This window comes from Schistocerca nitens, chromosome 1, assembly GCF_023898315.1.
Source record: "Schistocerca nitens isolate TAMUIC-IGC-003100 chromosome 1, iqSchNite1.1, whole genome shotgun sequence".
Classification (NCBI taxonomy): Eukaryota; Metazoa; Arthropoda; class Insecta; order Orthoptera; family Acrididae; genus Schistocerca; species Schistocerca nitens.
In genome coordinates this window covers 120,236,273-120,524,630 of record NC_064614.1, presented here as the reverse complement: position 1 = coordinate 120,524,630, position 288,358 = coordinate 120,236,273, and the positions used below count along the sequence as shown (strand labels likewise).

At 43.2% G+C, this 288,358-nt stretch overlaps 1 protein-coding gene and 1 non-coding gene across 3 annotated transcripts; both read left to right on the top strand.

The window, feature by feature from the left end:
• The first annotated feature begins 53,510 nt into the window (after nt 1-53,510).
• Trnas-cga (transfer RNA serine (anticodon CGA)) lies at nt 53,511-53,585 on the top strand. Its single transcript has one exon. It is a non-coding gene; the product is annotated as a tRNA-Ser (tRNA).
• A 71,058-nt stretch (nt 53,586-124,643) lies between these two features.
• Nucleotides 124,644-264,994, top strand: LOC126242436 (uncharacterized). Of its 2 annotated transcripts, XM_049948087.1 has the most exons (8): nt 124,644-124,767; nt 159,812-160,086; nt 164,612-164,962; nt 171,912-172,127; nt 176,888-177,154; nt 192,172-192,351; nt 213,939-214,116; nt 263,693-264,994. In XM_049948087.1, exons 2-8 carry the CDS (start codon nt 159,829-159,831, stop codon nt 263,833-263,835), a joined length of 1,593 nt encoding a protein of 530 aa, XP_049804044.1. In that variant the 5' UTR covers nt 124,644-124,767; nt 159,812-159,828; the 3' UTR covers nt 263,836-264,994. The 2 variants fall into 2 exon arrangements, with proteins under 2 accessions (XP_049804044.1, XP_049804045.1); XM_049948088.1 differs by lacking the exon at nt 171,912-172,127.
• Nucleotides 264,995-288,358: the final 23,364 nt, after the last annotated feature.

The following is a 288,358-nucleotide window of genomic DNA, read 5'->3' as shown; positions in this document are numbered from 1 at the left end:
GATTGGCATCCTTCCACTCACAATAGCCAGACTCATTTACATGTAAATTCCAGCTAGTTTTCCCAAGTCTGTTGCCAACCATCCTGATTTCGTGTTAATGAAATGTTACACAGCTGGAGTTTCTGTTTACACGTTTGTTCTCTATTGACATTGATACTATTTAATAAATCTGTATATGATACCGTAGCTCCTTGTTATTAAATTTTAACGACACCCATTCTCATTCCCTATGATGTCATCTATTTCGTTGTGGGTTTGAAGTAATTAAATTAATTTTATGTCTAGTTAGCCAGCTCAGGGGTGATCTACACAGGGACCACTGTTCAATGTCAGATTTCTTTGCGCTATTGATAAATGTGGCACCTCTTGGGTGTGGTGGTTACGACTTTTGAGTCGTTTGGCAGACGGAGTACTGCCGCACACTCACTAGGGATGTTGTAGATCCGAGGGGTCCTGACGCTAAGGCCATCCTTAACAGGGCCTAGTATCTGCTTTATCTTCTTAGGAGGTCGGAAATAGATCTGATACCTCATCTTCACAAAGCTCTATTTTGGTGGTTGTAGTGCCGCAGAAAGGCAGGAATGCAGTCGATGGCTCATCATGTGAATGTTCAACATTTTCATTTTCCTTTTCTTGGAGATTGTTGACTTCGTATCACATGCCCCTCAGCCGTTGTTTCGGAAAACATAATTCAGACGATTAACTTCGGAACGCAAGTGGTCCATTTCAAGAGCACTTTCTGTGTACCATTGTATTTAAAGCTGCTCTCTCCTGAACTGGGTGGTGAAAACTCTGGGGTTAAGATATAAATCAGAGTGCGTGGGCTTCCAGTACACTGGGTGGCCGAGACGTCCCTCCAACTTTCGTTGTATCAGGACATCTAAAAATGGCAGCCTTTCTCTGTCTCTGTGTCTCGAAGGTGACCTGGATGTTTGGCTGCATACTCTTCATACGTTCGTGGAGTTGTCCGAGGGCTTCTACACCATATGGCCAGACCATAAACGTGTTGTCAACAGAACGATAAAATGAAGCTGGACGAAGGGGAGTCAAATTTAATGCACATTCCTGAAAACGTTCCAAAAAGAGTGCATACCCATTCTGTCCACCATTTAATGAAATTTAGCGCCATACAAGAAGTACGCTATTGGCCACTAAAATTGCTACACCACGAAGATGACGTGCTGCAGACGCGAAAGTTAACTGACAGGAATAAGATGCTGTGATATGCAAATGATTAGCTTTTCAGAGCATTCACACAACGTTGGCGCCGGTGGCACCTACAACGTGCTAACATGAGGGTAGTTTCCATCCGATTTCTCATACACAAACAGCAGTTGACCGGCGATGCCTGGTGAAACGTTGTTGTGATGCCTCGTGTAAGGAGGAGAAATGCGTACCATCACGTTTACGACTTTGATAAAGGTCGGACTGTAGCCTATCGCGATTGCGGTTTATCGTATCGCGACATTGCTGTTCGCGTTGGTCGAGATCCAATGACTATGAGCAGAGTATGGAATCAGTGGGTTCAGGAGGGTAATACGGAACGCCGTGCTGTATCCCAACGGCCTCGTATCACTAGCAGTCGCGATGACAGGCATCTTATCCGTATGGCTGTAACGTATCGGGCAGCCACGTCTCGGTCCCTGAGTCAACAGATGGGGACGTTTGCAAGACAACAACCATCTGCACGAACAATTCGACAACGTTTGCAGCAGCACGGACTATCAGCTCGGAGACCATGGCTGCGGTTACCCTTGACGCTGCGTTACAGACAGGAGCGCCTGCGATGGTGTACTCAACGAAGAACCTAGGTGCACGAATGGCAAAACGTCATTTTTTCTGATGAATCCAGGTTCTGTTTACAGCATCATGATGGTCGCATCCGTGTTTGGCGACATCGCGGTGAACGCACGTTGGATGTGTGTATTCGTCATCGCCATACTGGCGTATCACCCGGCGTGATGGTATGAGGTGCCATTGGTTACACGCCTCGGTCACCTCTTGTTCGCATTGACGGCACTTTGAACAGTGGACGTTACATTTCAGATGTGTTACGACCCGTGGCTCTACCCTTCTTTAGATCCCTGCGAAACCCTGCATTTCAGCAGGATAATGCACGACCGCATGTTGCAGGTCCTGTACGGGCCTTTGTGGATACAGAAAATGTTCGACTGCTGCCCTGGCCAGCACATTCTCCAGATCTCTCTCCAATTGAAAACATCTGGTCAATGGTGACCGAGCAACTGGCTCGTCACAATACGCCGGTCACTACTCTTGATGAACTGCGGTATCGTGTTGAAGTTGCATGGGCAGCTGTACCTGTACACGCCATCCAAGCTCTGTTTGACTCAATGCCCAGCCGTATCAAGGCCGTTATTATGGCCAGAGGTGGTTGTTCTGGGTACTGATTTCTCAGGATCTATGCACCCAAATTGCGTGAAAATGTAATCACATGTCAGTTCTAGTATAATATATTTGTCCAATGAATACCCGTTTATCATCTGCATTTCTTCTTGGTGTAGCAATTTTAATGGCCAGTAGTGTAGATGGTCGACATAATATGTCGGAACAACTTTAGCGTTCCGGGTGGAAAATGCTGTGCCAACAGTTTCAGTGTGTTCACCACAGAAAATTTTGTAAACTGTAAGACCACGTCCAGGTTGACTAAAATATAGTTCGGGACAACTGTAGTCTGTTTAATTTTCTTAATGGACGTCTGAGAGTTTTTGATGTTCACAGCGGTCAGCATTGGAGTCATCAACTTGGTTAATTATTTGGCCAGACTGTAGGCAGGAGAACCAGTAGCACTAACAATTGGCCTGAATGTAATACCTTCCTTATGGACTTAAGGTAATCCTTAGTTCTAGTAGCTCCGTCTCGAAGATTTTTGATGACATTCTCCGGCAAACCAGAATTCTTTTGGAGCTCCACCGTTTTTATTCTGTATGACAGAGCTGGGTCCCGTTTTAGGCATTTGTACGTGCTGTCTTCCTACACAACGATGCCACTTCTGTCATATTCTGTGGTATTGACAACAACCATGGCTTTTCCTTTGTCAGCCAGAAGTATCACTAAATTTTTGTCTTTCCTCAGTGCACGGTGACCCCCTCTCTCTCTCTCTCTCCTCTGCTGATGTTAGTTTTGGGCGGCTCGGCGGAGGCTAAAATGCGACTGGTTGTGAGTCTTGCCACGTCGGTGTCGTCTTGTGAGAGATACCGCACCGCCTGTTCCACTTCAGTAATAAACTCCACGATAGGTACAGCCCGTGGCGTAGGAGCGAAATTCAATCCTTTATTAAGCTTCTAGTCCGGCAAGTTGATGAGAGTGTGTGCGGTTCCATGAAATGACACGGATATTTGCGTGGTTGTAAGTCGCTCAAATTTCTTTGTTTGTTTCGTCTTTGTATTGCTATGGTGAGCTCTTTGATGAACTGCCGTCGACATATTGACACACTCCCAGTCGAAGGATGAGATAATTGTGGATAAAAAGAGATGGCAGTCATATAAAAAATGAGATGACCGTGTACCGGGAAGCTTGGCCGCCGGCTTCCAAGTCTTATTTCAGGTGACACCACATTGGCCGCCTTGCGTGTCGATAATGATGAGGACAACACAACGCCCAGTGCACAATCGGAGAAAATCTCCAACCTGGCCGGGAATCGAACCCGGGCCCGCGGGATGGTAGGCAAAGACGTTACCACTTTTTTGTTTTTCTTTCTTTCTTTTTTTGTTTTTTCGACGACTAACGCTTTTTCTTTTTGTTTTACCTCTTTTTTTATTTTTCCCGCTTTTTTTTCTTTTTTTAGAACCGCTTTTTTTATTAGAGACGAGTTAATGATTACCTATATTGTCGTTTCTATTTTTATATCTCACTTTATTCGCATTGTTTTACTAACTTTTCCCATTAGTATAGAGAGTACATAATTTGATATTTGGCAGAAAGGCTTACTCATGTAATACTGTTTACTAATAGAAGTCTTCTCGGTGGTCCGCTATCTTCTCAGACAAATTGTCTTACGCCTGTTGTCGACGATGCGGAGCCAATGCGTCGACAGATCTGCAACGCCGTCGTCCACTTCTGGTCGCTTTCTCGTGGCAGTTTTGAAGTATTCTAAGCCAAATACCTTTCAATTGATAACCAGGTATCCTCAACATGGTCCATGGAATATAAAATCACAGGTGTCCACATATTTCCACTTTCACGAATATAGTTGTATTGTCTATTGAACCTCGGCGGAGAAACGATGGAGAGAATTTGTCCCGCCGTAGCCCTCAGTGGTTCACAACAGGCCACAACAGTTCACCCACCCCACCGCCTCCCCACAACGGACCCAGGGTTATTGTGTGGTTCGGCCCCCAGTGGACTCGCCCCCCCCCCCCCTCCCCCCCTCTGGTTTGTAAGCCTAGGGACCGATGGCCTCAGCAGTTTGGTCCCATGGGAACTTACCACAAGTTTCCAGATTTTCAACTGAGTGATTAATGTCGCTGAATCTCATGTTTTCTATTATTTGTGCGGTATCGTCCAAAGACCACGGCACCGCACAAAGGTCGGCAGCGCACATCGATACCACAGATATTAGCGACCGACGAATGCAAGAGGCTGAAGAAGGCACTACCTCTCTCTCAACACCGCAATGCCCTCGAACGGAGTTCAGTGTAGAAAGGTAAAGAAACGTCTTCCAATCGTCTCTCGACACTTTCTCGATTAAAAAGTTGCTTATGTGCTGCAATATTATGAACTCTTTTATGTGCCCAAATACCGTGTGTCTTCCGAAATTTTTGTATCTCAAAAACATATGTATCTGCATAGACACATATTGGATCGAAAAACTATTCCGTATTCGAATAGAAAGCTTACTCAGAGTTAATCCTAAACACTTTCAGGTGACTTTGGACGCCATGCAGCTTACCACGAACGTTTTTAAGGAGTTCTTTAAATTTAAAGTCTGTTGATGTCAGTCGTTAGCAATTTAGTGCTAACGTTGGCCACTCACTTTGTAGCACTACAAACAAGTGAACTGCATAATTATGTGAAAGGTGCGCACGTAATCAGTAGTGTTAGCAATGCCGGTGGATGGGGGAAGGTGCTGCAGACCGAGAGTCTCTCTTGGCCGACTCTCATCTTCAGCTACATACGTAGAGTACTTCTGCTTTTGGGTATGGGGAGGGGGAAGAGGAGTACTGACAAATGCAACGTCAGTTGAACTGGGCCGCATCGGTTGTGTCACTGTTAAGGCCGTCCGTCTAAGAAGAATTTTTGTCTTGACAGCAAGGCTACTGAGCTCTCCGATATTTTTATTGTGTTTCAGACACAAGAGTATTATTCCAAAGTTTGCAAAAATTGTGCATTTTCTAACCATCAGAACGGAAGAAGTATGTCATATCTGCAGAAGAACGAGCAGCCAGATCACAGCGAATGAAGAAGTTTTGGGAAACGGAGAAATTGCTGATTGCTAAGGCCTAAAATTGATCATTGTAGCCTCTGTTGTCTTATGTTTGATTTTAGTGCCCCAATGTGGGCATAAACTATCTAAATAAATAAATAGCGCTGCTGCAAATAAGATCAAACGTAAAGCAAGTATGGCAATAGTGAGAGAAAGGATTCGTTTTGGTCGGCGCGAACTGAATTTTGAAAAGGAACTAAAAAAATGTTGTAATTTAATCTCAAAGATACAAGAAGAAAATTTGTTCGACTGTCATAACAGAGGAATACTCTGAAAAACTGTTTTATCCTTGATAGACAAAGGACTAATTTCGAGATTCTTTTATTACTTCTAGTATTAACTACCTTTTTGTTCTGATGTGCTGGCGTAAAGACGTACTGTATAATTTCATGTCTATGTGTGTGTTAAATGAAGGTGTTAAATGATGAAAAATGCGTTTTATAATTTCTGTCAAGATCAAGTCTAAATCCCATACCAACGCAGTACAAATTATTCTGTTAATTCGAGAAGGCGAAATTTAGATGGAGGCGACGATCTTTACGACGGCGCTGCTCAGCAATAGAGGTACGTGATTGTGCTCACTACTTTCCTTTGGTGGCCGCTAAGATTAATTTCGATGTGTTTTTGCCGAGACATTCAGAACCTGCAATCTTCCTTTCCGTATAAAAATAGGAGTCCGATAGAAAAAGAAAGATTCTTAAATTTAAATAATTGCAATTCTTTTACCCAGGCCACGGGGAATGATAGAACCTACGTGCCTCTACCCTGATTGTACCTTCGCAATCTCCGAGTGTGTTACGACGTAATTATTTTACGAAAAAAAATTAAGATAAGATCTTTCTCATCAGATTGCAACCACTCGAATGCGAATGTACGTACCCCCTGAATGTGTCTAGTCAGTCGCGCGCATTGTTCTAAAGCTTTTCTGTTAATATTCCGTGGATCGCATCTACGCAATTAATTTTTGTTTATGCCGCAAATCGCACTTCACGCGAAGTATTTATTACGCAAGTGTCAGTCTCCATTTAACGTCAAAAAAATCCGAAGTACGGCTGACTAAGCAAACCGCTACAATAATTTCATATCTCTACAACTACAATAACACAAGACAACAATAACATAACAAAGAAGAGGGTACGTTACAATTCCGTATCGAAGGATATGTATTATCTTCATTTAGAATTGGCAGCAAGACTGTCTACGTTGTCTTGGGACTGGGTGTATAGTGTGACATGGGTCAAAGCAAACTGGAGCCATGACAAGCCTCCGACGAGGCAAATGGCCAAGTTCGACCGACTTTCTACACAGACACTGGAGGAAGTTTCTGCTCGACGATCCGTTATTAACTTGACGGAGAAACCTATAGATGACGCTACTATGTGTTAGCAAGAGGTCTCAATTTTGCTCCTACACCTGTTTCACCACCACTACTGGACTTCGTCAGTTCCATCGAAGAAGCTGTGCGCCGTCTTGCTACAGATGAAACTGAGGAAGTGAGCCGTGAGTCTTGTCGTGTGTTGACAGGAGCTACACCACCAATTAGGAACATTTCGCCTATGGAGAGGGCAGCCCTCCGGAACTTGCGAGCAGACCCCGATACAGTGGCACTTAAATCGTACAAAGGTAATGCTGCTGTTTCATTCCTGCGGGTGGACTATATTAATAAGATCAATGTTTTATTAACCGACTCAACATATCGATAAACCGATAAGCATCATACTACCCGAGTGGTGCCGAAAACAGCAGAACTTCTAACAGCTCCTTACCAATGGAGGTAATTAAGAAACTGAAAACAGATAGTTTAGTTCCACCTAGGCTATATGGATTGCCCAAGATCCACAAGGATAACGTGCCATTACGTCCAATTGCGAGTAATACTGGAGCAGCCACCTACGACTTAGCAAAGTATTTGGCGTCTTTGCTCAAACCAATGGTAGGAAAGTGTCCACATCACATAAAGAATTCTAGTGATTGCATCAGCAAGTTATTGCAGCTGTGAAGTTATGACTTGTTGGTGAGTTTCGATGTAGTTTCACTTTTTAAAAATGTATCTCTTGTGGACTCACTCATCTCATTTGCAATAGTTTGGAGCTGACATTACAGCGATGTTTGAGCACACCCTCTCCTCTACATATATTTTATTTAACAACGAGTTTTATGAGCAGCCAAACGGTGTCGCATTGGGGAGTCCTTTGTCTCCCCTGGTGGCCAGTCTTTTCATGGAAGATTTTAAGGAGTGAGCACTCGCCTCAGCCACTTTTGGCGATATGTTGACGATACTTTTATAGTTTGTCCTTATGGTTTGTATCGTGTGAGAGAGTTCCTACAACACCTGAACTCTATACACGAAAACATAAAATTTACTATGGAGTTGCCTGTCACTTAATGACTGACGCTGAGTGATATTGGAAGCGGCCGCCGCAAGGTATGACGGGCGTGCGAGATGCTCTGTCAACAGCTGATTTTAAGTGGCCAATGATTGAACTGCGACAGAGGACAAACAATTAATTTATTTTTTTTCCCTGAGTTTAAACTCATGTCCTAATCTAACAACAACCCCGTGTTGTGCAATGCAACCGAGAAATCGGCCGTCAACAATTTGCGGCAGAACTAAAATAAAGATTCTTTCCAGAATGAGGTTTTCGCTCTGCAGCGGAGTGTGCGCTGATATGAAACTTCCTGGAACATTAAAACTGTGTGCCGGGCCGAGATTCGAAGTCGAGATCTCGAGTCTCGGTCCGGCACACAGTTTTAATCTGCCAGGAAGTTTCGTATCAGTGCACATTCTGCTGCAGAGTGAAAATCTAATTCTGGAAACATCCTCCAGGGTGTGGCAAGCCATGTCTCTGCAATATCCTTTCTTTCAGGAGTGCTAGTTCTGCAAGGTTCGCAGGAGAGCTTCTGTAAAGTTTGGAAGGTAGGAGACGAGATACTGGCAGAAGTACAGCTGTGAGGGCGGGGCGTGAGTCGTGCTTGGGTAGCTCAGTTGGTGGAGCACTTGCCCGCCAAAGGCATATGTCCCGAGTTCGAGTCTCGGTCCGGCACACAGTTTTAATCTGCTAGGAAGTTTCATAAAATAAAGATTGCTTTATACACGGCGAATAAGGCTAAACTCTATGAGCAAGCTCGAGACAGAAAAGCAAACTGTAATTTCTCACATTCATTGGTTACCAGTAACTATCCTGACACTGGCTACACGAGCTGGCGTTTTTAACCGAGTAGCAGCCTCGCTTGACACTTGATTAAAGGCGACGTAGCCAGATTCCAATCACTGGAGGAAAAATAAGAGTAAATAAAAGTCAATACGAAGACGATAACAATGCAGCAAAATATTAGAAACAAAAAATACATTTAAACTACTTAACTGAATAAAAATAATAATCCAAGCCTATTGATTAGATATAGAAATTAAAAAAAACATTAGCGCATTTGACGAGATTCGAACCTACGACCTTGTATATCTAAATGTGGGAGCTTAACCACTCCACCATGCCACGAGATTGGGTAAAGTTGTTACTTGTATGACCCTGGTAACCTGCTTGCAACGCTGAATTGCTGCTTTCAAAAAGTTCGACTTCGCGCAACATCGTGCGAAGCTTTTCTAATGTAAGCTGTCTTTGTGATTATGGTAACTGTATATGTGACGCTTTTCCCTCCGAATACGACAATATTTTGTTGACGCCGACCTACATAAGGAGAAACGATCACCATAATAAAATAAGGGAATCAGAGAGTTCGTTTCTTCCGCGCGTCGTTTGAGGGACGAGAAATAGAGCATTATTGTGATGGTGGTTTGACGAACCCCCTGCCAGGCACTTAAGTGTGGTTTGCGGAGTATCCATGTAGATTTAGATTAGATAACTCGCATACTGTGCGGAAGGATCCAGTAGTGTCTGGTTAGTGCTGTGTGTGAAATATTCGTTGAATTTTCTCACATTGAGTAACGAGAAGGGGCGATCTGTTTCACTTGGTAAAAACTATCTAAAGGCAAGATCGCATAAGTGTTTTTTTATTAATAAAGGAATAAATAACGGATAAAGAAATATTCATGTGATCTTGGCTTGAAATGTGTGTATTTCGTTAGCATCGTTTGTGTGTGTGTGTGTGTGTGTGTGTGTGTGTGTGTGTGCCTGCAGTTTCTAGTGTGGTTATCATGTGCGATGAAATACGAAATAAAAGGGCCAGACCCAGAATTCAGGATCCAAACACATCAAGAAAGAGAGCCGGGCAAGGAATTAGAAGTGAACTCATCAATTGTTGTGGCAATTGGGCAATGGCGAACAGTTCCGAAATGACGATGAGAGTTCTGGATGGAGGGAATCAGTTCCAACCCGTCAAGTGTCATATCTCATGCAATTTTAATTGGGCTACAGGCATGGTGGTGTGACCATGAACAAGCTCTCACTTGGCTATGCCAACTGCCTGGGTGCCTATTCTGTATCTTTCCGCTATTGTGCCAATCGTTTCGATACTCAAGAGCACCGAACGGTCTAGTACTCGAATTAGAGCCCCTGCATTATTCAGTACGCATTTCGGAAGCGATACCGTTCGCGTTTAGAGAACCGAAGCGCTGTTGTCGGTTCGCGTTGCGCAAGCCAATCAAAAGCAAAATACAGCAGATCCGCGCATGCGCGCTGCAGCGCCACGAACACACAGCGGCTAGCAGACGACACATGCGCGCTGTTCTTCAAAGTACCGAAAAGACAGCGTATTTGACTATATTCTGCAGACTGTCGTAAATGCCGCATTATGTCATCTTATTCTCATTCGCACTGAAATCGTGTTTTGGATTTTACGTTTCGGAAAATGAGTTAGGAGTAGTGTGTAGTACCACATTGTTCTAACACATCTATAAAAACACCAGAAAAATTGATTCTGAGAGTTTCAACGAATAAGAAGATAAATAGAATGTGGTTATAACTCGTTCCAAGAGATACAAATGATTAAGTAGCACACTTCCCTATATGATACGTCAACGATTTGGGTATTAAAAACAAAACTGAAAAAACGCATTTTCGAGAGCTCCTCCGATTCGTCGAAGTTTATAACATGCATCTCATGAATAAAAATGATTCGTATATGGTGCTACAGTCTAGAAAGATTACGGTGGAGATCTTTCATCTCTGTTTACTTTTGTTGAGGATTCGATCGCAGATAAATACTTGTGACAGGCAGGATTATGAAGATGACTGCTGCTAGTTACATTCCCAGTATTTTAAGTTGTGCTCTTATATTCCTGTCTAACCGCATACTCGGAAATCCCTACGTATTCGGAAAAAATTCTGACAAGAAAAAATATAAAGGTCACTGTCGGTTGTTTCACTCACAGCAATTTCATACTTCGATTTTTAAACACACAGAAATCATGAAATCATTACTGAGGAAGTGCGCTCTTACATGTAAGTAATAACAAATATTTCAGAAAAATCTTCACTTACACGAATAATATTGTCTTAGATCGAGTTGCATATATGAAGAGGAAAAAAAAAAAAAAAATTGTACCCAATCCATGCTCCAACCCGCGTCCTTCAGTGTCGACTAATCACGAGCTAACCACTTAGCCACGACTAACATCCGTAATATAAAGCTCAACTCTGACTTTGTTGCCAAACGGTGCTGCATAAGTTATAAATGCATAATAGTTTGGAAGGTTTCCAATGTCCGGCTTCACATAATTTCTTTCCATTTTTACTTGAAAGTTGTAAACACATTTCGATAGTTACTAACTAAACCATTTGTGGGAAAAAGTACACAAAGTCACTAGTAACGTCAGTTCACACTCATGTCATATACGTAAGCAGAGCCGATGTCTTGATATTTAGTGATTTTTAAACTCTTATTTGCATAAAAAAATAACACGTATTTTGTGAGAATATTGACCGAAAACGTTTTTTTTTATGTAATCATTCACAGTAACAACCTAACCTAACCATATTTCTAACAAAGGAAAATAGTCTATTATGAACTCACTTTCCAACTGGATCCGTCCTCTGGCGATTCTTTAGTAACACAATCACTAAATCCAAAGCTAAACCTGCTAAATACGTTTAAAATAACAAATTATAGGTGTACATAAACCACAGCTTACCGATCGACAGGGTCACACCGAAATCCAAAACCTCTCGGAAAATCGGTAGGAGGACCTTTCGGTGACAGGTCTCAGAAGCTTGCTGAAATAGGATATTTCGATAAAGAACCGAAAATGACGTCACTACCGAAACGAACCAACTACACCGATCGATATGAACGATACAGAATAGGGCCCCTGGCCGTGTACTAGTGGTCACGCAGCAGCCATTAGGTGAAGCAGCATCTGTAAGCTTCGGCAGCTTCCGGCAAAACAAGCGAATTGAACTGGTGCTGTCTCTCTCTCTCTCGCACACCGCAGCCGCGTGAGCGCCACGCGGATCGAACGCGCGCTTGCAGTGTTCTAGCACATCCTTGACCACTTGGTTAGTTCCTCAGTCGTCCTCATTGCCGCCCGCCGACATTTGCTGCGACAGGTTTTCGACCACCCTCATCAGCTGGTCGAACACCGTCAGAAGCAATGTCACCAGACAGGCTGCCGAAGGTTCCAGTTCGCACAGCTGGAACATAGCTGGTGGTGGTGGGCGCCGTGATGTTGCGGTCGGTGGCTGCGGCGAGGCCGCTGATGCCGCCTTCCACGAAGATGAAGTCATGGCTGGCCTTCTTCTGCCTGGTGGAGGTGGAGAGCGTAGCCTCCTGTTCCGCCTCCACCGCCTTGCATCTCCGTCTGGTTGGTGTAATGAGAGGACAGTGTAGTGATCGGTCAACCGACTCGTTTTTAACAACCGACTGGTCGTTCATCTGCTTGTTCGTTCAGTTTTTTTTTTTTTTTCAGTTGAATCAGACAACCGAATGAAAGTATAGCCGAGTCGGTGTACGATGATCCCTGTCAGCTCATAGCGCTGTTGCCAGCTTACAGCTGAGATGCACTGACGGTTGCAAGCGGAAACAGAACCGGTCTACGGAAGTGTGACAACAGTGAGGCGTTTCACAGAGACGTTTTCAAAATCGCGTCACGTTATCGGCTGAGGAAGATCGGCGAGGCTGCTGCCAACAACTTTCGATGCCGACTCAACTATAATGTCTGCAGCCACGTCAGCTATACGAATATTGTCACTCCCTCTCCGGTCTGAGTGGCTTCAGTTAATGTGAGACATCTGACTGACACAAGTCTCTGGTGGTTAATTACCTTATATGAATGTCCTTACTCAGTCTCTGGGGTGTGATTTCACTTTCATACTTTTTCGACCTTTTCGGTTCTACATGAACCTTGCCATGCATTGCCAACTTTTGTACAGGCTGAGAACGTATTTTATTTTAAGAGCAGCTGAATAAAAAAGGTATATTTCTAAAAACCGAAATATTTTGAAACTTATTCTGTTTATTTACTTAAATAAGAATTTTTCGTGCTTCTGGTATTAAATATGGATTTTGGTTGCTTTCCAGAGGTTCATACTTGCCTTGTGTTCAAATAAATGAACGCCGACTATCTTGCTGCCGTGGTAACACCGGTTCCCGTCAGATCACAGGAGTTAGGCGCTGTCGGGATGGGTGACCGTACTGTTGGCAAGTGGGGTACTCGTAAGTTCTTGTGAGGCCTACTGAAGGGCTACCTGACAGAAGTAGCAGCTCTGGTCACGAAAACTGACAACGGCCGGGAGAGCGGTGTGCTGATTAAATGCCCCTCCGTACACGCATCCAGTGACGCTTATCGACTAAGGTTGACACAGCGGTCGGTCGGTAACGTAGGCTCCTCCAAGGCCTGTTCGGAAGGAGTAAAGAAATGAACAACTAATTGTGATGCAAAAAGAGACAGCCAGAGTTGCAACTAAAATAGATGCCTGTTTAGTCGGTGACCTTTTACAGGCTACGTCTCTTCTCAAATGGTTCAAACGGCTCTGAGCGCTATGGGACTTAACATCTGAGGTCATCAATCCCCTAGACTTAGAACTACTTGTTGTTGTTGTAGTCTTCAGTCCTGAGACTGGTTTGATGCTACTCTACCCTGTGCAAGCTTCTTCATCTCCCAGCACCTACTGCAACCTACATCCTTCTGAATCTGTTTAGTGTATTCATCTCTTGGTCACCCTCTACGATTTTTACCCTCCACGCTGCCCTCCAATACTAAATTGGTGATCCTTTGATGCCTCAGAACATGTCCTACCAACCGATCCCTTCTTCTAGTCAAGCTGTGCCACAAACTCATCTTCCCCCCAATTCTATTCAATACCTCCTCATTCTTTATGTGATCTACCCATCTAATCTTCAGAATTCTTCAGTAGCACCACATTTCACTTCTTATCCAAACTATTTATCGTCCATGTTCCACTTCCATACACTGGCTACACTCCATACAAATATTTTCAGAAATGACTTCCTGACACTGAAATATATACTCCATCTTAACAAAATTCTCTTCTTCAGAAACGCTTTCCTTGCCATTGCCAATTCGCATTTTATATCCTCTCTTCTTCGACCATCATCAGTTGTTTTGCTCCCCAAATAGCAAAACTTCTTTACCACTTTAAGTGTTTCATTTCCTAATCTAATTCCCTCAGCATCACCCGAATTAATTCCACTACATTCCAATATCCTCGTTTTGCTTTTGTTGATGTTCATTTTGTATCCTCCTTTCAAGACACTGTCCATTCCGTTCAACTGCTCTTCCAAGTCCTTTGGTGTCTCTGACAGAATTACAATGTCATCGGCGAACTTTAAAGTTTTTATTTCTTCTCCATGGATTTTAATACCTACTCCGAATTCTTCTTTTGTTTCCTTTACTGCTTGCTCAATATACAGATTGAATAACATTGGGGAGAGGCTACAACCATGTCTCACTCCCTTCCCAACCACTGCTTCCCTTTCATATCCCTCGACTCTTATAACTGCCATCTGGTTTCTGTACAAATTGTAAATAGCCTTTCGCTCCCTGTATTTTACCCCTGCCACCTTCAGAATTCGAAAGAGAGTATTCCAGTCAATATTGTCAAAAGCAAAACGAGGATAATGGAATGTAATGGAATTAAGTCGGGTGATGCTGAGGGAATTAGATTAGGAAGTGAGACACTTAAATTAGTAAATGATTTTTGCTCTTTGGGGAGCAAAATAAATAATGAAGGTCGAAGTAGAGAGGATATAACATGTAGACTGGCAATGGCAAGAAAAGCGTTTTTGATTGAGAGAAATTTTTTAACATCGAATATAGATTTAAGTGTCAGGAAGTCGTTTCTGGAAGTATATGTATGGAGTGTAGCCACGTATGGAAGTGAAACTTGGACGATAAATAGTTTGGACAAGAAGAGAATAGAAGCTTTAGAAATTGGTGCTACAGATGAATGCTGAAGATTAGATTCCTCACATAACTAATGAGGAGGAATATGATTGGGGAGAAGAGGAGTTTGTGGCACAACTTGACTAGAAGAAGGGATCGGTTGGTAGTACATGTTCTGAGGCATCAAGGGATCACCAATTTAGTATTGGAGGGCAGCGTGGAGGGTAAAAATCGTAGAGGGAGACCAAGAGATGAATACACTAAGCAGGTTCAGAAGGATGTAGGTTGCAGTAGGTACTGGGAGATGAAGAATCTTGCAGAGAATAGAGTAGCATGTAGAGATGTATCAAACCAGTCTCAGGACAGAAGACCACAACAACCACAACTGTGTACGAAATAGTGTGTTAAAATCAGTTTGTGCAAAATGCACCGATATCATATAACTACAAAGCAATTGGTGTGTACAGTTATGTCATGTATGTTACTTGATTAACTCTCAAAACAGGCCATTGATTAGTTTTTTGTTCACGTCTATATATCTGCAGCTAAATTACGATTTCTGAGATGACGTGCATGACTGTTCTGTTTCGGGGTTACTTGACCACTGATTATTCTTTCCCCAGCACTACAGATACACAGTTTATTGAAGTGTCGATGCCAATGGCAGTGTGGAACTAAGGAACGCATAATTAACCATCGGTATATAGACGAAGGCTCAGTTGTAATTGTTAATGTACCTACAACTACGAATAACAAACGTCAGTCGTGTATCGCTGAAACTGCAAGCTGTTGTTGTTCAGGTAGTGATTCAGGTACAACATTTAATGTCAAATATCTCTGGAGACAAGGAGCGACGTTTGTCTGGACACAAGTGCCAGATACTGTCCCAATAAATGAAGAACAGATAACCTTAGTTGTAACTGGAATGCATGTTTTGAAATGGGGGTTTAGGTCTAAGACGGATGAAATGGAAAGTGTTATGCTCAGCTAAATCTGGAGCTACGTGTATAGTACTCTGTCTTAGTACCTTTCATTATGTTCATAAATTTGATAATGGAACACACTGATTGATTAAAATGCCATACTAGGTTTTTTCTTTTATGAGGCTTATTAAACCACTTAAGAAAACTATAGGTCACCGCATTTATTTCTAGATGGTCAAAGTTGCCTTGTGGTTTTGAAATGTTGATCACAAATGGAATGGAAGCTCTCTCTTGAGGTTGAAGCATAGGCCCATCATTGTATCCCCAAATCCACACTAATTTAGACCATCTAGATTTTTTTCCATCATTTCCTCTGTGTTCTACAAAATGTATTGTATTAATTAGTATGTAATCCTTTCATACAAGCCGCTATCTTCAGTAACACACTGTAAATATCACAGAAGTTAAAAAATTCCCGATAATCGCATTTGAATCTGAAAATCGGCATATCCGGTTTTCAGTACTCAGTACAAGCAACAGAGACCACAGGCATAACAGAGAACAGTCAACAATAACGATTTAACAATGCCATAGCTACAGCGGGCTATGTCGACTGTCGTCACTTGGTTGCTCCCACGAATTGATTTCACCCTGAAGTAGTGAACGAATAACAATCCAAGCGATACGTGACGCTACAACCGACTGAATCAGTTGTTTCCACTCGGTTGCTCCCTAATTGTGTGCCCACACATTCATGAGATGGTCACATTGTATTAATGTTGGATCGTGGTAGAGTACAGCTTTGAGATAATGTGACTACCCTGTATTACCAATTCCAGAGTGTCTGTATGGACACCATCGTTTTCATAATTGAGTATGATTCTCGGCCATGTATGTTGCGAAAATCTCCTCAACACTGCTGGTCTCATGGCAGCAAATGCACGTCGGAAAGCATCCTTAAGTTCGACAGCTATCTTTTAGAGTGTGGCATCAACCTTTTGTTTATTGAACCCCCATAATCCATTGACGCAAGATGACCAATCAGGACTTTGGGGTTGCTGATCCAAAGGTGCAGGCAAATGGACAGAACCACGTCCAGTCAATGTGTAAGGAAATACCTCATCCTGCTAGAACCATACACGACAGAGCATGCGCCGATCTTGCGGATGTGGAGTAAACCAATCACGTGACATGGCATGAGATGTGCAGTGTGATTCATCACAGCATCTCCCATTCGAATAGCTGCGTGTGTTAATGTAACTGTTTCTGGGACAGGGAGGTGGATTAACGACGAGGGCTCGGTGTGCCGTTCGGGCTGGATGTGATTTTTAGGTGGTTCTCCACATCCTCCTACGTGAATACAGGGCTGATTCCCATGTTCTGCCACTGATACACGCTATGCAAACATCTAGAACACTTTCTCAGACTTGCACTCAGAATTTACTCTGTACCCAGACAAATTTGGGTACACTTTTCTGTCACTGGGGGAGGGGAGGGGGTGGAGTGAATAGGAGACTGATGACTTTAGCTGTTTGTTCTCCTTAAACATGCAGCTAGCATCAGTAGCATCGTCAAAGAAAAAGGAAGTACCTACCAAGAGGGTTTCAGGCATTGCAGCACAGATCATAACATACAGTGGTTTGTGTTAAAGTTCCTCATAAAAATGTTGGTTTTCATTAAATCTTAAATAAATGTTTCTAGCTTTTTCACTGCGACATGTTGCACACTGTTTTGCTTGAAATGGGTCGTAACAGTGGACACATACTCAAAAAAGCGAGGAAATGTCGAATTTTGCGTATAAAAGGTACAGGAAACTTAAGTAAGTGTTACAGATGCTGCTACTATGTGTGAAGAGCAATTTTCGACAAAGTCAATGAGTTGATTGAAGAAGATAGTTAGTGAAGGAATTGATGATGCTGTGTGCAGTGCCAAAGACAAGTTTTCCAGTGTATTATGTTGGCTGACTTTGGAATAATTACCCACAGGATTAATGTTTCATGTGCATGTGGTAACTGTGCGTCAAAGGATCTGTATGATGACAGCGTCCTCGAATGTGATGTCCAGTAGTGAAAATGTTGGTAGGATTAAGTGCCTGCAGAGACTAGGCTTCCATCCAGGTGCCTTCACACTGAAGATACTCAGAAGCATCAATGAAGCACGACTGGACAAAGCTCAAGCAGCGGAAAAAATTCACAAGTTGGCTAAGTAAAGGAGGCAGGCAAAGAGATTACTCCATGAAGACGAGCAAGAGAATAAAAATTACGGATATGGACAGCGTTAGACACTAGAGGTATAGTAATATTGCCAAACATTGAAATGAAAACGTTAAATGCGAGTGAGTGGGAACTGACTTTTTTGAGCTATGATGTACCTTTTCTCAGTAACTATAAAAGCTATAATCCTGAAATTTGGCATAATTCTTAAGATTTACTTACTGAATAATCCTATGCAGTACCCTTCCGTTATCTCTTCTCTGACAAAAGTTCTCCTTTAAAATTTCAGCAAGATAGAGCAGTCCCGTGTAACACAAAACTGAAAAATTAATTTCAAAGCAATAATGAAATTAAACAAAAATCTGTTCCACACGTTTTATTAGCCTCTTATGCAGATCTAAACTGTAAACTTCCAGTTTTATCGCTTGATTAATGTAAGGTAGGTACACATGGGAACAATGGTGATTAAAAATTCAAATCCTTATAAAATGTATGCCGATGCGCAGTGTCAGACAAAAATTGCACAGAATATCGAGCAGTATGTTATACATAATACTATTTTAGCTGTAATATTTTTGGAGATACGTATGTTTAAGTACAAGAATTCATTTTACCCTACGCCTCTTCTTAACGCCGTGTGCCACCTGCTGATCAGCGTTCTTACTTTATTCTAAGAACCTAGCGTCTCACGCTGTCGATGTAGTATATCTTCCATCTTCATGATTCTAGCCTGCATGTGGATGATGTGCAGGGCAGCCAGCAATCAGAGTGGGTGCTGCTTCTGGAAAATCACGAGGATTATTACACTTTTGTCCTATTACTGACTATTAACAACGCTATTCACTGTGTACAATTTCTAAAATTGTAATGAAAGCAGCTGATTGGGAGAGGTTCTCAGTTTCAGTAAACAGTCTCACTTAAGCTCATTCACAAACTCAGAAAGTAACCTTTCTTCAGACGAAGAGGGTCAACAGGAGCAGTGTCAAGTTGTCCGGTTCTGCTGTTAACGTTATTTTGAATTACCGCTATATCTAGTGACTGAAATTGTGGGTCAGACGCCTGTCAACACAACAAACCAATTATAATCCGTATTCTAAACAGGAATTCCTATTGTACTCTGTTGCGTTATATACATAATTTATCAAGTGAATTTTTCTTTTGTTAGAGCATGATTCTTTCTCTCAGGGATATTATCTTTTCTTATCACTTTTACTTGCTTGCATAAGTAAATATAAAACGGGTTCTTGAAGGGCCGCTGTTATTCATGTACCAACTTTAGATTTTGAACGTGATGACTAAAATATAGTTTCCGTTAACTGAATTGAATGTAATTTTGTTAATTTCTATTTATTTATTGCAAAGCAAGACTAGAGAGAATTTCGATTTTTGCCGTGGAGCGGCCAAGATAAAACTTACTGAACTCACGGAATCTGAATAATTTAAAAAATGAACTTTAACGTAAATTAATTATCTGTTGCAATTTAGAAAGGTTCTTACAATGAAATCTCTCGCATTAACAGTTACTGTTAACACTCTGAAAAATAAAGTAATAGCCCGGCGCGTAATGGCCGACCAGAGGCTGCATCGGGAGATGAGCTTCCCGCAGCGTAAATTACTGAAAAAATGCTTATTAAAAATAACTAGCCGCTGTGACACAACTATTACAAAGAAATTCATTTTGGGATAACACTAACTAGTTTATTTTAGCAGAATACCGAATAACTTAGATAAAATATGTGTAGCCGCTCAATGGCTGCCTTCCGTATAGCGAAACAAAACAGTGTGAGTACCATACAGTACGTCCTTCCTCTTCGGCCGTACACTCGCGTCTCTTTTCGATCCTTTTTTATTTTCATAGACATGTTTTAAATAAAGATGCTACTCTTAAATTATCACTGCATATCAGTTGTTTCAAGAACATTAACTGTATCTTTTATACTAATTATATTCGTAAAATGCGTTAACTACGGTTTACAACCGATAAAAATGTCAATATTTATGTGACGTACCGTCACAACTCCGTGGTAATTTATGTTACGATTCTCACAATCACACTACTAATATTTTCAAACTTAATATTTTCACAACAAAATTTAATGCCAAAGGAAGTACTAATGTAAACCATAGTTAACACAGACTGTTTTGTTGGGATGAAGCTCTCCCTATGCACAAGAGTGTACATTTCTCACCTAACTTTTGTTTATAACGTAACAAATGAGGAATAATAGATGAAAATATTAACAGTTGCATCTTACATAGGCTTTCATTAGTTGAAAGGATTGAAAGAAGATTAGACTTTAACGTGCCGCGCCGGCCGGGGAAGCCGAGCGGTTCTAGGCGCTACAGTCTGGAACCGCGCCACCGTTACGGTCGCAGGTTCGAATCCTGCCTCGGGCATGGATAAGTGTGATGTCCTTCGGTTGGTTAGGTTTAAGTAGTTCTAAGTTCTAGGGGACTGATGACCTCAGAAGTTAAGTCCCATAGTGGTCAGAGCCATTTTAACATGCCGTCGACAGCGCGGGCATTAGAGACAGAGCACAAGTTGGGATTAGGAAACAATGAGGAAGGAAAGTGGCTGTGCCATTTTTAAAGGAACCATCACAGTTTAACCGCATACAGCTTATCTCCGTCTGATAAAGAGATACAACGAAGTAACCAGGCAATAACTTTTTATTTCCTAAAGCTCGAACACCAATCACCCCAAAAACCTAAGTCAATAGAAAGAATACTAATCTTGCGCTCTTCGCTGCAGAATAATGCTGCGTTTCACTGTTCACTCAGTGTTCTCACGACATCCACAAAGCCCCTTCCCCCCCGGTCCCACAGGTAGAGCGTTGCTCCGGGAAAGTAGAGGTATTTAGACGAGGGTAATCCCAAAAGTAAGGTCTCCTATTTTTTTATAAGTACATAGACCTGTTTATTTCTACAATGGCTTACGTCAGTTTACAGCTTGAACATTTAGCTATTTTTTGACATAATCACCATTTCTGTCGATGCATGTTTGTAGACGCTGTGGCAGTTTTTGTATGCCCATGTCATACCAACTCGCCGCCATGCTGTTCAGAAAGTTATGAACCTCTTCTTTCACCTCGTCGTCGGAGCTGAATCGCTTTCCGACCAAATGTTCATTTAACCTAGGGAACAGGTGATTCCTTGGTAACAAAACTGGAGTGTTGTGGACATGTGCAAAAGAGGATGGGTGCTAGATTGAGGAAGCTACGAAGAGAAAAGAAATGGAAGTTCCTATCTGATGGAAAGTCTCTGTCTGGCCGAGACAGATTGACAGAAACTGAAACAGATCTTCCTCAGAGTTATTATGAAATGGCCCTTAGACGAACTGCACCTTTGAATGATGTTACAGCAATGGGAAAAGCTGTATGGGCCACCTACGTTCATAAGTTGTTCACAGGTGACCACCCTGTTCACCGACTTTGCCCTAAAGGAACAGATGCTTGGTGTGGTTACCAAAAAGCAAAAGAAAGTGGTCAAATATACCACCATAGGTATTCTCCTCCTGATCCTGTTATGAATGAAATAAAACATTTTTAGATACCTGACTAACCCTTTTTTGCTTATGGGGGCACTCAGAATACAAATGAAAGTTTCAGCCGTTGCATATGGGAAGATTACCCGAAGAATGTTGGTGTAGGACTAAATACATTATAAAAGTTGGTGTACTAGATGCAATGATATGTTTCAGTGATGGAGTGATAGGGATGTTGGAAGTCCTGAGAAATTTAGGCGTAAAATGTTGCTCTAATATGGAAGATCAATTGCTTGCGTGTGACAGACAACGGGTGCATGAAACTGAAAGATTCGCTCTTTAAGTTACCAAAGAAGCAAGAAATGCTTAAGAAATGCCAGGAGAAAGCTTGAAGCTGAAGAAATGCTGCAGGATGAAGACTATGCTTCAGGAATGTTCTGAGGCAAAGTTCAGTTGGACTCCTATCTTCATTCGCAATTTCTCACGAGTTGTATTTTTCAGAATTCAGGTACAAATATTTCCTAAAGTTTATGAAGCATTGCTCTAATGTTTCTTTCTGTAATTTGCAATAGTCCATACTTATGTAGTAGACATAAGCTTTATTGCAGAATCGACTAAATTATAGAAAAATAAAATTTTTATTAGGAAAAAAATTATAAAAATTAAAATGTAAGATGTGATTTTTTTATACTTTTAATATACGTAATAGGTGGAATTAAGTAGTTTTAGTACCTCAGCCATCATGTCATGCATATCTGGCAAAAATTTGGTCTCCTTCAAATGTATAACATTGGATTAAATCGTGCCACAATTTGAGGAAGCATTATGGGAAAAAAATTGCATCAATTTCTTTGTAATTTTTTTAGTAACCTAAGTAGGTACAAAAATACTCAAAATACTTGTCATTTGTATAGAAAGTTTGCTGCATTACCTGATATTAACAAAAAATCTGTAAAACATATACATTATAAACAGTGCCTGATATCAATAGTTCTTGATTTTTCATAATATTGAGCCAGAAAAGTACCCGGTATCCTTAAGGATAACACTTTTGGTGTAGCTTCTACTTGCCATCATATGTGTTTTAATTATTTGAGTATGACTATCTTTGGCTGTCGGCATATATAGCAAATGCACTCTTAGTACAGGGAGGGAAGTTTAATCAAGCACGTCGTATTTTTAAGGAACTTTTAGGTTGATTGATCTGAAAGGGACAGAGAGTGATCTCGTGATATGCGTAAAGTGAAGAGTTAGAAATATGGAGTTATGTAAATGCGTAAATGTCCCTTGAATATACCTGTATACTAGCGAAGACAATTTTAAAAGCCTGCAGATCGTTTTTAATTGGGACAGTCTTATTACCAAACGTTTATCTTCCACGCAAGTTGATGGCATTGCACGGAAAGCGTTTGATACAGTGTCCCACTGAGACTGTTAACGAAGGCCCGACCATACGAATTAGGTTCCCAGATATGCAAGCGGCTCGCAGACTTCTTATGTAACAGAACCCATTATTTCCTCAGCGGCGGGTAAATAAAAAATGTAATGTGACGAGGGCCTCCAGTCGGGTAGACCGTTCGCCGGGTGCAAGTCTTTCAATTTGACGCCACTTCGGCGACTTGCGCGTCGATGGGAATTAAATTATGATGGTTAGGACAACACAACACCCAGTCCATGAGTGGAGAAAATCTCCGATCCAGCCGGGAATCGAACCCGGGCCCTTAGGATTAACTTTCTGTCGCGCTGACCACTTAGCCACTGGGGACGGACTCAGCGATGGGTGTACATGATAGATAAGGAATTCGTCAGGAGCGCCCCCAGGGAATGTGACAGAACCGTTCGTATTCTCTATGTACATAAATGATCTGACAGACTGGATGAACAACAATCTGCAGTTGTTTATTGATGATGATGCAGTGTGCGGGAATGTGTTGTCGGTGAATGACTCTTGGAGGATACATGATGTCTTAGACAAAGTTTATAGTCGGTGTGATGAATAGCAGGTAGCTTTAAAAGTAGGAAAATGTAAGTTAATGCAGATGAATAGCAAAATCAGTCCCATAATGTTCGAATACAACATTGGTAGTGTCCTGCTTGACACAGTCACATCGATTGAATATCCCGACGTAACTTTGAGAAGCTATTTGAAATGGAACGAGCACGTGACGGTGGTAGTATGGAAGGTGAAAGCTTTACTTCGGTTTATTGGGAGAATTTTGGGAAGGTGTAGCTCGTCGCAGCGGCCCCTTATGGTTAGAGAGCCCACAGAACCGACACGCAAAATAGATTTCTGGCCCCTTTCAGGACCGCGGAGAGAAACATCGCCAGCGGACAGAAACAATAACAGACTTTCCAAATAAACACACAACTGCTTCGCCAGACAACATGTGACAGTGTTCCACCAACTCATATGACTGATGTAACTGGCTTTATAAGCACGCCTAGACCGTCAGACTGGCAGTGTTTACCAACGCTAGGAACAGCTCCGGCCAGTACTTTGCCGGCCCTAGCACTGTATTCACTCACTGTAGCGTTGTAGTAAGACGTTGTATTTTGTATTGTATAAGTAGATTTTGGTCAGTATTTTCCTCCGTTGTCTTGTTTCCTTATTTACACTACTGGCCATTAAAATTGCTACACCAAGAAGAAATGCAGATGATAAACAGGTATTCATTGGACAAATATATTATACTAGAACTGACATGTGATTACATTTTCATGTTATTTGGGTGCATAGATTCTGAGAAATCAGTACCCAGAACAACCACCTCTGGCCATAATAACGGCCTTGATACGCCTGGTCATTGTGTCGGCCGGCCGCGGTGGTCTCGCGGTTCTAGGTGCGCAGTCCGGAACCGTGCGACTGCTACAGTCGCAGGTTCGAATCTTGCCTGCCTCGGGCATGGATGTGTGTGATGTCCTTAGGTTAGTTAGGTTTAAGTAGTTCTAAGTTATAGGGGACTGATAACCACAGCAGTTGAGTCCCATAGTGCTCAGAGCCATTTGAACCATTTGATCATTTTGTCAAACAGAGCTTGGATGGCGTGTACAGGTACAGCTGCCTATGCAGCTTCAACACAATACCACAGTTCATCAAGAGTAGTGACTGGCGTATTGTGAAGAGCCAATTGCTCGGCCACCATTGACCGGACGTTTTCAATTGGTGAGAGATCTGGAGAATGTGCTGGCCAGAGCAGCAGTCGAACACTTTCTGTATCCATAAAGGCCCGTACTGGACCTGCAACATGCGGTCGTGCATTATCCTGCTGAAATGTAGGGTTTCGCAGGGAGCGAATGAAGGGCAGAGCCACGGGTCGTAACAAATCTGAAATGTAACGTCCACTGTTCAAAGTGCCATCAATGAGAACAAGAGGTGACCGAGACGTGTAACCAATGGCACCCCATACCATCACGCCGGGTGATACGCCAGTATGGCGATGACGAATACACGCTTCCAATGTGCGCTCACCACGATGTCGCCAAACACGGATCGACCATCATGATGCTGTAAACAGAACCTGGATTCATCCGAAAAATGACGTTTTGCCATTCGTGCACGCAGGTTCGTCGTTGAGTACACCATCGCAGGCGCTCCTGTCTGTGAAGCAGCGTCATGGGTAACCGCAGCCATTGTCTCCGACCTGATAGTCCATGCTGCTTCAAACGTCGTCGAACTGTTCGTGCAGATAGTTGTTGTCTTACAAACGTCTCCATCTGTTGACTCAGGGATCGAGACGTGGCTGCACGATCCATTACAGCCATGCGGATAAGATGCCTGTCATCTCGACTGCTAGTGATACGAGGCCATTGGGATCCAGCACGGCGTTCCGTATAACCCTCCTGAACCCACCGAGTCCATATTCTGCTAACAGTCATTGGATCTCGACCAACGCGAGCAGCAATGTCGCGATACGATAAACCGCAATCGCGATAGGCTACAATCCGACCTTTATCAAAGTCGGAAACGTGATGGTACGCATTTCTCCTCCTTACACGAGGCATCAAAACAACGTTTCACTAGGCAACGCCGGTCAACTGCTGTTTGTGTATGAGGAATCGGTTGGAAACTTTCCTCATGTCAGCACGTTGTAGGTGTCGCCACCGACGCCAACCTTGTGTGAATTCTCTGAAAAGCTAATAATTTGCATATCACAGCATCTTCTTCCTGTCGGTTAAATTTCTCGTCTGTAGCTCGTCATTTTGGTGGTGTAGCAATTTTAATGGCCAGTAGTGTACTTTGTCACCTCAAGAGTTGTGGTTTTTCTTGTTGTTTTTGCGTTTAAAACTTAGTATATGCCAAGAAGGCGTTTTTTCTTTAATTATAATAAAGTGTGTTCAAAGTGACTGTTAGTTATTTTTCCTGTCGACCGCAGGACACAACATAGCTCATCTACAAAGCAGATCGCTATAGAACAATAGGGCGACCCATCTTGAGTCATGCTCGAGTATCTGGGGTCCCCACTAGGTGAGATGTAAGGAAGACACAGAAACAGTTCAGAAGACGGACGCTGGATTTGATAGCGGTGGGTCCGATTAAGGCGCGAGTATTACGGAGATGCTGCGTGAACTCAAATGGGAACCCTTCTAAGAAAGATGACGTCTTTTTAGCGAAAGAGTATTGAGAAAATTTACAGAACCCGGCATTTGAAGCTGTCTGTAGTGCAGCTTTACTACCGCTGACTTACATTTCGAGTTAAGGACCTTGAAGATAAGGTAAGAGAAGTTATGGCACGTACGGAGACATTCTTTTCTGTTCCCTGCATTTATTTACTTTCCCACCTCTCCAGTAAGTTCATAACAGGCATGTATCCATTATTCGCGTACCAACCACAAATGTTTTTACAGTTTTCACAGTGAAAGCCCCTGTCTCACTCCCATAAGCAAAAATTTGCAAAAAACCTTCTATTTCGAACACGACGAAAACTAATAATAAACTTTATTTTGTTTACAGAAGCACTTAAAGCGGTTTTTAATTGTCTGTTACTATCTTTTAAAGTTCTAGTTGTTGTCTACAACTGATAAAAATACAAACTCTCATCAAACGATTCTAACTTGTTAATTTGCACCTCTCTTCGATGTGTTGATTATACGTTGTTTTAATTGTATTGTACTTGATTTCTCAGGGCTATTTTCAGACTTGCTCTGTTAGTCCGTTAGTAACTTTTTGAAGATTATGTTGTGTTGTTATCTACACACGGGGCTAACAAAAATGAAGTTTGAGCCCGTTCTTAACATACAATGTCACAAAATCCAAATTGTGGGCTTCACATCGTATTGTGATGAATTTGATGGCTGCAGTCGATTCTACTTTTCTGGTTCCGAAACTCCACTTTTTGAAAAGTACATGAAGAATGTTGTCTGTTTTTATGTATAAATTATTTCACAGTAATTTCCTTGCCCAGATATACGCTCTTTTATTAAAGATAAATTTCAAGTTATCTGTGAAAAATGTAATAAATACGTGCATGAACCGTAAATTCAGATCACCGACATCACACAAATCAGGAAGTGGCTGAAATGTATCGGAATTGTATTTTCATGCGTAAAAAAAGGAGAACAAACTGAATTTCACCTCTTCTCCTGTCTCGATCGAACTGAGCAGACGTATCTTATGTAAGTGTCTCTGTAGTAGATGTAGATTTAATTTATCATTAAATATGTGAAAAACAGTTTATACTCTTGTTATCATTTATAGTTAACAGTTCCCCTATCAGTTATTAAATAGTGCATGAATTACGGTTTTTGTAATATTTGTTTCAGAACTACTAGCTGGAACAGCGAACCCAGCAGGTCATGGCAAAGAGATACAATGTGCCGAATACAATTCACGTTGAGCCGATGATTTCGTTCTGCTACAATCAAGGCAAGTCCCTGAGATTATTTGCGTATCTTTTAACAGTGACTTGCGATCATTCCTAGCAAGCGCAAATTACGTATTATCCGGCCATTGTCTCCGAGGTGTGAATCTGCTGCCCTCGCTTCTGCCAGATACGGGTCCCACAAAAATGATGGTGCTGTTGAATTACGACAGCTCGTAAATGGTGAAAACTTCAGCAGTCCATTTTATTCTGAAATCATTGCATCCTCTTTAGATGCGTACGAAATGAAGTATAAAGAATGCGCTCCACTATCAACAATGACCACTGCTCCATTGCTAAATGAGAAAGACATGAAAATCATTTGACAGGCTGATTTTTTACAAATTTTGTTACTTCATTCAAATATCGGAGTAGAACTCGTCACTGTGCTGTCAGGTTTTGTAACTCTATATAATGCAGATATTGCCAAATAAAAAACGTCTCCATTACTGAGCATTTGTGTTACAAACAAATCACCAATGATGCTCGGGAGTGGCATCAGAAATGTTCATTCAGTGTTGCTAACTTACATTTTGTTGGAATTCACAAAAATTATGTGACCCACCACACTCTCAGTTGACGTTTGGCGGCCAACCAAAATATATTTAAAGACACCTCTCTCCTGAAAGTATAAAACTGTATTTAACAGTAGATTTAAGCTGCCCAAAGGCTAAATGGCTCTGAGCACTATGGAACTTAACTGCTGTGGTCATCAGTCCCCTAGAACTTAGAACTACTTAAACCTAACTAACCTAAGGACATCAGACACATCCAAGCCCGAGGCAGGATTCGAACCTGCGACCGTAGTGGTCACGCGGTTCCAGACTGCAGTGCCTAGAACCGCACGGCCACTCCGGCGGGCCCCAAAGGCTAACTGGAGTCTGATTTATATGGGTATAGGGTAACTAAACGCGTTTTTCGATTGCGTGCTGAACTTGTTTCAGTGTGTATTAAGGGGTAGCAAGCACATTTGAGTCCCCAATTATTCCCTCAAATGTGGCTGTTACCTTAGTGAAATTATTATGACATTTAAAATGACAGAGTCCCAAAAATTTGCGAAGTTATGGGCTATCTATTATCTGATTTTTATTTCAATAATATCAATTAAACTAATAAGATTGGATTACAGTTGCATGCGTAAAAATAAGCTTTTGGCCTCCAAAATCTATTGAATAAATATTACTTCTCAAAACAGTCTTTTAATTGAATTTGAATATTGCACAATATTTTCCTTTGTTCATATGTCATTCAGTTTAGCAATTAGCCAGAAGAGCTGGTTTTCACGAAACGTATGAGTCTGTTATTCTCTTTAGTTGTTATAGATCTCAAATTCATGGTAGCAAATTATACGGTAATTGATTTAAGTGTTTTCATCATTCGGAGTATGGATTTCTAACAGGAATTGTCATAAATATTCTTATGAGCAGCTCACTCCGGCTTCACACAGGCTAGACAACTCGTCTGGTGTAACGGTGGTTTTGTATACGGACCACTCTGCAGAGCTAAGATTAAAAATTAGAGAACAACATTAGGTAACTGAATATGACTACTTTCATGTAACTTGAACGATTCAAGCTGTACATACCATGATAGCTCTCAGAAGGCAAGAATGTTATCTGCTCCACATTTAATCTTCGTATACTACGGGGGGAGGGGAGAAAGTATTTTATGACTACCTTTTGAAAGTATAGTAATCTAGTCAGATACTTTATGATTTAAAATATTGAAAAAAAAATATTTTTGTCTTTAACGAAGTCGTCCACCAGATTGCATGAATGTTTTAGATTTTTGACTTAAACTTAACTCAAAAATTTAAATCTCAGTAGTAGACGTGACTTCTCACAATGCACGTCATATTCAATATTTTCACGTTTAGGATCGTACTAACGCATCACTATCTGTTTGTAAACTTCGCTGTGACTAAAAGTCAACAATAATTAACGAAATTTGTATTGTTAAAATTTTTTTGGTTGTCTTTCAAGTCCTAGTCTGCTTTACTGACAATGCGTTGCTTTCGCTAAGAGTGTGTTAAATGATATTTTCATGTTGTGGACCCTACTTAGGCATCAGTACCTCCTTACAAAGGAGGGTGAGCGTAACGTCATCCTGTCCCGCTCCCCTCCTCGTAATACACTTTGTGAAAAATGCGTTGGTACTGCTAGGCTTAATTGCCGTTTGGAATGACATTTCGTGGATAAGGTTGCAGTGCACGTATGGCGTGGGAGGCCGGCACAAGCTACCACCGATACGACCTGCGATCAGGTGTTTAGCTGTTAGGATCAGAGTTTTAGGTGCGGAGTTCACGTTTAATTGACGTGAAGGGAAAGGCAGAAGACCTCATACAGAACCGCTCTGAACTGGCGCAGAAGCCGGGCAGTAGCAAGTGCCCTGTACGGATAATTCCAAGGCATTCTGCCGATCACCGGTGGATGGCAATGCCATCATTTTCACAGCGGTCGGGGACTTTAAATCAGCGTAGCTCTGCCAATTTGCACGAAATATTTATAAATTATATACACAAAATTTCGTTGTGAATCACTATATCTATCAGTAAAAACCATAAAGATATCTCTACTGCAGTTCCCGAGATCAGCATGAGCATACAGAAACTCCAAAAGGAACATTATTTTTTATACGTATAGAAGAATATAGATAGATCCATCGACATGCAGAATACGTCACCCAGAAAGGACACAAGCTAATAAAGGCGTTGTACTCAATCTTCAACATCAGGGAACTGAACCTCGAAACCAAGAACCGGCTGCACCGGATGGTTGTCCACCCTTCCCTCACCCATGGCCCCACTGTGTAGGCTACGATTAGTGCCTCCCTCATGCAGACCCTCCAGCTCCTGCAGAATAAAGTGCTTCAGTGGAGCCTGCATGCCCCTCCCCTCACGAGCGTAGTTACCCTCCACGAGGAAACAGACATGGCCACTCTAAAGACGTCCATGCGAGAGAAGGCAAAGCGTGTCTATGCCAAAGTGGAAGCCCTACGCGACAGGGTCGCAGGCTTACAAAACATTGGCACCACGACTCCCTGGCGTTGCAACCGGCACGCTATTCCTCTCACCATCCTTGAGGACTCAGATTCCTACCATGGCTAACGATAGCCATGTTACGCCCACTAATGAGGCGTTAGTGTTGACTTGACCACTCGATGGGTGTCGACAATCGTAAACCACCAATGTTGGTGCCTAATGTAGTTAGTAGTTATGCTACCTCTTGCCTGCAACTTGAACTTCCACCGTCGGAGGTGGTATGGGACTTCAAGTTTCACCGCCATACCTTCAACGTGCGCTCCAGTGATGCCTTTGGACTGACACCACTGTAGAATGGACCGTGATCCATCGTAGCGCCTAGAACCGCTCGGCCACTCCGACCGGCCTACAGATAAGTTCCCTTGGTAATTTTTTACAAATGCTGTTGACGTTATTGGAGTTACAATACCAGCTCCATTCACTGCTACCGCCTCCCATCACGGTATGAAGGTCTGAGGATGGTGAAAAACTGACCGAAACCGGTTACCGCAATGTAGATGTTTTTGCGGTCGAGACTGCTTGTGTCCATTTTTAAGTTCCATTAATCTGTATGTCTTCAGTATACACACAATTTCGGAAAACGTTCCTATAGATCTACTGGTAATAGTTCTGGTGCTATAGAATTTCTTGGTTGACTCTTCTTCCACTTCCGAAATACCCATTATCCTGATGGAGTCTGATACAAGCTGCAGTACTGAGGTACACGGGCTGTTCGGAAATTCCCGTTACAAACTTCTAGGGCTTTTAGAGGGGAGTGAGTACATAATATTTTAAATAGGAACGCATGCACGTAAAAGTAACGTTTCCATTCTACGACGGTTTTATTTCAGATGTGTAACACGTCCACGTCTGCTGAGGCAAAGAGAAAAGTCCCAGAGTTGTGTGTTCTGGTTTGCGGCAGGGTAGCCAGAATGACGTGTATTACGTCAGACGGTCACTTGATGTCACTTAACGTCTGCCTTGCAAAGTTTAATTTACGAGACTCCTGTAGAGGCAGATGGAGATCTGCTGGCACGAGTTCTGACCGCTGCACTAGAGACTGACGAGACACGAGACTATGTGCAATGCAGAGTATGTACCAGAACATGCTTCGCAGGTACAATGTTTGTAACAACGTTGGCGGTCGCCACATAGAGCCACTGTTGTGATGCATCAGTACAGCTATGTACGTACGGCATGCTGGGTTCTTTTTTGTTTTGGAGTAATGTAAACACTTAATGTTTAAGTGTTAATACAAACAAACGTCCTTAGCTGATAAAAAGATCTTTCGTTGTGTTTGCTTTAGAATTCTTACCTAATAATCGTTCTGTGTCACGCTTAATTCAATTCCTCAAGCAGAAGTGGATCAGTTAAACACGTGAATTGACACCATAGTAGAACGGAAACGATGCGTTTCCAGACATGGGTTCCTACTGAAAATATTATGTACTCTATACATACGTTTTTGGATAGTGTCCGCCTTTAGCAAAACACAATTTTGTGTGTTAACCCATACATGTTTCACTGCACTGGTACCAGATGCACAGAACACAGAAGAGCATTAAAAAGTAACAGCTGCCATTCGACATTTGCTGAACACCTTATGGACTATAAATATAACCCAACAAACATCAATACTGATTTGAAAATTCTCAAATGCAGCAACAGCCCCCCACAAAAACTAATAATTGAAGAAAATTCAGACACAAAAAGCCATAGTGGAAGGAAAACAAGTGATAAATAAATACACAGCTCTTTGCAATGGAACTCTGTTCTCTGCCCTCATAGAATTATTAGACAAGACCAACCTATAGAGCACTCATCCCCCCCCTAACCCCCCCCCACACAAAAAAAACCTCACCTATTGCCACACTCACTCTGACTCTCTCTCTCTCTCTCTCTCTCTCTCTCTCTGTCACATACACACACACACACACACACACACACACACAAAATGCACAGACACCTCTGAAAGATTCAGAACAACCGCCCAGAACACCTTCAACTGTTCTACCATCATCCATCCTGTTTTTTCACATTCAACTGTTCCGCTGTCCGCCATGTTTGTTTATACATTGGTAAACAGTGAAACAGTGACAGTGACTGCTCGATATAGAGTGTCTGACAGTGTTGAAGGTGAGGAAAAAGAATACATAAATGAAACGTAATGTAAATAGTCACACACACATACACACACACACACACACACACACACACACACACACACACATACAATTAATTAATTTCAGGCACGGAGATAACAATTTTCAAATCGTAATTTTAGCTTAAACAAATTATCTACTTTAAGGTGTAAGTGGTTGCAAATGACAAACTGTGGAACAAAACTGTAGAAACACAATACATCAGAAAAACCACACCATGTGGTAAAAAGGTGTTGTTGTTGTTGTGGTCTTCAGTCCTGAGACTGGTTTGATACAGCTCTCCATGCTGCTCTACCTGTGCAAGCCTCTTCATCTCCCAGTACCTACTGCAGCCTACATCCTTCTAATCTGCTTAGTGTATTCATCTCTTGGTCGCCCTCTACGGTTTTACCCTCCATGCTGCCCTCCAGTACTAAATTGGTGATCCCTTGATGCCTCAGAACATGCCCTACCAACCGATCCCTTCTTCTAATCAAGTTGTGCCACAAACTCCTCTTCTCCCCAATTCTATTCAATACCTCCTCATTAGTTATGTGATCTACCCATCTAATCTTCAGCATTCTCCTGTAGCACCACATTTCGAAATCTTCTATTCTCCTCTTGTCTAAACTACTTATCTTCCATGTTTCACTTCTATACATGGCTACACGCCATACAAATGCTTTCAGAAACGACTTCTTGACATTTGAATCTATACTCGATGTACCAAATTTCTCTTCTTCAGAAACACTTTCCTGGCCATTCCCAGTCTACATTTTATATCCTCTCTACTTCGAACATCATCAGTTATTTTGCCCCCCAAATAGCAAAACTCCTTTACTACTTTAAGTGTCTCATTTCCTAATCTAATTCCCTCAGCATCACCCGACTTAATTCGACTACATTCCATTATCCTCGGTTTGATTTTGTTGATGTTCGTCTTATACTCTCCTTTCAAGACACTGTCCATTCCGTTCAAGTGCTCCTCCAAGTCCTTTGCTGTCTCTGACAGAATTACAATGTCATCGGCGAACCTCAAAGTTTTTATTTCTTCCCCATGGATTTTAATACCTACTCCGAACTTTTCTTTTGTTTCCTTTATTGCTTGCTCAATATACAGATTGAATAACATCGGGGAGAGGCTACAACCCTGTCTCACTCCCTTCCCAACCACTGCTTCCCTTTCATGTTCCTCGACTCTTATAACTGCCTTCTGGTTCCTGTACAAATTGTAAATAGCCTTTCGCTCCTTGTATTTTACTCCTGCCACCTTCAGAATTTGGAAGATAGTATTCCAATCAACATTGTCAAAAGCTTTCTCTAAGTCTACAAATGCTAGAAACGTAGGTTTGCCTTTCCTTAATCTTTCTTCTAAGATAAGTCGTAAGGTCAGTATTGCCTCACGTGTTCCAGTATTTCTACGGAATCCAAACTGATCTTCCCCGAGGTCGGCTTCTACCAGTTTTCCCTTCGTCTGTAAAGAATTCGCGTTAGTATTTTGCAGCTGTGACTTATTAAACTGATAGTTCGGTAATTTTCACATTTGTCAACACCTGCTTTCTTTGGGATTGGAATTATTATATTCTTCTTGAAGTCTGAGGGAATTTCACCTGTCTCATACATCTTGCTCACCAGATGGTAGAGTTTTGTCAGGACTGGCTCTCCCATGGCTGTCAGTAGTTCTAATGGAATGTTGTCTACTCCCGGGGCCTTGTTTCGACTTAGGTCTTTCAGTGCTCTGTCAAACTCTTCACGCAGTATCATATCTCCCATTTCATCTTCATCTACCTCCTCTTCCATTTCCATAATATTGTCCTCAAGAACATCGCCCCTGTATAGACCCTCTATATACTCCTTCCACCTTTCTGCTTTCCCTTCTTTGCTTAGAACTGGGTTTGCATCTGAGCTCTTGATATTCATGCAAGTGGTTCTCTTTTCTCCAAAAGTGTCTTTAATTGTCCTGTAGGCAGTATCTATCTTACCGCTAGTGAGATAAGCCTCTACATCCTTACATTTGTCCTCTAGCCATCCCTGCTTATCCATTTTGCACTTCCTGTCGATCTCATTTTTGAGATGTTTGTATTCTTTTTTGCCTGCTTCACTTGCTGCATTTTTGTATTTTCTCCTTTCATCAATTAAATTCAGTAATACTTCTGTTACCCACGGATTTATACTAGCCCTCGTCTTTTTAGCTACTTGATCCTCTGCTGCCTTCACTATTTCATTCCTCAAAGCTACCCATTCTTCATCTACTGTATTTCGTTCCCCCATTCCTGTCAATTGTTCCCTTATGCTCTCTCTGAAACTCTGTACAACCTTTGGTTCTTTCAGTTTATCCAGATCCCATCTCCTTAAATTCCCACCTTTTTGCAGTTTCTTCAGTTTTAATCTACAGTTCATAACCAATAGATTGTGGTCAGAGTCCACATCTGCTCCTGGAAATGTCTTACAATTTAAAATCTGGTTCCTAAATCTCTGTCTTACCATTATATAATCTATCTGAAACCTTCTAGTATCCCAGGGTTCTTCCATGTATACAACCTTCTTTCATGATTTTTGAACCAAGTGTTAGCTATGATTAAGTTATGCTCTGTGCAAAATTCTACCAGGCGGTTTCCTCTTTCATTTCTTAGACCCAATCCATATTCACCTACTACGTTTCCTTCTCTTCCTTTTCCTACTGTCTAATTCCAGTCGCCCATGAGTAATAAATTTTCATCTCCATTCACTACCTGAATAATTTCTTTTATCTCATCATACATTTCATCAATTTCTTCATCGTCTGCAGAGCTAGTTAGAATATAAACTTGTACTACTGTAGTAGGCGTGGGCTTCGTGTCTATCTTGACCACAATAATGCGTTCACTATGCTGTTTGTAGTAGCTTACCCACATTCCTATTTTTTTATTCATTATTAAACCTACTCCTGCATTACCCCTATTTGATTTTGTATTTATAACCCTGTATTCACCTGACCAAAAGTCTTGTTCCTCCTGCCACCGAACTTCACTAATTCCCACGATATCTAACTTTAACCTATCCATTTCCCTTTTTAAATTTTCTATCCTACCTGCCCGATTAAGGGATCTGACATTCCACGCTCCGATCCGTAGAACGCCAGTTTTCTTTCTCCTGATAACAACGTCCTCTTGAGTAGTCCCCGCCCGGAGATCCGAATGGGGGACTATTTTACTTCCGGAATATTTTACCAAGAGGACGCCATCATCATTTGACCATACAGTAAAGCTGCATGCCCTCGGGAAAAATTACGGCCGTAGTTTTCCCTTGCTTTCAGCCGTCCGCAGTACCAGCACAGCAAGGCCGTTTTGGTTATTGTTACAAGGCCAGATCAGTCAATCATCCAGACTGTTGCCCCTGCAACTACTGAAAGGGCTGCTGCCCCTCTTCAGGAACCACACGTTTGTCTGGCCTATCAACAGATACCCCTCCGTTGTGGTTGCACTTATGTTACGGCTATCTGTATCTTTGAGGCACGCAAGCCTCCCCACCAACGGCAAGGTCCATGGTTCATGAGGTGGAGGGAGTAAAAAGGTACGAATTCATAATTTTACGTGTTTTTTCAAATATCTGTAATTACGATTTAAAAACTAATAGTTACATGTATACAAACAGTAAACAACATTCTTTATCTTTAACAGCCATAAAATAAAATCCCACTAAAGATGCCACAATTGCAGTTAAACATGTTTGGGTTAAAAAACAAAATTGTGTTTTGGTTAAGACAGACCCTATCCGAAAACATATGTATTGTTAAAGCAAAAACAGAAAAAGAGCTTCAACCCCAAGATGATTATTGTGTATTCTTCCCCCCTACAAGTCCTAGAAGATTGTAATGGAAATTTCCGAACATCCAGTAGACTGTTCAATTTATTCACGAGGGTTGAGTAAGTGCCTTGTATCATACTGCTAACTACTAACAGTATTAAAGACTGTGTTGGTGCTGAGTTGAAAACTTTCTCAGTGTCTATGATTCCCAATAAAGGCGGCAACACATACAAATTACTAACGTCTTGAATTTGTAACTTCTTTTTGTTGTGTTCTGCCCACATGTCTAATATAGGGCGTCTAGGAAACCTGCATTCTCGGATCGCTAGACAACGACTCAACCAAATCGTATTGATGAATTTTTATTACAGTAAGACACATGACAATACTTAACTTTGAGAAATGTACAATGAGATGTGGCAAGCAAAGGGCGACACGAAGCGTAAGCAATCTCTTCATTATATACAATTCGTAGTACAGGCGAAATAATACAGTTCCTATGTCACTGCTGTAGCGTTCGTAGAACAGATCGTCTTCCAGTGGGCCGCAGCCTGGCGGCGCGGCGCTTATGTCCTCTTCGTATAGATGCCGCTGCTGTCTCGGTGTCGTCCTAGAGAGGGGTGGGTGAGCCTATTGTTGGCCGACGTCCTCTCGCAGCCCTCTCTGCTCTGATGTTCCTGACAGTCGCGACGTGCCGGCGCTGGACGCTACGCCGGAACACTTTTCAGCTACATTTTGCTGATTCTTCATTGAAACAAACCTGACTGTGTTGTCTAAAACGAAAATGTGTCTTGCTTTTATGCTAATATTAAAGTTCTTCAGTTTGAAGTGACAAAGTTTGCTTTTTAAGGATAACTTTCACATCATTTCCTTCGTTTACTGAGTTTGTGAGTAACACGAACCCTGCTCATATTAGCAGTTAAATTTAGTTGCACTTTGACACTAATTTTACCATTGCTGTACTGCTTTTCCAATTAAAATGCCGTACTTTTAGAAAAATAGCCATTAGGAGCGGTTTAACTATTTCTAAAAGAAAACCACATTTTTTTTCAAACACTAAAAATGCACCAAAATTTCTGAAAACAGGTATTGAGCAAGTTGAAAATGTTAAAAAACTTATATACCTTGGGGAGATAATCCAAGGAAATGGTTTGGAAAAAGCTGCTGTACAAGAAAGTGTACATGAAATGGCAAGAACATGTGGTACAACCAAACACTTTTACAACAAAAATGCCTGTCTAAAAATGAAAAAGAAATAAGGTATCACCATATGGCAATCAAGACAGAACGTCTGTATGCAAGCAAAAATCTAGCATTAAACTATAATTCAGATAAATTAGAAAGACTAGAAACCTGAAGCCATGGGAAAATATAAGGCCCACAAAAAACTATTTCCAAATTACCAAGTAATGATGAACTTTATTGACACAAGGAAAACGTATCAGAAGTAAAAAGAAAGTGAAGACTAATATTTTTGACATTTATATCGAAATCAAGAACGAAATTAAAATCTTCAAATATTGGAGGGAAAAAACATCAACAAGAAGCTGGGACAATGAAGTAAAAACGCTTTAGAAAAAAATAATATAAAGGCTGAAGAAACAACTGCAGAGAAGTGTTTAGGGAATAAGTATTGAATATGGAAGGATTCCGCATAGAAGAGTGAAAAAACTGATATGAACTGGTCAGAAGATAGAAAGAAAAAAAAAACATAGTGAACAGATGAAAGAGTACTGGAAGAAAAATAGAACAACGAATAAGGAATTGAAATTGGCATGCCGTCCTTAGCTGGCCCCCTTAGAAGAGAAAAATATAGCCCGCCAACGAATGCTACTGACAGAATGACGCTACGAATTTGTCCATTGATTCCGTGTGTAGTTACGCACACCCTCGGCGAATACACTTTTGCTCTACCAACGGACGAAAATCTTACAGCGTCATGTTTTATCACCATCTCCAACTGTTCATATATTTAAGATGCGATTCGACAGCATATGACTGTTCAACACGAAACCTAAACAACCAATGCCCTCACCTTTTTTTTTTTTTTAATCTCATTTTGTTCGTTTCAGTTCGTTGCATCTGCTCGGGGCAGACGTCGCAAGACATCCGTTTCAGTTCGTCGTTGATCCTTCCACTCAGTTTTTTCATTACAGAGGGCCGCTAACCCTCTGACCGAGCACGCTGAGCTACCGTGCCGACTACCTCGAATGAAGGCGCGTCAACAGTAGCGCTCGGGTATTGCACGAAATTCTGAGACTATGTCTCTAGCCGGAAAAAAACTCGCTCAGCTTCGAATGTTCCAGAGAACTAGAGATGCGTAAATGGCTTCGACTGACTATGTCATACCACCATCGACAGAAGTACTCGTTACAAATTTTGCTTACGACCTGCAAATGCTCCGTCATGCTACATCCAATTTGCTACTTTTCCATATGCTTGAAGACGATTTAGGTAATTATATTGTACATTATAGAAAGGATGGTGGTATAAGAATAGCTTTTTTTATTTCTTTCAACGAATCCATATTGGATTCAATTGGCATACAACGTCAGCAGGAGACATGAGGCTGTATCTCCTAACAGTCATCAGGCGCATTTTCTCTGGTGTTGCGGCAGGTATTCACAGTTTTGTTTTTGCACTGTGTGGCTGTAGTCTGCCCAGGTAATAACTGTTCGTCACGTCTTTCATGCGACGTCCTGCGTCGACGGAAAGCGTCGGTTTGTTCCCCGTTGCAAAGAAAATGATTTTTAAAGCGGAATTTTTCGCGCCTATTCGTAAGAGTGGTCACACGTTAGTCTAGTACGATATTTGTTTTATCGGTTTGTATTATCAGGGACAGTAAAACTCAATGACTAACCAGTAGGTCAGTTCATAAAATATCGATATAGCATTATTTCTTCCAAAAAATATCGTTTTACCGGGTGGTTATAATTAAACTTTCTCTATTTAACACATTATAACACGGAAAGTAATTACCGTACGAGTACCAGGCTTGGCCGCATTAATGTCCAGAGTACGGGGTGCGTGATTTCCATGCGTCACAGCTCCGTTGTCCAGTTCCAACTAGGGCCACCAAGTGCCGTCATCAGTCATCGTGATTCATAGTCTCACACACCTGACCAGTCGCAGTGCACTTGTTAACGTGTCAACATGAGCTTGCACAAAAGGAGCAGGGCATTATCGGTGAAGCTCTATTATCATAACAACAGTAATGCTGCGGCTGCACTTCGAGAATATCGCCGGCTGAAAGGACAACGGAAGCCTCTTTCTCCACCTGCTGTGCGGAGCATGAAGAAGAAGTTTGAATCGACTGGAGAACTGAGCGTCGCTCCGGGAAGAGGCCGACGACCGGTTGCACAACGGGTGGTTGATGAAATCGCTGTTACTATGATAGACAACGCTGCGCGCAACTCCCGATCGTCAGGCAGTGCACGTGTTGCTGAAACCACGTGGTCCACTGTACAGAACCATTCTGTAATGGTATCCATACAAGATCCATATCGTACAGTTGCACCATAGGGCGCACATCAACGTGTTGACTTCGCTCTCCACTTACTAGCAAGGACTGAAGTTGACGAGGGCTGGCCCCGGACCATCATTTTGCTCTGACGGGTGAGGTAAACACACAGAATTGCCGAGTGTGCGGATCTTCACTTCCGTCACTGTGCTTGAAATTCCTATTTATGGAGAACGTGTCACCGTATGGTGTGGCTTCACGTCTACGTTCGTCATTGGCCTATTCTTTTTTGAACAGATTGGCCCTCAAGGGCCAAAGACGTGCAGTGTGAGGGGCCGACGTCACTACAGTATACTACGCCAGCATGACATACCCTCCCTACAGCAGAGAGAGACGCATTGAACTGAACAGTTTTCGTGCAAGATGGGGCCCACACAGCACATCTCTCGTGAAGTTCACCTGCTTCTCCGAAACACATTTGGTTTCCAAATGCTTAGCCGGCACGATCAACTAATCTCACTCCCTGTAATTTCTGGTTGTGGGGTTACCTGAAGGGTTTACCAGGGGAATATTCACTCGTGTGCCGATCTGATGCGCAGCATATCATGAGAGGTAGCCAGCATTCCTACGGGAATGCTTCGTTCTGCTGTGTAGAATGCATTCCTGCGTTTTCAGACTCTTCTGGACACTGACTGGAGTCATATTGATGATGATGATGTTTGGTTTGTGAGGCGCTCAACTCCGCAGTTATCAACACCCGTACAAATTTCCAACCTTTCCTCAGTCCAGTCTCGCCACTTTCACGAATGATGATGAAATGATGAGGACAACACAAACACCCAGTCATCTCGAGGCACGTAAAAATCCTTGACCCCGCCGCGAATCGAACCCGGAACCCCGGGCTTGAGAAGCGAGAACGCGACCGCGAGACCACGAGCTGCGGACGAGTCACTTTGAGCCCCTTTTGTAGCAGTAATGGTACCGGTGTATAATAGTATGATGCACCGTAGCAGCATATCAAGTGTTTCAGTTGAAATGATTCTCCATTATTTCTCTTCTCCATGTCCCTGACATTAATGCTACCAAGTTAGGTTCTCTTACGGTAATTAGTTTGCGTTTTACAACGTGTTAAATAGGGAAAGTTTAATTATAACCACCCGATATATCGGCGCAATTTTTCCGACGATATATCGATATCAAAATGGCAGTATCGAGTGCCGATATTTTTATTGTATATTATATTTTATTCACAATTTCGGTAAAAATTTGATGTTATTTTGAAATTGTAGTAGAACATAGTTTTATTTTCACTGTCTGAAGAACTCTTACTACTTTCATAACGTCCAGTCCATCTCTTTGACTTGTGAGGCAAGAAGAGGTGGCGCTAAAGAAGAAGTTCGATTGCATTGGGGGAGGAGGGGGATGTGAAGAAATATCACACTAGTTGCGTTAAAAAACATTTTCCAACGCAACCAGTGTGCTGTTCCTTCACGTAGGGATCCTTCAAAAACAGTTGCTAAAAATTATAAACAAAAATCTAAATGACAACGAGATTGATTTGCGGTGGACGGAGACGCGTGAGGGGAAATGCTGACGTAACCGGCGCTCGGCGCTTCCAACAGAAACTGCAGCGGTTAGCTTCAACACGCAGTTTTGACACTAAAGGTGTTAGGTCGCTGGCATTTGCAGAAATGGAAAAAACAGGGAAGTCGACATGGAGTGTTCCGGACAAATCCGATATGTGACGAAACCTAACGACTAACCCATCGGACCTCTTTTATTGTGCCACTTACATCCAGTTACCATTGTTACGAAAGTGGTTATCGCCAAGCGTGAACGTGCGTCGTTTTCCTTTCAATTTTTGCTCGAAGGGGAATATGCAGACTGCTAGCTTGTCGATGCGCAGAATATCTAATAATAAATCAGTACTTAAACATACAGCTCTAAAACCGGTAGAATACTTACAATGGGCAGCCGATATTTTATAGGGGGGTACATCGAAATATTTCCCGTTTATATATCGATATATCTGCACATTTTCTCGATATATCGAGAGCCGATAATGATATCTTTTGAAATATCGATATTTTTTAAAATATCAACAGTCCCACTAACCAGTAATCCAACAGCGACAGCAAGGTCCTGGCTCGCGCTGACTGCTATCGCCAAACATGGCAACGCGACTCAATCACTGCTGGAATGCTATTTATTATTCGTGTTTTACTGTCCCTATGCCTAATATCGGACTAGACTAATTTGGGAGCGCTCTGTCGAATGGAGCATGTAAGCTGGCCGTGCGGTTCTAGGCGTTTCATTCTGGAACCGCGCGACCGCTAAGGTCGTAGGTTCGAATCCTGCCTCGGGCGTGGATGTGTGTGATGTCCTTCGGTTCGTTAGGTTTAAGTAGTTCTACGTTCTAGGGGACTGATGACCTCAGATGTTAAGTCCCATAATGCTCAGAGCCATTTGAACCATTTGATTTGATATGAGGAAAGTTTCCAAGCGATTTCTCATACACAAACAGCAGTTGACCGGCATTGCCTGGTGAAACGTTGTTGTGATGCCTCGTGTAAGGAGGAGAAATGCGTACCATCACGTTTCCGACTTTGATAAAGGTCGGATTGTAGCCTATTGCGATTGCGGTTCATCGTATCGCGACATTGCTGCTCGCGTTGGTCGAGATCCAATGACTGTTAGCAGAATATGGAATCGGTGGGTTCAGGAGGGTAATATGGAACGCCGTGCTGGATGCCAACGGCCTCGTATCACTAGCAGTCGAGATGACAGGCATCTTATCAGCATGGCTGTAACGGATCGTGCACCCACGTCTCGATCACTCAGTCAACAGATGGGAATGTTTGCAAGACAACAACCATCTGCACGAACATTACGACGACGTTTGCAGCAGCATGGACTATCAGCTCGGAGACCATGGCAGCGGCTACCGTTGATGCTGCATCACAGACAGGAGCGTCTGCGATGGTGTACTCAACGACGAACCTGGGTGCTCGAATGGCAAAACGTCATTTTGTCGGATGAATCCAGGTTCTGTTTACAGCGTCATCATGGTCGCATCCGTGTTTGGCGACATCGCGGTGAACGCACATTGGAACCGTGTATACGTCATCACCATATTCGCGTATCACCTTCCGTGATGGTATGGGGTACTATTGGTTACACGTCTCGGTCACCTCTTGTTCGCATTGACGGCACTTTGAACAGTGGACGTTACATTTCAGATGTGTTACGACCCGTGGCTCTACCCTTCATTCGATCCCTGCGAAACCCTACATTTCAGCAGGATAATGCACGACCGCATGTTGCAGCTCCTATACGGGCCTTTCTAGATACAGAAAATGTTTGGCTGCTACCCTGGCCAGCACATTCTCCAGATCTCTCACCAACTGAAAACGTCTTTTCAATGGCGGTCGAACAACTGGCTCGTCACAATACGCCAGTCACTACTCTTGATAAACTGTGGTATCGTGTTGGAGCTACATAGGTAGCTGTACCTGTATACGCCATCCAATCTCTGTTTGACTCAATGCCCAGGCGTATCAAGGCCGTTATTACGGCCAGAGGTGGTTTTTCTGGATACTGATTTCTCAGGATCTATGCACCCAAATTGCGTGAAAATGTAATCACATGTCAGTTCTAGTATAATATATTGGTCCAATGAATACCCGTTTATCATCTGTATTTCTTCTTAGTGTAGCAATTTTAATGGCCAGTAGTGTATAAAGTTCTTTACGTTTCATACGAGGTTCATAGAAGATGGATATATATACAACACTGTTGAGAGAGTTATGTCCATTGCATGTAATAGTATATGTAATATTAGTCGAACGTCTCATGATAATTGCTGTTTGTTTAAAGATGTGACGACGACTAATTTCTTAAACAGCAGATTAAATAGGAGAACATGAGCTACCTTATATTTAGGGTAAATGTGGTTTCTGCTTGTACTGCTGCTTACAACCTAGAAAACATTTACAAGTAACTGAAAATCGTAATTGAATGGGTCTGAGCACTATGGGAGTTAACATCTGAGGTCATCATTCCCCTAGAACTTAGAACTACTTAAACCTAACTAACCTAAGGACATCACACACATCCATGCCCGAGGCAGGATTCGAACCTGCGACCGTAGCAGCCGCGTGGTTCCGGCCTACAACCGCTCGACCACAACGGCCAAATCGTAATTGAAAAGGAATTACTTTGTTGAATTAACATACGCGGCTGGCTGCGTCCTGGTGTACCTGAAATAATTTAAAATCCTGTCCACATGTGCTTGCACATTTTAATTCTCTTGATTAATGAAGCCAGCTTTTAGCGAATATGCGGGCGCCGTGCCCGCTTTAGGTGAATTTAGAGAATGTTGCCGCAATGGCGGCCAACAGTTAACGTACATCTGCTACACTGAAATTGGCAATAGCTAGGAGGAAAGGTGCTTTACACACATATGAACGATAAATAAAATTCATTATTTGATGTTAACGAACAGTCATTATATTCTGAGATAACAAACAAAGTTTATCACGTCACAGACCTTTCCATTCACGTAACAAAATATGAGCGTACAAGTTTGCTTCTTAGTTTTCCAAGGACTCCTGTAAAAGTAATTTTAATAGTATCACAGACTTTACACAATTAGTTTTAACACTGAACGTTGTATTTTCTTTGATTTTGTTGCGTCGCAGACACGACTATTAACTTAGTTTATAGGATTTTGTACTTTTGTCACTTCGTGTCTTTTCACATGCAAGAAAATACTTATTTAGCATTTTTTTCTCCGTTTCCAAGCGACAATATAGCTTCTGTCGTGGAAAGGCTTTGGACGACACTTCTCCAGTTCTCTGGGAGAGGAGAGTTCATTTCCTGCTCCCCCAAAATCCCTAGACGTAATTCCATTCGATTTCTATCTTTGGAACGTTGTGAAAAACCTCAGTGCGGGATCTGCAGAAACTGAGAGCTCCAATCAGAGCATCAAATGCACGCCATGGTGAGGACATGCTGTGCGGGTCATACGAGGACCTGGAATCACAGGTATCCACCGTTGTTACAGATGGCGTACACGTCGAACTCTGTTAATTAGCATCTAAAACTTTAAGCGTGTGTCAACATTATGCCGCAAATCGCACCGTTCGACATATCCCCATTTGTGGACTATACGTAATCAAATTTCAGTACAACGAAAAACCAGACAAAGTTGCAAATTTCACTTTTGTTTTAATTCACGTGATGACTAGTTTCGGGCCGGGATCCATTTTCAAATCATCCTACAGTGAAGAAGACCAAATTTACACTCATTTACAATATAGGCATTACCAAATTTTTAAGCACCTGTCACAAATACAGAACATATCGTTTCAAGACCTACGTAACGTAGTCAACAACGGTATTTCCAGAAACGCAGAAACAATATCGAAAGTGTTCAAACGAGCAGTTACAGTGCATACAGATAACTGGCAGACTTCGGAAATACTATTATTGACTTTGTTACGTAAGTATTGAAACGACAATGAGTTGGGCTGAATGAGTGAGTGAGAAAGGGCAACTGGAAGTGTATGGATGTGAGCGGCTTTCAGCAATGGACTGCTGGGTGTGAGTGGGTTACAGTTAGGGGAGCTTTTGGGAGATTGAGGTGACTTGCATGTTACAAGCGTGGCAGTTTCTGAGAAGGATTTCTGTGCCCATTCACCGTTTAAATCCCAGACATAATACGCATCAGCGGTCAGGACGATGTTTAACCCGTTTGTTCCAAATGTAGTACAGTAGTTTACCACTGCTGACGTACGATTGGTCTGGTTAAGACGGAGTACAACTGCTCGCCCTCTGTAACTACGGAAAACCTGATTCTCTGTATTTCCCGATGTTCCCGCAGATTCGACGGTACCCCGACATTCTTGGCCGTTTACGCAGTAAGTGACGCCAGTACTTTTAGTCTGATCATTTTACGCGGAAGCTGCAAGGCTGAAACCGTGACGTCAGGGCCGGCGGCCAATGAATGAAACTAGTTCCGGAACACAACCGGTTCCTCGTGACGTCGTTGCACGACCCGCTATTGACGGCAGCGGCAGTCTGTGACGTCACACGCGGTTTGTAGAAAGCAGTACGTAGGTACCTGAGATACAGTCGGAGCTCACAGGTCCGCCGATGACGTGTGCTCCTCAAAATAAACCTACCACTTGACAGACTGTGTTCATTGAGAAATTTCTCTCTGCCCCGTTGCTCGTCGCTGCATTGGACTTGCGACAGCTCATCCTCGACACTGTTACAGGGATTCCCGGCCTTGGAGATGGGAGCACTTACAAGGGGAGACCGCCAATTGTGAAATTCAGATTCGATTCATACTGCACATAATAAAAGCTCATGGCCAGAGGTGTAATGTGGCAAAGCACCAAGATGCACTTCTCAGCCGTTGTCGAGAAAATCGAGAGTTAAAAGAAACCGCTGCGGTGAAATACTCTCTACGATTACTAATTTCCTACAGCGTCGTGGCGCAGCGGTAAGCGCTCGGGTTTGTAATCCGAAGGTCGCCGGATCGAGTCTCGCGCCATACAATTCTTTTTATTATTAGTTTTTTGTAATTCATATATATATATATATATATATATATATATATATATATATATATATATAAACTATTAATGAATTGCTTATGCATGTTGGTGAAGGCGGATCGCTCTCCAATTGTACCGCCTCCATTTTTCCGTTTTTTTAACAGGGTGTACCAAAGCTCTCCCGTCCGCACTGATTTTCGACGATTTTCAACTTATAAGTTGCGCTAGGGACCGCATCTACCTTCTTTCGAAGTTAGCAGGTAACTACGCTGTTATGCGGCGGCTCGTTTCGGCCCATTCAACATCTGTCCTTCAAGTGTAACGAACGAGTAACGGAGTTTATATTTCATACCTTGCCACAGCAAATTTGTGTTGGTGGGGTCTCTATTCTAATTCGAACGTTTGACTTACGCTATACGTATTCGTTTCGGAATATCGTCTCTACGTCTTCCGTTAGCTATACGTGGTTAACATTATGGAGACAATTAATAACATTTGTGAAATACAACTTTGTTTACGGAAAACATAATGATGTTCGAAGTCGCCAGTTTTTCCACGACAAACGACTTTCAACAACTTATTATATGCATAATTGTTGCAACTGATTGCTGGGAGTTATATATATATATATATATATATATATATATATATATATATATATATATATATATATATATATATTTGAATTACAAAAAACAAATACTAAAAAAAAAGTCTGCATGGCGCGAGATTCGATCCGGCGACCTTCGAATTACAAACCCGAGCGCTTACTGCTGCGCCACGACGCCGTAGAAAATTATTAATCGTAGAGAGTATTTCACCGCAACGGTTTCTTTTAACTCTCGATTTTCTCGAAAACGGCTGAGAAGTGCACCTTGGTGCTTTGCCACATTACACCTCTGGCCATGAGCTTTTATTATGCGCAGTATGAATCGAATCTGAATTTCACAATTGGCGGCCTCCCCTTGTTAGCCCAGAATACTGCGGGCGAGCTACAGGAGGCTACAGCGAGCAGCGCCCTGTTTCTCTTTTTCTTCATCTGTCTTCCAACTGGTATAATGCGGCGCGCCACTATAGCTTCCCCAGTGCCAATCCCTTCATCTCACTACAACACTGGCACCCAGTTTCCTCAATTATTTGTCGTACATACAGAGTATTCCATGTTTATAGACCACCCCAGATAACTTTTTGTCCAGAAGAAAAAAACGTTACTCATTTATTTATTTATCGTTTTGCGACAACCACAAATGTTAAGAAAGACATATAGTTTATTATTATATATTTAAAGATTTAGGCACAAAGATCTTATAAGAGCTTTGCAAGAACTGATCGAAAGTAACATGCTCCTAAAATAGCGCAAAACATCTCAGATTTATTTTATGAGCATAACGTGGAGTCACAGGATAAGAGCTTCGCAACAGCTGCTCGAAAGTAACGTGCTCCTGAAATAGGGTAAAACATCTCGGATTTATTTTACGAGCATAACATGAAGTCATAGGAGCAACGACATACAAGGCCTAATTTACTACTAAAAAATCACCAGTAAAATACTTGAAAATGGCCTAAGGCCTAAACTGTACAATCATACATGAAATAAAGAGAATGTCAGCTGAAGGCATCAAGAAATCTTGCAAAAAAGTCATCGCAACTGCAGACCCTATCGCATTGAAAATTATAAATTCACCAAATTAAAATGAGAACTTTTAAACTAGAAAATTAGGACTGCTAATTAAAACAGATGAAATTCAGATTTCAACATTTAGTGAATAAGGCCTATTGACAGCAGAGGGAGGACCGTTAATAAAGTCACTGAATAGTGCTGCATACTTTCTCAGAGGGCTATCTCTGGCAATATGCTGAACGGGCTTTCTTAGGCACTACAATCGCAGGCTGGACAGATTCGGAGGCCCCACTTGTGTATCACAGCATTGCAGATGCCGTGACCGGTTCGTGTCCTGTTCAGTCTTGTCCACTCTCTTCTCTTCAGATCAAATCGTGGTACTGTGGCAGATGGATCTTGAACAACCCGATGCTTTATCGTTGTAGCATTCCATTTCTTGCACCACTGTGTCAAACTTCTTGTTGTTTCTTCCGTTATGATACAGTTGAGTGAATGATATCAAGCGACCTGGACAAGGGTCATTTAAGACTGTATAAACTGGAAGGTCTTGGGGGTATTCGGAGTGACACAGGCACCTCTATTCTCGACTGGTTGTTTCTTCGAGTTGCAATTCAGGTGATGGAATGCTACTGATGGTGTAGAGCCAACAGGTCAATGTGGATTTAGTGTACCGATTGCTAAGGTAGGACGGTGAAAAGTCTTACATCGCCGGCAGCTATACTAGATCACAGATTTCTGATGGCTATTCAAGACAACAGCACAATAACACAAAAATGTTGTTAAGCTACCAGGAGAACATTAACCTGTATGATTGCCTTTGTTGTTACTTTGTACATTAGGAAGATATGATCAGAAGTAATTCTTTCTTTAAATAACAGTCAATTTTTATTCGATAATCCACTTCCTCTCGTCAAGACCTGTTCAAAAACGTACCACATTGTACCACTCATGTGAACATGACGATGTTAAAATCGTTGAACACAAAACTGACAACAATTCTCCTGTATTTTTACGTTCTCGTGGTTGGTGAGAATTGTATTCACACAGAAATTTAGCTCAAGACACTTGGCTGAATGAAGGGTGTGCATTTACTTTGTGTTTCCATTGGTTTACTGTCAACTCAATAAGTACCTGCAATGTATACTATTAGGCCTACAGGAAAGAAAGACAGTTTTGTATTACGTTTTTAATAACGTCACGTTTATGTAATTGGTACACTGTCATACGTTTCTGAACACGTCTTTCGTGTTTTGCCTAATGTCTCTATCAGGAATTAAAGCAGCTACGTTGAAGGAAAAAAGCGGAATAAGAGAAGAATTTAAAGGTTGCATTTTTACAATTTTTTACACAAAATTAGTTGTCAGTCCTAAGTACATTCCTGTCTTTTATTCTTTGAATAATGATTTGAAGAAATGTGGGCATATGTAACGGATCTGGTATAATGATAAAATGTTTAAAAAAATCTTCCTTAGATAACATTACACAACATCTTCGTGAACTGTATAGCGGCTTGCAGTGTATTTGCATTATATTATGGTGTAACATCCCCTTAGAAAAATTAAGAATGACTGTGCTGGTAAACTTCTTACGTTATTTGATTTTCAAACAGCTGAGCGAAACTAATCGTACTCAGATATTTCTCTCTTTACTTATTCTGATCAACAGTTAACGGACACACAATATTTTTTTTTTTAGCGCTACGCAATCTGACTTTCAATAATCCCTACAAAAGAATGGCCCTGACTAACAATAACCTATACCTTTCATGAATCACTGACCTCACAAAAATCTTCGGTAACTACTGCAATACAGCGAGCGCCAATACTGCCAGCTAAATAAAAAGATTCTACTGAAGGTACTAACTACTGATAGGCATAGTTAACAAATGAAAGATTTTGATGGAGAACAAACACTGTATTTACCTTAATAGTGTTCAAAAGTCATTACCAGTTCATGACATCCAGTCTTACAAATTTCCTTTTTCTGACGGACACGCGTCCAGGTCGTCAGCTCTCAAAACTCTACCATCTCTCTCCACACATCCACCACTGCTGGCGGCTCACCTCCAACTGCGCAACGCTACGCGCTATTCACATCCAACTGTCCAACACTACAATAGCGAATATTTCAACAATGCCAACCAGCCACAGATTGCACACAGCACAGTCAGTGATCTTCATACAGAGCGCTACGTGGTGTTACCAACATAAAAACCTAAACAGCCCACTTACAATGGACTTGGTTGAGTCTTTTGCGAAACACATATAAAAATAGTGGGGTGAGCTTCACTCATACCAAAATTTTTGTTGAAATGTGTCCACAATACTCACTTACACTGGCAAGTGAGTACGCTGTGTAGCTATAATTTTTTCTAACACTTGGTGTCTAATCTCTGCCCAACTGTGCTCTGTTTTTAATGGGTTGTACTTCACACCCGAGAATAGTACGGTGCCGGAACTATATAGTGGTGAACAACACGAAACAGTAAAATAGTGATTTAATTTTTACAGTGGAGGCAACTTGGCAAATTGGCGGAAACACTTTGAAACAAAGTAACCTACGAACCTGTCTTTATTGTGTTAAAAATTTACATTATTGGTAATTATAAACAGATCACAATATATTGATTTATACACTGCCGAAAAAAAAGACATATGCCATCTGGGGTTCGTAGGTTTACTGATAATGGTTTGAGCGTCGTCCGCCGGCAGATAGTGTAGCAGCATAGCTACCAGAGCGCCATCTATGTCTACCCTTTAATACGGAATATTGACAGCCAGATGGTCACTGTGGTGCAAACGAGTGAATCAGGAAGGCAACCGTGCCACGAAGACACGCTCATGCTTCTTACAGCCAACTGACAAGGGGAGGCCGCCAATTGTGAAATTCAGATTCGATTCATACTGCGCATAATAAAAGCTCATGGCCAGAGGTGTAATGTGGCAAAGAACCAAGATGCACTTCTCAGCCGTTGTCGAGAAAATCGACAATTAAAAGAAACCGTTGCGGTGAAATACTCTCTACGATTAATAATTTTCTACGGCGTCGTGGCGCAGCGGTAAGCGCTCGGGTTCGCTGTAGAAAATTATTAATCGTAGAGAGTATTTCACCGCAACGGTTTCTTTTAACTGTCGATTTTCTCGACAACGGCTGAGAAGTGCATCTTGGTTCTTTGCCACATTACACCTCTGGCCATATATTAGAGACCCCACGAACACAAATTTGCTGCGGCAGGTATGAAATATAAACTCCGTTACTCGCTCGTTACACTTGAAGGACAGATGTTGAATGGGCCGAAACGAGCCGCCGCATAACAGTGTAGTTGCCTGCTAACTTCGAAAGAAGGTAGATGCGGTCCCTAGCGCAACTTATAAGTTGAAAATCGTCGAAAATCAGTGCGGACGGGAGAGCTTTGGTACACCCTGTTAAAAAAACGGAAAAATGGAGGCGGTACAATTGGTGAGCGATCCGCCTTCACCAACATGCATAAGCAATTCATTAATAGTATATATATATATATATATATATATATATATATATATATATATATATATATATATATTTGAATTACAAAAAACTAATAATAAAAATAAATTGCATGGCGCGAGATTCGATCCCGCGACCTTCGGATTACGAACCCGAGCGCTTACCGCTGCGCCACGACGCTGTACAAAATGATTAATCGTAGAGAGTATTTCACCGCAACGGTTTCTTTTAACTGTCGATTTTCTCGACAACGGCTGAGAAGTGCATCTTGGTGCTTTGCCACATTACACCTCTGGTCATGAGCTTTTATTATGCGCAGTATGAATCGAATCTGAATTTCACAATTGGCGGCCTCCCCTTGTGAGTGAGTTAGAAACGGGCCAAATTGTGGCCCTCCGACTGGCGGGATGGTCCTCTGGGAGATTCACCACACAGGTTGGACGCGCTGTGTCACCTGAACATCGACGCTGGTAGCAGTGCTCTCGTGAGCATTCTTACACCTGTAGACGGGGTTCTGGACGTCCACGCAGCACAGACACCCGCCAGGATTGTCGTGTTTTAAGGGCGGCAATGGCAGATCGTACAGTTACCACAGGACAGATGAGAGGGCTCGTGAGCTCAGACGTGTCAACAGAGCATGTTGCGAAACGGTTAGTAGCAGTGGGAGTACGGGCACGCACACCTCTAGCCCGTTTTCCACACATGCCAGAGCGTCGACATGCACGGCTCGATTGGTGCCGTCAGAGGAAGACTTGAAAGACGGATTGGCACGCAATGGTTCAGCGATGAAAGCAGATTCTGCCTGCACGCAATTGATAGTCGTTCAAATGGTTCAAATGGCTCTGAGCACTATGGGACTCAACATCTTAGGTCATAAGTCCCCTAGAACTTAGAACTACTTAAACCTAACTAACCTAAGGACATCACACACACCCATGCCCGAGGCAGGATTCGAACCTGCGACCGTAGCAGTCCCGCGGTTCCGGACTGCAGCGCCGGAACCGCTAGACCACCGCGGCCGGCTGATAGTCGTAGGAGGAGGAAATTAGTGTTTAACGTCCCGTCGACAACGAGGTCATTAGAGACGGAGCGCAAGCTCGGGTGAGGGAAGGATGGGGAAGGAAATAGGCCGTGCCCTTTCAAAGGAACCATCCCGGCATTTGCCTGAAGCGATTTAGGGAAATCACGGAAAGCCTAAATCAGGATGGCCGGACGCGGGATTGAACCGTCGTTCTCCCGAATGCGAGTCCAGTGTGCTAACCACTGCGCCACCTCGCTCGGTGGCTGATAGTCGTTGGCGCGTACGTCGTTGACTTGATGAGTGCCGTTTCGCAGAGTGTATTAGTCCAAGACACACTGTCCCCACGTTAGATCTTATGGTCTGGGGATAATTGAGCTACAACTCTCGTTCACCTTTCGTGTTTCTGAAGGGGACGCTAGCCAGTGCTCGGTAAGTGCAGAATGTTGTTGGCGTTCTCGCAACAGGAGGGTCAATATACATAAATGACCTTGTGGATAACATTGGAAGTTCACTGAGGCTTTTTGCGGATGATGCTGTAGTATATCGAGAGGTGGTAACAATGGAAAATTGTACTGAAATGCAGGAGGAGTTGCAACGAATTGACGCATGGTGTAGGGAATGGCAACTGATTCTCAATGTAGGCAAGTGTAATGTGCTGCGAATACACAGAAAGAAAGATCCCTTATCATTTAGCTACAACATAGCAGGTCAGCAACTGGAAGCAGTTAATTCCATAAATTACCTGGGAGTAGGCATTAGGAGTGATTTAAAATGGAATGATCATATAAAGTTGATCGTCGGTAAAGCAGATGCCAGACTGAGATTCATTGGAAGAATCCTAAGGAAATACAATCCGAAAACAAAGGAAGTAGGTTACAGTACACTTGTTCGCTCACTGCTTGAATATTGCTCACAAGTGTGGAATCCGTACCAGATAGGGTTGATAGAAGAGATAGAGAAGATCCAACCGAGAGCAGCGCGCTTCGTAACAGGATCATTTAGTAATCGCGAAAGCGTTACGGAGATGATAGATAAACTCCAGTGGAAGACTTTGCAGGAGAGACGCTCAGTAGCTCGGTACGGGCTTTTGTTGAAGTTTAGAGAACATGCCCTCACCGAGGAGTCAAGCAGTATTTGGAAGGTAGGAGACGAGGTACTGGCAGAAGTAAAGCTGTGAGGACGGGGCGTGAATCGTGCTTGGGTAGCTCAGTTGGTAGAGCACTTGCCCGCGAAAGGCAAAGGTCCCGAGTTCGAGTCTCGGCCCGGCACACAGTTTTAATCTGCCAGGAAGTTTCAGTACATTGCACTCTCCTACGTATATCTCGCGAAGAGACCATGAGGATAAAATCAGAGAGATTAGAGCCCACACAGAGGCATACCGACAATCTTTCTTTCCACGAACAATACGAGACTGGAATAGAAGGGAGAAACGATAGAGGTACTCAAAGTACCCTCCGCCACACACCGTCAGGTGGCTTGCGGAGTATGGATGTAGATGTAGATGTGTTGTTCCAACAGGAAAATGCTCGCCCACACGCTGCCAGTGAAACTCAACCTGCTCTGCAAGACGCGCAGCAACGTCCCTGGCCTGTACGATCTCTGGTCTTGTCTACAATCGAGCACGTGTGGGGTATGGTGGGACGAGAAGTGACTCGCCATCAATCAACAATTCTTGTAGAACTATGTGAACAGATCGAGCAGGCGTGGCACAACGTATCTCAGAAAAGTATTCGTGATGTGTATGATCGACTAGATGCCAGAGTCAGTGACCTCATGACCGCCCTTGGGGGCTACACCACGAACTAATATCGATATTTCAGCACGTGTCGATGCCTGGTACCTCTGAACCGCTTGTGCTACCGATCTATAAGTTTAATAATTTATGCACTGCACATGCGCTGTTGCAAAAATAAAATCTTGAGGGAAATGGAAATCTCTAAAAGGGTGTACTTTTTTCTGCTGTGTATTACTAAAGAATATGAACCACCAAATGGATTAATTTGGGAAAAGGACAGTTCGCAATCCAGGAAATCCAGTTGGTTGGTTAAATCTTCAAATTACGTGCAGAGCCCAAGATGTGTAGCTTATAACTGCTTCTCAAGGCTACGAATCAACTGTTACGCTCTTTGCCACGCCACTTGTTCTTTTTCGCAATTGAAGGTCACAAAATTACAGAGAATTGTTTTCGAGACCTGACGGCCAGCGAATAAAGGACGATGCGAACGACGTAAACCAGGAAGTACCTGCTGAGACATCTCTGCGCTGGCGACTCCAAGGACATCTACGGGTAATGCAGAAGGCCAGCGTACTACTGGACAAATGGTTCATCACCACTCTGTCTACTCATGGCGGGCGGTGGGTTTGTGGTAGGAAGACCAGCCTGTGTCAGACACACCTCCTTTGCAACCATGGCGGTCTGCTCGCATATTTTTAACTATGCGACTGTAAGTAGGACATCAATCGGCGCAGTTTAATCAAAATGGTTCAAATGGCTCTGAGCACTATGGGACTCAACTGCTGAGGTCATTAGTCCCCTAGAACTTAGAACTAGTTAAACCTAACTAACCTAAGGACATCACAAACATCCATGCCCGAGGCAGGATTCGAACCTGCGACCGTAGCGGTCTTGCGGTTCCAGACTGCAGCGCCTTTAACCGCACGGCCACTTCGGCCGGCTTTAATCCACAGCTCCTCAGTTCACGCTCAGTGGAAGTTTCTGTTGCCGCTCCACCATACCATTCTCCCGTTCATTCGATATTAATCCAACATATTCGTCTCTTGAACCTTCCTGGCAGATTAAAACTGTGAGTCGTGCTTGGGTAGCTCAGATGGTAGAGCACTTGCCCGCGAAAGGCAAAGGTCCCGAGCTCGAGTCTCGGTCCGGCACACACTTTTAATCTACCAGGAAGTTTCATATCAGCGCACTCTCCGCTGCAGAGTGAAAATATCATTGTGTTTGTCTCTGAATCATCTGACGTAAATCGTGAGCAGCAGTTGTCCAGCAATTCTATTCACCGTTGCCATTCATCACACAGAGCTTGTCAGCAACTCCTCACCTTCTTTTCTGGAAAACTTAAATAATTCTGATTTTCTTTTTCCCCAATCCAGCTAATTTTCGTCAATACATTTTTTTTTTTTTTTTATGGAAAGAGAAGGCTGCTTCTGCTTACTCTGTTGTCCGCGGGCTAATACTTTTTGTGGCGCCATAGTAACTACATCGAAATAAAATAAAAATGTTGTTAGAGGCAACAATCGTATTGACGTTCAGCGTAAATTCATCCCCTTCCCATGCAGCCGCAGCATTCTGTGGAACACAATGACAACAGTTCAATCTGTTCAGAATTGTCATCACATTCTGTTGAAACGATTCAATATCTGCAAATTGCTCCAACGGGATGGCAGACTTAAGTTTGAGGAAGAGCACGTATATTGTTGAGGCCAAATGACGAAAACGGACAGAAGGTATGTTCGATGATTATTATCACCCTATTAAACAAAAACTGACGTACAATAACGCTACCGTGGGGCAGAAAACAATGACAAAGTGTAAACAGTCACCAACCGTAAAAGAAACTGCATTGACTGACCTTTACATCGGTTCTTGACAGACTATTTTATGCATTATGGATCAAATCACACACGACATTGGCGATTCTACAATATTTGTTATTTTGTTTTACTATTACTAAGATTAAAAAATAAATATTGTAGAATTTGACTATTATTAAAATAAAATAATAAATATTACGGAATATTACACTAGTATCGTGCGTGTTTTCGTTCATAATGTTGAACAAAATAATGTTTATACAGGAAACTTAAGTTTACAGAGTGCCGTATCTATTCTTGTAACAAAGGCTCTTTTTCCCGATTCAACAGTTGTTTTACAACTTACTGAACCGACTGAATAAAAAGTCTGTCTAATGACCACATGTTCCACCTATTTTCGTGTATATCTCCTAATTGTTTATAAATATAGTATCTTCTCTTCCAATATTTAAAGAAAGTGTTTCCTATAATGAATGACAATTCTTGTCGTTACAAGAAGATATTTCTGTACTTCTTCAATACAGTCAAATTTCTCGAGAGTTAAATGGAGCATCATAAATCAAATTTAAAACTGTTTAATTCCGTAACAGTCGGTTATTTTGTGACACTTTAAGCACTTCTTGTAACATAACTTGTACAATTATGAACTGGGGCCCTAATTTCCACGTACATTGAATTTTGTGACTTTGAGATACGAGGAATATGGAATTTGAAACTGTCACAGAGTTATCTCCCAGCACTGGGAAACATTGTGAGAAAGAAATCTAAGACAGGGAAAGCAGAACTAAATTCATCTGTCACAACGATGGTCCGACCTGGTGTTTCTTTTTGACATCCGGTTATAATTTTGTTACAAATCAGCTGTGCTTTATAAGTTTTGTTTTACTTGTACATACAAAAACATTTTGTTAGAAAGTTTGCCGATCTAGTGAGATTTATTTTTCTAACTTTTGCTTGAAATCCAACTAATTGTAGGCCTATTCTCACTGAAACTAAATAAGAGTAAAAAAGCAAACTACTCTAAGAGAAGAAACAAGACAAAACGTTTAAACGCTTATTTATCGCTGGCCGGTGCGGCCGAGCGTTTCTAGGCGCTTCAGTCTGGAACCGCGCGACCGCTACGGTCGCAGGTTCGAATCCTGCCTCGGGCACGGATGTGTGTGATGACCTTAGGTTAGTTAGGTTTAAGTAGTTCTAAGTTCTAGGGGACTGATGACCTCAGCTGTTAAGTCCCATAGTGCTCAGAGCCATTTTTGATCTTATTTATCATTTGTTCAGAGGAACCCTACGACAAAAAACCATGTCCTACAACATTTACATTTAAATGTTGCAGATTTTATTAAAACACTTATTTAGTCAAATCTCCGTACAAAGAACACTGATTACTAGTTCAACTGCTTAAACGGTCATCTTCAGATCAGAACACAAACATGCGGTATCTAAATCGACGGACTGCGTAAGACATTTTGTCGTTATAGAGTAAACATCCTTAAGGAAATGTAAATACGACTAAGTGACATTCCCTTAAGTATGTTAACACTGTAATGACATAGTGTCTCAATAATTCCCTCCATTTAGAAACCGCGTATTTGTATTCAACTCTGAAGATGACTGTTCAGTCCGTTGAAACTAGTAATCATTGTTCTCTCTATTGCGATCTTGGCCATTTGACGATTATACAGAAATATGACGTGGTCAAGTTTACACTCTGCCATCTCCACTCTGAACATGCCAGGTATTTATAACTTACATTTAATACAAAAACATCCAAGCGAGGTACTTAATGCAAACTGTTAACACTTACAAGTTCAGTGGTGTGAGCAAAACCTAAGTCATGACACATTCAATACAACATTCTGAGCAAATTGTGTTGTACTTTGAAACAAAGTTAAAATAAAACTTTGTCCTGTTTGCTGAACCATTCAGAAATGTCCCTAATTTCAGTAATTATACTTGTTTTCGGCAATGTCAAGTGCTACACCGGTTCTGTGCTTTCATAAAGTTACCCTGTAATTTATGTAAATAACTTTTTTCACTTTCCGATGGCTAAAGAAATTTTTTGTAGAATTTCAGTCTTATACAGAATAACCTGCACATGTAACTTATTTGTATCAACTTTCTCCCTTCAATTAGACAGTCTTCAAATTTCTCTGCAATAGCAAAAGTTTCCAAGAAATCTACAAACACATTTTCCCTTACAACAAAATAGCTTTTTGGTCACCTCAAGTGTAATGTAGGTGGTTGCAGCATCCATCGCTAATGGCATTGCTAAGCAACAACAGACTGCAGCAGAGCTATATATTGAATGTTGAACCGAATTGCAGTATTAGCGTATTTTTAAAAAAATCTGGAGCACGCTGTTGTGATAAAGAAATACCTCAGTCACACAGTTGCCGACTAAAAGTTAATACGACACTTTTAGGCTGGTGTGGTTTTGCTCTGTACTTTTGTTTGTATTAAATGTGCTATATTTCATTACTGATGCTATTAATACTGCAAAACTTTGTCAGCTCTGCTATACGAAATCAATCGCTCACGACTAATATACAGATATTTTCCCCTTCAGGTGTGATCGCTAACTTTCTCCTGCCTGTAACTACGCTGGGAGCAACCATGCCATCATGTGCTGCATATGGAAAATTCGGCGGCTATTGTTTGCGTCATCAAGTGAGATGGTGAAGCCATGAACACATTGGACATATATTTGGGAATGACGAAGTGTCTGATACCCGTCTGATCATCTCCTCTTGCGTTGTTTCACTTAAGTTCTGGAGTCAAGTGCTTGTTGACGAGTGTTATCATTCTGTTTCATATGACCTTGATGCCGACGGTACATAATTTTCTGGGCCCTGCGTTTCCTCCCTTCTTCTTTCTTCTCAGTATGGACCATAATCAAAGGACTGTTGCTCTCTAATCTCGCTATCCCTACGCCTTTTATTTTTTCTTTCATTCCCATTTGCTCCCAGCACGTGCTATTTAAATACAAGCCATTTTATTTTGTTAAACGTTCTTCCCGCCCATTCAAATGTAGACGTTTTCATTATTAACTGCACTACAACTACTTCCTTCATCTAACGTTACGTAATTGAACGATGTTGCATATTCATATTGTTGGGCTCTAATGGCCTTAACTCACTCATGACGTACACGTAAACCTTAACGAAAGACAATCAGGAGAAGGCACGTGGCTGAACAGTAAGAGGCGCTACAGAAGCTAATTATGTAAATGGGAGAATATGTAAACTTAATAAATGAGGAAGGTGACAATCAAGCCTTTGTTTTCCTATGAAAAAATAGTAAAGCTGTGTCGGGCATAATTCACCACTGCTTTCTTCTAACGTGTGAGTGTAAAGTTTCAGATCCTACACCTATATCTATACTCTGCAAACCACCAATAGGTGCATGGCAGAGAGTACGTTCCATTGTACCAGTTATTAGGGTTTCTCCCTTTTACATTCACATATGGAGAGCACTTGATTGAAGATTAAAGGACACCTCTGTGAAATGTTCTCTCATCGTGCTTGAGGTTAGCACGTGCTGCTTACAGACAACCAAAATTATACGATGTTTCCTTGAAGAGAATAGATAATTCTGGAGCCGTTTAATGAATATGGTCGTACTAGGGTGTAGATAATAAGTAGTGGCGCTCCGATTACAAAATCTAGATGCAACTCACGCCTTTTATGCTTAATGGCAGACTATCATCTAAGCTAAACATTAGTTTGTTATTATTCCCTGGCCGAACGGAAAGCACAGTTCTGTAGCTCTCCGAAGTTCTAGATATCAATATTTTCGGTGTACACTGCTATGGAGTTATGACTTCTCCTTTCGTCAAAAGCCGACTAAACAGATTCAACATGCTGCGAACTGCTAATTGAGTATCGCGCGACTTCGATAGCGCTAGACTGTCCCCAGACTTAGATAATTCATTCATTTGTTGTATCAAAGAGGCCGTGGTCTAGAGCTAGCGTCTTTGACCAACAATCAAAAAGTTCTGGATCTGGGGTTCGATCACAATTAGTGCTCATATTCTGAGTTAAAATCATAAACAAGGCTGCCCAAGGTACAAGGTGTCATCTTCATTCGGCCAATCGCCGAGTCAAAAAGGCTGGAGCGGAAGCCAGAAGTTTGGGACATCCTTCTGCCCTTGGGGTGGGAAACTGCCCCTGAAAGCTGGAAGAATTAACAACGACCATCGCCACTAGGTTGTAGAAGGTAATAAAACAACTCCATTAAAGACACGCAATGTGTATCTACAGCACATGTGGCCTGTAACTGAAAAAGTGTTATGATGTCCCCTTCACTGCAAACATTCCGGATTAGTACCCCATACTGATCACCGCGAGGGACTTCCAAGGGGGAGTTCACCATGAGCAAAAGATTCAAAAGCTAACAAAAGGGCAATATTCTGCTCGTCGGCGCTTGAAATGTCAGAAGTTTGAACGTGTTAGGAAAGTAGAAAATATATCAGGCGAAAAGCAAAGTCTCTGCCCACATGTTGTAGGGAGCAGTGAAGTGAAATGGATATCTGGTCAGACGAATATAAGGTGATATCGACAGCAGCAGCAAATAGTATTACGGGAATATTAATGAATGGGGACGTCAGTGGAGAGTGAGTTACTGTGAATAGCTCAGTGATGCGATTATTCTAGTCAGAATAGACAGTAAAATTACGCAAACAACAATGGGTCAGTTATATATCCTAAAGTCATAACCAGAAGATGAAGAGATAGAGAAAATATATGTAGATATTGAACGTGTAATTCAGTATATAAAGGGAGATGAAAATCTAATAATTATAGGTGAATGAGCCGCTGTAGTTTGACATGGAACAGAAGACAGATTTACTGGAGTATAGGGGTCGATACTACCAGTGAGAGACAAGAAAGGCTCATTGCGTTTTGCAGTAACTCGCACCTAGTAATGGCGAACACACTGTTGAAAATTTACAAGAGGAGGAAATTGAAAGCGCCTGGAGACGACAAAAGTTTCCACCTGGACAATATCACAGTGAGACAGAGATTCTGAAATCAGATATTGAATTGTAAGGCGTATGCAGGAGGAGATGTAGACGCAGATCACAATTTAATAATTATCAAGAGCAGAGTGAAGATTAACAGAATCGTCTGAAAGAATGTGTCAGAAGAAGTTGAATACTAAAGCAGTGAGGATTCATGACTGGTGTTTTCTAGGGCTGTAGATACTGTGGTAATGAATACAAAAAAGGCAGTCCAGCTGAAAAAGAATAGAAATCTTTAAAATGGACAGTCACTGAAGCGGGACGGATAAATATAGGTACAAGGAAAGTAACTGCGAAAAAACCTTGGGCAACACTGTAACACATCAGATTATCTACACTACTGGACATTAAAATTACTACACCAAGAAGAAATGCAGATGATAAACGGATATTCATTGGACAAATATATTATACTAGAACTGACATGTGATTACATTTTCACGCAATTTTCGAGCATAAATCCTGAGAAATCAGTACCCAGAACAACCAACTCTGGCAGTAATAACGGACTTGATACGTCTCGGCATTGAGTCAAACAGAGCTTGGATGGTGTGTACAGGTACAGCTCCCTATGCAGCTTCAACACGATACCACAGTTCATCAAGAGTAGTGCTGGCGTATTGTGACGAGCCAGTTGCTCGGCCACCATTGACCAGACATTTTCAATTGGTGAGAGATCTGGAGAATGCGCTGGCCATGGCAACAGTCGAACATTTTCTGTATCCAGAAAGGCCCATATAGGAGCTGCAACATGCGGTCGTGCATTATCCTGCTGAAATGTAGGGTTTCGCAGGGATCGAAGAAGGGTAGAGCCACGGGTCGTAACACATCTGAAATACAACGTCCACTGTTCAAAGTACCGTCAATGCGAACAAGAGGTGACCGAGACGCGTAACCAATGGCACCCCATACCATCACGCCGGGAGTTACGCAGGTATGGCGATGACGAATACACGCTTCCAATGTGCGTTCACCGCGATGTCGCCAAACACGAATGCGACCATCATAATGCTGTAAACAGAACCTGGATGCATCCGAAAAAATGACGTTTTGCCATTTGTGCACCCATGTTCGTCGTTGAGTACACCATCGCAGGCGCTCGTGTCTGTGATGCAGCGTCTAGGGTAACCGCAGCCATGGTCTCCGAGCTGATAGTCCATGCTGCTGCGAACGTCGTCGAACTGTTCGTGCAGATGGTTGTTGTCTTGGAAACGTCCCCATCTGTTGACTCAGGGATCGAGACGTGGCTGCACGATCCGTTACAGCGATGCGGATAAGATGCCTGTTATCTCGACTACTAGTGATACGAGGCCGTTGGGATCCAGCGCGACGTTCCGTATTACCCTCCTGAACCCACCGATTCCATATTCTGCTAACAGTCATTGGATCTCGACCAACGTGAGCAGCAATGTCGCGATACGATAAACCGCACTCGCAATAGGCTACAATCCGACCTTTATCAAAGTCGGAAACGTGATGGTACGCATTTCTCCTCCTTACACGAGGCATCACAATAACGTTTCACCAGGCAACGCCGGTCAACTGTTGTTTTTGTATGAGAAATCGGCTTTCCTCGTGTCAGCACGTTGTAGGTGTCACCACTGGCGCCAACCTTGTGTGAATGCTCTGGAAAGCTAATCATTTGCATATCACAGCATCTTCTTCCTGTCGGTTAAATTTCGCGTCTGTAGCACGTCATCTTCGTGGTGTAGCAATTTTAATGGCCAGGAGTGTAAAAAACCATTTAGAAAAAGACCAGATTACAAAAATACACTGTGGCGATAGAAGTTATAGGATACCTCCTAACATCGTGTCGGTCCTCCCTTTACCGAGTGTAGTGTAGCAGCTCTACGAAAAATGGACTAAACAAGTATTGAGAACTGTTGCGTCTACAGCCATGGCGAACAATTGTGGCTCGGTGACATGACATAGTCGTCTGGGAACATGACATCCATGAATGGCGGCAAATGGTCTCCAAGAAGCCGAAAATAACCATTTCCAGTCAATCATCGGTTCAGTTCGACCAGAGGACCCAGTCCAATGCATGCAAACATAGCCCACACCATTATGGAGCCACCATCTGCTTGCTCAGTGCCTTGTTGACAAGTTGATTCCATGGATTCGTGGGACCACCGTTACACTCGAACTCTACCATCAGCTATTACCAACTGAAATAGGGACTCATGTGACCAGGCCACTGTTTTCCAATCGTCTAGGCTCAAACCGACGTGCTCAGGAGCACAGGAGAGGTGCTGCAGGCGATATCGTGCTGTTAGCAAAGGCACTCGAGTCGGTAGCCTTCTGCCACAGCACATTAACGCCAAATTTCGCTGCACAGATACGTTCATCGTACGTCCCACACTTATTTCAACGGTTATCTCACGCAGTGTTGCTTGTCTGTAATCACTGACAACTCTACGCCAATGCCGCTGCTCTCGGTTGTTATGTGAAGGCCATCGACAACTGTTTTGTCGTGTTGAGAGGTAATGCCTGAAATTTGGTACTCTCGGTACTCTCTTGACATTGTGGATCTTGGAATACTGAATTCCCTAACGATTTTCGAAATGGAATGTCCGATGCTTCCAGCCCCAACTGCCATCCCGCGTTCAAAGTCTGTTGATTCCCGTCGTGCGGCCATAATCATGACGGAAACATTTTCACATGAATCACCAGATTACAAACGACAGCTTCCCCAACGCACTGCCCTTATTTTGTACGCGACGCTGCCGCCATCTGTGTATGTGCAATCGCTACCCGATGACTTTTGCCACCTCAGTGTAAAATTACTTAGAAATGAAATAAATAGCAAGTGAAGGGTAGCTAAGGCGAAATGGTTGCAAGAGGAATGTGAACAAATCGAAAAAGAATTATTGGTTAAGGGGGAGATTTAGCATTTAAAAAAGTCAAAGCCACAGTCCGTAAAAATAAAAGCAAAGGCGTCAAATTAAAAGAAGAGTTCCATTGTTATATGCAGAGAAGAGATGGATAGTTAAAAAAAAGTACATTAAACACACTACAAGGAGAAGGGACTCTCCTGTCAGAACTGAAAAGAGCTTTAGAAGACGTGTAATTAAATGTAGCGGAAGGAATAGGCAACAACGCTTCGGAATTTTTACAAATATTGGGAGAACTGGCCACTAAACAACTATTCAGGTTTGTGTGTACACTACTGGCCATTAAAATTGCTACACCAAGAAGAAATGCAAATGATAAACGGGTATTCGTTGTACAAATATTTTACTAGAACTGAGATGTGATTACATTTACACGCAATTTAGGTGCATAGATCCTGATAAATCAGTACCCAGAACAACCACCGCTTGGGTACTGAGTCAAAACAGAGCTTGGATGGCGTTTACAGGTACAGCTGCCTCTGCAGCTTCAACACGACACCACAGCTCATCAAGAGTAGTGACTGGCATATTGTGACGGGCCAGTTGCTCGGCCACCATTGACCAGACGTTTTCAATTGGTGAGAGATCTGGAGAATGTGCTGGCCAGGGCAGCAGTCGAACATTTTCTGAAGCCAGAAAGGCCCGTACAGGACCTGCAACATGCGGTCGTGCATTATCCTGCTGAAATGTAGGGTTTCGCAGGGATCGAATGAAGGGTAGATCCACGGGTCGCAACACATCTTTAATGTAACGTCCACTGTTCAAAGTACCGTCAATGCGAACAAGAGGTGACCGAGACGCGTAACCAATGGCACCCCATACCATCACGCCGGGAGATACGCAGGTATAGCGATGACGAATACAAATTTCCAATGTGCGTTCACCGCGATGTCGCCAAACACGAATGCGACCATCATAAAGCTGTAAACAGAACCTGGATTCATCCGAAAAAATTACGTCTGCCATTCGTGCACCCAGGTTCGTCGTTGAGTACACCATCGCAAGCGCTCGTGTCTGTGATGCAGCGTCAAGGGTAACCGCAGCCATGGTCTCCGAGCTGATAGTCCATGCTGCTGCGAACGTCGTCGAACTGTTCGTGCAGATGGTTGTTGTTTTGGAAACGTCCCCATCTGTTGACTCAGGGATCGAGACGTGGCTGCACGATCCGTTACAGCCATGCGGATAAGATGCCTGTCATCTCGACTACTAGTGATACGAGGCCGTTGGGATCCAGCACGGCGTTCCGTATTACCGTCCTGAAAGCACCGATTCCATATTCTGCTAACAGTCATTGGATCTCGACCAACGCGAGCAGCAATGTCGCGATACGATAAACCGCAATCGCGATAGGCTGCAATCCGACCTTTATCAAAGTCGGAAACATGATGTTACGCATTTCTCCTCCTTACACGAGGCATCACAACAACGTTTCACCAGGCAACGCCGGTCAACTGCTGTTTGTGTATGAGAAATCGGTTGGAAACTTTTCTCATGTCAGCACGTTGTAGGTGTCGCCACCGGCACCAACCTTGTGTGAATGCTCTGAAAAGCTAATCATTTGCATATCACAGCATCTTCTTCCTGTCGGTTAAATTTCGCGTCTGCAGCACGTCATCTTCGTGGTGTAGCAATTTTAATGGCCAGTAGTGTATAATCATTGATACTATTGATGTCTCATCAAAGTTTACAAAAAATGTCATTCACCCAATTCCGAAAATAGCAATGGTAGATATGTGCGAGAACTATCTTAAAATCAGTTAAACAGCTGATGCATCCTCACTGCTGACGAGAATAATGTACAGAAGAATGGAAAAGAAAATTGATGATCTCATAGGTCACTATCAGTTTGGCTTTGAAATGGGTATCATCATCATTATCTCATTCCCATCGAGGCGCAAGTCGCCGAAGTGGCGTCGACTAAAAAGATTTGCACCAGGCGCCCAGTCTACCCGACGGGAGGCCCCCACATGACATTTCATTTCATCGAAGCAAGTCTTAAGAAAAATCAAGACGTATTATTGGTGTTTGTTGACATAGAAGAAGTGTTCCACAATGTAAAATGGGGTAAAAGTTCGGAATTCTCAGAACAATAGATGTCAGCTATATATGAAGGCGGTTAATACACATGAGCACGAACCAAGAGCGAAAAATAAGAATGGAAGACCAAATACATAGTACTCGGATTAAAAAGGGTGTGACACAGGGACACAATCCACCTAACTGTTCAGTCAATATATCAAAGAATCTGTGTCGGTAAAAGTTCAAAAGTGGCATTCTGGATTAAATGATATCAATGATAAGATTCGCTAATGACATTGCTGTCCTCAGTAAAAGTAAGGAAGAACTACAATACTTATTGAATGGAATGGAGAATCTAATAAGCACACATTATGGTTTGAGAGTAGACCAAGAAAGACGAAAGTAATGAGAGTAGCGGAAATGAGATTAACGATAAAGATAACATCAAAATTACTGACACGAAGTAGATGAAGGTAAGAAAGTCCGTTGGCTTGAAGACAAAGTAACAAATGAAGGCTGGCCGGAGTGGAGGCGCTTCAGTCTGGAATCGCGCGACCGATACGCTCGCAGGTTCGAGTCCTGCCTTGGGGAATGGATGTGTGTGGTGTCCTTAGGATAGTTAGGTTTAAGTAGTTCTAAGTTCTAGGGGACTGATGACCTCAGATGTTAAGTCCCATAGTGCTCACAGCCATTTTAACCATTTTTGAACAAATGAAGGACGAAGCAAGGCTAACAAATTTTGCAATATATCGTTACTGTCATCTGTGACCTAAATTTCTGGATGCCTTTAGCGTGGACAGTCTTCAACAGAACCATGACCGGTTTGAATTGAGTCGCCCATGTCTTAATTGTTGAAAAGTACGGCGGTTGCTCCTTAGAAAAATTCATCAGCCTTCGATAAATTTCTGTTGCCAATAAATCATCCAAAACGGAGAACCTTCTGGTGTTGAGGTATTTTGGAATATAACAGTCGCCACACTCTGCCGCGTTTTTGTTAACCACCGATAGCAGCGCGCCAAGCGGCCAACAAGTGACGCTTCTGAGTACGATTTCGCATGGTTGCGAATACAATCGTTTGTATTGATTCTTAACGTAGGTTTTACAACAGGGAGCGTGTGTACTGCGATAAAAATCGACAGTAACTAAAGCATGACACCCAATTTGTCATTATTTATTTTCCTAACGACCATGGAAGGTTCAGCCGAGCGGTATAAGGCGCTGCAGCCATCGACTGTGCGGCTGGTCCCGGCGGAGGTTCGAGTCCTTCCTCGGGCATGTGTGTGTGTGTGTGTTTGTCCTTAGGATAATTTAGGTTAAGTAGTGTGTAAGCTTCGGGACTGATGACCTAAGCAGTTAAGTCCCATAAGACTTCACACACATTTGAACATTTTTTTGAACCATGGGAGGTTCAAAACGGTAGATTACATGATAGTTTATTTACTACGCTCTTGTAAAATACGGCTGCTTACTGAAGAATGACATTTTCCTTTGACAACAAAAAACTGCCAATAAATCCCAGAAGACCTGACCTTTTGCAGAAAGACGTCATATATCTACCCAACAACGCGACGTTTTGCTCGCTACACATCCAGCCGAATTCACTGAATGTGGAACGTTCGACGCCTATATACAGTGTAATGCGTATATCATTTAAAGTACCACATAAGTCACCACACATATAGCTGAAGGGAAAACCGCATAGACGTCATAATGAAAACGTTAAAACACAATAAAAATGTTTCGTAACAGGGAAGAAAACAATTCCATAGTTATTACTACATTTGAGCCACAAACGGCGAGACTCTTCAATACGTTCGCTTTTGAAAAAAAGTAATTACATTTACAAAAATATTCGTCTATCAGAAAGTCGAGTGAAATGTAAGAATAAGCGAATCATTTCGCTCCATAATTTTTTTTTTTACGTCTCAAGGAAATTGCCAGTACAAAAAGAGACAACAACAGATATGTATGCTGTTCATGCATGAAATATGACTCATTTTCTCTTGCTGTCAGCGAAGAAATCTGCAGTTGTGAACATACTCGAAAGCATTTCTTCGTGAATAAGTTGTATCTTATGTCACTGAATAAGTGCAGTTCGGATGTTTTTATATTTATTTCAATATAATTCATATCTCGTAGTAACCTACTAATGTATGGGAAGCAAAAATATAGCAAATATTTCGTTAATTAAGTAGAAAAACACATAAAATTTTCATTATCCTAATGACATATGTGACTATCTCCTTTCTCACCGCTTGGAGCGCTAGTATCGTTAAATGGCAACAACTTTTACACTAGAGAATGTCGCCACTGTTATGTTAAAATGTTATTTTAGTTCGTCCGTTTGAACGAAACATGCATAGAATAGGGTGAGTAGTTTGAAAAAAGGCATTTACATAAAGCTATTCTGCCGCTCAATTTGTCATTTAACTTGCATTGTTGCGCAGCGTACAACGACATAGCTGATACTTCCGTCATCTCTAAGACAGGCTGGGAATCTTTTACATTGCTCGTGGGTACATATAATCGCTCATTCTGTTAATAGGCAAGATTCAGATATTGTTGCTACTTGTGTCACTTTGGCGACTGGTTTCAGCAAATACACACTGTTTCGTGAAATTGAAAGCAGAGTGCTGTTGGTCGTTACCGCACATGATTAAATAACAGATTAGTCTACCAGGTTTATTCGATCATTGTTTTGGCGCTACAAAATTTTCTCGATGACGTAATATCATTCAACCTTTCGTAATACATTCTCTGTGTAACAAATGGTACATCTTTTAAAACTATACACTTGTATGATAAAGTTATGTGAACATCCAGATAATAACATAGCACATGCGGAGCGTAGAATTCCGCTCTATGATGCGGAGATTTGTTTTGTGAAACCTAATCTTGGAACATAGATAATACAGTCTGCGCAACCTAAGGAGGTAAAAAAAAAGTGAGTTGTCATTACGTCACCAACTTGAAGCCGATGTCCGACACCTTAACTAGCCCAAACCATTAGGTTCGCCGCAATCGTACATCCATAGTTCACCGTTTTGATACTTTCCCGTGACGTCACTCTGAGATGCCCGTCCCCAGTTTCGAGCGTGTTGGGTACTTTTGGCTGTGTGGAGACGTACGTAGTTATTTCATCAAAAATGCCATCTTGTACTGTTTACGGGTGTACCGATCGATCCGAGGGTAATCTAAAGTTCAAAGGAATCACATTTCGTTCGTATGTGGAGCAATTCGAACAATATTTTCTTTTATGTAGATGAATTATTGTTGCACTGTTTGCTTTTATTGTAATGAGTTTATTTCTGTCATTTGACGTTAGATTTGCCTTACTTTGCTCAGTGTCCGTTCTTCCTCTTCTTTCCTTTGTTTTTAATTGCCTTCCAAGCCCCAAACGACACACTTTATCAAATGCATCGTCCCCGCACGGCTACACAACAGCGCTAATTGTTGGGGTAGCATCTGATGCCCTAAATTCCTCTCGGCGATAATTAATATTCATTGCACACATTTCCTACCACTTTAAAAAAGATTCTAGCTATAACAGTCAGAACCAGCAAAGTTGTATGCGTGAATTTTGTGTGTATAACTGTATGAATTTGTATGTGTGCTGTGGTTCCTCTCTGAAGAAGGCTTTGACTGAACACGCTTTTCTCATGCCCGCCTTGTGCTCGGCATATGGGTGGCAATCTATCCGTTTCACAGTACACTTAATCCCTCATGACGTTTGTTGTAAATAATCCACTGCACTTCAACAAGAGCAATGATGTACATAATTACAATACCCGAAGAAAAAAATGGAATTCATTACGCCACATTAAGGTTGTCTGTAGCAAACACTAACAGGAGTTCACAATGCTGCAACCAAAAGTTTTGATCACTTTCCCATTGATATAAAACGCCTGACACACAGAAAAGTAAAATTTGAAAATAAACTGGAAACGTTTCTCTTAGACAACTCTCCTATTCCATAGAATATTATGTATTACTGAATTTGTAAATGTTGACAGGTAGGAATTACTGACCATCATATGTCGCCCTTTAATTAAAAAACCTAAAAACTAATAAATGATCAGCATGGAGGCATATTTACAAAAAAACAGATGTCAGTGTACAATGACTCATTCCGTATCATTACGATTTATCATGCAAATGGTACGTGGAACGTGAAACTAAGTAATTACCTATTGGTATATCACAAAGCATGGTATAGACTTACGTACTCTGAAAACCTCAAAATGAAATTCAAAAGTAAAATGAAGCAGATGGTCAAAGTAGATGTACATTCCAGTGGTGCTATGTTTGGTTATTCCCGAAAATCTGACAGAGTTACTGGCGAGAAATATTACGAGAAAAGGAGCTATGACGTTCCTGTTGGATAGGTAGGCCTACATATTTCACATGTTATGCTGCCATTACTAAAAAGTTGCTCACGTACTCGTTAAAGCAAAATATCAAAATTAAGGTATTTTAAGCGTTTGAGCCCATCCTCGTATACGCATTTATAGCATTCCACAATGCTGAAAGTTGTTTAAAAAATTATGTCAAGTAATGTCACATCATAGGTAAGATCTCAGAGTGAGAAGATAGGTAAACAATAGTGAGACTAAAGCATTGACGATCTAATAAAACTACTCTATTCGGCATGGAAGTATACCTCTACGCAGTTCTGTTTCTTTGAATTTTCAGTAATCATTCACTTTGTTGACATGCACAAGACACGGCAGTATGCCTTGCTTCTTTCCTCATTGCACACGTTTATGGGCTACCAAAAACATGTAGATAAATTTTTTTGCAAACGTGAACACTAAAAATGTTGTGCATACGAGTTTAAAGCCGAAAATGTAACGAAAAACAACCAGTACCGATACCATTAACCAAAGAAGCATTGCTTTCTGAGTTACAATTTCATTTGCTATCGATACAAATGCAATGTAAGTGGAATCAAATGATTACGAAAGCATGCTTTTTACACCACGTCCATTTGTTTCTGGTTATCCGAAATATAGCAGCAAAAAGTAAGTTACTTTAACGAGGCCAAACTTGTCGTACTACTAGAGCAAAAAAGCATTCACAAACAGAAAAACGTTGGGATTTGCCTTCTGGACACTATATTATTCGTGTAAGCTCTATAATTTTTAGTACTTAAAACAGTTGTTGCGCGCACACGACAGAAATATTGAACAAGAAGCAATCGTAAACAGTAGTCTGCCAATGTTTTGGTCTACTTAAAATGGCGGCAGGCTCCGTCCACTCCGGCTTCAAAACAACGTACAGCGTAAGTCTGTAGTGCTTCCTCCCATCTTCTTCTACCTACATGGCGCTTCCTAATCCTAAACCATAGATAATATAGTCTGCGCATGACGTCATTATTTTGAAAACAATATTTAAATCAGCTGACGAGAGAACTCCAGATGTAGACAGCTTCTGAAGTAAACGTTAATTTTTTATTGTGGTAATTTCAGTGAAAGTTTTTTTTCATTGCAGTGGTGAAGTCTTGTACAACCATTGGTTGCTCCGAAGAAAGTATCAGAGGAAGTATTACTTCGTTCCATTGGTAAGATTGTTTTAAAAATACTAAAATTTTGAAAACACATTTTTCGTAATCAACTCAATGAGTTATAGGCTGAAGCTAATAAGTGATACATTACCGGACAGATATTAATGGTCTACTATATGATAATATTCATTTGCGTATTATGAATTTCATTATAAGTGCCAGTACACATCTGTCTCGTAAAAATTCCTTCGGAAATTTATCAAATGCTAATTGCATGATTATTATTTGTTTTCTGCTCATGTTACGAACTTTATATTTCTTTTTATGTTATCTCAATACTGATAAGAGTTTTTCCATCGGTGAAGGACGACGAAATGCCTGAACTCTCACCATGAAATGAAAGAATTTTACTGAAAAAGCCCACATAAAGTTACATAGCAAAATTTCACCCACTGGTTTGAGATTGCAGCTTTTAGTGTTGGAAGAAACTTGAACCTGATGCTGTGCTGTCAATTTTTCATTTTTTCTCCCGCATTTAGCGCCTACATAAAAAAGGAGAAATTACATTTTTTATATAAATACACAGAAAACGCCTTCTCCATCATAAAATGAGTATAAAATGTGTTCTATTTGTACTTTTATCAACATGGTTATAAAGAAAATAGTTGTTTACGATTTACAATACCTTTAACTTATTGTTCCATTTAGTCTACAACAAGTAGCTGAAGTTTGATTTAATTTGTATAAAAATCTATACACTATGACTAGTGATTTAGATTTAGGTATACTATTATCAGAACGTTAATACTAAGATCAAAACTTCAATATTTGAAAGCGATTTACAAACGACTAGCAGAATTTGTTAATTTGTTTTCAGTATCACTGAAGGACATTTGATCAACACGACATAACTATTATTTCACTGTGCCACTCACGCTGATAAAGGAAGTGCTGGTATTATTAGCACCAAGCTTGTTCGTTCATCGTTGTTTTGTGTTCATTGCCGCTAATCAAGAGATCTGCTGAGCTCTTCGTTCCGGGCCTAGAAGTCACATTTTCCAGACATATGACATGCACTTCTCTGTGACTTTTCACTTTATGCTTTATGCCACAGCCCTTATTCTCTAACACAGATTACGTAACTTATTGGTAAGATAATTTGTCTTACTACAACTTCTCTTAACAATCAGTGTTTTGTAATACTCTGCTACGTAACGTGATATTATGACTTTCGTAAACGTCATAAAATTTAAACATTCTCGATCAGATTCGATGTCCTTCTTATAATGGCATAAAAAAACCTTCAAATGTATTTTTAAGGAATCGTTTGAAAGTACAGGGTGTACATAAAATATAGGAACAATTTCAATTGTTTATTACACAAGAACTAAACATTGTACAGATATCATACATATTGCATTTTGAAGTGAAACTCTGAAAGTTTTTTTTACAAACATTCTATGTGCGAACCAAGAGTGATCCGGCAGACGTCAATACGGTAATCGAATTCTTGCCATACCCGTTCCAGCAAGGCATCGTCGACTGTGGCTGTCGCTTCCCGTATTCTCTCCCGAAGCTCTGTTACATCACGTGGTAGGGGCGGTACATACACCAGATCTTTAACGTGTCCCCACAGAAAAAAGTCACATGGAGTGAGATCTGGTTGTCGGGGAGGCCATTTCATAAAACAGCTGTCCCCTTCTGTAGCACGGCCGATCTATCGATGCGGTAGCTCCGTGTTCAGGTATCCACGAACTTCACGATGAAAATGGGGTGGAGCTTCTGCCGCAGAACTTTCCACACTGTCATTGGAGTCATTTCGAGTTCACGGGATGCACGGCGCTCCGTTTTCTTTGGACTCCTCATGAATGTCTCTCGTACGCGCTCCACATTCACTTCACTCATACTGGGACGTCTGCATCTCTTTGCCGGGCACAAGCAACCCGTCGTAACGAATTTGTTGTGCCAGTGGTAAATGGTCTCCCTTGTTGGTGGCTTCTTATCATTGAACAGCTGTAGCACGTTTGTTTTTGTCGAACTCCAATACACAGAAAGCTCGCTTCGCACCTGAACTCGCCATGTTTGTGACTAGCGCTGACTATCGGCAAATTACCAAACTACGCTGTGGCAGTATACACGAAAAAAAAAAGAACTTTCAGGGTTTCTCTTCAAAATGACATACGTATGATATCTGTACAATGTTTGGTTCTTGTGCAATAAATAATTGAAAGTGTTCCCGGACTTTATGCACACGCTGTATATGTTTACTATCAAAACCGATACGTTATCTTCCAGTCCTGTGTACTAAAAGACGCACAGCGCAGCAAAAAGGGAATCAGTTGAAGAAAATTTAATTCTGGCGCTTATAAAAAGTATACAGGAAGAACAGTAACTATAATGTCACAAACTTTACTACGATTTCCCGTAGCCGATTAATAAAATGATGGTCATTGCGTACTCCGCAGGAAGTGCGATAATTGTAGTACGACATGTGTAGTACTAATAGAATAAATCATTCAGTTGTTACAATCAATGCTTGATTTCAATTATAAGAGAGAAAATCATAAGTAGCCTATCAGCTCCAGTTCGCATAATGCGTAATGACACAACAGATTTCCCACGTGTCGCGCGTCGAAAGATCGTTTCAAACCTCTACACGGCAAAGGTAGTGATGTTGGCGGTCTATATGTATCTTTGGTCTATTCTACAGCTCCGAGTCATCACTTGTTTTCACCTTGTACCGTTACGTCTGTGGAAGCTTTCTGATGTAGTAGTATATCTGTGACTGTTGTGAGTTTGAGCAAATTATATTGTGTACTTTTTGTTATTTGTTTATTTTTACTTGGTCTTTATCCGCTATGTAGTCAAAGCTACTTTATATAGTGCCATGAAATTATACAGATTTTACGAAAAAAGGTCGTCAGCCTAGCATAGGTGAAAGGTAAACTAGAGAAACAAATGGAGGCAGAAGCCATTAAGGAAGATTTTTATCTGTCACAAGAAGACAGTGAAAGTGAGTGCTGGGATTAATATGTGTCTACAGAGCGCAAGAGCACAGTATGAACAACGACAGTGCCATTGGAACTGTCTAAACCTAACATTCATGGTAGATCTGTTACAAAGTTTTTTGTAAGCTAGACAAATGCAAGGAATGAATTTCAGTGGTGGAAGAAGCACAAAAACTGGACTGACGTCAAGCATGTAACGAAACATTCCTTGTGTGTTCCGATAAGTCTATTGTTACGGTGTTTCTCACGACAGGAAATGTTTACATATAGATAACACAACGGAAAGTAGATCCAGACTGTTGATTGACTGTTGATTGTGAAGACCAATTGAGGTTCTATAATGGTTTCGATAGTTAAATCGTGGTTTTCAGTCACTCGTAAGGTGACACCGAAAGAACAGGTAAGTGGCTAGGTCTATTAAAGCAATTTTGTTGACAGCATGCATTAATTTCAATAACGGCGTTGTTGCCAGCATGGGATTACATCCTCCGATATATTACTGCAATAAACCCCCAAGGCTGAAAACATCAAACGCTTTTTTGACGAGCATGCAAATTAAATAAAATGTCTTACGTGGGTATCAAAATCGCGAAGTTTGGATATTGTCGAACTATTTAGTCGGAACAGTGGAGCGTCTGACCTACTATCTTCCCCCACCATCTATTATAGATTTAGATCCATTTTGTGAGAAATATTAATTCCAATTTACCACAATTTGTTTTATGTGAATCGATTTCCAGCATTTCTCATGCTTTTCGGAATCCATATTGTTCGTGTTATTTTCTCCAATTGTTTTATATCGGTATATACACATAAGATATGTACTCTGTAAATCACCTTACGGTCACTGGAGAAGCTAAAGGTGTGAGCGTGGGTCGTGTGTTGTGCCAGAGCAAACAGTCGGAGCACTGCTGGCGAAAAGTAAGGCTTTGAGTTCTAGTTCGGGAACGGAACCCAGTTTCAATCTGCCATGGGGTTTAAAAAAAAAACACACTCGTCGCTGTAGAATGAATAGATTCATTCTGATCACCGTAAGGTGCATATCGAGGGTACAAAAATACCACTATTTTTCACCCCCTTTATATTTCATTCGTAAATGATGCGTGGCCAGAAGAACTATTGTAACGCGTACTTGTAAATCCATATGCTTTAATTATATTGTGATGATTTGCATGCAAGATGTATACGTAAGTAAAATATAATTCTCGAAAACTGGAAACAGTTCTGGTAACCTATACCTTTGAAGTACATTATGAAAACTACCGCTTCATTACGGAAACAGTAACTTTCGTGTCGTTATCGATACATTATATTCTAGCTAGTGGTGCTTCAGGAAGTACTGATTTTCTAGCAGTTATTAAGCATGTACAAATGCTATTATTAGCCATTCTCAGAAGGCCCTGTTTATCAACGGAATAGCAATTTTTTGTGCAGCAGTGTAATTGCGTCACCCTTCTCATTTCTTGCTTACAGCCAAGTGAGTTGCATCATTTGAGCAGTGACCATTATCTGAGAATCTAATTTATTTTTCCTGTATGATATTTTTTTATCAGACATTCTGCGTGTGAGAATTAGCAATTTCCTGCCGATATTGCTTTTCAGTGATATCACTATCGATCACCTTGAAAGCAGTATGAATGTTTACAGTTGCATTTTACGTCAACAAATCACCCAAAAAGGCATAGTGTTTTTGTGCTGTTAGTCGTGCAGTCATATTTTCTTCTGCCATATTTTATACCGTGTGTCTTTTATAATTTCTTGTAGGCCTATAATTTGTATATTGCAGAGGTTGCCATTGTTTCTCCTGTCTAGCCATTATTACTCTAGTGTTTATTTTTTTTTTATACTTAACGTCGCGTTGAGCAATCCTCGACAATTTCCAAGAAACGGTACACATCGAAGTCGCGGCCAAACTGCGAGCGATGTACAACGAACGCTCGACTATCGAAGCGGGCAATAGGGATATCGTTTTTTGCTTTGACACCGAAACACCGCATTGGAGTAAATATTTCAGTTTTTATATTTTCACAACTTACGACTATCTAGTAAATCTATTTCCTGTGAGACTCTCCCGATTTTCCTACAAGATATGTCACAAGTGTACCCGGGGTACGGGGAAAAGGGAATGATGACCGTTGCATACTGTGCACGGCGACGAGATAGCTGAGGAGTAATTTAAGTGATATTATTCACTTCTTTCATACATTCCGGTGAGTGTAAAAAGTGCTGCTACTCTCTCTTTTTTAATGACTTTCTGTTTTCAATACATTCGTCTTTTGTCGTGTCTACATCTATATCTCTCTTGTCGACAACTCGATACTCTAGTGTTTGAGGTACATCGCTTGTAGTGGGGCCACGATTTCGACGTTCACCGTTTCTTGGAAAATACCGTAAGTTTTAGCAAAGTCTTTTTAGTCACCTACTAAAATTTTTACTTGCTTCATTGCAATTTCGGCATACTAAGTTAAATAGACCTCTCCCATATGATTTTTATCTGTTGTCTCACAGTTTACATCATTTTCACGGGTACTGCATATTACTCGCACATCTCCATAGTTCATGCCTTTTTCACTACACTAGTTTTAATATTTTATTTCACTGTGCATTGTCGAAGACTTTCCATCGACCTTTACTTCTTACGCACGCTTTTCGCTTTATGTCATCGGGTCTGCTAGTGGGGTGTATGCATGGAAATACGAGTGTATAGGTCACGTGATCGAAACTCGGTCGTACCACAGAATATTTCAGTTTGCCTTTAAACTAGCCTACACTTCTCAAGGACGTCAAGGTTCCCCAGGAACGAGACGTGGCTCGAATTCTGCTTTAAACTCTAGGTCCCGTTTCTCCGGTAGCATAATGGTGCTGGTTAGTGAAAAGTAAGTCAGCGAAATGGCGTCCAACTGGTGACTTATACATGGCCGTAGTTCCACAAAAAATTATTGTTTTTGTTACTTGGTTTATATCAGCTCTTCCTACATTATTTCGCTGTACCACTGATTTTTCTGAACTTAGAATTCTCAGTTATAACTTTTCCTTTACCTTTGTCTTTATCTTACTTTTTGTCTTTATCTTGTTGTAGTTAACGATTTCGAACAATGTGATTTCAGGGTTCCCATCTCAGGGCGTTCGCTAATATTGTAATCTCAAAAGTGTGACGACTACAGTTCTGGGGTAAACTGATGACAATTCATTCGTCATGCATGTTCGGGCAACAAAGTAACTTAGACTTCGCTTCTCAACAATGTGACTATTAAGATTCACCCGGAACGACACGTGGTTCGGATTCCGCGTTAAGCTCTTGGTCTCCTCTCTCCGATAGTATTTCCCTGGCACGGCTTTTGCTGGGTATTCTTGCCATCCGCCTGCTCTTTCCTTTGCACTTACTAGTGATTTCACATTCCACCTATGATGTTAAATAACTTCCGTCTTTCTCACTTCGAACTGTTCTTCTCGTTATATGCGCAGTGTTATTTCTACCTACTGCTAATAATTTTTTTTCTGTTTCTTACAGTTTTCTTCTCAAACGGTTTACCTTAGCTTTTCTAGACTTCCCTCTCAGTAAGTTTGAAGCTACTGAACCTAAAGCTCTTTCTAAAAGCTCTTTTTTTCTGCTGTTCTTAATACAACTACAAGGGTTCTTCATATTTTCATTCTCTCTGCGTAACAGTTGGTTTATAACAAAGTACATTCAAAGTTTCAGCTTGTCATAATATCTCAATTTAGCAACGGATTAGCTCCTAGAACGCTCTTTCTTTTTCTTGATTTTCATTTAATTTTATGTTTTTAGTCTCCATGTACTGCTGCTCATTATATAGTTACAGTCGACGTCGGTGCTTGAGTAAGCCTTGCACAAAAAGATTGCATTGAAATATTGGTTCTAAAGTAATTTTCGTCTCAAGATAACGTCGGATTTGCTGCATTTATACGTTCACTAATTGTTTTTTTATTGTGAATCAGTTTATGCTATAAATAGGTGAAACATACCGCACAGTTGCAGGAGCGGTCCCTACTTTTTCAGCTATTACTTCATTCCCCTGTTATCGTGCTCTAGGATAGTGGTTATCAGAGATTTGTGCTCCTTCCAGTCAGTTACTAAATCATAATTTTTCTTTTATTTTTTCTTCTGGTTCGTTGACACTGAGTTCGTGTGGCATCGACAAGTAATCTCGTATAATGGTCTCTAGCACCGAGATTGTGTACTTTCAGGATGATTAATTTTATCACTTGAGTTTTTAGAAGCGACATACTTCGTTACTTGCCAACTGTGCAAACACCCAGCACACAGTCTTTGTGCCTGATTAAATGTAGGCAATGCCGCTATGCGGAAGTTAATTTGTGGAGATATGCAAGTGGGCAATTTAGAAATGTCCGTATCAAGCAAGCAATGGCCACGTACTTATGGATTTTGGAAACCACATGCTGACTGACGTTTATTATGAAAAGTACGATCGTATGAGATATGAAGGGAAATTTGTGACTGAGTTGACAGTTTCGTCAGGTGTGTCCCAGGGAAGTGTGTTAGGACCCTTGTTCTTCATTTTGAATGTTAATGACCTTGTTGGCAATATTAATAGTAACCTCAGACTTTTTGCAGATTTTACGGTTATATGTAATGCAGTACTTCCCGACAAAAGCTGCATAAATGTTCAGTCGGATCTTGATAGTAAAAAAAATGGTTCAAATGGCTCTGACCACTATGGGACTTAACTTCTGAGGTCATCAGTTCCCTAGGACTTAGAACTACTTAAACCTAACTAACCTAAGGACATCACACACATCCATGCCCGAGGCAGGATTCGAACCTGCGACCGTAGCGGTCACTCGGTTCCAGACTGTAGCGCCTAGAACCGCACGGCCATTGCGGCCGGCCTCTTGATAGTATTTCAAAGTGGTGCAAATATTGGCAATTTGCTTTAAATGTTAAGAAATGGAAAATAGTGGACTCGACGAAACAGAAAAACGTGGTATCCTATGACTATAATATCAATGATGCACAAATGGAAACGGTCAACTCATTCAAATAGCAGGGTGTAACACTTTCTAGGGATACGAAATGGAACGATCACATAGGCTTAATCGTATGTAAAGCAGGTGGTAGACTTCGGTTTATTGGTAGAATACTAGAGACATGCAGTCAGTCTACAAAGGAGACTGCTTACAAAATACTCGTGCTACCTATCTTAGAATACTGCTCATGTGTGTGGGACACGTACTAAATAGGATTAACAGGATACTGAACGTGTACGGAGCAAGGCAGTGCGAATGGTCGCAGGTTTGTTCGACCCGTGGCAGGGTGTCACGAAGATCCTGAAAGAATTGAACTGCCAGATGCTTAAAGACAGACGAAAACTATCCCGAGAAAGTTTCAACAACCAACTTTAAGTGAAGAATGTCGGAATATACTAACAACCCCTTACATATCACTCCAACAGGGATAGCGAATAAAAGATTGAAGACTAATTACAGCGTACACAGAGTAGTTTAAGCACTCATTCTTTCGACGTTTCGTATGTGAATGGGACGGGAAAAGGCCTAATAACTTGTACAAGCAACTATCCTTTGCCATGCACTTCACAGTTGGTTTGAAGAGTATAGACTGCATGTGGGTTTCCGCAAGTGTATCGACGTGTTATTTGACACATAGGTTAGTCTGCTGGTGCTCGAAATATGCAATATGAACTCAGATTGTTCCCATAATCCATCAAGAGAACAAGCACAATGCATAAATACGCGGCGATTGCTTGCTTGATAATGACATGATTATCGAAATTGTTCACTAGCATTTCTTAATGAAGAATCTTCCATGTTTAAGAACATAAAAATATAGTTTTGTTTCTAGCTCAATGTATGAGTTGAATGAAATCTTTATCCTAATTTATGGCTCCTAATGAGGTGTAACATTTGCAAGCGTCAGTGTTCTGGCTTGCATGTGTGTGTGTGTGTGTGTGTGTGTGTGTGTTTTGTGTGTGTGTGTGTGTGTGTGTGTTGGAGGGGAATTGTTCAAAGATTTTTTCCTTGCAGAAAGAGAGGAAACTGCCTGGTGCGAGGATTAGCTTTCATGTTTTTAAAGAACAATAAAAGAATACAAATCGTTTTGTCGTTTCTGTAAATTTTGCCTTTAGAATCTGTGTACCCCTTTGTTTGTATTTCAACCTGTTCTGGAAGCATGTTTTCCATTTACGGCGTAAAAATGCACTCCTGGAAATTGAAATAAGAACACCGTGAATTCATTGTCCCAGGAAGGGGAAACTTTATTGACACATTCCTGGGGTCAGATACATCACATGATCACACTGACAGAACCACAGGCACATAGACACAGGCAACAGAGCATGCACAATGTCGGCACTAGTACAGTGTATATCCACCTTTCGCAGCAATGCAGGCTGCTATTCTCCCATGGAGACGATCGTAGAGATGCTGGATGTAGTCCTGTGGAACGGCTTGCCATGCCATTTCCACCTGGCGCCTCAGTTGGACCAGCGTTCGTGCTGGACGTGCAGACCGCGTGAGACGACGCTTCATCCAGTCCCAAACATGTTCAATGGGGGACAGATCCGGAGATCTTGCTGGCCAGGGTAGTTGACTTACACCTTCTAGAGCACGTTGGGTGGCACGGGATACATGCGGACGTGCATTGTCCTGTCGGAACAGCAAGTTCCCTTGCCGGTCTAGGAATGGTAGAACGATGGGTTCGATGACGGTTTGGATGTACCGTGCACTATTCAGTGTCCCCTCGACGATCACCAGTGGTGTACGGCCGGTGTAGGAGATCGCTCCCCACACCATGATGCCGGGTGTTGGCCCTGTGTGCCTCGGTCGTATGCAGTCCTGATTGTGGCGCTCACCTGAACGGCGCCAAACACGCATACGACCATCATTGGCACCAAGGCAGAAGCGACTCTCATCGCTGAAGACGACACGTCTCCATTCGTCCCTCCATTCACGCCTGTCGCGACACCACTGGAGGCGGGCTGCACGATGTTGGGGCGTGAGCGGAAGACGGCCTAACGGTGTGCGGGACCGTAGCCCAGCTTCATGGAGACGGTTGCGAATGGTCCTCGCCGATACCCCAGGAGCAACAGTGTCCCTAATTTGCTGGGAAGTGGCGGTGCGGTCCCCTACGGCACTGCGTAGGATCCTACGGTCTTGGCGTGCATCCGTGCGTCGCGGCGGTCCGGTCCCAGGTCGACGGGGACGTGCACCTTCCGCCGACCACTGGCGACAACATCGATGTACTGTGGAGACCTCACGCCCCACGTGTTGAGCAATTCGGCGGTACGTCCACCCGGCCTCCCGCATGCCCACTATACGCCCTCGCTCAAAGTCCGTCAACTGCACATACGGTTCACGTCCACGCTGTCGCGGCATGCTACCAGTGTTAAAGACTGCGATGGAGCTCTGTATGCCACGGCAAACTGGCTGACACTGACGGCGGCGGTGCACAAATGCTGCGCAGCTAGCGCCATTCGACGGCCAACACCGCGGTTCCTGGTGTGTCCGCTGTGCCGTGCGTGTGATCATTGCTTGTACAGCCCTCTCGCAGTGTCCGGAGCAAGTATGGTGGGTCTGACACACCGGTGTCAATGTGTTCTTTTTTCCATTTCCAGGAGTGTATATGTGCTTCGGAATACCATATATTAACCTCCTCTGTGTTACCATAGATGACGTATCACTGATCCAATTTTTTCTGCGAATGTAGAACACGCGAGGTTCCTAGTTGCTTTCACCGCCCTGAGTGAAACGCATGGAGTTCTGTTAAGTTTCACCTGGCTGAAGTCTTCTAAAGACGTCCCTTGCACAGAACACAGCACGCAGGTCTAAGTTCGTTGTCTTGAGGCTACAATGAACTGTTAGCGAGGAACTGATGTTACATAAATAACTGGTTTGTTCACTATTTATGGATGCTACTAGCATCAAGAGTACCATCTGCTACTCGTACCTCACATCACTTGTTACGACATAGACTATGTGATCAAAAATATTCGGACACCCCCAAAAACATACGTTTTTCATATTAGGTGCATTGTGGTGCCACCTACTGCTAGGTAATCCATATCAGCGGCCTCAGTAGTCATTCGACATCGTGAGAGAGCAGAATGGGGCGCTCCGCGGAACTCATGGACTTCGAACGTTGTCAGGTGACTGGGTGTCACTTGTGTCATACGTCTGTACGCGAGATTTCCACACTCCTAAACATCCCTTGGTCCACTGTTTCCGATGTGATAGTGAAGTGAAAACGTGAAGGGACACGTACAGCGCAAAAGCGTACAGGCCGACCTCGTCTGTTGACTGATAGAGACCGCCGACAGCTGAAGATGGTCGTAATGTGTAATAGGCTGACATCTGTCCAGACCATCACACAGTAATTCCAAACTTCATCAGGATCCACTGCAAGTACTATGACAGTTAGGTTGGAGGAGAGGAAACTTGGATTTCATGGTCGAGAGGATGCTCATAATCCACACCTCACGCCGGTAAATGCCAAACGACGCCTCGCTTTGTGTAAGGATCGTAAACATTGGACGATTGAACAGTGGAAAAACGTTGTGTGGAGTGACGAATCGCAATACACAATGTGGCGATCCGATGGCAAGGTGTGGGTATGGCGACTGCCCGGTGAACGTCTTCTGTCAGCGTGTGTAGTGTCAACAGTAAAATACGGAGGCGGTGGCGTTAAGGTGTGGTCGTGTTTTTCATGGAGGGGGCTTGCACCCCTTGTTGCTTTAAGTGGCACTATCACAGCACAGGCCTACATAGATGTTTTAAGTACCTTCTTGTTGAAGAGCAATTCGGGGATGGCAATTGAATCTTTCAACACAATCGAGCATCTGTCCATAATGCACGGCCTGTGGTGGAGTGGTTACACGAGAGAAACATCCCTGTAATGGACTGGCTGCACAGAGTCCTGACCTGAACCCTATAGAACACCTTTGGGATGTTTTGGAACGCCGACTTCGCGCCAGGCCTCATCGACCGACATCGATACCTCTCCTCAGTGCAACACTCCCAAAGAAACCTTCCAGCACCTGACTGAACGTATGCCTGCGAGAGTGGAAGCTGTCATCAAGGCTCCGGGTGGGCCGACACCGTATTGAATTCCAGCATTACCGATGGATGGCACCACGAACTTGTTAATTCATTTTCAGCCAGGTGACCGGATGCTTTTGATCACGTAGTGTATGTATAATCCTGCAGTTTCTACTGCTCTAAGGAAGGAATCTTGAAGCTAGATATGATGACTGAAAATCACACGTTTTGATGTTGGTACCTCGAAAACAAGGCTTTGGTTGACTTCAACACTTTCATGAGGTGACGAAAATCGACGTCCAAGCAATATTTTTTGTCTAATTGACGAAAAAGAAACCTTTAGGCGACAAACCAGTTAAATACATGCAATGGGTCATGAGTGGTATTTGCTATTGTTGCTATCCATTTGGATAAAAAGCAGGTGCAGTTGCTGAAACGTATTTATTCTCGCAACCGAAACAAATGGATGTTTTATTTATTCAAACTCTGTTACTGGTAACTTCCATAACATCATACAGAGAACTGGATCTTCTGACGTTGAGAGTACTGAAGGGCGATCTGTTTTAATTGTTAAAAACCATTCAACAGCGAAGACCGCATAAAATATTTCTTTATTAAAGACAACAGGTTTCGACAGACTTTGCACCCATCTTCAGTACTGGTAGTTTTTGTTGCAAAACGTTTTCTTTTTACGTTGAACCTCGGGCACCAGACCTCAAGTCGATAAAAAGCAGTTGTTCGATGTACACCACTAAAGTTGATTAGCACTATTTATAATATGTCCAGTATATGTAAACAGATGTGCTATTGTGTACGGTATTTGTATGATGTAACAGGCATCTGTGAGCATTATGTATATGGACATGGCCTTTGCACTAGGTGCTTTACGTTTTTGAACAGTTTAGAGATGACAAACCATTATAAAGTACTGTGTTTTATCCACCTCATGCCTTGTGCGTGAGATTCAATGTAAAGTTAATATGTTTTTTCAATGAAAAGTTCCAGGCCTGAAAATGACAGCAAAGTCTGTTGAAACCGGTTGTCTTTAATAAGAAATATTTTATGCGATCTTGGTTGTTGAATGATTCTACTGAGAATATTGAACTGGCATTGCTTGAATGAATGACACTGTTATTGCCTACGTGCTAGGCCGGCTGGCAGCGGCGGCTATCTGTAAAAACTGCTGGCAGTTGACAATCGGATCCGTAATTTATTTTCATAAGTGGTTGCAGGAAATAAGCGAACACCAGTATAGCAGGTTCAACAAACTAAATGGGTAAGGAGACAGCCATATGGAAACAACGCAGTTCTGTTGTTCAATAAACGGTTAGATGTATACAGTGACAAAATGCATTAGGAGATAATGTAGTACCCAGAGAATAATGCACACACAAACACATGATGTTATTTTGCCGGCTCTTCAGTGTAGTGACAGATTTTGAAAGCATATGAAGGAATGACAACTGGAGACCACCATAAGCAGTTCCGCCGTTTTCTATAGGTTTTGTTGTTGATAGACATGAAGTTGGGTTTTGTTTAGCATCTGTAAATATTTCGAGTTCTACATATGCAGTATATTGAACCAACCTGTAACGAATATAATGTATTATTTTCTAATATGTTGGTAATTGTTCAGTTACAGAATTGTATGGCAAGTAAAACCCTATGTTTTGAAAACAGTTACATAGCATGTGAACTGTGAAGCCGTATTTCGTCAGTCGAGCACCATCTTGTACCTTGGAACAAAAGAAGGTCTTTTAACCTTGCAACGTCTGATATTTGCTAATTAACTGAGTTTCGTTAATGTTTTATCAATTTTGCCTGTCTTGAAAATTGAAATTTTTGTTAGTTTGCAGTTCCTTCAATTTCAAAATGTGTTTAGTTTGTAACTGGTTTCTGATAATATTTCTGCTTGATTTCAGTTACTCATTATAGGTGAGTAGTAGAGTAATAATGTAACAGACAGACCACTAAATACAGTAATGAGAAGATTTTCTCGACTGCGGTGTTTTAAAATTTCAATAGAACATTTGTTCCTAGCTACAGAATTACATTGTAGCTTGAAACAAGTTTCAAGATTTAGAAAATCCATCATCTTTTGGAGTAATTTTTTTAATTCCGGAAGAAGATTGTATCACATGAAAAGTGCATAACTTCATTTAAATATGGAATACGAAAATATATCAGAATTCTAGTACAGTGCTGGCTGGCTAGAGGCGAAACTCTGAAAAGTGTACCAAATTACAACACTCTCCCCTACTGTCCTGTACAAAACACGTATTGCATAGTAATGGTTCATGGGACTCGTTAACAGAAAGTCTAACCGATAATTTAAAATAGGGCCTGTCCCAATCGCAAGTTAAGTAGTGACCGAAGAATCGCAGCTTCTGAGCCTAACCTTCTACGACATGTAGGAGACATTTTACCGCACTGTAAGACTATTAGTTGACGTGATAAATGGTTGGAAAGAGCAATGGAGGCTAGCAAGAATGAGACCTTTGGTGAAGAACTCAAGTCGTGACATATGCTGATCAGTCGGAACATTATGACCAACTACCTAATAGGCGCTATGTCCACCTTTGGCAGGGATATCAGAGGCGACGCGTCATGGCATGGAAGCAATTTATTTATTTATTTAGCGTATGTGGTTTTCAAGTACAAATGGTTTCATATTTAAATACATACAGACAGATAAAGATAAAATCACCATACATTATAACACTTAAATAATGTCTCGTCTTATGGACATTCAATTAAGGATAAAGTAGGCATACACAGGTTGTTACAATAAGGTATCTTGTCATAGATAAGATAAAATTATCATACAGAAATTGTTGCTATAAGGTCATCCAGCAATCACATATATGGAATCTATAGAGTCTCTTTAAAGTTCTATGTCTAGGTTTTCCATCCACTCGACGGCTGCAGGGGAGGCTGCATAAAGTTCTCAAATGGATCATTTAAACGCACGTTTAGGGCATTCCTGAATGATGTGCTGGATCGTTTGCTCTGGATGCCCACAATCGCACTGTGGTGAATCTCGTATGCCCCATCTACAGAGCATCTCTCCACTTCTGCCATGACCAGTTCTGAGTCTATTGGGTATAACCCAGGTTCTTCTTGGCAGGTCTGTACCAGGTAGGTTTCCACCAGGTGATATTTCATTGCAGTTCTTGGATAGTCCAGTCTGAGACCATTCATTTTTCCACGAATCCATAGCATCGTAGGACGTAGCCATAAGGTTTTGAGCTGTTCTCCATGGTGGTCTTCTAGATCTTAGTCGGGAAAGATTTGGGGCAATGTCCTGATGAATTGGAAGATTGGTATTGGAGGAGATTTTACGCCATTCATTAGTTAATGAATGGAAGCAATGAGGCCTTGGTAGATCTCTAAAGGGAGTTGGCACGTCTGCACACACAAGTCACCTAATTCCCGAAATTTCGGGGAGGGTGGCGATGAGCTCTGACGGCATGTTCAGTCACATCCCAGATGTGTTCGATCGGGTTCAGACATCAAGTGGAACTCGCCACTGTCTTCCTCGAACCTCTCCAGTGCACTCCTGGCCTTGTGTCATTGCGCATTACCTTGTCGAAAAAGTGTCACACGTGTCGGGGAACATGATCGTCATGAAGGGGTGTACGTGGTCTGCAATCAGTATGGGATACTCTTTGGCCGCCAAAATGCCTTGCATGACCTCCACTGGACCAATGGATGCCCACATGGAAGTTTCTCAGAGTATAATGGAGCCGCCGCCAGCTTGTCTTTGTCCACCAGTACAGGTGTCAAGGAGCTGTTCCCCTGGAAGATGACGGATTCGCGCCCATCCATCGGTATGATGAAGAAGAAATCGGGATTCATTAGACCATGCAACCCTCTGCCATTGCGCCAGCGTCCAATGCCAAGGTCGAGTGCCCATTTCAATCGTAGTTACCGATGCCGTGGTGTTAACATTGACTCCGGTGGCCCATCCTTAGAAGTGTTCGGTGCACTTGTGTTCAGACACACTTGCTCTTTGTCCATCTTTAAAGTCTGGCGTTAGTTTTACCACAGTTCGCCACCTGTTCTGTTTTACCAGTCTGCCCAGACTACGACGTCCCACATCTGAAAGGAGGGGTGGCCGCCCAAACCCGCGGCGTCTGGACGTGGTTGCACCTTGGTTTTTCCACGTGTTGAAGACAACCACCACAGCACTCCTCGAACACCAGGCAAGTCGTGCAGTTTCCGAAATGCTCGTGCCGAGCCTCCAGACCATCACAATCTGTCCTCAGTCAAACTCGCGCGCTCCTTCCCCATTTTACACATGGGCAACACGCTCACTTGGGGTTGGGTTGTTTTGGGGAAGGAGACCAGACAGCGAGGTCATCGGTCTCATCGGATTAGGGAAGGATGGGGAAGGAAGTCGGCCGTGCCCTTTCAAAGGAACCATCCCGGCATTTGCCTGGAGCGATTTAGGGAAATCACGGAAAACCTAAATCAGTATGGTCGGACGCGGGATTGGAACACGCTCACTGATACTACATGAACCGTACGTGTGTGATTAACAGTCGTACCTCGCGAGGTGACGCTGCTGTCGCCATGACGAGTTTATATCGATAGTAAGTCGGTGGTCATTATGTTCTGGCTGATCAGTGTATGTATTTTTTTTCAGCCGGGCCCGCAGCATAGAATACGTCATAATACGACATTTTATAATGAATTATTCCAGGCAAGCTGCAAATAGTTTAATTAGTAGTGTTTCTTTCTTAGTACAAGCTCGTTTCGGTTATAGCTCCATTTTCAATTAAACAACTACACTCATGCTCATAAATTAAGGATAATGCTGATACACGGTGAAACGACGCTCTGGTGGGTGGTTTGCCGGTTTAAATCACCTCGGAGTATGACCATGTGGTGCATCTGACCTGCGGTCGTCGCACAGTGGCGCTGGCATCAGTCCACACACGCAGAGGTTTGTTGGTGCATGTAAGAGGACGGTGCAGCAAGTAAGTGTGCAGACGTTTTCAGACGTGCTAATTGTGACTTTGTGTTGAAAATGGCTCAAAGAACTCATATTGATGACGCTATGAGGGGTAGAATACTACGGCGACTGGAGGCTGGTCAAACACAGCAGGTCGTAGCACGGGCCCTCCGTGTGCCACAAAGTGTGATCTCAAGATTATGGTAACGATTCCAGCAGACAGGAAACGTGTCCAGGCGCTATAGTACGGGACGTCCACAGTGTACAACAAGACCGATATCTCATCATCAGTGCCCGCAGACGGCCACGGAGTACTGCAGGTAGCTTTGCTTGGGATCTTATCGCCGCCACTGGAACAGTTGTCACCAGACACACAGTCTACAGATGACTGAACAGATATGGTTTATTCGCCCAGAGACTTGCTAGGTGCATTCCACTGACCCCTGGTCACAGGAGACCCCATAAAGCCCGGTATCTAGAACATAGTACATGGTCACTGGAACAGTGGTCCCAGGTTATGTTCATGGACGAGGCTAGCTATAGTCTGAACAGTGATTCTCGCCGGGTTTTCATCTGACATGAACCAGGAACGAGATACCAACTCCTTAATGTCCTTGAAAGGGACCTGTATGGAGGTCGTGGTTTGATGGTGTGGGGTGGGATTATGATTGGTACACGTACACCCCTGCATGTCTTTGACAGAGGAACTGTAACAGGTCAGTTGTATCAGGACGTCATTTTGCACCAGTATGTCCACCTTTTCAGGGGTGCAGTGGGTCCCACCTTCCTCCTGATGTATGATAACGCACCGCCCCACGGAGCTGCCATCATGGAGGAGTACCTTGAAACAGAAGTTATCAGGCGAATGGAGTAGCCTGCCTGTTCTCCAGACCAAAACCCCATCGAGCACGTCTGGGATGCTCTCGGTCGACGTGAAAGGGTACAGTACCGCCCGACATTGAAAATAGGCACAACATACTTCATTATTCTTGTCAGAACAACATATTTTTTGTAAAAATAACTCAATTTCAATTAATACAGCGAAGCCGGATGCCAGTGTGGAAAAGAATGACTATTTATTTAATTGATCACATGTGCACTCCCACAAAATAAATCCCTACATCCAGTTTGGTGAGATCTGTGAAATGAATGAATGTATGGTCGTCTACTAACCGCAGATAGTGAATGTGAATATATGATCGTCTTTGAGATGGTACTTGGGTCACCTTTGGTGGGACCAAAGAGATGAAATTTACCTGAGCTCTGAGCGCCTGAAATGTGGCTGACCAATACGGTAGCAAGGTGCTCCCCCACTTCGGCAGAGGTGCGAGAGAACCTGAAGAACGGCCATGTTTCAGCACTCTGCCGCTGGATCTAGTGTTGGTAAGACCTGTCTTAGGCGTGCTCCGTAAGGACAAAAGAGTGGAGACATGGTATGCATGTGAAATACTTAAGAGTAGTTTAGAATAATAATTTCTCTTATTTCAGGAACTTTTGTGGGGAGAATTAAATGTCAGGAGGTAATATTAAGGGGATCGTAGTAATCTTCGGAAGTGACCAATGGTTACAATGAAACCACGTGTAGCAATAAGTTGAAATACTTCTGAGTGCTTAAGTTAAGCTGAATTACTAGCGTGTGTACTATAAGTTGGAAATATTTAAGAAATGGCGTGTACAGGACTTGAAATTAGAGACGAGTACTTCCACGTGGTGAGTACTGTGTGAGTCTCAATCTGTGTATGAGACAAAGGATAAAGAGAAGTACTCGTCCATGGTATCAGTTGAGGACTCGCGTGTGTGATGAATATGTTCTTAATATTACTTTGTGTGTTATGTTTCCGAGTGACGCTTGATTCAAACCATAATACTCTGAGAGTGAAGCAAGGTGAGTCAGCCGTCCATCCAGCAACGCCACTTGGCTTGCATTCCACAGGAAGATGTGCATATATCCTCCAGAGTTCATAGTAGGAAAGAAAAATTACGAAGTGGGGCAGTGTCGAGTGAAACTAGGATAAATACTAATTGAAGTGGGAAAGCTGAAAGTGATAATGTTGTGACTATTCCTTGTGTTGTATTCCATGTTGCAGTGTGGTGTATGTCATGTGATTTAAGTATGTGTGGTTTGCATGGGAGAGTAGCAAGATATTTTCAGAGTTAGTGGGTTATGCATGTTGCTTTTGTACCGCTCGGTCTGGAGGAAAGTTTCGTGATGATGGTTGTGAGAGTCGAAGTGTGAGATATAGCAAAAGATCCACCATCCTATCCAGAAAGTGCACTGTAGCGTTAAATAATTACGAGACCATAAGATAATCACCAGTGTAAAGCCATGGGCACTGGGCGGAATTTCTCGTGTGCTATTGTTGTAGGTTATAGAATTTGTGTGTTTAGGGTGTAGAATTTATCGGAATAAATAAGATAGTGAAAAGAAAAAGATTGGTGGCCTTTTCCTTCGAATTGTATGTTGTCATGATATCCAGAATTTATAATGTGTGCGCCATTCATATTCAGTGCGATGGCCACGTGTTGATCAAAGCCGTTAAATAAGAAAGAAAATGTGGTATTGCCAGTGCGTAGTAAACAGTCAGAGTTCTGTAAATTACTAATAGTCAGATGTGCGTTTCCGTTGCGTAATATTCATACAGGAGGATAATTTGTAACTTAATTGTGAGTACTAGAGTTCATGTTATTCGACAAATAATAATGAATCCACTCGCTTGGCAGACCATTAATCTTGCAGGCCTGACTGCTTGATGCCACAGTATGAGCAAGGCATGTGGGTGCCTCTCAGACGTATCGCTGCACGTCTTCAAACCCCTAGGACACTTCAGGAGCTCCGACAGGCACTGGTGCAAGAATGGGAGGCTATACCCCAGCAGCTGCTCGACCACCTGATCCAGATTATGCCAACCCGTTGTGCGGCTTGTGTACGTGTGCATGGTGATCATATTCCATATTGATGTCGGGGCAGAGCGCAGGAAACAGTGGTGTTTTGTAGCACATGTGTTTGGGAACGGTTTTCTCAACTAATCGCCGATACCGTGGACTTACAGATCTGTGTCGTGTGTGTTCCCTATGTGCCTAGCTATTAGCGACAGTTTTGTGTAGTGCCACGTTGTGTGGCACCACATTCTGTAATTATCCTTAATTTATGATCATGAGTGTAGTTGGAATAAATGCCTATATTGCATCACTGGGTAAACTGTCGACTGTCTGTTTGATGCTAGGCTGTTATAAGTAATGTAATCTCTGTTTGTGTTGAATTTTTTGCGTGAAATACCCCTGACAGTTAGATTGACAGTTTATTCTCGTTGATGACTTACAACAGTCTAGCAATAAATAGTCGACAGCATACTGACTGATGCAATATGGGCGTCTTTTCCAACTAAACGTTTACTCGAGAAGGAAGGCCAAAAGAAGCTTGTAGTAAGGAAGGAGCACTACTAATTAAACTCTTTGCAGCTTGCTTGGAATAATTCATTATAAAATCGCGAAATAATTTCTGCACTTGGCTCGGTTTCGAGTTCTGAAGGGTAGGTAGCGGCATTTGACGCTGTAGCAGCTACGGCGGCGCCGAATTACTAACAACATCGCGATGCTGTTCGTGACGTTAATGTTTTGTAAAACATGGCTTAATGCGCACACGAATACTTGATTTGCTCGGCTCGCCAACACTTGCTAAACATGTGCATCAGTCTGCATCGAAAAACAGACCAAGATGGACGCCCTTGCTAACGGCTATTAGAGGGTGAGGCGAGACGCGGTCGCAGTTTATTAGCTAGCTTTCCGAAAAACAGGAGACTGCCGAAGTCTAACGTTACCAACCCTTTAGCGACGATGGCGCCAGCGCCTACTGCTGTCTTCTGGACCTAAGATTATCTGTCGGAGCTGGCTTAGGTTGGCACCCACTGACCGTGGTGAAGTAGCAACGTTCCAGCTCCGTAACGCTGCTTCACATTAGCCTCCATCTTGTAGATTTTTACCAAACAATTAACGAAAAATGTCATCAAACTGAAACTTGCGGCACGGTGATTCCTGTAACTGATATTTTATTGATATGTCTCCTTGCTCAGTCCAGCATAATTAAACTCAGAAAATTTGACCATAAAATTTTAATGCATCTAAAATAATTAGCGTGTTAAAATTCAAACAACAAGTTCCATTTTCATAAGCAGTGCGACCTATCTGTATTCGTTTTCAGTACGCCATCAATGCTAAGCGATGGTTAATTTTAATGTGAACCGTAGTAATATGGGGAACAATGTGTTTGGCAGAGTTTCGAACTATTATCTCTATCTTCGGCTATACAAAAATAGTTACCTGTCTCTGTTCTACCGTTCCAGATTCGACAAACTCTCCCTGTCGGAGTACGAAGAAATGGCACCGCGACGAGACGTGTGTGGCTCACAATGGCTCACTGATAGCATAAACTCTGGGCCACATTTAATCCATCAGGTGAGTTTGTTTTAATCGACATATCACAACGGAATATAAATTTGTTTTCCGTCATTTGGCCATAAACGCCATGTACTGATATGCTAACTGGTAGAACGAGAAGTTTTACGTCCAGTCGTGAGAAAGTTCATTAAAGGCAGAGAATGAAGTCGGTTTGCCACAAATGATAAGGAAATCAACAGCGATTGTGTGAAGAAACCATCCCACAATGCTTTCGAAGTAATCTAGCAAAACTACCACACTAAGATATAGAATATATGGGGATACTGAACTGGTAATTCAGTATGTAAAGGGAGACGAAAATCTGATAATTATGGAGGATTGGAAGGCGGTTGTAATGGATGGAACAGAAGAAAGGGTCACAGGATATTATGGGCTTGGCAGTAGGAATTGAGCCGTCCCCTTAGAAAAATTAATGAATGACTGTGCTGATAAACCTCTTACGTTATTTGATTTTCAAACAGCTGAGCAGAACTGAACGTACTGAGACATTTCTCTCTTTACTTATTCCGACCAACACTAAACAGACACACAAAATTTTTAGCGCAACGCAATCTGACTTTCAATAATCCCTACAAAAGAATGGCCCTGACTAACAATAACCTGTACCTTTCATGAATCACTTACCTCACAAAAATCTTCGTTACTCGAATTACTGCAATACAGCGAGCGTCAATACTGCCAGCTAAAGAAAAGATTCTAACTACTGAAGGCACTAACTACTGATAGGCATAGTTAGCAAATGGAAGATTTTGATAGAGAATAAACAATGCATTTACCTTAATAGTGTTCAAAGGTCATAATATATATATATCAGTTCATGACATCCAGTCATACAAATTTACTGTCTCTGATGGACACACGTCCAGATCACCCGCTCTCAAAACTCCGCCATCTCTCTCCCCACATCAACCACTGCTGGCGGCTCACCTCCAACTGCGCAACGCTACGCGCTGTTAACAGCCAACTGCCCAACACTACAATAGCTAATATTACAACAATGCAAGTACAATAGGGCTCAGGCAACTGGAGAATCTTATTCTCACCAGAATTCTCTTCCTTCTGCTGTTATTACAACAATTAAACCTATTTTCAGAGACTTGGCTCGTCCTGACCTTCTAAGGAAATGTCTGCATGGGCAGACACAGAACCCAAATGAATGTTTCAACAGCATAATTTGGAACCGCCTTCCTAAAACTGTATTTGTAGCCATGCATACAATGAAACTAGGTGTTCATGACGCTGTTATTACATTTAATTGTGGTGATATTGGAAAGTGTTGGGTACTGAAAAAGCTGGGAATTAATCCTGGTGAAAATATGATCACTAGGCTGCAACAATGCCATAAAATGAGGATAGACGATGCAGACAGGTCTGCATCTAATATGGCTAAGAAAGCAAGGCAAACATCCAGGAAGGTGAAAAAGAAGCTGTAGGACCTGCTAGAGGCCAATGAAGGGGCGTCATATGCAGCAGGACAGTTTTAATTAACTGTAAGTAACAAATTTCAAAAGTTTTTTCTTTAAAGTCAATTTCCCGCAAACTAAAATTTTCAGTACATATGCCCCATTATATCAGAAACTATCATAGATAAATGAAATTTTCAGAGACTCTGCATAACATGAAAAGCCACCTCTGGTACTACATTCATTACTATTCCCCCATTAGGAAGTTCACAAAAAAATATTTTCTGCAGAAAAAACTTAATACTTTTTGTTAATAAATTTAAAAAATTATTTCTTAAAAACTATAAAATGGATAAAGTAGATTTTTATTACACTTGCCTTTATTAGCATCGTGTAACATACAGTAAAAATATTAAGCTCCTGCATCAAATAGTTTTTTTCAGAAATGGGTCAAATACTTGCCTAAATTAACATGAGTTGGATAGACAGGGTGTGGTCCCCTTAATATCCCGATGCAGCTGACATCGGTAATCCCTTCTCTTTCCTTTCGTTTCCTTTCTCCCCCGTCCACCTTCGATTTACGCGTAACTACTTCCCTTACTTTTGTAATTCTTTATTTTCGATATAGACTTATGGAAAATTTTGAAATATACCTCTCGCTAGCGTATGGTAAGCTGGCAAATAGTAAGCATACAGGAATCTGTTACAACACTCAATCAACTATCGCAAAACCCTGAACAGCCGCTACTTTGCTAAATCAAAATTTCTGTTGTGCAATGAAGCAAATACCAGAAAACAGAAAATGTGATGTCAGGAACGACCAGTGGTGAAGAAATGAATAGTTATTAGAACTTAGGTCTAATACAAGTAAGTTTCTGCCAATAGGTGGCATTTTGCAATGTCACTACATGTGACACTAAGAACTTTTTATTGAAATGCTTTTGCCCGCATCTCGTGGTCGTGCGATAGCGTTCTCGCTTCCCACGCCCGGGTTCCCGGGTTCGATTCCCGGCGGGGTCAGGGATTTTCTCTGCCTCGTGATGGCTGGGTGTTGTGTGCTGTCCTTAGGTTAGTTAGGTTTAAGTATAGTTGGCCTTTGGCTGTGCTGCGGTGAGGACGCGCTGTTTGTGTTCCTGCCGCGGAGCGAGCGCTTGTGTTGTTTACATCGTACTCGGCCGTTTCGCGCGTGCCGTACTCAGCATATAGATCACCATGGCGCACCAATACAGAAAATCGACGCTCAAATTTACATTCCGCAACGAATTTGCACGGCCCAAAGCACTCGAAGTCGAACGATTTCTACGAGAAGAAGTTAAAATCCCGGCGACCGACATTCTCGGCATTCACTTGTCCATTGTGAGTAGTATCGTATATGTCAAGATCATCAACGACGCAACATGTGAACGGATCCTTCGGGACACGAAACAGGGCCTCCGTTTCTGCCATGCTGATGGCAATGTGGGGACTGTACACGTCGATTATTCTGGCATGGGACTTCGCACGCTCAGAATTTTCGAACTTCCTTTCGAATTACCGGCGGAGGACGTCGTGACAGCGCTGCGCCCCTACGGCACGGTCCATGATCATATTGCGGAAAAATGGACGCAATTCCAGATATATCCTGTGCTGAATGGAGTCCGCCAGGTCCGAATAGAACTTAAAAGACATGTACCTTCATATCTGACTATCGGTGGCTGCCGTGCCATCGTCATCTACGATGGGCAACCAAAGACCTGCTCTGGTTGTGGGAAGGAGGGACACCTTAGATCTGAATGTCTCCAACGTCGAATCACGCAACTGCCGCCGGCTGACGCAGACCCGCCATCGCAGCCGACGCTGCTTCCCGTGACTTATGCAGCAGCCCTCACGACAGCTACCACTTCACCACGACAGCCGACATCCACTGTTGGGTCGCGGCTCCATCCTCCAATACAGGACGATGACGACACACCCGTTCCACAAGCTACGGATTCAATTCCGATGCCGCCGCCCCCGTCGACGGATAACAACATACATGACGATAGCATGGCCGTAGACTCGCTTATTGTGCCTACAGCTGCCTTTGTGCCGGAACGTCGGGAATCTTTGCCGTCGTCTGACACAGAAGGACACTCCAGGAAGCAACGCTCCCCGAAGCGACGGAAGCGGAGGCGTAGAGCAACTTCCGAACGGGATGCGACGCAGCCTCCAGAGGACGAAGACTCCACCTTCAATGACGACGCTACCACAGAGGCAGCCGCCATTTGCTGCAGTGTGGCACCACCGAACGGAACTGAGGACAAACCACATATACCTACAGTGGCAACATCGGATGCCGATATGCAGGACAGATGCTGCACACCACCTTCTGGAGTGCAAGCACCCATGCCGAGTCCTGAGGACGCTAGGGAAGCAGATCTTGCATTGAGTTCCCCGACGTGGGCGGATGACCGCGACGACGACGGAACCATGCAAGTTACGCCAACAGGGCCCACGCCATTGGCGCCGGCTCTCTAGAAAGGACGGCAGGTGAGGTTTGTGGGGATGCGGAGGTGTCAATAGAGTCAGAAGCGCCATAGGCAATTCCAGTCTTAATGGATAACTTAACACCTGCGGTTCGGCAACAAGCATATCGTATCGCCACGCTTAACCTCAACACGATACGAACGGCAGTGAAGATCCAGTTGCTGCGTGAGATGCTGCGTTCTTCGGATGTTGACATTGCCCTGTTGCAAGAAGTGTATATAGCGGCCCTCCCCGTTTTCTACGGTTACGTGACACATATGTCACCGGAATGGCAGCGGTACGGCAATACTAGTGCGCGACGGAATTGCCATCGAAGAAGTGACTTACTTTCCGTCAGGAAGGGGGCTGGCGATCACAGCACTGGGCACACGCATCATTAACATCTACGCTCCATCAGGAACTGACCAACGCCGCGAACGATCGCTGTTCTACTCGGAGGATATCGCCCCCCTCTTCATCAGCCGCTACGATCAATATATCTTCGGCGGCGACTTTAACTGTGTGCTCCACCCCAAAGACCAAGTCCCACACTTCTCGACTTGTCAAGAACTTCGGCTCCTGGTTCGTGATCTGCTTCTCACTGACACGTGGGAGACAGTGCACGGTGACCGTCCCGGGCCGACATACCTTACTAGTCACTCGGGCAGTCGCCTAGACCGCATTTATGTCTCACGAGCTCTAGCGCCGGGAGTATTGGACGCCGAACGTTGGCCGCTTGCCTTCTCCGATCATAGCGCTTTTATATGCACACTCACTCTACAACAGCAGCGAATATGGCGCAGCCGAGGACCCTGGAAGCTGAATGTGGCACATCTTCAAGACCCGGAATGCCGTCGAATTATCGCCAACACATGGCTGGATTGCGAACGTCGTCTTCCCCGATATCCTTCGACTCTAGCATCGTGGGTGGACTGTGCAAAACCAGCGTTTCGGCGTGTGCTAACTCAATTCGGTAAAGATATCGCAGCTTGGCATCGTCACACATTGGACTTTTATTACACGATGCTTCGCGAACTCGACGGCCAACCACCATCTCCAAACCGACAAATGGAAAGCCGCCGAATTAAAGGTCAAATATTGTCTCTTACGAGGAAACGTTTGGAGGGGGTCGTCGTGCGATCGCGACGTCACGACCGAGCGGAAGGTGAAAACCCGTCTATGCATCACATCGTGCTCGAAAGCCGCCGACGCCGACAGCAGCTGATCACGGACCTCGTATTGCCAGGTGGTAGGGTCGTACTGACTCAGGCCGCGGTTACAGAAGCCTTTGCAGATCACTATCGCCAGTTTTACGACGAGGTGAATACAGCGGAAGAGGAAGCGGACGATCACGACATACTGCAGCACGTGTCGCACACCCTCGACAATGCAGCAGCGGCGACGCTGTTAGGTGGAATTACACGGGACGACATCGAGGACGCGCTTAACAAGGGAGCACTCAACAAATCTCCCGGGCCAGACGGACTGCCGCTCGAGTTTTATCGGACTTTCCGCGATCTAATGATGCCCCGATGGATCAGCATGTACCAAGAACTGATGACCCCCGGTTCCCACGTGCCACCTGCATTCGTGGAAGGTCTCCTTATACCGATACACAAGCCTTCCAGAGGTCGGACGGTCGAGGACTACAGGCCCATTACAATGCTCAACTCGGACTATAAAATCTTCGCCCGACTACTCGCCAGCCGCATAAAGCAGGTTCTGCCCTTACTCCTCTCAATGGAGCAAACGACACAGGGCGGAGTGACCAACATGCAAACGGCAACCAGCGAATGCAGGGATTTAATAGCCATCGCCACATGCTGTCGCCTTCGAGCTGCTCTGATCTCCATTGATTTCGACCACGCCTTCGACAGAGTTCATCACAAGTTCCTTCTGTCCGTTATGGCCCGCATGGGCTTCCCGCCTGACTTTCTCGACATCTTTCAGCGCCTTTTCCGTGGAGCAGCATCCCGTGTACTGGTGAATGGACGGATTGCGGGTCCCTTTCCGATCCGACGGTCAGTTCGCCAAGGATGCCCACTCTCCATGATCCTTTACGCGATCGCACTCGAACCACTTGTCGGAGGGTTGAAAAACAGGCTCTCGGGAATGTCATTGAGGGATCACACCTTTCACTGCAGGATATATGCCGATGACCTTCTATTACTTGTCCGATCTGGTGACGAGGTACGATCGGTGATTCAATGGATCAATCGCTATGGATTGGCAGCGGGCAGCCTCATGAATGTGGCCAAGTCGGCAGCGATGCCGATTGGGAGAGGTCTACAGGAGGACGCGTTAGCCCCACTCCCACTAGTTAACAAGATCCGGTTCTTGGGCATAACATTTACACAGGATGTGCGCCGCACGGCTGCAATGAACTATGCTCGATTACTACAGGCCATACGCACAGAAGTTCGCCGGAACTTACTTCGGCGGATGGACCTCCTACAGCGTGTGGAATACCTCAACCTTCACGTGGCGACTAAGATGATCCACATGGCCCAGGTCCTACCGATATCGACAGCGATGGCACACAGATTGCAAGCAGCGTTTGGATATTATCTTACCGCCGGACACCTATTCAAAGTCCGCTACGAAACACTCACCCTCCCTCCGCGTGATGGCGAACTGGGACTTATAAATGTACGAGCAAGATCTACAGCGTTATACTTGTGCACAATGATGAAATTGTGGACCCACAAAGATACTTCCCTTACGGGATGTCTGTTAGAGGAATTGCTGCCGGCGTCTCTTCTGCCACCTGTCACGGTTGCGCACATTACACCTTCACTCTCGCACCTCTCGGCATTTATTCTTGAATTTAGTTACGTGCACCCAGACTTTCCCAACAATCGCACTCCCAAGGCGAGAGACGTTTACAGACTGCTGCTAAGGTCCATACCTAGGAATGTGATTGAGAGGAAGAGCCCTACGACCCTATGGCCGGCAGTGTGGAGAGCGGTCCAGAAGCCGTTCCTCCCCACGCGGGTACGAGCCGCGTGGTACCAGGTGGTGAACGGGAAGGTTGTAACACGACAACGGCTGCACGCTATTGGGATGACGGATTCCCCCCTTTGCCCACGTTGCCACCTCGTGGATACTGACGAACACCGTTTAACATGTGGATCGGCGTTAGAGGTATGGCTGCTAGTGCAGAAGATCCTCGCCTGCTACCTACGTATCGCGCCTCGCACAATTGCGCCACGGCTCCTCCTTTGTCCAGAGGATACTTATTTCCCACCTGCGAAGACTCACGCTCTCACATGGTTTAAAGGCATGTCCATATACTACCTCTTTCGCGATGATGAGAAGATGGTGCTTGATTACTGGCAATTTCTCCAGGACAGTCATAGCACACTTGAGTGTACACCCCGATACCGACAGCTATTTGCGAACTATTTGCGCAGTGTCTTCGACAACCCCCCTCACAGTTGGGGAGTACCGGGCAGAGGATGACCGCCGACATGGGGCTCCACACGCCGCGAAATGTAACAATTTAGAACATGGAATCTGTACGCCGAGGGGCCATGCACATGGAATGGCGTGCGGGATTTGGTTACCTTTTTCTTTCGTTATTATCTATCATCACACTATTAGTTTCAATTTCTTTTCATAGTTTAGAAGGAACTCTTGTTCTGTTGTTGCTACGGCTGTAATTTTCTAATTTTGTTTGTTGTACCTGAAAGACGCCTTTTGTCCATATATATATATATATATATATATATATATATATATATATATATATATATATATATAAAGGTTGGCAGCGGAAAAAAAACAAGTTGGTAGAGCACTTACCAAAAAAAAATAAAAAATAAAAAAAGGTGTTTAGGGCTCGGATTCTTACACCAGAGGTCTCGTGTTCGATTCCTCCTCTAGCACTTTTTTTCTTCTGTTTCATTTTCTTTGGTTATTCCACCAATTATTCAGAAAGTTAAAAAAAAAACAAAAAAAAACAAAAAAATAAAAAAAATGGTCAGCGTGACAAAAAAAAGGTAGTTCTAAGTTCTAGGGGACTTATGACCACAGCAGTTGAGTCCCATAGTGCTCAGAGCCATTTAGCCATTGAAATGCTTTTGTTAATACCTACAGCTGCCCCTTCTTTTATTTGCGCATTATTCCTCAATTTCGTTCTTAAGCAATTTTCAAATGTCCTGACAAATGGAAGCAAATGAAATCAGTGAGTTAACAACCGATTAAAAGTTAAACACAGTAACGCATCAGACGATAAAATGTTGCAGGATTAGTACGAGTATAACGGGCAGTTACGAGGGTTGTCCATGAATTAAGGTCTCCAGTGCTTTTTCACATAGTAATCATCATTTTATTGCAGAACCAGTTACAGGTTCTGGACTTTTAGCTAATTTTCAACGTAGCCCCATCACGATCAATGCATTTTTGGAGACTCTCCAGAGGCTTTTTCGTACCATCGTTGTACCACTCTCCCGCCGACTCGTGCAGGAAGGAATGGACAGCTGCCTTCGGCTCTTCGTCGCTTGAGAATTTCATTCCCCCAAATATTGTTTCAAGTTGGGGAAGAGTAGTAGTCACCGGAAGCCACATCAGGGCTGTATAGAGGTTGCTCAATGATTTCCCACCCGAATTTGACGATGAGATGTGTCGTGGTGCTGGCGACGTGATGACGGGTGTTGTCATGGTGTAAACGAATTCCCTTTGTCACCCGACTCCTCCTTTTGTTCTGTATAGCCCGACGTAGCTTCGTTAGTGTCGCCAGTACCTTGCGGCGTTGATTGTTGTACCTCTTTCCAGGTAGTAAGCCAATAGAATGCGAAAGTATTTTGTTTACACCGACCTACCTAGCGAGAAACGATCATCATAATTAGATATGGGAAATCACAGATCGCAGGTGTTCGTTTTTCCACGCACTGTTTGAGATTGGAATAAAAGAGAATTATAGTGAAGGTGATTCGGTGAACCCTATGCCAGGCATTTAAGTGTGATTTGTAGAGTATCCGTGTAGATGTAGACGTACATACAGATGAAAGGGAAAAGTTATTTCTGTAAGAGTGTTTGGTGTGAGATTGGATGACAGTTGCATGGGCTGCAGTCGCAGGTTCGAATCCTGCCTCGGGAATGGATGTGTGTGATGTCCTTAGGTTAGTTAGGTTTAAGTAGTTCTAAGTCTAGGGGACTGATGGCCTCACATGTTAAGTCCCATGGTGCTTACAGCCATTTGAACCATTTGACAGTTGCGTGGTATCGATGGTGTAGTAACGGCTGTTGAGAAACACGAAGGGGGGAGTAGATGGGTGCATTGGTCACACTAAATTTTGAAGGGGAAGAGGGTGGTAGGGAAATAAGGGCAGGAAGGGGAAAAAGGAGGGTAGGGAAATATGGGGAGGGGAGGGAGAGGCGTTCTGATGATGTGGAATGGGTGGAATGGATTTAAAGTTGGTAGGCTGGGTAAATATCAGGATGTAGTTCATGATCTGAGAGGAGGTACGGCTGAAGTTTCCTTGGGAGAGTATGTGGAGGATGTGTAGGTGTAGGGTTGCATATTTGTGATAAGTTCCTATGGGACCAAACTGCTGAGGCCATCGGTCCCTAGGCTTACACACTACTTAATCTAACTTAAAGTAATTTATGATAAGGACAACATATACACCCATGTCCAAGGGAGGACTGAACCTCCGACGGGGAAGGGGGGGGGGGAGGCGCACGAACCGTGGCAAGGCACCTCAAACTGCGCAGCTACCAACGCGGATTGGAAAACAGAGGGGAAAATGTTGTATTATTGGAGTCGAGTTTGCAGATGGTGTAGATTGTTTGGAGTTGTTCAGTGTGAGTGAGAAGAGGCGGGAATTTGTTGAGTTGGTAACGCATCATTGTGGCGGTCGGGGGGAGGGGAGGTAAAGGGATGGAGAAAGTGATGTAGAGTGAATGGCGTTCTGGGATCTAGAACAACTTATAGAACTCAGGTGGGCCAAGTACACATGCAACATTTGCATAGCAAAGGACGGGCTGGATCAAAGTTCTGTAGGTGTGGAGGACAGTGGAGGGGTACAATCCCCAAGTTCGGCCAGCTAGTAGTTGTAGTCTGTTGTGGCTTTCTGTTGGATGATTGGTAGGTGAGGTTCCAAGTTAGTCAGCAGTCGACGGTTAAAAGATATTTTTGTATGTTAGTTATATAGATAGCACAGTCGTTAATGGGAACGAACAAGTCATGGAGACAGAAGGTGCTGGCGGTGTGCCCTATTATCATTGCCTGAATTTTTGAAAGGTTGATCTTGCCGAGTCGTTGGTTACACCAGGAGGTGAACTGACTGAGGTAGGTTCGGAGGGATCGTTAGGATTTCTGGTGTGTAGAATAGAGGGCGACGAAACTGGCGTCATCAGCATACTGAAGGGGGTGGACTGGTGGAGATGAGTTGGGTGTATCAGCAGTATAGAGGAGATAAAGAAGAGGAGAAAGAATAGAGTCTCGGGGCATGCCTGCGGTGCAATGTAAGTTCCGAAAATTGTTCTTAATGGTGACAAATGATAGATGATTAGAGAGATTAGAGAGGAAGGATGCAATAAGATGGACACAATTAATTGGAAGTGCACATGTCTGGAGTTTGACAAGGAATCGGAATGCCATACACCGTTGCAGACATCTTCTCGCTCTAGAGAGACAAAATAGCGGATGTACAGATGTTGACCTGGTGGAATAGGAGATAGGTGAGGTGTAGCAGCTGCTCATCAGAGGAGAAGGTAGGATGGAAGCCAAACTGGTTGACGGGAAGGAGGTGGTTTTAGTTCAGCTGTTGATGGGTGCATCAGGAGAGGACGGATTCGAAGACCGTGTTAACCACTGAAGTGACGCAAGTGGGATGGTAGGAGGAGGTATGAGCACGGGGTTTGTGCAGTTTGAGGAAAAGTAAGTTTTTGGATATTTTCCACAGATCAAGATAGTAACCCGTGGAGAGGATAGTGGTGTAAAGAGGGAAAGAATGACTAGAAAGTAGAGAGGGCACTCTTTGAGGCCTCGATAGGTAATATGGTCGTGACCAGGGGATGTATTGCGCTTCTGAAGCACTTGTTTTATGTCATGTGCTGTGATTGGAGTGTTCAATTCTGTTTGTGGTACATTGTCCAATTACTGCAAGCAGGGAGCCACGGGTATGGACTGTGGTTTTTGTGCATTCGAGGATGGTGGGAAAGAAGGAGCAATCCCAATGAAGGTTGCTGGGGACTGAGAAGATGTCAGAGAGATAGGACGCTTTTCTCAGGTTGGCAGGTGAGGGATGGTTGCTGTGGAAGAGCGCACAATGGGGGATGGAATGACTACCATTGAGTCGGTAGAATGCTTTCGAATATTTGGATGAGTTGATGGGGAACCGATAGTAGTCTCTGCACGTGTTATATTTAATTGGAAACCATTATCATTGTGCTTGTGACTGCAGAAGTCGTCATTGTCTTAAAACCAGTATGTGTATTACTGTTAATCGGGTGCACATGATGTATTTAAAATTAAATATATTTTTGCATAACACCCCACCTCACTTATAAGTTCCGACCACACAGTCGGTGATGTGGACATCACGTTACTGAAAATGCTTTTACAAAGAGCTTTTGCTGAACTACGCAGCAGACAAGGAGGTGACAGGATGATGTACGTGACATACAAAAATGAAGCACACAGGAGTCTTGAATAGCCTTCGTCAAGCAACTTCCTTTGTGTAGAGTTAGATTTGATGGGACAGGTTAAATAAAATGATTAAAATGTGTAATTTACCAAATGAAATGAAGTAAATGATTACTTATATAGCTGTATACTAAAACAGATCAACCGCAAACTATGATTGCATGGCTATATGTTATCCCCGTATAGCGGCTTCGCGTTCTCTGGCCCTTCAAGACCTCACCGTAAATTCAGAACTCTATCAGATGGATGCCTTAGATGGTTATAGATTTATATTTCCTCCATCCTCAATCACGTCTGTGTGTTCCTTACGTAAAACTGCAATGTGTGTGTGTGTGTGTGTGTGTGTGTGTGTGTGTGTGTGTGTGTGTGTGTGTCCGTGCGCGTGCATGTGTGTGTGCGTTTGGATCTTATGGACGCACAAGAGCGAGGTCATCAGCGCCCTTACACTTATCAAAACAAACGACGAATGTGGAGATAAATTAAAATTGCTGCTTGCTCATGCACTCGAAATCACCACACAGTCACTCTATCTCACATGCCCTAAAAACCAATTAGGAGAGAAAGTAGGTATACATGAAATTAAAACACAGAGAAAACAAAACATGCACTCCTGGCCATTAAAATTGCTACTCCAAGAAGAAATGCGGATGATAAACAGGTATTCATTGGACAAATATATTATACTAGAACTGACATGTGATTTCATTTTCACGCAATTTGGGTGCACAGATCCTGAGAAATCGGTACCCAGAACAACCAGCTCTAGCCGTAACAACGGCCTTGATACGCCTGGGCATTGAGTCAAACAGAGCTTGGATGCCGTGTACAGTTACAGCTGCCCATTCAGCTTCAACACGATACCACAGCTCATCAAGAGTAGTGACCGGCGTATTGTGACGAGCCAGTTGCTCGGCCACCATTGACCAGACGTTTTCAATTGGTGACAGCTATGGAGAATGTGCTGCCCACGGTAACAGTCGAACATTTTCTGTATCCACAAAGGCCCGTACAGGACCTGCAACAAGCGGTCGTGCATTATCTAACATCCGGTTTGTTCTAAGTCGTGTCTCCCTACCACTTTGCGCAACGACGCTGTGAGCGTGTTTTTTAGGGAATTGAATACTTTGAACCTGGGACCTGTTGCTGGTAAGGAGACGCCAGACCACACATGACATGTGGAGTTCAGAAGAGTTCAGTGAGACTAGCGATGATATAACCAAATACTTAATGATTTCAGCGTCAGCTCCACTGCACTCCCTGTAAAAGAATCTTAATACTAACTAAATTTAGTGGAAGGGGTTCAAGGCTTTCCTATTTTTAGTTAGCTGGAAAAATAACGTCGAAAAAGCAGTTAAGTTTACCATTGGAAATTTTATTCTACTCACAAAACATTGTTTATAAATTGCACTATTGATAAAAGGAAATGTTTTAATACAGAATGATAAAAACCAACTGCATTCAACAAAAATGTGAACGAATATTCCCTGAATGGGTTTCCAAGTTCTACAGTGGGTCGAAGGATGACCTATGCCATATCACATCTATAATCTAGGTTTAAATTAAGTTTCACAAAAGAGAAAACTATCAAAATGGTCTACAGTGACCCTCAATCATCTTGAATTACTTATCTAACTTGTCGTAAATTACAGTGGGTGATGTGGCTTCTCAATAACTATATAACAGAAAAATCATCGCGTTTCAGATTTTTACTTCAAGTGGCAAATGTGAACACCATGAGCTTTAATTGACGATCGACACTAGTTTTACGCAAAAAGGGGGTGTAACAGATGAGACTTCTGCAGTTCTGAGTGAAGCTTTATGCGCTGTTATGCGGCATCACGTGCGTTCATTACCTTGTCGGTGTTCGTCAGGGGGCGGTGGAGAGCACAGCTCCGCTCACCTCGCCGTCTCGGAAGCAACTCTCACCTAACTTCTCCTTACTACAATTTACCAAAGTTGTTTTAAAAAAAACTATCTGGCTGTGTTTTTATCTGACCAATCAGGGTCTCAATGTTAACCTTAAGCTCCGCCTACAAAAATTCTGTCTATCCAATAAGAAACATTATACTTTATGTGGTGGGGCAATGTCTTTAAAGTTTGCAACGTAACAGAGACGCGAAAAAGCCTCACTCTAAAACTTGCAGCTGGGGTGGTCCTTTTAGTGTTATCGTAAGATCTATACTGTTCTTCTGGAGGGCTCTATCTTTTAACATGGGCTGGGGGGTGGTCCTGACGTAACAGAGACGCGAAACAGTCTCACACTAAAACTTGCAGCTGGAGTGTGTCCCTTTTTGTGTCATCGTAAGATCTATACTGTTCTTCTGGAGGGCTCTAGCTTTTAACATGGGCTGGGGGCTGGTCCTAGCGGTTAGCTGGCGACGTGGGTGTCCGTCCCTTATCGTAGGGTCTTCCAGGTTAACACGGTTCTGCTCTCGGCTTCTGTTCTCGTTTCTCCCCTCGGAAATGCGTCTGTCTCACGGTGGGAAGGTATGACATGCATTTAGGCATTCTTGTGTTAGTCTGTGGTATTCCATTTGCTCACTCGTTACTTGTATTACTTTGGTTAATTTAATGTCACGATTTATTCGGAGCTATGTGACATATTACTGGATTTGCTTATCATGTCAGGGTTTTCATGGAAGGTGTTCGATTTGCCTGACACCTTACATATCACCACCCTTCGAACTTAATTTTTTATACTGAACTTAGGCAATGATTGAATCGTTGTCTAAGCCAGTCAAAAATTATTCCGTTATCTAAATTTTGTTGCCTACTGTTCAGCCACATTATTATGTTCTATGCTAGTTTGTATTATTAATTTACATTTTTATATTCTTCCACATTATTATCAAAAATATGTTTATATTGACAAGGAAAGAATATTTTTATTCTATTATAATTATTATTTTTTAATTATTTTCTTTCTTTATTTAATTGTGAAGTTTGTTATCGAAAGTGAGGAGTCTTTCACATCGATTTCCTTAGAAATATTGTTTTTATAAATGTAGTAGTTAATTAAAATCTATTCCTAACACATTTTCTAAATATCATGTACAAGGAAAATGTTTTTGCTTCTAGACACTCATTTCTACATTGTTACACTAACAAATAAGAATTATTTACAAGAATTGCTTTGACAAAGAAATATACATACACAAGTATTGAGATAGTATCCTAACAAATAGTACAAATGTTAAAAAAAAGGGAAAACATCCAACAAGATAATTTTTTATTCTTTGTTTTTATAAGGAGAAAATAAGTAAAATATAGTTATTCTTTTATTTTTATGAGGAGAAAAAAAGTGGCATATAGTTTTAGTGTTTATTATGCCTTACTTTTGTTCTTTATATACTGTCCATTTCAGAACTAATGACTTATTTTTATCGATAGTCTATTTTTTACCTAAGTCCATAGTCAATGACTGTTATTTTGTAGTTTATTAGCTGTCTGGTGTGCTTAACTTATTTAGTTTTTCACATGTTTCTTTTGCTCAATTCCTACATCACATAATTTAATTTCACACATACACACAATCCTATGAATGTTTAAGCATGAGGTTGTCGAATTTTTTTTTTTTTTTTTTTGCACGAAGGTGATGGACTTGAGCGAGATGGATCTGGGCAAGTATCTGATGTACAGCTTTGTTTGTCGTTCCTTGTTGGCTTTGCAAGTGTGTGTTGCTGTTGTGGAGGTCCCATAATGGAATGGAGCTGTGAGTGCAGAATCTCGTGGTTTACTGGCTTTGTATGCGTGAAAGTCATCGTTATGTGTCGCTGAAAGCGGTCGTTTCTCGTTGTAATATTTCGCAGACGACTAGTTTACAATAGTATAGGGATTTGGGAAGGTATGTCGTCTTTTCTTCACCCATCTTCTTTCTTAGTCTCAATCTTGCGAATCTTCAACTTCCGTTCTTCCTGCTTTTTCTCTGCTTCTTACTTGCTTCTTGGTTCTTCTCTGGGCAGGATATGGAAATATTTATTGATAACTAGTCGCTTTGAAGTTCTCCTCTTAGTAACAGTTTCATAAATTGTTTGGGCATGTCATTTTTACTTTGTGGAAGTTTTCTTCAGTTTCGTGCATCAGCGTGCTGTTTTGTAGCAGTAGTGTGACTTTTACACACATTTTTTTTGCCAGTGGTGGCTTGCCCAAACGGTCTTCTCGTCGGGCCGTTTTTTGCTCGCTCCGCTGAGTGGGGGCATTCCAAGACCCTTCTGGCGTTCGGTGTCCTGTCGTATCTCTGCAGGGTTCTGCCACTGTGTGGTTCCGTGTTCTGTCCCAGCAGGGTTCCAATTAGCGGGCAGATTTATTGCCAACTTCTGATACAAGAACCCTCTGTTGGTCTCGCTGTCCTTTCCCTTCTCTCGACACTTCTGCCTTGTAGGAATCGTGTCTTGCTAATTACGTCCTTTTCTTTCTTGATACTTCTCGCGTTGCAACTTGTGGGTCATTACATCTCGTCCTTGCTGGAGTTTTTACAATGGTTCTTACAAAAAGTTTTACTTATAATCATCTAACATATGTCTAGTATCTACATTGTTTTACGCCATTTTAAAAAGCTTTACAAATTTCGGCACCCTTTCCATGTTACAATTCTAAGATATTTTGAGTCTTGACTTATACAAGAAACCTCAAATTCGTTTTTTATTTTTATGTAGTGTCATGGTGTATAGCATTTTAGTATTTCATGCTGTTAGACTATCTACACTTTATCCCTTCACCTTAATCTATGGTACTATTGGTGTTATTTTTGCTTTTGTTTTTATTGAAACTACTTTCTTTTCCCCACCTTCCTCTCTCTTCATTCTTCTTTCTACTGACGATCTTTTCTGCAACATAAACTTGAAATATTTTGCTAATTATTTACTTGAACTTCTTGCAATTTTTCGTCTATTTCTTTATGGACTTCTAACATGAGCTGAGGCGATTCCCCCTTTTGTGCATACCATTCTAATTCTTCATTCTCTTTATCACGCATCATTCTTAATTGTTTGTTTATAACTGGTATTTCTTCTAATTTTAGCTTTTGCTCAAAGAGAAGTGTGACATTTCCGAATGTTACGCTACCTTTCCCCATATCTATTATCGCTCGTCTCTCATTTAAAAAATCTGCACCTATAATCAAATCTACAGTTAGTTTAGGTATAATCACGAAGTTGGCTTCGATATTTTGACCTTGACACGAAAGAGTTAACCATGTTTGTCTCGTAACTTCCGCAGTATTGTTTCTAATAGGACCTCTTACTTTAATCTTACGTGTTTTCAGAACTGGCAGTACCTGATTGGCATTACACTGCATGAATAAATTTTCTGAGATTGCAGTCAGTTCACTTCCGCTATCAATTACAATATTGACTGGGATATGCTTTACCATGGCCTTCACAATTGGTTGAATTTGAAAGGGTTGGTTCTGTTTCTTCTTCTTGCATCAACGAATCCTCCACTGAATCATACATGAGTCTTTTTAGGAATTTCCCTTGTGAATTCGAACTTTCTGTAGGATAAGCTTCGACTGCTACTTTTCTCTCTTTTATTTCCTCTTCTCTATTTCTTCCTTTATTTATGCTTTCTGCAACATCCTCTACTTTTTCCTCATCCTCGTCTATCTTCTCCTTCTTCGTCGCTACTTCCACATAATCAAATCTAAATGCTCTAATTATCGCTTCATAACTTCCTTCATTATATACGCTGGGTGGTGCGCCCACTCGTAACTTATTTTCAACTTCTGTCGACTGCGCATTATCCTCATTGAATTCGCTTTCCCTGGTTTCCATCTCAAATAGCTCTGCAATACTCATTACTTCGTCCTTTCCTCCTACATTCGTTGTGCATGCCTCTGGTAATTCATCTTCCTCGTCAGTATTCTCCCAAATAATTTCGTCCCAACACGATATCGTTATTTTCTTGTCTTCGTTTTCATCTGGTCCCTGCGGATTTGTTTCTTCCTTCTTCTCTTCTCGTGATAAGATTTTTACTTCTCTGTTCAAGGCGCTGCAATTGTCCTGGGTCGGTGCGTCATTCTCTTTGGCATGGGCGCTTAGCTGTCAATTCGAACGTTTATCGGGGTTTGGTGGTCTTACCTCCACCTCTTCTATCTGTATTCTCTTTTCTTGTTCAGCTTGTTGATAGTGGTTTCTTTGTTGATAATTTGTCGGTCTATTGGTTCTCCAGTACCCGTTCCGGTTGTCGTTGTTCCCTCTGTAATAGTTGTCGCCGTTCCTGGTTGAATTACAGTTATTGCCATATTCTCTTCTAAATCAATAACCGGTTCTTTGTTGAAATCTATTGTCGTTTCTTGGTGCGAAGTTATCACATGGTTCGTAATTATTGTTTCTTCGTACTGTGTCTTGTGGATTCCACTGCTTTTTGCATTCGTTTTCACGTGCACTTCGTCTTTTTCTTGCGTCATCTTCCGAAAATATGAACTCTAGTTCCCTTAGAATACCTTTAAATGCTTCGACGTCATTGCCTCCGCGACCTACTAATGATTGCTGGTATTTCAATGGTAGCTTCATCGCGTATAATTTAATCAACTTTCTGTCACTGTATGGTACATCTAAGCATTGATTTTTCTTTGCCATTAATTCGAAAAATTTCACGGGACTCTTCTCTTCCTGAATTTTCAAAATATGGGTTCTGTAATAATTCGTACTTCACTCTGTATGTGCTTCGCTGGACCAATATCGTGAGAGAAACTTCTCTCTGAAATCTTCGTACCATCGGAATGTCGCTGCAACATTCTGCGTGGTTTCTGCGACTGTTCCTGACATGTGTGCATATATAAAGTCTAATTTGTGTGTTAGCGTCCAGAGTTCTGGTAATCCTACTCGGAATTGATCAATAAAAGTTCGTGGCTGTAATGAGTTTCCTTCTCGAAAGTGTTGAAATTTTCTGACTGTGAGGAAATGATCGTTGTCGTACTTTGTCATAGTTCCATATGAAATTCGCGATTCTTCGCCACTTTTGTTTCTGATCATTTCTCCCGTCGTTCTTTCCGGTTGTGGTAGATCCATTGGATATTGTCCACTGTAACTTTCGCCTACCCTTGCGTAGTATCGTTGGAGTGATACGCAATAATTTTCTTCCATCGGTTGTGAACGTGTAACTGAATGCATTGCACTGTACTCTTCGCCACCTGGCTTTCCATTGTCAGGTATTGGTTCGGTATCTTGTCTGGCTAACCTTGCTGCCTCATTGCACGATCCAAACTGTCTTGAAACATACATTTGTGGTTCCGCATGTGTTTGTGATGACGTTTGTTCATCAAGAATTTCGAAACGTGTTTGTTGCTGTGCAGGCTGTCTGATTTCACGTATGTTACTTTCCGCCTGTGATTGGAATCGCAAATACGTAATATCTTCGTTAATTGCTTATTTTTCCGGTGCTGTTACAGATACGGATGTGGTTGCAGACTCTGTGCTTGTTCGATCCTGTTCACTACGCTCTTCAATGGTTTGCAACAACTCTGTTCGCAATTTCTGAAATTGTCGCTTCGTTTGCGCTTCTATTTTGACTATAAGGTTATCATATCTTTTCAGCGCTGCTTTTGTGATACGTTTGTGTAACACACTGTTTTCAACAACTTCACGCGCTGTACCTGCTGCTTGTCTAGTAATTTCGTTTATCTGTTTCTCTAGTTTCTTGACTTCTCCCTGGGTGTTGTTACGTAATGTTTTTATCTCGTCCTGAATGTCATTACGCAATGTTTGTACGTCCGCTTGTACTTTGTCAATGTCTGTTCTCAATTGATTGTGACCTGTTATTAAGTTTCCTATCACTTCTCGAGATTCTTTTGCCTCGTCTTCAATATGACTTAGGTGTAACTGAATTTTTTTTTGTTTTGTTCTTTAATCTCACGCATTTGTCTCGTGGTTTCTGCATTCTGAATTTTAATTTGGTTCGCAATTTCTTTATTTTGTCTTGTCATAGTTTCCATAATTTGTTGTAATAATTCTGCCACATTGGTGGGTCCTATTGCGGTTTCTTCTGACGTCCTACGCTCTGTGTTTTCGCCCAAGTGTTGGTTCGCAACCGATTGCATTGAACTGTGCGGTGACACGTTTCTGCTCGCATTCCTTGTACTCTGTGGTGAGGGAGCTCTGATTACTTGTACTATGGGTTCTACGTATTCAAGACACTAGTTAGAATTCTCATCGACTTCTCTCTACCTTCCTGCTCCTCTGTCGTATGCTGACTTACGTTTCCTATGCCTTGACGTACATTATCTTCGTTATGGTGCGTTATATGTCCAATTTCTCGCGATACTGCATCGTCTGTTGTACTGTCCTCTATTCTCTGTCCATTTTCATGCTGGGTCTCTACCTCAATTCTGTCAAGGTCTCGATCTGCCATTGCTAATCTTTCTGAATCCCTTATTTTCTGTTTTAAAAGCAATTCACGCGCCCTACTTCGAGTCAACATGCGCTCATACGATCTCACGCGTTTCATAAACTTTTTGTTCACACGACTTGACACTTATTATACCCAAGACTGACAATCCATTCACTTACTTGTTGGGTCAGAACCAACTAGTCAACGATGTATCCGCCACCTGTGCGCTTGCATTGAGGAGAAAACTTAATTCTAACAATTTTTAAAATTCATAACTTAATTATGCTATTGTCTCTGCTAGAATGTCTCACTATCTATCGCTGCAGCTACTGTTTTCAACTATTTATGCCATTCAAAAAAAAATTTTTTTTTTACGAAAATTTTTTAACAGGATATTATTCTGACCTAGTTAGGCATGTGGTCGACCTTCAATCATGGTATTTTAACATCCTGGCAGGGTCGCCATTCTCTAACATTCTGCGTGGTGTCTGTTTGTTCTAAGTCGTGTCTCCCTACCATTTTTGCGCAACGACGCTCTGAGCTTTTTATTTTTAGGGAATTGACTAGTTTGAACCTGGGACCTGTTGCTGGTAAGGAGACGCCAGACCACACATGACATGTAGAGTTCAGAAGAGTTCAGTGAGACTAGCGATGATATAACCAAATACTTAATGATTTCAGCGTCAGCTCCACTGCACTCCCTGTAAAAGAATCTTAATACTAACTAAATTTAGTGGAAGGGGTTCAAGGCTTTCCTATTTTTAGTTAGCTGGTAAATAACGTCGAAAAAGCAGTTAAGTTTACCATTGGAAATTTTATTCTACTCACAAAACATTGTTTATAAATTGCACTATTGATAAAAGGAAATGTTTTAATACAGGATGATAAAAACCAACTGCATTCAACAAAAATGTGAACGAATATTCCCTGAATGGGTTTCCAAGTTCTACAGTGGATCGAAGGATGACCTATGCCATATCACATCTATAATCTAGGTTTAAATTAAGTTTCACAAAAGAGAAAACTATCAAAATGGTCTACAGTGATCCTCAATCATCTTGAATTACTTATCTAACTTGTCGTAAATTACAGTGGGTGATGTGGCTTCTCAATAACTATATAACAGAAAAATCATCGCGTTTCAGATTTTTACTTCAAGTGGCAAATGTGAACACCATGAGCTTTAATTGACGATCGACACTAGTATTACGCAAAAAGGGGGTGTAACAGATGAGACTTCTGCAGTTCTGAGTGAAGCTTTATGCGCTGTTATGCGGCATCACGTGCGTTCATTACCTTGTCGGTGTTCGTCAGGGGGCGGTGGACAGCACAGCTCCGCTCACCTCGCCGTCTCGGAAGCAACTCTCACCTAACTTCTCCTTACTACAATTTACCAAAGTTGTTTTAAAAAAACTATCTGGCTGTGTTTTTATCTGACCAATCAGGTTCTCAATGTTAACCTTAAGCTCCGCCTACAAAAATTCTGTCTATCCAATAAGAAACATTATACTTTACGTGGTGGGGCAATGTCTTTAAAGTTTGCAACGTAACAGAGACGCGAAAAAGCCTCACTCTAAAACTTGCAGCTGGGGTGGTCCTTTTAGTGTTATCGTAAGATCTATACTGTTCTTCTGGAGGGCTCTATCTTTTAACATGGGCTGGGGGGTGGTCCTGACGTAACAGAGACGCGAAACAGTCTACGCTAAAACTTGCAGCTGGAGTGTGTCCCTTTTTGTGTCATCGTAAGATCTATACTGTTCTTCTGGAGGGCTCTAGCTTTTAACATGGGCTGGGGGCTGGTCCTAGCGGTTAGCTGGCGACGTGGGTGTCTGTCCCTTATCGTAGGGTCTTCCAGCTTAACACAGTTCTGCTCTCGGCTTCTGTTCTCGTTTCTCCCCTCGGAACTGCGTCTGTCTCACGGTGGGAAGGTATGACATGCATTTAGGCATTCTTGTGTTAGTCTGTGGTATTCCATTTGCTTACTCGTTACTCGTATTACTTTGGTTAATTTAATGTCCACGATTTATTCGGAGCTATGTGACATATTATTGGATTTGCTTATCATGTCAGGGTTTTCATGGAAGGTGTTGGATTTGCCTGACACCATACAATTCTCCTGCTGAAATGTAGGGTTTCGCAGGGATCGAATGAAGGGTAGAGCCACGGGTCGTAACACATCTGAATTGTAACGTCCACTGTTCAAAGGGCCGTCAATGCGGACAAGAGATGACTGAGACGTGTAACCAACGGCACCCCATACCATCTCGCCGGGTGATACGCCTGTATGGCGATGATGAACACACGCTTCCAATGTGCGTTAACTACGAAGTAGCCAAACACGCATGCGACCATCGTGATGCTGTAAACAGAACCCGGATTCATCCGAAAAAATGACGTTTTGCCATTCGTGCACCCAGGTTCGTCGTTGAGTACACCATCGCTGGCGCTCCTGTCTGTGATGCAGCGTCAAGGATAACCACAGCCATGGTCTCTGAGCTGATAGTCCATGGTACTGCAAGCGTGCTCGAACTGTTCGTGCAGATGGTTGTTGTCTTGCAAACGTCCCCATCTGTTGACTCAGGGATCGAGACGTGGCTGCACGATCCGTTACCGCCATGAGGGTAAGATGCCTGTCATCTCGACTGCTAGTGATACGAGGCAGTTGGGATTCAGCACGGCGTTCCGTATTACCGTCCTGAACCCACCGATTCCATATTCTGCTAAAAGTCATTGGATCTCGACCAACGCGAGCAGCAATGTCGCGATACGATAAACCGCAATCGCGATAGGCTACAATCCGACCTTTATCAAAGTCGGAAACGTGATGGTACGCATTTCTCCTCCTTACACGAGGCATCACAACAACGTTTCACCAGGCAACGCCGGTCAACTGCTGTTTGTGTATAAGAAATCGGTTGGAAACTTTCCTCGTGTCATCACGTTGTAGGTGTCGCCACCGGCGCCAGCCTTGTGTAAATGTTCTGAAAAACTAATCATTTGCATATCACAGCATCTTCTTCCTGTCGGTTATATTTCGCGCCTGTAGCACGTCATCTGCGTGGTGGAGCAATTTTAATGGCCAGTAGTGTACTTATGCTTGGAGTGTAGGAAAAGTGGAGGTGTCGCTCGCAGTATCATCGTGTGGTCTTTAAACCCGGTACTGATGTTTCTTCCCGTTTAACCCATATAAAATTTGAGCAGTTCTAGCAAATCATTGACACATTTTGCTGCAGCTGCAGATCCGAGCTCAATTAAGATCAAGAACTTCTTGATGTCTAGTCATCAACCCATAGAAGTTAACTGTGTTTCTGAAGAATTTATTGACGCACTGTTACGATCAGAGAGTGTGCGTCAGCTGTTTGGTTCGCACATTCCATAGAATAATTGTCATCGAAGTGGGAAAGAAAGGTATTTCCAGGGGCGCAGAGAAGACTGAAACGTTCGAGGAAATAAGTTCCATTTTCTGTGAACCGTGTAAATAATGTTCTGAGTATTTTCTTGCAGTGACTGTTAGAGTATCGCGTTTTAAGGCGGGAATGTTGAACCAACGCGGCATTCTCCTACTTGGATGTGAAAAAAGTCTAAAAACGGCACCAGTTGTTGTTAATCTTGCAACAAAAGTCGACAGTCTACCCGTTCCACATATCTGCGTTCTAAGTACTACACTTTACCCACAGTTCTGTTCATATAGAAAGTGATAGTTCTTTATCTTGTTGAAATGGAGGGTCAGTGGTGTGCTAAATTTAAAACATGATTTTACACTTTTGAATTTCATAGGTGTGACAATACTACTGGTAGTCCCGGCATGTAACAGTTGCCGAGATTTCCGATGACTCACAATATAATGTCTATCATAGAGCAATGACGTACCACAGTGGACCTACAAAAATAGCATTTTAAATTCTATATGACGATTCTTACATGCAAAAATACACACAATTTGCCCGACAATGCTACCTGTTTCCGATTTGTACATTATGAACCGCAGTCAGAAGAAAAAAATGGTTCAAATGGCTCTGAGCACTATGGGACTCAACATCTGTGGTCATCAGTCCCCTGGAACTTAGAACTACTTAAACCTAACTAACCTAAGGACATCACACACATCCATGCCCAAGGCAGGATTCGAACCTGCGACCGTAGCGGTCACACGGTTCCAGACTGAAGCGCCTACAACCGCACGGCCACAATGGCCGGCGCCGTAATCAGAAGAATTCAGTACAGGGTGCGTCGCTGGAACTTCCTTATTCAAAAAAATCGTAAGTCAGAACGTATTAGGGACATCAATTTTACAAAGAGTAGCATCTAAAAACATGGTTCAAATGGCTCTGAGCACTATGGGACTTAACATCTCAGGTCATCAGTCCCCTAGAACTACTTAAACCTAACTAATCTAAGGACATCACACACAACCATGCCCGAGGCAGGATTCGAACCTGCGACCGCAGCGGTCGGGCGGCTCCAGACTGTAGCGCCTAGAACCGCTCGGCCACACCAACCGGCTAACATCTAAAGTTTTGTTCCATTAAGTTTTGAAAATGATATCTTGAAGGTGGCCTCCGTTCTGCTCAATGCATTTGGATAGTAGAAATCTGAAGTTTCGGTCCACTTTTTCCAACATGTCTCTGTCGATGTTGGCAATTGCTACACGGATATTGCACCAACGATTTGAGATAGCCCCATAAGAAAAAGTCACAGGACGCAGGACGCTAAATCTGGCGAGCGTGCTGGCCATTGGAGATCGTCCCTCGAAGAGATGAGACGATCGGGGAAGTGTTCGCGCAACACGGTCATCGATGTTCGTGCCGTGTAAGCTGTGGCGCCATCTTGTTGGAACGGACATCAGTCACATCCATTTCTTCAATTTCTGGATGAAAAAAACTGTTCAATCATCTGAACATAACGCTCAAAAGTGACCGTCACTGCCTCGAAAAACCGTGGGCCAATAAGGCCAACTTTAGATAGTGCACACCAAACAGTCACACGTTCCGTATGCAGGGGCTGCTCATGAAATTCTCGGGGGTTCGTGCCACTCCAATACCGTATATTTTGTTTATTCACGCAGCCACACAACTTTAGGGGGAATCGTATAACTCAATAAAGGAATAAAAAAAAAAGGCCACACAAATGAAAATGTGCTTCATCGCTGCAGAACAGTAATGCGTGATGAGACAGCTCATCGATCAAGGCTTCACACGTATTTTTTTCGTGAATCAGAATTCCGTGGATGAAATGTGTGCACCACTGACAGTTTATACGGATGAAATTTCAACTCTTCATGAAGTATTCGTCTCACTCTACGTCAGAAATTGCAAGGGCAGCAGCATGTTTGCGTCAGATCGCTTGGGGGGATTCAAAATCGACATCCTTACCCTCTCGATGTTTTCAGGTGTTCTGATGGTTCTGGAAGGTCCTGGTTACTTTTTCTGCACACTTCCAGTGTCCATAAAGGTGTCTACCCACATAACAAATGATTTCCTATCAGGAACACGACCTCCAGGCGCGATGTTGAACTGTTTCCTGAATGCCCGCTGAGTTCTCATGACCGAACGTCCATTCGAAAAGTAAGCCGCAACGGCGAACGCGCGCTCCTCTCTTGCTCACTGCATGATGGCTACTAAACTAACCTTAAAAAAGTCATGTCTCGCAGTTTTGATTGCGCTGAAACCCACGCAACAATGAGTAAACAGCCTCTGTGTGACCCGCGTTTCAAATAAGGGAAGTTCCCGCGCCGCGCCCTGAATATACGGCACATTAAAACGGGGCAACGGCCAAGCAAAGTAATCAGTGTCCACGCACTCTTCAGTGTTCAACAAATAAAAATCCTTCCCAGACTTGACAGCTAGTAGGCAGTGAAATATCGATTGTCATTGAAGTCCACTGACCTATATGTGAAAACAGATGAAACTCCCCTTTGCATGCTGGAATATATACTGCAGAAATTTTTATTTCATCCACTGAATGTGGTTGTTTCATACGTGCTCAGAATCGCAACAAGTGCTCACTGTCCTAGCGTGGTGACATCTTACCATAATTTTCCTTTCTCACTGGCTCAGCGTTTTCTCTCTTTGCAAACAGAACTCAGAATCCACCCCACATTTTTCCTTTAAAAAGCAAATCGTAACAACTTTTTTTCGATATCCGTTTCCATCTCTTCAACAATTCCATCTGTGTTATCAAGTTCCGCGCTGGAGTGGTCGATGTTTCTTGAGACCCAGGTTTGCAATTTCTCTCTGACTTAGCTACTCTTTGATTCACAACGTATTGGTAATAACCCGTTTCTGTACGGAAATATCGACCTCTGAAAAATGGCACTTGGTCCTCAACCTCTCTATCAGACGATTCACAGACTGAAAAATGTGATAATTAATGAAGTCATCGTCATCATTGCCACTTTCTGCCTTAGATAACATGTCACCGTTGTCATACAGAATCTATAGAATTTCTTTGTCACTTACTTTTTGTTTCGATTTGCTTGCATTACATTCGGCATTTCTATATTATTTCTAAAGCAATATAAAGTACAAAAATGTAAAAGGTTGGTAGAGTATAATAAATATTTGAGATACAACGTACTTACGAAAACACGCCAGCAAGCACCTAATAACTTTATACTTACATCTAGCCTAGAAATTTCTTAACATCGAATAAAAATTTAAGCTTTAGGAAGTCTTTTTCTGAAGGCGTTTGCCTGGAGCGTAGCCTCATGCAAAAAGGGAAACTTGCATCTCATACAAAAAGGGAAACTTCTCTGTTTCAGTCAAACAGAGAACAGAGTCTTTTAAGATGTACAGCTTCAGGGATTCCTGAACAATTAGGTGGATGGATTGGATAACTAATTCGGGGGTGCTGAATAGAATCTGGGAGAAAGGAAATTTATGCCTCAAATTGACTAAAATAAGAACCAGTTCACATGACTGATTCCGGGTGATCAAGAAATCGTCAGTTTGATAATGGAGGAAAATGAGGTGGGTAGTAACAGTAGAGACCAATCAAAGGCTGATACCACCACGCAGGTTCAAGCGGAGGTTGCAGCTATGACGTGGAGATGAATAGACTTGACAGGATACACTTGTATGGAGAGATGCATCAGACCGGTCTTCATAGTGAAGAACACAGCAAAAACGATCAAAAATATGTGATTTCTCGAGCAGTGCTAAAATCTGTTCGGTTGGTAAGCGTGTAGGTACAAATGTAGGGAACTGTACAAACTGTCGCTATTTTGTTACTGATAGCGACGAACACGACAGGTCTGACTTTGGGAACCGACATGAGTTTTAACTTTTCCTAGTTTTCCGTTAGACTCAGTCATTTACTGTTCAATTAGACTACAGTTTAAATATGTAATTAATTGAACTGAAAATTAGATACTCTTTGTAAAATTGTGACGTGTAAATGAAACTATATAGCGCTGTGAAAATTCTAGGTAAGTTAAACTTGTATGTTAGACGGGGACTCGAACCCGGAACCTTAGCTTTCACGAAAGCTGCCTTAGTCGACTGAGCAATCCAGATAGGACTCGCAACGGTCCTCCCTCACAGCAGTGGTGTTCTGTAAGAAAATACTTTCCTGAATATAAGCTATGCACCTACTGAAGCAATAGTATTTAGTAATAGATTCTACCAACAATTTTAGTGCCTTAGAAGAAACAAGGATTTTTCAAGAGTTCTGTGTGAGGATCTCGTTGTTCCCGAGGTAACAAACTGCTTTCCGTTTAGCTGTTTACATATTTTGCTGATCTTCAAGGCACAGAATTTTAAATTGCTTGCGAACTTGTAATCATTTTGTTAGCTAATTTTCTGGGTGATAGTCTGGAACAACATCTCCATGAAATAAAATCAGTCCATCAAGCAAATCTTCAGGTTTTGCATGTACCCCAACGGCTCTTCTTGTGGTTAAATAAATGATCATTAAGAGTTAAGTAGACGAGTTATACTTCACTTGTTTTCGAAGCATTGTCAGTGGCCTGTAATTCATAACTGGTATTTGTCATCATTTTAAATACTTTTTTTACTTCTGTATTTGGACATTAGGTTCTGTTTTGGGTTGTAAATATTTTTGTCGCTTATGATATCCTGTTTTAAAATATTAATTATTTCACTCACGATATTTCTTATAATTGTCACAACTATTCTGCTCTGATCTGTCTCAGGATCGTTCGAAAACAAATGAACGAACGGGTATGGACACGATTTAAAAGTGTTCCATTTCGTAACTAAGACAGATTTCACATTGAAAGGCACTGTTATTCTTGACATAAAGCGAGTAAAGTTATGGAACTACTTTAAATCTGTACGAAATTAGTCCGACATTACGTTAATGTGGCTGGCCTTGTAAATGGGTTATATAAATAATACGAAGATACAATAATAAACTTTCCAAAGGCTTCTATAGGGCACTGCAAATGAAACAAACCTGATATCATTAATTTTCTTGTCATCGGTCCACAAACGCATTAAACTTCTTGAAGGTTAAAAAAATTTTGTCAGTTTCGCCTGATTAAAAGTTCGAGAAAGTAAGTTTCTTTGTTTCATCATTCACTTGTGCACTATCGACTGATTCCAGCACATGGCCATTATCAAGTGCACTCGAGTACCAGCAGATAGTGCGCAAGTGAATGATGAAATAAAGAATCATTCGATTATCAATTTTAAACAGCCGAAATTGGTAAAGCAGAGTTAACCTTCAAAAAAGTGTATTAAAGAAGCAGACAATTGCTAAAGGTAGTAGGCCTAACATAATAGTCCCATATACTGTTTGGAGAACACATGCATGTGTGATTACCTCTGGTCTTTCTTTGTGATATCTATCGTATTAAGACAATCACCACGAGGGGAAGCCAGGAGAGACCTAAAGAACAACGCAGCTAGTGGGGATGGAGGGGGCAGCATAAGTGTGAACGACGAAATAATTTTGAGATTTCATGGTACAAGGAGCGATGGCTACATTTGGTACTAGTCAGTATCCATTACATTTCCTGGCTTTCTTCAAAGTATATAGAGCTGATACGTCTTTATGTTTGGCGGGGAAGCATCCAAATGAGATATGTAACAGTTCTCATCAGCTTCACATCTATGGCCTACGTTTTTCTTTTGAGATCAAAGTTGTAGATTAATTCTTGCAAGGATCACTACTGCCCTGTATGTTTACATCTGAATTTTAAATTTTGAGACTTTAGAGAACTCACTGTAGTGCTCTTTTTTTGTATTACAGTTTCATTCTTTAGTCATTGAATTCTTGTGGCAGAATATTTCTTTTAACAGCAACGTGTTAAGTCTGTGCAAACTCAATGAAGTCGTCAGTTTATTTCTTCGTGTACCGTATTTTCTTATTTATTTTCCTGTGGTTACAGTTTTATTAACTAGATGTAACAAACTGGTCAATTTCGTTTTCTTCTACCTCTGGCAGCAGGACGGTGTCCGTGTTAAATCGGGCGGGAACCATTTCCACCACAGATAGACCACAGCGTTAACACACTTGAAGTAATGGAGACATAAGCAGTAAATCCTCCCCCCTCCCAAGGATTCTTTAAAGAATCGAACTCTCTTGTGTAAAACAGATACAAACGTCTGATTACAAATGAGTGAATATATTAGGTATTACGTGTTAAGCACGAAAGCGAGAAAAAGTTTCGAAAAGGTTTCAAATTATATTTAAATTTTGCTGGAAATCGCTGCGTGCTCTTACTATCAAACACTGGATGATTATAGTCTGGGTAAGCTGCACTCCCTTTTAAGCAAAAGCTAGCTTTTCACGCATCTCAATGTTTATAACGCCATATCTCCTGAACTGCGTGACCTACAATGACATAATTTTTCAAGTACATTCAATCATATATGTGGATACTGTCAGCAAAATTAGTTGGGAATGGATTTAGCAGTAATGAAACAAGAAACTAAAACATCACGCCTGATGCCTACGTTTTACTGCATGAATATCGAAAATATGGTGAATGATAAACTTTCCTTCATCATTTTGTGGAGGGTGTCAGCGAGAAAAGTTTCGTTTGGGCTTGAAACCGTGTGAAACGTTTGTTGTGTTCGCTAAGTATTCTCATTCTCAAATACAGGACAAATATAGTTTGGGCAGTATGTGCTCTATGAATTATGCTGCCTCAAAACATACGTACAGTTTTAACCTGTAATAATAGTCTTAATTGTGCAAAACCTTTAACCTAAGATTCTACCTCTTCATGAGTAGATTAGGACACCACTTTAAAGTTTTACTTTCGGTCAATAATTATAAGAAATACTGACACTAACCAGCAGTTACCCCAGACGGACATTCATGCTCGCCTCATAATTAAACTTTTTCAGGAAAAGAGCGACAATTTGTCGAAATTAGCATAGGTATTAAGTAATGGACAAGTTGGATGGATCCTAGAAGTCTGTACGTGCGTCTTGAAGTTCTTTGTTGACTTGCTGTCTGAGTTAAGAGATGATGGTGTGAAGTACGTTACGATGAACTGTTGCTGCATTAGAATCATTTAGCCTCATAGCTAAATGTGCCTGTTTCTCCTAGTGCGTTGGTAAGCAGGTAAGCACAACGACCGGTCTTTAATGTGCACTTTTATAAAACATTTTCTGGATGATGTCAATAATAGCTACTAAAGCATAACGCTTAATGCAGACATCTGCACCATAATCTCTTAAGCTACTACGAATACTAAAGACAAGTCATTGTGACTGTGGACATATGTCGCCTGCAGCATTTTCCACCTGTCCATCAATACACAATTAATAGCATGCACTGTACCTCTTGCTCACCCCCCCCCCCCCCATAGTCGAAGCAAATTCATAAAAAAAGGGTCCAAGGAACACACCAACTTTTGAGCCATGTTTACAAACACGAGACGTCAAATAGCTGTAGTGACGCCAGCGCTCCAAGCGGTTACATGTCACATTGCAGTGAACAGAAGACGAACGACTTTTAAGATCAAATCTACGGCGAGGCGATTTGATCACATTTATTTGACGACAGGCGAGTTTTGACAAAGTTCCCTATTACACCATCAAATTTCTTTGACATAAATATTTGACATATCAACTTTGACAAAGAAATATGCTAGTTTAATACCGACCTTAACGGCGGAAAAGGTCTTCCTATAATCTACATTTATACTCCGCAAGCCACCCAACGGTGTGTGGCGGAAGCCCCCTGTCACTTGCAGAATTTTAAATTATCACTGATCAATGACCTCGTGTAGGAGATACATGGGTCCAAATATTTTTAAACACACAACGAAAACAAATTACATACTCGAAAGCGTGTTTAGCTTATGCACGAATATCTCCTTTCGTAAAGGTTTGGAATAATCGAACATAAATAATTATTAATATGTAAAATCGGATCATGCATCACACAAAACTGAGTCAAATGGGAGTTGTTTTTAATGAATGATATTGTGGGTTCAAGCATATAATGTAATATAAAAAGTGCAAAGGTCAATTCCTTTGTTTAAATACAACCGAGCGATGAAAAACACTACGTTACACTTCAGGATCATTTTTCCGTAAAGCCATGGCCTTCGTGCTTGCGGATCGGCTTACACCGAGCTTCACAACGTGGTCGAGTAGAATACCGGTACAATGTTTTCGTCACAGCGCACAGTGTCCGTACATATCGTAACAACAGTAATAGCACCTAGCACGGGAAAAAAAGTTTTTGGCACACTTTTTCTCAAGAATAAAACTAAGTAGTCTTTTCTTAACTCTTTTTAAACATGTACAATGCACTGTTCTTTCGGAATATTGTGTGCATCGCTATGCACTGAACCTCACAGAAAGACTCCAGTTTCTTAAGCTCGCTGTGAGCAGGGTTCACTGAACGCACCGGAGGCTGGCTGACAAGGTACCTCTCCGGAAGCGCGATGTTAACGGTCACTCTGCCACTGATCAAATGCGAGCTTTTCTTGGCGCCTAGCTGTTACGCAACGACCGTGGTGCCACCTGGCGGCGGAACCGTCAGCCAATGAGCGACGACCGAGGGACTTCCTCCGCGTCAGTTTTCAGTTACTTATAAAAGTTCGCCGCGGCAAGGCGCCTCACTCGCGCTGCGCACGGCACCACACAATAGTGGCGCGCTAATTCGAGAAGAAACGTAGGGAAGACTGTCAGTGTCTTCGTTTCTGCAACAGCACATTTTCAAGTAAGTGTGCACTTCTTCACGCAAGTTGTCCGAATTGATCACATTATGCGGCGGCAAGGGTCAGCTCCTCTCTCAGGCGGCTCCTACTTCTCATACTTTGCGTTTTTTGTGTTGAACGGAAAAGCGGTACTTAAAAACGTGTGATGGGGGCGGAAACGGCAGGTGGGTTGTTCGAACTCATTTAATGAGGAGAATTTGCGTCGCCAGTTTCCGCTGGTAAGGGGAGGAAAAAGTACCGCATGGTGTGTTTTATTACCACAGTAAATTCCAAAGTGCCGGGTTAGATTCCAGATTAGCTACCAATGTCGCATACTGGGAGGAAAAATGTTTTTAGCGATTTATCTGCTTGTCTCTTATAATCGTCAATCTTAATTATGTTCGTGAAGAACGGTTTCTTGTGCACAGGATCGTACCGATCTGTGAGGGACTCCTGCATTGTCACCAACCTTCATAAACCGACACGGGCGATGTTTCGATCTCGTATGACAAAAAATGTGGTCATGCATAAACATGTTGAGAAAACAAGTTAATATATTGCATCAACGTTAGAAACTAGACAATTTTTAAATATTACACGATAAATTAAAATTATGGTAGGCCTACTTGATTTTTACGAACTTTTCTGTCCACAATTGCAAGTATTTTTCCTTAATAATATTGTATTACGTAGTTTTTCTTGCATATTAGTTTCTGTTAATATTGTCTAGACTCTTACAGCAGTGTTGTGCAAACTGTGTTCCGTGGAACATTGGTGTTCACTGAATGAAACTAGTTTATCTCATTTTTTATGATTTTGCTAAACTTCAAAATAAACACTGTGTTACCTCAAAGTAACAGTGTTTTCAGTGCCTTCTGTCAGAGGTAAAGTTTGGAAACCTCTGCTCTAGAGGGATGCAGACAGCGTCTGAAATATCACCATCGATTGTTGTATCAACGACAATGTGTCTGTCTGCATGGCTCTGCGTTTCACAAGTTACAGTATATCTGAGTACCCGTTGAAGCCATTTGAGGTAATTCGTACCAGAGATCGATTATCCAGAAGTGTTGGTAGGGAGGTTGTTACGCATTCCCCTTTCTGAGGGAAAACATTTTGACTACAGCTGACGTATGCAGCAATATTGAAGTCACTTCTGACGCAATACTAATGTGTAGGATATAATATAGGAGTAGGGGGGTGGCACGCGGGGGCGGGGGTCATGTTTCTTTTTTTTTCGTCTTGTCGCTGGTGAACAAATTACGACTAAATGTATTTGGCATTTCTTCAGTAGCGCGCTGATTAGCCATGGACACGACACTTTCGAAGTGTGTTGTCCAATAATCAGTATCGATAAATCTAGTGTCGAGTGTATCTAACTCGAGGAAACATCAGAACAACTTTCCCTTCTTTACTCAGTAATTATTTCTCCGTCACACTCACTGAACTATATTTTTGGCCCCTAATAGAGATAATTTTCCTTTTGAAGATTGTACCATCCCAGTGTCACAACGTTTTGGTACTTTAAGAGAAATTTTCTGTTTTTCTTGTTTGTTATTGAGATATTATTGTACTAGTGAAATACTGTCGCACCGAGCAGCTCACTTTCGCAGGAAAATGCTCTTCAGAGGCCAAGAGAACCACATTCTTCATATCATACAAACGTATTTGTCGCGAAGCATCTTCTGAATGTCGGACACGAGTGACATAGAACGCTGCCACGCAAAGTGGAGAGGCTTCACGTTGTGCTTAGAATATGAAGTTAGAGCATTTAGTAGAATCTGATCGTAGATAAGACAAAATGTACTTTTTCTCGCGCTTCAAAAGTTTAGTTTTTTCTTTATTATTGATTGAAAGTAAGAGTCAGAATTACCTGCGACTGTGCTCAGTGTTTGTACGCGTTGATCCAGATCGGTTTTACGTTTACTGCATGTGCTCATCCTTCAGATTTGAGAAAGAGATTACTTGCAAGCGATTACCATCATGTGCATTAGTATGCTATTTGCCTGTGAGAAACAGTTCAATATTATCTGCCTGGGCGCTAATATTTTTTGCAGCAGTTCAGATTGTATCTTACAGTGCAACACTGCTGCATAGCAGAAAGAAATGACTACCATGCACCACCATATGTGTGTCCCCTCCACGTATGTCCCCCCCTCCTGCCCCCTCCCAATTAAGGTTCTTGTCGAGCTCTGGTGTCCCCCTTCCATAAATCATTGACAGCTGTTTTTTTTTGCCAAACAACTAGCAGCGCTACGAAAATTGCTTCTTTGGTTGGAAAGTTATGCTCTTAAATCATTTTTTTGGTGCTACCTTCGCTCAAATATTGCTACAGATGGTCGCAGTGTTGTACTTAAGTATTTCAGCTCTACAAAATTTAGTGTATTAGAAACGAAATTTTCCTAGGATCTCATCGCAGTTTAACAACTGTTAATCAGATAAGATCGTTTCTCTTGCAATCATAACATTGTTCAGTTAATGCTATCATCCCTTGTAACATGAATCTTTTGATTCAACTCCACATCGACGCCTTCTAACGAAAATACATTCCCTTGGAAAAACAAAAGTGCATCGAAACTTGATGCTTTCGCGTGTAGTATTAGTTGCAATCTCACTATTTCGTAGATGATAACTGAGAGGAAAGTCTATCCGGTAAAACGTTAAGTTAAGTTAAGTTAATACCTATAGTTCAAAACCTTTTTAAAATTTTTTTGTGGTAAAATCTTCCAAAAAATTTCTGGAGTCTTTTTGTAGCTGTTAATGCTCGTTTATTGTGGAATCAAGGTACAACCGGTTTCGCGATAATCATCGTACCATTTGGCTGGATTACATTAAGCCATTACACCAGTGCGATCTACCCACGTTCTATCAGACACATATCCTTGCATCATCAAATGCAATATGCAATGGATGTTGAAAAGACCATAAGTAATTAAAACATAGGGAATTACGCATCGTCACTAAAGGACATTCTAATTTGGACCAAAGATGAACTCCTGATAGTACTTAGAAAAACAGCTATCACGGCTGCGACGAAGAAATGGTAACGTCGTGTGCCGAAGCAGCAGCTAGTAATAGTAAGTCATAACGGAAACTGACCACTACGGTGCCCATGATTTACTAGCGACTGCCTCTGCACACGTTACCATCATTTCTTCATCGCAGCCGTGATAGCTGTTTTTCTAAGTACTATCAGGAGTTCCAATATTATTTAGGTTAAAACAACAATCGAGATGGCGATAACATATGTTTATTACGACCTGTTTCGGTTTACGTTAAAGCCGTCATCAGACTTTTTGGGCCCCACTTTGATTGGTGCTGGCGGCTACTCGCTTTTTCACGTGATACCACGATCGTACACTCGATACGGTACGATCGTGGTATAAGGTGAAAAAGCGAGGAGCCACCAACACCAGCGATGGGGCACCCAAAAAAATCTGAGGATTTCTTTAATATAAACCGAAACCGGTTGTAATAAACAAATTTTATTGTGATCTCGACTGTTGGTTTAACCTAAGTATAGCACCAGATCACTGCGCCCCACTAACAGTGTTGTCTAAATTTATGAAGTTCCAACACTGGTCCAAATCAGAATGTCCCTCAGTGACGATCCGTAATTAATCTAAGATTATTGATGGATGTTGTAAGATCCATTATGCCAGGATGGGTGCCTTATAGAACGGTGGGAGATCGTATTGGTTTAATGGCTTAGTGTAATCCACCCAAATTTAACCTGAAGCTTAGATTCGTTATTGCGAAAATGGTTGTACCTTGATTCCACAATAACCGAGGATTAGCAGCTACAAGCGGACTTGCAAATTTTTAAAGAATATTTTACCACAAAATTTTTAGAAAAGATTTTTAACTATGCATAGATTAAGCTGCGGTTGTCCACATAGAAAACTTATAAGTAATATCCTGTATCTCGACTGAAAATCATCTTAACTAAATATCAGAAAGGCGCAAAGACTGGCAACTATTTTTCATAGCTCTCATTTCACAGAACTGCAAAGTTTTGCATTTCACGAAATGTTAACGCGTGGTATCCTTTTACTACAGGATTAATAAGTGACAATTAAACCAAGTGATACCATAGAAACGCTGGGAAGTAACAACATGTAGAGGTATGAAGCGAAGTGCCACAGCTGTTGGTAGAAGAATGGCAGGTTACGATTCATTGGTAAGATACTGAGGAAGTGCAGATATCTGCAGATGAAACTGCGTACAAAACAAATGAATGGTTCGTACCTGAATTCTTCTCAAGTGTATGGGATGCATATCAGGTCGGTCTAGCAGTAACCCAACGAATTACAGTCTCATATCACTGACGTCAGTTTGCGGTACAGTATTGGAACATATACTGTTTAGGGACATTATGAAATACCTCGAAGAAATGATCGATCGACACGTAGTCGGCACGCATTCATAAAATATCGTTCTTGTGAAAGATAACTAGTTCTTTATTCACACGAAGATTCCATATTTTTAGATTTCCGGAAGGCTTTCGACGCTTACATCACAAGCAGCTTATAATCAAATTGCATGCGTAAGGAATATCGTCTCAGTTGTGCGACTGCACTCGTGATTTCCTGTCAGGAATGTCACACTTCATAGTAAATGACGCAAAGTCATCGAGTAAGTCCGAAGTTATATCTGGTGTCCCGCACGGTAGTGTTATGGGTAACCTGCTGTTTCTAATCTCTAAAAGCGATTTAGGAGGGACTCCGAGCACTCTACTTAGGTTGTTTGCAGGTTACGCTTTCATGTACCGTCTAGTAAAGTCATCAGAAGATTAAAACCAGTTGCAAAACGATTTAAACAAAATGTCTGTATGGAGCGAAAAGGAGCAAGTGGCTCTAAACAGTTAAAAAAAAAGCCTGAGGTCCTTTTCATGAAAACTAAAAAAAAAAAAATCGTTAAATTTCGGTTACACGATGAATATCTCAAATTCAAAGGCTATTGGTTCAACTAAATACCTAGGGCTTACAATTACGAACAACTTAAATTGGTACCACCACACAGAAAAAGTGGTGGGGAATGCGAACCAAAGACTGCGTTTTATTGGCAGAACACTTAGAAGACACAACAGATCTACTAAGGAGATGCCAGCCGGTGTGGCCGTGCGGTTCTAGGTGCTTCAGTCTGGAACCGCATGACCGCTACGGTCGCAGGTTCGAATCCTGCCGCGGACATGGATGTGTGTGATGTCCTTAGGTTAGTTAGGTTTAAGTAGTTCTAAGTTCTAGGGGATTGATGACCACAGATGTTAAGTCCCATAGTGCTCAGAGCCATTTGAACCATTTACTAAGGAGATTGCCTACACTACGCTTGTCCGTCCTCTTCTGGTGTGTTCGTGCGCGTGTTGGGATCCGCATCTGACAGAACTGACGGAGGACATCGAAAAAGTTCAGAGAAGAGCAACTCGTTTTGTATTATCACGGTAAAAGGGGGGGGGGGTGTGTGTTACGGATGTGATACGTGAGTCGGGATGGCAATCATTAAAACAAAAGCATTTCTCGTTGCGGCAAGATCTTTTGACGAAATTTCAATCACCAACTTTCTCCTTAGAATGCGGGAATATTTGATGACTCCTGTCTACATACCCGAAAGGACCATCGTAAAGAAGTAAGAGAAATCAGAGTTCGCACGGGAAAATTTAAAAGTATTTGCTTTTCCCAAGTGCTGTACGAAAATGCAACGTTACAGAAATAGTCTCAAAGTTGTTCGATGAACCTTCTGCCAACCACTTACGTGTGAACTGCAGAGCAGTCATGTAGATGTAGAACGTCGAGTGTATGAAAAGAATAACGATCCGAATGATCAAAGGTTTATTCGACTAACGAAGGAGTGTAACTCAAAATGTCGAAAATCTCGATTAAAGACATCAAACAGCTCTCGAGAAAGTGTTTAGAAAACGTCAAGAACAACTGGTTCAAATGGTTCAAATGGCTCTGAGCACTATGGGACTCAACTGCTGAGGTCATTAGTCCCCTAGAACTTAGAACTAGTTAAACCTACCTAACCTATGGACATCACAAACATCCATGCCCGAGGCAGGATTCGAACCTGCGACCGTAGCGGTCTTGCGGTTCCAGACTGCAGCGCCTTTAACCGCACGGCCACTTCGGCCGGCTTCAAGAACAACTTTCGAGGACAGAAACCACAATATTCCTCAGCCCCCGACATATCTATCCCGGAGATATCGTGTGGATAATATTAGGTAAATACTCGTAGCAGCTCGCACAAAGAAATACAAGCGGTCTTTCTTTTCATTTTCCATCCATGAATGCAAAGGGAGAAAATGTGTGATACAAAATGTACCCGCTGCCACGTACTTCACAGTGATTCGCGTAGTGTGAATGTAAATGTACGAGGGTAATCCCAAAAGTAAGGTCTCCCACTTTGTTTAAGTACATAGACCTATTTATTTCTACAATGGTTTACATCCGATTGCAGCTTGAACATTTAGCTATTTTTCGACATAATCACCATTTTTGTTGATGCATTTTTGTAGATGCTGTGGCAGTTTTTGTATGCCCATGTCATACCAGCTCGCCGCCATGCTGTTCAGAAAGCTATGAACCTCTTCTTTCACCTCGTCGTCGGAGCTGAATCGCTTTCTGGCCAAATGTTCTTTTAACTTAGGGAATAGTTTTTTCAGAGTCTCTCAAACGGGCAATTCAGAACCGGAGTAGAGGAATGTTGAGCAAGGGCGTACACGCTCTCCATGACAACACTCGCCCACACATCGCTCGGCAAATCGTTGCTCTCCTGCAACAGTTTCAGTGGAACATACTCACCCACCCACCCTATAGTCCTGACTCGGCTCCCAGTGACTATCACCTGTTCCCTAGGTTAAAAGAACATTTGACTGGAAAGCGATTCAGCTCCGACGACGAGGTGAAAAAAATGGCTCTGAGCACTATGGGACTTAACTTCTGTAGTCATGAGTCCCCTAGAACTTAGAACTACTTAAACCTAACTAACCTAAGGACATCATACACATCCATGCCCGAGGCAGGATTCGAACCTGCGACCGTAGCGGTCGCACGGTTCCAGACTGTAGCGCCTAGAACCGCTCGGCCACCACGGCCGGCGACGACGAGGCGAAAGAAGAGGTTCATAACTTTCTTAACAGCATGGCGGCGAGGTGGTAGGACGTGGGCATACGAAAACTGCCACAGCGTCTACAAAAATGTATCGACAGAAATTGTGATTATGTCGAAAAATAGCTAAATGTTCAAGCTGTAAACTGATGTAAGCCATTGTAGAAATAAACAGGTGTATGCACTTTTCTTTTCGGATTGCCCTCGTAGATCGTAAATTACGTAGATGAAACGAAGCTCAAGTTGAAACGTGACGGAGATGCTCAGCCTACTGCACCGGCTGCAAGAGAGGCATTCTGCACCACGGTGTGGTTTACCGTTAAAATTTGGAGAGCATACGCTATTGAAAGAGTCACGTGTATATCTCGCTAAAAGATCGTGAAAGGTAAAATTAGAGAGATTCAAATTCAAACGGAGGACAGGAACAGGCCAGGAGGGAAGTAAGAGTCGTACGCAAAGAACCCTTCGCCACATACCATATGGTGGCTTGCGGACAATGGATGTAGATGACACGTGCAGCCTTACGTTTTTCATAGAATATCTATAGATACATTCTTTGAAGGTGAGAAGTACATCGGTTGCTTCTAATTGACTTACACGTGTTAATGCTTCCCGTTCACGGAAGGGAAGTATGGGAAAAACGATTGCTTGTAGGACTATGGAAAAATGTTGTTAATAACTTTTAGTCTCTAGGTAATGTATAGGATACTCTTCACCCGCACTGGAATAATAGTACAACTAAGTACGAGGTCGAAAACGGAAGACCCGCAAGCAGACGTCCCTTACAGATGACGTCGTTTCCAAAAAAACGCGGAAAATCTTTCTCTGGTCGACTTCTGATCACTGTGCGTCATGCATCACAAACACCATCACAGGCCATTAAGGCGAGCTAATGGCGACTGCAAATCGTTCTGGGAGCTGTGACAAGTTAGTTGTGTTTAGGGTCTGTCCGTGGCTACACCTGACCAGTACGGTACACAGGGTCCCGGCAATACTACAGCAGCTGTTCCCACTACAGGGCAGGACGACGTCTCGTCCCTCACGTAAGTGGTGCCTCTTGATATGGTCAGTAGAGCGACATTTATTAAGCCAGCAGGAATCTTAAAAGAGGCGAAGTGGAGCTGTTGTAGTGTGTGTTTGGTGCGAGAACGATGACGTACGAAAATCTTTTGGGAACCGTATTATATCAACGCAGCATCGTCAAAACTCCTTCTTTCGCTTGACAATTCATGTGGGTAGAATATGCAACCAATCGCTTTTTCTTTTTTAGTTTGGTATGGTTTATTCTACCATTAACTAGTTTCCGAGCCACTGCAGTCTTTTCATCAGATGCAGGTGTTATTAGAACAATATTTGGACCAAGTGCAGGCGTCGTGGTACTAGCGAAAATAACGGAAATTTATTTAATGAAAAGTTTATGAAACGAAAGCATCGTTACGTTTATGATATTAGTTACATTGCACTTCTTCTTGATATCCACGACAAAGTCACCCTGACAGTGTACTTTTCCAGCTTATTCACACGTACACGCTATTTAGCTACACCTGGTTTAGCACTCATTTACAGTAAATAACCACTGAATTTAAGCACAAACAATATGAATATGCTAGAATTCGCGCCTCACCACATCGCGATCTTTGATTTGAAATGCATTTCACTATATTCGATCAGAGTTCCTTGTGGAAGTCTGAACAGCTTTTATATTACCGCTGCACCCCGCACTGTGGTACCCGTATTTGTTGGTGGTTAGCGACTCCTGTGTTGTCTAGTTTCTTATCTAAATGGTTCAAATGGCTCTGAGCACTATGGGACTTAACATCTGAGGTCATTAGCCCCTAGAACTTAGGACTACTTAAACCTGACTAACCTAAGGACATCACACACATCCATGCCCGAGGCAGGATTCGAACCTGCGATCGTAGCGTCCGCGCGGTTCCAGACTGAAGCGCCTAGAAACACTCGGCCACAGTGGCCGGCAGTTTCTTATCTGTCGTAGCGTATTGGCAGACAGAAAAAGGAAACAGAACGACCCGTCGAGTATAATAAATGTTTAAAAAAAATCATAAAGTCACATTTAACATCTTATCAATAAACTCGTTTGTATCCAAGACTAACACACTCCTGAGCATTTAACTTTAAGCTACCTGTAGGAGAAACGCGGCGACCTAACTTTCCATGATATTCTTTCAACTTGAATGAATTTCTCTTAAATCTCATGGAAATTGTTGTCAAGCAGCCCATCAATCCACAGCGTTGTAGTTTGAGAGTGTTACTGCACCGACCACGATCTTCACATGTTTCTCCGTTCTCACCCCCCTCCCTTCCCCCGCCCAAACAGCATCCTTAGGAGTGGTAAAGTGTGTTTCAATATACCAGTGTCATAATTATTTGAATTAAGTTAGGTTACAAATGCTCCAAGTCTTACAGAACTATACTTGCTTTGAACCTTCAGTTCTTTCCCAACCTTTCTGCTATCCTACATGTCTTTCCTCACAGTGTGTAATATGTTAATGAACGTGGGTTGAAAATGATCTGCACTTTCCCGAGTTATGCTCATTTTCACATACAACCCCCTAACAACCGCGCCTCCACTCTACTTGACTACAGTTTCCAAGAGATTAAAGTTCAAATTGATAGAATGGAATATTAGGTCGCCGGGTTTCTACTCCAGATACTTTAACGTCAAATGGTCAAGTGTGTGTTATTCGTGGATACAAACGATGTTCATAGAATTTTTTTCCATATTGCAAGTAGTATGAACGAAGGTTGACTGAAGTTGCACAAGGTCCTCCACAGTTTCCCCTCCCCTCCTCCCCCTTCCCTCACCATGTAATTCATGCAGGAAGCCCTTATCCGCTATCGGGCGTCAGCTTGCTGGTGACATGTCAAGCTATGCTTTCAAGTATTTTTGCTCGGCTTGGTCCTCAGTAATAACGCACTGAACTCTGTTATCGTCTGCTATTCGACTGACATTTTCAGTGTATACATTACGTAAACGCGGTTCTTTCATTATATTTAAAAAGAATCAACATCCGTGATTTTTGCGGATGTCTTCTTTTATATTGCTGCTGATACACCTACTCGCTCCTTTCTTGGGAGCGCTGGACTTCTCTTTGCATATGCTACCAATGCATGTAGTGGGGATATTGGATTACAGTGATGTCTACGAAATATTTGATCATTCAGTCACGTATTTACATACGCCAACGACGAAAAATTTATTATTTTGGTTTTTATTGTTGTTTTATTGCGATTTAATACATCATTACAGTTGTTTCTTCAATCATAGCCTTCTGCCTTCCCAATCTTCCCTCTGCAAATTCCTCACTGACATAGTTCTTCTGACTCCCTCTTCCTTTGTTATTATCGGACGTCTTCTTCTTCTTCTATCAGTTAGAATCCATTCCTTCATCATCTTAGGCCATCTGTCCTCACTCAGTTGACGTACATGCCCATGCCATCTCAGTTATTTTGATTCGATTGCATTCACGACAGCGGTGCCCAGGTTCAGTCACCGAGCGAGGTGGCGCAGTGGTTAGCACACTGGACCCGCATTCGGGAGGACGACGGTTCAATCCCGCGTCCGGCCATCCTCATTTAGGTTTTCCGTGATTTCCCTAAATCGCTCCAGGCAAATGCCGGGATGGTTCCTTTGAAAGGGCACGGCTGACTTCCTTCCCTAATCCGATGAGACCGATGACCTCGCAGTTTGGTCTCTTCCCCCAAACAACCCAACCCAACCCCAACCCAGGTTCAGTCTCATACGTAAGTCTTCATTTTTAATTTTACCCCTCAATGTCAGCCTACAGCAACACCTACAAAATATCATCTCCAATGACGATATGTTTCTCTTAATTCTTTTAGTTATTCCTCACGTTTCTGCTCCATGCGTTGCTACACTTTCTACGATAGTTTTAAATATCCAAATCTTCGTTTCGTGATCTAATATGTATGATTCATAAAGCTTTTCTTAATTGTTTAGTTGACAAGTCTTAACGCGATAGAAAACCTTTCAACATCGATTCAAAATAAATTGGCCTCGAGAAAATCTATGCAGCGTAGAGAGAAGAGTGTTTTGTGCAGGAGCCTTATGGATCCACGGAAAAAAAATTGCTAGCGTCTCCATTCGTTAAGGTGGGCCTAATGAAACAGTTTGTGAAATCTTTACCCAAAGATGGAGGAAATTTCTAGTAATTCTGCGAGGAGTTTACTCATCTATAAGAAACGAAATTTAAAGGATGCATGTTTATTGGACTCTACATTCGAAAAATGATGTCGGAATTCACATGCGAATAAAATATGACTGTGAGTGAGACGGAAGCTTAGATATTATTCAAGGTTCTTGGGGCGACAAAATGGACCCACATTTTATATCTTTTGTAGACAACATGCTGGAAAATTCTAGAAGTTTTGTTGTTTGGTAAACCCCAAGATTAACTTTTTGATCGGTTAACTTGCATCTTTACCTTGCAAATTTGGGTGATATCTATGAAGAACGAGGTGCGCGCTTTTATCTAGTCATCAGGACTCAAAAGGGATGGAATGACTTGATCATGGCCGGTGGTGTGATGGGAGACTACTGTTGGTCACTTGAGCACAGGGAGCAATAACGTTATGATGATTTAAATAGAAGAGAGAAAGGCCAGTTGATACACCATCATTATGTAATAAAGAGGCAGTTTCATGTTTATGCTTCAATATAAGTTCGGTTTATAATGAAAAATTAGATCACTTTACGTTCCAATCACAAGACTTGGGGGGGGGGGGGGGGGAGGGGGCGCACGGGGGGGGGGGAGGAAGTGACATGATCACTTTGAAGGTAACCGCAATACATTGTTTGAGAGTAAGTGGAAACCAAAACATTCTTTGATCGAAAGTCAGTTTAATCAATACATGGGAAATGTAAATAAAATCGCCTTCATTCACAGTTTGATCGTGTTTTATTAAATCAGATCAGTGTAATTTAATGAAACGCCTTCATTCACAATTTTTTCGTGTTTTATTAAATTACACTGTTGTAATTTAATAAAACACGAAACAATTGTGAATGAAGACTCAAGACATTTTTCTTTATACTTACTTTCTTTTGAATACAGTCACGTTCAAGCTGCAAAATATTGATAAAATTAACGTTGTTTATTCAATTCAGTAACCTGTTTCCATCCTTATGATGATCATCAGAGTGATAAGTGTGCTAACGGCGGCCCTACATCATCGCCATGAGTGTTCATCACAGTTTTTATTGTGTTTTTTACATTTTGTGATGATGAAAATTATAGATAAATATTTTATTTGATTGTTTTACTAAGTTTAAGGAGAAAAATCAATCTGGTGATGATCATAACGATCAAAACCGGTTACTGAATTGAATAAACAAATTTGCGATCAAAGACTGTTTTGATTTCCATGTATTTCCAGTTACAAGTTTATTGTCAAATTTTTAGTTAATAACGAAGTCCAATAGAGACAAAACTGTACATAATAGAAGACATCTGAATTTAGGTATCTATTCAGTGGCAAAAAAAAAACCATATACGAAACAAAAAGCAATCTAAAAATATTTTTTCCATTGGCTTGCGTCATTTTCACATCTTCCAAGGGAATATTTTCTGCACATCACTATGCCAAAAGACACAGTTGCCGCTTACGAAGTCGATTTGCGAAATCCTATAAAAGTCTGCGCCTTCTGTTATACCGCTACGCTACGAATAACAATTCATTATCACCGTCAGGACATAGACTGCTAAGGGGGATCTGCTGACTGTCCTATTCTTAATGCCCTTTACCCTGTTCGGGATACGGATTTGCGCAAGCTCTCGCTGTTTTATAAACCCTGATCACGCGGATCGCAAGCCAACGTGCTTCTCCGCGTCGATGAGGAAAGTGATGAATGTTTCAGCCAGCCATCCAGCTAGCAGCGGGCGCGAGCACTACGATACGCAGGAGACAGCTTATCGCGAGGCATTTGGGCTTCTATCAGTTAATGATCAACAGCTGCGTGCGATGGCCTTGGAATAATGTTTTTATGATTAGTGTTCGTCAACGGAAATAAATTAGGTGGCCTACTAGGTACACATTCGTGATAGCGTGAGTATTCTCTAACACAGCACCGAGCGAGATGGCGCAGTGGTAGCACACTGGACTCGCATTCTGGAGGACCACGGTTCAATCCCGCGTCCGGCCATCCTGATTTAGGTTTTCCTTGAGTTCCCTAAATCGCTTCAGGCAAATGCTGGGATGGTTCCTCTGAAAGGCACGGCCGACTTCCTTCCCTAATCCGATGAGACCGATGACCTAGCTGCTTGGTCTCTTCCTCCAAACAACCCAACCCAACCCTCTAACACAGCGGGTATACGGCACCAGTTCTCGAAAATGGAATATCACTTTCTCTCTCTACTGGTTCGTCGTTAATGGCCATATTTACTGTGATAAAAGATTAGTTATATACAGTAAACCAGAACTCCAACGACAAATTTTCGGAGATGGTAATATGGACCAAAACAAGGAAAAAAGCACAGTAAATATAGGCTGTAAAATGTGTAGTAAATGTCAAGAGCTATGAGCACTTGTTCATGTTGGATAGTGTGAAACACATTTCTTTTAATCTAAGCTCTTCATTTCCCACATTTTGGGAGGAGGTACGGTGGACCTAAAAACCGAAAAAATGATTTTAAGGCTTTGTAGCATTTGTTACAAAATGGTTCAAATGGCTCTGAGCACTATGGGACTCAACTGCTAAGGTCATTAGTCCCCTAGAACTTAGAACTAGTTAAACCTAACTAACCTAAGGACATCACAAACATCCATGCCCGAGGCAGGATTCGAACCTGCGACCGTAGCGGTCTTGCGGTTCCAGACTGCAGCGCCTTTAACCGCACGGCCACTTCGGCCGGCCCATTTGTTACATTCAACTTACAGTTATTAATAACACAGCAAATGAAAGACCAACTCAAAGAGTTTTTTTACAAGTGTTCAGTGTGAGCGCTATTCGTCATACAGCACACACCGAATCGATAGGCGAATTCTTCCCAAACTTTGGTCAGTGTGTCTGGAGTAACTGTTGCAACATTTGGTTCAGTTCTGTTTTATAAGAGGGCCAGATCAGCTGGTTGTTGAGGCACGTACACCTAATCCTTTGTGAATCCCAAAGGTAAAAATTGCATGGCGTCAGATCGGTGAACGTGGAGGACATGCAAATGAAGCTCTTGTCATTCAGCCCCTTGCGGCCGATCCAGCGGTTGGGTATGACGTCGTTTAACCATTCGCGTACTGAGGTATGCCAGCGAGGCGGCACACATCTTGTTGGCAAAGTACTGTAGTTCAGCTTCTTGCAACTGAGGAAAGAGCGATAGCTGTAGTGTGTCAAGACAAGAAACACCAGTTGCAGTTGCTTCACCGAAAAAGAAAGGCCCATAAACTTTCCGCCGAGATATAGCACGAAAAGCATTGAATTTAGGGGAGTCTCGATGCAACTGTAGCATCTCTTGCGTATTTGCTAACTTCACGTGCTTACATTATGTGTGTTCACACTCCCACTTAAGTGAGATGTGGATTCATCACTGAAGACGACGCGCTCCAGAAAATTTCGTGTTAATGCAGCAACGTTTCGTTCGCACAAGTAAACTGTAGTCTCTAGGCTTTAGAGCTTGTAACAACTGCAAACGATAATGAGGTAGTTGTTAGCGTCTCCTTAAGTCTCCACACAGACGTCACTGGAACTGCTAATTCACTACTAGCCTTTCGAACTGATTTCTTGGGGCTACGCATGAAAGACTATCCCACTCGCTGAACACTCATCCCATACTCTTCTTTTTCCAAAGACAGCCGGTGTTTCCAGATGTTATTATCACTTGGAGGAGTGCAGTGGAACTTAATACGGAAAGGACGTTGCTCTATAAGAACAGACTCAGCCCTTGCAAACTATAAAACACAAATACGAGGGCGGTTCAGAAAGTAACCTCCGATTGGTCACAGTGCGGGTTGTGGGGGGAGTAGCGACGCCATCTGTGCGTTCACGCACTCAACAGGTCAGTCGGCATCAAGCCGTGGTCGAGTGAACGTCGTACCTGCGCTAGTTTAGTTTTTGTGGCAGTTTGAAATGTGTGCTGCAATAGAAAACCCCGCCAAATGTGAAGTGCGTGCTGTCATAAGGTTTTTTACAGCCAAAGGATATTCTGCAGCAGGTATTCATCGTGAGCTTTGTGCCATGTACGGACCAAGAGTTATGAGTGAAGGAGTTGTCCGTGAATGGGTACGTTTATTTAAAAGTGGACGAGAAAACGTTCATGATGAAGAGAGGAGTGGTAGACCATCATTGGTGACTGACGAACTCGTTCAGACAGTTGATGCAAAAGTTCGTGAAACTCGACGTTTCTCAATGTCGGAGTTGTCTACTGGTTTTCCACAGATTTCTAAGACTCTCTTGTACGAGATAGTGACAGCAAGATTGGGTTACCGTAAGTTCTGTGCACGATGGGTGCCCAAAATTCTTACCGACCACCACAAAACTCAAAGAATGGCCTCTGCATTAGACTTTCTGTCACGTTATGAGGACGAAGGAGAACCATTGTTAAACAGAATCGTGACCGGTGACGAAACCTGGATTAAGTACGTGAACCCTGAGACAAAAGAACAATCAAAGATGTGGGCACATTCAAATTCCCCTACCAAACCAAGAAAAGCCTCGCAAGATTTTTCTGCCAGAAAATTGATGGCAACGGTGTTTTGGGATGCCAAAGGGGTGTTGTTGGTTGAATTCATGGAACGTGGTACGACCATTAATCAAGACGTGTACTGTGAAACAATAAAAAAGTTACGACGGGCTATACAGAACAAACGCCGTGGTATGCTGACTTCCGGTATCGTTTTTTTTGCACGATAACGCCCGTCCTCACTCTGCTCGCAGAACAACAGCCCTTCTTGAGTCCTTCAAGTGGGACGTTATCAACCATCCACCTTACAGCCCAGACTTGGCGCCAAGTGATTATCACCTCTTCATGCATTTGAAGAAATGGCTCGGGTCACAGCGGTTTGATGACGACGAAGAGCTCAAAGATGCGGTCACAGGCTGGCTCCAGGCACAAGCGGGTGATTTTTATGCAGAAGGAATTTCAAAGCTTGTGAAGAGATACGATAAGTGCCTCAATCGCTATGGAGACTATGTAGAAAATAGTGCAAAGATGTAGTTGTAAGATGTATATATTAAAATATTTTTATTTAACTTGGTGTATTTTTTTAAATCAACCGGAGGTTACTTTCTGAACGGCCCTCGTAGCTTCTCGCTTCCCGAGCACGGGGTCCCGGGTTTGATTCCCGGCGGGGTCAGGGATTTTTCCTACCTCGAGATGATTGGGTGCTGTTGTGTCGTCTTCATTATCATCATTCATCCCCATTACGGTCGGAGGCAAACCACCTACGCTAGGACCTTGACTAGTACAGCGGTGTGGGTGTCCCGCATCGTCCCCTACGCTCCTCGCAGTATGGGATCCCATCATCACTAGTCGCCATCTTTGCTACTAGCGCTTCCTAAAGCCGTCAGCACACGGACCGTGCATCCGAACGTTGAGCGTTGAGCGTGCCGAGTTTCTGACGTTAAGCCGTCGGCACACGGACCGTGCTGCCGAACGTTAACGTTGAGCGTGCCAATTTCAACGTGCTGCTGAACGCTCAGGAACGATGCGACTTGTGCATACGGTACGTGGGCCCCAACGTGGTATACGCGATCGCAACGCACTCCAGCGGCAGTCGAGGGATACTTCTAGTTCGTAATCACACTGTTTACTCAACGGGCGCGCGTAAAATTCTATTAAAACGCACATTTCTCCATCGTCCACGAAAATGAAAGTACCATGTCCAATTAATAAGGACACAGGCTGATAAAAGTTCCAGTACAAACAGTGCATTACAAATTTGGAATACTTCTCCGCATAAGATAAACATTATTTCATCATTCCCACATTTTAGTAAAACCCCAAGGTCAGTCTTACTTGATCACTCCTGCCCAATAGCAGAATCTTTGCAACATGTGAATTGCGCGCCGTAAAAGAAAGAGGAGCAAACTATCTTTATACAAGTAGCGCAAGCTGACCTGCAAATTAAGCTAATCCAACAAAGTCACCCCTCAAAAAAAGGTGAACTTATATTTACATAACATCAAATATTATAGTATATGCTTATATTAAACTAATAATAAAGTATCAGAACCTAATAAAAACACGAATGTTAGGAAAAAAAATTTGGAAGTGTCAAGACGCGAACCACTGCTCCACCACAAAACTCTTCAGAAGTCAGTGACTATACTCATTACGCTAAATTTTCTGTTTACAACTTCTACCAAGAACAATACCTTTGGATGGATCTTCAGTGTGTCACTGCCTTCAAATAGCTTACTCTCATAATACGCAAGTTACAATAATTGTTTTACCACGAATATGATGTTTCTCATTATTTTATTGGAACGAGTCAAACAGTTAACAACGGGTTTTCCACTGATTCTGAATTTGCTGGTGCGCAGAAACGTCATATATACATATAGGCTTGAAATGAATGCCAATATGGCGCCTCACAACTCTGTACTGAAGGGAGACGGCGTGCTTGTGACGTAGGTGGCGTTGTGCCATCTCATTGGTCAACGCTCAGACGCACGCTCAGAATATCTGACATGCCAGATATTACTCTGCACGTTCGGAAAGGCTCCCGAGCGTGCTATTCCACGCTGTGACCTCAGAAATTCGGCACGCTGAACGCTCAACGTTCGGATGCACAGTCCGTGTGCCGACGGCTTTATAGCGTGGAATAGCACGTTCGGGAGTCTTTCCGAACGTGCAGAGCAATATCTGCCATATCAGATATTCTGAGCGTGCCTCTGAGCGTTGATCAATGAGATGGCACAACGCCACCTACGTCACACGCACGCCGTCTCCCTTCAGTACAGAGTCGTGAGGCGCCATATTGGCATACATTTCAAGCCTATATGTATATATGTCGTTTCTGAGCACAAGCAAATTGAGAATCACTGGCAAACCCGTTGTTAACTGTGTGATTCGTTCCAATAAAATAATGAGAAATATCATTTTCGTGGCAAAAGAATTATTGTAACTTTCGTATTATGAGAGTAAGCTATTTGCAGGCAGCGACACACTGAAGATCGACCCAAAACGCAGTGTTCTTGGTGCAATTTGTTATAATTAAGCTTCAATTAGTAACAAATCTACGATTAAGGTTTTCAGCAAGGGGGAAGATACTATTGTTATACATAAAACTTGGCAGTTGTTGGTGTAGTGTAATGACTAGCGTCGCGGTCGGCTGTTGCGATATGTGTTGGGGCGGTGGTTCGCGTTTTGCCACTACCGAATTTTTTTTCCTAACGTTCGCGTTTTTATTAGGTTCTGGTGCTTTATTGTTAGTTTAATATAAATATATACTATAATGTTTGATATTATGTAAATATAAGTTCACGTTTTTTTTAGGAGTGACTGTTCGATTGGCTTAATCTACAGGACAGCTACTTGTATAAAGCTTTTTCTTTTACCCTTCGTAATTCACATGTTGCCAAGATTCTGCTACTGGGTAGGAACAGTGATCAAGTAAGACTGACCTTGCGGTTTTACTAAAATGTGGGAATGATGAAATAATGTTTATCTTATGCGGAGACGTATTCCAAATTTGTACCGCACTGTTTGTAATGGAACTTTTATAAGCCTGTGTCCTTATTGATTGGACATGGTACTTCCCTTTTCGTGGACGATGGAGGAAATGTGTGTTTTAATAGAGCTAACGTAAGAATTTTACGCGCAACCCTTGAGTAAACAGTGTGATTTACGAACTAGAAACATCCCTCAACTGCCGGTGGAGCGCGTTGCGATCGCGTATGCCACGTTGGGGCCCAAGTACCGTATGCACAAGTCGCATCGTTCCTGAGCGTTCAGCAGCACGTTGAACTTCGCACGCTCAACGTTAATGTTCGACAACACGGTCCGTGTGCCGACGCCTTAACGGAAGACACAGGATACAATGCATGCGCATGCGTAAGTTGAATGTAATAAATGCTATAAAGCTTTAAAAGCCCGATATTCATTTTGATACGGCCGGTATTTTACAGCAGCGAAGATGACCAAGTGCACTCAGCTCGTAAGATACGCACTTTGAATCCAATGTTTACTAGACATTCTTTCCTTGTTTTCGTCCGTATCTCTGAAGTTTGTCAGTAGAATTCTTGCTCATCCTGTATACTTCGCAAGCCACAGTGCAGTGCGTGGCGGAGGGTATATCGTATCAATATTAGAGATTTTTACGTTCCATTGTATCGGCTTGCTGAGCGGCGGAAAATGGCTGACTATATGGCTCTGTCCGGGCCTTAATGTCTCTCATCTCATTCCCATGATCCTTACGCGAGGTATGCGACGTTGGCAGCAGAATCGTCACACTATGTGCCTCGAATGCGGGTTCTCTACACAAAAAGGCTCCGCGGGAATTTTGTCGTCTTTCTTCCAACGATTCCCATTTAAATTTCCCAAGCATCTCTCTTACACCACCATATGGGCCACACCGGCCTGTTACGATCCTAGCAGCGCGCCTATGAATTTGCACCATGTCTGATGTCACGCATACTTGATAGTATCGTGAACCTGGCATCAGTCCCAAGATTGGTTTGAACACTGCAGTGCTTTACTGGGCATGATCCTGTTGGACGTTGTATGCTGTTGCCTACATCCGACTTTTCAACTAACTTGTCCAGCCAGTTATAGGGGGAAGAAACAGTTTGATGGGGACTCCGAGCCACGGTGCAACTCTCGGAATTATTCACTCCCATAAACATTGCCAGAGGTGAAAGAAACGATAAGTGATAGATGCAAATCCTAAGAATATAGAAATACATTAACTTCGTATATTTTCAAGTTTTCCCCGCGTAAAGAGCATCCATGAAGTTTCGGGATTGCAGCCGGATTTCGTCGACCTCTTCCCACGGCATTTGGGGTCACAGGCATTCCGCCATCTTCAGATGAGTGATTAGCACTGGAGTATGCTATTTCGCATCGCTAACTCTATACTAAAAATTGGCGCGGAGACGCATGCGCAAAGACAGCCGCTACATTATCGACCTCTGTAGAGTTTCGCGCCCACACCCGATATTGCTTCATCTATGGCACGCAGGCGCATGCGTGATGGTCATACTGAATGCGCGCTCTCTGTCGGAATGCGGGCTCGCCGAGTTAAAATTCAGATGTCAAAATTGATTAAATCAACTGTCGCTAGATGGACGTTAGTGATAAATAGTGTTCTTTCTGAAGAAATTAAAGAAATCAACAGGTCCACGTGTTATACACTTGAAAGCCGCCACCATGATTAATAAGATCTTCCGCCAAAGTTATTTTCAGCGATTCATTAATAATTGATTCGCAGAAGGATCTCGTCGAGGCTAATATTTCCAAGACAGAATAAGCCATAGAATGTCTTTACAGCGCGCAAAACTCGACAGAAATCTCTCATGTAGCGGTTGCCTTTGCTCGTATGCCGCCGCGCCAACTTTTGGTATAAAGTTTGCGATGAGAACCAGTACAGAACACTCACCTGAAGACCTGAAGATGACTGATTGGTTGTCAGCCGAAATATCGTGGCAAGAAGTCTATGTAATACGGCTGCAGTCCCGAAACATCCTGAAACATTTCACAACTAATTCTTCTTGTCCTTTTTTTTTTCGATGCAGTTTTTGTCGTCGTCCTTGTTCATGTGCATTCATCTTCGATGGAAATGAAAATCTTTATTCTTCTTGAGGTTGGCACACGGAAATACAACGGAATAAATAAATAAATAAATAAATAGTTTTCACACGCTCTTATGCATGGTTTTCGCTTCTTATGTATCCCTAATTAAAGTATGTCCGTTAAAATGAGTAAAGGATTGGAAGAAAATTGAATTGGCAACATTTTACATACAGCACCTAACGTAAACGCCTCTTCGCCTTTAGCATTAATCTGCTTGAAAGGAGACTAAAACATGCTTTCTCATAACTGCAAATATAAGTCAAGAATGTAAAATCTCAAAATATTCGCGCGTAGGTACTAGTGTTAATCGCTGCCGTCGTCGGCGTTCCAGTGTTTCTTCTAAAGGTCTGTTTAAAATAAATATAAAAATAAATGAGTAAAATTCAACAGTGTTACATATTAACGGGCGTGCATGTCTTTCCTGGCGTTGATAACTGCTGCTGGATTAAGATTTATACATTTTACATACGGGTTTTACTCAAGAAATTGGCAGAAGTTCCCTTGTAGGAGCCCGTTCGATCACGTTTTGCTGCACTGTCACGTAAATAACATATACATCCTTTTTTTTGTCTTGTGTACTTAGGAGGATGTAGTACACAGTGTGCCCTATTAACCAATTAACAACATTTCCTCCTTTGTACGATTGAGCCACCGCCGTAATTAATAAGAACTCCAAACGGAAACGTCTGCTGGGGAGACAGAAATGATCATACCATCCACTGGCAAGACCCCCGTGTAATGCGGTACTTCCCTGCGTGGCTGCAATCTTCAGGGCGGACACCGGATACGTGCCAGTGGTCGCGGCTGGTTGGATTTTCCAGCCGTGGGGAAAGCGTCTTTTTCCGGCAGTTGTTTTTCTGTAACCTTCTCCAGGGGCGCTCGCTATGGGGAGACACCAGACCACAGGGCCACATCAGCCGCCCTGTCCGCAAAATGATCTTGCAGCCCACCGCGATGAAATACGGTGCTCGTCTTGCAACGCGAAATAGTGTAATGTGCCTTATCAATAAAAGACTCGACTCTTTTACGTGCTACATGTGACGTGTATGACGAAAACAGAATTTTGGAGCCAATTATTTGGTGTCGCATTTACATTAATTGATTTTGGTAGCGTAATCGAATATCTGGGTCACGTGCGTCAGTTATTCTACACGGAAGGAGTCCGCAAACCAGCAATTCCTATTACGTCAGCGCAATGAATTAATGTTATCAGTACCTTCGCAAAGTTTTTAATAAGGCAAGAGTATCACGGACGTCAAAGAACTCGTAAGGACGATAAGATTGTACAAGAAGAGGTGTCTGAATGTCATATCCACGCCGATTAATGCATTCGATACTTTTATTGACTCGCCGACATTAATGGTGTTGAGGAAATGCCAAGTTATCAGTCTTCAAGTATTATTCTGCTTCGGGGTACTAGAGATTTAGAATGGTTAGAAGACTTCATGACGAGGGAAGACGCAGTCAGATTCCTGCGCACAGATTTGGCAAATGTTCAGTCACTAGCCACCGGTTGCGTACGAGGGCCTTCTTCAGTAAAATATAGATTGAATATGGCAGCTTACAAAATTATACAATGGAAACTTCTGGTTGGTATAACAATAGAAAGAAAATTTTGGATATTTGTGGTGAGGTCTTATGGGACCAAACTGATGAGGTCATCGGTCCCTAAGCTTACGCACTACTTAATCTAACTTAAACTAACTTACGCTAAGGACAACACACACACACACACACACCGATGCCCGAGGGAGGACTCGAACCTCCGACGGGGGCAGCCCCACGGCACGTAACAAGGTGCCTGAAACCGCTCGGCTATAAAGAAAAGTTAACGTTGCTACTTACAGTAAAGATGACACGTTAAGTTGAAGACATGCACAACTGAAAGACACTTAGACATTAGCTTTCGACCATAGCCTTCGGCAGAAAAGGAAACACACACACATTCATTCACACAATCAAGCACACCTCACGCACACATGATGGGCCGAGCTGCCGGAGATGGTGACCATGTGTGCGTGAGGTGTGCATACATGATGGGCCGAGCTGCCGGAGATGGTGATCATGTGTGCGTGAGGTATGCTTGATTGTGTGAATGTGTGTGTGTGTGTGTGTGTGTGTGTGTGTGTTACATGACAGCCAGAAGCAGTATTGGAAAACCTATTTATGAAAACCGGATTTGGTAGGCCCGTATAAATGTAGTAACTGAGATGCGAAAGGCAAGGACACCCAGGTTGATCCCGTGTTCCTTGACTTGAGGTTTAGTGAACAAAACACGAGTTTAGCGAGCATCGGACCAGACTTGTTAGACGATTCAGGCTGACTTACTTGCAGAAAGAACTCAGCAAGTCGCTCTTAGCGGAACAAAATCGACAAACGTAAAGGTAATTTTAGGAGTACCCCAAAGAAGTGTCATAGGACCATTACTGCTTACTTCATGTAAGGTGAACCAGAACTCCACCGTCAAACTTTTAGAGGCGGTAGTATGGACCGAAGCAAGAAAAAAAAGTGGTAAAAGTGGGCTCAAAAATGCACACCTTAAGAGCTGTTAGTAGTAGAATAGATGCTCGTAATGGTAGCGAAGACTTGTAAGTACCCACACCTCTTAACGTGCGCGCTTTAGGGTCCGTGTTTACCACTCATTTGTTTTGTGTTTTTGGTTAATTGTACCACCTCTCAAAATATCGAAAGCTAAGAGCACTTAGTAGAAGAGCTGCATATCAGATTAGCGAAGATGAAGAACAGCTCGTATCTCTTAAGGTGTGCGTTTTGAAATCCACGTTTACTACACGTCTTTTCCTTGCTTTTGTCCATTCTGTCATCTATGACAGTTTGTCGGTGGAATTCTGGTTCATCCTGTATGAACATCATCTACTGGATATCGTCGGAAGTTCCAGGAGGTTGTCCATGACAAGGTAGCAACGTCAGGAGACCATAACGAATTGCAGTAACACCTCCTAAGGATGAATGATTAGTGCAGGGATTAGAAATTGATGTTGAACGAAAGTAAATGTAACGTGGTGCACATAAATAGACTAGGAATCCACTAGTGTACGATTGTACTATTAGTGTATCACAGCGCCTGTATTGTTAAAAAGAGTGAAGCATGTCCGAATGAATACTGCATCGCACATCTGAACAGCACACTGGAATACCGTATTTATCCGCCGACAACAGGCAAGCGACTTTCAATTAAAGTGCCTCCCCTGTACTGGAATATACAGTACATAATGAATGTACAAGTGCAAGTTGTAAACACGTGGCTGACGACATGTGGAAGTTTGGGTCCGGCTTTGAGTCGTCCCCGGATAGCCTAATGAGAAGCGGGGGGCCCGGTTTCGATTCCCCGCAGGGGACTGGCTATTTTGTGTCCATCATCATCTTTGCCGGCACGGTAGCTCAGCGTGTTTGGACAGACGGCTGCTCGCTCTCTGTAATAAAGAAAACTGAGCAAAAGAATCAACGATCAACTTGAACGGATGTCTTGTGACGTCCGCTGAGACCAAACGCAACGAACAATACCGAACAAAATGGAAAGAGAGAAGAGAGAGAGAGAGAGAGAGAAAAGAGAAGGCGACCTCTCGCGATAAGCAGGATATCCGAGTTCGAGACCCGGTCCGGCGCAAATTTTTATTCTTGTCATTCCACTATACAGCTGATGGTTGTCCATAGTCGCAACTGCGAATACATTTCATGGACCAAACTACTGGTGAAAAATCGCTGTAAACAGTCACTGCCGCCCTAAAGTACTTAGAAGTAGCCGTTCGGGGCGACCTAAAGTGGAATGAAAACATGAAACAAACTGTAGGAAAAGCAGATGCGAGGCTGAGATTGATGGGGTGAACCTTAAGGAAATGTAATTCATCCACAGTAGAAATGGCTAACATAACACTTGTTCGATCGATTCTCGAGTATTTTTCACAAGTCTGGGATCCTTCCCGGGTTGGGTTAATAGAAAAGATAGAGAGAATCCAACGAACAGCGATGCCTTTCGTCACGCTATCGCTGAGTTGGCGCGAGAGCGTTACGGAAATGCTCGACAAATTCCGGTGGCTGATGCTGCTAGAAAGGCGTTGTGCATCACGGAAAGGTGTGTTATTCAAATTCCGTTAGAGTACTTTCCGGGAAGAGACCTAGCAACACGTTATAGGAACAGCATTCAAACATTTATTCCTTCCAAACTACAAAAGATAGAAACACAAATGTCAACGTCCCTGGAAAGAGAAAAAGATGCGCATTCGATGTGAGCATCATGTTTTATACGACAGATATCAAAACGGTGGCTCATTTCGTGCCACCCACGAAGCAGCTGGTATCCAGAATCACGGCTTGAGCAATGCGATGTTGCAGACTTTCAAGAGTGTCAGGAATAGAGGGGGATAAAAACGCGGTCTTTTACGTCACCTCACAGATAAAAGTCACAACGTGTGAGGCCTGGAGACCTGGGAGGCCACCGGCGATGAAGTTCATCTTCCAACCCAACGTCCTGGAATGGCATCATCCAGGTAGCGTCGGACGTGCTTAGAGAATTTCTCTGGAAACTCTGCGACATCGCATTGTTGAAGCTGTGAATGCGATAACGAGAGGCCACCTGCTTCGTGTGTGGCAGGAAATAAGCCACCGTTTTGATATTTGTCCTGTAACACATGATTCTCACACTGAAGGCATTAAAATTTGAGCTTTTGTCTCTCCAGGAGCGTTGGAATTGTGTTTCTATCTTTTGTAGTCTGAAATTATGTTTGAAATCTGTTCCTTCTTTTTGCGTAGCCCTCTACTTTCTCCCGCATACATCTCGAGAAATGACCACAACGAGAAAATCCTAAAAATTAGAGCTAATACGTAGGTTTACCGAAAATCTTTCTTGTCACGCGCCATTCGCGAATTGAATGGGGTAAAAAAAGGATAAGATAGTGGTGCTGGAAGTACCCTCCGCCACATACGGTAAGGTGGCTTACGGAATATAGACGTAGATGCGAGTTTTAACAACCCTAATCGTTATTATAGTGCAATATCACGACCAGAAGCAGCAATTTTGACTATAGACCAGTGACAGACCTTCGATTTGATTTCTCACCATTTCTTGTTCCGAGTACTGAACCATCTCGAATTCGGAAGAACTTCAGTGAAATGATTAAAATTATGTGTAACAGCACGAGTTCCAGGGTTATCATCAATAGACAATTTACCCGACAGGTACCTATTGACAGGTCGGTTCGACATCGTTGCCCCACGTCAGTGCCGCTGTTTATTATAGCTATTGAGCCACTAGGCGGGATGATGAATTACAAATTTCAAACATCATCTGTACTCTCCAAATCACCATGAGGTACATGGCAGAGGGTACGTCCCACTGTACCAGTTATTAGGGTTTCTTCCTGTTCCATTCGAGCCTGGAGCGCGGGATAAATGATTTTTTGAATGAAATGCCTCTGTGCGTGCAGTAATTGTTCTAACTTATCCTCACGGTCCCTATGTGAGCGATACGTTAGGGGTTGTAGTATATTCCTACAGTAATCATTTGAATACGGTTTCTGAAATTTTGTTAATACACATTCTCGGTATAGTTTACGTCTATCTTCAAGAGTCTTTCGTTAAACCTGTACTGAAGCATAATAAAACGTACAGTATATGCAGACCACGTGGGTTTTATAGTACGATCGGAGCAGAACTACGAGTACTTGTAATCAATTGTAGCTTTTGTATTCTATTGTATTGTGTGGAACTGGGGACCTAGAAACGACGGAGAGGCTTCGTCCCCGCCGTAGTCCTCAGTGGTTCACAACCCCACAACCGGCTACAGCAGTCCACTTACCCCACCGCCGCCCCACACCGAACCCAGGCTTATTGTGCGGTTCGGCCCCCAATGGAAATGAAGAAAAACCAGAATTTTGAGACGCCAGCTATCCCGCGACAGACTAGTAACAATGTTTCAAGAACCAGTATTATTGAATGATCTAGAAATGTACCGGAACCCGCTGTGGGGAGCACGAGGACAAGTTTAGACTAATTACAGCTTGCACAAAGTCTTTTCCCCGCTCGATACTTGTTTCGAACGAGAAGAAGGCGCCATGTGGTACAATGCTAGGTATCCTCTGCTACGTACTTCATTGTGGTTTGCAGAGTGTGCGTTTGGATGTAGGCAAGTGACAAAAAATCTGAGACCTACTGAGGACTGAATCAAGTACCTGTTTTCTGATGCTTACCCTCTGAATTAGCGAGCAACAACAAGCGGCATCATTATTATCATCATTGTCGTCATCACAAGTCATTGTGCTCATTGCTGGACACCGTTATTCCACGAAGAAAGCATTTCCACCCCAGTCGGTTATCAGCTTCTCTTATAGCCTGCTGAAGAGGCAGACCGGAGATGTTGACTTGATCCATCTACCTGCTTGTTGCTCTTCCCCCAGGCTCTTGCCCTCGATCTTCCATGATTACTTTCTCTAGATTTTCTCCATCTCTTCGCACAAGAACTGGAGAATTTTTAGGTTGACTCGAGGAGAAAGGCGCCTGGAGATACTGATTAAAGCTATTGGAAGCCGTACATTCTTTCATCTATGTTGGGTTAACCATCTGCAACACGGGAAGTAAACACTCGTATCTTCCACCTTATTTTATGGTGGCATAACATTGACACATAAGGCCAGATACAAGCAGCATATTGACGCCTTTGAGATATATTGCTGGCGCAACAAGCTGCGCATTAAGTGGACCGAAGGAAGAAATGTGTCCATTGTTGAACAGCAACAGACGTGAAACTTCCTGGAAGATTAAAACTGTGTGCCGGACCGAGACTCGAACTCGGGACCTTTGCCTTTCGCAGGCAAGTGCTCTACCAACTGAGCTACCCAAGCACGACTCACGCCCCGTCCTCACAGCTTCACTTCTGTTTCATATCAGCGCACACTCCGCTGCAGAGTGAAAATCTCATTCTGGAAACAACAGACGTGTTTTCTGCGATGTGGTACGATCGAAGGATCTCACTTAAGCAAATTATCTTAGGCTGAAGCGAAGATGGAAGTCTGCTTTTTTGTATTTATGACGTTTTATTAGTTCGGCTGCCGAGCTACGCTACGAAATGATAGCTGAATAAGAATGTCTTTGGCCAGACGAGAATCTTGTTTTGCATAAGTCTTCCTGGAGCGACATACTGCCGTGGGGCAGGTGACTTTGTCGTTGCGGCGCGACTGCTCAGTTTTTTACTTTCCCTCGAGAGACATGCGGGCGTGAAACACGGCCATTCGCTGTCGAGCGCACTGCGCGGGGCGTTCTGCGCCGAGAGCAGAACAGACACGCCGTGTGTGCCGACTCCGAGACGTCGCAAGGCCGCTCTCCTTCCTTTCTCCTCGTCTGCGTCCCCCCCCCCCCCCCTACCGGCAATCCGGTCTCTCTCCCCCACCCCACTACCTCCTCTCCCACCCTTACTCACTACAAGGCACGTAAAAACGTCCTTGACTCTTCTGCGACACCAGCCTCTCGTTTTCGGAAGCGTGACAAATCATTCGTGTTTTCCGGTCGTGTGCGCGCGTCACCCCGTACGTATCCAGGAAGCATGGGCTACAAGGTGTTCCCATTCACGTCAGGCTTCCTTACACGCTTTCACGTGTGACTGCGGTTCATTGTTCACCAGCCTCTGCTGCTGTTCAGGTGCTAAAAGGATCGCTGCTGCCCTGCAAAACATCTGGTGCCAACTGCCGAGACGATTTCACATTCTCTCGTTTCTCGCTTGTATATTCTGTAAGTAAAACTATCCTTGACAGTGTTCATTTCTTTATCCACGTTAGGTGTGTCTGTCAGCCTACTATCCATGTTAGGCTTTCTCTTTCAGAAGGAAGTGTTCGGCTAGAAATCTATCTATTTTGAGCGTCTGAAAATTTCTATAAGAAAGTATACAGGACCGAAATCACTAGAAGCACTTCAGAGTAGAAAGGAGTAGGTAGCTACATTTCCTTCTTGGTGACAGCTTCCCAGAACTCGCATAGGATGTTTCAAATGTGATTGAGTTAAACCTTTTCTATTTTTCTTTTTGGCGTGCTTCACAGTCCGCCCTTGCTTCAAACACATGCGCTCACTTACGCAAGGCATAGCTGTTTTCAAATGATCCATAAATAATGTGTTATCGCTGAGATGGGAAGAGCGATTTTCATATTCCATCAATTTTCTAATGTCAGAGATAGCAACGAACCCTAAGCAGATTAACAGCTTCTTTTGAGTGACTACATATATTTAACGTGGAAGTCTCTCTGTCCAAGTTTTTTCATTAATTAGCATTAAAATATTCAAAATTATTGTTCACTTTGTTTTCAACAGTTTCTCTCATTTATTATTCACTGATTTATGAATAAACTTTTTCTCTGTTATTGTTTTCTTTTTCTGCATTTAATTGTGAACAGCTTTTAATTATGCTAAGTGAAATACTCTCTGAAATTTTGAAGGTGGTACGGATAAAATGATGGGAGTCTAAGGCCATTTACAACTTGTACAGAAACGAGACAGCAATTATAATAGTCGAAGGACATGAAAGAAAGCAGATGGAAAGAGAGTGAAACAAAATTTTTGCCTATACCCAATCTTTACGTTGAACAAGCAGTATAGGAAACCGAAGAAGGCCTTAGAGAAGGAGTCAAAGATAAGGGAGAAGAAATAAAAACTTTGAGATTTGCCAATGACATTGTAATTCTGTCAGACAGTAAAGAACCTTGAATAACAAAACTAACAGAACAAATAGTGTCTTGAAAAGAGATTATCAGATGATCATTAACAAAAGTTAACTGAACTGTAATTCTGTCAGACAGTAAAGAACCTTGAACAACAAACGAACGGAACAAATAGTGCTTTGAAAAGAGATTATCAGATGATCATTAACAAAAGTAAAAGAAAGGTAATGGAATGTAGTTAGGTGATGCTGAGGGAATTAGATTAGAATATGAGACACTAAAAGTAGTTGATGAAGTTTAGTAACAGTTTTCTAGTTAGTACACTGAGCTTTTTTTTAGCCATGGCTTGCCTCATTTTCTTGCTGAGCTCTACCTTCAAATCCTTGGACCTTTTCCTGTCCTCTCTCTGTCAGGTTTGGTAAGGAAGGGTCTGGTTAAAATACCTAAGTGATAAGTCATCCATGTTAGTTACTATGACTTGCCTGAGATTAAGTTCTGCAAGATCTTTTTGTGTTTGCCTGCTCCATATGGAAACAATGGCCTTACCGTTGTTGGGTATATAGAAGATCTAATGTGAAAACCTATGGGATGCCTTTTATATACGTGGCTAGGAAGCTTCTTCTGGTGACATCAGTGAGTTTTTCCTGCCGTTAGTAGAGTTCAATGTGGCGTTTATACTATCGTCTCGAATCTGGTAGAATCCATGGTCCCTCCGTTGTCGCAGGAATTTCCTTTCTTGTAATTCGAGGTGTCTTATTGGAGTCTTCTTGGCTAGGGATAGAGGACTGACGGTCTCACTACTGTGTTACAGTGCTAATATTCATCGATAAATGTTTCCAGCAGAACATTTTCCTGCAAGGGTATTATGACCTATCTAGTTTGATTTTCCTTTGTTCAGGAGCTACAGTTTCATTGAGATCATTTGCGATCCGTTGTCCTAGGTCTTGTTACTGTTTTGTCTCTTTTGATATGCTTGGTGGTGCTGTTGTTCAGAGGTGCACTGTTTTTCTCCGTTCTGTTTTCCTCCAAAATGCCGTCACGTACCTTCATTTCCCCCAGCACCCCTCTGTCTTTTTGTCCGACTGGCCGCGGCACACAGGAACCGACCGTTACCGACAATCCTTTGTCCCGCGTCGGGCACGCGGGCAGCTGGCTCCCCCCTCTTCGCAGAGAACCTACTGGGGCAATCGAAGTGACCAGTTTCGCACATCGCTCACAGCAGTGTTGTTGTCTCTGATGACGTATTTGCTTGGCTACTTATCCGTCGTTGAGATCCTTGTTTTCAATTAGGAATCTGGCTCATATTCTACATGCAATCTGAATTTGTGCACATTCATGGTTACACACTGTTATCTTCATCAACTGCCTTTTCACGTCCACTGTCAAGCCCGTTTTACACGAGCGACTTTCTGGTCAAAATCGGCTACTCAAAGTGCATGCTGTCCCCAATAAGTCATGTGTACACATGTGGTACCAGCTCCGACGTCATCTCCATCTCAAGGATATCAGGAACCAGTTACAGCAGTTGTGGACTTGCTTTCCATAGGAGACAATACAACGGCTTCATAACAGCCTTCCCAACGAAATTAGCGCATACATCCAGACTATAGAAGGTGCAACATCTTACTGATTAATAGGTTCATACTGCCAAGTTCTTTATAAATTTGACTCGACTTTGTAATCCTTTAAATAACATCATGTACCCTCTGAATCCATGAAGTTTTATTTCGCTTCTTCCTCTCCTGATGTCTGCTTCACTTTCTTTGTAAAGCAATGTACATACCTGACGAGTGTATACAGACTGGTGATCTTCAGGTGTACATCACCAATAGTTCTCTCCTTTTCGGCCAATTACTGTCAATGGATTTGTATTTCACCGCCAGGGTTCGAAGCAGCTACCTCCCGGTCGGACACGACTACAATAGCGTGATTCAGAGACCTGAGATGCCAAATCTTCTGGGGGAAATCGCTACCGCCCGTTCTCTGTATGCTGTTAAGCAACGGATTGATGAATATACTGTTTAATTTTTCTGTCGAAAATTTGTGGCTGCGGAAATTTTGATTGTTAGACTAGGCTGTAAATACTGAACTTTGGAAACGCGACTTTAGGGTGAGTACTCTGTTCCTAGGAGAGCCCAACGTGCATTACAGTGCCATCCTAACTCAATGGCGCCGTCCCACTTAGCGTGTCTTTTGCACTTGGTTATGGAGCTGTTCTTAATGGCGCTAATAGAAAAATAACTGCACCACGCTTACTCCACTTTCGCGGCCCGCACTACCGGATTAAGTGCGAAAGACTGCACGTAGGGTATGAGAGCTCTGGATAATGGAGGCATTCTTTTTGGTTCTGCAGCTGATGATAGCCTGAATTCAATTAATTTACGAACTTCGGTGACGTTTATTATTCTTCCACTCTAACACGTTTCCAGCTTTCGGGGAGACACAGATGATTTAATTAGACTGTTGCGACATGATTTCAGAAGAAGGGCGTGTGAGAACAGATACAGATGCTAAATCCACCAAGAAGAAAGACGCATCAGATACGAGTCCAAATCGATGCATGATGGTCCCACAGGCAAAGAACGGGAAATTAAGTTCGGTTTCTGTGCATTCTTGTAGGACACACATTACTTGTATTTTTCTCTACCACAAACAATCAGATATTTAATTTTATTGCCGATTAGTTAAGACTGTACACTCATACTCAGGAGAAGCAGGTGTGAAACCCTCGCCCGGTCATTCAAATTTATGCTTTCCGTGATTTTTTTGTATCAGCTGAGGTAAATGCTGAGATGGTCTCTTAGAAAAGATCACGGCTGAGTCCTTTGTCCATTCTGAGATAGTGCTTCTCTCTCTTAACGACCTCGGTGCCGACGGGCCGTAAAAACTGTTTACATTCCTTTTTTTATATCATCTTAGGCCAGCAGAACTAGAGATAGGTGTGTGTTTTGTGTGTGTTTGGGGGGGGGGGGGAGGCAGAGGGGCAGTTTTCTCAACAGAGTAGGAACACGCCTCTTCCAAAAGTAGCAGATGCAATTAATTGCAGGATAGCATAAAACGGGCGAGAGAGCAAGTTTAGATGATTGGTAAAGGAAACCATATAATTTTGTGAATATCATATAATCTTTCGAATGCATTTACACAAAAATACGTAATACCTGAGGGCATTAAATGTTAAAAAAAGAGAAATGAGTCAAGTAATGGAGTGTTTTGTCGTGGAGAGTAGCCTTTCCTCTAGTGGACGCCTTTTACTTGCCTAGACGGAACTCTACACAGGATTTCGCCATACTCTTTCTGCATGTGCTGTCTACGAAGGTATTCCCTCCACCCATAAGCAGTGCAAGACAATGTGCATGAACGCCTCATGCAATGATGTGGTCCCCGAACCAAATGTTAATAATACTGACACACTTCCTTAGACAGCCCCGTCGGTTGCAGCTGCAAGCGAAAATACCACTGCCAAGTTGGCGGGAATTCGCCGCGCTGAGTTATTGAGCAGTCACGCATTCTGCAGACAACCACCCATTTGTTTCCAAGTACAAGAGGTTATACTTTGGTCAACAGTCAGTAGTAAGCTAACTGGACAAAACGTTACACACCTCTTTACTGACGCACTAACACATACAGGTTGTTCACAACATCACTAACGTGTTTACCGTAGCTGTTACAAAGCGATTACAATCAGGAAACTCGTCCCGGACATCGGAACAAACTATATTCACAACAGTTGATAAAAAGTAGAGAATCGCTGTGGCAAAGACTCAACAAAGTTCTTCGTCTACGGGACTCAAGATCGAAATAATTCCTCCCACAACCCACATCTTTAGTGGGATTCAAATCAGGGGACTTTGGTAACCAGTCAACGAGTGTATTGGTCCTAGATACGCCATGCAGTCATCCAATGCGTGCGAAAATTTCAGTTTTGGAAGACAGAGCTGATAATACTATAATTTTCGTTAAGATCTTAGTCAAATAGCAAAATTTACTTCTTCAGTACTGGATGTACAGGCGGTCGTGAGGGCAGTGGAGTACTTGTGTGTACATATGCACTTTTTGTGATATAATTCTATTGCACTCGCTGTGTTTACCAGAAATCTGAGTTCGATTGGGACCATGTGATCTATTCCGAATAAAGTGCTCCAGTTAAAAAATTAAGGTATAACCTAAAATTTTGCATAATAAAAGGTGGTTCTAACATAACATAACACACTCAGCGACTACATAAAATTGCATGGAATTATCCGTCCCGAGCTTTTTAACTATATTTCGTTTGTTAGCTTTCTTGGCGTGATTCAAGTTTTCATACTTAGTTTCTCCTTTAGAAATTATATACTCAGCTTTACTAGCATATATTAGAAATTAAAACCACCTCTTATTGACAGTGATGTAATAGGGTTTGTGGGGAGTGGCTTCCATCAACAAGTCCCGAGAAGCATGATATGAGAACACTGCTCGTCTTATTTTAAAAGAAAAAAAACCTTTTTGATGCAACTGACGTATTTCAATCGAGGCATGAGGTCAAACTTCCTTCATTCTGATAACCAGTCTCACTTAAAAGACGATTATTTAATTAAAAAATGGTTCAAATGGCTCTGAGCACTATGGGACTGAACGTCTGAGGTCATCAGTCGCCTAGAACTTAGAACTACTTAAACCTAACTAACCTAAGGACATCACACACATCCACGCCCGAGGCAGGATTCGAACCTGCGACCGTAGCAGTCGTGCGGTTCCGGACTGAAGCGCCTAGAACCGCACGGTTACCGGGGCCGGCGATTATTCAATTAGTTTCTACTATTAATTAACTGAAACATCGTTAAATATATATCGATAACTGTCAGAACATTTTGTCAGGACAAAATTCCAGTTTCGTAATACTGTTATCAAACGCAGTCGTTAGATATATCTCACAATAACATTTTTGATTTTTATTTTGTCATTTTTCTAGCGACTCTTGTTTTTGTAGTTTTTCAGCTCTTGCACTCCCTTTCAACAAAGTTGTGTTAATATACTATAAACACTATTTGCATGAGTACAGAACCGGCAAATTGTGAGGGACTCACAACGTCATTTAAATCATTGAATTATTCGAGTAGCTGGCCATCAGCATAACAGAATTTTATGCAACTTGATTTGATTAATAAGACACGTCGTAATTGTGAGATAGGATTTGTTTGCTTCTAACAGGATGACGTCACAAGTCACCATTTAGGTGTATTGTTTTTGCTTAGTGTAAATTGATAACACTGATGCATCAAGGTATTTTAGTGCATTTTACATGTATTTTAGTGCATTTTACAGGTGTTAATGTTCTTGTACTGGGCAGTAATAAACAAACATTACTCTGGGAACGTGATCTTTCAGAATTTTGGGAGTTCGGCTCTTCTCACAGTATGACGCCTCTCTTGTAGGATCTCACACAAAATTTCGTTGAACACTTCTGCGACGCATCATCTGTTCCTCCACCGAAACACGTTTAATATTTACTAGAGTTTCTGTTGTCGCCAGCGAGAATGAAAGCGAATCTGCCTGTTCGGTTTACAGGAAGCGACCGCGCCGAGATGTCGCAGGACACGGGAATCGTGACAGCCAAGGTGGTGGCCATGGTGGTGCTGGGCGGCGCCTCCACGCTGCTGGGCCTCACGCCGCTCATATTCAGCCGGCTGCACAGGCGGCGCGCCGGGGGCGACGGCGGGGGCGGCGGGGGCGGCCGGTACCAGCTGGGCTCCAGCCCTTGCGCCGCGCTCTTGATCTCGCTGCTGCTGGCTTTCGGGGGCGGCGCGCTGCTCTGCACCACCTTCCTCCACCTGCTGCCCGAGGTGAGCCTCACAGCGAAGCCACCGCTGCCGTATCGGCAGGGGACGAGGTGGAACTTGCTGGCCTGGCATCAAACGCCTATTGTCTCGTAGCTAAAAATCTTGCTTGTTTCTAGATCTGGGGTCCCATTTAAATTAAATTGTCCAACGTGTTATCAGATAGTACAGCCTATTCCAGACGTTCAGATCTAGGACATCTTAGAGTTACTCATCTGCAGCAATCCTAAACTATTAACTGGCCACAGGACGTTTTCTATCCGCAAGACAAAAAAAAAAAAAAAAAAAAAAAAATGGTTCAAATGACTCTGAGCACTATGGGACTTAACATCTATGGTCATCAGTCCCCTAGAACTTAGAACTACTTAAACCTAACTAACCTAAGGACATCACACAACACCCAGTCATCACGAGGCAGAGAAAATCCCTGACCCCGCCGGGAATCGAACCCGGGAACTCGTACGCAAGACAGCAAGATGCTAGTTTCCTTAAGGGGGCTAGGACGTCAAACGGACCGACTTGGAGCAGGAGAGGCACCACAGGACATTTTATTTTCTACTGTCTATACTTTTACAAATAAATTCATAAAACTTTGTCAGCATGACCAGGAAGGATTCAGGATTCACACTCACACCAGTGGAAGTGCAAAAACGTAACAAAATAAATTTTTTTTTAGATATGAAATTCCATCATTTTCTTCACTTACTGTTGGCTGCATTTGTTGCTATAGGTACATTTTTCTTCACAAGTAAGAGAGATTCTTTGCACAGCATACAAACCATACTTACAGATGTATGAAATTCTAGAATTTTCCAAATCTATTAAAAACTGTGGTAAAAATTGAGTTAATTAATTACAAAATTTGTTTTTTTGTAAACATAAAGTTTAAAACGTAACAGCTCATTCATTTTTTCATAAATTAAATAGATTCTAGAGTGTCAGACACCTGTAAGTATGGTTTGTATGCTGTGCAAAATTCATCTAACAGTCTCTCTTACTTATGAAGGAAAGTGTACCTATAGCAACAAAAGCAGCCAAGAGTAAGTGAAAAAATCATGAAATTTCACATGTAAAAAAAATTATTTTGCTATGTTTTTGAACTTCCGCAGCTACGAGTGTGAATCCTGAATCTATCCTGGTCATGCTGACAAAGTTTTATGAATTTACTTGTAAAAGTATAGACAGTGGAAATTAAAATGTTCTGTGGTGCCTCTCCTGCTCCAAGTCGGCCCGTTTGACGTCCTACCCCCCTTAAAACATAACACAAACAGTCTCACACATTTGATATGTCTAGAGGTTGACATTGCTAAACGGGTGCAAACTGTAGGAAACGATCCCTCAACTTGTAGGTGCAGATAGAATATCTTTGGCAGTCACTCCGGTACCAGGAGCAGGCGAGTAGCTCACCAGTATAGGGTACGACCATGGGAGCTTTCTCCGCAACAACTGCCACTACGGTATGATTTAAAATGTATGTAGGCCTTACTACCTATGTACTTGCCTTTGTGCTGACGGTTGTGTCGCCTGTTCATCGCACAGGCCACCGAGGCGCTAGTATTCCTGTCACCTATGAGGCTGCCTTTATGAGGGACAGTATCGTTTTCACAACACCCATCTACGGGCTATGGAGAATCCCCACGGTATGGTGGCAAAGAACCATCAGGTGCGGTTCAGCCTCACTGCGAGGTGGCAGGGATTATAGGCGACTGCCTAGTGGGCCCAGTCATTCTTCCACAATGTATGAGGGACGAGGCATACCTGCAGTTCCTGTGGATGACACTGTCCCCCGAGTTGGAAGACCTACCTTTGATACGAAGGGTAATGTAAGTGCTACATGATGGTGCACCAGATCACAGCCCTCTTTTGGAACTAAAACACTAGTACAGACAGAACATACCCACTAGTCTTGCGCGTTATCATGTTTCGCTTTCGACCACTGAAGCCTGCACTGTCAAAGATTTTTTATCGCCAGCTTCGAGTGGGTGTACCTCCCCTGGAACGCATTTCCGGCCACATGACCATGTGACATTTTTTGCTCCCCATCCTCTCAGGCGTCGTTTCATGCTGCTTCTCCCCAGTCAGCAAAATTACCTTGTAGAGACAGCTCAATAATAGAAAGCACTGTACAAGTATATATCTAAATCTCTTCCGTCTGTCATATGTAACCAACTTTGACGCCCATTTTTCCTTTCTTTTTTAACGCGGCAAATGCTGAGTCAAATGACGTGCTTTGCATGTATATTCACAGTTACACTGATAATAGAGAAGTGGGGCGTGTCTTTGTTGTGACTCCAGCAATACCTCACATACTGGTGGGGATATTGGGATTAACAGTCGAGGGTGTCATGTGAGATCATCGTCAGGCAGAATTACACTTCATCTGAAGGTATGGAAGCTGAAAATCCAAATGATCTTAGACAGGCAAAACTGAACATGTGCAGATTGATCTTGACGTTTTAGTATATGCACAACAGAAAATGTTTCCGTAATCTACAGATACGACAATATTTTAATTCACAGTTGTATAGTAACTGGCAAGCGGTTTGGTAAACCTTTTTGCGGTCTCTCTCTCTCTCTCTCTCTCTCTCTCTCTCTGGCTCTCTCTCTAGAAATGCTTTAAAGTGTTGTGACTCATTTGAAATCTGTCGAACATATCAAACTGGAAAGTAAAAGTGAAGTTCTTCACAATTCGAAGTTTGGTCTGGACAGTGAAATGCTTTACTAAGCGTGGCCCTTGTCGACATATTATGCTCTTGCCCTTCTTCGGCCTTTGGATTGACTTATGCAGCCAGTTATTGGGGAGAGAGAGGGGGGGGGGGGGCTACCGTTTAACGTGGACCCCGAACCTTGATGAAACTTCCATTTTTCACAGAAAAATTGTTCAAATGGCTCTGAGCACTATGGGACTTAACATCTCAGGTCATCAGTCCCCTAGAACTTAGAACTACTTAAACCTAATTAACCTAAGGACATCACACACATCCATGCCCGAGGCAGGATTCGAACCTGCGACCGTAGCAGTCGCGCGGTTCCAGACTGAAGCGCCTAGAACCGCTGGCCCACACCGGCCGGCCTAGAAACTGAAACTTTTAGATTTGTAGCCAGACACTTATCTATGGAGTGACATCAGGTTCAAAACCAAACCGAATGGTGATTGAATTTCAGTGACAACAAATTAACAAAATTGCCCACTACTTGGTTAATAAACTACTGGCCTTATTAAGTCTTTGAGCCTGCAGGAGATTGATAAATAAGAAAGCACTCCGTCTTCAGTCCACGAGTGGCCTACCGGGACCATCCGACCGCCGTGTCATCCTCAGCGGAGGATGCGGATAGGAGGGGCGTGGGGTCAGCACACCGCTCTCCCGGTCGTTATGATGGTATTCTTGGCCGAAGGCGCTACTATTCGGTCGAGTAGCTCCTCAGTTGGCATCACGAGGCTGAGTGCACCCCGAAAAATAGCAACAGCGCATGACGGCCCGGATGTTCACCCATCCAAGTGCCGACCACGCCCGACAGCGCTTAACTGATCTCACGAGAACCGGTGTATCCAATGCGGCACGGCCGTTGCTGCAGGAGAGTGATAATGTTTTGAAAATTTTCTGACGACTAAAACTGTGTCTGTACTTCTACTCGAACCAGAATTCTTACCAGCAGTTTGCTAATCGACTTGAGGGCAATGCAGAAAGCAGGTGTAAAGCTTAACAGTTGCTGTAGCTCAGCCAGGTGGTGGGAAAAAAAACCGGATTCCACTGGAGGATTACGTGATCGTGAGACTGGGAAGGGATGAAATACTCAATGAGGCAGTCTATGCCTCAGGGTCACCTGCTGCCACCAGATGAGTACCTGTGCGATCGACATCCATTGTGTCTGAGGGCCCAGCGAGATCTAGGTCCTCAGCGGGCTCCAGAATCTCCACCTCATCCTCAGACATAGAGCTTGTAGGTAGTGGAGGAGTGGATGCCATCGCAATGCCTTGTTTCTTGGGGGTCTTTATCTTTTTAAGTTTCTCTCGCTGCTCCTTAGGTTTGTGTGGCTACTTTAAAGCCCTACCACCAGCTACCTGTGGTTGCTTCAGCCACTGGCGGGTGTCAGCTTTGCCACTGGTAGGAACCTGGGAAGGGAGTGATCCAAGGGAACCCTTCCTGACGAGAGGAGACGAAGAAGACTTACGCTTCTCCGGCTGAGAAGTGGGGACTGATGTCCACGATGGTTGGGGGGCGCGTGGCTCCTGACGTAGATTGTGCAGGAGCAATAGGGAGGGAAGTGCCCCCCCCCCCCCAGGGGGCAGGTGGAGTATGATGGCTCAGAGCCAACTGTACGCAACGGAACGGAAGATGGTAGAACCATTGTCCTAGTGGCGGCATAGGATGTAGCCTCTCATATTTTCTCTTAGCCTCAGTGTAGGTCAGTCGGCCTCAGTCCCGTAGGTAATGGTTGAAATGAACTTGTGAGTCGTGTAAGACGAGGTTCTGGGTCGGGCAAAGAGTTTTTAATCTCCCAGATTGCTGACTGGTGGCCCCTGCCACAGGTCCGCGAGGCGGTGGAGGAGCTGCAGGAGTCGGGCTCGCTGGTGGAGACCAAGTTTCACCTGCCGGAGATGCTGATGTGCTCGGGCTTCTTCGCGATGTACCTGGTGGAGGAGCTGGTGCACCTGTACCTGCACCACCGGCGTCGCCGCGCCTCGCCCCACCGGCTGCAGTGCGGGCCCGGCGCCCAGACGGCCGACTCTGCGCTCCACCGGTCGCTCAGCAAGCGGCGCTGCTCGCGCGCCGATGCCTCCTGCCCGCCGTCGCTCGCCGACCAGCCGGACGCCTGCGACGCCCCCGCACAGGGCAGCGGCGCCGCCGTCTCCAACGGCGCCGCGGCCGGACTGCCCGCCGTAAGTGACGCGCACAGGGACCGCCCTGACTGTGGTTTCTAGCATCTCGTTCTCGGTGACCTGGCTTTTTTGGACGCCGGAGACGGTTTCTTGTGTCTGGCAGATTGAAATTTTCAGAATGAGACATTCTGGAAACATCCCCCAGGCTGTGGCTAAGCCATGTCTCCGCAATATCCTTTCTTTCAGGAGTGCTAGTTCTGCAAGGTTCGCAGGAGAGCTTCTGTAAAGTTTGGAAGGTAGGAGACGATATACTGGCAGGAGTAAAGCTTTGAGGACGGGTATGAGTCGTGCTTGGGTGGCTCAGATGTTAGAGCACTTGCCCGCGAAAGGCAAAGGTCTCGAGTTCGAGTCTCAGTCCGGCACACAGTTTTAATCTGCCAGGAAGTTTCAGAGTGAAATTTTGTCAGCTCGAAAATGATTTAGCAGACCTTTGTTAATCTTTCAAAATCCGTTGTGGTTTGCGCCACTTTCCACTTAAGGCGGGAGTGAATGAATTAATGTCGTTTTATAGGTTTCTTCTACTCTGTGTGACAACAGTTTGAATCATTTTATAGGTATATGTTTCTTTTGATATGTATAACATCTGCATCAGTAATTCCATTAGAACTACTGACGGCCTTGCGAGAGCCAGTCCTGACAAAACTCTACCATCTGGTGAGCAAGATGTATGAGACAGGCGAAATACCCTCAGACTTCAAGAAGAATATAATAATTGCAATCCCAAAGAAAGCAGGTGTTGACAGATGTGAAATTTACCGAACTATCAGTTTAATAAAAAAAAATGGCTCTGAGCACTATGGGACTTAACATCTGAGGTCATCAGTCCCCTAGAAATTAGAACTACTTAAACCTAACTAACCTAAGGACATCACACACATCCATGCCCGAGGCAGGATTCGAGCCTGCGACAGTAGCGGTCACACGGTTCCAGACTGAAGTGCCTAGAACCGCTCGGCCACTCACTTTAATAAGTCACAGCTGCAAAATACTAAAGTGAATTCTTTACAGACGAATGGAAAAACTGGTAGAAGCCGACCTTGGGGAAGATCAGTTTGGATTCCGTAGAAATACTGGAACACGTGGGGCAACACTGACTCTACGACGTATCTTAGAAAATAGATTAAGGAAAGGCAAACCTACGTTTCTAGCATTTGTAGACTTAGATAAAGCTTTTGACAATGTTGACTGGAATATTCTCTGAAATTCTAATGGTGGCAGGGGTAAAATACAGGGAGCGAAAGGCTATTTACAATTTGTACAGAAACCAGAAGGCAGTTATAAGAGTCGAGGGACATGAAAGGGAAGCAGTGGTTGGGAAGGGAGTGAGACAGGGTTGTAGCCTCTCCCCGATGTTATTCAATCTGTATACTGAGAAAGTAGTAAAGGAAACAAAAGAAAAATTCGGAGTAGGTATTAAAATCCATGGAGAAAAATAAAAACTTTGAGGTTTTCCGATGATATTGTAATTCTGTCAGAGACAGCAAAGGACTTGGAAGAGCAGTTGAGCGGAATTGACAGTGTCCTGAAAGGAGGATGTAAGATGAACATCAACAAAAGCAAAACGAGGATAATGGAATATAGTCGAAATAAGTCGGGTGATGCTGAGGGAATTAGATTAGGAAATGAGACACTTAAAGTAGTAAAGGAGTTTTGCTATTTGGGGAGTAAAATAACTGATGATGGTCGAAGTAGAGAGGATATACACTGTAGACTGGCAATGGCAAGGAAAGCGTTTCTGAAGAAGAGAAATTTGTTAACATCGAGAATAGATTTCAGTGTCAGGATGTCATTTGTGAAAGTATTTGTATGGAGTGTAGCCATGGATGGAAGTGAAATATGGACGATAAACAGTTTGGACAAGAAGAGAATAGAAGCTTTCGAAATGTGGTGCTACAGAAGAATGTGGCCGTGCGGTTAAAGGCGCTGCAGTCTGGAACCGCAAGTCCGCTACGGTCGCAGGTTCGAATCCTGCCTCGGGCATGGATGTTTGTGATGTCCTTAGGTTAGTTAGGTTTAACTAGTTCTAAGTTCTAGGGGACTAATGACCTCAGCAGTTGAGTCCCATAGTGCTCAGAGCCATTTGAACCATTTGAACAGAAGAATGCTGAAGATTTGATGGGTAGATCACATAACTAATGAGGAGGTACTGAATAGAATTGGGGAGAAGAGGAGTCTGTGGAACAACTTGACAAGAAGAAGGGACCGGTTGGTATGACATGTTCTGAGGCATCAAGGGATCACAATTTCAGAAGCATGTAGGTTGCAGTAAGTACTGGGAGATGAAGAAGCTTGCACAGGATAGAGTAGCATGGAGAGCTGCATCAAACCAGTCTCAAGATTGAAGACCACAACAACAACAACAACATCTGCATCTACATATATACTACGCTAGCCACCAAGCGGTGTGTAGCGGAGGGCACTGTTCACGCCAAAGTCATATTTCCATCCCTCTGTTCCATTCGCGTTTTGCGCGTGGGAAAAACTGTCTGAACACCTCAGTAAGAGCTCTCTGATTTCCCTTACCTTTGAATGGTGATCATTGCGCGATTTGAAAGTTGGTGGTAATAATATGAGGGTAATCCCAAAAGTAAGGTCCCCTATTTTTTTTATAAGTACTTAGACCTGTTTATTTCTACAATGGTTTACATCGGATTACAGCTTGAACATTTAGCTATTTTTCGACATAATCAACACTTCTTTCGATCCATTTTTGTAGACGCTGTGGCAGTTTTTGTATGCCCATGTCATACTAGCTCGCCGCCATGCTGTTCAGAAAGTTATGAACCGCCTCTGGTGTCATTGTTGCCTGGTCACAGGTGTAAAGTGGTATACTGAGGTTTCGTCACTCGTGACAGTGAGTTCAGAAAGTTGTCCTGTTCGGCTGCAAGGCAGTGAAGAAACGCGCGGGAAGCATCAACTCGTTGCCGCATGTGGTCTGTCAGCATGCGTGGCACCCATCTTGTGCACACCTTCTGGTAGTTCAATGTTTCCGTTAAAATTCTGTGAGCGGTGCTTCGGGAAACCTCAGGAACCAACGTGCAGAGATCATCCAGGGTGATCCGCCGATCTTCACGCATGCTTTCCTCAAACTTCAACATTGTCTCCTCAGAAATTGACGGTCTCCCGCTCATTTCGGTCCGACCAGCTGCAAACTCTCTACACCACTTACGAACATTTTTGATATCCATGCACGACTCACCATAAAGTTCCGTCAATTGGCGGTGGATTTCAATCGGCGCAGTGCTCTTTGGTTTCAAAAACCGAATAACTGCGCGCAATTCGCACTAGGCGGTAGCATCCAACGGGGGTACTCCATTCACAACGGCTGCCAAGCCAAGACAAGACCCTCAGCGCGGCGTGCGCATGTTTACAAACAGCGCGTGAAGCACTCTTCACAACAGTGTGACCAATGCCACACAAACAGAGCTCTGTACTTATAAAAAAAAAAGGAGACCTTACTTTTGGGATTACCCTCCTATATGCCCTACATCCTCAGCGAAGATCGGATTTTGGAATTTAGTGAACAGCCCCTTCCATTTAGCGCGTCGTCTGTCTGCAAGTGTGTCCCACTTCAAACTTTCTATGAGATGTGAAAACCAGAGGGGGAGAGATCGGGCAATAGAGGTGGACAGAAATTGCACTGCCTCTGCTGATTGTCCTCTCCTCACGGAATACCTCACGAACTCGTGACAGAACACTGTCAAGGCAGTGCGTGTTGCTGTTCCGTCTCACTTAAAATATTCATACAGTCTTTCATCATCTCTGAGCTGACAGACATGTGGATTAAACGGTTCTGGACATACCCCTCAGCTTTAACAGTTTAGTGAAACAATCGTGTTACGATGCAGACATGGACATTGCACACTGAACGCCAATCTTGAGATTCTGCAACGGTTCGTCAGAGTATTCATAGGGATTTTCTGATGCATAATGTTGCACATTCTGTGTGTTCAAAACCCTCGCAAGTTGAACCAGGTCTCATCTGAAGAAACCAAAAAACAGAGGATCCAAAAGGTCCGATTCCATTTCCCTCAGAAACCACCTGCAGAATACACTTAAATGCCACAAGATGGGTTAAAATAAAGAATTAGATGCGTAAAAGAAGCGTAAATAAAGATTTAATACACTTCACACACGTGAATGTATGCTTCCTCAGAAGAATATACTGATGAATGCTTCTCGGAATATCAGCCGAGTAAACAGACTGATGTGTAGCGAAGTTTCGCCCAATTCCATTCCTAACATCTTTTTCACCAGAAAATGCTTAGAAGGAAACTTGCCTGGACTTTAGTCAGTTTCCACGGTCGATATTCCGAGAAGAAATTCCAGTCAGAAGTAACTAGATTGTAACTTGAGACATAATACCACTGTATATCTAAATCAGCCTTTACTTGATGATGATTTTACTTTACTCGAGGTAAAAATCGAATATTCCAACCGCTCGTAATTCAGTTAGAAACGACATCGGTGCAGCTGAAAACGTTTAAGTTTAGTCCCATTCAGTGTTATCAATATTGTGCTGCCATTTCGTCTCTGATTCTGAGAGCTTTGGAACACAGGCCACGTTTCCAGATTACAAGAGATTAAATAAACCCCTTTTTCGTACACAAGTACTTGGCACCGACGCTTTGCGCAGAATTCGATTACGGACTCGTCTGATAAGATAGTCCCATTCTCGTGCAGCTGATAGCTGAATCAGCAAACGCGATGCAACAGGAAACAGCGACCTCTTGTCCGCTAATACTGTGTCAAGGTAGTGAGTGACGACACGCAGTCACAGAGAAAATAGTCAGATAAGAAGCGGGCAGCACACCACAGGAGAATCCCATTCGGATGGGCGAGACAGAACTGATATAAACAACCTGCACTGATGCCTAGTCCGTACTGAACACGGACAGGCAAGCGCGACACGTGCCTTACCAGCGTTGTTGACTGTCAAACACAACCTTCCCATTACCACCACTGTTCACATTATTTTGCCTATCCCCTGTAGCTTTGCTGGTAGGACTTCGCTACTCGCGTTGCGCCTGCGCCCAGTGCCTTTCGTCCCTCTGGCAGCCGGCCATTTCGTGGCGTGCCCCTACTAGACGCGGCTGATGCCTGCCTGCCACGAAACATCCCTCAACACAGTATTCGAGCACTGTAGCCCTGGTCGCTCCTGTAGTCTTGCGAGGTGCCGGGGCTAGCAGTGTATTTAACACTAAATTCTTCTAGAATCTTCATATGGAAATGATGCTCTAAGCCCCCCCCCCCTTTTCTGACTCCGACTTTTGCTGTTGCACATGGATTAAGAAGAAACGCGAACTGACTCTAATCGACCCTGCAAGTGGGGTAGAAAAGAGTTTGGCACCTGCAATAATTTAATTTGATAGAAATTAAGGAAAGTTTCATTAACGTAGTGAGAAATGAAAGGGTTGCTCTACTGATTAACAGAATGAAAGTTCTGTCCAAAATAACAGTTTAATTTATGATGACTAAACTCAAAATAATAAACAAAACACACAAAACATTTACAATACATCAAATTGGATACTCAAATAAAGGCTGTGAAGGTGAAGTTGTCCATAAACTAGACTGTGACATTTATGACCAAGTGGTATGTGGAGCCAATTCCTTGCAACTAAAATCTTAAGAGAAACACGCAGCCAACCCAACATTAATTGCTGCTACAGTAGTGATAACTCAGACAATGAACACCCAAGACAGAACAAAGTTAGAAAAGACGAACAGGCGCGTTCTGCTGAGCTCTGATTATCACCTAGTAAAATTGCCTGCATTGCCGGTGCAGCGGACATACATTACCAAACTGTCTTCTTAACTTCAAGGACACGATCTGGCATACCAGAGGCGATGATAATGTCTTGAGTATAGCCCGAAACAAATTCTCCTGGTCTGGTTGTTCCAGACTAAAGACTTCCTAGCAACACAAATACGCCTCTGAGGGAGACGAAGACGGCCCGCCATACAATCACTGACGGTACAGTGATTGATTTTAGCAAGCGAAGTCACACAGTAACTCCGATACAGTCAACTTTAGCCAAAACTGCCCAAGACAGACAATGTAGGCCGCTTGTACGCAGAATGCTCAATTGACAACTGTACTCGGAAAGTTACGTTGAAGTCGAAACTTCAGCAACTTCGTCAAACAGTTACAATCAAATAAAAGTATATTAGACAGCCAACGGAAGGCAGGCTGTTCAGAGCAGCGAGAGCTCAGTCTTGTAACCTACTCCGAACGAAAGGCGAGAGAGCCGACTCTCTCAGGAGTACCCGTACAAACCGAACACAGAACATTCCCGCCCCCACGACAGTGGCCGTGGTTAAACGTTCCAATCAGCAACTCGAAAACCGGTGGAAAACTCCACTCTATTGCCGAAGCACTACTATTCCACCAATGGAGATTCTTGGCGCCAGTTTCTGCGCCGATTTTGCTACGTCACGGAGCTATGCCCTGAGCAAGCCAATCACAGTAATGATTTTGCAGAAAATGCGGGAATTTGCCCGCCAAGACTGTCTGGGAACACAAGTCATTCTCACGCCTCGCTGGTAGCCCGCCAGTAAGTGTTTTCACTAAGTTTCTGCGAAGAAACGGAATCTCTAGCCCAGCCGCTCCGTCAGGCCCCTGTGGGTGTGTCGGCGCCGCTCTTACGACAATGTCGGCGTCTGGAAAGCATCCACTCGACTCCCTCACAACCGTCGGCTTAACCCTTTAAAGCTCAGCAGAACCCGCCTGTCACCAGACCACCCGGGTGACGAGAGGCGCTGCGTGGGAAGTCCGCGTGTGAAGGAATAGCAACTTTTCACCACATGCAATTAGAGAGGAAAATCGAATTACTCAGAGTAAGATAGAAATATGAGAGTGGGCTCATGCCACCTCTCAATCTTCGTAGCGAAACAGATAGTGTGGTGAGGTGCGACGCGTCACAGCGTAGGTCTGGATGTTGCGCAGGAGAGTGAACGTGTGCTGGTCCTGGAGGGCCTGCGCGTGGTGGCGGTCGACCTGGAGAAGAAGCTGAGCGCGCCGCAGCAGGCAGGGGAGACGAAGAGGCCATCCTTGCAGGAGGACGACCCCTACCTGCTGTCTAGCAGCAGCCAGCAGCTGATCAGGGAGGCGCCCAAGCCGCAGCCCGCCGTGCTGGGCGCCTCCAGCGGCAGCGACCCGAAGGTGTGCATAACATCACGTACTCTGCCTCGGCTGTCTTAGAGGACCTCTGTTAACGTAGCAGCTTCTGTCGCCACCCCATTCACTAACAAAAGCTGCTCCAGCACTGCAGGGCACTCCTCAGCTAGCTCACGGGCAGGCGGAGCCAGTACACTCACATTCTGCGCATGCTCTAACCACTTGGCCGAGCTTGCAGTGTACTCTCTGCCAGACAGAACTGTCATGCAGGCTCCGTGCTGTCTGGTTGCCCCCGCGTCAGCCTTTTGACCACCCTTACCCACTTGTGTCTGTGGGCGTCTGGCTGCCCGGCATTAGACAAGCGAGCTGGAACAGCTTACGACTAGCAAATGGCCAGACGTTCAAATGGCTCTCAGCACTACGGGACTTAACATCTGAGGTCATCAGTTCTCTAGACTTAGAACTACTTAAGCCTAACTAACCTAAGGACATCACACACATCCATGCCCGAGACGGGATTCGAACCTGCGACCGTAGCAGCAGTGCGGTTCTGGACTGAAGTGCCTAGAACCGCTCGGCCACAGCGGCCGGCGGTGGTCAGACGAGAAGGCTTGATAGCCTCAATAATAATTAGAAATGAACGGCATAAAATTGTGGAAATTCTTAGTATACAATTATGAATCTGTTCTACGAAGAAGCGACGGAAGAGCTAGTTAACTAAAAGCTAATTAAATGAATCTATGTGGTTCCAGAGACTGCCCAGTCCGTGCAGTTGTGCATGGCTACTGTGCAGGATGGTGTAGTGGTTGGCGCATATGGTTAGTCAGCTGGAGACCCAGGTTCGAATCCTGGCCTTGGCACAAACTTTCATTCGTTGCTTCAGTCAGCGTGTATAGATCATAGATGTTTGAGACTTGAAAAGGGCTCTGGGACCACATAATTTCGTTTGATTAAAACATCTATGCCAGGGTTTCAGGCAGGATCCCCCATTTCGTTCGATGCTGAGGTGCTATTCCAATACATTTGGTGAGCCTCTGCAATGTGGTTGGAGTTTAGGCGGCGGTGTGAATGAGAATTTGAACTGAGGAGGAAGACGTGCTAGCACTTATGCAAAGCCACTGTGGCGTAGTGGTTAGCGCATCTGTCTAGTTAGCGAGAGACGTGGGTTCGAATCCCGCCATTGATAAAAATTTTCATTTGTCGCTTCAGACTGAATATATGTATCATATATAATTATTTTGGGCTTCAAATAAACTGCCACACTGTATGCTCCAGGCAGTCAATTTAACTTTGATGGCCCGATCATTTGGTCAAACTGTTGAAGATTCCTATAATTGCGAATTGTGGTCCTAGAAAATGCCCGTCTTAGTTGGAGACGTGAAATCCATGAAGTATAGCAGCCACTTATCTAGGCAGCCACACATACTACTTTCACCGACTGACCACTTCACTTCTGCGAGATGACAGAGTTCATAAATTGGAATTAGACCCTTGTGATTCGTTGCGGACTACGAATCGAAAATTCTGGAGTTCGGTCCCTTGGTTGCCCGAGGATTAACGAGAGTCGCCCACAACTTCTCTCGCTTCTGCCAATATTTGTAACTGTGAAAAATGCCGAGATGTACTGCGAGAGATGGCAATTATTCCTTATTTACCTTATCGTAACTGAATCACTGCAGTTGTGCATAGTGACTTTGTGACTGGAGTTCATGTCTAAGTTGTCTGCTCTATTTGATCTTAAATTTCTCTTCAGTTGCCTACCATCTTGCCTGAAGCAGAAGATGCACTGACATCTCGGAAAAATCCGATTATTTGCTGGATGTTAGCAGGTATTCCAACTAAATTCGGGATTCACCGTACCGTACTTTGTTCAGACAGTGCTTTATCGTGCTCAGTATATACCTTCATTGTATCATGGACGCTCCTCACCCTTTCATTTCTTGTTCCCTCAAGCTAAACATCACTGCACCAACCTCTTCGACACGTGCCATTCGTAAGGCCCTTCTTTTGGATTATTCGAGATACTGGACTGGAAGTGGTAACAAGTTGATACATACATACAAGGATTCGACCTTTTTTTATGTGCGCCATACCGCTTCTTAGATGTCCTGCTTCTGCTTTTGCTACTGACTCGGCAGGTCAGTGTACAACAATCGCTTTTAGATCCTTGCTTTACATTGAATTGCAACCTGTTTCGTACAATTTCCCTTGGTTTTTCCTTGAATGGCATTTTGCTGGCCTCTTGACGTCACTGATGTCAAGAGTTGTCGAATCTCTACGAATCTCCAGCAGTATTTTGCGCAGAATTATCTTCACCTGTAAGATTATTTCAAAAGGAGTCCAAAACCGCGTGCAGATTAAATTGAAAGGTTAATCTGCATGAGTAGCACACGCTGTTCCTTAATGTCATTGCAAAACGAATGCACTTGTGAATGAAGCAACAATTTATCTGAATCTAATATCTCCTACAGTGGAAATGAGTGCGTGCGATTTCACTAATCCTCCCCCCCTCCCCCTCCCCCCTCCGGGCTCCTCCCACACGACCGCTCTGGTAGGGGTAGAGAGAGGGGTTTGGAGAGGGGTTGACCAACAACTCAAGGCTACATACCTGGTTAACCGAAGGGCAAGTAGCCCTTAAGAGCCACCATCTATCTGGGTGACTGTGACTTAATAATTATGGGAAGGACAGAACCACGCAACCGCTACTACACACATCGAAAAAAGTTTTGCATCACCTCGGTTCCGAGAGCTCCGGAACCTGTACAGAAAATTGGAATAGAGATCAATATAAACATTATTTCTGCCCTTTTTATTGCTCATGGAAACCACACATAGCATATTGTACCACCACACAGCGAGACCTTCAGAGGTGGTGGTCCAGATTGCTGTACACATCGGTACCTGTAATACCCTGTAGCACGTCCTCTTGCATTGATGCATACCTGTATTCGTCGTGGCATACTATCCGCAAGTTCATCAAGGGACTGTTGGTCCAGATTGTCGCAGTCCTCAACGGCGATTCGGCGTAGATCCTTCAGAGTGGTTGGTGGGTCACGTAGTCCATTAACAGCCCTTTTCAATCTATCCCAGGCATGTTCGATAGGGCTCATGTCTGGAGAACATACTGGCCACTCTGGTCGAGCGATGGCTTTATCCTGAAGGAAGTCATTCACAAGATGTGCACGATGGGGGCGCGAATTGTCGTCCATGAAAACGAATGCCTCGCCAATATGCTGCCGATATGGTTACACTAACGGTCGGAGGATGGCATTCACGTATCGTACAGCCGTTACGTCACCTTCCATGACCACAAGCGGCGTACGTCGGCCCCACATAATGCCACCCCAAAACAGCAGGGAGCCTCCACCTTGCTGCACTCGCTGGACAGTGTGTCTAAGGCGTTCAGTCTGACCGGGTTGTCTCCAAGCACGTCTGAGACGATTGTCTGGTTGAAGGCATATGCGACACTCATCGGTGAAGAGAACGTTATGCCAATCCTGAGCGGTTCATTCGGCATGTTGTTGGGCCCATCTGAACCGCGCTGCACGGTGTCGGGGTTGCAAAGATGGACCTCGCCTTGGACGTCGGGATAACACGACGTCCTGTGGTTGCACGAAAAGCGTTATTCAACGTGGTGGCGCTTCTGTCAGGGTGCTTCCGAACCATAATCCATAGGTAGCCGTCATCCACTGCAGTAGTAGCCCTTGGGCGGCCTGAGCGAGGCATGTCATCGACAGTTCCTGTCTCTCTGTATCTCCTCCATGTCCGAACAACATCGCTTTGGTTCACTCCGAGACGCCTGGACACTTCCCTTGCTGCCGGCCGCGGTGGCCAAGCGGTTCTAGGCGCTTCAGTCCGGAACCGCGCGACTGCTATGGTCGCAGGTTCGAATCCTGCCTCAGGCATGGATATGTGTGATGTCCTTAGGTTAGTTAGGTTTAAGTAGTTCTAAGTTCTAGGGGACTGATGACCTCAGATGTTAAGTCCCATAGTGCTCAGAGCCATTTTTGAACTTCCCTTGCTGAGAGCTCTTCCTGGCACAAAGTAACAACGTGGACGCGATCGAACCGCGGAATTGACCGTCTAGGCATGGTTGAACTACGGACAACACGAGCTGTGTACCTCCTTCGTGGTGGAATGACTGGAAGTGATCGGCTGTCGGACCCCCTCCGTCTAATAGGCGCTGCTCATGCATGGTTGTTTACATCTTTTGGGCGGGTTTGGTGACATTTCTGAACAGTCAAGGGACTGTGTCTGTGGTACAATATCCACAGTCAACGTCTGTCTTCGGGAGTTCTGGGAACCTGGGTGATTCAAAACGTTTTTTGATGTGTGTATATAGGACGGTAGGTTGCTTCAGTCACAGGTGATTTTCCTAAATCTAAATCTCTGTCACATGATTTATTTGCGAGTCGCTCGTTAGTTATGAGTTATTATTTTGGTGTCAGCACCTATGAAAGAAAGACTGTCTTGGACAACAATTTCATTATCTTGGTAGCTTCCTCTAGCTAGAGTGGAATCCAGCAACGAAACATAGTGAGGTGCTGGATGCAGTCTTCGGAGATAGTGTTCCAGTTTAGCAATTGGCCAAGGGACTCTTCGGTAATTAGATCTGAGCAGACAATGTCCTATTAACAATTCCCTGTATCAGTGTCCATGTTCTTATTTTGTCTTTGTGAGCGTTCGTTTTTAATCTTCCTCTGGTATTTTTGCTACAGCGAAAATAATAAATCATATTCACTCGTTGCAGCACTTAAAAGTCAAGAAAGTGTTTTTCACAATATTTTTCCTTCTCTCCTGATTAGGTGGCGCCAGTCGCGCTGAACAGTGCGGACGAGAAGAAGTTATCGAACGGTACCAGCACGTGGGCAGACACCAACGGCAACCATCCATCCAAGCCGGTGCATCACCCGGCCAAGCACGTGCACCACGGGCAGACGCACGTGCACGTACACCTGGACGTCGATGACGTCGACGGGGACGACTCTGTGCTGTCGTCGCTGCGTGGCCTGCTGATCGTCCTGGCGCTCTCTGTCCACGAGCTGTTCGAGGGGCTGGCCGTCGGCCTGCAGGTGAGTGTCCGCCCCTGGTAGCTGAGTGGTCAGCGCGACGGAATGTCATACATAACGGCCCGGGTTCGATTCCCGGCTGGGTCGGAGAGTTTCTCCGCTCAGGGACTGGGTGTTGTGTTGTCCTTATCATCATCATTTCGTCCCCATCGACACGCAAGTCGCCGAAGTGACGTCAACTCGAAAGACTTGCACCAGGCGAACGGTTTGCCCGACGGGAGGCCCTAGCCACACGGCATTTCCATTTCCATTTGCAGGTCAGTGAGCCACTGCAGGCTGCCAGCTCTGAGCTGGCGTGCCACTCAGGTAGCGAAGGTGGACATAAGTTCCCTCCTCTGTTCGTCTCGTCAACTAGAACTGGTTGCACACTTTGTGCACGCTGACTGCACTTCATAGAAAAAGAGGGGAAACCGTGACAAGCATTGGACATTACCATCACGTGCATTTAAGACAGCATCAAGCTGAAGGCGACACAGTTACTTCCTCCCTTGAAACTACCTTTTTCCCGTCCTTCTGTATTCTGTAGCAACTGAATCAGAGTTATCTCTTGTACCGGGTGATCAAAAAGTCAGTATAAATTTGAAAACTGAATAAATCACGGAGTAATGTATATAGAGCGGTACAAATTGGAATGACATGGGGTTTTATTAGAACCAAAAAAATACAAACGTTCAAAAAAATGTCCGACAAATGGCGCTTCATCTGATCACAATAGCAATAATTAGCATAACAAAGTAAGACAAAGCAAAGATGAAATTATTTACAGGAAATGTTCAATATGTCCTCCATCATTCCTCAACAATAGCTGTAGTCGAGGAATAATGTTGTGAACAGCATTGTAAAGCATGTCCGGAGTTATGGTGAGGCATTGGCGTCGGGTATTGTCTTTCAGCGTCCCTAGAGATGGCAGTCGATCACGATACACTTGCGACTTCAGGTAACCCCAAAGCCAATAATCGCACGCACTGAGGTCTGGGGACCTGGGAGGCCAAGCATGACGAAAGTGGCGGCTGAGCACACGATCATCACCAAACGACGCGCGCAAGAGATCTTTCACGCGCTATCTGTCGGACATTTTGTGAACTTTGTTTTTTTTTTTTTTGTTCTAATAAAACCCCATGTCATTCCAAGCATGTGTGTAAATTTTTACCTCTCTATCTACATTATTCCGTGGTTTATTAAGTTTTCAAATTTATACTGACTTTTGATCACCCTGTATGTGAGAGGGCGCACGTCTTTACTCTTGGATGTAGTCAGACATCGGAGTGAAAGTCGTACACAGGATACCTACGGTATCATCATATTGTGAGTCCCTAACGTATGGGACCCTCCGTGTTCGATGTAGTGGAGGCATTCAGCTTTTCGTCCGCCAGTACGTCATGGGAGTGACCTTATCGTGTATACCTTGATTTGGGGTAAACCTTTTCTGCCAGAGGCAACTGCCATGAGCAACAACCTGTTGGTGACACGGATTGCTATGAAATCTTGTAGATGGGTCATATTTGTGGCTGGATGGCAGTAACCAGTGAATGACTCCCCCATGTTGGATACAGATGCGAAGGATATTGGCTATGGATTAGGTTCTTCAAAGGAACAATCACACCTTTCGCCTGAACAGAAAACGTAAATGCTAATGATAGTCAGTTGATTTGTACCCTACCCCTTCCAAATACAACTTAGTCTCGTAACCACAGAGCTGTTTCATCCAGTACAGCAGGTGTAGTTTGTTCGAAGTCTGTAACCGTAATATCTGCAGTTAGGAAACCTGACATCTCTGGCGACATCGCTGAATTGCAGTCTCGCTCCAGTAGTCGATCATGAAGTAAGTAGTTCAGCTCATGAGGGGACAAAAATGTGTTGTGTTGTGAATCACTGGGCGTTCACTGACCCCGGAATTAATTTCTACACAGATGATGATCAAGGGCTGTGGATGTGTGGCCAAAACCCAGAAACAGCAGATTGAATGAGAACTTCTACATAACGTACATGGGTCTCCCAGCAAGAGCAGGCTGCGGACAATGGCGTGGTGGATCTTTTTGAGCACACTGGGACTATGGTCGACGGCGCTAGCTCAACTGTTTTCCCATCTCAAGGCTGACGTGCGGGGGGTTCAGGATTGTTTGGATATGGTACGGGTTCCTGGAACTCTGGTTCTTGGGATTTAGGATTTTGTCATCAGAAATCGGCGATTTATTCGCGTAATGTTAACATGGGTCGTAGATGCAGAATTCTGCAACAGGCGCTTCCTGACTGATGTATGTTCCTTAATCCTGAGCTATCCCACTGGTTAAGATTAGGTACAAATGGTTCTGAACACTATGGGACTTAACATCTGAGGTCATCAGTCCCCTAGCACTTAGAACTACTTAAACCTAACTAACCTATGGACATCACACACATACATGCCCGAGGCAGGATTCGAACCTGCGACCGTAGCAGTAGCGCGGTTCTGAACTGAAGCGCCTAGAACCGCTCGGTCACAGCGGCCGGCGTTAACATTAGGAAATGCCAGTAAGCCACCTGCTGCGATGGTAGTGTAGATGACAACAAATACAGCGCTATTGTTTAATGGTTCATGGTGTTTTTCCTTTTTTATTTAATAGTGAATTCCACCAATTATTGCAAATGCTTAAACTCCATTACAAATCTTGAAGCGAATGTTTAGTAACAGTTGTATACAACTTTCTGTAGTTATATGAAAATACTACTCGCATTAGGTTCCAGGTGCCGGCTGTCGAAATTGTAAACAATAAAACATTAGTAAATTAACGTGAATTTGACCAACAGTGGGAGCGCAGATAATGGCGTACAGTTGATGGCCCCCATATTAGACTCCAGCGCCTTGAGTTGGTTATCTATCGAGGTAGATAAGTCGATGTTCTGGGTGGTCCGTTTGTTGCAAGGGAACATCACGCTAGAGGTCCCTGTAACCACTTTTAGACAGAAGCAGGAATCATACAGCTATCACCTTTCATTCTCTTTGTTTCTATCATTTTGCACCCACCACAACAGTCTAGTCTTCACAGGTGACATGTTTAAACAGTGGTCAGGGAAAAACGACGGTAAATCATCTTCATGTCCTCCTCCATATGTCTTACAACATGAAATCCAGTTCACCCAGTGCTGTTTTTCTGGGGGAACGCTGGGATGCGTACCCCTAAACTTTTTCGTCGACAAAGTAATTTTTTTACGATGTTGAGAACTTGGAAGAGTGCCAAAGATTTATTTCACGGACGTAATTTTTTTATTTCATTTTTTTCGTGTTGGTAATTACAATACGAATGATACCAGTGCAGTTTTTGGTGGGAAAATCGATGTCATTGACTGTTTCAAGAATTTCGAAGCTGCGGCAACCGTTCTCGAGAACTGAATCAGTGGCAACCAGTTCGACAAGCATGTAGTACCCTCGCCCACTAATTGTGGGCGATGGTAGTGCTAAACGGATATAGCCGGTTGGAGTGGCCGAGCGGTTCTAGGCGCTTCAGTCTGGAACCGCGCGACCGCTACGGCGCAGGTTCGACTCCTGCCTCAAGCATGGATGTGTGTGATGTCCTTAGGTTAGTTAGGTTTAAGTAGTTCTAAGTTCTAGGGGACTGATGACCTCAGATGTAAGTCCCATAGTGCTCAGAGCCATTTGAACCATTTAAACGGATATGCGCACGCTCAAATTGCATGCTTCATTTGAGGTGATGTAAACTGAAGTGTTCGAAACCACATTCTCTTGTATGTTTGTTTTTCTCGGTATCGCTTGCTTCATTTGAACAAAGTCAACTGAAGAGTCCGATACCATTTATTTTTAGTTCGACATGTTGATGACGTCATGGCTAAAAGCAGACGGGTGGTATCCCATGTTTCAGTTATAACTAATTTTCGCTGCATTATATCCCATGTCGGAGTACCGTCAAAATTTTTTTAGAAAAAATGCACTGAGTTCACCTATGCTGTAGCACTTTCACTTGTCTGCAGCTGAGATCTCCTCGCGAAGGCGACTATGCGAGTAAGTTAACCAGTCATTATCATCATCCGCAGCAGCTTCACCACTCACACATTCGAGTGCCCTGTTGAAAACAGCCCTCATCGAAACGCCTCCGAGTTTTCCTATCTTGCCGGCCGAAGTGGCCGTGCGGTTAAAGGCGCTGCAGTCTGGAACCGCAAGACCGCTACGGTCGCAGGTTCGAATCCTGCCTCGGGCATGGATGTTTGTGATGTCCTTAGGTTAGTTAGGTTTAACTAGTTCTAAGTTCTAGGGGACTAATGACCTCGGCAGTTGAGTCCCATAGTGCTCAGAGCCATTTGAACCATTTTTCCTATCTTGAAGAGCAGCAGCCTAAATAAAGCAGCTTATCTTGAGATTGTCCACCCATCTCGTTGCTATCCTTTCCCATCCCCCTATATATTCTCGCGGCCGCTTTTCTAAGACACTGTTACTTTTTTTTACTGCGTCTCTCTCTCATCACTATTTGGGCATAGCAGCTCATGCCACTGTTGTTCTTCTAATGAGGCCATCGGTCAACCCGCCCTTTCAGATTAATCCGGCCACCAATCTCCCACTGATTTTAGGTTTCTACTTATTGCGCTTTTTAATCAAATAAATTGGTCACAGCGTCTCTTTTTCATGGCTGCTAGAGCAGTAAGACAAGCTGACTCTCGCTTGCAACACAACTGGCGCCAGTGTTAGTTGCTGCCCGCCAGTGCAGCTGTCCAGCCAGAAGCACGCGTTGTGCAACGGACGCTCCACTCCGGCGGTTAGGGATCAAGTGTCCAGTTGACCACCTGACCACGCAGCTATTTCAGAGCCGTTGCCGGTCCTGCGGAGGTCGCGGCTTTATTTACAACCCGTCTATAATGAACTTGGCGACCTCTTCCTGCAGTTGGGCTTCATTCCCACGGTGCGTGCCCGACGCTTGCTCTTTGTGCTGTGAATGTCGGCAGTAGAAAGTGTGGGTCACTGGGCCACGCTTGGCGTCCGTAAACAAGGGGAGACTTGCTTCTGGCTCCATCCGCCTATATGGGAGCCCTACAGCGTTTGTGGGTCTACTATAGTTCAATTCCTTTATCTTGGCGGTTCGCGCATGCCCGCCCAGACGCGAGAGATTGCTGCGTTGCCAGTTGCATGCGCCAAGCAAACTTACGTTTAGGTGGGAGCGCGCAGTTTATGAAGTAAAGCCACCACGGCCGCATGAACCCTTTCGCTGCTACAGAGACGTGCTCCCTGCATTCCGCCATGTGCGCGATTTTGACTGCTCGCATGTGCAGACACATGGTGTTCCGACTGCTTTGACACACTTACCATTCTATTTCACAAAAATTATTTGGTCCAAAAATTTGATTTTTACACATTTTCTTGACTCATAAATGACTTAATTTTGTTTCGATGTTCAACGCAGTTATTGTGCAGCATTAAATGTAGTAAACTATTACACGAAATTTTGAAGAGTTTGCAGAGGTAAAAAAAGTCCATAGCGTATACTTTCCACATGGTGGATTTTAGTTGCCACTAGAAATTTCAAAAAATTACATTCAAACGAATAAAATTCAGAAAGTAAGACACTTCGATATTGTTTTTAAATAAATAAAATTAAACCCCAAACAAGGTTTGAACTCAGAACCTTTCACTTAGCAGCCAACCACTTTAACCATTAAGCTAACACAGCTCATCGTCCAATACACTTCCTGGAGGATTTTAAAGTATGACGCAAAATATAGATAAACACTGTTGGTATGACGATGAATTACTCACGTTTCGTCGGAAGTACAATAGGAAATAACGATTACCACTGTTCTTTATTGCGAAAAATCGGTTAGTGAGAATGATACAAACACGTTTCCTTGGTATCGCCTGAATTAGGAGGCTTATTGCTTGTTTGGTTTAATTAATTATTAGAATATGAAGCAATTGGTATAAGGAACGTTTTTTCCAAACTTTCTATAAAAGAAATTCTGCTATCAAGACATTGCTTTTGTTCAATTACTTTATTTATGACTGAACGTTTCTAAAACCGAAGACACTCGTCCGTGCTCTGCACTGCAGTCGAGCTTTGGCAACGTCGTTCTCTGTTCATTGGCTGACTGTTTTGTGACGTCAGATGCGCAGAACGAACCTAAACTCGGCCGCCGTCGTAAATGACGCGTACTTTACCATCGCGAACGTACAGAGAAGGCAATTTCTAACCCTACTTCTGCACTTCGCAAGTTGCGTTATGGAGTCTGGAGGAGGGTACTTTGTGTACCAGTCATTCTCTCCCCTCTCCTGTTCCAGTGACGAAGTGTAAGCCGAAAGCGCCTCGTGTCAACTCGAATCTCTCTGATTTTACCTTCTTCGTCTTTTCGTGGGATGTACAGGGTGGTCCATTGATAGTGACCGGGCAAAATATCTCACGAAATAAGCATCAAACGAGAAAACTACAAAGAACGAAACTCGTCTAGCTTGAAGGGGGAAACCAGATGGCGCTATGGTTGGTTGGCTCGCTAGATGGCGCTGCCATAGGTCAAACGGATATCAACTGCGTTTTTTTTATCGATAGGAACCCCCTTTTTTATTACATATTCGTGTAATACGTAAAGAAATATGAATGTTTTAGTTGTACCATTTTCTTCGCTTTGTGACAGATGGCGCTGTGATAGTCACAAACGTATAACTACGTGGTATTACGTAACATTCCGCCAGTGCGGACGGTATTTGCTTCGTGATACATTACCCGTGTGAAAATGGACCGTTTCCCAATTGCGGAAAAGGTCAATATCGTGTTGGTGTATGGCTATTGTGATCAAAATGCCCAACGGGCGTGTTCTATGTATGCTGCTCGGTATCCTGGACGACATCATCCAAGTGTCCGGACCGTTCGCCGGATAGTTACCTTATTTAAGGAAACAGGAAGTGTTCAGCCAAAAGTGAAACGTCTTCTACGACCTGCAACAAATGATGATGCCCAAGTAGGTGTTTTAGCTGCTGTCGCGGCTAATCCGCACATCAGTAGCAGACAAATTGCGCGAGAATCGGGAATCTCAAAAACGTTGGTGTTGAGAATGCTACATCGACATCTATTGCGTCCGTACCATATTTCTGTGCACCAGGAATTGCATGGCGCCGAGTTTGAACGTCGTGTACAGTTCTGGCACTGGGCACAAGAGAAATTACGCGACGATGACAGATTTCTTGCACGCGTTCTATTTAGCGACGAAGCGTCATTCACCAACAGTGGTAACGTAAACCGGTATAATATGCACTACTGGGCAACGGAAAATCCACGATGGCTGCGACAAGTGGAACATCAGCGACCTTGGCGGGTTAATGTACGGTGCGGCATTGTGGGAGGAAGGATAATTGGCCCCCATTTTATCGATGGCAATCTAAATGGTGCAACGTATGCTGATTTCCTACGTAATATTCTACCGATGTTACTACAAGATGTTTCACTGCATGACAGAATGGCGATGTACTTCCAGCATGATGGATGTCCGGCACATAGCTCGCGTGCGGTTGAAGCGGTATTGAATAGCGTATTTCGTGACAGGTGGATTGATCGTTCACCGGATCTGACGTCCCTGGGTTTCTTTGTGTGGGGAAAGTTGAAGGATATTTACTATCGTGATCCACCGACAACGCCTGACAACATGCGTCAGCGCATTGTCAATGCATGTGCGAACATTACGGAACGCGAACTACTAGCTGTTGAGAGGAATGTCGTTACATGTAATGCCAAATGCATTGAGGTTGACGGACATCACTTTCAGCATTTATTGCATTAATGTGGTATTTACAGGTAATCACACTGTAACAGCATGCGTTCTCAGAAATGATAAGTTTACAAAGGTACATGTATCACATTGGAACAACCGAAATAAAATGTTCAAACGCACCTACGTTCTGTATTTTAATTTAAAAAACCTACCTGTTACCAACTGTTCGCCTAAAATTGTGAGCCATATCTTTGTGAGTATTACAGCGCCATCTATCAAAACGCGAAAAAAGTGGTCCAACTAAAACATTCATATTTCTTTACGTACTACACGAATATGTAATAAAAATGGGGTATCCTATTTTTAAAAAAACGCAGTTGATATCCGTTTGATCCATGACAGCGCCATCTAGCGGGCCAACCATAACGCCATCTAGTTTCCACCTTCAAGCTAGACAAGTTTCATTCTTTGTAATTTTTTTATTTGACGCTTATTTCGTGAGATATTTGGCCCGGTCACGATCAGCTGACCACCCTGTACATAGGTGGAAGCAATATAGTGGTCGACTCTTCGTGGAGCATACGCTCTTGGAATTTTAACAGCAAACTACACTGTGGTTTTCCACTTAATATCGCCCCTACTGATACTACTAAATATTTAGTGGATGTGAGCGCTTCCAGTAACTGTTCGGCAATAGGTAATGAATACAGAGATGATAGGTAGCTGGGAGTTATTTTAATGGAACGGCATTTTGCAAGCGGCATTCGGTATCTCTTGCTACCGTGATTTTAGTGATACAAAACTAATTAGCGTTAAAACGACCGGAGTAAACCGCGCTACCTAAATATAAATCTCATGACCGCCAGCACAGTGCATGATCCGCCTCGTTATGCGACGTTTACGTGCCACATCGTGTAAATTGCGCTACGCCAGCAAATTTGGACTTTACATTTAGGACATTCACCGTCGTCCGCCTCTCAATTTGCGAAAAGGTTCTTTGCAAAAACGAATAAGGAATCTGTATTCACTTCTGTATCCTCAGACGTCTGTACAGAGCATAGCGGAGGGCTCTTCTTGCCAGTGTTGCCATTTTTTTTATCATATTCCAAACTTAAAGTCATCTTGCTGGAGCGGAAGTTCCTGTTGCCGTTTCCCGTGTTTATGTAGTAAGTTCGGTTTTCAAAGCCCTTCCTTTTATAAAATACAATGTAATCCCTTCTTTTATGCTTTACTCAAACATATTTCGACACCTACGTGCCATTTTCTTTTTTATTTCTGTAGCATATTTTACAAAATATGTTGGTTCTTTATTTTAGGCCTAAACACGCGCATTTTATTTTGTTGTGATTGCTCACTAGTCTCCGCATGAATTTTAAAAAATGGCATTTTCTTGCTTTCATGCCTTATATGGCTTGACAGCATGTCATCAGCAAAGTAGGCAGAAAAAAAAGTGCCAAAGAGTAATCGCTTTTTATATTGTTTTCCCAAGAGCAACCTAGATTTTCCATCTTACTGTACTTCTTGATATATTGTCTTTGTGCTTGTAAATATACGCACTGTTTTTTTCACCTTTTTCATTTCATTCTCACCTTGTACCGTAAGTTTTCATACAGAAAACGAAATTTAGGGAAACGTGTGGTCACCATACTCTTCGAGAGATATGAGGTTACTGTCGCTACTCAATTGTTCATCGTATTATTTTTATCCAATGTGGCGTTAGTTTTGAATGGCTGGTGGGAGTTTTTATGGTGCGAGAGCTAATGTAAAGATATTTGATGTGAGTGTGTATTGCCTGCCGGTGTGGCCGAGCGGTTCTAGGCGCTCCAGTCTGGAACCCCGCGACCGCTACGGTCGCAGGTTCGAATCCTGCCTCGGGCATGGATGTGTGTGATGTCCATGGGTTAGTTAGGTTTAAGTAGTTCTAAGTTCTGGGGGGCTGATGACCTCAGAAGTTGAGTCCCATAGTGCTCAGAGCCATTTGAGCCATTTGAGTGTGTATTGTGTGCGTGAACGTAGGGAGAGAATGAGAAAGTAAGGTCGAAAAGCACCTGTTTTTAGGCAATATAGGACTTTTAAATATTAATTATATTTAAAAGTCCTATCTTGCCTAAATAATATTAATTATATTTAAAGGTATTATCTTGCCTAAAAACATGTGTCTTTGTATAATTGATTAAGTTTGGGAGGCAGTGTTTTGTTGTATGATATCGTGTAAACTCCGTCCGAATACTCCTTGAAAGCTCGACGGGGCCGGCCGTCCGCCGTGTCATCCTCAGCTCATAAGAGTCACTGGATGCGGATATGGAGGGGCATGTGATCAATTCACCGCTCTCCCGACCGTTGTCAGTTTACGAGACCGAATGGTATTCAGTATTCGTTGAAAATTTTGTTTCCTTGTATTATTACTTTTTTGTTTGTGAAAGTCATCGCGTGTTTTCATTAGAGTCTAAGGCTTTCTTTGAAGACCTCCAGATCAGTTTCAGTGGTATTTGGGTGGTGGTTTCCCTCTACGAGATGATCTGCAGAGGTAGAGCTTATAATGACACCTTTAAGGCCCCGAGACGTTCTTTCCGCACTGTTTCCCGTTCATTCGATGAACAGGTGACCACAATTGGGCAGGGGGGGGGGGTGTCGACGATGGAAGTGTTTACCGTCCGCAACTCACCATACAACGGGTTGCCGATTATAGACGTACACATAGCCTGGGGAGCAATGCGTAGTGGTGGCGCACGTCACAAGGTGAGTAGGCACGACTTCCGATGCAGTTCCGCGCTGCAGGTGAGGGGGACCTCGCCATGGCGGCAGTGAGTGACGTCACCGCGGAAGTACAAGGCCGGGCCGCGTGGCGGCGCGGCTGGTCTCGCGCGATCCGCGACCTTGCCGCACCTGTTGCTCATTTCCCTCTCATTTGCATCTGTGTGCATGTTGACGCCGAAGGCTCCCCGCACTGCACGAGACGGACTGCAGGCGACCGAGGTGCAGGAGACACACACACACAAAAAAAGAAAAGACGCAACGTGTGAGCGGCACACTTGACGCCGATGAAGTAACAGCTCACCTCGCTACTGTGTAATTCTTATCTGTCCATCTTGGCAGCTCCTCCGTATTCTGTGAGAGCACCCGTCGTTGGCTCAGTGTGTTGTGAGCAAAATACCTAATAACCTTTCTTCCCCCCCCTCCCCCCCCCCCTCCTCTAGCCAACTCCCTCCGACACAGAATGGTAATCTTCCATTGCTTGTGCATGCGAGCAAATAATGCATAAGCGATGAGCGAGAAACTGCGTTGTTGTATTTGTGTGGTTTAAGAATGCACTGACCATTGCAAAAATAGATACGTGGAAGACGCTTTGCATCTGTTGGACAGTTTAAACGCCAAATTAAGTCTTTAACCTGAAAGTTGCTTTGAACACCAAAAGTACGTCACTATTTAGTTGTGATCCTTGTGGAGGCAGTATGCCGTTACCTTCCTCCGTCCTAGGTGAAATGTGGCCATCAAACCATAACGCAGCTTGACATTTTTCACATATGCAAATCTTTGGTGGAGGTAAAAGAAGTTATAAGTGAGCAACAAAGTATTTTAGGAGCGACTGATGACTGAACTGCAAATGTGTAGTTTTACACTTATCTACTGAGCCATTTGTAGTTTGACATCCGTATACTTGGCTACCATACCATTTTCAGTTCGATATTTATGGACTTAGCTACCGAGCCGTTTGTAATTCGACAGTTACCAGTTTACCAGCCGACAACACACACGGCAGGTATGCCACTCAAATACGCTCCAGATGATGGTCCACTCCGTCGTTTTTCGCGTGATGCTTCCATATGCAAGGCGTGGGCGCCTGGCATGACTGTGGCTTCCTGCTCCGGCGGGAGGACCCTCTAATGTGTGGTGCTTGTGGCGTCCGGGTCACTGTGCGCCACGTTTTATTGGATTGCGTTTTATTTTCTGACCAGCGGGCCGCGGCTGACTTGCCAGCGGACCCGCCATCTCTTTTAGGCAACACTCGGACGAATGTGGTTAAAGTTTTAAAGCTCAGTGCCATGTCAAATGTTTTTACAAAGATTTTATGGAAAGAATCTTAATTTGCTCACTGTGTGACAAGCTCGCCCGTATTTTATGTAAGTGGCCAGCCAATGACAATTTACTGTGGCATTCATGTTGCCACGTTTTCCCTTTCCTTACGTTCTACTTTCTTATGTCGCATTTTCCTTCTTTTCCTGCTTTCTTTGCGTGTGTGTTTCAGTTTTATTAGGTCTGTCCACATTCGTTCCCTTTAATGTATGTCAGGGCGCTGATGACCTCGACGTTGAGCGCCCATAAGCCCCAAGACACATACACTCGGAATAGAAACCCAGCTGCTTGCGATTCGATCCACTGGAAAGTATGGAGGATTCCTCGTGGCACGTTACACGGTTTTCACCTCGATCAGACCAGTCAGTATGTGAAACGCAACTTACCCAAATGGTCGGAGTTTAACGATTACACTGTAAGTCGGTCAGTCGTGAGACTGCGCGTTTTCACAAATCGGGAGAATTCAAGGACTCCTGTTTTTACATCTTTTTCAGTCACAGTACATGTGCGTGGTGGAATACACGTAATATCTCAATATCATTTTACTTCCTTCCGCCAGCCGCTGTGGCCGAGCGGTTCTAGGCGCTACGGTCGCAGGTTCGAATCCTGCCTGGGGCACGGATATGTGTGTCCTTAGATTAGTTAGGTTTAAGTAGTTCTAAGTTCTAGGGGACTGATCACCTCAGATGTTAAGTCCCATTGTGCTCAGAGCCACTTGAACCATTTTACCTCCTTCCTAATGTGTTCAAGGATGCCGTGTAACAAGACAAACTTTCGATTCGCTTCATCATCAGCAAGAAGTTCTCTAGTTGTATAGCGTCAGAATTATTCCACAACGTATATGTGTCAGGAAGGACTGTTTCGTGTGGGAAAGTGCACTTTCTGAGTGTTAGGAGGAAACGTTTGACTGGCGCTCAGCATGTTTGCTTACATATCTTGAATCTACATGTCCTAAAGAATCATACTAAATATTTGCAACTAAAAACTGTACAGTATAATGAATAGGACCTAAACGCATTTTTCCGAAGCCATATCCAATGGTTACTTTCTCCACCCTAACGGGGTAAAGAAACAACATTTGCACGCCAAAATTTTTTTAAACATTTATATTGGAAAAAAGGAAGATGGTTGGGGAACGATTATGTCTGATCAGCGTGGAGATTCACCAGGAATGAAACGTGCTTCGAATTCCGGTTGGATTTTTGGGGTGTTTAAGGACACGCAATCCGCCGAAATGGCGTCCAATCCAGACTTGCACCCAATCCTCGAGTCTCCCGCAATTATTACTGCTTTGAGTAGAACACGGCTGTAACCACACAACTATGTATAGACCATCTAACGCACAGATTAATGTGTATCGAGAGTTCTTTGACACAGAAAGATACGAAAACACTCTGCTGGCGCTGTTAACAGTGCTTTCATCCGCAGCCAAACGTTTTTTGTTCCTCCCTGTAAATAAGTATCCTCATATGTGAGGAAGCATACATTTCTCGACCCATGTTTACTGGGCTTCTTATTCTTGTTTGGATTAGTACTGCCACCTCTGAAAATATTCAACACCTTGTGGATGTGCACTACTGGTCATTAAAATTGCTACACCAAGAAGAAGTACAGATGATAAACGTGTATTCATTGGACAGATATATTATACTAGAACTGACATGTGATTACATTTTCATGCAATTTGCGTGCATAGATCCAGAGAAATCAGTACCCAGAACAACCACCTTTGGCCATAATAAAGGCCTTGATACGCCTGGGCATTGAGTCAAACAGAGCTTGGATGGCGTGCACAGGTACAGCTGCCCATGCAGCTTCAACACGATACCACAGTTCATCAACAGTAGTGACTGGCGTATTGTGACGAGCCAGTTGCTCGGCCACCATTGACCAGATGGTTTCAGTTGGTGTGAGATCTGGAGAATGTGCTGACCAGGGCAGCAGTCAAACATTTTCTGTATCCAGAAAGACCCGTACAGGACCTGCAACATGTGGTCGTGCATTATCCTGCTGAAATGTAGGGTTTCGCTGGGATCGAATGAACGGTAGAGCCACGGGTCGTAACACATCTGAAATGTAACATCCACTGTTCAAATTGTCGTCAATGCGAACAAGAGGTGACCGAGACGTGTAACCAATGGCACCCCATACCATCACGCCTGGTGATACGCCAGTATGGCGATGACGAATACACGCTTCCAATGTGCGTTCTGCGCGATGTCGCAAAACACGGATGCGACCATGATGACGCTGTAAACAGAACCTGGATTCATCCGAAAAAATGACGTTTTGCCATTCGTGCACCCAGGTTCGTCGTTGAGTACACCATCGCAAGCACTCCTGTCTGTGATGCAGCGTCAAGGGTAACCGCAGCCATAGTCTCCGAGCTGATAGTCCGTGCTGCTGCAAACGTCGTCGAAATGTTCGTGCAGATGGTTGTTGTCTTGCAAACGTCCCCATCTGTTGACTCAGGGATCGAGACGTGGCTGCACGATCCGTTACAGCCATGCGGATGAGATGCCTGTCATCTCGACTGCTAGTGATACGAGGCCTTTGGGATCCAGCACGGCGTTCCGTATTACCCTCCTGAACCCACCGATTCCATATTCTGCTAACAGTCATTGGATCTCGACCAACGCGAACAGCAATGTCGCGACACGATAAACCGGATTCGCGATAGGCTACAATCCGACCCATTGTCAAAGTCGAAAACGTGATGGTACCCATTTCTCCTCCTTACACGAGGCATCACAACAACGTTTCACCAGACAACGCCGGTCAACTGCTGTTTGTGTATGAGATATCCGTTGGAAACTTCCCTCATGTCAGCACGTTGTAGGTGTCGCCACCATCGCCAACCTTGTGTGAATGCTCCCAAAAGCTAATCATTTGCATATCACAGCATCTTCTTCCTGTCGGTTAAATCTCGCGTGTGTAGCACGTCATCTTCGTGTGTAGCAATTTTAATGGCCAGTAGTGTAGTTGTAGAATACAGAATGGACAAGTTGCAGCTTAGATTGAATCCCACCGTTTTTGTGGTGCGCTAATGATGTCTGTTGTGTTGCTTTAAACGAGGGAATGATGGTAGGGAGTATGCTTAGTGTGTCAACCAGCCTTACTAGGACTTAGGGCGGCTATAGGCCCGCCTTGGCGCCATAGCTAGGCCGTCGTTCATTTGTTATGCTTCGTGTGTTGCGAGCTTTGGAAGGTGTTCGCCTGTGCCCCGTGGTGTGCCCCACACTAATCGGCGTGCCGGCGTTTTGCAGGAGACCGCGAACCTGGTGTACTACATGATGGGGGCGGTGGCGGCGCACAAGCTGGTGCTGGCCTTCTGCGTGGGCGTGCAGCTGATCGCGGCGGGCACGCGGCCGCGCTACATCGTCTGCTACGTGCTCACGTTCGCGCTCGTCTCGCCCATCGGCATCGGCGTCGGGCTCGCTCTGGGGGTGAGTAACAGCTGGCGCTTGCCGCACGCTGTCGCCTGGGCACCGAACATCTCGGTTTGCCCCATCTCAAGGCACCAGAATACGGTCTACTGCAAGACGGAAGCATTGTAGCTGAAATAACGTCCAGCACATACTGATTTATTACTGCCCAGATTGCTTTGCTCTTGATTCTAACGGATAAGTACGTTCAGGAGCTCCAATGGCCAAATACTTCCACGTGTCTGGTCAGTTAGATGATTTCATTGTTGTGCAGAATATTCTGAGTCGTTGCCACTGGTCTGACGCTGACACTGACACTGTACTGACGGGCCTTATCCTTGGCCCGAGGATGGTGGAGTTCTAGCTTGTTACAGCCTTGCCTCCTGTTCCTTGCGGGGTATTTGATAGTGTTTCCTCTCTTGATGATCTGTACTGGCGCGTTTTGTAGATGACTCCTGGCTGCCGGCATGCGAACACGGTAGACTGGTCGTGCCATTATTTGAGATCTGATAAAAATATAGGGCCCATACTTTTACAGCAGATAGTGTTGATCAAAAGTTAAAAAAAAAAAACAACCTGCTAAGACATGAAGAGTGATGGAAATATCATATGTTCTAAGTGCCATTCTTTTCACAAACACCATTTTCAGTGCCGTTGTTTTCTTGGTTGCATGTCCCTAGACTTCTTCCAAGTGGCAAAACATGGCCATTGTCGGGTGTTCATTGGTCGTCATGCCAGCCACTGCTTCGCTCATGAGTTCCAAATACCATGCATCAAGGTCTTCTCTACTTAGTTGGTTCACAGTTTGTGTGGTACACAGAGTGCATGTGAGGTAATATTTGTTTCAAAAAAACATCTTTATAATGGAAAAGGATAATTTGCATTTCAAAAACAGTGAAACTATGTGTAGAAGTCAAGTACCAAAACAACTTGTGTCTAGAAAATTTTGTGCAAAAGCCATTTCTCCCTCAACAATACAGGGAGTTCAACATCTGATCCTCTGTTGACTACACTTTTACCACTTACAACAATACTGCTGTATTTCTGTACTGCACTCATGTTACCACAAATAAAACCTTGTGCCTCGATGTTAATGGCACTTAGAACCAGTCAATTCCATGGTATGCACCTAGAACATTCTTAATAAATTATTTATTTTCTGATTTGACTCATTATTTATTTCAGTGATGAGGTTAGCAGCATAATTCTGTGATGTGTTTTGGTTCTCCGTACAAATGTAACATTTGGCACTTAAAATATTTGACACTTCCACTCACCATATAGCAGAAATGCTGAGTCGCAGGTAGGCACAACTAGAAACTGTAAAACAACTAAACTTTTGGCCAAAAAAGTCTTCCTCAGAATTAGTCAACATACACACTTATACAGGCTTGAGTCTGGCCTCAACAGCTAGAGACTGCTGCCACATGTGTGAGTTGCATTTGCATTTGTGTGTGTGTGTGTGTGTGTGTGTGTGTGTTTGTTGTTTAATTCCGATGAAGGCCTTTTTGGCCGAAAGTTGACTTGTTTGACAATCTTTTTGTTGTGCCGTCTGTGACTCAGCATCTCCACTATACTTTTCATAATATTCTCATTCTCCCATCCTGGATTTGCCATTCTTTGACGTTTTCACTCCTCATATGCCTGTAAAAACAAAAACGTTTTGAATTATTTTCCACTTGGTATTTCACCAGTCATCTGCCTCTGTTTATTTTTTTCCTTTTATACCTTTACAAAATTTTATGTCAGATATAAAACACACAATTACTTTAGTGTAACAGAAAACAATTTTACTTTATCACTACTTATGTATTTTGTTAACACATTCTCACATCAGTTTTCAGTATGGAAATTGAGAGAGTGCGTATTCTACTCACCTTGTTTGTCTCCTTTTGGAAGGTAGTCTATAAACACACTTCCTTTGCAGCATCTGTTTATTCTTTGTGCCATCTCTTATTGACTGGAATCGGCCTTTTTTTCTTTTGTGCGCAATTATTTTAAAATTTGATAACTTGATGTGACACTACTGGATTTTGTTCCAGGTTCTGGTCCTTGTCTAGCACACACATTTTATCTGTCACAGAACTGCAAAACAGTGCACATTTCTGTGTATAATGAAATATTCGCTTTAGGAACAACCCCTATGCGATAGCTAAACCTCCTTTCTGCAGTATCCTTTCTCCCAGAGGTATGCAGGAAAGATTTTGTAGATTGGAAAGCAGAAGACAGGCACTACACCAGAGCTGAAGCTGTGAAGGCTGAACATGTGTCATGTTAGAGTTGCTCATTTGGTAGGACGAATGGCTGCAAATCTGGTACACAATTTTAATCTGCCACAATATTTCGTGTAGTCTGTGGCTGCTACATGTTCTTACTCATATCTCATCCCATTACTCAAAAAATCACCATATGTGTTAGCTTCACCCTCTATCATTAATTAGTAACACCATGAGTAATGTGAGCCATAAATTTATTGTTTTTGTTAAGTCTTTCAGCGAGTTCAAATAATTTTGACTGTTAGTGTGGAACTACTTTTCCAACAGTATGTACTGAATGATAAACCATGCTTACTCTCTTCCAGAAATGTCAATAGCCTTTCTTTCAGAAAGTTTCAATGTTGCGGTATATCACACTGTGCAACCTGTTTTACTGAGTTCTCAACTGAACTTTCCTGCTGGTTACCATATCATTTGATATTCACCTTCACTCCATTCTCTTTTTCTCTCCACTGTGCTTGCTCCACTAACAGGTAATAATATGTTTTGAGATGTCAAGTATAATTCTCTCTCAGATTTATGGCAATAGCTGTCAGAGAGATTACAACTTCTGTTAACAGTAGCCTCAATAGCTGTCATTCCTTTAGTTGTGTTTTGATACTGTAACAGATAACATGACTAGTAAGTCTATATTTTTCACATAACTCTGTTATCAGTCATTTGCTGGATCACATGAAGTCTGAATGAACTTATAATCTTACTTTCATAATACTGTAATTCATTGTAGATGTTAGCAGGTGGACCTTCACATTTACAAAAATAAAAAAGCAATAGTATTGTCATTCAGGCTTGGAATTAAAATAAGGAATGGATACAAAAACCAAGTTTTTGCTGAGACAGGTTGCAAGCTAGAATTTTTTCTCAAATTCTTTCTTGCAAAATGGCTTAGTGAGATACAGGATTAATCAATTGAATCACAGGTGTGCCCATGTCGATAAGGTACTGCCCCTATTGCTTCAGTTCAGAACATCATCAGGAGAGAAGATCCATCTGAGGTAGTGTGTAACCGTGATGCATTCAGATCTGTACATGTTGTTGGCAGTCAGTCAGTGGATGGGCGGGGCTAAAGATATCAGCAAACGAGATGACTGCCATGTCCTGTGGACCAGACATGTAGTGTTCTTGGTCTCTGCAACATTCAAAGAACTAGTGTTCTCTCACAGAATCAGCAAGAGTTCAACACGTAAGCCATTAATGTGAAAACAAGAGGCATAATTATTGGAGGAGGGAGAGGAAAGACAATTAAAGATGCACATGATTAATCAGTGTTGCCTGTATGAGGGAAGGAACTAGAGTTTGTGGTGGACAGGATTGTAAAAGAGTATGGAATGCGAATAAATATGGGAAAGGCCAAAATGATGACAGTCAGCAAATGTGAAGGCTGTGTCAAAATATCATTGGAAGGGAAGACTTTGAAATAAGTAAAATCTTTTGGTACTTTGGAAGTTTAGTGTCAGAAAATGAAACTTATCACAAGGTGCAAAGTTTTGTAGTGTGTACAAATCATTGATGAAGTCAAAGTGGAGACAAGTTACATAGAATTGGTCATCTTATTTGTTACACTGCCCAATCTCAAGACAAAAGCTGTCTCACTTACAGATCTTGTGTCACCTGATCATGGAAGTGCTAGAGTTTTTACCTTACAGCTGGTGACCCAGCCAGAAATGTGTTATATGTAATAAGGGACAATGGGAAGGCCAACAACTCAGACAAGCATTAAATCAGTTGAATATTCATGCGAGGTAGCTTGCTACAGCATGGGGTGATACTAATCTAAAATTCGGGTTTACTCATTGGATAGCGAATCATCCGTAGGGAATAAAAGTGACAAAGGACATAGAATCAAACAAAAAATAATTGTTTGCCCATTACCTAGACATTCCTAACTGGTGGAATGTGAACAATCTCCTTAAGAAATGTATGCAAGGTGTTGTCGTTGACCATGAGAGACAAGAGATTTGAAGACAACGGGCAGTAAACACAGCAACTTTTAGCCCATTTGCATCTGTGAATGATGTGCAAGCAGTTTGCAGAGTGCACATCATTGCAGCAGGCGAAGGAACCTTGTTCGTACTCTTGGGGCACGAGCAGAATTCTACAGATGTGATTTTACACTAGACTGAATCCAAAATAATGGAAACCAGTTAATGTTAATCAAAGACGGCGGCTACTGAACAACATTGGCATGAATCTGCCGCTCACTGGGCTCTGTTTGAAGTCTGCATAAGACTGAGGTCGCAGAACAGTTCTCTGTAGTTTTATTGTCTCAGAGTTAACACAGTAGAGTGCCTGCCTACTCTGGACAAAAACAGTTCCTATAGCCATCCTTTCCGCGGGGGTGGGAACTGAGGGGAAAAAAGTAATGCAATGGCTGTGCCTTTTATCAGTTTACCCCATCTTGTGCCTTTCTGAAAAGAGCTTTGGATGATATTAACACTCTAACTACCAATTTTATTTCAAAACATTAACGTATGGTTAGTTTAATTAATGTCTTGGAAGTAACAACATGAGAAGAACGTTTCCCCCTGAATCGTTTTCCAAGGGGGTTGGAAGGAGGGGCGGGGTGCAAGACGAAAGTACCCCCAGGGTTTCAGAGAATGGCTGCACAAAAACTACAAGATATACTGAGAAAAGACACACATCAGTGGACAGTGTATCTCTACAAGTCTGAAATTCACACCCCAAGTGCTCAATATGGGCTTCGTTTGTACTGTCGCAAGTGTCAGTGTCTGGGAAGGCGCGAAGACCGGCCGCTCTGCGAATCTGTTAATTAGGTTGCCTATATGCAAGTGCGAACTAATTCGGTATGACAATACGGAGACAAAGACAGACAATGAAACTTGAGGACAGCACAACCTACAGGTGCAGTCTGTAATTGTAAGAATTTTGCTAACCATTAGTAGGCCTCCCTTTACCAATGGGACATTGATACGTAACAATAACATGCAGCAGTTCTCCGATAACCTATCGTGGGACACATGCGCCCATGGCAGTCAAAGCCTGAAAACTGTTTCATCCTGGCCATCTGAAGGTCCTGCATCTAAGGCAATACATCGGTTGGTTCCGAAGGTCGAAAAAAAATGATATTACACTGTCATTTGCTTTTACGGTTTCCGACTAGTTAAAAATCCACGTAATCGGCCAGTGATTATTATAATTGGATTTGTAATTTTGCTCCCTTTATGAGTCCATGGTAGGTAATGTTAATATTCAGTTACTTAGGTGTTCGTCTTTTGTAAGGGACTAGACGACGCAGCTTAGGCCTCCGCGTGTAGATGATGCAATGCGGAAGAGTCTGAGGTTTATACACTCCTGGAAATTGAAATAAGAACACCGTGAATTCATTGTCCCAGGAAGGGGAAACTTTATTGACACATTCCTGGGGTCAGATACATCATATGATCACACTGACAGAACCACAGGCACATAGACACAGGCAACAGAGCATGCACAATGTCGGCACTAGTACAGTGTATATCCACCTTTCGCAGCAATGCAGGCTGCTATTCTCCCATGGAGACGATCGTAGAGATGCTGGATGTAGTCCTGTGGAACGGCTTGCCATGCCATTTCCACCTGGCGCCTCAGTTGGACCAGCGTTCGTGCTGGACGTGCAGACCGCGTGAGACGACGCTTCATCCAGTCCCAAACATGCTCAATGGGGGACAGATCCGGAGATCTTGCTGGCCAGGGTAGTTGACTTACACCTTCTAGAGCACGTTGGGTGGCACGGGATACATGCGGACGTGCATTGTCCTGTTGGAACAGCAAGTTCCCTTGCCGGTCTAGGAATGGTAGAACGATGGGTTCGATGACGGTTTGGATGTACCGTGCACTATTCAGTGTCCTCTCGACGATCACCAGTGGTGTACGGCCAGTGTAGGAGATCGCTCCCCACACCATGATGCCGGGTGTTGGCCCTGTGTGCCTCGGTCGTATGCAGTCCTGATTGTGGCGCTCACCTGCACGGCGCCAAACACGCATACGACCATCATTGGCACCAAGGCAGAAGCGACTCTCATCGCTGAAGACGACACGTCTCCATTCGTCGCGACACCACTGGAGGCGGGCTGCACGATGTTGGGGCGTGAGCGGAAGACGGCCTAACGGTGTGCGGGACCGTAGCCCAGCTTCATGGAGACGGTTGCGAATGGTCCTCGCCGATACCCCAGGAGCAACAGTGTCCCTAATTTGCTGGGAAGTGGCGGTGCGGTCCCCTACGGCACTGCGTAGGATCCTACGGTCTTGGCGTGCATCCGTGCGTCGCTGCGGTCCGGTCCCAGGTCGACGGGCACGTGCACCTTCCGCCGACCACTGGCGACAACATCGATGTACTGTGGAGACCTCACGCCCCACGTGTTGAGCAATTCGGCGGTACGTCCACCCGGCCTCCCGCATGCCCACTATACGCCCTCGCTCAAAGTCCGTCAACTGCACATACGGTTCACGTCCACGCTGTCGCGGCATGCTACCAGTGTTAAAGACTGCGATGGAGCTCCGTATGCCACGGCAAACTGGCTCACACTGACGGCGGCGGTGCACAAATGCTGCGCAGCTAGCGCCATTCGACGGCCAACGCCGCGGTTCCTGGTGTGTCCGCTGCGCCGTGCGTGTGATCATTGCTTGTACAGCCCTCTCGCAGTGTCCGGAGCAAGTATGGTGGGTCTGACACACCAGTGTCAATGTGTTCTTTTTTCCATTTCCAGGAGTGTAGTTCGTTGTCAGTAAAAAGAGAATTGTAATGAAATTAACAGATTCGCTAAGCGTTCTGTCTGATGTTTAGTATTGTATGGCAGCGAGCCATGGATATTTAAACAGAAAGAGGAAAAATACTTGGACAGTTTTGAAATGAGGTTGTGGGGGAAAAGTTGAAATCAAAGTGGACTTACAGAATGACTTCTAGGAATAAGAGAGGAAAGACAACTAGTGGCAATGATGAGGATGAAGAAAACTTCTCGTCTCAGACGTGTATGGCAAAGAATTTGCTTGCAGCGGAATGTCATCGAGGGAACGATTACAAGAAACAGGAGACGAAGATGACTTCAACGTTGGACGAAATTGGCAGCAGAGTAAGGAAGAATACCAGGACAGTGGCAAGTGGAGGGGGTCCACTGATAGATCTACATCTACGTGATTACTCTACACAATAAAGTGCTGGCAGAGGAGTCAATGAACCACCTTCATGCTGTCTCTCTACCGTTCCACTCTCGAATGGCACGCGGGAAAAACGAGTGCTTACATTTTTCCGTGCGAGGCCTGATTTCTCTTATTTTATCGTGATGATCATTTCTCCCTATGTAGGTGGGTGCCAACAGAATGTTTTCGCAATCGGAGGAGAAAACTGGTGACTGAAATTTCATGAGAAGATCCCGTCGCAACGAAAAACGTCTTTGTTTTAATGACTGCCACTCCAATTCACTTATCATGTTTGTGACACTATCTCCCCTATTCCGCGATAATACAAAACGAGCTGCCCTTCTTTATACTTTTTCGATGTCATCCATCAGTCCCACCAAATGCGGATCCCACACCGCACAGCAGTACTCCAGAATAGGGTGGACAAGCGTGGTGTAAGCAGTCTCTTGAGTAGACCTGTTGCACCTTCTAAGTGTTCTGCCAATGAATCGCAGTCTTTGGTTTGCTCTGCCCACAGTATTATCTATGTGATCGTTCCAATTTAGCGTATTTGTAATTGTAATCCCTAAGTATTTAGTCGAATTTACAGCCCTCAGATTTGTGTGACTTATCGCGTTATCGAAATTTAGCTGATTTCTTTTTGTACTCATGTGAATAAACTTCGCACTTTTTTGTATTCAGGGTTGTAAGATACGTACACCGAAAAAGAAGATGTGCTGCACCAGTTAACACGCATTGTTTCAAGCAGATGCTAAGCTTTTTGCCTAATAATAGCTGATTTCCGACTCTGCTGAACCTGCTGCCCATAGTTACGTGGTACAGTGTATTGTTTGTTCACCGACATATGCTACTGGCACTCTTTAGATTCGTTAACCTTCAGACGTCGAGTGTGCAGAAGAGCAGAGCGTTGCGGACAAGTAACGCTGGCGGTTCGTGCAACAGGCCGCAGTTCCCTGTTTTTAAGATTGAGTTGTTGGCGCCGACGCCGTGGTGCTCCCGCCTATTGTTCCTCGGAGCGGACAGCGGCTGCCGCGGTGACAGGGCGTTCCCAGTACACGCCAGGCCGGGAACTCGTGGTCGCCTTTCTCCCGTTCCGGCGTCCGCCGGCTGCAGCTGCGCTGACTCGGCAACCCTGAGACTACCGTTGTGTTTACAAAGGAGCCAGCTGGCTGTTGAGCAAAGTGGTGCAAGCCGCGGCTACTTAGCACCCGTACTAGGACGCCCTGCCCGTGCCCACGATCCGCCAACTCAAATAGCAGGCACTGTACTATTAAAGCCACTTTCACGCGAGCTACTGTAGACTGCTTGTGGCAAGGTCGTCTACCGCAGCGTCCCTGGCGTTTCATTTCTGTGCCGAGTCTCGCACGATACGAGTTTACATACCAGCGACAAAACTGCGTATGTTGTTAGACCTTTCTGCTGCATCTTCGTTGATCCATTACGGAACGTGGGACGACGGCTAGCATCAACTTCTTGATGCATTAATTTACCAACAGCCGTATGATTTACAGAAGTTTATTTTATTTTATTAACTTCTATGTGCTACCAGTTTCGGCATTACGTTGTTGCCATCTTCAGACCCCACTCGTCATAGTCGTAAAATCGCTATACACGGAGGGAGCCATATAACTGGCTCCGTGAATCAATCGTCCAGCAACAGCTCTTGGTGGCCAGGCGACACAGTCTCTAGAGCAAACAAGCTAACGAACGGAAGGATTGAAAGGCGACTTCTGTATCTAACATAGCGAGGAAAAGGCACCGACTGACAGTGAAGTCATTTAACAAGTTGATGCACTAAAACTTCCGGGCAGATTAAAACTGCGTGCCAGACCGGGACAGACCATGGCATACTCCGCTGCAGAGAGAAAGGTTCATCCTCGAACGAATCCCCTAGGCTGTGGATAAGCCAGTTCTCGGCTACATATTTTTTTCCAAGCGTGCTAGTCCCGAAGGAAATGCCGGAGAACTTTCGTGCAGTTTGTGAAGTAGCTGAGGGTAGCAGATACTGGCTGAATTCTACGTGTGAGAGTGGGTCGTCATTCCTGTCTAGATAGTTCAGTCGGTAGAGCATTTGCCCCGCGAAAGGCAAAAGTAGCGGGTTCGTTTCCCGGTATGGTACACAGTTTTAATCTGCTACGATGTTTCAGATCAGCGCACACTCCGCTGCGTATATATATATTAGACGGAAAGCCTAGACTTTTTCACTTAGCGCACTGAAACGTCGACATTTAATGCGAAAGCCATTGTGAAAAAGTGAGGGTTATTCGCGAACAGTAAAAAGATTCAGGCTAGTAAGTATTAGGAGAGACAACTATATCAGGTAACAGACTAAACTGGAAGACGTACTTATTCCCGCAGTGAAAACGAAGTGTGGGTGACGGAGGCATGCAGCCAGGTGGATGGACGGTTGATGAACGAAGACAGTTCTGTGTGTATTGTAAAACATAAGATAATAAAAGAAAACGCAACACGGAGACGACGGCGTAATGGAAGAGGGCAGATGATACTATGGAACTTGCATGATACTCGCGGATGCGTAAAGCTGCTGAACGTAAAGCATGTCGAAATCCAGTTTTTTATCCATATCAAATGGCTAACGACGATGCCTACTTAATGTATGTACACTTTCATGCTTTGATACCTCTATTCTTCGGGAAAGGTCCTCAACTTTAGAGGCTGTGCCTTGTCAGTGCTACCATCCTTCTCTATTTTATGCTGCTCTCTTAATTTCTTGGTCGTTTTCACTTGTTGTTGCCTACGATATTATTTTATGCGTACAATTCCTTGCGTTATGACGCAAAGTTTTTCCTTCGGACATATTCGTTACATTTCTTTTATGATTGACTAAAAAACAAAAGGTTTTGCGTTCCACTTCGGTATTGGTCAAGATGCTCCTTTTCTGCCACATTCCTCCACTGGATTTATTAACTGTTGAGCTGGTCTCCGTTCTTTAAAAGAAACCTAAAATAAAACTGGGGCAAGGGCTTCTGCGGAGGCAGGGCCCGTTCTGAACTTGAGGCGCGGTCTTTATCAGCGGCGTTACGGCCACAAGATACTTACCTCTGTCGCCATAAATATAAATTCACAATGTGGGGAGATACTGTATCTAAATGTAACACTTGAGGTGGGCAGTAGAGAGCTGCAAACCACAGCGACTGCACAGAAATCTGGACATTTAACTGGCGGATTTTGGCGCTATCTTGAAAGATATAAGAGCTGATTCTGTCGTGATAACACCATTGTCAGAAGTTCGAATTCTATCGTCGTCTTCTCTCGCATAAGAGACTTTAAAATGTGACAGTGCAGAAGAATATTGCGTAACTAGTTTATGACCCTGTGCTGCCCGGTTACTTCGCGTCGAAGGGCTCTGTGGATTTTACCTCGTTAGTCATATCTTACTAGTATATTCCACCGAGCGGGTTCTGAACCATTAATGGCTGACATGGCATCCTATCGGGAAAAAATGGCCACGCTACTCGTTGGGAAAAGTGGCCGAGTCAGGCATTTTTTGCAAAAGTTTATTTTCAATCTCTTTACCCCTTTGAGAGTTTGTTACTTAAATGCATCACACATAATACTACAGACCGATTTCTAAATCCTATTACATTCAAAACTACCACCCATCGTTGCACCCCTTTGTGACGATTTTTAGTTAAAATGTGTTTGGAAGAAACCATATGCAAAGTTAAGACACCTGCAGGAGAGACTGAAAATTTTAAGGTGTACACTGGACTGAGACAAGGAGATGCCATCTCACCTATTCTATTTAATATTATCTTAGAGAAGATTGATAGAGAATTCACCAAAACTAATCCACAAGAGATCCAACTGCAGGGACAGAACATTACTAGACTTGCTTATGCAGATGATGTAGCCTTAATAAGCACTTCAAAAGCTGAATTAATCAGGATGATGCAAAATTATTACAAAATAGCTGAGAAAGCTGGACTTCATGTGAATGAAGAAAAGACAGAATATCTAGTCATAAGTAAAAAACTCCAAAAGAATACACCACTGACCGTAAATGGTCTCACTTTCAAGGCAGTTGACCACTTCAAGTACTTAGGGAGTCTTTTTAGCAGAGACAATAGAGCAGAAATAGAAATAGACGCCCGTCTAGCAGCAGCTAATAGAACTTTTTACAGCTGTATCAAAATTTTAAGGATGAGATCACTTAGTACTGAATTCAAAATCCGTTTTTATCAGTCAACTATTGTACCAGTAGCATTATATGGATGTGAAGCTATTACATTCAGGAAAAAAGATGAAGAAAAACTGTTGATATTTGAAAGAAAAATACTAAGAAAAATATTTGGACCAATCTTCGATGAAAATGTCATGGAGTGGAGGATAAGGAAAAATGAAGAACTACGGGAGCTGTACAAACATAGTACCATTGTGGAAATGTTAAAGAAGAGAAGACTGAACTGGGCTGGTCATGTAGCAAGGATGCCGGAGAACAGACTACCCAAAATAGCATCCACTAAGAAATTAGAAGGAAAGAGAAGAAGAGGAAGACCTCGAATTAGGTGGATGGAGAATATCCGGGAAGATGTAGCTAGGATGGGCATCAACTCTGATTGGACAACAATTTCCCTGGATAGAAATAATTGGAAGAGGCTCGTAGAGCAGGTGTATGGTCGATAAGGCCTTAGCCACGTGTAAAGTAAAGTAAAGTAAAGTAAAGTATATTCCACCGAGCGAGGTGGTTCAGCGGGAGGGCACTGGACTCTTTGTTTTTGGGAAGAGGCAGTTCAACACCCCGTCAGACTATGTAGATACAGCTTTCTCTGTCATTTCCGTAAATTACTTAACACAAATGTCGGACTGGTTCCTTTCAGAAGGCCCAGACGACGCCCTCCGTAATCCGGGCTTGTGATGCGCCTCTAGCTACCTCGTCGTCGACGGCACGTTACGCCGTAATCTTCCTGCCTTACTTCATATACATACGAGTTTTGTCTGGAATTGCTCAATGTAGACAAGTGTAATGTGCTGCGAATACATAGAAAGAAAGATCCTTTATCATTTAGCTACAATATAGCAGGTCAGCAACTGGAAGCAGTTAACTCCATAAATTATCTGGGAGTAGGCATTAGTTGTGATTTAAAATGGAATAGTCATATAAAGTTGATCGTCGGTAAAGCAGATGCCAGACTGAGATTCATTGGAAGAATCCTTAGGAAATACAGTCCGAAAACAAAGGAAGTAGGTTAGAGTACACTTGTTCGCCCACTGCTTGAATATTGCTCACCAGTGTGGTATCCGCACCAGATAGGGTTGATAGAAGAGATAGAGAAGATCCAACGGAAAGTAGCACGCTTCGTTACAGTATCATTTAGCAATTGCGAAAGCGTTACGGAAATATGTAAACTCCAGTGGAAGACTCTGCAGGAGAGACGCTCAGTAGCTCGGTACGGGCTTTTGTTAAAGTTTCGAGAACATACCTTCACCGAGGAGTCAAGCAGTATATTGCTCCGTCCTACGTATATCTCGCGAAGAGACCATGAGGATAAAATCAGAGAGATTAGAGCCCACACAGAGGCATACCGAAAATCTTTCTTTCCACGAATAATACGAGACTGGAATAGAAGGAAGAACCGATTGAGGTACTCAAGGTGCCCTCCGCCACACACCGTCAGGTGGCTTGCGGAGTATGGATGTAGATGTAGATGTAGACGTTCCAGAGCTATCTTGGAAAACACACACACACATATACAGGGGGTGGACAAAAATATGGAAACACTGTGAGAAATGTACGCTTGAAAATAAATGCAGGTGCCAGGGAAGCCTGCAGGCTGCGCTGTCATATTTGATTACGAACGGCCCCTGTGAAAAGTCGTCAAGCCGGCCGGTGTGGCCGAGCGGTTCTAGGCACTTCAGTCCGGAACCGGAAGTTGGAATCCTACCTCGGGCATTGATGTGTGTGATGTCCTTAGGTTAGTTAGGTTTAAGTAGTTCTGAGTTCTAGGGGACTGATTACCTCAGAAGTTAAGTCCCATAGTGCTCAGAGCCATTTGAACCATTTTTTTTGAACCAAAGTCGTCAATACGATGCATGTGTCAGTCGCGGTCAGAACAGTGTTCTGTGTGGTTGTGAGTCCGTTATGTCGGAGCTACGGGTATTCGACCGCGGGCAAATTGTTGGTGCCCTTAACCAAAGGAGCCAAAGTGTTTAGTGTTTCAAGTGGCACCGTTTTGTAGATTTATAGCTCATAAAAGGAAAGCGTGAAAACATCATCCGCCAAGTCAGAACGCAGACGAAAGTGTGTGAGTGATCGTGACAGATGGTTATTAAACAGCACTGTGACGCAAAATAAGAGTAAGGCAGCTGAATAAACCCTGCAGATCTGAATATCACACTCGCGCAGCCTGTCAGCACGAAACATTTAGGAAGCTCCATCAGCAGGGAATTGGAGGGTGAGCCGCGATTGCAAAACACTCAACAATTCAAAAAATGGTTCAAATGGCTCTGAGCACTATGGGACTTAACATCTGTGGTCATCAGTCCCCTAGAACTTAGAACTACTTAAACCTAACTAACCTAAGGACGTCACACACATCCATGCCCGATGCAGGATTCGAACCTGCGACCGTAGCGGTCGCGCGGTTCCAGACTGAAGCGCCTAGAACCGCGAGACCACCGCAGCCGGCACACTCAACAGTGATGCAAATGTCTGTAATAGGAAGACGTGCTGCCGAAGCCATAAAACCTGAACTTTGGAGCGATGGAAGAAAGTCATTTGATCGGATGAGTCTTGTTCCACACTATTCCCAACTTATGGCCACGTTTACGCCCGTAGAGCGAAACATGCCGGCGGTTCGGTGTTTATTTGGGCAGCCACATCGTTGTATTCCATGGCCCGTATGGTTAAATGACGCTGAACACTATGGGACTTAACTTCTGAGGTCATCAGTCCCCTAGAACTTATGACTACTTAAACCTAACTAACCTAAGGACATCGCACACATCCATGCCCGAGGCAGGATTCGAACCTGCGACCATAGCGGTCGCGCGGTTCCAGACTGTAGCGCCTAGAACCGCTGGCCAGTCTGGCCGGCGCCCGTATGGTTACTATGTATAGTCTCACAACTGACAAGAATTATGTGACCGTAATCATTGATCAGGTCCATCACATGGTACAAATGTTTGTTCCTCAAAGGTGATTCTTTGTTGCGAGAAGACAGAGCTTCCGTTCACTCAGTGGTTTTGTGAGCAGGAGGATGAATTATCGCGTTTCCCCTGATCGCCAGAGTCACCAGATCTCAGTATTATCGAGCCTTTGAGGTCTACTTTGGAGAGAAAGGTCACTGATCGCTATGACTCTCCATCGTCGTTACCTAAAATAGCTACCATTGTGCTGTAAGAATGGTATAAGATTCCCTCGAAAACCATACAGGCCTCGTGTTTGTCCATTCGCAGACGACAGGACGCTGTTTTGAACGCTAATGGTTTCCTACAGCATATTACCCATGGTTATGTGCTGTGTTTTTGGCGTTTCTGTCTTTTTGTCTATCCCTGTAGATACCGTAACAGGAATGGTATTTGTGAAAAATGATGATATGAAGTATAAATTTAAATCTTGCGAAGTCTTTTCTGAAGGTGGTAGTCTGTAATGTAGCCCTTGTATGGAAATGAAATATGGGCGATAAACAGTACAGACAAGGAGAGAAGTGGAGCTTTTGAAATGTGGTTAAGATTAGCGGCGTAATCGGATAACTAATGTCAGGGTGCTTAATCGAACTGGGGAGAAAAGAATTCGTGGCAAAACATGATTAAATGAGAAATCGGTTGATAGGACATATCAAGACGGATCAAGGAATCGTCAGTTTGGTACTGGAGGGAGGTGTATGTGATTTTTTTTGGGGGGGGGGCGGAGGGGGGGAATTTGAGAGATGAGACCAAGACGCTTTGCAATGAAGAACCACAACAATAACATAAATGCGACGCTATTCTTCAAGTCGTTATAAATTAATATCCCAGATCAGGCCCAGGATCCACGATATCGAACAAACCAGTGTATAATGACGTCATTGTATGCTTTTTGAGGGGAATGTTAGCATGTCAACTACCCGTCAGTTTATGCCGGATTTTTCAAGCCAGAGCCGCTGTTTCACCTTCGAGAAACTCCTCAGTTATCGTCACAAGGCTGACTGATCATGCTGTAGTTCTACGAAAATGGAAAAAGTCTGGAAACTGGTCGCAGTGAGACCCGCTGAGAAGGGATTCGGAGCCTCTTTGATATGCGTCAAGGATTCGATAACCAACCTCCAAATCTCCCGCGCCTTCCGCCCCCTGCCTCTTTCCTCGTGCTCACCATTTCATGGCAGTCGGGTATAGAATGAGCTAAGCCCTAACCCGCTCCTCTGGATTAGTCCGGCTCCATCGGCTGGCTACGCGAGTGTAATCGCTGAGTAAGCACGCTGGCGCTTCATACCAGCCTTTACGGTCGACGCCCCCCATTTCCTTTGCTTACCCGTCCGTTTTACAGCCGCCAGCGCTCCCGTTACGACGCAAACGCTGGTTTATGAGCGCGGCCCTCACTCTGCGCCATCTATCAATGCCAGCTGTATTTGGTACTTTCTGGGAGCAGGGAACTCTAGTGGGCGGTTTTCTCGTATTCGTTCGAAATTTCGGCCCTGTTCCAACTAATACAGATAATATTCGTGAGAAATGATGCGGGAGTCCCTCTCGTTGTTCATTACATGATAGCAGGTCAGCAAATGGAAGCAGTTAATTCCATAAATTATCTGGGAGTAGGCATTAGGTGTGATTTAAAATGGAATGATCATATAAAGTTGATCGTCGGTAAAGCAGATGCCAGACTGAGATTTATTGGAAGAATCCTAAGGAAATGCAATCCGAAAACAAAGGAAGTAGGTTACAGTACACTTGTTCGTCCACTGCTTGAATATTGCTCACCAGCTTGGGATCCGTACCAGATAGGGTTGATAGAAGAGATAGAGAAGATCCAACGGAGAGCGGCGCGCTTCGTTACAGGATCATTTAGTAATCGCGAAAGCGTTACGGAAATGATAGATAAACTTCAGTGGAAGACTCTGCAGGAGAGACGCTCAGTAGCTCGGTACGGGCTTTTGTTGAAGTTTCGAGAACATACCTTCACCGAGGAGTCAAGCGGTATATTGCTCCCTCCTACGTATATCTCGCGAAGAGACCATGAGGATAAAATCAGAGAGATTAGAGCCCACACAGAGGCATACCGACAATCTTTTTTTCCACGAACAATACGAGACTGGAATAGAAGGGAGAACCGATAGAGGTACTCAAAGTACCCTCCGCCACACACCGTCAGGTGGATTGCGGAGTGTGGATGTAGATGGAGAATAACGCTACGGAAATTCCAGCCTTTCAGAGATGAACGTTCTCTCGAAGTCTTGGTTCCACACATTTAATGCGAATAATCGTCAGCATAAGACGTATTAATTGAACGTTCCCTAACCATCTTCACCAACCACACTATGAAACGGGGAAGGTGGGGTAAGTGGTCAGAGGCTGCGAGGGGGCGGAAGTGGCCACTGCCTATGTTTTGCCCTAAACAGCGTTGCTGCCTGCCCAGAAGGGATCACATCAGTTCTTGTATACACCAGTATCGTTGTCAGTGAGTTTCACAGAGGAAACTTGTTCCGTTATTTTCAAGTAAAAATTTTCAGGCTAGCCATTGTTGTTACCTCATTTAAACTTAGAGCAACACTTGTTTGCAATATGAGTGTGTAAACACTGTTTTTGGTGTGAAAATGTGGTTCCTTGTTGTTTCTTTCGGTTTGATAGTTTCATCTATGAACCATTAATGGCTGACATGGCATCCTATCGGGAAAAAATGGCCACGCTACTCGTTGGGAAAAGTGGCCGAGTCAGGCATTTTTTGCAAATTTTTTTTTTTTCAATCTCTTTACCCCACTGAGAGTTTGTTACTTCAATGCATCACACATAATACTACAGACCGATTTCTAAATCCTATTACATTCAAAACTACCACCCATCGTTGCATCCCTTTGTGACGATTTTGGATTAATAAATTAATGTTATTTAAAACTACAAAACCACCTCTGTTCTCTTATATTTCCCGTAATACAAAAATATGATTGAAAACGGTCTGATTTAGCTACTTGGTATTCTTTGAGATACTAGAGCATCATGGTGCGTAGAAAATATGTCCAGAAACCGAAGCAATAAATGTGACCGCGTTGCGATGGAAAATGCGACTGAGTCGCTAAAGAATAATTAGATGCGTTCTTCTACAGCAGGAAAGCAATTTCAGGTATTACATACGCTGAGAAGAAGAGCTCTAGGAAAAGTAGAGATGCTGTAGGTGGTAAAAAAGATTGCGGGAAACTTATGAAGCGTGTTCAATAAAGAACAAGAACAAGAATGTCAAGAACACCAATGTGTTTCCACTTAAAGGAAGACGCCCAGCCAATATGGCATTACTTCAGCTGAAAGGGGATTGATGTCCAATTTCCGAGTATGTATGACTGGACTGGCCGCTTTACCCTATTAGTTTCGGAAGACTGGCGCCTACGAAATGTTCATTCTGTTCACTATGTATTTTTGTACTTGCAAATATTTAGAGTTATACCTTATGATATGTAAATTCAGAATATGCAAACGACGACTTTCTACCGATAGCCATGGTGTGGTGGAAATTCAATTTACCTTAGAGTGGTCACCTTAACCCACCATCCCTTACCCATTACTTGAATGTGACAGTGTAAAAGTAAGAGATATCAGGAAAGTTTGGTATATAGAATCAGAAAATAAAGTAAACAAGAGTTACAAACAAAATGCCTGTACTGGCCTTCAAAGTAATCACCATGAGCTGCGGTTGTAAAGCTGTTGGAAAGTGTTAGCAAAATGTTCTCGGGGAATCGCTCGAATCACCGTGGTCATGCGTTGTTGGATATCCGCATCATTACAGGAGACGATATCTGGTGCTACATGTACGATCCGATGACCAAGCGACTGTCCTGGCATGTGTATTGCCTCCCCCCTTCTCCCCCCCCCCCCCGCCTCCCTCCCCCCTCCACCCGGAGGTAGAAATTCATGGCGGATCGAGCCGTTGCTATCGAAAAAGCCTATCAACATCTTCTTAATCTTGAATTTTGTCAGGCGAATTTTTTTGGGAGGTGGGGAAGACGATGAACAACATGCCACTGACTGTCGCTTGGTTTCCGGATGTATTGGTAACACCAGGTCTCATTTCCTGTAAAGATAGCCAACAGCCTGTGACGACGGTGCTTCGAGTGATTCCACAAGAAGCGTTTTCTGACGGTCCCCACCAGCTTCACAGCCGATGTCAGAAGTGTGTAGCAGCTAATGGTGGTTACTCAGAACGCCAGTACAAGTGTATTGTTCGTAACTCTTTGTTTCCTTCATTTTCTGAGAGCATGCACTGAACTTCTCAGGCGCACCTTGTGTAAGCTGTATGCTAACCATCAAACGGATTTCTTACAACATTCATTCAAATATTATCAACCATTACCCATTAATTCTCATTCATCAAAATCAAACACTGATTTAAAAAGAGCTATGGAATTTTTGAATAAATGTAATCCTATCCTGTTAAGTCCGAGAAAATACCTGGAAGACTGAGACAGAGGTGGCTGTATCCCACTCAGGACGAAAGAATAATACAAAAATCAGTTGTTCCCAGTAACATTAATTTCATAGAACTTAAGCGTTTTCTAGCAGAATGCTGTGATCTACACAACTTTACGTTAGGTATCGGACGGCGTTTTTTTAAAGGAAATTTAGTGTTAATAACTTTAGAAACTATTGTGCATAGTGATAATACAAGAAAACATTAAAGTTTGGAAGTATAATACAAATATATCCTTGTGGTGTGTCTGGGTTATCTTATATCATGTGAATAAAATCTGTACACTTTGGAACATTTCAGTCTTTATCCTTTTTTTCCCTTCCTCTTCTTCACTCAGATGATGTGATCATTGTGTTCAGCTAACAGCCAAATAATTCAGCATGGTTCTTTAGGAACGTCATAGTTGCATATATGAGTAATAATTAACCATTGAAAACGGCTGTTCGACTGTGAATTTTGTAAGTAGCGTGTGCTCGACCATTTACATTGCCGCGTTGCTTTCTGATTGTGTGTATCGCAGCTTTTGCGGCCTTATCATTCCCTTACGTCAGTGCAATCTGCTGTTGTGCGATTTGTACTCGCAAGTCTCCTTGGGATGTAAGACCAGATCCCAGATGTGGTTCCGCAGGTGAACCCGGGAGTAAGCGTATCAAAGAGACCACATGTTTCACGTGTGAAAGTAGTGCTGAAGTGAATGTTTTATGATGTTTTGTTTGTTGGTATTTTTTTCGTTCACGATCATGTATCATATGACAGAACTTCGATAGAACTTTGCTGTGTAAATGTCTCCAGATAATATTTCAGTTTATATGACGCTGAATTTCCTCTAGATGATTTTTCTGGCTGTTCTTCGTTAGACACAGATATGTTTGTTTGGTGCGTCGTGCTGCGGATTGCGGTTCTTGTGTATGCGGCACAGAGACATGGCTGACACAGAAATAAGTGTCCAAGGAATAGAAAAGCAACTGAAATCACTCAACAGAGGAAAATCCACTGGACCTGACGGGATACCAATTCGATTCCACACAGGGTACGCGAAAGAACTTGTCCCCCTTCCAACAGCCGTGTACCGCAGGTCTCTAGAGGAACGGAAGGTTGGAAAAGAGCACAGGTAGTTCCAGTTTTCAAGAAGGGTCGTCGAGCAGATGCGCAAAACTATAGGCCTATATCTCTGACATCGATCTGTTGTAGAATTTTAGAACATGTTTTTTGCTCGCGCATCATGTCATTTCTGGAAACCCAGAATCTACTCTGTTGGAATCGACATAGATTCCGGGAACAGCGATCGTGTGAGACCCAACTAGCTTTATTTGTTCATGAGACCCAGAAAATATTAAATACAGGCTCCCAGGTAGGTGCCATTTTCCTTGACTTCCGGAAGGCGTTCGATACAGTTCCGCACTGTCGCCTGATAAACTAAGTAAGAGCCTACGGAATATCAGACCAGCTGTGTGACTGGATTGAAGAGTTTTTAGCAAACAGAACACAGCATGTTGTTATCAATGGAGAGACGTCTACAGACGTTAAAGTAATCTCTGGCGTGCCACAGGGGAGTGTTATGGAACCATTGCTTTTCACAATATATGTAAATGACCTAGTAGATAGTGTCGGAAGTTCCATGCGGCTTTTCGCGGATGATGCTGTAGTATACAGAGAAGTTGCAGCATTAGAAAATTGCAGCGAAATGCAGGAAGATCTGCAGCGGATAGGCACTTGGTGCAGGGAGTGGCAACTGACCCTTAACATAGACAAATGTAATGTATTGCAAATACATAGAAAGAAGGATCCTTTATTGTATGATTATATGATAGCGGAACAAACACTGGTAGCAGTTACTTCTGTAAAATATCTGGGAGTATGCGTGCGGAACGGTTTGAAGTGGAATGATCATATAAAATTAATTGTTGGTAAGGCGGGTACCAGGTTGAGATTCATTGGGAGAGTGCTTAGAAAATGTAGTCCATCAACAAAGGAGGTGGCTTACAAAACACTCGTTCGACCTATACTTGAGTATTGCTCATCATTGTGGGATCCGTACCAGATCGGGTTGACGGAGGAGATAGAGAAGATCCAAAGAAGAGCGGCGCGTTTCGTCACAGGGTTATTTGGTAACCGTGATAGCGTTACGGAGATGTTTAGCAAACTCAAGTGGCAGACTCTGCAAGAGGGGCGCTCTGCATCGCGGTGTAGCTTGCTGTACAGGTTTCGAGAGGGTGCGTTTCTGGATGAGGTATCGAGTATATTGCTTCCCCCTACTTATACCTCCCGAGGAGATCACGAATGTAAATTTAGAGAGATTCGAGCGCGCACAGAGGCTTTCCGGCAGCCGTTCTTCCCGCGAACCACACGCGACTGGAACAGGAAACGGAGGTAATGACAGTGACACGTAAATTGCCCTCCGCCACACACCGTTGGGTGGCTTGCGGAATATAAATGCAGATGTAGATGTAGAGTGAAAACTTTTCACGTTAGTGCGGCTGCGCTTATCACTTGGAGCCCTCCAGAGAGCAGTGCCACACCATTTTACTTTTGTTTGTGGTGGGTGAACGACGTGTCTCGACCACGGGATGTGTCTGTTGCAGACGGAGGAGGGCTCCAGCGTGGGCTCGTCGGCGGCGACGGCGACGCTGCAGGGCCTGGCGTGCGGCACGCTGCTCTACGTCGTCTTCTTCGAGATCCTCCAGCGGGAGGCCAAGGGCATCCGCCAGTACTTCGCCACGGCGGCCGGCTTCCTCATCATGTTCGCCGTCCTCATCACAAGTGAGTGCCCCACCACGTCTGTCTCCAACTGCGCCACCAGTATCTCTCCTCTCAGTCTCCTCCAACACCTTTGATTACATCAAGGAAATTTCTCTTTTGTGGCTCTGAAGTCAGGCAATAACACAACAAAGTTAGCTCTCAGAGACATATCAGTCGGCAGACTTTCCAGTGTGAAACCTGTAGCGCTGCCGGACTTGACTTACGAGCAATATCTCTTACGCATTTTGACACACAGGGCGTATCAGGGCTCCTGTTTACAACCGTGGGAAGGAACACCACAAACGGTGGGTAGAGGTGGATAATTTACCCGTACGCCCATTTGGAAGATAGCATTCCACATGCTGTCGAAGAGAATCCAGGTATCAGTACACCACATTTCGGCGTACTACGAGATACGTATTCGAGTTAAATCGGGTGATGCTGCAGGAATTAAATTAGGAAACGAGAGGCTTAAAGTAGTAAATGAGTTTTGATCTTTGGGGAGCAAAATAACTGATGATGGTCGAAGTAGAGACGATATAAAATGTAGACTGGCAAGGAAAGCGTTTGAGAAGAAGAGAAATTTGTTAACATCGAGTATAGATTTAAGTGTCAGGAAGTCGTTTCTGAAAGTATTTGTATGGAGTGTGGCCATGTATGGAAGTGAAACGTGGACGATAAATAGTTTAGACAAGAAGAGAATAGAAGCTTTCGAAATATTGTGCTACAGAAGAATGCTGAAGATTAGATGGGTAGATAACATTACTAATGAGGAGGTATTGAATAGAATTAGGGAGAAGAGAAATTTGTGGCACAACTTGACTAGAAGAAGGGATCGGTTGGTAGGGCATATTATGAGGCATCAAGGGATCACCAATTTAGTATTGGAGGGGAGCGTGGAGGGTAAAAGTCGTAGAGGGAGACCAAGAGATGAATACACTAAACAGATTCAGAAGGATGTAGGTTGCAGTAGGTACTGGGAGATGAAGCTTGCACAGGATGGAGTAGCATGGAGAGCTGCATCAAACCAGTCTCTGGACTGAAGACCACAACAACAACATGAGATACGTGTTTTAGTATCTTCTGAAGGAACTTCACCGGCAGTTCATATATGCGTATTATCTTCAACGTCCGTAGCGTCGTCCAGTTGCCGATACCGCGCGAGAACTTTTACTGAAAGCTTGTTGCGCAAACTGTTTGTGTTTGAATTTGTAGGATGTGAGGCCCGCCAGTTATGCAAAACACCTTTTTTCTCAGAACCCAAAGATGTTTCAGCACCACTGTGCCATCATCAGTGGGTTTCCGTTTTATTTGTTCTTTACACTAGATGTGCATGAATTTTCCGGATCACTTGTGTATTATTTACTACAGGTAGCTTGTCATGTTTTCGTGCGGCAAGCCCTTTTATTCCGCGCATCATGGTGAGGTGCCGTGATGCACACGTAAATGTAACATGTATTTTGTACAACACCAAGTGTAAAGAATAAATAAAACGGAAACCCACTGATGATGGCACAGTGGTGCTGAAACATTTTTGGGTACTTGGGAAAAACGGTGTTTTGCATAACTGGCGGACCCCACATCCTACAATTTTAACTGCAAACACGGTCAACATAAGGAGCTGGAAATCCAAATGATGAATATATGTTTGTGTTTGGTTTTCGGATGAGAGTAAATTTTGGATGAAAGAGATCGAACAACAAAATTTGTTAGACGAGAACGAATCGATAGTACATATTTTCTTGAGGGTAGTTTTGTTCTGTCGTTGCAATTACAAAAATGCGTGTTGTTAATTTTTATTTTTAATTTTTTTGTTTTTTGTTCCACCAGACCCGTTTCGCTTTATTGAGGTAAAGCATCATCAGAGGTCTGTAATAAAAGTTATTTACATTTTGATTTGCTTTTGGATCGAAAAACAATTAGTTAATAGTATGTTGATTTTCGGTTGTTGTCTCGCTTACAATGGAGAATCAGTGACCAAAGAAGAAAAACATTTTTAAAAAATGTTCAAATGTGTGTGAAATCTTATGGGACTTAACTACTAAGGTCATCAGTCCCTAAGCTTACACACTACTTAACCTAAAGTATCATAAGGACAAACGCACACACCCATGCCCGAGGGAGGACTCGAACCTCCGCCGGGACCAGCCGCACAGTCCATGACTGCAGCGCCCTAGACCGCTCGGCTAATCCCGCGCGGCAGAAAAACATCAACGATGTGCTAGCAGACGGCATTTCCCGATGTAAGCGAGAAAGCAAGCGAAAATCACCGTAAGTACAAACCAATATATTGTTAACGAACTGTTTTTCGATCCCTCAACAAATCAAAATCTATATTACTCAGTTACAGACCAGTGATGATGCTTTACCTCAATAAAGAGAAACGCGTCTGGTGAGAAAAAAAAACACGCATTTTTGTCGTTGCAACGACAGAACAAAAACACCCTCAAGAATTATAAAGCAATTACGGACAATATGGCCACACAAATGAAGAATTTAATGAAAATAATAGATCGTTTCTTTATTCTCTTTGAAACTGGCTCTTCACACATTTGTATGGTCGCTTTTTTTCACATAAGATAGGTAACAGCCATCTCCTCACCTTAACGTTATTTTTCTTTCGCTTCTCTTTTCATCGCTGCATTTTACATATGAAACGCCAGATTCTACGGCTCTGGATTACCCAAAATCGCAAAATTTCACTTTTAATCGAAAGTATGATATCTCCAGAAGAGTCTTATCCTATGCTTTGGGGCTTGCAGCTCGTGTGCTGCAACGTGACGTCCCTATGCATGAAGCTATTATAGTGACACTGTGCGTTGTACTGGTAATTTCAATTACTCAGTGAAGAGCCTTTCATTATTCAGTAAACAACACCGGATTTTCCTTGCTCCAGAGCATCGTTCCAAAAAAGTGCCTGCCGTAAGGAGCACGTCAGACACACACACACACACACACACACACACACACACACACACACACACACAAAAGGTTTTGTTTTGGCACCTCGCAAACATGAATCCGGATATCCTTGATGCCTTTTAGGATGTCAACAGAAGCAGAAGGACGGCACCAAACAAATGGAACGAGGCCAGCAAGTCCCACGGCATTAGAAAAATCGAGCCGAGACACCCAACATTTCTAAGCTAACTACTTTTTCATGTATTGTTTTCTCCGTGATAATAGGCCCATTAATCCTCCTCCCCTCCTCTAGCCCACTTTCTTCGCAGCCAAGCAAAATACAGGCAAAGAAACCACCAAGTTGCCATACTCCGTAAGAATACGTCCGTGGCTATACTTTATATTATCGTTAATATGCCATAGAAGTTCTACCGTGTGGTGTTAACCAAACGAATTGTCACCTTCGTTTCACCGACGCTTTGCCATCCTCTATTGTCAACATGGGCTTATTTTATCACCTGGGCATATCACTAAATTCGAACACAGTTTTTAGATCATGAGTCACGTTGAAGGAAGAAGTGAAGATTTAATTAGATATTTAACTTTTGTTTTCTTTCGTAGATATATACGATAGCAAGTGCTACTCTGCGTACGCAGCTGTCAGCAGAGTGCCTCCGAACGCGTTGTACTAATTTATTTCCTAAGTAAAAGGTGAGAGAAGCTGCGATTGTTCATCGTTATAGTGAAATGTTCCTCTGTCTGCCCTTCACCATCGAGAAATTAACGAAGTGCCTTTCCTGTTGGCTTTTTTATGGCGTTTATTGTTATGTCGATGAATCGGAAACTCACAAATGAATCCTCGTATATTTACTTACATTTTCAGCCGCATACAAATCTAGTGGTTCGAGGTACACTGCCATACATGTCGAACTGCTCCCTGACTTCACCCCTTTAGACACGTATACATGTATCAGGCGGTAATCTGCTTCTTTGGCCCACACTAGTCGGGAAACACGGTTAAAAAATTCCAATCACTTAGTTTCGACCGTGTTTGGAAAGACCCTTCCAAATATTCTCAGCGGGGAAGTTCTCTGCCTAACTCCCAGCTGCTTAGGATATGGCTGTACAGATTTGTGCCCTGAAATGGATCGCACCGCCAAGAATAAGCCTTGACTGCGGATTACAGTAGAAATAAGAAATGAAATTGATTCATCGGTCAGATAAACGTCCCTACTTGTAATACAATTCGTCAGCCTCACACTCGAGAACGTATACAAACAGCTACATGCACGTATCTGCCACAGATGTCCACGTATCCTGCTTTACAAGGCGGACAAGCGTGTTTTTGACTTGGGATGTCCCAACAACAGCGATCAAGGCTTTCGGGTGGCTTCTCTTGGTCGTAAGACAAATGCCGGAACTCTGAATCCACACCCAAATACTCTGGATTGGGAACGCCCCTTGCTCTCCTTCTAGAACACGAAGACATGCCCAGAACGTTTCGGGCGGTCCATACCTACAAGAGTAGGAAATGAAGGTTAAAAAGAAAATGAAACACCGCTGCTATTTACGGGAGTAATTAAGTTTACAACATGTAAAGCAAGAAATATAAAGTAAAATGTACGTCCACTTGCCGCACTTTATTTCGACTGGCCTTCACATTTAGTCGAGTGAATAATGTGCGCAGTTACGGTCATTTGCATTTTTTTCCGCCAACGCTGAAGATTTAAAAAAAATGGTTCAAATGGCTCTGAGCACTATGGGACTCAACTGCTGTGGTTATCAGTCCCCTAGAACTTAGAACTACTTAAACCTAACTAACCTAAAGACATCACACACATCCATGCCCGAGGCAGGATTCGAACCTGCGACCGTAGCAGTCGCACGGTTCCGGACTGCGCGCCTAGAACCGCGAGACCACCGCGGCCGGCGCTGAAGATTTACATCAGCAGTATGCACTAGCTTAGAGTCTGCACTTAAGTATAGCATTTCTTGTTTACGGTGCACTGAAAAGTATCATTTTTAGAGTGTTCCCAGGTTTCCTGCAAATGTATGAGTCGTTTTTGTGAGCAGAAAAATGGGGCATTTAGCTAATTCAATACGCACCGAGTAACGGGGCAGGCTTGAAACATTATAAGCATCTCCTTCATAGCGTGTTGGTCCACATTTGGAACGCAATACAACTGTGACTGCGTGGCAGGGATTCGAGAAGTATTTGGTAGGTTCACGGAAGTATGCGGTACCAGGTCGCGTAATTCCTGTAAATTACGGACTGGTAGTCTGTGGGCGTGGAGTTGGCGTGTAGTGTTCTAGATATATTCCACTCGGTTCAAGTCAGTCACAATCGGTAGGTAGCCAGTACATCAACCTGAACTCACTATCATGCTCCTTAAACCGCTGTAGAACGGTTCTGGCCTTGTGACACGATAATTATTTTCTGGAAGACGCCATCCGGGTCGAGGAAGACATCAAGTATCACAGAATGCAAGTAGTCTGCAGTAATGGTTCAAATGGCTCTGAGCACTATGGGACTTAACTTCTGAGGTCATCAGTGCCCTAGAACTTAGAACTACTTAAACCTAACTAACCTAAGGACATCACACACATCCATGCCCGAGGCAGGATTCGAACTTGCGACAGTAGCGGTCGCGCGGTTCCAGACTGTAGCGCCTAGAACCGCTCGGCCACCCCGGCCGGCCTGCGGTAATGTTCACGTAGGCAACAGCTATCGTTGTGCTATCGATTACTACCGCAGGTCCCATGGAGGCGAGAGCGAATGTTGTCGTATCAAAGTACTGCACTCACCGACCTGCGTCTGTGGCGCAGTATTTGATTCGAGCAGCGGTTCGTCTCGATGACGGCGTACCTGGACGTGACGACAGTCGGACCTGGAGATTCATCCAGCCATGCGACACGTTTCCGTTTATCCGTGCTCCAGTCTCGATCATCCCGTGCTCACTGCAGCCATAATTGTCTATGTCGTTCGGTCAACATTGGAGCTCGTAGGGTCGGCGCGATCCAGAACTTGTGCCAGCACCAGCACTGTTGAACTGTGTCTTCATATCAGTCACAAATGTTCACCTATCCTGCTTTCCAGAGCGGAAAAGCATCCGACATCCACTTCCTGTGATGGTGCGTGGATGTCTAATACCTTGTCGCGTATCATGGTTTCGCCGATCTTCAACTATGTTCAGTAGCGGCTCACTCGAACAGGTAACCAGCTTCGACGTTTCCAAGATGCTTGTTCCCCGGCACCTAGCCATAACGATCTATCCTTTGTCAAGGTCAGTTATGTTAATGGATTTCCCAATTTTCTTGCGGCCCGTATCGTCACTAGTCATCATCATCATCTTGGACAGTTTCCAGCCACTGGCTGGGTCTGTCGGGAACACAAGCCTCTCCATGGTGTTCTGTCTTTCCACCATTCTCCCTCTTCCACCTTCGTCCAGTTCTCTCCTCTTCTCATCACACATTCCTTCACTCCCTTCACCCATCTATCTCTTGGTCTTCCTCTGGGCCTCTTCCCCTCCAGTTGCAGATCAAACATCCTCTTTGGAATTCTTCCCTCATCCATTCTCTTCATGTGTCCATACCACTGCAGTCTTGATTTTTCTATCCTGTCCTGTACTGGTTCCTCCTTTAGTCTTTCCCTCACATACACATTTCGCAATCTGTCTCGTCTTGTTACACCCAACCTGCTCCTCTGGAACTTCATTTCACTAGCCTGTATTCTACTTTTGTCGCTTTTGTGCATTACCCATGTCTCACTTCCGTATGGCAATATGGGGACAAAGTAGGTTCGGTATATAATTCTCTTGGATTTCTGTGGCACCTCCTTGCTCCAAATAAGCCCCCTAATGCATTTGTAGAACTGCCCTGCTTTTCTGCACCTTTCATTTATTTCCATTGCGTTTCCCCCCTTACTTTCAATCACGCTTCCCAGGTACTTGAAGTTCTGTGCCACTTGTAGTTTTTCCCCTCCACAAGTTATGTCCACATTTGGCCTATTCTTCTTCCTTGTTGTGACGATTATTTCACTTTTCTTTGCAGAGAAATGCATTCCATATTGTGCTGCCGTTGCCTCCCATGCATCTAACTGCTCTTGCACTTCCTTCTCGCAATTTCCCCATAACATCAGGTCATCGGCAAAATATCGTCACTAGTATGGTTACCCATTCGTCTCTGCTCGCTTATCACGTGTCCACAACGCGACAGGGAGCTATTCAGTCTCGCGGAGGTCCGTGATCGTGTTTTGGCTGATAAGTGGAAGTCTTGCTGAGTTTGCCTGATGATTATAGTGACGCCCGTGGTACGTTACTTACTTACGGTTCTACGTCCCGTCCACATAAAGTACCTGGCAAGAAATCAGTTTTAATCTTCACAGAGAAACAATTCCAACATTGGCACAACGGAATTTGCGGATATGACTTAAATCCTACATCAAGATGGGCTGGTATCCTTTTCAGCAGAGCCAATCTGGCATTTTCTGTAAGCGATTTAAGCGTTTCGCGATAAACCCGAATTAGGTCGACCGAATGTAAGTACAGCCATCGGCCTTGCTGGAATGGTAGCGCCGGTTCCCGTCAGATCACCGAAGTTTAAGCGCTGTCCGCTGGGTGACCATCCGGTCTGCCGAGCGCTGTTGGCAGGCGGGGTGCACTCGGCCCTTGTGAGGCGAACTGAGACTCTACTTGATCGAAAAATAGCGGCTCCGGTCTCCTGAACTGACATACAACAGGGAAAGCGGTGTCCTAACCAAATGGCCTTCCAAATCCGCATCAAATGACGTCTGTGTGCTGAGGATAACACGGCGGCCGGACGGTACCGTTGGCCCTTCATGGACTGTTCGGGCGGAGTTAAGTTTTAGTTTTAGAATGTGACTCCAGCAACTTATTCACTGAGGTACCTCCTTTGGTTCGGGTGTTTGAGCAGCACAATTTTGAATTATTAACAACTAAAGTCCAGTACATTTTCTAGTCCAAAATGTACCAAGGAATTGATTCTCTGGCCTTATATACTCCTGTACCAAGGATTTTGATTCTCTGGCCTTATATAATCCATTCTGTTGCTGTTGTTCTGGTCTTCAGTCCAGAGACTGGTTTGATGCAGCTCTCCATGCTACTCTATCCTGTGCAAGATCCTTCATCTCCCAGTACCTACCGCAACCTACATACTTCTGAATCTGCTTAGTGTATTCATCTCTTTGTCTCCCTCTAAAATTTTTACCCTCCACGCTGCCCTCCATTACTAAATTGGTGATCCCTTGTGCCTCAGAACATGTCCTACCAACCGATCCCTTCTTCTAGTCAAGGTGTGCCACAAATTTCTCTTCTCCCTAATTCTATTCAATACCTCCTCATTAGTTATGTGATCTACCCATGTAATATTCAGAATTCTCCTGTAGCACCACATTTCGAAAGCTTCTATTCTCTTCTTGTCCAAACTGTTTATCGTCCACGTTTCACTTCCATGCATGGCCACACTCCACAAAAAATACTTTCATAAATGATTTCCTTACACTTAAATCTATACTCGATGTTAACAAATTTCTCTTCTTCAGAAACGCTTTCCTTGCCATTGCCAGTGTACATTTTATATCGTCTCTACTTCGACCATCATTAGATTTTTGCTCCCCAAATAGCAAAACTCATTTACTACTTTAAGTGTCTCATTTCCTAATCTAATTCCCTCAGCATCACCCGAGTTAACTCGACTACATTCCATTATCCCCGTTTTGCTTTTGTTGATGTTCAGCTTATATCCTTCTTTCAAGACACTGTCCATTCCAGGCCCATTGCTATCTCTGACAGGATTACAATGTCATCGGCGAACCTCAAAGTATTATTATTATTAAGTCGCAGGCTTCTCCGTGAATTCTTTGAGTTACTCAGCTGCGATAATGAGAAGATAATTTGCCCCGTGTGCCTACAGAAGATATGGACACCGCACCGTATTGGTCAGTCAGTTATTTTTAAGTTGCCAGTTTTCCCTGTATAGCTCACAATATCTGTCTTCGTAAAACCTATTACAAACAGTAATATTGCATAGCAAATAAGTGAGTGGAAACGCGCACTTCCTGTTGCGTTCCTATTTTCTTTAGTCGTGCTCATGCTGCCGCTTCTTTCATTCAAGGCCAGACACGACGTGCAGTGTGATGTATGGTTGGTTATGGACAGTGACGGCCTGCACATTGTACGCTGCTCGGACGGTTCTCGCAGTTTCTTCGAACACCTATTGTCATTCAAGCTTGCAGCGATCTTGACCTTGCATGTAGCATAAATCACATCGTTCCACCCACGAGCCAATGTCAGATGCGTCGTAACCTTTCGTACTAAAGTTTCTAAGAATGGATGTTTTGAAATCGGAACTTCTCAGATATCATTTTTCTTCTATTTTCAGCAGTGGAATATACGACTGACGTATATTCGAGGCGCCAACGTAGTATTTCGGAGAACGTCGCTTCGAAGTGCGCAGCATCCACAGAGATTTAAGTTTTCCTCATTTCTCCTGAAAGTCCCAATAGAAAGAAGAAATGCTTCCTTGTGTGGGTGTACGCGTTAAATCCTCTTCTACATACTTGTCAAATGCGGGAAGTATCGCGTCTGCTTTCCCTTCAACGTTGGCAGACCCTGAGACGGTAAAAAATAAACGACTCCTTGGAAATACTCCAACATCTTGATATGTTGCTATCAGATCGGCACTGTGCTGGAATAAATGTCACAAATTTAGAAATGCGAAATAAAATAATGCTAGTGCAGATGTTTAATTTATTGATAACGGAACCTGGAGATAACTCAGCGTTTATGTTGAAATCTATGAATGTAGAAAATGTGCAATCGGAGAATAAAAAGGACCTGACACACGGAAACGAGTTACAAATTATTTCATCAGTATGGTACGATAGTGTTTACGTGGGGGATTTCATTGCGCTGTTGACGTAGGATGCGCTAAATATTACGAAATATAAATGGATACCTGAGTCTAATTATAAATAGAGTCAAAATTGTAGTTTAAGTTAAATTATAAATACTGAATCTGTACGACAACTACAGTCCAGAAGTATCTGCAGATGAGAGTTAAAACCTTCAACGCGTCGTACAGTATTAATCAAGTCATTCGTGACTCCTTACGGACTCAGTTGTATGCTTTTGCTTTACCCAATTATAAACTCACGGTAGGCTAATTCATCTAATATCTGCTTTCAAGTGTATGCTCTATACGGAAAATACTAAACAACTCTTAATGACTACAGTAGTTCACTGCCGTGTGTCGGATTGGCTGGCAGCGGCATCACCGACACATACATGAAAGTTAAATGAAGTTGACGTATCTAACATGATTACTGCCGTATTTAGAGCTTTGGCAATTGTGGATATCATAGGACAACATGCTTCATGCTTTAAGTCATAGGACAACATGCTTCATGTTTTATGCAGACTTTAATCACATCCTGTCGAGGCTCAAATCTAGATCCGACTTGTTGGATAGGCCATAGAAATTGTTCTGGGCCGGTTGTTTGGAGCTGTCTTACCATTTGTTCCGAGGTCTTGCTGGCACGTATACTGTCGGTTTTCCGTACTCATAAATAGTAAGTCAAGGTATTTCAATGTACAGTCATGTTCAGAAGAAACAGAACACAACAATGAAAACACATCGTACACTATCAGGGGTGGTAGTCGCCTTTCATTATGGCATGGATTACGTGCGCGTCGTCCACTTCTCCGCCTACCTTTGACGAATGTTCGGAAACATGCTAGACGGCAATGGTGTATGGAACGACATCACTGGGTGGAGGATGGCATCAGTCAGTGTTTTCAGACGAATCCAAGTTCTGTTTGTATGAAAATGATGCCCGCATTTTGTTTCGCCGCAGACAGGGGAGCGACACCAAAGTGACCGCATTCGCACCAGACGTACCGCATCAGTTCAAGGCCTCATTATGTAGGGTGCTATTTGGTACAATCACAGATCACAGTTGATGTGTTTCCAGGGCACTGTGATCAATGTGATCCAGCGACCCGTAGCCATACCCTTTCTGCACAGCACCCCAGACGCCATTTTTCAGCAAGACAATGCACGACCACATGTTGCTGCACGAACACGTGCCTCCTTGGTGTCACAGGGTGTCAGCCTTTTGCCCTAACCCGCCAGGTCACCAGATTTGTCACCAATCGAAAATGTGTGGAATTTGGGGAAACGATGGCTGCAGCGCTCTGATTCAATGCCAACCGCCACAGGTGAACTTTGGAACCAGGTGAATGCAGAATGGACGGCTGTACGACACAGTACGCCATTCCTGCCTTATACGCGTCGATGCCATCACACATGGAAAAAGTTATCAGGCCCATGGTGGGCCCTGTGCCTAATAGGCAACAGGACGCATGCTGAACCAAGCTGACTAAAATGCTAATCATTGCCGCAGGCCATATTAATGTACAAGTCCTGTGAATATGAACGTCCTATCTCTAGTCGTTCAAGATCTTCTGGTTTTTTTTCCTTCTTTTTTTGTGAAGCTAGTGTATTTGCGTCAACTTTACACAAGATAAACAGGAAAAAGTACGAGGAAGCCATCAACTTGAGTATACTAATAGCTACGTTAAACAACTATAGGGAAGTAATCTACAGTGGTTTTCTTGAAGGAACCATCTCGCCATTCTGAAGAGATATACTGAAACCATCACATTTCCTCCTCTTGCCTTTTAAATTCTGACGGCGATTCTCGTTCCAACACAAGAATTCGAACTGGCCAGAGCGATACAGCTTCTTCGGATACGCAGGCTTGGTTCTCCGCATTCTAACTTTCCGTCAAGTTGTTAGGGCTTTATAGCTTTTAGAGTGTAAATCTTTTACGTAGGTGCTGTGAGCAAAATATGTAGCAGTTTGTTGTCATCTGCTTTGTTGTTCCTTCCAATATTTATCATTTACAGACGCTTTCACCAATTTTCATAAATTAAAACTCCGGCAAAGCAGTTGAAACGAAAGTATTGAATATCTATGTAGATTCAATAGCCGAGTAGATCGATCGACATGGGGGCATTTCGCGCTGTGGGCCTGGTTTGTTGGTGGCGGAGTAGCAGCATAAGCAGAATATCCAGAGTACAACCATATAGAATATACAGTATACAACGCACGGTTTCAGGTTTGGTGTTTACATCCCTAGTGAGTTTAGTTATATGCGCATTAGGCTGTGATCTAAGGCATTGGAGGACCGGGACAGGAGAATGTGTGAGTCACAGAACTTGGGGGACAAGCTCAGTCATTTAAGAATTACTTTAAGAAAAAATGACTACTTTGACGAAGAGATAAATGGGACTCTATATGCTAAAAAAATCTGGAGCTTCATGCGGAAAATAATCAGCTAAAGAAAAAGCTTTCCTCCCATTCGTATAATCACTCATAGATCGTAGCAGTAGAGTGCTAAAAAGTTACGGTATTGACTACTGCGAAGGACGTAAGTCCACCGCTTGTCACTACAGGAGTCTGTAAAAACAATTAAGGAACTACCAAAACGTGTCACCCGTCTTAAAGAACACACGAGGAGTCGTATTTTGTGAAGATTGTGCTCGTAAATATTTAGAAAAGCTTTATAGTTCCACCGCCAGAGACGCTGATAAGTACTTCATTATCCTTACCGGTTTCAGTGCTCATCGTAAAACATCTGCAACAGCTTGCAAGGCAATATGAAACATAGCGTAAAATTCATCGCAAGTCACGGTTCTCAAGTTGCAAAATATATTACATGGTCAATAATGCAATGTACCAAACACTGTAAATTTTCATTTTCTGTACGTATAGTCTCGATAGGCTAAACCAATATATACACTGTGTAATGTATTTTACTACTAGGTAACAGTGAGTTATAATGGATTTTATGCTATTTGATGCTATAAGTTTTATATCGCCATGAAAGCTGTTTTAAATGTCTTGAGATACCTAATAATCGTCTCAGGACTGAAACCGGTTATAACAAAGAGGTATCAGTACTTGTCGTTGAACTATGGCGATTTTTTTTAAATAAGAGAAATTGTCGTCTGGGCAACACGGATAATTCGGCAACAGCAGATCGCACGAGGTACACTAGGTCCAGTGAACCAGCAAGTTCGATTATGTGCTATCTTGTCTTATCAAGGTCCAATCATTAGTATGGTAGAATGTACAAGGGGCCGTGGGAATTCAGAAGCACAAAAAGAAGTATATCAGAAAAGAGGAAGGAGTGAAATTAGACAAGTTGTGAGTCTGAGTACTAAATAAACTAAGTAGCACGAACTCTTGAGCGGTACAAGCTCCATAACATGCCGGCGCGACTCCACAATCTTAATCGGTGGTCGGGTGACGGCATGACCCAACCGTTGCACGATTATATATAAATAGTTCGTTTGCTGAACTTGTTTGAGTTCCGAAATCAGCTGATGACGTCTTTATTGCCTCTGAGGATATCTCCGGCATTACGAGACGAAACTTTAGGCACAGAAAATGCCTTAAGCCGTCGGCACACGGACCGTGCGTCCGAACGTTGAGCGTTGAGCGTGCCGAATTTGTGACGTCATAGCGTGGAACAGCACGTTCGGGAGTCTTTCCGATCGCGCAGAGCAATATCTGGCATGTCAGATATTCTGAGCGTGCGTCTCAGCGTTGACCAATGAGACGGCACAACGCCACCTACGTCACACGCACGCCGTCTCCCTTCAGTACAGAGCTGTGAGGCGCCATATTGGCATTCATTTCAAGCCTTTATGTATATATGCCGTTTCTGCGCACCAGCAAATTGAGAATCACTGGAAAACCCGTTGTTAGTTGTGTGATTCGTTCCAATAAAATAATGAGAAACATCATATTCGTGCCAAAAGAATTATTGTAACTTGCGTATTATGAGATCATGCTCTTTGAAGGCATCGACACACTGAGGATGCACCAAAAACGCATTGCTCTTGGCACAATTTGTTGTAATTAAATTTCTATTAGGAACATAATTACCTACGATTAACATTTTTAGTAAGGGAAAATCCAGTTCATCTTGTCTGTTTAGTGTAATGAGTAGCGCCTCGGCCCAATAATCACTTTTTGTTGGGGCGGTGGTTCGCGTCCTAACACTTCCAAATTTTTCTTCGTAACATTCGCGTTTTTATTAGGTTATGATACTTTATTATTAGTTTAATATAAGTATATGCTATAATATTTGATGTTATGTAAATATAAGTTAACCTTTTTTAGAGGGGTGACTTTGTTCGATTGGCTTAATCTACAGGACAGCTTGCGCTACTTGTACTAAGATATTTTGCTCCTTTTTCTTTTACGCTTCGTAATTCACATGTTGCAAAGATTCTGTTACTGGGTAGGAATAGTGATCAAGTAGGAGCTTGGGGTTTTACTAAAATGTGGGAATGATGAAATAATGTTTATCTTATGCGGAGAGGTATTCCAAATTTGCACCGCACTGTTTGTAATGGAACTTTTACAAACCTGTGTCCTTATTGATTGGACATGGTACTTTCCTTTTCGTGGACGATGGAGGAAATGTGCGTTTTAATAGAGTTGACGTGGGAATTTTACGCGCAACCCTTGAGTAAACAGTGTGATTTACGAACTAGAAACATCCCGCAACTGCCGCTGGAGTGCGTTGCGATCGCGTATACCACGTTGGGGCCCACGTACCGTATGCACAAGTCGCATCGTTCCTGAGCGTTCAGCAGCATGTTGAACTTGGCACGCTCAACGTTAACGTTCGACAGCACGGTCCGTGTGCTTACGGCTTTAGACAAAAGGCCTAATGCTCACGTAACTAAAATCACTGAGGACAGAACAGACCAGAGACGTTAAATGCCGCGGAGCAGCTGGGGAAAAGTGGTCGCCCACAGCCTCCCACGATGTGGCACAGTAATTTGTTGCGTCGTGACTGGTTCCTCTGGTCATCCCGAGCGACGGCAAAGTTCACGGACGCCAGTAGAGCGCGACTGCGCCACCGAGCCGCTCGAAGGGCGAATCAGGTGCCGGGGACAGCACGGGCAGCCGTCCTCCGAGTTAACTGGAGGCTCGAAGTCCATTCGGGCAAAATCTGCCCGCCGTTGGGCAACTCCGTTGCCGGTTGAAGAATGTAGCGGTGCCGGGATCGGCTGAGGAGTCAAGGAACTGGATGGCCACGACCTACATGGAAGACTTTCCCTGGGTTTAAGCACCTGCTCAGCTATCGGAATGAAGACCACGGCAGCCCGTTCCCTGAAGCGTGTGAACGCGCAGCGGTCGATCACAATAGGTCATTAAAATCAAAAGCCTTCTGTTTGTAGGTCACACGCCCGTAGCGAACAGAGAAGCGTATTACTTTCTACACTGTCGCGTTAGACATCCTCGCTCTCGGCGTCCAAGCGAATGTATGTGCAAAACGGAGGTCGTACACCTCTGGTGTGCTCGTGTGCGTGTCTTTCACGGTTGATTCGAAACTTTCGTAATTATCGAATACTGTGAAGCAGTCCAGTTCGAATGTCGGCAGTCAAAAAGTATTTTCATGATTCGTATTTTACCATCAGGTCAGGAATGCTGTGGAGCGACTAAAAGTACAAACTGTCTCGTCGTGGAATGAAGATATCAGACCTGGCAACAGCCGCGTTGCTGCCCTCAGCTGTTGGCTCGCGTGCCAACAGCACATTCCACTTCCTCCTTCACTTGCCTTTCCTGATGCATCCACACCGACGTAAACACTATACAGCACTTAATTCGTTGCCAGTATTTATTCTGTGCAGTTATACAGACTCCAAGGTCTTCACCAACTGAATTTAGCTTCAGTAAATTTGTTAGTTATGCCGTTGACAGATGATGACTTATATACCAATGAACTACTAAAATTATGAAGACTTTATTAGTACCTTCCAACTAGCGAATACTTTTGAAAGCAGATATTTTTACGTTTGGCCTATGTTGTTGTTGTTGTTGTGGTCTTCAGTCCTGAGACCGGTTTGATGCAGCTCTCCATGCAACTCTACCCTGTGCAAGCTTCCTCATTTCCCAGTACTTACTGCAACCTACATCTTTCTGAATCTGCTTAGTGTATTCATCTCTTGGTCTCCCTCTACGATTTTTACCCCCCACGCTGCCCTCCAATGCTAAATTTGTGATCCCTTGATGCCTCAGAACATGTCCTACCAACCGGTCCCTTCTTCTTGTCAAGTTGTGCCAGAAACTCCTCCCCAATTCTATTCAATACCTCCTCATTAGTTATGTAATCTAACCATCTAATCTTCAGCATTCTTCTGTAGCACCACATTTCGAAAGCTTCTATTCTCTTTTTGTCCAAACTATTTATCGTCCACGTTTCACTTCCATGCATTGCCACACTCCACAAAAAATACTTTCATAAATGACTTCCTGACACTTAAATCTATACTCGATGTTAACAAATTTCTCTTCTTCAGAAACGCTTTCCTTGCCATTGACAGTGTACATTTTATATCGTCTCTACTTCGACCATCATTAGATTTTTGCTCCCCAAATAGCAAAACTCATTTACTACTTTAAGTGTCTCATTTCCTAATCTAATTCCCTCAGCATCACCCGAGTTAACTCGACTACATTCCATTATTCTCGTTTTGCTTTTGTTGATATTCATTTTATATCCTCCTTTCAAGACACTGTCCATTCCGTTCAGCTGCTCTTCCAGGTCCTTTGCTATCTGTGACAGAATTACAATGTCATCGGCAAACCTCAAAGTTATTATTTCTTCTCCATGGATTTTAATACCTACTCCGAATTCTTCTTTTATTTCCTTTACTGCTTGCTCAATATACAGATTGAATAACATTGGGGAGAGGCTACAACCCTGTCTCACTCCCTTCCCAACCACTGCTTCCCTTTCATGTCCCTCGACTCTTATAACTGCCATCTGGTTTCTGTACAAATTTAAATACCCTTTCGCTCCTTGTATTTTACCCCTGCCACCTTCAGAATTTGAAAAAGAGTATTCCAGTCAACATTGTCAAAAGCTTTCTCTAAGTCTACAAATGCTAGAAACGTAGGTTTGCCTTTTCTTAATCTAGCTTCTAAGATAAGTCGTAGGGTCAGTATTGCCTCACGTGTTCCAATATTTCTACAGAATCCAAACTGATCTTCCCCAAGGTCGGCTTCTACTAGTTTTTCCATTCGTCTGTAAAGAATTCGCATTAGTATTTTGCAGCTGTGGCTTATTAAACTGATTGTTTGGCCTTAATTGTGTAAAATAGATAGCCGTTCATAATTAATGACAAATGGCTTCGATAATATAGTGCCGGCCGCTGGTGGCCGAGCGGTTCTGGGCGCTTCCGTCTGGAACCGCGTGACTGCTACGGTCGCAGGTTCGAATCCTGCCTCGGGCATGGATGTCTGTGATGTCCTTAGGTTAGTTAGGTTTAAGTAGTTCTAAGTTCTAGGGGACTGATGAACTCAGATGTAAAGTTCCATAGTGCTCACAAGGGAACCTCCCCATCGCACCCCCGTCAGATTTAGTTATAAGTTGGCACAGTGGATAGGCCTTGAAAAACTGAACACAGATCAATTGCGAAAACAGGAAGAAGTTGTGTGGGACTATGAAAAAAGAAGCAAAATATTAATGGGAAGATAGGCAACATTAAGGATAATGGGAACGCAGGAGCGCCGTGGTCTCGTGGTAACGTGAGCAGCAGCGGAACGAAAGGTCCTGGGTTCAAATCTTCCATCGAGTGAAAACTTTAATTTTTTATTTTCACTTTATGTGACAAACTCTTATGTTTTCATCACTTTTTTGGGAGTGATTATCACATCCACAAGAAAACCTAATTCGGGCAAGGTAGAAGAATCTTTTTACCCATTCGCCAAGTGTACAAGTTAGGTGGGTCGACAACATATTCCTGTCATGTGACGCACATGCCGTCACCAGTGTCGTATAGAATATATCAGATGTGTTTTCCTGTGGAGGAATCCGTTGACCTATGACCTTGCGATCAAATGTTTTCGGTTCCCATTGGAGAGGCACGTCCTTTCGTCTACTAATCGCACGGTTTTGCGATGCGGTCGCAAAACACAGACACTAAACTTATTACAGTGAACAGAGACGTCGATGAACGAACGGACAGATAATAACTATGCAAAAATAAAGAAAGTAAAATTTTCACTCGAGGGAAGACTTGAACCAAGGACCTCTCGTTGTGCAGCTGCTCACGCTACCACGGGACCACGGCGCTTCTGAGCCCACAGTGTCCATGATATTGCCTATGTGGCCCATGGACTAGTCAGTTTGTATATTTTGCTTATTTTTTCACAGTTCCACACAACTTCTTCCTGTTTTCTCAATTGATCTGTGTTCAGTTTATCAAGGCCTATCCACTGTGCCAACTTATAACTAAATCTGAGGGGGGTGCGATGGGGAGGTTCCCTTGCGAGAACCATTTGATAATATAGTGCAACACGATTAAAGGCTTTAACCATAATCTAGTGGTAGTTCTTGCCTGCAGTTAGTCTATGGCATCTGTATACTTTAGTTTCGGCTATACTACGTATTTGCAGATTTCCACTAATCTTTCGTAAGTTTCAGTGGGTCGTGCGGCAACACAACGTTTTATCATATATCTCACATAGACACCATGATCAGTGTTAAAGACAGCATTTGTGGGTTGTTTTCGTGTGGCAGCTCGTTTTTCATACTCTAAATTTTCCGTGTTTCGTGCATTATAGGCTTTAACATAAAAGCTCAGTTATCTCCGCGTTCTGTTAAACATAAAGTTATGATTTGCACTCGAGCTAAGAGCATCTTCCAAATTGGGAACTGATTACTCGCTTGTGCCTCCTTATTGCTCTCTTAGCTGACATAGGCTATTACTATTAATACTGTGTTATTATTTTTATAATGTTAGAAGACTGAAAAATCTAGTTGTTGTCAGACATGTTAGCTTTTCTGACGTTTGGTCCAGTTACCTCAATTTTCTCCAGTTCCTTGTAGGTTACCATCAGTGACGTGGGTAATATACCAAACAATAGCATTGAACTAATTACTGTTCCTTCCAGACTTACCAAATCAAGATGTGAACTTTAACAGTTTACACGGTTCTTAGTACAAGGATGGTGTTTCACGATCCAGTATAAGGACGGTGTTCTCGGTCTTACGACTGTTTTGATAATTCCATTGGCGTTGGTTTGGCCAGTACTAGTCCTTCGATTCTTACGAGCATTATTACATCTACGGACTAGAGAGCGCACCAGACTTCCATCCATTTCTCCGCCCTATATTTACTCGTACAAGCCCACCGGTACAATGCAAAGGGCTGTTTGTGTAGGAGATAAGGTCAATGGACTAAATATTACTTACTGCGTTAAAAGAACTCACTGTTCATTACAAATAATTTTTTAGCAATGCGTATCGGTACTGGTACTCAAAATCTTTATAGCTGCTAGGGTCGGACTTGTCGGATTAACAAACAGAGATGGCAACTTTTCGCTTACGGAGACAATCCGAAGATAGAGTTTCCGAACTAATGATCCATCGAATTTGGTAGACACGAGGAGAAAGCGGCAGGCATCGCACGAAAGGTTATTCACAGATTTTGGATATCTCTTTACAAGCCAGAATCAAGGGTACACTACATATGCGGCAGGTTGACAATGAATATTTGTCGCCACGTTTTAAGCACTTGGCAGTCATTTGTACGATATTGTACAGAATAATGTGGTACAGAAGTGAATATAAAAAACTACCGATAGAATAGCGCTGCTGCATAATGTAGACTGCCACAGCTCTACGAGCATCAATAGAGACGGCTGACTTTATCGGTCTGCTGTGGATGGCGATTTCCTGGCGCTCTGGCCTGCGTATAGCGCTGCAGGTGTTCACGGCAGACCATCGGAAGACAAAAATCGTAATTAGCTCGTGCCAGGGCGGGCGAAATCCGGATTCAGCCTTCCGCTGTGGGGCATTCGCGATCGGGTGGCACTACAAAGAACGGTCCCGTCCCAATTAACTCAGCGCTGGGCGTGATGCCGGCCGCCGGCCGCCGGCAGGGCCAACTTCCCGATGACACTCTGCGTCTCCACGAACAGAGTTAACGGACACGTTTAGGCATTTGATTCACCGAACGGTTGTAGAAATTACGTCAAGTGTATTTTTAAGTAAAAGAAAAGATGGATGAAGTCCTGAGTGACCGAGAGTGTTGAGAAAACGTAATAGCTCGCTCTGCGTGTAAATAAAGTTCTAGCGGAGGTGGTTTGCCATTGTCATTGACTGCTTTCACCTTGAGTGTTAGTTAATTACGTAATATGGTCCTACCTACTTCATTTACGGCGGTTATGTATTGTCTTGTTGGAGTAATACGTATGTTCTATGAGCTGCTGTATGTAAGCTGAATGTATACTGATATTAAGTACATATAGCTGCAGCCAAAGAAACACTTCACTGTTATATTTAAAAGGCAAAGAAAATGTCAGCAACAATTCATAAAATCCTGGCCTCAGTCTACTCCAATTTTAGAAATATTCTGTGGACGTGAAGCTTTAACATTTAGTAAAAGAATATGGGGAAAGACTAACATTCCAAAAGAAAATATTAAGAGAAATGTTTGTACGTGTAATCGACTTAGATAGCAGTGAACGGAGGATTCGAAATTAAAAATATAAGACTACATCCATACTCTGCAAAGCACCTTGTGGCTGTACCACTGTCATCACTTCCCTTCGTCCGTCTGTTAAACGTCATACAGTCGCGAGTGCGTAGGAAAACTGATTACTGGTGAGCCTCTCTGATCTCATCTTGTCTTTTCGCGAAATACACCGAGGGGGTATCAATATATCGGTTCAGTCTTCTAGCGACGTAAGCTCTCGGAATTTTAACGGTAAACCACACCGTGACTTAGCGTCTGCCATTGGACTCGGCTGATCTTGACGCTTTCGCGCTAACTACACGAACGTGTGACGAATCGCGCAGCTCTTCTTTGGAACGAACGAGGTTTTCGTAAGCTACCTCCTTCATAGACAGACTAGACGTCCTGAGGGTTGTTACAATGAATCTGTCTGGTATCTGCCTTTGCTACATTTATTTTTATGTGGTCGTTCCACTTCAGATCGGTCCGTACGCTCGCTTAATGGATTCCACTGCTTCCAGTACTGTTCGGTGACCGTCTTATTATGCCATGACGAATATTTCCGCCTTTTTTGTGTGCAGTACGTTATATTTATTTATGCCGAGTGTCAACTGGCAATCTATGCAGCAGGCGTCTACCTTTTCGAGTCTTCCTACATTTCACCACAATGCTGTAGCGTCGAAATCACTCTATGTAAGACAGCAGCATTTGCGAACAGGCTCACAAAAACTTGTGGAAACTCAGCCTATGAATGAGAAGCTTCAGCCAGGTTCGTCATACAATAAATATGTTGGAGGATCTACTCCCTAATAACAGATTCCTAAAGCAAATAGTTGAAACATGAGGAAGATGATGTCCTAGAAGTAGCGTTCGTTGTCTTCCGCATCCATCATACGCACCAGACATTTCCCCGAGAGTGTTTCAGGTCTTTCGGGCACCGAAAGCTGCATGGAAAGCTGTTCCGTTATGGGGAAGTGGTACTTCCGGGGCAGAAGAGTGGATACGGAGGCTCCCAAACGAATTTTTTTCTCTCAGAATTTAGGAACTTTGTGAACGATGGCTAATTTGCGTTCAGCATAGGAGAGATTATGTCGAAAAGCGATACAGCTATGATCTGCCTATGCTCAATAAACAACGTTAAAAATATTTCGTTTTTTTGTTAATTCAACCTGGTATTAAAGTATCAGTGTTGATGTTTGTGTATGAAGTCATATCTGTAATTCCATGATTCTTAAGGGGTGTAGGACGTCAAACGGACCGACTTGGAGCAGGAGAGGCACCACAGGACATTTTATTTTCTACTGTCTATACTTTTACAAATAAATTCACAAAACATTGTGAGCATGACCAGGAAGGATTCAGGATTCACACTCATAGCAGTGGAAGTGCAAAAACATAGCAAAATAAATTTTTTTTAGATATGAAATTTCATCATTTTTTCACTTACTGTTGGCTGCATTTGTTGCTATAGGTACATTTTTCTTCACAAGTAAGAGAGATTCTTTGATGAATTTTGGACAGCATACAAACCATACTTACAGGTGTATGAAACACTAGAATTTTCCAAATTTATTAAAAACTGTGGTAAAAATTGAGATAATTAACTACAAAATTTGATTTTTTTCCAAACATAAAATTTAAAACGTAACAGCTCATTCATTTTTTCATAAATTAAATAGATTCTAGAGTTTCAGACACCTGTAAGAATGGTTTGTATGTTGTGTAAAATTCGTCGAACAGTCTCTCTTACGTACGAAGAAAAGTGTACCTATAGCAACAAATGCAGCCAATAGTAGGTGAAAAAATGATGAAATTCCACATATAAAAAAAATTATTTTGTTATGTTTTTGAACTTCCGCTGCTACGAGTGTGAATCCTGAATCCTTCCTGGTCATGCTGACAAAGTTTTATGAATTTACTTGTAAAAGTATAGAGAGTGGAAATTAAAATGTCCTGTGGTGCCTCTCCTGCTCCAAGTCGGCCCGTTTGACGTCCTACCCCCCTTAAAGCGCTGTGGGTATTTGTTACCTATTTGATAGCTGCACTCATTTCTCAAAGGCAGCGCTACGAAAAATAGTCGTGAAGATTGCCGGAGGACTCGATGCCTCTGTTGATAGGAAGAACTTCATAAAATGGAAAAAGTACGTCTCGGTATTTGCGGTCACCGTCTTTACTGCGAGACACAAAGCTGTGAAAGCGGAATGGCCGGCTGATTAACGGGCGCGGTATCGCCAGCATTCTCCGCGGATCGTAGCCGCGTGCTCCTGGCAGTGCAGCCGCCCACCGCCCACGCAGGCCCGGCGCCTTGGCACTCACCTTCCGTGGCACATGGAGGTCGCGCCACGCCGCGCCGGGACTTCCCCCACCCGTCGTGCAGTCCTGTTCGGGGACTCCCCTCCAGGTCACATATTGTGCTGAAGCGTCTTAGCGCTTTGTGAATACCATCAGCTGTACACGACTCAGAAAAGTACGTCAGCTTGGATGATCCACCTGAGGAAAAACCTACATTGCACCATGTTGCGTTAAATGACATTAAAAGATGTCAAAAAAATGGCTCTGAGCACTATGGGACTCAACTGCTGAGGTCATTAGTCCCCTAGAACTTAGAACTAGTTAAACCTAACTAACCTAAGGACATCACAAACATCCATGCCCGAGGCAGGATTCGAACCTGCGACCGTAGCGGTCCTGCGGTTCCAGACTGCAGCGCCTTTAACCGCACGGCCACTTCGGCCGGCAAAAGATGTCACATATGTTGTGGGTCGAGAGAGAGAGAGAAAGAAGCCCTTAGCACTGAGCTCGGGTCCACAGTTGCGATAGTTTTGCTTGTATTCTATGCCGTGGCCGTGCAGGTTCACAGGGCGCTTAGTAACCGCTATGGCGACAGAAATACGCGGTCGCAGTAGGGGGGGGGGGGGGGGGGGGGGGAGATACAGGGTGATCAAAAAGTCAGTATAAATTTGAAAACTTAATAAACCGCGGAATAATGTAGATAGAGAGGTACAAATTGACACACATGCTTGGAATGACATGGGGTTTTATTAGAACAAAAAAAAGTTCACAAAATGTCCGACAGATGGCGCTGGAAAGCAAAACGTCAGTAACTGCTACCGTGACGGGTGAGAGGTACGCAGATATGTTACAGAATCGCATCATCCCCAGCCTGGCTGATAAACACCTGCTGGAACGTACGATGTTTATGCAGGATGGCGCTCCACCCCATATTGCTAGACGCGTGAAAGTTCTCTTGCGCGCATTTGGTGATGATCGTGTGCTCAGCCGCCACTTCCGTCATGCTTGGCCTCCCAGGTCCTCAGACCTCAGTCCGTGCAATTATTGGCTTTGGGTTGCCTGAAGTCGCAAGTGTATCGTGATCGACCGACATCTCTAGGGATGCTGAAAGACAACATCCGACGCCAATGCCTCACCATAACTCCGGACGTGCTTTACAGTCCTGTTCACAACATTATTCCTCGACTACAGCTATTGTTGAGGAATGATGGTGGACATATTGAGCATTTCCTGTTAAGAACATCATCTTTCCTTTGTCCTACTTTGTTATGCTAATTATTGCTATTCTGGTCAGATGTAGCACCATCTGTCGGACATTTTTGAACTTTTGTATTTTTTTGCTTCTAAAAAAAACCATGTCATTCCAAGCATGTGTGTCAATTTGTACCTCTCTATCTACATTATTCCGTGATTTATTCAGTTTTCAAATTTATACTGACTTTTTTATCACCCGGTATAGCTGTGTAAACATAAGTTGCGGGGGTTCTATTTTATTGTAAAGCTGTAACAGTAATCATAATTGCATTTCACTTTATTCGACAGGTAAATTATACTCTTTGACCATTTTATTAACGTATCCCATCACTCCTAACTCTACATGAAGGGAGTTTATAGACATAGACTAATCGTGACACCTATTGTGCATCCAATCTGTATATCGAGTACATGATCTCTGTACATCTGCTGTGTAGTTAAGCATAAGCTCTTTGCAACAGTATTTTCCATAGTGCCATGCCTACAGTAAACCAATTTGCGGTCACAACGGGAAAGTCGAGAGCGATAGTACCTGGAAATAAATAAAATTTTAAATGTAGGACATGGACCTGTATTAACGGTGCTAGAGATACTGTTCTGATGATAATGACGCCATTTGCACTCACAATCACAGTGAATGTGGGCCGCATTCAAAAGTAACATTGTGGCATAGTATGCCGTCCCAGAATTTTTGTACTGTAAGTTTTCACTAATCCTAACACATTTTGTCGTCTTATTTGTTACTATCTTTTAAGCGTTTATCGAGATGCTTGAAAACTGTCTAAGGGTGGAACTTTGCAGTAGTACTCAAATAAAGAAAAAAACGACCGCTGCAGGTGAGATCAAATCATTCAAAAGAATTCCTGCGAGTCGGAGAGCGGGTTCCCAGAGGTTCTGTTCAAGCAATGATACCAACCTTTGTCCTCGTTAGGAGATCTGTGTTTGCCAGAATCTCTCTCTGTTGTTATTCTGTGAAGGCTTAGCTCGATGTAATTATGCTCAGAACAGCTAGTTCACGTCTCGGTGGTTGTTTTCTCTAAGTGAACCTTTCTATATTTATTTGAAACAAAGAAAAAGATAGTCTGGTATTGGTATGGTGGAAAACGAATCTAGCTCGCCAGCAGGCCTGGCCACGTAACACCGTTATGTCCGCAGCTCAGGGTCGTGCGGTAGCGTTCTCGCTTCCCGCGCCCGGGTTCGATTCCCGGCCTCGTGATGACTGGGTGTTGTGTGATGTCCTTCGGTTAGTTAGGTTTAAGTAATTCTAAGTTCTAGGGGACTGCTGACCATAGATGTTAAGTCCCATAGTGCTCAGAGCCATTTGAACAACACCGTTATGCTAGTGAACCCTGGTGCTCAGGTTCCTGATGTGTCTATTCTGTTACGTTCGATAATTCTCGCAAAATTCACTCATCGATTGCCTATCCCTCAACCAGAGATAAGATAGTCCGGCTACCTGATGAAGTTCCTCCAATGAGGACAGGTGAAAACCGAATTAAGAGCTTGATTTTATAACGGTTGTATGCGTTCGAAATCTTTATCGGCGCGTTTCACCAAACAACTGTCGCACAGTCCCGAACTTGGCGCAGCGGCACCTTGTACCACGGTAAAGAACAACAGTACCTCAAGTGCTTACGCAAATCATGGAAAACTTGTACCTGGTTGACTGAGTAGCGAATGGTTCCAAAATGTGCCGTCACATGTCTCCTTCGACACATTTCCTCGATCCTACAGAATCAAATACATATCAGTTGACTGTGTGTTGCAAGAGAGCGTACAGGCTTCCTCCCTGAGCAGTTGAAACTTGGCGAAAATGTCGAATTCTTCCAAGATTTCTAGTGTGTACTGTGTCACTTCTGTACCACAGAGAAATCACTTGCAAATGTCCTTTGCACTCAATGTGTTAGTGTTACCTAGGAATGGGTCTGTTGCAGCTACGACACCAATGCCACCTCGAATTACCACTAAGTTTTTTCCCTGACGAGGTGGAGAAATGAATTCGGTGAACATTCTACCGTGAAATTATGAAATCAGTAGTATCCGGTGGCAAAAATGGAGATGAACTTCTGGAGTTTGTCTTGTCGTTTAAACTCTTATGCATAATACTGCAGAGCAAAAGAACGAATCTGCAAATTCGGTAGTAGGGAATGCGAATGGAAGTCTTAGCTTTATTTGGAAGAATTCTAGAAAAGTGCAGTGTGTCACTTACGAAAATAGCCTACGAGACACTAATACAATCGATGCTGGAGTTTGCTCTAGCTTTTCGGTTCATTATCTTGTACTCATGTCAGCAGACATCGACGAAATTCATAACGAGCTCCTGCGATCGTTATGTCGACATACCTCATACAGCGCTGTAAAAGTGGTACTTAGGGTGTTAATATGGGTATCTTCTGGAGAAAGAAAACAATATTCTTCTCAAACCCTGTTGCGTAAATTTATAGAGCCGCTCTCCGAGGTGGACAGTTTATCAGTTTCGTAGCCTCCGTTTTTGTATTTTGGGAAGAGATTGTACGATTTAAAAATGACAGATTAGGGCTAGTACAGAGACATACAGACAGTGGATTTTCCCTTGTTCCATATGAGAATGGAATGACAGCGCCTCCCCAAGTGCACTATGTATCGGCTTGCGGAATATGTGTGTTGACATAGATAACATTTCGAGGAGATATTACGTGGAGCAAATACTAAAACTATGAGAAAGATGAAGTGATAACTTAGATTATTCAGTGAACTCTAGAAAAGTGTAAGACGTATTGGAAAGAGAGTCGGGTTTGAAACATTTTTAAGTTCTTCTGAAGTGTTTGAGATTCTCACCAAGTGAGCCAAAAAGAAAAGGTAGAAAAATGCGGAGAGATGCTGCTAATGTACTAAATTCCAAGGCAAGTTAATACGTGTTCTAAACGTAAATGAGAATTGCAATGTGAAAGGCGACAGTGCTCTGGAGCAACACTGTTGGATAAATTTAGAGAACCGTTGTTTCGTGTAGATAGCAAAACAGTTTTCATCATTTATTTCGCATCAGCGCAATGAGGACAAGATAATAGATATTAAGGTGCACACAAAGGCCACGCAGTCGATTTTCTCCTCGCTCTGTTCGCGAATGAAAGAGGAAAGGGAGAGATTGATGGTGCAAAGGGGCACCTTCCATAGCGCTTGCAATGTGCAGAAAGTTTCTTTTAATAGGCGATTGGTGCAGGAGATTATAAAAGGAAAACGTTATACAAAATGCTTTTGCACACGCGGAAAAAGGAACATACGTTGACCACGATCTATAAAATGGATCATAGCGGACTTGTTATTTTTAAAATTAAAAGGAAAAGAAAAATAATAACCAGTTAGTTTAGCAACACCTGAACTGTCTTTATTCATGAAACTTTCAATCATGAAATCTTGTCCATACTATCCACTGTTATGTATGTCCGTTCCCTCTTGAAACTCGCTGCATGCAGATGTAGTTGTGAAATCCTACCATCGTAAACACATACGCACTGAGGGGTTAGCTGATGACGTATTCGTCTCGCCTGTATCTTTGGCTTTCATGACATATTGACGTCTACACTTCGATGGCTCCCGTTACGACTTTCTTGCGGAATTTTGAGTTAAGTATTCCCAAACTGGCGAGTGTTAAGTATATTTATACTGTATATAAATATCCAAAACTTAAAAACTCCGCAACAGATTGTACACTTTCATTGTTAATTTGTGCTGTTTTGATTTATTTATTTTAGCCCCATTGTAAGTGATTTTCAGGACTACTTTCAAATTTGCTCCGTTAAGTTGTCGAAGTTTTCTGCACAAGACGTAGATATTACATCATCTGCAATAGCAAGCTAGCTAACACGTACTTATTCCTCGTGTTCCGTGTTCAAAGGCCCCAAAACGTTGTCTAGCATTGCTGATTACGACTCTGACTTCTTCAATTCTGAATTTCTTGCTGTCTTGTTGGTTTCTTGTGGAATTTATAGTACTGATGTATATACTCTTCATTACACTAACGTAAGTTGAATGAATGCATTGTGTCTCAATGGCAGTTAAAACAGCGTTTGTTGAAATTAAGTCACAGTTTATTTCAAGATGATGGAGCACAGCAGTAAGTCGTCCTTGCCTTTCAGGCTTTACTAAAGCTAATCTAGATTTCGGCTAGTGCCTAGCCATTGTCAGTGCACTATTACATGATTTCAATAATGTCCTAGTACGTCAGTCCACTGTTCTTCGAGCTTGAGTGGTCTTGAATGAACTATGACAGAAGCCCAAAAAACAGGGGAATGACGTACTACGACACATATAGAAACCACGAAGTAGTGCGCTGATAATGACAAGGTAGTAGCCGAAATGTAGATTTGCTTTAATAAAACCGGAAAGGAAAGGACGACTGATTGCTCTGCTCCATCGTTTTGAAAGTCATATCACAGTCGTTGAGTGCATTCCACATTCCTAATGGAAGATAACTTGATCACAGTGTATTGCTCTGCGCCCACTCCCACTTCTAGACGTAACATACCGTCTCCCACTTTTAATGTGTCACAAATGCCTAGATTTTTAATAATGATTACAATAAAGTATACATGTTTTAATATAATTATAATTTGTTTACGGTAGTACATTGTACATCGCTTTAGCATAACGTCCATGGCACCACCAACGCAGACGATGACACAATCTGTGACAACACTGCTTTATTACCGACAAATCAGAAGCCGTATATGGGCTACATACGGCCACCACATGAGCGATTTTGACAGTCAGTTGCTCCTGACGAAGATGATGGTGGTAATCGTCGAAAGCTCGAGGTTTCAACCTGAATTGACGCGGCAAGAAGTCCCAGAATGTTTTATACAACAGTGCCGTCACGAAAGACATCGTTCTCGCATAACTATACTAGCACAACACTTTCACTGCTTTGGCAGTGCCATAATTTTCACAGTATACACTGAAGAGTCAAAGAAACTAGTATACCTACCTAATAACGTGGCCCCCGCTAGCACACACAAGTGCCACAACATGACGTGACATGTGCTCGACTAATGCTTGAAGTAGCGCTGGAGGGAATTGACACCATGAATCCTGCAGAGCTGTCCATAAATCCGTAAGAGTACGAGAGGGTGGATATCTCTTCTGAACAACTTGCAAGGCATCCCAGATATGTTCAATAATGTTCATATCTGGGGAGCGTGATGGTCAGTGGAAGTGTTTAAACTCGAAGAGTGTTCCTGGAGCCACTCTGTAGCAATTCTGGACGTGTGGGGTGTTACATTGTCCTGCTGGAATTGCCGAAGTCCGGCGGAATGCACAGTAGACATGAATGGATGGAGGTGATCAGACAGGAGGCTTACGTACGTGTCATCTGTCAGAGCTGTACCTAGACGTATAAGGCGTTCCATATCACTCCAACTGCACATGCCCCATGTGGTATCAACGTTCGATACCACACTTGTTAGGGGTTGCAGTTATCGACCGCGCCCGTACAAGTATCGCTGGACCCGCGAGTCGAGACTAGCGCCGCTCCGCGGATTGCAACAAGTCTGTAGCGTGCGCTCGGCCACTGTTGCTCGGGACGTCAAGTAGGAAAGTAGTATAGCCTTCAGCTGATAGGAAGCAGCCTCTAACAAGGCGCTTAGTTAAAGTATGGTCTATGTGATGCCTCTGTATTTCTCTGTTTGTAATTATATTCCTCCAGATTATGAAGACTCCTGAACCACCAGTTAAGTATGATATATTATTTTTTACCAACAACTTTTAATTATTTTGGTCGTTACAGACCCAGACCATGCAGCCAGCTCCCTATCGACTTCACTGACAAACCTGCTGTATATGCAAAGAAGATATTTGTATGTTTCTATTTAGCATTGGCCACCTGTCATTCACATTGGCGACGATTCGTTCTTCGTCATCATAACACCCCGCACCTTTACAAAGCCTCTACCAGCTAGAACAGTCACCTACTGACATGCAGGGTCCATGGATTCATCAGGTTGTCTACATACCCGTGCACGCCCATCCGCTCGATACAATTTGAAACAAGATTCGTCCGACCAGGCAACATGTTTCCAGTCATCAGCAATACAATGTCGGTGTTGACGGGCCCATGCGAGGCGTAAAGCTTTGTGTCGTACAGTCATCAAGGGTACACGAGTAGGCCTTCGGCTCCGAAAGCCCATACTGATGATGTTTCGTTGAATGGTTCGCACGCTGACACTTGTTGATACCCCAGCATTGAAATCTGCAACAGTTTGCGTAAGCATTGCACTTCTGTCACGCTGAACGATTCTCTTCAGTCGGCCGGCCGGAGTGGCCGAGCGGTTGTAGGCACTTCAGTCTGGAACCGCGCGACCGCTACGGTCAAAATTCTAGGGGTCTGATGACCTCAGATGTTAAGTCCCTTACTGCTCAGAGCCATTTTGAACCGTCTCTTCAGTCGTCGTTTGCCTCGTTCTTGCAGGATCTTTTTCGGGCCGCAGTGATGTTGAAAATTTGATGTTTTACCGGATTCCTGATATTCACGGTACACTCGTACGGGAAAATCGCCACTTCATAGCTACGTCGAAGGTGCTGCGTCCCGTAGCTCGTGCGCCGACCATAACACAAAGTTCATCATCATCATCATCATCATCAAGACTGATTATGCCTTTCAGCGTTCAGTCTGGAGCATAGCCCCCCTTATAAAATTCCCCCATGATCCCCTATTCAGTGCTAACATTGGTGCCTCTTCTGATGTTAAACCTATTACTTCAAAATCATTCTTAACCGAATCCAGGTACCTTCTCCTTGGTCTGCCCCGACTCCTCCTACCCTCTACTGCTGAACCCATGAGTCTCTTGGGTAACCTTGCTTCTCCCATGCGTGTAACATGACCCCACCATCTAAGCCTGTTCACCCTGACTGCTACATCTATAAAGTTCATTCCCAGTTTTTCTTTGATTTCCTCATTGTGGGCACCCTCCTGCCATTGTTCCCATCTACTAGTACCTGCAATCATCCTAGCTACTTTCATATCCGTAACCTCAACCTTGTTGATAAGGTAACCTGAATCCACCCAGCTTTCGCTCCCATACAACAAAGTTGGTCGAAAGATTGAACGGTGCACAGATAACTTAGTCTCGGTACTGACTTCCTTCTTGCAGAAGAGAGTAGATCGTAGCTGAGCGCTCACTGCATTAGCTTTGCTACACCTCGCTTCCAGTTCTTTCACTATGTTGCCATCCTGTGAGAATATGCATCCGAAGTACTTGAAACCGTCCACCTGTTCTAACTTTGTTCCTCCTATTTGGCACTCAATCCGTTTATATTTCTTTCCCACTGACATTACTTTCGTTTTGGAGATGCTAGTCTTCATACCATAGTCCTTACATTTCTGATCTAGCTCTGAAATATTACTCTGCAAACTTTCAATCGAATCTGCCATCACAACTAAGTCATCCGCATATGCAAGACTGCTTATTTTGTGTTCACATATCTTAATATCACCCAGCCAGTCTATTGTTTTCAACATATGATCCATAAATAATATGAACAACAGTGGAGACAGGTTGCAGCCTTGTCTTACCCCTGAAACTACTCTGAACCATGAACTCAATTTACCGTCAACTCTAACTGCTGCCTGACTATCCATGTAAAGACCTTTAATTGCTTGCAAAAGTTTGCCTCCTATTCCATAATCTCGTAGAACAGACAATAACTTCCTCCTAGGAACCCGGTCATATGCCTTTTCTAGATCTATAAAGCATAGATACAATTCCCTGTTCCACTTATAACACTTCTCCATTATTTGCCGTAAGCTGAAGATCTGGTCCTGACAACCTCTAAGAGGTCTAAACCCATACTGATTTTCATCCAATTGGTCCTCAACTAATACTCGCACTTTCCTTTCAACAATACCTGAGAAGGTTTTACCCACAACGCTGATTAAAGAGATACCTCTGTAGTTGTTACAATCTTTTCTGTTTCCATGTATAAAGATAGGTGTGATTACTGCTTTTGTCCAGTCTGATGGAACCTGTCCCGACTCCCAGGCCATTTCAATTATCCTGTGTAGCCATTTAAGACCTGACATTCCACTGTATTTGATGAGTTCTGACTTAATTTCATCCACCCCAGCTGCTTTATTGCACTGCAATCTATTGACCATTTTCTCCACTTCCTCAAATGTGATCCTATTTCCATCATCATTCCTATCCCATTCTACCTCGAAATCTGAAACATTACTGATCGCATTTTCACCTACATTCAGCAACTCTTCAAAATATTCCCTCCATCTGCCCAAGGCATCCACAGGATTCACCAGCAGTTTTCCTGACCTGTCCAAAATACTTGCCATTTCCTTCTTACCTCCCTTTCGAAGACTGCTAATTACACTCCAGAATGATTTTCCAGCAGCTTGACCCATAGTCTCCAACCTGTTTCCAAAGTCTTCCCAAGATTTCTTCTTCGATGCTGCAATTATCTGTTTGGCTTTGTTTCTTTCTTCAACATAACTTTCTCTGTCTACCTGAGTTCTAGAATGTAGCCATTTTTGATATGCCTTCTTTTTCCTTTTACATCAGAGTTCAAACTCACTTAGATCTTGATAACGTGTCATTGTAGTAGCAATAACTAATCGAACAACTGCGCCAGACACTTGTCTTACAGAGGTGTTGCCGACCGCTGCGTCGTATTCTGTTTGTCCATATATCTCTACATTTGAATATGCATGCCTTTGGCGCTTCAGTGTAGAGCCCAAATGTGGACTTGCCGCTATAAGAAAATGGGGTCGTTGTATTGCGGTGACGTTTTATTGGGCTCGAGTACCGCTCTTGGCGCATTGGGCGCGCTGCAGTATATTGTGGAAGGAGCTACTGGCGCTCGTAGCGGTGGGGGGCAGAACCAGTCCGCGGAGGAGATTCTGCCGCGAGCCGCGTTCCTGGGGGCGGGCGGCGTCGGCGTCCAAGGACAATACGAGGCGCAGAGAGGACCGCGGCCTGCGGCCGGTTCACCGGGTGAAGGACGCGCCTGCCTTTGTGTCGCAATCGCCCGCCCGCGTCTGCACATCACGCCGCTGACCCACGCGAGGAAGCAGCATTTCTCCAGCAACAAGGAGCAGTCAGCAGCGACTGAATTAGTTTTACCAGCAACATCTGTTGTAAATAATAGATTTCAGCTATCAGTCGTCCTTTGGAATATTTATTGGCAGATTGAAACATTTCTCCTCTCCGTTTGGGGGTCTCAAGTTTTTTGTCAGGCAGTATATTTGCACCAACACTGCATGGGTCTAATTCGTCGTTTTTCGTAATATGCTCTGTTGTAGTATGAGACTGGCTTGCCTTCACGATCACTACTCTCGAATGGCTGCAGCAAAAAAGTCTGCTTCACATATTCGGGGCTACACCGAGCTTCTCTGTGTGTGTCTCTATGCGTAGGCGCTGATTTTTGTGGGTTTCCATTCAGAGACTAAGCAATTTCGTTGCAAAAGATTGTGCGGTCCTCTTGACGTGTTGCCTGTTCGTGCTCGTGTCGGGATCTTCAGCGGACAGCCGTTTGGTGATTTCTCTGACGCTTTGCCAGCAAGAGCGGCTAGTATTAAAAACCTGTGACCTGGCGAAGAGACACTTGAAAAGAAGTATTGTCGAGCACGGTGTTTCTGGCGTATATCCGCAGAGTGACAGAGAGAGAATCGGGCGTACATCATACAAACATGACGAAAACACTGTATTCAAACGGACCAAGAAGATCACAGTGTCTCTCTGACCGGCCGAGCACCACGTCGCAGTGTTGGGAGTGTACCACACACCGAGTAAAAGCACATAAGTACATGATGGAACAACCGGACGACCCATCAAAACCAGGATCACTGAACATAAACGGCCTTACAGACTGAGACAGACGAAGAAATCGGCCATGGCGTAACACGCCCTGTGTGAGACCAACCACCTTATAAAATTTGCCGAGACACGTTCTCACTGTGGAAAAGAACTGCCACGTCCGTTTGTTCGGGGAACTCTACGGAATTCACAAATATAACTGAGTAAGCAGGAAAGAGGTTTGTCTGAAGACAAACGAAACCTGAATTCCCCCGGAGCAGCAAACGACCGTCGCAGGTAATAAGAGGGAAATTACCGAGGTAATAAGCAGTGACAGCCATCAGACTACATATGAGCCCCGGCCGCCGACATGACACCATTCGTTAGTGTAACTTTTATCTTCAAGTCTAATGCGTTGTACTTATAGTTCAAGGCACCATGCAAATTTCTGGTAATAATTTACAGTAATTGGGGAAACAAAATGGAACGATCAAGTAGGTTGTGATGAAGGAAGTAGCAGTTATTATTCGTTTTTAGGATACTGAGGAACTCTGGGTCGCCTGCAGAGCAGTTGGCTTGTAACACGCTGCCCAACTGGGTTACTACTGACGTGGCGTCGTGTACCTCTGGACCTCTGACTGGACTTACAGACTATGAAAGAAAACCGACTCGAGACTATAGTGCTCAGAAATGTTGAAAAATCTGAAACGATAGGGACTAGAAACAAGGTGCGTATTACGGCATAGAAACCTCTTGGGTGGTTCGATTCGACAAGGCTGAAACTTTAAGTTTCTTGTACGCATATTCATCTGTGCTTGCGCAATTGAACCCATGATAGATTGAAGCGATTTTACTATTGTGACAGAAGGCTGAGGTCAGAGTCGTTTTATGCTGAACAACGAAATAAAGTATGCAGCTGAAAGCAAACTTTGTTTCACGCAATAAACTCAACAGCAAGGCGTAAGCTCCTGCTATTACCCGATCTGTTATGAGTCATGTTAGACTATTTCAGATACTTGTATGGTTATATATCATGAATTCCCGTATGCCATTTGTAGCGGGTGGTTATAGTTGAAGTGCAGCGTCTCGCAGAGGTCCAAGTTGGGCTGTAATTTTCGTATGGCAGCGAAGCTTGGTAGATATTATAGTGCGTTAATGCGGATCCGGTTTACAATGGAAAACAATTGGGTCACCGAGTGCAAATCTGACGCTATGAATACAAGGAAGACGTATAAAAACGTTTACATATGTAATGAATTAGGAACGGGACGTGGGCAGAAAAGGTCAAACAATTGCGAAAAGTATTAAGTTTATATTATTATTAACTGCCACTTACATAATTTGTTCAATATGAGCAGCGGACGCGTCGACGAGATGCTGCATAGCGCCAGATTTCCAGATTGGGGCCAATTTTTTGCAGCATAAATCGGTTTCGCGGTTCTACATCTACATCTATATGGTTACTCTGCAATTCACACTCAAGTGCCTGGCAGAGGGTTCATCGAACCATTTTCATACTACTTCTCTACCATTCCACTCTCGAATGACGCGTGGGAAAAAGGAACACCTAAAACTTTCCGTTCGAGCTCTGATTCCGCTTATTTTATTATGCTGATAATTTCTCCCTACGTAGCTGGGTGTCAACAAAATATTTTCACATTCGGAAGAGAAAGTTGGTGACTGAAATTTCGTAAATAGATCTCGCCGCAAAGAATACCGCCTTTGTTTCAGTGACTGCCACCCCAACTCGCGTATCATATCAGTGACACTCTCACCCCTATTGCGCGATAACACGAAACTAACTGCCCTTCTTTGCATTTTTTCGATGTCCTCCGTCAATGTCGATGTCCTCAGCAATATTCCAGCAGAGGACGGATAAGTATAGTGTAGGCTGTCTCTTTAGTGGGTTTGTCGCATCTTCTAAGTGTTCTGCCAACAAAGCGCAGTCTTTCTTTCGCCTTCCCCACAATATAATGTATGTGGTCTTTCTAATTCAAGTTGCTCGTAATTGTAATTCCTAGGTATTCAGTCGAACTGACAGCCCTTAGATTTGTGCGATTTATCGTATACCCAAAATTTATCGGATTTATTTTAGTACCCATGTGGATGACCTCGCACTTTCCTTTGTTTAGTGCTAATTGCCACTTTTCGCACCATACAGAAATTCTCTCTAGATCATTTTATAATTGGAATTGATCGTCTGATGATTTTACTAGACGTAAATTACAGCGTCATCTGCAAACAATCTAAGGGGGCTGCTCAGATTATCACCTAGATCATTTATATAAATCAGGAACAGCAGAGGGCCTATGACACTACCTTGGGGAACGCCAGATATCACTTCTGTTCTACTCGACGAGTTACCATCTTATCACTACGAACTGTGACCTCTCTGAGATGAAATCGCGAATACAGTCACACAACTGAGACGATACTCCAAATTCACGCAATTAGATTAATAGTCGCTTGTGAGGAACGGTATCAAAAGCCTTCTGGAAGGCCGGCCGGAATGGCCGAGTGGTTCTAGGTGCTACAGTCTGGAACCGCGCGACCGCTACGGTCGCAGGTTCCAATCCTTCCTCGGGCATGGATGTGTGTGATGTCCGTAGGTTAAGTTAGGTTTAAGTAGTTCTAAGTTCTAGGGGACTGATGACCTCAGAAGTTATGGCCCATAGTGCTCAGAGCCATTTTGAACCTTCTGGAAATCTAGGAATATAGAATGGATCTGAGATCCCTTGTCGACAGCACTCATTACTTCATGGGAATAAGGAGCTAGCTGTGTTGCACAAGAACGATATTTTCTGAATCCGTGTTGGTTATGTATCAATAAGGCATTTTCTCCAAGGTGATTCATAATGTTCGAGTACAGTATATGCTCCAAAATCCTATTGCAAATTGAAGTCAGTGATATGGGCCTGTAATTCAATGGGTTACTCCTATTTCCTGTCTTGAATATTGGTTTGACCTGTGCTATTTTCCAGTCTTTAGGAACAGACCTTTCGTCAAGTGAGCTGTTATATATGATTGCCAAGTTTCGCTGACATACGATTGTTACAATCCACACTGCACCTACGCTATACTTTAATTATAGTCACCCGGTACATTGTGTGCAAAAGTAAGATTAATTACTGTAGTGCGTTACGGCACATAAACAATCACTTTTACTGAAGTATAGAGGGCATCTTTAATAGCAGAGTAAGAATGTGCGACCGGGCATGCAGTCGGTACCGGTTCGCAGCATGGTGACGTTGATGTAAAAAGAAGTGTGTTACAGCCGCAAAATAATTCACAAATGAAGTGTGATTTTCAAGTTTTAAACTGGCGTCCTTTCTTTGAAAAATCTTCCTGGACTAAAACAGCGCCTGAGTTGTGGTAAAAGAGCAAGAATTTAGGTTGCTAGATATATGTTGGAGGAACGTGATGGATACTTCTACATCTGAAGCTCGAGAGATCTGACGCGGGAAAAAAAAAATCTCATTTCGCACGCTCTCACGACTCCCGCTTGATATGTCCCTGCGAAATGAGTTCTTGCCAGCGTTTGATTAGAAATTAGCTGCTGTGGGACTAGGGCGGTGATGCTGTGGGAACGCGCAAAGTGGTGTAGGTGTGGGCAAGGGGGGGGGGGGAAGGGAGGGGACAAGAAGGTTTTCCGTGCTCCTGCAGTCCGTGCTGCTTACAAGGGAACCTCCCCATCGTATCCCCCTCAGATTTAGTTATAAGTTGGCACAGTGGACAGGCCTTGAAAAACTGAACACAGATCAATCGAGAAAACGGGAAGAAGTTGTGTGTAACTATGAAAAAAATAAGCAAAATATACAAACTGAGTAGTCCATGCGCAAGATAGGCAACATCAAGGCCAATCTGCGCTCAGCTGCGCCGTGGTCTCGTGGTTAGCGTGAGCAGCTGCGGAACGAGAGGTCTTCCCTCGAGTGAAAAGTTTACTTTCTTTATTTTCGCAAAGTTATGATCTGCCCGTTCGTTCTTTGACGTCTCTGTTCACTGTAATAAGTTTAGTGTGTCTGTTTTGCGACCGCACCGCAAAACCGTTCGATTAGTAGACGAAAGGACGTGCCTCTCCAATGGGAACCGAAAACATTTGACCGCAAGGTCATAGGTCAACCGATTCCTCCACAGGAAAACGCGTCTGATATATTCTATACGACACTGGTGACGGCATGTGCGTCACATGACAGGAATATGTCGTCGACCCACCTAACTTGTACACTTGGCGAATGGGTAAAAAGGTTCTTCTACCTTGCCCGATTTAGGTTTTGTTGTGGATGTGATAATCACTCCCAAAAACGTGATGAAAACATAAGAGTTTGTCACATAAACTGCAAAAAATGAATGCAACAGATTCACAGTCGCACAGTTTTCCCTGCGCTCTGTCAAAACATATGTTTTTAAGGTTTTCAAATTTTTCCGTGTGTAGACCGTCAAATCCTGCGTATGTCCAAGCAAATGTGAACATGTTCTGGAATTTTGGAGAGCGAAGTTGTTTATGTGTGAGTGCCTGAACTTTGATGATTGTGTGAAAATAAAAAATAAAACTTTTCACTCGAGGGAAGACGTGAACCAAGGACTTCTCGTTCGGCAGCTGCTCACGCTAACCACGGGGCCACGGCGCTCCTGAGCTCACATTGTCCTTGATGTTGCCTATCTTGCGCATGGACTACTCAGTTTGTATATTTTGCTTATTTTTTTCATAGTTCCACACAATTTCTTCCTGTTTTCTCGATTGATCTGTGTTCAGTTTCTCAAGGCCTATCCACTGTGCCAACTTGTAACTAAATCTGAGGGGGGTGCGATGGGGAGGTTCCCTTGTTAGTACCGTTGACGTCCTCGTAATACCCGCTGTAGAGACTGGCCTGCAGGAAACTCAGTTGCCAAGTGGGGCGATGCCCTTTTACCGGGGAGGGATTCACTCTGAAGTTATTTTTCTCCGCGCTCCCGACAAAGTGAATTGCGACACCGCGTGGAACAAAGCTAGGACATTCTCCCGTTCCCAGGAGTACAACAAAACACGTGACGCACGCCTGTGGCCTCTCGTAGCGAGAGATATCTGGAGGACGTGTGTAAGTGCGTGTGTGTGTGAGAGAGTGACGCTCGCCTGACCCGCATGTTCGCTCGATGCGTGCGGGCGTCCTTGGAGCGAGCTGCCTGTCGGCTGACGCAGCGTTCCCACCGGTGCGTCTGCAGTCCCAGTTCAGCAGGTGATATGCTTGCTGTATCCAACAAATAATTGGCCCACTCGCAAGGAAGCCTCATGGCAAGAGACCACCAATGGCCGAGACTCACGCCGTATAGTTCGAATAAACCATCCCAAGCAGATTGTTTAACGGTTCCTCATTGAGGTTGTGTTAGTCTTACCTTACCTCTCGCATATAGCGCCGATTGACCGTACCTCACAATATTATATTTATGATAGGTTTGCATGCACAGTAATAACTGGTACCCGATACGAAGTGGGCGTAAATGGTAATAATAATAAAGATTTTATTGTCTTTAGGCCATTACAGCAATTGACAACGTCAAATGAAGATACAATTTATAATACAGTGTGATAAGGTATTAACTACTTAAATATTTTAGCTTATATTACAATAAATGTACAGTGGGTCATCTGTTGGATTACTGCATTTTACAGTTGAAGAATTCATTGATATCATAGATCGGGTGGGCAATAAACCATTCATGCAGTCTTTCTTTGAATGTATGTTCAGGAAGATCCTGTATAGCATGTGGCAGCTTATTAAATAGTTTGTACCCTGTGACTTCATGGCTATTTATTGATTTTGATAATTTGTGGTAAGGCGTGTATATGTGTTTGATGCTTCTTGTGTTGTAACAATGTACATTTTCTATACGTTTCACATCTTGTAGGTTCTTCTTTGTAAAGATTAAGACATTGTGTATATAGAGGTTTATTACTGTCATAATTTTTTGTTTAGTAAATAAGGGTTTGCAGTGAGCCTTATGTGAAGAATTTGTAATTATCCTAATGGCTTTCTTCTGCAATAATAAGGTGTCATGTATGTGACTACAGGTAGCCCACAAGATAATGCCATAGGATATTATACTTTGGAAAAATGCAAAATAAGATGATCTGATGTATGTTTCAGGTACACAATTTCTGAGTTTTCTTAATAAATAAATTACTCTAGATAGCTTACTACTGATATAATTTACATGTTGGCCCGAGGATAACTTTTCGTCTAAATAAACTCCCAAGAATTTAACAGAACTAGGGTCATCAGATAATGGCTTGTCTCTTAGAGTGAAGATTATCTGCTGAGTTTTATTTTCATTTAGCAGGAAACCATTTGCTCTGAACCAGTGAGTGTATTTTCAGCACAGGTTTTAAGATCATTAAAATTGTTACTGCTATGAAGAAAAGTCGTATCATCTGCATACAATACAGTGGCTGATCTAATAAACGAGGGGAGGTCATTTATCATTATCAGAAACAGGAAGGGGCCCAGTACAGATCCCTGAGGCACACCTACTTTAACATTTTCTATGTTTGACATTTCCTTACCAAACAAACTATCTGTTAACGGTTGTTGAGATAAGCTTTTAATAGTCTGAGTCTGTTTCCTTTGATGCCGTAGAATTCTAGTTTCTCTAGTAGTGGCGTGTGCTCAACACAGTCGAAGGCCTTGCTTAGGTCACAGAATGAGACCTGAGCAAAGCCTTTGTTCTCAAAAACTTTGAGGATGTAACTGACTACCGTGCTCATTGCATCAATGGTCGACAGATTCTTCCTAAACCCGTATTGTGTAGCATTAATTATTCCTAGATTCTCAAAGTGAGATGATAATTGTTGGTACATGATGCATTGTATTACCTTGGACAATGCGGGTACTATTGAAATAGGCCTGTAACTAGATGGAGAGTCTTTATCTCCCTTTTTGTATACTGGGACGATCCTAGACAGTTTTAACTCATCAGGAAAATATCCCTCAAGTAAGCACTTGTTTATGCAATGGGTTAAAGGGTACAGAATGCAATCACACACTCTGCGTGTGTCGATTGGTCATACGACCCACATATTAGTCATAGCCAGTTTCCCTCCATATGAATGTAGTATTGCAAGCAAAAAGAAGGCAGGTCAGGGTTTAACATTTCGATGACAACGAGGCAACTAGAGACGGAGCACAAGCTCGACTAGAACAAAGGTGAGGAAGGAAATGGCCTATGTCCTTTACAAAGAAAACATCTCAGTATTTCATCTCATCGATTTATGGAAACCACATTGATTTGAAGCCTATTCCTCTTTTATGCGGGTCTGGTAGCTGAATCACTGCACCACCTCATTTTATCTATATCTTCGTGGCATTCCCCGGCTCACTGATAGTTACGTTAGTGTGATGAATTCCGTTAGCTGCAGAATTTCGAGATTGGGATACTTAAACCAAGGTTCTTGTGTAACATTGTCTGATCTGTACCACCAATATAAGAACATTAACGACTTTATCAACAGAGTTTCTGACGTTCATTATAAAGAGTTAATACATGTTTCCTCATTAAATGAATAAAAAACCACTCCATAACTAGTCAATAAAATTAAAATTTTTTAATAACGACGCGATTGGATGTCCAGTGGTGCAGAAATTATTTGCACCTTGTAACGAGGCCTCCCTTAAGATGGCAGCTCACGCAGGGTTAGTGTATTCAGGACATCGTACACGACCATTATTTCTTTTCGAAGCTGAACGAGTTTTTTCGAAATTATGAACACACTTTTAGTCTGCGTGTAACGAAGGAGTTCCATCGGAGGGCGGGATCCGCACCAGCATTTTGTGCTGCGGTCCACAGCTCAGAGACAACGTGTCCGCTACTGCTTCACAGTTTGGCGCATTTTCTTCCACTTCTGCTGTCGCTGCAGCATTCCGAATATCAGTTCCCGTTTCCCTGCGGCACCCTTTAACTGGAAGACATGGCGTAAAGCGCCCGAGGGCGTTCGTGTCAAGAAGATTCGGACAACGTATCGGTTCCTCCCACATAAATCATCGCGGCGAGAATATAAGAGAGCTTAGAGTTCGTACGGACGCTTTCCGACTGTCGCTTTTCCCATGCACCATTCGTTCAAATGGTTCAAATGGCTCTGAGCACTATGGGACTTAACATCTCAGGTCATTAGTCCCCTAGAACTTAGAACTACTTAAACCTAACTAACCTAAGGACATCGCACACATCCATGCCCGAGGCAGGATTCGAACCTTCGGTCGCGCGGTTCCAGACTGAAGCGCCCAGAACCGCTCGACCACCAGCGGCCGGCCACCATTCGTGAATCGAACAGGGAAGAGGACAAGCGATAGTCGTACCGGAAGCACAACAAGCAAAGTACAGATGTAAGAAGGCAAGGCAATAAGTTCAGGGAATTTTTCCTGCTCAACAGGTTAGCAGGACTTATAGCACCATGACACTACTTAATCTCACTGTTGTTCCTGTGCGTTAGGTGTGATGCTTCAGTGAGCAACTCTATTCATTGTGATTTCATAGCATTTTATTATGAGTGACCTCTGTATGCGCCAAGGAGGAAATGGTAGAGGTGATTCATTTCCTGTGCTCTTAATGGCCTAAAACTGCGAAGATTATTCGCAGAATGCAGCTACAGAATGGTGATAACTGTCTGAATGAACGAAATATTTACGAGTGAACAAATCCCTTTTAAAAAAAGAGGGAGGGGAGTGAGTCTGTATCGCAGAGTGTTGGAGTAGGATATCCGTTTCGAAAACGCACCGGGACAGCGAGAAAACTTAGCGAATGATTCGTGATGCTCATGGGCCCGACATTGTAGCAGTTAAGTATCTGCAGTTGTCCACGAATTTCTGAAGTAACGCAGACTGATAAACACGAACAGGGACGTTTGGAAATTTCGAAATAACATTTCAGGTGTTTGGAAGACCAAAGGCTCTGAGCACTATGGGACTTAACTGCTATGGTCATCAGTCCCCTAGAACTTAGAACTACTTAAACCTAACAAACCTAAGGACATCACACACATCCATGCCCGAGGCAGTATTCGAAGCTGCGACCGTAGCAGTCGCGCGGTTCCAGACTGGAGCGCCTAGAACCGCTCGGCCACTCCGGCCGGCGAAGACCAAAAGGGAATATTTTCTCTGTCCCATAACAGTTGGTGAGATGTGAGTTCATCATTATGCACCACAGAGTAAACGGCAGAGCATAGTTTGGAAACATACATCCGCGCCTACTGCATAAAAAGGTCAAACGCCAAGCTTATGAAGGACTGTTGATAATCACAGTATTCCGGGATGTGAAAGTCCACTGGTGATGTGTCACACTGTTAAAGTCAACAGTGGCAGCTACTGGGATCTCCTGCGAGAGCTGAAACACAAAATCTAAACGAAGAATAGATGGGAACTTTTGAAAAGTGTGACTTTGCTTCAGATAATGCTCGCCAACACGCAGCTGCGAAAGCTATCTAACGCGTTCAAAATCTTGGTTCTGTCCCGTTGGAGCACCTACCGCGCAGCACAGACCTAGCTCTGAGTGGAGTGATTTTTACCTTTTCGTTGCGAAGGCGGGAACACTGCGTGAATTCGAGTTTTTGTCGTATGACGAGATTCTGGGGGCAGTGCAAGAGTAGATGTGCCTGGTGCCTCAAAGATTCTTCTAGGACGGAATAAGGGAGCTTGAAAAGAGTTGGACCAAGTGCGTAGGGTTGAGGGGGATTATGTAGAGGAATGATGTAAACATGAATATTATTTTCCCAATTAAAAGTGTGCTTTAATTATGTTTTACTTGCTCTCGTAGATCAGTAAATTAAGTAGTAACAGATTCTAGTGTACAGCCTACAGTTTTTTATACTGTAAGTAAGAGGACGTAGTGCTTACCGTTCTGTCGTGTCCTTGACATAGGTGGGAGAGGGAAAAAGGGGTTGCTGGTCAGTCTGCGCTCCCGAGCGGTACAGAGCAGAAGGCAGAAGGACAATTCACAGTGAAGGCATTTGATTGTTTTCTTCAATCTGAGCCCAACACTGGTACAGGCATTTACTAGAAATGCAGGTGGTGAGACTCGGTAGGGAACTCATTGTGGAGACTCTTGGAAAAACAGGGTTTTGAAATAGTTGTTTATTCGAGACAGGAGTAACTAATACACTGGAGGCTAGTTCTGGGGTTAGAAAAATCATGAACAACATTGTTACAACAGAAGCCAGTGCAGAAGTTCCAGGAGTGGATTCTAATCACAGTAGCAAACATTAGCAGCATCTTAAGGCAACAACCTAGTTGCAAAACAAAACATACTGAAAGTGACTCTTTTCACTGAGGCACTCAAGTGAGAGAGAGCAGATTTACGCGGAGCTGGACCGAGACTGGAGTCGACGGACGCGGATTCGGCGCCCAGTTCGTCTGACTGAGAGCTCTGCCAAAATGCAGAATCTACGGGTTTTAAAGAGTCGCGTGGGGGCACTGTTTTTCCCACTTAAAACCACCCAGCTAATCCCGTACGTCTCTTGCAGGTGCAAGTTTAGTGCGGTTTAGTTAGATCCCATCTACTGCTCCTAAGGCGGGGATGTTAATGCAGTTGCACTAAATAAGTCCGTATTTGGTATCAACATTGTTCAGCTGAAAGTTAAACGTAACTGCTCTGCCAAATAAGGCTTGCAACATTATTGTTATACGTCGTTTAGCACCGCCCCTCGGGCTCCCCGGAGTAGGGACTGCTAGGTAACAGTTTTTGGTGTTTCCGCTCTCTTTCCAACCCTTGTGAGTCTACTGAAGTTTCTTTTCTCAGGGCTGGTATCAAGCTGGCTTTATACACTAGTACGTGCCTGTTGGTTACAAAGTTCTACGGTGACAACCTACTACAGCGTCTAGACGACATACGAAGTTACATGTTAATTCCTTGAAGAGTAACTAACCCCCTGGGACCGCGTCCGGGGGCGTCTGCATTTTCGCAAGGCTCTTCCCTTACTGTTTACTTCATGTAACAATATCTCTCCTAGTTTCGTCTGCCCTCAGCATCGTCTTTGCTTTCGCGCCTTGGAACGCCTGTCCTCATTTCTCACAGCTTCAAAATAACACTACAGTAGCAAGGAATACTCAATATATTACAGTTCCACCATACTCTCTTCTGTGAGCTGGTAAGAAGCAGTTGTACAAGCGAAACGTAGAGTGTACAGGATCACCACTGAGGTTCTCCCAAGTGCTTGAGACACCTCAGGTACACAAAGCGGACTTGGAGGACCCTCGTGGGCGACTCGCTCCTTGGCGCAAGCGGAGTGCCTTCGCTTGTACCGGTCTGACTCAGCACTTCCGGACAAGGAGGACCTTCCTGCGGATTGGCCACGGACGGAATAGGACGTCGTCGCTACGTCACAGCCTCTCTGGCTGGATACTTGTTACCGCCAAGGATGGAGACTGATTAGCAACATGGCGCTGAATGGAGAGCAAGTTTCTGATAGTGCATGTTTGCGTATTTCGTGTAACATATAAGCATCTGAACATCGCGAGGAACTAATAGTGTATTCTTCCTTCGCAAATCTAGTAGCAACGTTCGTCAATATTTCACGACGTTTCGATAGGTTTCGTATTCACCAGGAAGGGTGGTTATGACATTAGAAGATACGTTACGAGATATAAACGCACCTAATTTACTGGAAAATTTTGAACCCTTTTGAATGATGTTATTTTGATAGTAAATAATTTCTAATGTTCATTCAAGAACCGTTATCGTAAGATCACTTAACGTTTTAAATGGCAGCAACGCGAAAAGATAGATCTTGGCTATTTTGTCTCTAAAAATATTTGCAGGAAAAAGTATATTATTGCCTTTCTAACTACCTTGTGGAGCAATGGCCACAGACGAACCAATCGGGCCCGACCGACCGCCGTCAATGGTCTCATTTGGATGCGGTAATGGAGCGGTGGGGGTCAGCCCACAGCATTCCCGGCCGATGTCCGTCTAGCAGACCTGGTGCTGCTACCATTCGCTCATGTAGATCCAAAAATTGGCATCACGAGGCTGAATGCGCCCCGATTAAATCTTCCTGCGAAGGAACAATCGTTAGTAGCACAGGGAATCGAACCCTGGTCCCCCAGTCGTCAATCAACCGCGTATTTATTTTATCTATCTTTCGTCTTTTTCAGTCAGCTGTCCTGCACGGAAGTCGCATGACATCTTTCAAGTTACATCGATGAGGAATTTTACTCAGAATTTTTTATATTTTTATTATTTTAATTGCAGAAGGTGGCCAGTCCTCTGACCGAACACGCTGAGCTACCGTGCCGCTTCAATGAGAAACCTTAGTTCACCTTTAGGACTTGAAGTTTACTGTTAGTTCTGCGGCACTGGAAGACTAGAAAAGTCCTTGTTGGCGGCAAGTAAGTTCAGCGGGATAATTTTTGGACTCTGGAAAATGTCGTTTTCATTGGATTGGGGCTTCGTGGAGAAGTAATAAAAAATCTGAAGTATTTACCGCTATACTGTCGGCCGAAAGAGGTCAATATTTAAAGCACAGGACACGTATTTGACAGGACAAGATCCATATCCTCATTCGACCACTCTCACATAGGTTCTTTATGATCACCATAAAATATTTGCAATAGTATGCCGGCATGGTTTTTCATAAAAGACCTTTCCCACCATCCTCCGTCCCTATCGTTCTTGACGTCGACTGATCGTTAATATTAGTTAGTTAGCTGTAATAGTGTTAATGGATTGTGTTCAAGTCGCTGCGATGTGGAACGTGGAAAATAGTTTTCGTAAATGATGTATTTCCCCAGTGAAAGTATATATTCATATAACGTGCAATCCCCACCTGTTAGAACTGTCACGTTTCTTTAAAGCTTTGGTTGCCTTCCACTAACTACTGCTAAGTACTACACTAAGTATTACAGCAACCCACTTCTTCAGCAGATTTTTATTAGCATCTTGGTTTAAGAATTAATGTGAATTGTCTTAACGTGTAACCGTTTGGTTCGGTGCTACACTCTGTGGTATTATGAGCAAGCTAGGCCGAAGAGTTTCGGTAAACTCTTCTTCCACCAAGAGCCTCAAGCTTACACCCATCCTCCGACAAAACTCCTTTAGCAGTACGCCCCGCTGCATGCTAAAAAACCTCCTTGTGCCAGATTAAGTTATGTAGAATGGTGGCCATTTTTATTCATAGCATTATCTTTATAATCCCCAGTAACTTTTTCTGGTTTTCAAAATTTGTTTGTTTCGTAACTTTTCTTTCAAATCTGTTAGATAAATTGTATGCTTTTGGAAGTATCTCACTTACTTATATTTTTGTTGCAAGTACTGCCTCGCAGTGGCTCGAATACAACCACTTTGTGGTTGGCAGTTTTGCCGGCATACAGACCACCACACTTGCCAGTGGTCTACACGAACCTGGAGAAGCGCCGACACGGCGAGTACGTGGCATTCGAGAAAGAACTGCGGATGGGTGACGTCCGACCCTTTCACTCCGCTCGCTGGAACGCCAGTTAGAAAGTTATTTTAATCGACTTACAGGTTTAAGGTTTCCCGAGATTTGTTGAATGTACCGTACTTAAATATCAGTCGGTAACAACCGAGAATGACAAGTTATAACATTATTTAACTGTTTTGGTTGATTAGCTGCTGGTATACACACCGTGTTACCTACAGTTTGTGACATAGATGGTACATCCGATGAATAAAGGGTTGTGTTGGGTTGTTTAGGGAAGGAGACTAGACAGCGAGGTCATCGGTCTCATTGGATTAGGCAAAGAAGTGGAAGGAAGTCGGCCGTGCCCTTTAAAAGGCACCATCCCGGCATCTGCCTGGAGTGATTTAGGGAAATCAGGATGGCCGGACGCGGGATTGAACCGTCGTCCTCCCGAATGCGGATGAATAAAGAAACTGTGTGCATACGGAGCACATAATAGCTAAATAGCTAACATGATGGTAACTGGCAAAAAAATACAGGTGTTTAATTATTGAGGGAAAGAAGTGAAGAATAGTATAAATATGCGTATGTAGTGATATGGTATTAACATATAATTCTTTCTTTACGCGATGGATTTCTCGAGGTAAAGATTAAAGAATACGTTCTGACATGAATGCTTGCAGTTAGAACGGCTGACATTTTCATGGAGTGTTTGTTCAATAACTCAGTGTTTGTGGAAGGTGTCGTTCAAACTGTTAAGACACGGGTGGACTTCAGCGTTGTTGTTAAAACTGATTTTTGAATGTGAATAAACGAGTGTTTAAAATCAGAAGCTAGCACTCGTCTGTGATTTGATAGTTGTGCTCGCCTGTAGCTGTTTCATGTATATTATTTTACAGACAATGGAAGATATCGGATGAAATGACTGGACTTTATGCGAGGATTCGTGCTACGCCCTAGACGACAGGATTACTGCAACTTGCATATAGCACTAGCGCCTGACAATTAGAAGCTCTCTGTGGGAACAGACACTCAGTTATATGTGCCCTTTTTGATATCTTTAGTCCATGATGATTCTGTAACTTGTTGTCTATTTCCTTGCTAGGGTAGGGATGATACTAGTGGGAAATTAAAGTTTCGTCATGCTCGGTGTCTTGCACAAGGTGGTTTACTGGTCCAAACGGGGATGGGGGAGGGAGGGGGGGAGTATCTGAGACATCCTGTGGAAATGATTCAGTTATTAGTTGCCGTTGTGGGTGGGCATCATTATGATGGATGTCAGGTTTCATGTACCAAATCTCAGTAAACCACGATTTTCTGGCGAATGAATAGGAGAGGAGAGAAGAGAAGTGGTGGTGGTGGTGGTGGTGGTGGTGGTGGGGAGGCCGTTTATGGGGAGGGGAGAAGAAAAGGGAGATGGATAGAGGTTGGTGATCAGCTTGTCTGGCTGTTATACGAAGGACCCGAGAGCGATTCCTGGTACTGCCAACGAGTTTTCCTAGGTGGGAGGAATGGATCGGGGATCACTGAGCCTCATGATGCCAAATGAGGAGCCGCTTCAGTGAGAAGTAGTGGCTCCAGCGTCGTGAAAGAAGACAATGGGCTGGAGGGCCGTTTGCTGACCCCACGACCCTCCATACTGCATCTGAATAACGCCACTGGCAGAGGGTAACATGGCGGTTGATGGCCCCGATTGGCTGGTTGGGCCAGATGAGACTCAGAGGACAAGGCGGGGCCGACCGGTCGCCGTGTCATCCCCTGCCATATGGCATAATGTGGATGCAGTAGCGAGGGGCGTCGTGTCAACACAGAGCAATTCCGGCCTTTCTCTGCTTTCCATACCTTGGAACGTAACTCCTCAGGTGGATTCGGTAGGCTGACTGAACCACATTATACTATTTCCACCAACTAAAATGTTTGTGAAGGTGCTGTGACTTGAACCCGGGTTCCCTGCCTGACTGCCAGGATAAGGTGACCGCATAGTTGCGAAGGTGGATTTGCCCTCGCTTTAACTTTAATATGTGGGATGTGGACAATTGCGGTGAAATCGTGGATAATACAATGCACTATTTGTGAGGAGGTTCACATGCTAATTTTGTTGAACACTTTGGTGCGCAAGTAGCCAGCACCGAAAATCATTCTGCTGTTGCTCATCCAACTTCTGCCTTATGTTAACAAGACGAACGTTGTCGCCTTTCGGTGTTGCTGAGGCGCAGAGAACCGTGTTAGGTGCGACCAAGACGTCGTTCAGTCGTAGTGACCCGACGAAATGGAGAGAGTTCATGACAGCCACAGCCTCTCTCTTGGTAAATTCATGATAATTTTGTGACAAAAACTGCACATTGGGAAGAATGCGGTGTGATGTATGAAGTTGCCGTTTGTACGGACTTGGACTAAATAGCTTTCTTCCCTGTCTTGTGTTGCAGCTTCTGAAGAGCACGACCATGGACACAGCCACGGCCACGACCACGACCACGACGAGGAGCACGAGGAGGCGGTCACGACCGCTGCCACCGCGGCCTTCTCCGCCATCACTGACGCCGTTACCAGCCTAGTGATCGCTCGCTGACCTGTCGCTGTTTCTCCTACGTAGACGGCATCCTCGCCGTCGACTCCAATCGATCAGTTTCAGGGCGTGTCTAGTGGATCGATCTTGTGGACAGATCTTGCTGTGATCGCTCGAATCGCTACCGTGCCATTGGAAGTAGGCAGAGTCGACGAGTTCATCGGCTCGTTCCTGTGGACATTTTTCGGTTTGGACAGTCACTTCGATGAACTCACGCCGGTGTTATTTTTGCTGTTTTATTTTCGTCAAATTTAAAAGTATCCTGCTGCCGGAGACGTCATTGTCATCATCAGCAGTAGAACGTCTGACCCCAGAACGTGGGAGGACTGTGCAAATAGCGTGTGTTACTCGACTGCCTTCGATCAACGAAGGACATTGGCATTACTGTGCCTTATACCAAAGAGCTAGTTTTTTATACGCTGTACCTGATTAATGACCAGGTGACTGTTACATATGTGATATCTTGGAACCAAATTATATTTAGTTCTAACAAGTCAGTATTTGACATAATGAACGTATTGTTCGTGTAACTTTCGCAAAGGAATATATTTTTATGCTGAGTGGTAATCATGCGTAATTCGACAGTTTTTGACCAGATTCGTCTTACGTCACATTTGGTGCTGCTAAAGCTAAAGTGCCGTGGAAATTGACTGTGAACTACGGAATGCAGTGGCTGAGAATCTGAACGTCCGTTCTTCATACCTCGCACAATAACTGATAATTTAGTTTGTTTTATGTAGGAGATGTGGGGAAGTAGTTACCCGTGTTGAATCGTATGATCGGTTTTTGTCTCACTTGAGACTGTGATTGTGAAAAGCTAAAGCTGATTCGGATTAAGTGGTGAAAGTGTCGGTACTCCTTAAAACTAAGAAAAAAATGGTTAAAGATGAATAGGCAACATTCTGTTTGTCCATTAAGTGCCAAAGACTTCCAGTAATCAGATAATTATTAAAGCACGTTGATTTTCAATATGGGAAAAGTAACAAAAAAGACGCTAAAGTAACCAGTAAAAGATTGTAAACATTCTTGTATCCTAAGCTGATGTCCTAGGAGCTTTTAGTCACAGTGCAGCCAAACTTTGTATTTCAACAGTGTTTGTACGAAGTGTAGTAGCGAAATGTCATCGTAAACATATTTTAAAGTAAAAAATACTGTTTTTGAATGTTGTGTTTTTATTGTACGTATGTCCGTATGTCTTATAGAACATGAGATTAAAAAGAAAACAAACTCCATTTCCATTCCCCTCTTATACCAGTGATGCAAGGAACACAAATGAAAACCCCTGAAGCCATTGTCACACATAAACCATGTTTCATTCGCATACTAAACGATTTGTACATTGCACAGCAGGCATGTCCAATACATAGCCCACATGTGGCTTGCATAAAGGTCATTTGAGGCCATCAGAAGTTTTCAGGATCATAAAATGTAACACAGAGCATTTTTCCATAAATCCAAAACTGCGTCTAACCAAAAGGTTTAAGAACTTTAAATTATGAACAAAGGAAAACTAGGTGCTTATAGGACCTGCTTTGAATTTGCAAAGCACCGACATGTTCAGTAAAAGTCGCTAGTTCTTCGATATTTCCGTTCACTGTTGAGTGCTCGATGGCTTTTGAACATAAAGTGGTCTGGTTTCTCAATCTTAAATAATGTTTGGATGTTTCATGCCACAGAAGCAACATAACGGAGGGGTAGCTGTGAAGAAGCCTGACCAAACCTGCAGAGGGGCTGCAATTTCTTCAGTACTTGCGGGGGCAACAGTCTGGACAACTGAGTAATCAGACATTTTATCATTAGTCAACATGATCTTGCTGGGATGGTGGTGGAAACAGTTGAAAGCAAGGGGAAACTGCAGCTGTTTTGCTTCTCCTCCCGAGGATATGCAGCTCTACTGTATGACTTAATGATGATGCTATCCTCTTGAGTGAAATATTCCCGAGGTAAAATAGTCTTCCACGCCGAGACTACCCAGGACGATGTTTTCATAAGAAAAAAACAAAACTTCTGTTCTACGGGCCGGAGGAATGCAGGTAAACTACCATGGACAGCATAATAAATGCATCATCGTTGTCAAGATAGATAGGAATCCAACACCCACTATAGTCCCACAAGGTGATGAAGAGAGTGAAAAAATATAAAAATATATGATGAGTTAAAGGAAGTTATTCAGGTCGTTAAGGGAGACGAAAATTTGATTGTGAAGGGATACTGGAATTCGACAGCAGGAAATGGAAGAGAACGAAAAATAGTTGTAGAACATAGGCTGGGGGGAAAGGAATGAAAGAGGAAGCCACCTAGTGGAATTTTGCACAAGCATAATTTAAACATCTCCAACATTTAGGTTAAGAATCATGAAAGAAGTTTGTATATGTGGAAGAGACTCGGGGAAACCAAAAGGTTTCAGAAAGATTGTATAATGGTGATAAAATAAAGATGTCTAAAGAAGATTTTAAGCTGTAAGACATTTCTAACGGCAGATACGAACTCGGACCATAATTTATTTGTTATGAACTGCAGATTAAAACTGAAAAAATCGCACAAAGTTTGGAAACTAAGAAAAGGGAAGCAGTGGTTGTTGAGAGTTTCAGAATGAGCATTATACAACGTTGGACAGAAACAGGAGAAATGAATACAATAAAAAGACGAGAGATGAAATAGTGAAGGCAGCAAAACACATAGACGAAAAGACAAGGCCTAGAAGAAATCCTTGGATAACTCAGGAAATGCTGAATTTTACCGACGAAAAGAGGGAATATAAAAATGAAGTAAATGAACCAGGCGAAAACGAATATAATCGCCAAAAACTGAGTGTGACAGAAAATATAGTTAATGGGAAATGGCTGGAGGACAAATCCAGGACAAACAATTCGTCTTTCTTCCGTGTCAAAATTTATACCATAGCAGCTCATAGGCACGAGTCGCAAACGCCCGTGAGTTTTTAGTACTAGCAGAAGAAAACTGAAACATCCCCTCCACCCCCCCCCCCCCCACATCCGCTAAACACACAGTGGCCTTGCTAAACTGCACAGTGGCCCCTGATGCAAGCAGCCAGTGTTCCTTAGCCCAGGGCCGAAGTAAAAAAAAAAATGGTTCAAATGGCTCTGAACACTATGGGACTTAACTTCTGAGGTCATTAGTCCCCTAGAACTTAGAACTACTTAAACCTAACTAACCTAAGGACATCACACACATCCATGCTCGAGGCAGGATTCGAACCTACAACCGTAGCGGTCGCGCAGTTCCAGACTGAAGCGCCTAGAACTACTCGGCCACATCGGCCGGCGGCCGAAGTCAAATTAAGCACATCTTGAAAATATAACTATCTCTGTAAGTGCTTTTTTTTTTTTTTTTTTTTACTACTTAGCAGAATCTCGTAATTTTAGTTTACCTTTTGGATTCGGCTTTTATTGCTAGACGCTTATTGCTATAAAATATGGCTGAGAACTGTGGGCCGCACAAATACTTGATACGGACCACAGTTTGACGACCATTGTCAAGAGGCTGTGTAAGGGAAATCTGTATGAGGGAAACAAATTTCAGGGCAATAGTGCCGACAGAAAAGAGGAAGCAGATAAATATGAGATTGGAGATTTGATGCTCTGAGAAGATTTTGACAAAGTACTCAAGCACCTTAGAAGAAACAAGGTCCCTGGGGCAGACGACACTACCACAGAATCCATGGGAGAGTCAATCATAACAGGGCTATTCCACATGATGTGCAAGACATATGAGACAGGGAAAATACCCTCAGACATCAAGAAGAATGTAATAATTCCAATTACAAAGAAGACAGATGCTGACAGTAGTGAATATTACCGAACCATCAGTTTAAGAAGTCATTTTTGCGAAATACTGACGCAAGTTACTTACAGAAGAATGGAAATATCTGGTAGAAGGTGACCTTGAGGAAGACGAGATTTGGGTACTGGAGAAATTTAGGAGCACATGAGACAATACTGACCCCTGTGTGTTATCTTAGAGAGAGGTTGAAGGAAGGCAAAAGTACATTTCTAGCATTTGTTAGTTTACTAAAAGTTTTTTATAATGTTGACTCAGCTACATTCTGAGAAATTTTGAAGAAGTCGGTGTAAAATACAGGGATCGAAAGGTCATATATAACATATACAGAAACCAGAATGCAGTTATAAAAGTCGAAGGACATGACGGGGAAGCAATGATTGAGAAGGACGTGAGACAGGGTTGTAGCTTCTTCTTGATGTTATTACAGCAAAGGAAAAAAGGAGAAATTGTATAGGGAATTAAATAAAGTTCAGGGTGAATAAATTAAAATATTGAGGTTTGCAGATGTCATTGTAATTCAGTTAGAGTCAGCAAACGGTTTTAAACAGCAATTGAATGTAATGGATACTGTCTTGAAAGAGACTGTAAGATGAATATCAATAAAAATAAAAGGGCATCTATTTTAATGAAATTAAATCAATCGATGCTGAGGGGATTATACTAGGAAAAGAAATACTAAAGCTAGTAGATTCGTTTTGATATTTGGGCAGTAACATAACTGATGATGGCCGAGGTAAAGATAATGCAAAATATAGACGGATAACAGCAAGAAAAGAGTTTCTGAAAAAGAGGAATTTATTAACATCTACTATAAATTTGAGGGTAAGGCAGTTTCTTCTGAAATGATAAGCAGTTCAGAAGAGAAGACGGTAGAAAATTTGAATTGTGGTTATAACAAATTAATGAAATAATAAAAAGGTTGATGGACAGCATTACAAGGAAAAAAACTGGAGTGTCAAGTTTACGTAACACTACGGAGCTATTATGAATCGTCTATTTTGAGAGGCTCTGTATATTAGTTCGTTGACACACTCACACAGTCTAAAAGCTCGACTTTTTACCTTTTGGTTTTCTGTGATCCCTGTGAAGTCTCTTATGTCGCCATTCCTTTCAATAGTGGTTCCTGTATTAGCCGTAATGGAGAAGAGTAGGACATTAATGTTGCTAAGTCTTCTTGGTTTGGAAGTGCCTTGGACTGAAACACTCGGCGACTAACTAACTCACAAACAGTTGTATATTTCGTAATTTATATTTTGCATGTGAACTGTACAAAATACTGTTCCGTTTTCTCGTACAAATCAAGAGGTTTGTAAAGCTCGCACCCGTTTCGTCAGAACAAGAGAAGAGAACCATTTCGGAAAGGTAACAAAAATGATCGTAAGGAATCACTTTTTCCTTCTAGTAATGATTTATGACATTTTCAATTATTATACTGTGTTTGTTGAATAAAAGCACAGTTATGTTGCTCTGATAAATACTTGCTTCTTCTTACAAATATTTAGACTGACCAATTTTCACAAAATTTTTATCAACTACTAAATAACACTTCCCCCCATGAACCATGGACCTTGCCGTTGGTGGGGAGGCCTGCGTGCCTCAGCGATACAGATAGCCGTACCGTAGGTACAACCACAACGGAGGGGTATCTAATGGTTCAAATGGCTCTGAGCACTATGGGACTTAACATCTATGGTCATTAGTCCCCTAGAACTTAGAACTACTTAAACCTAACTAACCTAAGGACATCACACAACACCCAGCCATCACGAGGCAGAGAAAATCCCTGACCCCGCCGGGAATCGAACCCGGGAACCCGGGCGTGGGAAGCGGGAACGCTACCGCACGACCACGGGATGCGGGCGGAGGGGTATCTGTTGAGAGGCCAGACAAACGTGTGGTTCCTGAAGAGGGGCAGCAGCCTTTTCAGTAGTTGCAAGGGCAACAGTCTGGATGATTGACTTATCTGGCCTTGTAACAATAACCAAAACGGCCTTGCTGTGCTGGTACTGCGAACGGCTGAAAGCAAGGGGAAACTACGGCCGTAATTTTTCCCGAGGGCATGCAGCTTTACTGTATGATTAAATGATGATGGCGTCCTCTTGGGTAAAATATTCCGGAGGTAAAATAGTCCCCCATTCGGATCTCCGGGCGGGGACTACTCAAAAGGTCGTCGTTATCAGGAGAAAGAAAACTGGCATTCTACGGATCGGAGTGTGGAATGTCAGATCCCTTAATCGGGCAGGTAGGTTAGAAAATTTAAAAAGGGAAATGGATAGGTTAAAGTTAGATATAGTGGGAATTAGTGAAGTTCGGTGGCAGGAGGAAAAAGACTTCTGGTCAGGTGATTACAGGGTTATAAATACAAAATCAAATAGGGGTAATGCAGGAGTAGGTTTAATAATGAATAAAAAAATAGGAGTGCGGGTTAGCTACTACAAACAGCTTAGTGAACGCATTATTGTGGCCAAGATAGATACGAAGCCCACACCTACTACAGTAGGACAAGTTTATATGCCAACTAGCTCTGCAGATGACGAAGAAATTGAAGAAATGTATGATGAAATAAAAGAAATTATTCAGATAGTGAAGGGAGACGAAAATTTAATAGTCATGGGTGACTGGAATTCGAGTGTAGGAAAAGGGAGAGAAGGAAACGTAGTAGGTGAATATGGATTGGGGCTAAGAAATGAAAGAGGAAGCCGCCTGGTAGAATTTTGCACAGAGCACAACTTAATCATAGCTAACACTTGGTTTAAGAATCATGATAGAAGGTTGTATACATGGAAGAACCCTGGAGATACTAAAAGGTATCAGATAGGTTATATAATGGTAAGACAGAGATTTAGGAACCAGGTTTTAAATTGTAAGACATTTCCAGGGGCAGATGTGGACTCGGACCACAATCTATTGGTTATGACCTGTAGATTAAAACTGAAGAAACTGCAAAAAGGTGGGAATTTAAGGAGATGGGCCCTGGATAAACTGAAAGAACCAAAGGTTGTACAGAGTTTCAGGGAGAGCATAAGGGAACAATTGACAGGAATGGGGGAAAGAAATACAGTAAAGAAGAATGGGTAGCTTTGAGGGATGAAGTAGTGAAGGCAGCAGAGGATCAAGTAGGTAAAAAGACGAGGGCTAGTAGAAATCCTTGGGTAACAGAAGAAATATTGAATTTAATTGATGAAAGGAGAAAATATAAAAATGCAGTAAATGAAGCAGGCAAAACGGAATACAAACGTCTCAAAAATGAGATCGACAGGAAGTGCAAAATGGCTAAGCAGGGATGGCTAGAGGACAAATGTAAGGATGTAGAGGCTTGTCTCACTAGGGGTAAGATAGATACTGCCTACAGGAAAATTAAAGAGACCTTTGGAGAGAAGAGAACCACTTGTATGAATATCAAGAGCTCAGATGGCAACCCAGTTCTAAGCAAAGAAGGGAAGGCAGAAATGTGGAAGGAGTATATAGAGGGTTTACACAAGGGCGATGTACTTGAGGACAATATTATGGAAATGGAAGAGGATGTAGATGAAGATGAAATGGGAGATACGATACTGCGTGAAGAGTTTGACAGAACACTGAAAGACCTGAGACGAAACAAGGCCCCCGGAGTAGACAACATTCCATTGGAACTACTGACGACCTTGGGAGAGCCAGTCCTAACAAAACTCTACCATCTGGTGAGCAAGATGTATGAATCAGGCGAAATACCCTCAGACTTCAAGAAGAATATAATAATTCCAATCCCAAAGAAAGCAAGTGTTGACAGATGTGAGAATTACCGAACAATCAGTTTAATAAACGAGAGCTGCAAAATATTAACACGAATTCTTTACAGACGCCGACCTCGGGGAAGATCAGTTTGGATTCCGTAGAAATACTGGAACACGTGAGGCAATACTGACCTTACGACTTATCTTAGAAGAAAGATTAAGGAAAGGCAAACCTACGTTTCTAGCATTTGTAGACTTAGAGAAAGCTTTTGACAATGTTGACTGGAATACTCTCTTTCAAATTCTAAAGGTGGCAGGGGTAAAATACAGGGAGCGAAAGGCTATTTACAATTTGTACAGAAACCAGATGGCAGTTATAAGAGTCGAGGGACATGAAAGGGAAGCAGTGGTTGGTAAGGGAGTAAGACAGGGTTGTAGCCTCTCCCCGATGTTATTCAATATGTATATTGAGCAAGCAGTAAAGGAAACAAAAGAAAAATTCGGAGTAGGTATTAAAATCCATGGAGAAGAAATAAAAACTTTGAGGTTCGCCGATGACATTGTAATTCTGTCAGAGACAGCAAAGGACTTGGAAGAGCAGTTGAACGGAATGGATGGTGTCTTGAAGGGAGGATATAAGATGAACATCAACAAAAGCAAAACGAGGATAATGGAATGTAGTCGAATTAAGTCGGGTGATGTTGAGGGTATTGGATTAGGAAATGAGACACTTAAAGTAGTAAAGGAGTTTTGCTATTTGGGGAGCAAAATAACTGATGATGGTCGAAGTAGAGAGGATATAAAATGTAGACTGGCAATGGCAAGGAAATCGTTTCTGAAGAAGAGAAATTTGTTAACATCGAGTATAGATTTAAGTGTCAGGAAGTCGTTTCTGAAAGTATTTGTATGGAGTGTAGCCATGAATGGAAGTGAAACATGGACGATAACCAGTTTGGACAAGAAGAGAATAGAAGCTTTCGAAATGTGGTGCTACAGAAGAATGCTGAAGATAAGGTGGGTAGATCACGTAACTAATGAGGAGGTATTGAATAGGATTGGGGAGAAGAGAAGTTTGTGGCACAACTTGAGTAGAAGAAGGGATCGGTTGGTAGGACATGTTTTGAGGCATCAACGGATCACAAATTTAGCATTGGAGGGCAGCGTGGAGGGTAAAAATCGTAGAGGGAGACCAAGAGATGAATACACTAAGCAGATTCAGAAGGATGTAGGTTGCAGTAGGTACTGGGAGATGATGAAGGTTGCACAGGATAGAGTAGCATGTAGAGCTGCATCTCAGGACTGAAGACCACAACAACAACAACAACTAAATAACATCACTTGTCGCTACATAAGAATGCTGAAGATTAGATGGATAGATAGATTAACTAATGAGGAAGTACTAAAGCGAATTGTTGGAAAGATAATTTTATGGCACAATTTGACTGAAAGGTGGGATTCATCGATAGAACACATCCTGAGATATCAAGGAATAGTCAATTTGGCGACGAAGGAAGCGTGTGTATGAATGTGTGTGTGTGTGTGTGTGTGTGTGTGTGTGTGTGTGTGTGTGTGTGTGTTAGAGGGGGGCGTGGGGGGTAAATATTGAGGGCTGAGACTGGGCATGCATAAAGTAAGCTGTGTAAAATGGCTGTAGTCTGCAGTAGTTATTCAGATATGAAGAAGGATGCAGAGGATAGACTATGAGATCAGTCTTTGAGCTGAAGACCACAACAACAATACTGAAAAAGTAGCTTTCAGTCTATGATTACTGTCTAATAGTGTTAAGCTATGCATTGTTTGGTTTTCCAGCTCTCTTCGAGTCTGGGTAAAACTGAAGTGATTACGACTTCTGAATATAGTAAGAAGAAAAGAATAGTTTCGACGCAAGGCTCATCATTTCAAGTATGATGAACAAATCAGTATTTATTTACTGAATTAAACAAAGAAAGAGTGCGTTTAATGTGTTACGAAACGGTTTTATTTACAAGGAATATAATATCAAGTGGCATTATGAGTAGTGTATGTATGAGGTCTGACATATTTTAAACTCAATGTCCCTGAATAGTGCATGTGTGGTAGTGTGTGTAATGAAATTGTACGCATAATGTCATCAAGTTGGCCTTGAGGGAAATTTGAAAATCCAAGGTGGTGGTTAACTGAGAAACAAATTTAAAAAGTAAAGTTAGAAAAAACTTCAGAAATCCAAAATGGCGGAACTAAGCTAGCTGTGGTTTGTAAGCCCTCCCCTCTTTGTCCCCAACCTCTCCCCTGCCCTATTTACCCAATAACGGTGTAATATTAATGTGAACAATCTCAGTGCAGTATTTTAGTGACAATTAAAATGAAATCACAATGTAGACCTATCGGAGGCTTTATGGTTGTGGTTAAAAGTATTTGAATGATCTGAATTTTTGCACCATGTTCAAAAATATTTATACAAAAAATTACGAAAAGTATATATCTTGTAGTTGTTCTACAACTAAAATACGTCGCAAAACGCAAACACACACACACGCCCCCCCCCCCCCCCCCCCACGACACACACACACACTATTGATACTTCCATGTTTAGTTAGAAATAACTTGTTATGCAGGCAGATGACATTCGAAGTTACGCCTAAAAGAACAATGTAGCAAAGCTAACCTGACCAGTCTTATAACTACAGAAAAAAAAATTTGGTTAAAATAATATACTATGCAGACAAACACACAAATAGACGATCCGAATTACTGGCAGCTAGTGGAACAATGTTTTTAATCCCATTCTTTAGACTGACACTTGATGAAAGACACAACTGTACCTGAAATTTCCACATATAAATTGTTCTATGATGCTTGTCAAGTGTTACAGTGTTAATTCAAAGTCTAAACACACACACACACACACACACACACACACACACACACACACCCGTCAAATTGCTAATGTGATTATGAACTCTCAGTTCTGTTTTCACGCCTAAAATATTTATGAAACACACGGGGGTACAAAATAACATCCTAAGGAGGTAATATATATGACTACGCTTGGTGTAAGCCGCAGTGGGCCTTCAAATTAAATATTTCCATTCTAAACTGTTCCGCGATGCTTGCCAAGTGGTACAGTGGTCTGTCCACACTTGAAATACGTAAAGCGTGTTGTCCTTTCAATGTGAGGTATGTTATTGATGGTTCATAGAACGAATCACCTTCTCAAGCACCAGTCTATAGCTGAAGTGGATCATATATCGTTTACTGCACTAGATCAATATAACTGATGATACTGATCGGCAGTTACTGCTTTTCATTACAATTGATTGGGCCTAGTAGGGGTTATGTACAAAAACAAGTTCGAAGAATGCTGCAATATTTGCCAATATGAACTATGGTACCGAGGCTGTATTTTCATAATCAGCTACTAAATAACACCAGCGTCTAATAATAACATAGACAACAGACAAACAACCTGGCGAAACACTATTTTAGGGAGGAAAGGAGGACGTGTTTTGATGAAATTTTATTTCGATGCGTCACTTAAACTGTGTGTTTTCACAGTCCACCGGCAGAACTTCTGTTATGTTTATATACGTCAATTCACAATGAAAGGCAGTGATGAAAGAAGACAGAGAGAAAAGGTGTAACCTGGAGATCGTGAACAGAGGCAAAGAACCTATCTTCAGGAACATAAGAAAGGAAGAAGTAATCGGCATAACTTTTGGGTCTATCTTAATGGGTAGTTATGACAAACAATGGCAAGTGGCGGTGGAGCCACCCTTATCTAACCGCATGTATAACACGTTTGAGGTTGAAATGAGTGCTAAACAGGCTATGGCCTATAGGAATCTTAAGAAAGACTGGTGCTGGTATAGGGAAGATGTACGCTCACGCATTTCTGAAGTCTGACCATCAATAAGGAATCAAATAGATCATGGAGAAATGTCAAACGAAGTGATGTCTGCTATTATGACCCTTTAATTAGCAAACTGGCCTGTCACCAATAAGTGCACAAACACGAATGTAACTTGGAGGAACAATAACCTGGAATTGCAAAGGAAACATGTAAGAAGACTGCCCTTCTTAGAGAAGGGAAGGGCAATGGGCGAAAAACGGGAAACCTTTGCTAGACACAGCCTTACGATTACGAAAGCGAAACTATCATCCTGAAAGGTATTCTGTGAGAAAGTGGAAAGTACAGCCACATGCACCATACTTCATTAGATCCTCGCTAGAGTACCATCCAATCCAGGAGGAGTCGAAGGATGATGAGTACACAAGGGCACAGTGTGAGACGCAGCACGTGCCTCTCAAGATTCGCTTCTCTCAGTGCACTCGGGCACATAACGTTGACCTAGATTCAGTCCCTGAGAGGCACTGATTTAGAGGTAACCAAAGGGAGAACTGGTAATCTGTCAGATAAAAGGCTGATTTCAAAAAAATGTAGTGGGCATTGGGAACGTCTCAAGTGTTTGAGTCACCAGGCCCTGATGGAAATGTTTTGGCTCTATTGCAACAAGCAGGAGAGGGATTAACTAGATTGCTATGCAGACTACTAAGAGCGAGCGTAGAATCAAGAGTAATTCCCAGCGCTAGGGAGACAGTGAATGTTGTTATCATTCCAAAGCCAGGGAGAAACGACCACACCAAAGCTAAGGATTTGAAGCTATTCAGTCTGTTCTCCTTTCTCCTAAAATCATTAGAAAAATTGCTTAATATGCATGCTAGGGAGTGGAGGTTAACTGAGGTTCCTCTACATGAAAACCAGACAAATCATGTGGAAGAACACTTCATCAACTTGTTAGGACGGTGGAAAAAGATACCATTTGAATGAGGAAAGGTGATAAACACCACCAGAGCGTGTCCGAGAGTAGGGGTTTTGTCCCCACTACTGTGGAACGAATTTATCGAACAGTTCAGTACTGGAAGTTACTTTTGCCAAGGATACAGAGATGACTTAGTCATAGTAACACGTGGCAAACTTGCTATTATCGTTTAACAACAGCTAATGCAATCGAACATTGTTCAGAACTGGTGCAGGAGACAGACTCTAAGAGTCAGTCCCAAGAAGACTGTTATATTATCGCTCATGAGGAAGCATGTCCAAGACACATATTGGAATCTCAAGCTCTTTGATAAAACTCTACCGGAAGAGGGGTTGCGAAGTCTGTAGCGGTACTCCTCTATACGGAACTATCTTGGACTCGGCACATAGAGTATATATTCCAAGGCGAAAGTTGCCTAGAAGAGCCTTTTGTTATAACGAGGGCCTATGCTCCAGGAGCATATTTTGGTACACAGTACTGCACTAATATCTACACTACTGGCCATTAAAATTGCTACACCACGAAGATGACGTCCTACAGACGCGAAATTTAACCGACAGGAAAAAGATGCTGTGATATGCAAATGATTAGCTTTTCAGAGCATTCACACAAGGTTGGCGCCGGTGGCGACACCTACAACGTGCTGACATGAGGAAAGTTTCTAACCGATTTCTCATACACAAACAGCAGTTGACCGGCGTTGCCTGGTGAAACGTTGTTATGATGCCTCGTGTAAGGAGGAGAAATGCGTACCATCACGTTTTCGACTTTGACAATGGGTCGGATTGTAGCCTATCGCGATTGCGGTTTATTGTACCGCGACATTGCTGCTCGCGTTGGTCGAGATCCAATGACTGTTAGCAGAATATGGAATCGGTGGGTTCAGGAGGGTAATACGGAACGCCGTGCTGGATCCCAACGGCCTCGTATCACTAGCAGTCGAGATGACAAGCATCTTATCCGCATGGCTGCAACGCATCGTGCAGCCACGTCTCGATCCCTGAGTCAACAGATGGGGACGTTTTCAAGACAACAACCATCTGTACGAACAGTTCCATGACGTTTGCAGCAGCATGGACTATCAAATCGGAGACCATGGCTGCAGTTACCCTTGACGCTGCATCACAGACAGGAGCGCCTGCGATGGTGTACTCAACGACGAACCTGGGTGCACGAACGGCCAAACCTCATTTTTTCGGATGAATCCAGGTTCTGTTTATAGCATCATGATGGTCGCATCCGTGTTTGGCGACATCGCGGTGATCGCACATTGGAAGCGTGTATTCATCGCCATACTGGCGTATCACCCGGCGTGATGGTATGGTGTGCCGTTGGTTAAACGTCTCGGTGACCTCTTGTTCGCATTGACGGCACTTTGAAAAGTGGACGTTACATTTCAGATGTGTTACGACCCGTGGCTCTACCCTTCATTCGATCGCTGCGAAACCCTACATTTCAGCAGGATAATGCACGACCGCATGTTGCAGGTCCTGTACGGGCCTTTCTGGATACAGAAAATGTTCGACTGCTGCCCTGGTCAGCACATTCTCCAGATATCTCACCAACTGAAAACGTCTGGTCAATGGTGTCCGAGCAACTGGCTCGTCACAATACGCCAGTCACTACTCTTGATGAACTGTGGTATCGTGTTGAAGCTGCATGGGCAGCTGTACCTGTACACGCCAGGCGTATCAAGGCCGTTATTATGGCCAGAGGTGATCGTTCTGGGTACTGATTTCTCAGGATCTATGCACCCAAATTGCGTGAAAATGTAATGACATGTCAGTTCTAGTAAAATATATTTGTCCAAAGAATACCCATTTATCATCTGCATTTCTTCTTGGTGTAGCAATTTTAATGGCCAGTAGTGTAATTGAAAATGGGCAGCAGTGAAAGAGCGAACCTCAGTACTGCTCTGGTTTACTGATGGATCAAAACCAGATCAAGGAGCCAGGTCCAGGACATATGAGGTCCAGCATAGATACAAAGAGCAGTTTTTCAAGGGAAGCTGGTTGTGGTCTTTCAGGCGGAAATATCTGCTATCAGAGTATGTGAGGAAGACAATCTGTGTAGGTGCTACAAGGATTGTGGTACCTACACTCATCAGACAGCCAAGTGGCTCTGTATCAGCCCCTGCAGTAAGGTCAGATGTCATTGCAGAATGTCCTGAAGCCCTTTTGAGGCTATGGGACAGCAGCAGCACCCTGCTGTGGGTCGCTGCTCACTCAGGAATCAGTGGCAATGAACAAGCTGATAGGTAGGCCAGTCCAGTTTCGTAGAGTCCATTTGTTGGATTGGAACTTATCCTAAGTATCCCTAAGGCGATTGTAATCGCAAAACTATGTAGCTAGATCTCACTTTCAGTGGGTACTACGTTTTTTGAAAGAAGGACTTACACATGGAACCCAAATTGGAATAGAGAAAGTTATCAGTTGGATTACAGAAGAGGTTAAGGAACTGTAACTGTCTGAGGAAAAGAAAAAACTGTGTAAATTCCTAAGGGACCAAATTGCCGAACTCATCAGTCCTTAGACTTGCACACTACCTAAACTAACTTAAACTAACTGATGCTAAGAACAACACACACTCATGCCTGAGGGAGGTCTCGAATCTCCGGCAGGAGAAGCCGCGCAGTCCGTTACATGGCACCTCAAACAGCGCCGCCACTCCTCGCGGTGTCTGAGGAATACCAAAGCATGTTAAGGAGTCGACATAAATTCAGTCCACAACCTCATTGTTGGGGAAATACAAGTGAAATTGAAGAAAGTGTGGAGAGGTGAAGGAAAAGACTGATTAAGCATGGAGATACTCAAGGAGGTAGGTAAAGTTTCAGATTTGGAATACAGGTTTATCAAAATGGGAAGTAGGCAGAAATAAAGAAGGTGTAACTGACAAATGGATAAACATGAGGGAAGGGCTCATGGATTCCGCCAAAGATATACTAGGAGTTACAGCATCCACAAGTATCGCGAAAGAATGAGTAACAAAAACAAAGTGGGAAGAGTGGAGAAAGTGGAAAAGTGTGGAAAATAAAGAAGTCATAAAGAGCTACAAGAAACTGAACAACGAATTAAGAAGAGAAGCAAGAAAAGCAAGAGAGAGATACATGAATGAGAAATGTGAAGAAATAGAGAATATAGAAAGAGGGGAGAAGTATGAAGTAATTTAAAGAATTTGAAAGTAAAAGAAGGAAAACTAACATGGAAATAAAAAGAACAGCCGGTAGGTATATTAGCTGAAGAACCACAGGAGGATTCGAGAAGATGGCACGAATAAATAGAATGTCTACATAAGATGGTTCAAATGCCAAGTGAAATCAAGCTTGCAGAGGAATATGTCATGTAAGATGAAAGGGGTGCAGCATCTCGGAAACAGATTTAAAAACGGGGCTGAAGGAGATGAAGAATCTGAACGCATGTGGAATCGATAACTTTCCAGTGTATTATTCACACAGTCAAGACTTTCTCAGCTTTAGCACTCCATCTTAGGAAACAAAATGAGCCTTTTTTATGTAAACTATTATGACGCCAGTTGTTTTCCAGTATTTTATATACGTCCATAGACGATTCCTAGCACTGCTTTACGTTTGTTACGAGATGTGCATGTCCCATGTATTGCACAACACCTCCCCCTCCCCCTTTCTTTTCGTTCTCCTCCCCCCCTCCCCCCTCTGCCCATGTTCTTATCCATTCCATCTCTGTCCAGCTCATCTTCCACCTCCCTCTCTTTGTCACCTCCTCCTTTTCTCTCACTATGTCCTTATACTCCTCCTACCTATAGTTGCCTATCTCAGCCTCCCAAATCTATCTGTTCAGCTCATTCTCCTCCCTATACGTCTGTCCATCTCCTCCTTCACCTCTCTCTTTCTGTTTCCTTCTCCCACCTCTGAGTGTCCTCCTGCTCCTTTCTGTGTCGATCTCATACTCATCCCTCTCAAAGTCTATCTCCTTGTCCCCCATGTCCCTCATCAGCCACGTCTAAGTGCATATATAGGCCCTGGAACACATTCCAATTCTACCTGCACAAGATGCCTGTCACACAAGGCAGCCTAGATGTCAGGGATTACCAGCACTCTTTTACCTCCACTCTTCATACTTATGGGAACCAGATGGTTATTACCCCCACAATACTTCTTTCCACATAATAAATAGTATGTGCTCAACTTTGGCTGAAACAGATCGAGTGATTTATGGAGAGAAGTGGAAAACAAACACACACACACACACACACACACACACATATATATATATATATATATATATATATATATATAGTGTGGTCCACCGATCTTGAACGGGCCAAATATCTCACGAAATAAGCGTCAAACGAAAAAACTACAAAGAACGAAACTTGTCTAGCTTGAAGGGGGAAACAAGATGGCGCTATGGTCAGCCCGCTAGATGGCGCTGCCATAGGTCAAACGGATATCAACTGCGCTTTTTAAGTAGGAACCCTCATTTTTATTACATGTTCGTGTAGTACGTAAGGAAATATGAATGTTTTAGTTGGACCACTTTTTTCGCTTTGTGATAGATGGTGCTGTAATAGTCAGAGACGTATAAGTACGTGGTATCACGTAACATTCTTTAGACCAATACTTGCCCAAGAAGGCATTTTTGAATTTTTCGAACGAGACGCTCGTCTTCGCTACATTTCTCATGTACTCAGCGGTCGCGCCCTCCATATGGGAGCACACAAAAACCAGCTGGTACATCAATGGCCAGTGTGGGGGCAAATAAAACTCGAATTGTCCCATAAAAGTTTTTGGATGCAAGCTATTTCCTTCGTCCTTGTAGTGGTGGAACTTTCGGACTGATACAAAATGCTTGTGGTCAAACCGGTCATCATTCCAGTTATCATTTCGACCGTTCTTACGATTCGTATGAACTTCGGGACGTGGACTAATTCGTTCCGACACGCTATCATCATCTCTCCCCCTCTGTATGTTCGACAGTTGTTCGGTACAGCCGGCCGCGGTGGTCTAGCGGTTCTGGCGCTGCAGTCCGGAACCGCGGGACCGCTACGGTCGCAGGTTCGAATCCTGCCTCGGGCATGGGTGTGTGTGATGTCCTTAGGTTGGTTAGGTTTAAGTAGTTCTAAGTTCTAGGGGACTTATGACCTAAGATGTTGAGTCCCATAGTGCTCAGAGCCATTTGAACCATTTTGTTCGGTACATCTAATCAGCCGACAGCAATTGTGCTCACTGGACTGCTGCACGCCGTTCGTGGTTACTTCGGTCGTTGCCTCAGAGCTGTGAATCAAGGCGTGGCTCTCGTTGCTTATAGTGTCAACTTTGTCACACCGTGAAGCAGTTATCTGTGTGCCGGGCGGAGTGGCCGTGCGGTTCTAGGCGTTACAGTCTGGAACCGAGCGACCGCTACGGTCGCAGGTTCGAATCCTGCCTCGGGCATGGATGTGTGTGATGTCCTTAGGTTAGTTAGGTTTAATTAGTTCTAAGTTCTAGGCGACTGATGGCCTCAGAAGTTAAGTCGCATGGTGCTCAGAGCCATTTGAACCAGCCAGTTATCTGTGTTCCGGCAAGTGACGGTTCAGTCGACGCAGTAATTACACCCTTCTCCTTTCCTGGTGTCTCTGTAATGAGATGTTTTACTTCGTCCTCTAAATTTCTTTTTAATATCGCCACCTCCTCTTTCAACATCTCGTTAGACCCTTTGTCCGGTTGCTCTTGTTGCTTTTCTTCGACACGTTTTATCCGGCTTTGTAGCCTTGATAACATGACCTTTCCTACCTTTGCCGTGCTTTGCGTGGAGTCCCGAGTTTCTCTTGCGATTTTCCTTGCACCTTTCGCGATTAATTTGGCTGCAATTGCCGTTCGTTTGATGATGGCAATCTCTTTCTCTATTTTGACGCCGAGATTCTTTACCTCCTCTTACTTCCCTTTGAAGTTCTGTGAGGCTATAGTTCAGCTCCGAATTCGCCTTTTTAATTTCGGCATTAAGGTTGGCGCTCTGCTCTTTCAGCTCAGGATTCGACTTTTTAATTTCGGCATTAAGGTTGTCTTTCAGCTCCGAATTCGCCTTTTGAATTTCGGGATTAAGGCTGGCGCTCTGCTCTAAGTTCACCGTTTGCATCTGTTGCAACAGGTCCGTAATATTTTTGAGAGTAGCCGCATTTTATCCTCGTCCTTTCGTGGTTGAAAATGGGACTCTTCTCCTCTGTTCTGAGGAACCCTTCGATATCTAGACAAGTTCCGTCTCTGCGCCCCCGTCGGATCACTTGTGAATGAATCGTTTGATAATGGTCGGACACCGTTTTGTTCCAACACAATCTGGCTTCTTAGGCTGGATCGTTCATACTTATGGATTAATCTTGTACTCCCTGCGTCCCCCGAGCCCTCAGCATCACTGCCTGAATCAATGTCCTTGCTATTCAGCGGACTAAACCAGTCGTGAGACGCAGTTTCAGGAAGTTGCAACTCGCGTTCGTCTCGCTCATCGGTAGAGCTTTCCCTACTGTCACCCATGTTCTCCCGAGTAACAGTCTGATTATATTCTGCCGTTGTCTTGGCTTTTCCCCTTGTTATCATTTGCACTTTTATGTTACACGAAAACTCAAAACCCAGGTACCCCTTACACTCAATAATTAGATAACACAAAACATATATCAGGACACAAACTGATACACTGGGTGTGAGCAGTGACCCGACAAACAGTTCATGAAGAATTCCTCCAAAAAGGCAAAAAGGCTAGTACCAATGATTGTGTTCTGTGTGTTCAGCATCGGCTGATTACTGCACTGCACATCATAAGTACTCCAACAAATCACAAATACAATGCATAGGCACCTATAAATGTCAATTTGAAAGGACAGCACAGGAAGAAGACAATGTAACTTATTGTAATTAATGCTTCCCGTTTTTCAGTTAAAAATGGCTAAGCAATGGATCACATTGAAACATTTCCTTTTTCAAGACTACCTCCTAGCAAATCGCGAAGTATCGTATCCTGGCATGGGTCAGCCATATGTAACACCCCACCCGTCACTTATCTGGGTCGGTGTGTGTTCACCCCAGCTAGTTGACTAACAGATCAACAGTGAGTGCAAAACTGCCGCAATATCGGATAACGCAAGAAAGTAATAAGGCCCTGTGACTCCTGATTGAACTGCAGTGGCAGTGTTGACATTAATTGGTTCAGAATTGATCTATGTTAATCAAAAAAACGGGTGCACATTGATGTTATATTCAACTATTGAACACTAGATGCAAATGTTGTACATAAAATTAATTAAGAAAGTGATTTGGGATTTCAACTACTTGATTGAAAACAGATGCAGTCGATTAGCACAAATTTATTTTAACTCACGACCTTCAATCATCACATTACATGACTCTCCTAACAGGTAGTGGTAATAAATTGCGTTTACGTGGAGTAAAGCGCGAAAAATCATAATTAATTCATATCGACTGACCCAGGTGTAATGCGAAGTGCGAGAAGAATTATGCAATACACGGCCCATGAAACCCTCATGGAAACTTTGCCGACGTGATCCAACAAATTAATCAGTGGCCTAACTCAAATTCAGCATGGCGTGGCGGCGTCGTTGTGCGGACTTCGGCCGGCCTCATGGTACTGCAAGGCTGTACTCGTCTATTCGCTCCTAGCTATCTTGCTCAGTACATAGCTGAACGAACACTTTCTATCTCCAATCTCAATCGTTCCGTTTGCTAAGTCCTAAACTGCAGAGATGCTCACTCTCTCTCAGGCAAGCAAAATCACTTACGCCAATTGCAGCGCAAGTCGCGTTAATTATGCGTCGCTTCCCAGCGCTGACCAATGCCCTAAGCTGCCTATTGTCGCTTCCCTTCGATGCTCACCAGCCGCGCGCCGCCACCCGGCCGCGGTCAACTCTGAATACTTCTCTGGGATAAACTAGCCTCCAGTAAATCGACGCGTTTCCACAAGGTTTTCACGTCGCTTGAACTACTTTAAAACCATCACCCAACATTAATTATTCCAATATGTCCATACTGTACCCTCTACAAGATGCACTGTGCCTTGTCAGTCATTTTTGTTCCGCCCTACTGTTAGCTCAATGTGAGTTCGGTGATCTTTGATGACTTCATGTAAGGGGCATAGTTCTTGCCATCTTACAATGAAACTTGTCTGGCTTTAAGGGGGAAACCAGATGGTGCTATGTTTGGCCCGCTAGATGGCGCTGCCATAGGTCAAACAGATATCAACCGCGTTTTTTTAAGTAGGAATCCCCATTTTTTATTACATACTCTTGTAGCACGTAAAGAAATATGAATGTTTTATTTGGAGCACTTTTTTCGCTTTGTGGTAGATGGCGCTGTAATAGTCACAAATGTATAAGTACGTAGTATCACGTAACATTCCGCCAGTGCGAACGGTATTTGCTTTGTGATACATTACCCGTGTTGAAATGGACCGTTTACCAATTGCGGAAAAGGTAGATATCGTGTTGATGTATGGCTATTGTGATCAAAATGCCCAACGAGCGTGTGCTATGTATGCTGCTCGCTATCCTGGACGACATCATCCAAGCGTCCGGACCGTTCGCCGGATAGTTACGTTATTTAAGGAAACAGGAAGTATTCAGCCACATGTGAAACGTCAACCACGACCTGCAACAAATGATGATGCCCAAGTAGCTGCTGTCGCGGCTAATTCGCACATCAGTAGCAGACAAATTGCGCGAGAATAGGGAATCTCAAAAACGTCCGTGTTGAGAATGCTACATCAACATCGATTGCACCTGTACCATATTTAGATGCACATTACGGAACGCGAACTACCCGCTGTTGAGAGGAATGTCGTTACACGTATTGCCAAATGCATTGAGATTGACAGACATCATTTTGAGCATTTCTTGCATTAATGTGGTATTTACAGGTAATCACGCTGTAACAGCATGCGTTTTCAGAAATGATAAGTTCACAAAGGTACATGTATCACTTTGGAACAACCGAAATAAAATGTCCAAACGTACCTACGTACTGTATTTTAATTTAAAAAACCTATCTTTTACCAACTGTTCGTCTAAAATTGTGAGCCATATGTTTGTGACTATTACAGCGCCATCTATCACAAAGCGGAAAAAGTGGTCCAACTAAAACATTCATATTTCTTTACGTACTACAAGGAATATGTAATAAAAAATGGGGTTTCCTGTTTAAAAAAACGCAGTTGATATCCGTTTGACCTATGGCAGCGCTATCTAGCGGGCCAACCATAGCGCCATCTTGTTTCCCCCTTCAAGCTACACAAGTTTTATTCTTTGTAGTTTTTTCGTTTGACGCTTATTTCGTGAGATATTTGGCCCAGTTACGATCAAATCGCTCTGAGCACTATGGGACTTAACTGCTGAGGTCATTAGTCCCCTAGAACTTAGAACTACTTAAACCTAACTAACGTAAGAACGGCACACACATCCATGCCCGAGGCAGGATTCGAACCTGCGACCGTAGCGGTTGCGCGGTTCCAGACTGTAGCGCCTAGAACCGCTCGGCCACCCCGGCCGGCCAGTTACGATCAGTGGACCACCCTGTACATGTATAATACAAAGGTTTGAAGACTTTCCTAATGGAATTGCATTTACTACTTTAATACTTTTCTTATATCATTACAGTTGCTACTGGCTGGATAGCTGTGGCAGATTGACAGAACTGCATTTGAAAGATATATTTAGCTATACTTTTCTTTGGAACTGAGTCATAACATTCTTGTGAAATTAACATACCACTTACATTATTCATGTTGTTACTTAAAATAACTGTTGTTGTTATTGTTATCTATTACTTGATCATTTTCAATGGAAATTACATCTCATCCTTCTGCCTTCCATTGTTCATTTCCCTAGTATCTGGTTAAATTTAACTATACTTAAGAAGTCTTGCTTCCTTCATGGGTTCGGCATTAGTCGCTGTCTGTTGGAAGAGGATATGTCTGCATTAACCCTGACAAGAGGAGGCAGTAGTGCAGCTAATTCATGAGTCCCTCAGGTGCCGTTAAGAGAGTTCTACTGCGAGGAGGGAAATGAACTGCTCAATCCCGAATGGAGATAATGGGACGGCAAGGAGGACGAACGATCCAGCATACGTAAAAGACAAGTAACTGGCGCAGTTGTTAGATCGGTTATTGCTGCTACAATTGCAGGTTATCGAGATTTAAATGAGTTTGAACTTGGTATTATAGTCGGCGCACGAGAGGTGGGACACAGCATCTCCGATGTAGCGATGAAGTGGGGATTTTCCAGTACGACCATTTCACGAGTGTACCGTGAATTTCAGGAATCCGGTAAAACATCAAATCTCCGACATCACTGCGGCCGGAAAAAGATCCTGCAAAACGGGACGAACAACGGCTGAAGAGAATCGTTCAACGTGACAGAAGTGCAGACGTTCCGAAAATTGCTACAGATTTCAATGCTGGGCCATCAACAAGTGTCAGCGTATGAACCACTCAACGAAACATCATCATTATCGGCATTCGGAACCAAATACTTACTTGTATGCCCTTGATGACTGCACGACACAAAGCTTTACGCCTCGCCTGGGCCCACCTACACCGACATTGGGCTGTTGATGACTGGGAACATTTTGCCTGGTCGGACGAGTCTAGTTCCAAATTGATCCGAGAGGTATTTGGAGTGATATAGGAGCTCTGATACATCTAAATCCTACTCTGACAGGTGACACGTACGTAAGCATCATGTCTGATCACCTCTGTCCATTCATGTCCATTGTGCATTCCGACGGACTTGGGAAATTCCAGCAGTACAATGCGACACTCCACACGTCCAGAAATTGCTACTGAGTGACACTTCCACTGGCCATCAAACTCCCCAGACATTAACATTATTGAGCATAGCTGGGATGCCTTGGAACGTGCTGTTCAGAAGAGGGCTCCACTCCCTCGTACTCCGGTGGATTTATGGACAGCCCTGCAGGATTCATAGTGTCAATTCCCTCTAGCATTACTTCAAACATTAGTTGAGTCCATGTCACATCGTTTTGGGGGAATTCTGCGTCTCGTGGTGGACGTACACGATTTTAGCCTTGTGCACCAGTTTCTTTGGTTCCTCAGTGTATGTAAACAAATTACATTCAAAAATTCGGCAGGCCGCTGTGGCCGGTCGGTTCTGGGCGCTTCAGTCCAGAACTGCGCTGCTACTACTGTCGCAGGTTCGAATCGTGTCTCGGGCATGGATGTGTGTGATGTCGTTAGATTAGTTAGGTTTAGGCAGTTCTAAGTCTAGGGGACTGATGACCTCAGATGTCTAAGTCCCATAGTGCTTAGAGTTATTTGAATCAAAAATTCGTCAGGCAACTTAGAGGACCACGTAGTCGTACTCTGAGACGACAGTTGGTATGGAAGAGTGACTACAAACAATGTAGACCGTCGGCATGTCTGCACGTGAAAAGAGGAAAGGCTGGGCTAGTTTGCATAGCGCAAGGCTTCGTTAAACGTGAGTGACGCCTGTGTAAGCTTAGACACGTGTTCAGAAGCTTATACACAGAGTGTGTTTCTGTGGCTCGGAGTGCCACAATTGCTAAAATTTCACCGGCGTTCACGGAAAGACAGTGGAATACTGAGGAACTTCTTCGGCTGTATGATGGAACATTTCATACACGCTTTTAGAAAACCAAATTTTTAGAAATTTGTGCAGATTCGAAGGGGTTGGGGGAGGGGGAGTGTCATGGGTCTTAAATCAGTTGCATAACATACTCATACTTCTCAAATTTTCTGACGAATTCTTTCCAAACCAAGTACCCAACTCCCTCCGCCCACAATTGTTTACTACCACGTCTGATTATTTCACAGACGAGTTACTGTGTTAAGACAGTTCTCACATGTCTCAAAGTTTATGTAGTTATGTACCCCGAATACAATGATACAATTTTGCAGGTACATTCAGTGGTACATGTGGAGACTGCCTGCAAAATGTTTTGCCAATACAGTTAGAAGTAAAGCAGTAATAAATTAAAACTCATTCCTTATACTTAAGTTTCACTGCAAGAATAGCAAAATTATAGTAAGCGACAAAACTTTTTCATTTCATTACTTTATCGGGGCTGCCAGTGACAAAAAGTTTCGAAAATGTTTATGTGTAAAGTTTTTTGGAAGTGTCATAACTGCTCGCACTCTCAAATACTGGATAAATATAGTTTGGGTAGTTCTACATCTACATCTACGTCTGCATGGTTACTATGCAATTCACACTTAA

Coding starts and splice junctions, on each gene's coding strand:
- LOC126242436 (XM_049948087.1), top strand. CDS start 159,829: ATGTCGCAGGACACGGGAATCGTGACAGCCAAGGTGGTGGCCATGGTG. Junction 177,155..192,171: donor GGCTGGCCGTCGGCCTGCAG/GTGAGTGTCCGC, acceptor GGCGTTTTGCAG/GAGACCGCGAACCTGGTGTA. Junction 192,352..213,938: donor GCGTCGGGCTCGCTCTGGGG/GTGAGTAACAGC, acceptor TGTCTGTTGCAG/ACGGAGGAGGGCTCCAGCGT.